Source organism: Schistocerca gregaria, chromosome 7 (genome assembly GCF_023897955.1).
Source record: "Schistocerca gregaria isolate iqSchGreg1 chromosome 7, iqSchGreg1.2, whole genome shotgun sequence".
NCBI lineage: Eukaryota > Metazoa > Arthropoda > Insecta > Orthoptera > Acrididae > Schistocerca > Schistocerca gregaria.
In genome coordinates this window covers 380817867-381106224 of record NC_064926.1, presented here as the reverse complement: position 1 = coordinate 381106224, position 288358 = coordinate 380817867, and the positions used below count along the sequence as shown (strand labels likewise).

General features: G+C 42.4%; 4 protein-coding genes across 4 annotated transcripts in view; all 4 read left to right on the top strand.

The window, feature by feature from the left end:
- LOC126282406 (juvenile hormone esterase-like) overlaps positions 1-42442 on the top strand; it is a 57784-nt gene extending 15342 nt beyond the window's left edge. Inside the window, exons 3-5 of the mRNA XM_049982063.1 lie at positions 32033-32321; positions 39256-39441; positions 42426-42442. Of these exons, the coding sequence (XP_049838020.1) occupies positions 32033-32321; positions 39256-39441; positions 42426-42442 (492 nt within the window). The remainder of the gene's footprint in view (positions 1-32032; positions 32322-39255; positions 39442-42425) is intronic.
- Positions 42443-49554: 7112 nt separating this feature from the next.
- LOC126282404 (cholinesterase-like) lies at positions 49555-95290 on the top strand. Its single transcript, XM_049982062.1, has 7 exons — positions 49555-49576; positions 50729-50928; positions 56653-56818; positions 72796-72977; positions 77093-77222; positions 85241-85373; positions 95143-95290. Exons 1-7 carry the CDS (start codon positions 49555-49557, stop codon positions 95288-95290), a joined length of 981 nt encoding a protein of 326 aa, XP_049838019.1.
- Positions 95291-122339: 27049 nt separating this feature from the next.
- On the top strand, positions 122340-193310 carry LOC126282403 (juvenile hormone esterase-like). Its single transcript, XM_049982061.1, has 10 exons — positions 122340-122420; positions 146345-146479; positions 152782-153046; positions 155055-155240; positions 168054-168259; positions 174550-174715; positions 182067-182248; positions 186243-186366; positions 192085-192211; positions 193122-193310. Exons 1-10 carry the CDS (start codon positions 122340-122342, stop codon positions 193267-193269), a joined length of 1620 nt encoding a protein of 539 aa, XP_049838018.1. The 3' UTR covers positions 193270-193310.
- A 22815-nt stretch (positions 193311-216125) lies between these two features.
- On the top strand, positions 216126-285798 carry LOC126281766 (juvenile hormone esterase-like). Its single transcript, XM_049980964.1, has 10 exons — positions 216126-216270; positions 228343-228477; positions 240837-241101; positions 245469-245654; positions 251506-251711; positions 259092-259257; positions 268258-268439; positions 278383-278506; positions 283977-284103; positions 285575-285798. Exons 1-10 carry the CDS (start codon positions 216169-216171, stop codon positions 285720-285722), a joined length of 1641 nt encoding a protein of 546 aa, XP_049836921.1. The 5' UTR covers positions 216126-216168; the 3' UTR covers positions 285723-285798.
- Positions 285799-288358: the final 2560 nt, after the last annotated feature.

The following is a 288358-nucleotide window of genomic DNA, read 5'->3' as shown; positions in this document are numbered from 1 at the left end:
CCCCTAATCATTTTAAAAATTCCAACGGAATGTTGTCTATCCCTTCTGCTTTATTGGTCAGAAGTCTTCCAAAGCTCTATTAAATTCTTATTATTATACTGGATTCCCTATCTCTTCCCTGTCAACTCTTGTTTCTTCATCTATCACGTCATTAGAAAGCCCTCCTTCTCATAGATCACTCCAGTGTACTACTATTTAATACTGAAATCCCCATTGCATTCTTTATATTACCACCCTTGCTTTTAATTTCACCGAAAGTTGTTTTGGCTTTTCTATATGCTGAACCAGTCTTTTCCCCACGGTCATTTGTTTTCCGATTTATTAATAATTTTCATGTAGCCATTTCTCCTTAGATTACCTGCACTTCCTCTTAATTTCATTCTGAAGCGATTTTTGTTTCTGTATTCCTGAATTTCGCTGAACATTTTCGCACTTGCTTGTTTCGTCGATCAGCTGAAGTATTTCTTCTGTTCCCCGTGGTTTCTTCGTAGTTGTCTTCCTTGTACCTACGTTTCTCTCTCCAACTTCCGTGACCCCCGTTTTAGAGACGTCCCTTCTTCTTCAACAGAACTTTCTACTGAACTGTTCCTTATCGCAGCATCTATAGTCTCAGTGAACTTCATGCATATCTCTTCATACCTTATTACATCAGTACCAAACTTCTTTGCGCATTAATCTTTCCTGACAAGTCTCTTAAATTTCAGTCTTCTCTTCATCATTACCAAATTCTGATTTGAGTCTATGTCTGGCCTTGTGTGTGCCTTACAGTCCGGTATCCGATTTCCGAATCTCTGCCGGAGCTTGATGGAATCTGACTGAAATCTTCCAGCATTTCCCATCCTATTCGAAGTGTACCTCCTCCTCTTGTGATTCTTGAACCAAGTATTTGCTATTACTAACTAAAATTTGCTTCAGAACTTGGTTAGTCTTTCTGATATCTCATTATCACTACCAACTCCATATTCTCCAATAGCCCTTTCAAGTACTCATTGCTTACAACCGCATTCGAATCCTTCAGGACTATTAGATTTTCATCTCACTGTACCTACTGAGTTACCCATTTAATATCCTCATATACTTTCTCTATTTCTTTTTCTTGTGCTTGCGACGTCTACATGTATATCTGAATTAGCGTTGTCTGTGTTATTTTGCTGTCGATTATCATCAGAACAGTCCTATCGCTAAATTGTTCACAGTAATTCTCTCTCTGTCCTACCTTCATATTCATAGCGAACACTACTTCCGTTCCGCCATTTTTGCTGCTGTTGATATTACCCAGTACTCGTCTGGCCATAACTCATTGTCTTCATTCCATTTCACTTCACATACACTCACTATTTCCTTTTGAAATTTTCTAGTTTCCCTACCACGTTCAAACTTCTGACACTACACTCACCGACCAGTAGAACTTTATCCTTTCGTTGGTTATTCAGTCACAGGGAGGGGCTGCCAAGTTCAGATAGAATAAGAAGCAGCTACCCGCTGACATTAAATGACGATTCGCTAGTTAATAAAAGTAAATGAATAAATAAAAAGATCTCTTGTAAGAAAATAGACTCGTGACACAGTTTCCATCTGGTGGAACTACCGACTCTTTCATGGCCCAATTACACCGACTCTCCACACGATAAGTGGCAAAGGGATGTCATGTTTAATGTGGATTTGGAACCACTGTGCATTCCCTACATTGTTCAAGTTGCATTACCAGAGGTGAAGACGGTCTGTTTGTGCTAGTTAAAAGAGGTGAATCGACTCCAGACATACAGCATTCCAACAGACCACCAACGTACACACAGGACGTGTTCTTGAATGTGTAGGAAAGATAGATGCTTCATATGGAAAGAGACTTCTATTTCTCTTGAAGTTGACTACAAAGAGTTCGGAGCATTCATTTCCTTGTTCTTTCACAGCGACATTCACTGGGTGCCTACCCAATTCGTGTTTCTGGCTCGATTTTTAATCACTGTGATAAAGCCACATAGCACCTTGCTGCACGAACTGGCTACACAATAGGATAGGGGAATTTTTGCTGGAGGATTTACTTTCCACTTGTGAATCTTCTCTGTTTTTGGATTATGGTTTTAGGGCTCAAAACTGATACGGTCATACGTGCCCATTCTGTAGGTTAGTGAAGGGTAAAAAAACGAAATTTAAATCAGCAGTAATGGGAGCGAAACTCAAGAAGGACGGAAACTAAAAACGGAAGAAAATCTTAGAAGATATTGAACGGGGGTTGTTTTCCAAGATAATAGGTTCAAATGACCCATGTCATCTCGCTAACACTGGTAAATTCAAGAAAGCGGTCTGCTGAGGGCGCGCCATTCGCTAAAAGGGCAGATGTATCAGGCAACAGCTGGAGACGGGCGTGTAGCGGAGTAAAATAGGGGCACTCAAGTAAAAGGTTTCTCACCGTCCACGGTTGAGAGCAGTGGAGACAAAGCGGGGGAGGATCGCCACTTAAAAGATGTCGATGGCTAGAAAGTGAAGGGCAGATATGATACGCGAATTGCGATGGAAGTCATTACTGCAAAGAAGTTTTTTTTACGAAATTTCAGTCACCAACTTTCTCTTCCGAATGCGAAAATATTTTGTTGAGCCCAACCTACATAGGTAGGAATGATCATCAAAATAAAATAAGAGAAATCAGAGCTCGAACAGAAAGGTTCAGGTGTTCGCTTTTCCCGCGCGCTGTTAGGGAGTGGAATGGTAGAGAGATAGTATGATTGTGGTTCGATGAACCCTCTGCCAAGCACTTAAATGTGAATTGCAGAGTAGTCATGTAGATGTAGATGTAGAAAGACAGTGCCCAATCCGGAATCTACTTAAAATTACCCCCTCTCGACAACGATGCCGGGAGGAAGAGGTCGAAGCTTAATGTTCTTAAACTTTAATTTAACTCACGTTATTACGTAAGGGCTTAGTGACATTTTCTCAGGCAGCACATTATGTGAACAGTACTGCTGTATGTAATCCACCAGGGCAAAGTTTAGCTAAACCCTGGACGAGTGCAAGTAGAACTTGCTCTCTGAGGATTCCGTACAAGCTTGATTCTGTGTATACACGATAATAATAATAATAATAATAATAATAATAATAATAATAATTTCGTGTCGCTCAATGCCCTGGTGCAACTCTTTCAATTAGGCGCCCATGTTTTTTTTATTTTTTAATTTTTTATTTATATTTTTGTTTATCCTCCTCTTTTCTCCCCTTCAACCCTTCTTTATGCTCACCATGAGCGTTTTCGTCGGCCTGCTTCTTTACCATTATTATTGCCATACCTGTAATCGAAGTGCCTTGAATGAACTAATTAAATGATGCCTTCTTAAAGTAAAGAATAATGTCTTCCCTGTGGGGAACAAAAGATAAATGCCCATTACATGACTAAAATGTGGCAGGTGTAATGATAAAGCAAATATGAATCTGTTGTTTGAAAAGGTAAATAACTACACTTTCGTAAGATGACAACAACAGTTCGCGACTTGTTTGTACGTAAGTTAATCCAGTTATCCAGCCAGGGAAAGAGGACGTAAGTTCGACGTTGACACTCCACATGGTTGAGAGGTGAAGCCTAGGTTAGACCGAAGTCTCAGAAACCAGTGATCTGACCGAGAATCGACCTCACCTCCTGACCTTCTGAGGACGCGCGGATTACTGCTTTTGTCGGTATTTAGATGTTTAATAGTTTCATATACTCCTAATGTTTCATTGGAAACACTGTCTTTCGAAAGTGTAACGTAAATATAATAGTGCGCTAAGTAGTTAAGTACAACATAAGCACGACAGGTGTTTCTAAAGGAGCTGACTAAACGGCAAAACAGGGGCAAGTGAAGTCATCGTTGACCATTGTTAAGTGTAATGCAGTCTCAAGATAATACCATGATAAAATGGATCAAATTGAACTATAGATTACTTCTCAGTGAGCTTTAAATAACCAACCTTGGTACAAGACCATCTGAAGCATTTGCTGTTGTCATTGTGCCACAACAAAGTGGAAAACGCCACCACACAGATCAAACGTGACATCTTCGCACGTTTTCTGCCATCAGTGTTCGCTTGATAAGTATTATTGTGAAAGACGTCAGCTGATTTGAATACATCTTTCGTTAGAGAATAGCGAATCAATTAGATACGGTATTTTATCATTTTCATATTACGTCTTTATCATTTTCTACACAGACTATTGCTTCTGACAAGTGATATATGAGTTGTGTGTTTCATTTTCATTCTGACTCTCCGTTTATGATCAGCAGACACTATTGCATGAACAATCCCTATCTGGAATGAAATCCATTCTGTTAGTTCGGCTGCTCTCTTCAAGCTTAGAAACTAAGGGCTGAACAATACCATGTGCAGGACTATAGCAGGAGAGGGCGGTGGGGTGGGGATGGGGGGGTGGGGGGGAATCGGTGAGCAAGGGAGAGAGTTGGTGGCACAGAACGAACATCATACTTCTCCGTCTTGTTGTGCATTATTTGGGGCACGTTGGTGGAACGATCTTTCCTGCAGAATTTGTGGGCGTGTAATTCCACTGCTTGTTGGAAGTTTCTGGTAGAAGTTTGGAGATATTTCGGGAGAGTCTGTACGTTAAAACGGACAAACCAGAGATTTGCAGTGTTCACTTTTGACGCGAGCCGTCGTGTTGCTTCAGCAAGGTACTGTGGCTGGCCGGAAAGTTCGCCAGAAAGTGCTGACTCTCGCAGGTGTAGTGGAGCAACCGAGGTTCAAAATGGTTCAAAATGGTTCAAATGGCTCTGAGCACTATGTGACTTAACTTCTGAGGTGATCAGTCGCCTAGTACTTGGAACTAATTAAACCAAACTAACCTAAGGGCATCACACACATCCATGCCCGAGGCAGGATTCGAACCTGCGACCGTAGCGGTCGCCCGGTTGCAGACTGTAGCGCCTACAACCGCACAGCCACTCCGGCCGGCAGCAAGCGAGGCACCTGAACACGAGTTACAGGCTAGCCGCGTTGAAGGTGCTGTTGACGGATGAGGACATGCTGTGCCGCTGTACCACGAGGTCATGACGGTGAGATGCTATGGAACTGCTTGCTAGCGTACCGATTGCTTGTGATCAGAGCTGGCTAGTAGTTCCAGTTCATTGTACGAAGCACTTTCCGATTTCATGAAAGTCTTTGGCACTATTGTCTTAACCTAGCTTCTTTACAGCACCCTATTTTAGGTCGACAGTGAATTCGGTGTTCTTTTTCAGTGACTAATTGACATCGACTTTTTATGGCCATGCTCTTGCTTGTCCCGTGCAAATACGTTACTGAACATTTAAGACTATCAGAGTCGTGAATTTCAGTGAATAACTAATAACTTTACCTCTATTTGCACTGAGCAATGCTTATCTCTGTTGGAGCATGATGGATCATGCACATGCTTATAAAATTAATTCCCTTGTTCCCGTAGAGGTGTCCCCATGCTGATCACTTCGACATGCTGATCACTTCAAGTGCAAAGTTATTGTCAAGTTCGCATTTGGTATGCTCAGTAGCTTTTAAGAACATTACTTCTTACACAATTATTCTTTCTGCATGTAGAAAGCAGCTGTAATAAATCGAAAGGTTTAATTCAGTCTTTTAATTCAAGGACCCCAGGTCATTTTCAGATTATTAGCAAATGATTTTAAAAAAATATATATGAGATAGGCTAAATATTGGGCTCGTCTCAACATGGGGATTCTGTTCTACTTGTTTCCGTTGCATCATAATAAAGAAGCAGTTTTACTTGTTTTCAGGGCTGAAATTCCACCTAGTTCCATTATCCATAGTGTGACTATTACTCTCGTTTGGTACGACAACTGTATCAGTGAATGCGATGAAAAAGATAATAGGGATTAGTAGTTAAATGTATTAAACTCCCATTATACTCTATTGTAGACCCGAAACACAGATTAAAATCACTATTCTACCAACAAATCAAACAATGCTACCACAAATGAAAACACTGCCGGCACTTTATAATTATATAATTATCATATATTGAAACGTAAGACAATGTATAATATACTGTAGAAATACAAGATATGTCTGAAACGTGCAGTAGTCTTTGTGCCACAACAAAATCGAAAATACCACAACACCGTTCAATTTTGACCACTTTCATCTGTTTCAGGTATCAATGTTCAGTTGAGACGTATTATTTCAGAAAGCTGCCAAGAATCTTCCTTGATAGGTTGCGAGAGCAGGTTCGTAGGTAACTGTGTTGGATTATTTTTCACACATTTGGTTAGGTTTCGGGTAGTTTACGTAAACGAAACGACACAGCGTCTCAGACGAATTAGTACAGTGTATTTTGATTAGTAGAACCGTGAATTCTTCAATTGTAACAGTATGAAAACTTTTTCAACAAGAAACACATGACCTGTAGGAAATTGTAAACAGCCGATCCTGCGACGTAGAACTGCGTCACGCTGGTTGTGACGTCCCTCAAAAACAGCCGGAAGACCAGCCGGAGCACCTCCACCACCACCTCGACAGACTGCACCACCAGCCACGGCAGCACTACCAACGGGTTCCAGAGAACGGCGGCAACCAGCAGCAGGTGGTTCTCTAGGTTCAAGATGGCCAGCGACAGTCTGAGGTACCGCTGTGTCTGTGGGCTCATCAGTGTGCGCCGTCGCTCGCCATCAGCAGCCCCGCCGGCTCCGGCCGTCCCTTCCGTTTCCTGCGGACCGCTTTGCGTAACTTCCCGTACATCCGACAGCGCACACATGGCACTTATCATGCCAAACGCCGCCAGCGCCACGACACCCAGCGGCGTCCCCATGTAGTCCAGGAAGCACAGCTTCCAGTACAGGGGACCGTCGCACCTCATAGCCGGCCTCTGGAAAAGACTGTGACTCCACTTCCTCAACATTATCGAGCAAGACTGTTGCGACTACTGCTCCATAGACTCGAATTCTGCCGCTGCTGTTCAGCAGATGCGAATTTGACTGCTTCGACTCCTACTTGGCGTGACAAAGATGAGAAACTAGCGAATCACGTTACCGAGCGACTACAACAATACCTTTACCGACGTTGAAAGTGTGACATTTCATTGATTGTACAGTCGCTGACAAAATTAGCTACTCTCCTCCCATTTATTAATTTATTTATTGTTCCGTGGGACCAAATTAAGGAGAAGTCTCCGTGGTCATGGAACGAGTCAATTCATGCAATTGTAACAGTATAGTAGAAACAGATAAAATTAAATACAAGAAACGTATTCAGGCGACAATTCCTAAGTTTAAATAAAGAAAATCAAGAATGTAACACTGGAATTTGCTTAATTTTTCAGCTCTTCGAGGAACTCCTCGATAGAATAGAAGGAGTGAGTCATGAGGAAACTCTTCAGTTTAGACTTAAAAGCGTTGGGCTACTGCTCAGATTTTTGAATTCTTGTGGTAGCTTATTGAAAATGGATACAGCAGAATAGTGCACTCCTTTCTGCACAAGAGTCAAGGAATTGTATTCCACATGCAGATTTGATTTCTGCCTAGTATTAATTGAGTGAAAGCTGCTAACTCTTGGGAATAAGCTAATATTGCTAACAACAAACGACATTAAAGAAAATATATACTGTGAGGGCAATGTCAGAATTCCCAGACTATTGAATAGGGGTCGACAAGAGGTTCTCGAACTTACACCACATGTAGCTCGAACAGCCCGTTTGTGAGCCAAAAATACCCTTTTTGAATCAGAAGAATTACCCCAAAAAATAATACCATATGACATAAGCGTATGAAAACTTTTCGTGTTGAACTGTCACTTATTTCAGATACTGTTATAATGGTAAATAAAGCAGCATTTAGTTTCTGAACAAGATCCTGGACATGGGCTTTCCACAATAGCTTACTATCTATCCGAACACCTAGGAACTTGAACTGCTCCGTTTCGCTTATAATATGCCCATTCTGTCTGATCAAAATATCAGTTATTGTTGAATTGTGAGCTAGAAACTGTAAAAACTGAGTCTTACTGGGATTTAGCATCAAATTATTTTCCACAAGACATGAACTTACTTCATGAACTACATTATTTGATAATGTTTCAGTATTAGAAACAAGATCTTTCACTACCAAGCTGGTGTCATCAGCAAACAGACATATTTTTGAATCGCCTGTAATACTGGAAGGCATATCATTTATATAAATAAGAAACAACAGTGGTCCCAGTACCGACCCTTGGGAAATGCCCCACTTAACAGTGCCCCATTGGGACTGAACATCACTACCACTCTCAATATTGCGGAGTATTACGTTCTACTTTCTTTTCTTAAAGTAAGAACCGAACCAATTGTAATCTACTTGCCTTACCCCATAATGGTCCAATTTCTGCAGTAATATTTTGCGGTCAACACAGTCAAAAGCCTTCGTTAAATCAAAGAAAACACCTAGCGTTCGAAACCTTTAATTTAATCCGTCCAAAACCTCACAGAGAAAAGAGAACATAGCATTTTCAGTTGTTAAACCATTTCTAAAACCAAACTGAACATTTGACAGCAAATTATGTGAATTTAAATGCTCCAGTAACCTTGTATATACAACCTTCTCGATAACTTTAGCAAACACCGATGGCATAGAAATAGGTCTATAATTGTCAACATTATCCCTGTCTCCCTTTTTATAAAGTGGCTTCACTACTGAGTACTTTAATTGGTCAGGAAACCGACCACTCGTAAAGGAAAAGTTACAGATATGGCTAAGTACTGGACTAACATACTTAGAACAATACTTCAGTATTCTGCTAGATACCCCGTCATATCCATGAGCGTTCTTGGTTTTTAGTGATTTTATTATTAACTCAATCTTCCTCTTGTCAGTATCACGGACGAGCATCGTTACTGCCTGTTACAGGGCATAAAATCAGAGTCGAAAGATTACGTCATTTTCAATCCTTGCACTTCATTCTTGGCCATACCTCTTACTGTTTCTTCTTGGCTCCTGGTATACTGTATATTACTCTTCTTTCCTTATAGCTTGCCCCTATTTTTCTCAGAATTGCCAAAATCTTTGCAACTTTATAAACCGCATCGTCAGAATTGTGCCCTTACCTTTCTTACAGTCGTCTACCTCATCCTCAATTTTGTTTTCTAATAGTCTGCATATTATTCTTGTCACCAACTTGGACGCACGAGCTTTTAACCTGGTTTCGCGACAATTCTCGCACTTACCGTCTCTTGAAATATTTAGAATCGAGTGGATATTGCTTTTCGAAAAGTCAGATGATATATCTCCAGACTTGAATGGTCGTTTTGTTAAAAATTCCCTGAATTTTTTTAGAAATTCTGATAGAATGTTACCTATCCCTTCTGCCTTTTTTGACTTCTGAAACTCTTTTAAAATTTAAGCTCCTAGCTTTCGGAATAAATGTTCCTTCATCAGGGAGGAGAGAGGGGAAAGAAAGGGAAGAATATCTTTGGCTTCCCTCTGACAACCATGCCTCCATCCTTGCTACCTTCCCTGTTTTCCTTTCCCTGTTGCTTCATAACCTGGGTTGTGAGTAACTAAATCCACTTTCCCTTCTTCCCTTTCTTTCCCCTCTATCCTCCCTGATGAAGGAACATTTATTCCGAAAGCTAGGAGCTTAAATTTTCGGTTGTTTTTTGTGTTTCTATCGGCTGTACTGAGCTGAGGTAAGTACTGGCCAGCCCCTCTATCTCTTTGTTAGTAATTGTTTCACATCTTTATATGAGATTTTCCATTAATTAGTTAGAAACTCTTTTAAATTCAGATTCTAGTACTGGATTCCCTATCTCATTCCTGTCGACTCCTGTTTCTTCTTCTATCACATCGTCACACAAGTCGTCCCCCTTATGGAGACTTCAATGGACTCTTTCAACCTATCTGCTCTCTCTTCGGCATTAAATAGTTACTACCTTTACTTTTCGTGTTATCGGAGGATATTTTGACATTAATACGTGGTGAGTCAGTCCTTCAGACAATCATTTGCTCTATTTCCTCAAATGTTTCATGCCGCCATTTCGCCTCAGTTTCCCAGCACTTCCTAATTATTTCATTCCTAAGTGACTTGTTATTCTGGCCGGCCAGAGTGGCCGAGCGGTTCTAGGCGCTTCAGTCTGGAACCGCGCGACCGTTACGGTCGCAGGCTCGAATCCTGCCTCGGGCATCGATGTGTGTGATGTCCTTAGGTTGTTAGGTTTAAGTAGTTCTAAGTTCTGGGGGACTGATGACCTCAGATGTTAAGTCCCGTAGTGCTCAGAGCCATTTGAACCATTTTTTGTTATTCTGTGTACCTGAATTTGTCTGGACATCTTCGTAGTTCCACCTCTAATCTATCAAGTGAAGTAGATCTTCTCTTACCCATGGTTTCTTCGCTGTTACCTTTTTTGCAACTATGTTTTCCTCTCTAACTTTTGTGATTGCCCTTTTTAGAGACGTCCACTCTTCTTCAAGTGAACTGCTTATTGAGCTATTCCTGATCGCAGTATCTACAGCATTGGAGAACTTCAATCGCCTCACTTGATTTCTTTGTAGTTCAGTAGTCCACTTCTTTGTGCACTGACCAGTCTTCACCAGTCTCTTGAACTTCTGCCTACTATTCAACGCTTCTACATTTTGATCTGATTCTAGATCTGCTCCTGGGTAAGTCTAACAACCCAGTATCTGGTTCGGGAATCTCTGTCTGACGATGAAGTAATTTAACTGAAATCTTCCCGTGCCTCCTACCCTTTTCCAAGTGTACCTCCTCCTCTTGTCATTCTAGAACAGAGCACTCGCTGAAATTTTTTGCAGAGCTCTATTAGCCTTTCTCCTCTCTCATTACTACTACCAAGTGAGACTATCGCAATAAACCGGGTGTTCTGGACGAGGAGAAACTAAAATCCACAAATCGTGAAAAAGAAGTAAAAAATAACACACAGGGAATGTAAAAACGACAATAAAAGAAAACGTGGAGAAACGGACAGCATATTCCTAACAGAAAAACTACAGAAGTAACAAACACTGAAATCAATAACTAGGATTGACCTGTATAGCGTTTTAGCAGCAGGTGAGTGCAGTAGCTTGTTATAGGAAATCTGCATTTCGTATTATTCTCCGACATACTGCGGAGAAGAAAAGTAGCTTGTAATCTGTAACTACAACTGACGTATGTGGGTATATTCTAGTTACGGATTCTGGCCATAATATGTTTTAACATTTTCAAGATTTTTAGAATAACTTATTACAGTGGTTTGTTATTGTACTCCCCCCTTGGTGTTCTCAGAAATAGTGGGAAAATAGACACGTAGTAACTGATGTAAATGCCAGCTACGTTGTTAGCCGCCAGTCTAACCACTTTGTCGAAAACAGTGACGTATCAGTTCAAAACAGTTATGAAATTGTGACATAAGCTAATGCAAAGCTGCACTCTTGCTTTCCTGCCTAACGAAATTCGCTAAAAAACACGAGATATTCATAGCAAACAACGACGTTTTTCTCACAAGTACTACTTTAAAAACGATCAGTGATACAATGGTTCAGTGTTTTCACCGTTAATGTAGAAGGTCTGTGAAGTATTTTGTTATAGCATTTTGATTTGTTTGTCGGTTTCTGAACTATTATGAAAGTGAAAAGACACTGGAATCGGTAACTCGAATTCATCTATGTAGGTCAATTGTAATATCGATTAGCAGATTAGATATTTTTCACGTTTTAGAAATAGTGTATAGAGGTAAATAAATCCTTAGCGATTTAGCAATCCATGCTAAATAAAATAAGGTGATCAAGGAACGTGGAATTGTGTAGAGTTTCCGTCGAGTTGATATACAGTATATCATTTTCAAGAGGTCCCAACTGGTAGGTCGTTAAGTAGTTAACTGTAGGGTGTCGCTCTCTGTTGGCCGCTACTGAAAAAAGGCGATACGAAAAACCTAAGTTTGCTATTTTTCGCAGCACTGCAGGGAGCAACACAGAAAACGGAAATGCTAAAGGAAAGTACAGCACAACACATTTCAAAAACACACCACTCGTATACTCAAGATTAACAGCTGTGTTTCACATATACAGGCCACAAACTCCTCTCCTCCCCAATTCTATTCAATACCTCCTCATTAGTTATGTGATGTACCCATGGTGGTGGTGTTTAGTGTTTAACGTCCCGTCGACAACGAGCGTACCCATCTAATCACCAGCATTCTTCTGTAGCACCACATTTCGAAAGCTTCTATTCTCTTCTTGTCCAAAATATTTATCGTCCACGTTTCACTTCCATACATGGCTACAGTCCAAACAAATATTTTCAGAACCGACTTCCTGCCACTTAAACCTATACTAAATGTTAATAAATTTCTCTTCTTCAGAAACGCTTTCCTTGCCATTGCAAGTTCACATTTTATATCGTCTCTACTTCGACCATCATCAGTTATTTTGCTCACCAAATAGCAAAACTCCTTTACTACTTGAAGCGTCTCATTTTCTAATCTAATTCCCTCAGCATCAGCCGATTTAATTCGACTACATTCCATTATCCTCGTTTTGCTTTTGCTCATGTTCATCTTACATCCTCAATTCAAGACACTGTCCATTCCGTTCAGCTGCTCTTCCAGGTTCTTTGCAGTCTCTGACAGAATTACAAATTCATCGGCGAACCTCAAAGTTTTTATTTCTTCTCCGTGGATTTTAATGCCTACTCCAAATTTTTCTTTTGTTTCCTTTACTGCTTGCTCAATATACAGATTGAATAACATCGGGGATAGGCTAAAACCCTGTCTAAATCTCTTCCCAACCACTGCTTCCCTTTCATGCTAATGGACTGTTATAATTGCCATCTAGTTTTGTACAAATTGTAAATAGTCTTTCTCTCCCTGTATTTGACCCCGCCACCTCCAGAATTTGAAAGAGAGTATTCCAGCCAACTTGGGCAAAAGCTTTCTCCAAGTCTACAAATGCTAGAAACGTAGGTATGCTTTTCCTTAATCTATTTTGTAAGATAAGTCGTAGGGTCAGTATTGCCTCACGTGTTCCCACATATCTACGGGATCCAAACTGATCTTCCCCGAGGTCGGCTTTACCAATATTTTCCATTCGTCTGTAAAGAATTCGTTTTAGTATTTAACAGCCGTGGCTAATTAAACTGATATTTCGGTAATTTTCACAGCTGTCAACACCTGCTTTCTTTGAGATTGGAATTATTATATTCTTCTTGAACTCTCAGGATATGTCGTCTGTCTCACACACCTTGTTCACCAGATGGTAGAGGTTTGTCAGGGCTGGCTCTCCCAAGTCTGTCAGTAGTTCTAATGGAATGTTGTCTACTCCCAGGGCCTTGATTCGACTCAGGTCTTTCAGTACTCTTTCAAACTCCTCACGCAGTATCATACCTCACATTTCATCTTCAACTACATTCTCTTCCAGTTCCATAATATTGTCCTCAAGTACATCGCCCTTGTATAGACCCTCGATATACTCCTCCCACCTTCCAGCTTTCCCTTCTTTGCTTAGAACTGGGTTTCCATCTGAGCTCTTGATATTCATGCAAGTGGTTTTCTTGTTTCCAAAGGTCTCTTTAATTTTACTGTAAGCAGTATCTATATAACCCCTAGTAATATGCACCTCTACATCCTTACATTTGTCCTGTAGCCATCCCTGCTTAGCCATTTTGCACTTCCTGTCAATCTCATTTTTGAGAGGTTTGTATTCCTTTTTCTCTAATTCATTTACTTCATTTTTGTATTTTCTCCTTTCAGCAATTAAATTCAATATCTCTTCTGCTACCCAAGAATTTCTATTAGCCCAGGTCCTTTTAAATGCTTGATCCTCTGCTACCTTCGATATTTCATCTCTCAAAGCTACCCATTCTTTTTCTGCTGTATTTCTTTCCCCCATTCTTGTCAATCGTTGCCTAATGCTCTCCTTGAAACTCTGGTTTAGTCAGTTTATCAAGGGCCCATCTCCTCAAATTCTCACTTTTTTGCAGTTTCTTCAGTTTTAATGTACAGTTCACAACCAAAAGATTGTTGCAAGAGTCCACATCTGCCCCTGGAAATATCTTACAATTTAAAACTTGGTTCCTGAATCTCTGTATTACCATTAAATAATCTATCTAAGACCTTCCAGTATCTCCAGACTTCTTCCATGTATACAGCCTTCTTTCATGACTCTTGAACCAAGTGTTAGCTATGATTAAATTATGCTCTGTGCAAAATTCTACCAGGCTGCTTCCTCTTTCACTTCTTAACCCCAATCCATGTTCACCTACTACGTTTCAGTCTCTTCCTTTTCCTACTTTCGAGTTCCAGTCACCCATGAGTTTTAAACTTTCGTCTCCCGTCACTATCTGAATAATTTCTTTTATCTCATCATACATTTCATCAATCTTTTCGTCATCTGCGGAGCTAGTTGGCATATAAACTTGTACTACTGCGGTAGGCGTGGGCTTTGTTGGCATATAAACTTGTACTACTGCGGTAGGCATGAGCTTTGTGTCTATCTTGGCCACAATAATGCATTAACTATGCTGTTTGTAGTAGCTTACCCGCGTTCCTATTTTCCTATTCATTATTAAACCTGCTCCTGCATTACCCGTATTTGATTTTGTATCTATAACCCAGTATTCACCTGACCATCAGCCTTGTTCCTCCTTCCATCGAACCTCACTAATTCTCACTATATCTAACTTTAACCCGTCCACTTCCCTTTTTAAAATTTCGAACCTACCTGCCCGATTAAGGGGTCTGACATTCCACGCTGCGATCCGTAGAACGCCAGTTTTCTTTCTCCTGATAATGACGTCCTTCTTAGTAGTCCCCGCCAGGTGATCCGAATGGGGGACTATTTTACCTCCGGAATATTTTACCTACGAAGACGCCATAATCATTTAACCTCACAGTAAAGCTGCATGCCCTCGGGAAAAATTAGTTTCCCCTTGGTTTCTGCCGTTCACAGTACCAGCACAGCAACGCCGTTTAGGTTAGTGTTACAAGGCCTGATCAGTCAATCATTCAGACTGTTGCCCCTGCAACTACTGAAAAGGCTGCTGCCCCTCTTCAGGAACCACCCGTTGGTCTGGCCTTTCAACAGATACCCTCCGTTGTGGTTGCAACTACGGTACAGCTATATGTACCGCCGAGGCACGCAAACCTCCCCACCAACGGCATGGTCCATGGGTCATTGGTTGGAGGGGGGGGGGGGGGAGCAAATCTACATATCCATTAATCCATTAAAAGCTTCGTCATTGTCCACAGTACTACAGACAACAGCTCCAAAAATGAAAATCCTAAAAAGTATCATTGCACACACCAATTACGAAAACTCTAAAGTGGTAAACTGTGGATAAATTCTTGTATCCAATGCAATGCACGCCTTCTGCACCTCCACATGTATTCGTCGGTTGTTCCTGATCCACGAACCTTTTGTCCATACCATGTAATTGCCTCAAACGTACCACTTTTAAAATCCTCAGAATACATCTAGTGATGGTCAAGCATTCTATTCAAAAACATTTTCGCATTGAATATAACTGACTCATCCGTGGTTGAGAAAAATTCAGTATCATAGCTGAATATTCTGAAAACATAAATACTTCCAGCCAAGAAATACACCGAAAAGAAATTACGATGTGAAAATAAATTAAATTCGTAATTGACGTAGACAACGTGATGCAATGGAAACAAGCAGGGCAGTCTGTCCTTGTGGAGACGTACCCAGTATTTAGCCTTATATATAAACCACTGCCTAATACATCTAAAAACAACCTAGGATGCTTGAAGTGAAAGACTGAACTGAAAACTCTGGATTTCAAATGGTTCAAATGGCTATGAGCACTATGGGACTTAACATCTTAGGTCATCAGTCCTCTAGAACTTAGAACTACTTAAACCTAACTAACCTAAGGACATCACACACATCCATGCCCGAGGCAGGATTCGAACCTGAGACCGTAGCAGTCGCGCGGCTCCGGACTGAGCGCCTAGAACCGCGAGACCACCGCGGCCTGCACTCTGGATTTATTACAGTTATTTTCCACATGGGGGAAGTTTAATTGCGTAGTAAATAATGTTCTTAAATGCTGTTATCCCTTAAGAAACGCAGACTTGATAATAACTTAGCAGTGCAAGTGATCATTTTAGAAGAGTGCCTCTATAGGAACATGGGGTACAATTTTATAAGTTCGTGCGTGATATAACATGCTGCAACGAGATAATCATTGCTGGGGGTAAATAACAAGAGAGTAAGACGTTGTTACTCATTCACAGATATTCGGGGCACTGATAGACTTAAACCTTGGTTAGCCGATTTGCACGGGGCAGGAGTAGAGCGAGAACAAACAACTTATGCCAATTAGAGTCACTGAAACTCGAAAACGAAACCACTGTTCAACCTAAAACACAACTTGCTTACGTCACAAGTAGCAAAGACTTCGGCAATTCGAGAAGAGTTTCATATAAGGAAGTGGGACTACTAACCACCTCCGATCACGAACTAACTGACGGCACACCATCAAGCAGTTGCATTGCGCCTCACCGTTATTGCCTCACGATGCAGCTTCACAGCTTATCCCCACCAGCCAACAGCATCGCCAACGCCTCCAGCCCGTCTCTCACTCTCATCTTTTACTTTACCCTTTGTGGAGAACTGTATTGGGGAGTTTGTAGCTTTTTCTCTTTTACTCCACATGTTTCTTTTCTGTGATTTTAGGATGTCTATGTAATGTGATGAACGTTCTGTGTGCGTCTGATACTTGCCCGAGGCTGGCGAGATGGTTGATTTTGGGGGCGAGGGAATAGGATTAGGGCCTGGAGATTGGGATTTTCCCTTCGACGTGCCGTCTAAGATCGTCATATGGCGTTTGTGCTTGTCGCGGGACATGTCACACCGACCTAGTAAGCGGGTGAGGTCATTTTCTTGTCTGCAAAAGCTCTCATAGAAGGCCCTTGCCAGTTCTAGGAAACGCTCTCTCAGGAAGGAGATTTCAGCTTGGCGTGCAAATCGTAAGTGGGGAATCCGACAGGTAGACGCACTGCCCCCTGAAGGTGCTGTTCTGCAGCCTCCGGAGTTTGTCCAGATGCTGCTCCGAAGCATATCCACAGACTGGGCATGTATATTCCATTACTGCCCGTATAAGGGACTGGTATACATTTACTCCTACAGAGCAGGGAAGGAAGCTGGTTGTGTTGAGAACTGGGTGTAGGCTGGACATTCTGGAACAGACCATTCTGAGGACCTTGTGCATGTGGAGCTTCCACGTAAGACGAGAGTCAAAGGTTACGCCAAGATACTTGGCGGTTCTGCGCCAAGGGGGTTGAGTTCCGTTTCGGTGAAGGTGGCGTGGGGGGGGGGGAGGGGTGTTGATTCCAGACCGTAGCTCGCCCCATCTTCAACTGCTACGTTCGCTCCACTGCACTGGTAAGAGGCGAAGTTCCGGCCAATCACATCTCTAGCTTCCGAGCACTACACGAGCCCAATCGGCTCTCGTCGGAAGCAAGCACTATGAATTCCTGGTTCGCCAGTCTTAGAAGATAGATTCTCTCGAAGGATTTCAAAACTTCTACACCGGACTTCGAGCAACCAATGGGAGAACATGCCGTAGATTTGGACTCCACCTACGTGCCCCCGCCCCATGTCATGTACACGAAGACAGAGAGGGCTGGAGTCGTCTGCGACCATCTCTCCCCCTTTTCATCAATTCTCCCCTCCTCCCCCCCCCCCCCCATCCTGTTATTGTCGTGTGCATCCCAGCGGTTCAGAGCTCCCTTCGTAAGATTGCTTGGAAACGGCAGAAAAGTTCGTCATATCCCACAGCGAAACTAACTGAATGGATTTTTTTGCAGGAGAGGGAGTGTCCATGAAATAGAGGATTCTCATCATAAAGGGAGAGTCAGAATTAAAAAGAAACATACGCCCCACATATAAATTCTCGTAAACATTAGTCCGAGGAGAAAATGATAAAGATGTCAATGATTGTTGTGCGTGCTGGAGATGAACGATCTTCGGTGTTGCCGACCGGAGTGACCGAGTGGTTCTAGGCGATACAGACTGGAACCGCGCGATCGCTTCGGTCGCAGGTTCGAATCCTGCCTCGGGCATGGATGTTTGTGATGTCCTTAGGTTAGTTAGGTTTAACTAGTTCCAAGTTCTAGGCGACTGATGACCTTAGCAGTTAAGTCCCATAGTGCTCAGAGCCAACTTCGGTGTTCTTCAGATCACGCAGCAGAGAAATCAATCCATAGCTAACGTACACTATCAATCGTTTATTCCATTTTATCAGTATATTATGCTGAGACTGTATTAGACTTATAAAAAAACTCATATCACTTACTTCATTCGCACAGTTCCTTTGCAAACACCTGCGGAGCTAGCGTTGTTCTTAAAGTTATACTATTCTCACGTTATCCCTTCCACAGATTTTTTTTATACTGGAACATTATATGAAACTATTAAATATATAAATGTGAAAAAAGAGATAAGGCGCATGCCTGGAAACCGACAGGAGGCGGAGTCGAGTCTCGCTCGGATCATCGAATTCTGAGGCTTCGTTTCAACCTTACCTTCAGCTCTCAACGATGTGAGGTGTTCACGTTGAACTGTAAAGCCCATTTGGCCGGCTAGATAACTAAGGTAGGTTAGGAACACAGATGTCGCTGAAGTGACGTTTGAAACGTGCAGAGAGCGTGGGAAAGGGGCAGTGGAGAGAGGGTTGTTTACAACTGAGAACGCTCAAACCTAATAGAGATTTTCATTGTAGTGTTTCTTGATCCTTATTTTTTGTTTATTTATTTATTTTTCTAAAACGTGTGAACGGTTGGCTGAATGCAGCGCCCATCCAGAAGCCCGATGCTTCTTCCTTAACTCATGTGCTGGAAGCAAGCACCTGTACCACAAGTATTGATGTGGGATCGGCGTGAACGACGGCGCTCACCCCATCAGCTGTTGGAGGAGCAAGATCCAAGGAGAGCGGACCTATCCTGCTCTATAACACAGAACTGAATATGCGACGAAGTCTCACTGCAAGGCACAACACCACTTTCCGATGAAACGTAAAGAAAAAAAAAAGAGAAATAGTAGAACATTACTTAAGCATTAGCATAAAATTTAACCGAAATACCTTAACAAGTTCGGCCATCTTATTTACTTTTGCGCATTCTGTTTCGCACGTTAGTGAAAAATCACGCCACAGAAAATTCTGAACATAAGAAACACAGAATGGACACAGACGAAACGTCTCCGTCAAACAGTTACGTAGCTATTGTTTCTCTGCATGTCCAGTTAGTAATCCAAATTAGTACAATGAGAAGGGAACATCGGCCGCTCTAAGGCACACCTAAGCTTATTCAAACTAGTGAACTCACAGTACTTTAATTAGCTTGGCATTACTTACGACTATGTAAGTAGTCCCTCATAACCAACTTCTCTGCTGTTACAGACAAAAGCTGCAACTTAAACTACACTTTAGTCTAAGTGTGTGTTGTGTGTGTGTGTGTGTGTGTGTGTGTGTGTGTGTGTGTGTGTGTGTGGAGGAGGGGGGGGGGGGGGCGGGAGGACCTAGTCCGCTTAAAACTAAACAGGTACTAGCCATAACTTACAATCAAGGCCACAACTGAGCAACGAGGAAGACTGCAAGAACAAAACACGTCCGTTATTTCTCCAACACGAGGTCAAAAGCCACTCACATTTTTTAAAACGCAATCAAAATGTACAATAACAATTATGAGACCACACGTCAATCGGAGACACAATCATCCCTAATTTACAACGGGAACACACGAAATAGATAGAAGGAAACACGACGATAGCCTTGAGCACTCTGACGTACTTACAAGCAGGAACAACGACGAGATCATAGAAAACTAATATCCAACCAGACAAATACGGAACTGTGGCAGACACAGCTCTCACGAACAACATATTGACACATCACGCTGCTAAGTGACATCTAACGAACACTTGTAACTCCAATATCACTATAGTGGCTGGTATTGCGCTCACTACAAGCACGCGATATACACTTCTGGAAATGGAAAAAAGAACACATTGACACGGGTGTGTCAGACCCACCATACTTGCTCCGGAAACTGCGAAAGGGCTGTACAAGCAATGATCACACGCACAGCACAACGGACACACCAGGAACCGCGGTGTTGGCCGTCGAATGGCGCTGGCTGCGCAGCATTTGGGCACCGCCGCCGTCAGTGTCAGCCAGTTTGCCGTGGCATACGGAGGTCCATCGCAGTCTTTAACACTGGTAGCATGCCGCGACAGCGTGGACGTGAACCCAATGTGCAGTTGACGGACTTTGAGCGAGGGCGTATAGTGGGCATGCGGGAGGCCGGGTGGACGTACCGCCGAATTGCTCAACACTTGGGGCGTGAGGTCTCCACAGCACATCGATGTTGTCGCCAGTGGTCGGCGGAAGGTGCACGTGCCCGTCGACCTGGGACCGGACCGCAGCGACGCACGGATGCACGCCAAGACCGTAGGATCCTACACAGTGCCGTAGGGGACCGCACCGCTACCTCCCAGCAAATTAGGGACACTGTTGCTTCTGGGGTATCGGCGAGGACCATTCGCAACCGTCTCCATGAAGCTGGGCTAAGGTCCCGCACACCGTTAGGCCGTCTTCCGCTCACGCCCCAACATCGTGCAGCCCGCCTCCAGTGGTGTCGCGACAGGCGTGAATGGACGGACCAATGGAGACGTGTCGTCTTCAGCGATGAGAGTCGCATCTGCCTTGGTGCCAATGGTGGTCGTATGCGTGTTTGGCGCCGTGCAGGTGAGCGCCACAATCAGGACTGCATACGACCGAGGCACACAGGGCCAACACCCGGCATCATGGTGTGGGGAGCGATCTCCTACACTGGCCGTACACCTCTGGTGATCGTCGAGGGGACACTGAATAGTGCACGGTACATCCAAACCGTCATCGAACCCATCGTTCTACCATTCCTAGACCTGCAAGAGAACTTGCTGTTCCAACAGGACAATGCACGTCCGCATGTATCCCGTGCCACCCAGCGTGCTCTAGAAGGTGTAAGTCAACTACCCTGGCCAGCAAGATCTCCGGATCTGTCCCCCATTGAGCATGTTTGGGACTGGATGAAGCGTCGTCTCACGCGGTCTGCACGTCCAGCACGAACGCTGGTCCAACTGAGGCGCCAGGTGGAAATGGCATGGCAAGCCGTTCCACAGGACTACATCCAGCATCTCTACGATCGTCTCCATGGGAGAATAGCAGCCTGCATTGCTGCGAAAGGTGGATATACACTGTACTAGTGCCGACATTGTGCATGCTCTGTTGCCTGTGTCTATGTGCCTGTGCTTCTGTCAGTGTGATCATGTGATGTATCTGACCCCAGGAATGTGTCAATAAAGTTTCCCCTTCCTGGGACAATGAATTCACGGTGTTCTTATTTCAATTTCCAGGAGTGTATTCAAGTCACCCTCTCGGGAACGTGCAAACTATTTCATCGTCAGTAAACACCACTCTTGTCCCGTCAGTAAGACACCGAATAAGTTAGATTTCAAATGGTTCAAATGGCTCTGAGCACTATGGGACTTAACATCTGAGGTCATCAGTCCCCTAGAACTTAGAACAACTTAAACCTAACGAACCTAAGGACATCACACACATCCATGCCCGAGGCAAGATTCGAAACTGCGACCGTAGCGGTTGCGTGGTTCTGGACTGAAGCGCCTAGAACCACTCGATCAGATCGGCCGGCCAGTCAGGTTTCAAACAGTAGCTACACAGTCTTAAAAAAGCTATTACAAAGCAGCAGACAGCCAAAAAAGCCAAATATACGACACTGTATCACGTGGTTGAATTAGCAAACACACATGACTCATGTGTTCCTCGTTACACGTGCCGAGCGAAGTGTCACAGTGATTAGCACACTGGACTCGCATTCGGAAAGAAGAGGGTTCAATCCCGCGTCCTTCCATCCTCATTTAGGTTTTCCGTGACTTCTCTAAATCGCTCCAGGCAAATGACAGGATGGTTCCTTTGAAAGGGCACGGTCGACTTCCTTCCTCATCCTTCCCTAATCCGATGAGGCCGATGGTCTCACTGTCTGGTCTCCTCCCCCATAACAATCCAATTCCTCATTAGCCGTCACAGTGGAACTAATCGCACTGAAACATTAACCGAATGCCGAAATTTCCATCTAAACAAACGAGAACACACCACCAATGATGTTACAAACCGACTCTGACAACAGTTTGTGGTTACGGACGGCAAGAATAATTCTAACCGTTCGACTGCCAACACACATCCGACATGTGTAACTAATCCCTGCTCGCACGTCACAGCGGGACCACTCCGCATCGAGTTATACTCAATTCCTGAACACACGACACAGATCAGACCAGGAACACACAAGTCTTTTCCTACTCCTACAAAAACACAACGACAATTGCATGTGATTTGCCAGGCAGAGGCAACAACTGTTGTGCTGCTGGTAGAAGTTAATAAAATTTACACAGAACTTCCGAATTTCAAAATAAGTCAAAAAATTATTTGACAGCAGACGGATCAATTCCACTTTTTTGGCAACGTACTGCCAATACATAACTTTCTTGGAAAAGTAAACTCTTGCGACAGAGATATTAAAAGTCAAGCGGAACACTTCAAATAACAGAAGTTGAGAAGCACGACTGGGCAACTGAACAAACGCTTGCTAGTAAGAAGAATGCTGATCGGTACATTAAGTCCTCTACATTGATCATAACGTCATGATATAATTCCTGTCACACGAACAGCCAAATACAGCACTAGATGCCACCTGTGAGAATCACTCTCAAGACCCCAGCAAAACCATAAATGTTTCTTTGACGCCAGCACAATCGGCTGCTAAGTAGGAGGACCGGACCCCCAGGTCTAAAAATAAATTCTCTCAAACTTAGTTAATATAAGTATTACACAATTTTGGCTTAATAAGATACAGGCTACAAATCCATTACTGCAGGACTGTGCACTTACAATGACACCAAAACTGGTGATAATTTCAAAATGTTTGGCTCTTAAATCGATAGCTTAGAATGGTAAATTCTATTGCACATACGTGGTTAGAATACCCGGTAAATACCGCTCCAGGCGAGGAGGTTATACAGTCAGATAGTGCATTATAAATACCTACAGAAGATGGCTGAGATCAAACAGTTGGCTATTAGAAGACAGCTGACAGAGAACAAAAAAAAATTTCAAATGCACTTTGTGTGATCCAACCCGTCTCAGAATAGTATTACATCTCACTCTACACGACTCCAACATATGGTTCACAAAATATAAAATATTATATTTGCTCGAAATCACTTGAGAATTTACTTCCCAATTTTAGAACAGCAGCAATTACCATCGCCATATTTTAACCTCTTTATGGCGGTCCCTTCACTTAAGCCACTGGATACTTTAACAAATACCCAAATAATTATTGCAGCACAACCCAGAATAACGCAGAATTTTCGCAACAACGTCTCTTAACGAAGCGCACAAACAACGAGGTTTTAATACCGGTACACCCAACCTGCCAAATCCTTCAGTAAATCACACAGAGTACTTACGGCTTTTTATGACATCATATCATTATACCTGCCACATTTTGCTAATGTACAAGGCATTTATTTTTTGTTCTCTACAAGTGAGACATTATTCTTTTTTATAAAGGGATTATTTGAATACCTCATTAGAGATATTGCTGTTGCAGAAACAGGAATAACAATAGCGCATAAGCAACGCCGATGAAGGAGCTTATGGCGAGCGTAAGGTAGGGCAGAAGTGGAGGAATAAGACCAGAAAACAAAATACTGAAGAAATTTAAAAAAAAAGGAACTAAGAAGGTGGCACCCAGTAGAAATACTTGCACCATAGTACTGCACCAAACAAAATTATTACTATTATTATTATTATTATTATCTATAAACGAAATAAAGTTTGAACGGAAGACTCAGTCCTACTCGCACTTGGGTGGTTTTTGAGGTAAACTTTTGGCTGGTGGATTACATACATCAATACTCTTCACATATTACGCTGCATGAGAAATGATTACTAAGCCAGTATCTACGTAATTATAACAGACGAAACGCGATTTATAAGCTTGACGATGAGAGTGTGTTCCATATCTGGCCTTTGCGTTTACACTGCGCCATATTTATGAGTAGATCGTAAATGTTGCTTCAGCACATAAGCACAAGTGGAAAGGAACGCTTCCAACAGGAATTTCTGCATTCTACCGTGTTCTCAGTTCTTGCACCTGGCTAATATATGCCTTTAAGTCAGCGGTTAAAAAATCAAGTCAAACACACGCATGGGGCCGAACAAGGAAATGACTGAACAGGTTGTAGTGAACTTTCAGAGCATCAAAATTCTCTTTCCGTGTGGAATATCCTTCTTTACAACATAGTCTGTAAGTTGACGGTCTGTTGGAATGACTGTATGCTTAAGGTCCATGATCGATTCACGCATCAGGCAACCATTTTTAACAACCACCAACAGGCCCTCTTCCCCTCTGGTAACGCAAGCTTAACAACGTAGGGAACGCACAGTGGTTTCAAATCCGCTTTAAATATGACATTCCTTCACTGTCTATCTTTGGAGAGTCGCTGTAGGTTGGCCCACGACGGTATTTACACCAGGTAGAAACTCTTGTCATGACTTTACTTTCTTCCACGAATTTCTTTAAAATAATTAGCGATTAGTCGTGTAAGGTCAACGGACACTTATTTCTTATTGTATCTGATATGGAGATCTTGGTATTGTTGATGCTGGGATGGGATTCCAACTCATATCTGTCCTCTAGGTGGGTTTGTCCTCTTCGAGACGATGAAGTTCTCTCTTTCCATTGTTTCCAAAAGAGTCCAAACTCCTAAACGACTCTATAAGAGCGGGTGTCAGCATCGAATCCTGGTGTGGCACAAAATTTTTCATCGTGCCATTCAAGTTGCAGCATGCGCACACCAAGCTGCAGGTGACAAATTGTTGCGATTTTAACACCTTTCTGTGGGTTTTCAGTAACAGCGACTGGTACCAGTTTCGACTTCCAGTCAGCCACACAACTTTTCGTCATATCATTTCAGATTCAAAATGCCTGTCTCAGTTACAGGTGAAAGGAATTCGATAGTCAACGACAATGCTATGTGCAGTGTTCGATCCCAGTCAGCACAGAACTTTACTTCATGTTACTTGCAGTTCAGGCATATTTACAGCTCGATTTTTAACGTCTATTCGTGACTAGAAGACAATGACGATAGGTGCTCCGTTCTAATCTTGCTTGGTCAAAATTTATTCGCCTTGCCATTTCAGCTCCAATCAGCACGCCATTTCTAACAGTTGATCGCGCTTTGTTAACAAACCGATAAGATTCTAGGTTGAATCCCAGCCCATCAGAAAATGTTATGCCTTGTTATTTCAAGTTTAAACCTTGCGAACACTTTGTTATCTGTGATTGCAAACATATGTAGGATCTATCGTGGCTAGTTGACTGGAAAAGTAATTAGTAATGGGAGATCCGGGTCTCAGCCCAGTACAAAAATGCTCCTAAAGTAATTTCAAGTGAAGAATTGCTTTTTGAAATGTCATTTATTCAAATTATTTTTGATTTAGCAGGCGTAATGGATGTCAGCCCATCAGAAGAGGTTATGCCTTTTTGAAACTTCCTGGCAGATTAAAACTGTGTGCCCGACCGAGACTCGAAATCGGGACGTTTGCCTTTCGCGGACAAGTGCTCTATCATCTGAGCTACCGAAGCACGACACACGCCCGGTACTCACAGCTTTACTTCTGCCAGTACCTCGTCTCCTATCTTCCAAACTTTACAGAAGCTCTCCTGCGAACCTTGCAGAACTAGCGCTCCTGAAAGAAAGGATATTGCGGAGACATGGCTTAGCCACAGCCTGGGGGATGTTTCCAGAATGAGATTTTCACTCTGCAGCGGAGTGTGCGCTGATATGAAACTTCCTGGCAGATTAAGACTGTGTGCCCGACCGAGACTCGAACTCGGGACCTTTGCCTTTTGCGGGCAAGTGCTCTACCATCTGAGATACCGAAGCACGACTCACGCCCGGTACTCACAGCTTTACTTCTGCCAGTACCTCGTCTCCTACCTTCCAAATTTGGAAGCTCAGATGTAGAGCACTTGCCCGCGAAAGGCAAAGGTCCCGAGTTCGAGTCTCGGTCGGGCACACAGTTTTAATCTGCCAGGAAGTTTCATATCAGCGCACACTCCGCTGCAGAGTGAAAATGTTATTCTGTTATGCCTTGTTATTTCAAGTTTAAATGTTGCGCACACTTTGTTATCTGTAATTGCAAACATATGTAGGATCTATCGTGGTTAGTTGACTGGAAAAATAATTACTAATTGGAGAGCCGGGTCTCAGCCCAGTACAAAAATGCTCCTAAAATAATTTCAAGTTGAAACTTGCTTTTTGAAATGTTATTTATTGCAATAATTTTTGATTTCACAAGCATAATGGTTATCATCTCTAACAACGCGTTTACTGATATTTAAATTATTGTGATTTAATTTGCATTTGGATTGATAGATGTTGTTGCTGTTGTTTTTGTGGTCTTCAGTCCTGAGACTGGTTTGATGCAGCTCTCCATGCTACCCTATCCTGTGCAAGCTTCTTCATCTCCCAGTACTTACTGCAACCCACATCCTTCTGAATCTGCTTAGTGTAGTCATCTCTTGATCTCCCTCTACGATTTTTACCCTCCACGCAGGCGTACAGAACCGTTATCTCATGTGGACTCTTGTAGTAACCATTTTGTATAGTTAAACGACCGTACCGAAAAGAGAGCAGAGGACCTGAAAGACTGTTAAGTAGTGTGAGTTGCATACAATCCAGGCGAAACGCAATTCAGGTCGTTCAGATACTGTTGAGCACTATAGTACATGAATGCTGACCTACCTATTACTGTTATTAACCAAAATTCGAATAACTGTCTCTTTACTATATTACTGACTGATTAGAGTAAGTCAGAATTCAATCAATGTCTACTCTGAACTAATATGTGGCCAAGTCTCGCCTCTCCGCTTGCTGATAAAAGGTAGACCTAAGTTCTCACACACATACTCATCCTTCGATACATAGATAGGCACCACAGCGACACAACGAACAGTTGCAAAGCGCTTACTCCAAGGACAGCTCCCGGCCAGACGTCCCGTAGCGTGCTATCCACTGACTACAAACCACCGCCACTTGTAACTTTAGTGATGTCAAGGAAGAGTTCATTGGAGGGCAGCATGGAAGTTCTTGTGCTTATGGTGAAACATGGTTCTGTCTCGGTGCTAGTGATGGCCATGTGTTGCTTGAAAAGAGGCCAGTTGAACGGCTGAAACCAACCTGTCTGCATGCTAGACTCATTGGAGCCAAACCTGGAGTTGTGGTCTGGCATGCGGTTTCGTGTGATAGGAGGAGCACTATCGTGGTAGATTTGTACGTCAGTTTATTGATTCGACTTGCCATTAATGAACAGCATTCCACGGGGTGTTTTCCAACACGATAACACTCGCCCACATAGCGCTGTTCTCACCCAACATGCTCTACAGTGTGTCGACACGTTGCCTTGGCCTGCTGGATCTGTCTCCAATCGAGCGCATATGGGACATAATCGGCCGACAACTCCTGCGTCATTAACAATCAACATTAACCGTCCCTGTACTGGCCTACCAAAATGAAAGAAGTATGGACCTCCATGCAATAAACTGATATCCGGCAACCGTACATAACAATGTATGCATACTTGCATGCTTGTATTCAACACTCTGGCGGCTACAACTGTTAGTAATGTACTAGCACTTGAAATTTGCAGTGGCTTATCTCGCGCTTACTTTAAACTATGATCTTGTAATGTTAATCGTTTAAATACGTTACCAAGAAAAACGTATTTCCAAAATTTTATTGCTCTACGTTAAATATATTTTGGTGGTGCAATTTTTTTCCGTCACTATATATGACAGATTAAGTTAATTAATTTTATGACAAATTACGGCAGCCGGCCGGTGTGGCCGTGCGGTTCTAGGCGGTTCAGTCTGGAACCTTGTGACCGCTACGGTCTCAGGTTCGAATCCTGACTCGGGCATGGATGTGTGTGATGTCCTTAGGTTAGTTAGGTTCAAGTAGCTCTAAGTTCCAGGGGACTGATGACCATAGATGCTTGTATTCAGCACTCTGGCGGCTACAACAGTACTAGATCCATAGTGCTCAGAGCCATTTTGAATTCAAGCATGTTTCAGAGAAAACAACAAATTGAACGAAAAACAGTGAAGTTTAATGACTGAATGACATCATATCATATGAAACAAATATAATATTGCAAGTGAGACACACCTTGAGATTTAACTCGTTAATAAAACAACCGTAATTAAACAAAGTAAAACAGCAAGGCAAACGAAACCTCACAAACTGAAGCAAAGTAAAAATACAGATCATACAAGTAGGAGCAGTAATCTACAAAGTAGTGTGGATAGCTTTATCTGCAGTATATGCTGTTAGAAGTTTGAACAAGGATACAGAATCTGATCGTTCAGTATCAAGTTTGGGCAAATAGTCACATGTTTATTAAATTTCGTTATTTCAAGAATGATTCACCTTCTCAAAATCTGGAATACATCGATAAGTTGCACGTGAGTCTGGGCATGCTGTTGCGATGTCATCCTGAAAGTTTCAGTAACACACAATAGCTGTGATGTACGCAAACTTTCATTCTGATGTTGGACTGGCTTTTTTCTGTAGTGGGAATAAACTCTTATAAGGATGAAATTTAAGTTAACATAGCCAACACGCACGTAAAATCTAAAGTATAAGTTAAGTGACGTTCGGCGTTTGGTGTTCGTAGTATAATATAGCCCATTATTCGCTACAGAATGGTAAATAACGGAAGCGTATTTATCCTTTGTAATCCGTGGGCACCCAACATAACACAACTCCCGACAATTGATATCAACCCGGTCTCTGCCTACAAGATGATCAAACCTGTTTGATAGGATTTCCGCATCTCGTTAACAGGCATCTCACTCCGTCTTCGATCAACTTTACTCCCTCTGAAGACCGCTGTAAATGATGAAATTTCTTAAATTCACTGTTTGGTTTCCTAGGGATTGTCAAACAAGCGAACTGAGGAAAAAATCAGTTTTGTCAAACTTTATCTCAGTTTTAAAGTACTTCGTGTGTCACACTGTGTGTATCCCGTCGCGAGGTATGATTATTTTTACAGTAGTTCCAAAGGTAACGAATGAACCAAGAACGTTTCTTGCATTGAGTTATCACTGTGTATAAAAAAGAAACACAAAAAAAGTCACTGGCTGAGTAAATAGTTGAAACTGAGAGCTAAATGTACCCATGAAATTCGGATAAAGGAAATATTAGACCCAGAAACTGATGGTTATATCGAAAGTTTCTCCGAATGGACAATGAATCTTTTAAAAGCTTGTTAGAATTATTTCGCTGTCAGATTGAAAAGTAAAACGTGTTAGGCGAAAATCTTTTCCAGTTTCTCTGTAGACATGTGAGAATCGAAAAACGTTTTATGACTCAATGCACCTCATAGACTGATTTATAATGGAAATATCTCCTTCGCTTTCTATTTTTCCTTCTTTAACAGTTCCTGTTTCCCTACAGGGTTGCGGAGATGTCAGTGGTACTTGGTGATCGGATGAGCGTGACATCACCACTCCGCCTGGGAGGGATCTTTGTTCCCTATCTGTGTACGTCTCGAGTAAATCACATGTGCAAGTGCGAGAACATTTTCCAAATGATTATGTAGCGTGTATCTGAGGCCGCACGTGAATAATAACCCGGCATCTACCTTATTGAGTGTGGGAAACCGCCTAAAAGCCACAGAAGGCTAGCCATGTCATCTGCCTTCATCGTTAATCCGCCAAGCGTATTCGATTCGATGCATGCTCTCTTCACCGAATCCCGGATGCAGCACTTTAATGTGCTAGGCTCTGAGAGCGAATTTTTGTATTAGTAACATGTGGTGAAGTAAAAGTAGTATAGCGCGTAGTACTTTGGGTATTGACCCTCTTTTTTTTCCTCTACCACTTTCATAATGACCTTTTTTATTTTTTTATTTCTTTCCTTATGACCCTTTTATTTTACGAGGATTGTTCATTAAGTAAAGTTATACCTCTGTCTGAAAGCAGGTTGGTTTCACTCAGCATTTCAATACACCACATTACTCCCTATTCTTTTGGCTATTTTTAGACGCAATATCCGTTCAATGTGACGGCTTTACGCCACCTGAATCCCTGCATGGTACCACTGCACTGATGGACTTCGGAGCCAATGACTGGCTGCATAAATAACCTTCCCATTAGCGACGTACTGCTTCATTGAGCATTGCGTTCATGGCGAAGGAGGAGTTCGTTTGTATTTTTGAGGCAACCAACAAACTCAAGTCCATTTTTCCGTTTCCAGAGAGTATCACAATACATTTCAGAGTTCATCGTTGAACCATGCTGAAGGACATCAAACAGAATAACCCCTTCATAGTCCCAGAGGTCCGTCGCTATGACTGTACTGGGTGGGGGTTCTAACAACCCTGCCACAACAAAGGTAAAAATTTTAATAACGATTGTGGTGTTGCTCACGGTGCTAAATACTGCATTTTCGGGCAACATCAGTCATATTATGTGGCAGGTGTCATTAGAGCAGAGTTAATTGTCATTTCATGTAATAATGAAAAAACAAGGCTCTCATCTTTTTGTGTTTCCCACGCTGGTTTCGTCGTAAAATCATGGCGCAATCGTTGAAAATCTAGGTGGTTATGATTCCAAGATTGGATGCAAAGAGGCCTAAGTTTTATTCTGCTATATTAAAAAGTTTTGTGGATGCACTTCACAAACCATCCTGGAAGATTACACTTTTGCTGGACAATGGTGATGTAAAAAAATAATCAGCATTCTGAAATTAAGTTACACTTCCTTTTAATTGCTTTTATTTCAATATCACTTGACACACTAAACATCACTTCACAATACAAAACAGACTTGAAAACATGTTCCTCACAGTCACTGTTAAAGTTCACATTTTACAAGCTGACTACGTTATGCGTCTTTCCAACATGACGTCCAACACTTGACTTTCTCCACGTCCGACTCTCTAACAAGTTAACAACCAACTAATAACCGCTTACTCGCCCAAAAATCAGAGTTACAATTACGTCAAAGATCGTAGTAACAAAAGAAAGAATACACATAACTATAATATCATTGCTATATAAACATATCGATGTATCTCAAATGATATCAAATCTGAATTTTGTCTCAGAAATATGTCAACTACTTTGCAGAAACACAGTAGAATATTACTGGTATCGAGAAGTTCAGGTGGGGTACCATAATGGTTGCGTAATTCAAGTACCATTACAGGGTGCGACTACGAACTTTTTCATCGGAGGAGACGTGGTGTGGCGCCACTCCATGGATTGCCTCTTTGTTACTGGTTCGAAGTGATAAACTCACGATTCATCGCCTGGGACGATACTCGACAAAAAAATTTCACAATCAGCCTAGCTCAAGCAATTCCGCGCAGATAGTCCTTCGTTCCTCTTTGTGGTCTTGTGTTATGCGGCTACGAACCCAGTGAGCACACCCCATTGGGTACTCAACTAGTGAAAGAGCGTGTCAGCACCACAAACAGAGACGTCGTCTTGAGCAGCGAAGTGTTTGATTGTGATCCGTGGAGCGCCTCGAATGAGGGTGTCCACACGTAACACCATTGTGCGGCCGGGTGGCACGCCTGAGATCGGACATGTCTGCGCGACCTTGTTGCGTTGATCACTATCTTTTCAGAGTGCTTTTATTGACTGCGAGGTCTCTGTCAAATCGGCCGATAATAAAAGATCAATATTTCTTACAAAATTTCGTTTCTTTTCTTCCAAACATGAAACAAGCCAGTACACCGGAAAATAATTAGACAAACACGGAAAAATTGACTAATTCTTTGAATGCCCTCACGGCTGAAGGCTAGAGTAACTTGTAACTGAGAAATACATAATTAAGAGCGTATATACAGCCTATTTCGACATGCGACTTCCTAGCCCACCAGTGAAGGAGCCAAATGCCGAGTGAGTCAGTGGAACAAAGCGTTGCCTGTTGCAGAAATCCCGGCCCCCTGTCGCCTGGGAGGGCGTACGGGACGCCCTGGAGGAGGCGCCGCTGTGCCTGCAGCCGGACAAGGGCTCCGAGGACTGCCTCTACCTCAACGTCTTCGTGCCGGAGGAGGCGGCGGCGGCGGCCAACGCCTCTGGGGAGCTGCTGCCCGTGCTCGCCTGGATACCAGGCGGCGGCTACCAGCATGGAGGGGCTTCGCTGGCTGGTTTTGGCCCAGACTTCTTCCTCGACCGCGGCATCGTCGTCGTTACCATGAACTACCGGCTGTCCGCTCTGGGTGAGTACTCACGACCTGCCACATCTCTACACTCCGCGACCACAACAGCAACCTTACTGCAATAAGGACGTTTCTGTACAGATGCACCAAACAGTAAGATATCCTTTCCTATCCCTCCAAAATACAGAATATGATTAACCGATGTCGGTGCTTAGAGAGTGGAAGGACCGGTTAACGGGAAACTGAACACAGTTCGTAGCAGTAACACAGTTTATTAGACCTTCCGTGTTACGTTAAAGTGACGAACAAGATAGCAGTATTAACAATGGAAAAACATAGACCAGCTGCTTCAGCAGAACACACTTAGCCCACTTCACAATGACGCAGTGTGAGACATAAATCAAATTCCAGTATCTCCTACTAGTCTGGATGCGCTGCAGCACACACTGGTCTTGTATCGCAAGCACCGGGCACCTCTACAACACATATATAAAGACATCTTAAAATACATGTAACAAGTCCGAATACTCTGAACCGATCACACAATTCATAAAAGAAACAATATAGAAAGGTAATGAGGTTTCCACAGAACAAATGGTACCTCTTTTAAACACCCAGTATTAATTTGAGGACACAGAAAAAATCAAATACCCCTTTCTTGTAAGAATAATACACAATTGTTTCTTCAAAGAACATTACACAATAGAATTCAAATGTCAGGCAGGTACCAAGCTCACAAGGTAACACCAGACGTTTAATGAATGAACAAGAACAGTTCGGTATCGTTCGGCACAGTTCCAGATGTACGATAATTTCTTAAAGCAGACACAATTTTCTCACCAACAAGCAAAACATAAATAGAGGAACAAATTATTAATGTCGCACATCTAGTCTCGACTTCGAAGTAAAATTACATGAACAAGTCCTGTTACCTTTGGCACACAGTAACAGCTCAATTCAAATAACCCTCAAAATCTCATTATAAAACACGGCAAGAAAAGAATAAAACTCATGAATAACTAAACTGTAAGGCTGATCGGAACACTGCATCTTTTGAGGCTTTCATATCATTGCTGGTTTAACCAAATGGCATTAAACGTGGCTAACACAACGCTATACAATTCTGAGTGATCCTAGGAGTGAGTCACACAACATTCGCGCCAAAACTACATGCCGAGGTGCAATCATTTCATTCGAGTTCACATAATGCGGACGAGCAGCCACAGTGTAAATTACTTCAAAAAAGCGCTCATCTTGTGCAGTGTTTTGGTAGGGTCTTGCCAGTAGTACTAGACCCGCATAGGTGTTGTGGTCGTACAACACGGCCAACGAATCCCTTCTTCGACAGCTGCTCTCCACACGATATCCTGTCCGCAACTCGGCTGACGGGGCGCTGCCGATCTGATGTCTTCCGGGTGTCGGTGAGAACACCCTCGCTCCAACACTAACTGAGGCTGCGTGTCTGTTCCCCTGGCGGAAAATCTACTGCCTCGGCTACTAAGGCGAACTCCCGGCGCCGCCCAGACGACTCAGTACTGCTCCATCCTGTCGACTTAACGCTGCTCTTTAGTTCCTCACAGCCACAGTGTTCCCTGAATACACGCAGCAATTCCTGGACTCAGCTGGACGAAGCGTCCTCGGACGACGGAAGACTGTCTTCTTCAAGCGAGCGTGTTCTAGTCTAGACTAAGGTCCTCCTCGATCTCCGACCACGCTATGACACCACGGCACACGGACTGCGAGGCTCCTGGCTGCAGACGCTCTTCTCAATGGTGTAGAATCTTTGGATCCCAGCAGGGAGACCGTGACCTATCGATCCTCCCGGCACGGCTCTCTTTGTAGCAAAACACAGTTTTGTATTCGTACCCGCCCGGGATTAGCCGAGCGGTCTCAGGCGCTGCAGTCATGGACTGTGCGGCTGATCCCGGCAGAGGTTCGAGTCCTCCCTCAGGCATGGGTGTGTGTGTTTGTCATTGGGATAATTTAGGTTAAGTAGTGTGTAACCTTAGGGACTGATGACCTTAGCAGTTAAGTCCCATAAGACTTCACACACACTCGTATTTACTCACATGTTTCCGAGACATCGTCCATGGGCTTTAGTTTACAATCCCGGCAAAAATAATCCCAGAAATGGAGTGTACTTGCAATATGTGGACACTAGTCATTGCTACCGTTCGCATGATAGCGTGTATTGTATGGTACGTTCAGACTACATTTTTATTTGTCAGACTTTACTTTAAATCAATAATAAAAGCTTCACGCTATCTGCCAAAAGAAGTGTACTTGCATAATACCTCTATCGAAATGAAGGCCTAAAACGTGACACCAGAAGAAAGACGACGTTAGGAAGGACGTATCCTCCGACACATTTTAAAATCTCGTTTGGTAAACAACCAACGCGCAGCTATCGCCGTGTTGCGACATCGACTCGTGTTGTTGAAACAACTTAGCCATCAAGACGGCACAGGACGGATGGGTATGTTTTCGGCGGCAGCGCAGTAAGCATCCACCACCAGCGAGAAGAGTAACACTAGGCCGAGGGCGAGGGCTGTGCAGTTGTGCAGGATGCAGCCGTTTGAAATTTCTACCGTGATCATGACGCAGGCTTTCTTATACAACACTGTCATCTGTTCGGTGATTACAAGTGTGATCCTTGTGGCCTTTTTGATGAATAATCTAATGCCTTAGGACGTGTTCATCGGTTCTTCTACTCAAGATGTACCATTAACTCTTTATTCCTCAGTTCGATTCAATTCATCTTTATTAATTACTGGTTCTACCCACTCAACTTTTCGCATTTTTCTGTAGCTTTGTATTTCAAAAACTTATATTCCCTGACAGGTTTCAGATAGATTATATAATGGTATGACAGAGATTCAGGAACCAGGTTTTAAATTGTAACACATTACCAGGGGCAGATGTGGTCCCTGACCACAATCTATTGGTTATGACCTGTAGATTAAAACTAAAGAAACTGCAAAAAGGTAGGAATTTAAAGAGATGGGACCTGGATAAACTAAAAGAACCAGAGGTTAAACAGAGTTTCAGGGAGAGCATAAGGGAGCAATTGACAGGAATGGTGGAAAGAAATACGGTGGAAGAAGAATGGGTAGCTTTGAGGGATGAAGTAGTGAAGGCAGCAGAGGATCAAGTAGGTGAAGAGATGAGGGCTAGTAGAAATCCTTGGGTAACTGAAGAAATATTGAATTTAATTGATGAAAGAATAATATATAAAAATGCAGTAAATGAAGCAGGCAAAAACGATTACAGACGTCTCAAAAATGAGATCGACAGGAAGTGCAAAATGGCTAAGCAGGGATGGCAAGAGTACAAATGTAAGGATGTAGAGGCTTATCTCACTAGGGGTAAGGTAGATACTGCCCACAGGAAAATTAAAGCGACCTTTGGAGATAAGAGAACCACTTGTATGAACATCAAGAGCTCAGATGGAAACCCAGGTCTAAGCAAAGAAGGGAAAGCAGAACGATGGAAGGAGTATATAGAGGGTATATACAAGGGCGAAGTACTTGAGGACAATATTATGGAAATGGAAGAGGATGTATATGAAGATGAAATGGGAGATACGATACTGCGTGAAGAGTTTGACAGAGCACTGAAAGACCTGGGACGAAACAAGATCCCCGGAGTAGACAACATTCCATTAGAACTACTGACGGCCTTGGGAGAGCCAGTCCTGACAAAACTCTACCATCTGGTGAGCAAGATGCATGAGACAGGCGAAATACCCTCAGACTTCAAGAAGAATATAATAATTCCAATCCCAAAGAAAGCAGGTGTTAACAGATGTGAAAATTACCGAACTATCAGTTTAATAAGTCACAGCTGCAAAATACTAAGGCGAATTATTTACAGACGAATGGAAAAACTAGTAGAAGCCGACCTCGGGGAAGATCAGTTTGGATTCCGTAGAAATGTTGGAACACGTGAGTCAGTACTGTCCCTACGACCTACCTTAGAAGCTAGATTAAGGAAGGGCAAACCTACGTTTCTAGCAATTGTAGACTTAGAGGAAGCTTTTGACAATGTTGATTGGAATACTCTTTTTCAAATTCTGAAGGTAGCAGGGGTAAAATACAGGGAGCGAAACGCTATTTACAATTTGTACAGAAACCAGATGGCAGTTATAAGAGTCGAGGGACATGAAAGGGAAGCAGTGGTTGGGAAGGGAGTGAGACAGGGTTGTAGTCTCTCCCCGATGTTATTCAATCTGTATATTGAGCAAGCAGTAAAGGAAACAAAAGAAAAATTATTAGTAGGTATTAAAATCCATAGAGAAGAAATAAAACTTTGAGGTTCGCCGATGACATTGTAATTCTGTCAGAGACAGCAAAGGACTTGGAAGAGCAGTTGAACGAAATGGATAGTGTCTTGAAAGGAGGATGTAAGATGAACATCAACAAAAGCAAAACGAGGATAATGAAATGTAGTCGAATTAAGTCGGGTGATGCTGAGGGAATTAGATTAGGAAATGAGACACTTAAAGTAGTAAAGGAATTTTGCTATTTGGGGAGAAAAATAACTGATGATGGTCGAAGTAGAGACGATATAAAATGTAGACTGGCAATGGCAAGGAAAGCGTTTCTGAAGAAGAGAAATTTGTTGACATCGAGTATAGATTTAAGTGTCAGGAAGTCATTTCTGAAAGTATTTGTATGGAGTATAGCCATGTATGGAAGTGAAACATGGACGATAAATAGTTTGGACAAGAAGAGAATAGAAGCTTTCGAAATGTGGTGCAACAGAAGAATGCTGAAGATTAGATGGGTAGATCACATAACTAATGAGGAGGTATTGAATAGGATTGGGGACAAGAGAAGTTTGTGGCACAACTTGACCAGAAGAAGGATAGATTGGTAGGACACGTTATGAGGCATCAAGAGATCACCAATTTAGTATTCGAGGGCAACGTGGAGGGTAAAAATCGTAGAGAGAGACCAAGAGATGGCTACACTAAGCAGATGCAGAAGAATGTAGATTGCAGTAGGTACTGGGAGATGAAGAAGCTTGCACAAAATAGAGTATCATGGAGAGCTGCATCAAACCAGTCTCAGGACTGAAGACCACAACAACAACAACATATTCACTTCATGTCTGTACTGTTTATCGTCCTTGTTTCACCTCCATATGAGGCTAAATTCCACAGAAACACTTCCACAAAAGTTTACCTGTGACCTAAATTTATATTCTACATTAATATATTTCTCTTTACCAGGAAATTTTCTCTATCTATTCCAATGTATATATTATATGTTCTTTTTTGATATCCAAATAGCAAACTTGTCCACTACATAGAGCGTCTTATTTCCCACTGTAATATTCCATCATCACTTTACTGAAGTCGATTACACTCTGTTGTCGTTGTTTTATTTGTGTTCATTTTATAACCTTTTTTGACAACAGTATCCATTCCGTTCAAGTGTTCGTCCAAGTCCTTAGTCGTCTCTAATGGCAAACTTTCGTTGTTTTTTATTTCTTCTCCCTTTACTTTAATTATCTTTCTCCTACTTCTATAATTTGTTCACTCTGTGCCAAATTAAGTAACAACTCTTATGGGCTACAACTCTGTCTCACTTCCGTTTCATTTAATGTCCGTTTCCTGTCCTTCGACTGTTAGAAATATAGTCCAATTTCTGAAAAATTTTTAAAAAAACTTTTCGTTTTCTGATCCCTGTGTCTGGTATCTTCAAAATTCTAAAGAATGTATTACAATCAACAACATAACAAACTGGAACAGCACATTTTTAAAAAGTATGATGTGTTGTTTATACTGATACTTATGATAAATGTGACATAAACGTCTTGCAACTCATATTACTTTTGTTACACACTGAAAATGATAGCCCCAATGGTTTCCAACACAGTGCCACAGTGCATCTTCACAAAATCGCAAATCCATACACCCGGTAAGTCCAAATATTTGAACAGGTTGAGGTACGGTACTCTATCAGTGGTTTTCAATGGCCTTCAGTTAAATTCAACCGCGACAGGAACGTGCAGCTACTTCTAGTGAAATTTCTTTTTCTTGTGAAGTCTGTTCCTTTTATGCAACGAGATAGAGAATACGTTTATAGACACAGGGATTAAAAAAAATTGAAATTAGAATTCCAAAATATTCAGTCGCCGTCATGATTATAAACATTGAAGTGTGAAAGTACTTCCATAGACGGCTTCACTAGCGCACACAGCTCAGAGGTAACAGGTTCGAACACTTTTGATAGAAGAAATTTTGCGTGTCAATATTCAGCCGGCAACAAGAGAGGGCAACGCCATCTTGTTAATCGTCTGATGCTGCACCAGTGTCTTGTCTCAAATTTCTTATGTCTTGGAACGACTAATGGAAGGGCGGCCTGTGAAACTGTTGAAGATAGTTCGTTCTGTTGTTTCCTGACATGGCCAGAATGGACACACGCGATTGTTTATGTTAAAGGTTATGGACTGTTATCAGTAAATCTTCATTAGTCAAGACTGCAAAAACTTATTTATAATCTTGATAAACAGTTTCAGCTAAAACCAAGAGCCATCTTCATATGAAATACTATAAGCACTGCTGTGTCTCATCTCTAGGCCAATGGGATGACAATGTGTCTACCACCGGCCTGTCGATTAGACACGACAGAGTTTGTCCTTTTTTGATCTGAAGACTGCTAGCTGCTTAAGCCGAAACTGGTTATCACGATTATAAATAACTTCTTGCCATCTCGATTGCTGCTAATAATCCATAACATTCGTTGACGTCAGTGATACCCTAATGCACTATTAGTGGCATTTCCTCCAGTAACGTTTTTGAGCCTCAATCTTCTCTTTCTCAGCATCACAAATAGAACACTGAAACTCATCATATGAAGAAATATAATCCTTTTTCAAACAGGCTGCTGAACGTGCTGATCCTAGTCTCCCAGCCAACAGTGGAATACGATTCTTTCTTTGCTATATACGGTAACATATTCTTTACAAGCGTTGATGTTATTTACAGGATTCCTCAGTCTGGAAGACGAGGTGGTTCCCGGTAATGCGGGTCTCAAAGATCAGGTGATGGCTCTGGAGTGGGTGCAGAAGAACATCGCAGCCTTTGGAGGTGACCCCAGGAAGGTGACCATCGGCGGTGAAAGTGCAGGAGGCTGCTCCACTTCACACCACCTCCTATCCTCCAGGTCTGCAGGTAGGTCAGAATCCATGACCGCTTCTGTACTACTATGGTATTAGGTTACGACAGCAGTACCGAAGGTAATGGTATAGTGTCTGGCTAATAGACGTTTAGCACGCTTCGGGTCCTACTTAAGATCCCACCAAGGCCTTATGTCATCAAAACTAAAGTGGCGCTAGGAAAGTGTTACAACATGAGCACCTTGACCGAAAGCTACCAAAATGATAGGCCAGTATTTCCACGATTGTGGGATATGTTGAATACAATATTATCCTTATTCGAGCACATTTTCAATGTAGAAAAATACCAGTACTGTGAATGAAGAAAGATGTAAGCTAAAGATAGCTATTAAATATTTATAACGTTACTGGATGTTTGCAGATGCAGATCGCGACACAGCCTATCCAGAGAACGTGCACATGCAACTTATCTCTATCATTTGGACTTTGACATAGATCAAGCCATTGGCATTGAAACGTCCCCTTAGAAAAATTGTACAAGACTGTGCTTCAACTGACACAATATTTTTGGCGCAACGCAATCTGACTTTCAATAATCCCTACAAGAGAATGGCCCTGACTAAATTAACCTATACGTTTCACAAATCACTTACCTCACAAAAATCTTTGTTACTCGAACTACTGCAATACAGCGAGCACCACTACTGCCAGCTATATAAAAGATTCAAACTACGGAAGGCACTAACTACTGATAGGCAAAGTTAAAAAATGAAAGATTTTGATAGAGAACAAACAATGTATTTACCTTAATAGTCATATATAGTCATATATAGCTGTTCATGACATCCAGTCTTACAAATTTCAAAACTCCGCCATCTCTCTCCCCACGTCCACCACTGCTGGCGGCTCACCTCCAACTGCGCAACGCTAGGCGCTGTTAACAGCCAACAGCCTAACACTACAATGGCAGGCAACAATGCAAACTAGCCACAGACTGCACACACAGCCAGTGATTTTTTTACAGAGCGTTACGTGGCGTTACCAATAAGAAAGCCTAAACAGCCTACTTACAGCATGAGTGACATGGAAGCATCGTAACGACACATAACACAGACAACTGATTATGCTGCAATGACTGCAGAACGAATAGTGATAAAAGCGCGGCAAGAAGGACTGCACCTCCAGAAGATCGTAGGATTGTTCGGCTGGTTCTGACGGATACATGGATGAGAACAATTGAATGTGTTGCCACGAACCGTCGGGAACAGATTGCTGTAAACGTGATTGAAACCTCAAGTTGCATCGTTTACCGCTGACTCTGTATCAGACAGCAGAGACTAGCATGATTTATGGAGCACTGAGTGACATCCTATGGTGTCCCGCGATGAATCTCGCTCCTGTTACTCGGTGAGATCGACGTCAATGTATCCGTCGACGACCTGATAAAACGCCACAGGTAGCAGCGACTCTCGAGACTTGTCCCTCCCCATCTTCTGAAATCACTGTGTGGAGAGTCACTGGACTACACTACAAGAAGGGAGGCTGTATGCTTGCGAGTATATGGAAAGAATGGTATATCCTGTTCTCAAACCCGTCAAGACCGGAGAACGAAATGTCATATTCGAGGAGGATAATGCAATACTGAATACTCCACTTCACACCACAGACTCATTGAATAATGAACACATCCGTGACTGGCTAGCCTGCCATATCACTTTTCTCCCGGTAGACGTGTCTGGGATGCGATCAGTAAACGTATAACTTCATTCCAGTCCTTAGTCAGCAATGATCATGAAATGACACAGACCATATTCCAAGGACAGCAAGAAGTTCTTCAAGACGACACTGTGTGGTTGTCTACTTTCTTGCCACAACGAAAGGAAGAGTATCTTCTTTGCTATGGGGCTCACATCGCATACTTATCTTGACGATGGACGTCAGCTCCGAAAGGAATGAAAGTTTACGGTAGTCGTTTGATGAACATTTCCAACGTTTGATAAGTATGGGGTCAATGCATCTTGGTAGAACACTTTCCATTTCCGTCAAAGCATCAGAGCGTTTACACCTAACATCGCCTAACACCTATCAGACTAATGCTTCCGACAACGAGTTGTAATACGGACTCTATTAGAAAACGATAAAAGACAAAGACAGCCCCAGTACCCAAAGATATTTATTTATTATTTATTTTTCTTGTTAACTACATGAAAGGTATTCACAGTTGTGAATATGGATAGCCATCAGCTGTGTAATGGAATGACAACAACGAAAATTTGTGCTGGTCGAGGGCTCGAACCCCCAATCCCCACTTATCTTCAGCGGTCGTCTTACTATTTTTTTTTGTCTGTGACAAAATATTTATATGTTAAGACAACTAATCTAAAACACACGTATTCAAGTATTTCACATTAACAATTACTGTCAGTTTTTTATCCCTCTTTCTCGGAGCTACTTGATAAAACTTACTTGACATTTATTCCATATTCCCAAATTTTCCAACGGATCACGGTCATTTTTCAGTTTCTGACCTCCAAAACACAGCCAATTATTTTTATACACATAGCGCCAACTGATGTTGGTGTGAACCTTCTTTCGGGCAAGCTTTAATGACGTATACGTCGACGAAAAGCTCTCGCCCGAACCTAGAACAGTTGGGACTCTTCGTTGTATCAATCTACACGCGTAGATCTAATCCTAGTGACTTCAAGGAAAGACTGTAGGCCTATTTTTCAGGCTGTTGTCTTGTGGAATTATCTTCGGTTTATTCCACGACCGGTACCGTTTCTTCATTATGCCTGTCGATAAATACTGTAATTAATTGCCCTTGCTGTAGCGCATTTTGCGAATTAACCAATTCCAGTGTCACATTCTGGAACAAACCGCAGATTAATCAAACTCCCACTGAATTATAATTTAACGTCCTCGCAGTAACGGTTGCCAAGTAATCCTCCGGAGATTATTCACCCATAGGCCCTTAGGCCTCATTTCGTAATTTTTAGTTATCCTTGAACGTTAAACTGTATTCCTCACAACAAACAGACTACTTCAAGCCATAGGTGTACCATTACACTATCCGAGCACACTACAGGTGCAGCCCCAAACTTCCATAAGTTGCGAACCATGTGTCTACAACCTGTTCTCGTATATTCATTATGTACCTTCCTGTGTACTGGAGAGATTTTAATTACTGAGATTCGCAACATTTCATCGTACTTCTGAACAACACAGAAGCTGCAATATCGTATTTACTTGTTAAGATTACGTTTATCAGGCACCCTCTTATACACATCCAGATAAGCTTAGTCGGTTAATAACAAAATGTGTGTAGCGTACGAGAAGTGTAAGTGAATTATTAGTAATAACGTCGAAACGAGTAAATGAGTGATTTCTCGTAGCCTTTCTAAGGGATCAAATTTATAGAAGAAGTTGACTGGTCTGTAGAAGGACGAAAGTATCAGGAAAAGTTATGAGTGACAGGGGGAATAAAACAGAAATCAGTAGGATCATAGGGACGAAAAAAGCATGAATAGATTAAACTGAGATGGTCACATCTTGTCGCAGATGTCCGTGCAATGGTGGTAAGGTAGAAAGAGGAGTCATACAAGCATTTACATTTATCTAGACTGGTACTGAAACCTTTATCGCACAATTCAGTGCGAACAGAATGGTGGACTATCATGTTGAAAGTATAGATCGCCCTCAGGTGTAGTAGGCCAACCATCCCTAGTATACAGATAAGGCTATATGTTATAAAACTTATGTAGATGACTCACTAATACTATATAATGACTCTAATATTTAAATTAAGAGCGAAGAAAATTTTATGAACAATGATTTAATTGAACATTAGTTAACAGAAGGGAGTGTCTTATTACTTGAATATCTCAGTTCACAATAATTAGCAAATCTTTCCGTTATACAGACCACCGCCCCTCTCCCACCATCACTTATGTTTCTTTTGACAATATTTCCACATAATACCACCCAAAGGAACACAAAACGACATTCTTTGAATCAGCTGTACACAGCAGGGTTCCACACCCCAATCAGCCAAGCAGATTTCTGTAGCGACGTCCACTCATAGGTGTTTTTCAGCTCAGGAAAACTTGGAGCAAGTCGCATTCTGGTGGACTCATGTCTGGCTGTAGAGAGGGTGCGGAAACATTTCGCATCGTATTTGCGCATCTTTAGGGCTACAATGTTGCCGATATCCGAGCATTGTCGTGGAGAAAGAGTGGCCCGGCATCGACCAACCGAGACTGCTTTTATACATTTTTCTACGCAGTTTTGCACGAAGTTACGCTAACACACTATTGTGACATTTGTTCCACTTGGGACTTGGTGATCAAAGAAAGAATTGTCATTTGCTTTAGCTTTAATTGAGCGTGTCGAAATTTTTTGTATGTGGAGAATCTGAAGCTCTCCACTCATTGCACTGTTATTTCAACTCCGGGTCAAAGTCTCTAATCCTCGCTCTATCAATAGCGGCAATTCGACACAAGAATCCTTCAGTTTCACGGTCGAATCGTTGTTTGAGTAAGGTTCCAATGTACAGGAGTCTATGCTTCCCTTCGGCAGTTAAACACTGTGGGACCTGTCTTGCAGAAATTTTTCTCTTTTTCAAATCATATGTCAGAATACGGAATGCTGATGTTTGGGGTATTCCCTAGGCTTCGGAGAGTTCCTCACAAATCACACTGTGGTTTTCTTCAAGAGCATCTGCCATAAGTTCCACACTTCGTTCATCTGTTGAATTTTTTGGCCTTCCAGGTCTTGGATTTTCGTGTATGCTTATACGACCACTTTTTTTTGTTTTTTGTTTTTTTGAGTCATTCTTCTGACTTCTTTGATGCGACCCGCCACTAGTTCCTCTCCAGTGCTATCTTCTTCATCTCAGAGTAGTACTTGCAATCTACTTCCTCAATTATTTGCTGAATGTATTCCTCTTCAGTGTTTGCCCTCTACAGCTCCCTCTGATACTATGGAAGTCATTCCCTGACCACTACTAAAACGTTTACCCCAACGTAAAACTGTTCAACAGTCCACTGTAAATTCGCCACAAATTTCACTTAACGCAGAATCAATCTCTGTTGGGTAAAGTTTCGAGCTTAATGCACCACCCATGGTCTTCAACAGTAATACTACATCTGATGTAATTTTCATTGTTGTTCTCTCAAACCCTCCACAGTAAGACCTTCTTGCGCATTACTTCTGAAATGTCTGTCGCTTCTTGCCTTAAGACAATATAATAATATATTATGACTCCGAGAAATCTGGAGAAGTTACTGCATTACCTCGCCTACATAGAAATGCATATTTTCGATGAGTAATCTGCACAGGAAGTTGTGTGTGATGTTTAGTGTGTGTGGGATTATGCACAAATGGACCATAAGGAAGCTGTAAGTACAAATTCTTCTAAATTAAGCCACTAACTTCACAAAGGATTGACAACCAACTAAAAGTCGCATGTTTCTAATATACTACAGTAAAGTCAACGAAATGAAGCAGACTCCCACTCATCGACAACATAACATAAAAATGGCCCAACAAACACAAGAAACGCACTTGAAAATGGGAATCATTTCCCGACACGCGTCGTGTGAAAAATGAAACAAAGAAAATCGTGACTGGTAGCAGAAGAATTATTTATATACAAACCTATTGCTGAAACTTCCTGGCAGATTAAAGCTGTGTGCCGGACCGAGACTCGAACTCGGGACCTTTGCCTTTCGCGGGCAAGTGCTCTACCAACTTTTTTTTTTTTTCTTTTGTTAATGAACCGCTGCAGCAGCAGAACGACGGGTAGGGCAGGGGTCGACACCCGAAGCCTTGCCCTCCCGCCGCCACGCCCAAGCAACGTGTTCCAGTTCGAGGATCGAAGGATCAGGAAGAGGATGTAGTGGGATTGTCGATGTTGGTTTATTTATTTCTTTCTTTAATTTTTATAACATTTTTAATTTTTTTAATTTTTTTCATTTGGTATTGTATTTATAGATTTATTTTTGTTTCATTACAAAGATAGATCCTACAACTGCCGTAGCCGAGCGTCCGAGTCGTCTTCTCGTCTGTTGGGAGGGGTTCCCCCTACTCCGTCCGTAGAGGATCAATATGCTCCAGGAGTCTACTTCATTTTCAGCGTCTCATACCCGGAACGCCCCAGTGAGCAGGAGGATCCGCAAATAATGAACCTAAATAATTTGTGAAACGAGTTCTGTACTTCGGGTGGCGGCTGAAAGCTGCATGTGTCGCCATCAATAGGGATCAAAAGTCGAGGGTGCCTTTGGCAACGTCGCAAAATATGTAGTAAACGGCCATGCCTTTTAGCCAGTTAACGGCGTTCGTTCTGGTAGATGGAAAGTATACGCCGTCGGGGTGCAGTACATCATCAGGGGAGATAGACTCCAGCAATCGCCGCAAGAGTAAAGCCAGCATGCGCTGCGTCAGTAGCCAGCACTCGCTGGTCGCGGCACACGTCAGACGGTGTGCATCCGAGTCAGCGACTGAGCATGTCGGACACAAGGGGTCGTCCGTCAGATGTATGGAATGTAGCCTCTGACGAGTAGCGAACTGCCCATTCACAACCACGTACCACAATGAACGCACCGTCGTAGGTAGAAAAGGCGTGTCTACCGCTCGCCACACCGTGTTCCAGACAACTTCAGGATGTTTTTGGGCGACCGTATTTACAGGTTGCTGCTGTTGATAGAGGCGATAATAGTCTTTTGTGCTGGGCTTCCGTGTCGTCGGAAGTTCTGACCGTAAGTAGCTGAAGTAAATCAAGAACTCTCTGATGTGGATGAGTGCCGGTGAAATGTGTCCTACAGAAACCGGGGGATGCAGAGAGTGTGGTGGCACTTCCGGTATCAGGGTGCCCGTCAGAGTGGCGTGGGCAGAGGTCCATGTGCGACGCATAGTTTTGAGATAGAGCGATCGCGCACGGTTATATACATGAATTAAACCGATACCGCCCGCCCTGTGCGGCAGTGTCAGGGTGGCGTATCCGACTTTAAAAACCAGACCGGTGCTGGCGAAATGTCCATTGCTGCTTGAAATCTGTCGGCCATCGTAGCCGTCAAGGGAAGGATGTGCGCAAAATAGTTCAGTTTTGAGACAAGATAGGTGCTGAAATAACGTGTTCTGAGGAGCATATCCAACCGACGCAGTTTGTTGTCCTGCAGCAGAGCACGTGTCCGGTGTAGGAGCCGACGGTACGTACCCACCGCCGTCCGGCGGACATTGCTATAGAATTGCACTCCTAAACACTTGAGTACGGGCACCTTGTCAAAGGGAACCGCCGTTGTGTGGGAAAGCCCCCCTCCGACATCCATGTATTTTGTCTTCCTCACGTTGATGACGCTCCCAGCGACCGCCCCGTACTGGCGTAGCCATTGTAGCGCTATAAGCATTTCATACTCTGATCTGGCCAGGAACACCACGTCATCGGCGAGTGCACCACAACGAAAGGTCACGTCCCGCAAGGAGATACCAGTTAATCGCTGCCGTAGACCATGTAAAGCTGGTTCAAGCACCCGACAGGGGGCATCGTTGTCGCACTGACCGTCCAACAACAATGTGACCAGACTGATAACCGCTGACCATCATGCGGGAGCGCGTTCCGTGGACCAGTCGAAGGACCACCTGTGCAGACTCCGGAGAGAGGCCCATGTGTAGCAAAACTGCGCGTAAGAAGCCATGGTCGACGCGGTCGAATGCGTGGTAAAAATCTACGGCGACAAGGGCGCCTCATATTTTACAGGCCGCCGTCAAAGCAATTACGTCGCGGTATGCTCCTAACGCCGTATAAATGTTGCTGACACCACCTAAACATGTCTGATCGGTGTGGATGGTTTTCCCGATAGCGGTGTGGAGACGCGCGCGGAGGATACGGGCAAAGATCTTGTAGTCATTGTTGAGGAGTGTGAGTGGGCGAAAGTCCTGCCACCAACAACCACCATTCGGTTTCGGTACTGGGATCGAGATGCCTTCTGTGAATTCTGTGGGGACAGTGAAATCAGGGCGGGTCAGGTCTTGAAACATTTGGAGCCACTTGTCGCCCATAAAGTCGTAAAACGTGCGGTAGAATTCCAGGGGTAAACCGTCCGGTCCAGGCCACTTGTTCGGTGCCCTACGTGCACAAGGCTGATGTCAGCTCCTCGGGTGTAATGGGCAACAGCAGACTATCATCGAGTGCCACGTCCCGAGGGGCGGGAAAATCGTGCAACAGCTCGTCATAATCACGTAGATTTCGCGGATCTTCCAACTACAAGGACTCATAGTGTCTGGCGAACGTGAGCGCGATGTACGTTTGTGTCACTGCGCGGCCGCCCTCCTCCGTGTTTACTGCCGTAATGAGCTGACGTTTGCGGTGGCGCCTCTCGCGCACAATGTGATACACTGACGCTGTTTCGTTGGGGATAGAGTCTTCCACTCGCGCACGGATGCGGACACCTTCTAGCTGCTCTGTCCTGATGCGAAGTAGACGAGCTTTGATGCGTTGTACGGAAATCTGACGTTCGGGAGACGGTGGTTGCGTCGCCAGCTCACGTAACGCTGTATAGTAAAATTCCGATGTTGCCTTTTGCCAGTTCGATCTAGCACGCCCGTAGTCCATCAAGGTCTTCCGGAGTGCAGGGTTGACACATCCCAGCCACCACAGCAACGTGAAATCATACATGGGCAGGCGCCTGATACATCTATGCCACGTGTTAGTCACGGCTCGCCGACATGCTTCCTCGCGAAGGAGGGAGACGTTCAGCGTCCACGGGCCCCTGCTGCATCTTGTGAGTTGTCGGGGTAAGGTAACCGTGAAGATGTACGCTAGATAGTCCGTGAAGGCTGTCGGCCAGAGTTCTGCATCACGGGTTGCTGTGCGGAGGGCACGTGAGACGTATATCCGGTCCAGACGACTGGCAGAATGGCTGGTAAAGTGCGTATATCCGCTCTGGGTCCCATGATGTAAGAGCCATGTGTCGTGGAGGTCACGTATCAATGCTTGTAGAGCCGGGCATGGGACGTAATGCGGTATCTGGTCCTCGGGCCGCAGAACACTGTTAAAATCGCCGCCCACTGTGTAATGGTCCATATTTCCTTGCAGAAGTGGGGCTACCTCCTCCGAATAGAAGACATGCCTGTCACCACGGTGCGAATTACCGGAGGGAGCGTAGACGTTAATGAGGCGGACTGCGCCAAGTGTGAGTGCGATGCCTCGCCCGTTCGGCAAGTACGTCGCGTCCGTCGCGTCTATGCCATCTCGGAGAAGGATGGCCGTTCCTCCTGCGCCATCGCCTACGGATAGGCTGTACGTGGTGTAGCCATATAGGTCTAAATGCAGTTCGGGACGGACCTCCTGGAGAAGGGCAATGTCCAAGTCTGCCGCTCTGATCATGTCGTGTAACATGTGGGTCTTGACAGTGGAGTGGACACCATTTACATTGACTGTTCCCACACGGTATGACTGAGACATATCAAGTGGCGGAGGCAGTGTGACGGTGCAAGCCCACAGTGATCTCACACACCACACAGCCATCCATCTGCATTCTGTGCATTACTGTGCCGTATGTTTCCCTGACTGGCAGAGGCCTCCGGGATCAATGTCAGCCATGGGCTCTTGTGGAGATATCGATGTTTGCTGTGCAAAATCTTTCTCCATATCGTCTGCCCAATTACCAGGACACGATTGCGATGTCATTGGTGGCTGGTCGCTTTCACAGGAGCCCACATTTTGGGAGTCGACGCAATGCGCCTCATTCTCTGGGCCACCAAATTTAGGAGAGTGTTCCTTCTCTTCAGGCACCTTCTGGTGAATGATGCCACTGGAGTCCGTTGCAATTGTGGACGAGTCAACGAAGTCGATGTCTTCCGCCGGCTTCACATCCCTGTCCTGTTCTTCAGCTGACAATCGCCTCTTCTTGTGTCGCTCGGGTGATTTTTGCTTTCGGGTCCGACATTCGACATCCACTGGAGGGCGGGGATCGACACAGTCCCGGTCGCTAGGAACGCCAGTGTCCGATCCCGACAGTGGCGGTGGCTGGGTGCCCACGACGCTGCGGTGGGCAGAGGCTGTAGGAACCTCTGCACCGTTGGGCTGTGTCGTCGTCGACGACGCTGACTCTCCATCGGAGCTGGCAGCGGCTTGAGGAGGTAGCAGGTTTTGAACATCCATCACATTATGTCGCGCCGCCTCCACATATGTTAGCGGGAGCGAGGTCATAGTGGAGCGTTCCGGAAGTTCATTACGGGGCACCTGAACGAGGCGGCGCTGCAGACACTCAGTTCTAACATGGCCCTCCTGGCCGCAGCCCGAGCAGGTCCTCGGTTGTCCATCACATAGCACTTGTCGTACCCCGTTAAGGACAGGGTACATTTCAAATGTGTTCCATTTCTCCTCTGTGTGGCTCAGAACTGTGCCGTATGGCCGCAGCGCATCAACGACTAGGTTGGTAGGAATTTCGAACGGTAGTTCAAAGACGCGCACGGTACGCACCCCCATACCAGCATGGTCAACTTCTACCACGCTCACATTACCGTCTGCGTGACAGAAGCGAAAGCCGTTTGCACATCGTTGGAGTAATCTGTCGCAGGCCGCTTCGTCAATCAGTTTGAGGTACACTGTACTGGTTACAATAGAGAGATGAATGCCTATCAGTTCTTGTGGTTCTATGTGCATGATGTCTCGTAGAAACAGTTCAATTTCATGGGCCTTCGGTCTCGTGTACGATGCGTTGAACGTTAGTTTGATTGTAGCTTTTCGATATGAGAACGCCATGGCGGGTCGGTACAGGTACTATAAGGCAATACAATGACGCGACCGCGCGCTAGCGGGTAAACAACACCTGCGGAGCACTGCACGGCGCGCCGAGCCCGTCCGTACGGTATCACGGCTGAAAGCCGACTGCAACTGAGCTACCCAAGCACGACTCACGCCCCGTCCTCACAGCTTTACTTCTGACAGTGCTAGTTCTGCAAGGTTCGCAGGAGAGCTTCTGTAATGTTTGGAAGGTAGGAGTAGAGGTACTGGCAGAAGTAAAGCTGTGAGGACGGGGCGTGAGTCGTGCTTGGGTAGCTCACTTGGTAGAGCACTTGCCAGCGAAAGGCAAAGTTCCTGAGTTCGAGTCTCGGTCCGGAACACAGTTTTAATCTGCCAGGAAGTTTCATATCAACGCACACACCGCTGTAGAGTGAAAATTTCATTCTAGAAACCTATTGTTGTAACAGTCGCAAGCCTTCAGAACCATTTATAATGGATCAAATCAGAATACAAATTGCCTTGCGGCTGTTTATCTGAGGTGTTTTAAGTCCTCGCTAATTTTCTGAAACATACGGTTAACTCTGTGTGTGCACAGGCCTGTTCCGCGGCGTGATAAGCCAGAACGGGCAGGCCGTGGCCCCCTGGGGCATCGCACCCAGACCCCGCGAGATGGCGCTCCGGCTGGCGGCTCTGCTGGGCGCGCCTACGCAGGACTCTGAGCAGCTGGTCGCCTTCCTTAGACAGCAGGACGCCCAGCTCTTCCTCGACCGCGACGACGAGCTCCTCACCGAGGAGGTGAGCGCTGTTGTTTGGACTGTTCTCATCTTACCGGCCAGTTCTTTATGTGCGGGATAGCAGCTGAGCACTTGGCTTTCGACGATTACGTACAGGGAGAGTTCAGATGTGTGTGACATCTTATGGGACTTAACTGCTAAGGTCATCAGTCCTTAAGCTTACACACTACTTAACCTAAATGATCCTAAGGACAAACACACACACCCATGCCCGAGGGAGGACTCGAACCTCCTTCAAGGAGAGTTCAATAAGAAACGTAACACATATTTTTTACTAATAGTGGTGAATTATGTTTAGGGTTCCAAAACACCACATAATTTCACACTCTTTTGGTTGCAAAATCCTATTTTTAATATAAATTCCGTTCAATGCAACGGCCTTCCGCTACCATATTGGGACTGCCTGTATCCCCGCACAGTATTATTCTATACGTCGACGTTGGAGCCAACGACTTGCTGCATCAATAACCTCCCGATCATCCACTTACTGCTGCCCGCAGAGTTAATACCTCATTGGGCCAAGCAGATGGAAGTCGAAATCTGCATGATCCGGGCTGTAAGGTGGATGAGGAAGAACAGTAAATGAAGGTTTGTGGGCTCCTCCTGGGTGCGATCTCATGGAGAAAGAGGTTTGCAGTTTTATGGCGACGAAGACGCTGAAGTCGTTTCGTCAGTTTCCTAAGTCTAGTAAGATATACTTCCGAGTTGATCGTTGCGCCATTAGGGAGGACACCAAAAATAATATCTCCTTCACAGTGTCAGAAGAGTGTCGCCATGATTTTACAGGTTGAGAGCGAGGTTTTGAACGTTTTCTTGGAAGGAGAGGTAATATGGCGCCATCTCATGGAGTGCCGCTTTCTTTATGGGTCGAAGGGGTGAATGAATGTTTCATCACCTTGACGGTAATTCAGAAAGGACTTCCACGATCAACCTCGTAACGCGCAAGCAGTTCACACAGACGGTCCTTCTGGTCTTCTCTTAGGGGATGTGGAACCCATCTGGCACACACCATTGATTGCCCCACCTACTTGAGGAGTATGCGAGGACTACCAGTGGAAATGACCAGTTGAGTAGCAAAGTATTTGGTTGTGAGAGAGTTCACACGTTCCAGTATTGCAGGAGTGACGGCAGTGTGCGGCCGGCATTAGGCAACTTGGTCAGGTTTGCGTGACCTTTTTGCGATTATGGCAGACGCCTCGTCCAACGACTGACCGTGCTTCTGTTCACTGTCAGATCTCAATAGACATTCTGGAAGCGGCTATGAATATGTGCGATGCTCTAGTTTTCCGCCAAGAAGAACTCAATGTCAGCTCTCTGCTTAGAATGCACCTCCGTTATAGACGTTATTTTGAAGGCTACGTTTGGTGCCGCCACTTGTCTAAATATCATTAAACTGTAGGTACTGAAGAGGGAATATTCCACAGTAAATTCCGCATTTCTACAATCGAAACTGGCTGAGGAAAAAACGCGTTGCATTAATTACCGAACAGCACTCCTGTTTTTGTTTCACATCATTCCTATCCCTATGCTACGAATTGGAATGAAGTGTTATTGGGATCACGATCATTCAGTCAACGACCTAAAAATCATTCGATACACAAATGTCAATCTTTTTCGATTGTTTCCCATATCACCAAGTTTCCTTCCCCATGCCTATGCAGTGCTATAAGGCAAGCTAATTTCTTTTTCTCAGATTGTCGATAATATGTGTACCGATCTTGGTTGAAACTGTTCCACATATATTGCGTCGTTGTTTTCCGTGTCACCTCTCTCCTATTCCCAAACTACAACCAATCCAGATATATCATTTTTCAACGGAGACTGTCACCGTGAAATCCATCAACTTCAAATACTACGAATAAAACACTAACATTCTCATTTTCGGCATCTTCACTCTCCCAACCAATTCCACCTTTTGTAAGTGTACCATGGTGATGCTTTACAGACAGTAAAATTTAGCGAATAAAAACATCTAGATCGCTTAATACTGGCCGCCGGAAAAGAAAGGCAACACCCTCAAAGTCAAGTGAGGTGACAAGGTAGTTCATCATGGGAGGAGTGCAAACTCAAAAATTCAGACGAAATTATATACACATGTAAAAGTAAAGTGTGTTCGAACAGTGTAACTTTCTGTGGCGGAAACACGGGTGTCTATTGTAAAATGACTCATAAACGTGCCAAGTGCCATCATGTGATAGTCCCTAACACCTTTTGTTGCAATTCAGCTGTGGTTCTTGCAGGGCCTCGAGAACGGTAAGTTTCCGCTTTATTTTGTCCATACGCTTTCAGTTGGCATGGGATCTGGTGTTCTTGCTGGCCGGGACGGTTGTACATGATAAACAGCATACTATGCCACAGCAGCCGTATATGGACTACACTGACTTGCTGAAAAAGCACATCACTTTCCCGCTGAAAACATGTTAGTAGCACGGGGATAACAGACTGTACAATGTAGCGACTCCTGGTCACTTTACCCTGCAGAAACGACAGATGTGGACGCAAGTTCCCCCTACACTACGAAGCCTTGTACGGAACGTGTCTTGTGGACAAATGCACTCACGAATAGGCAGCTCACCAGGTCTACGCTATACACGACCGTCACGCTTACGTCCACAACCTACTCTCATCACCGAAGACAACAGAGCTCAATTCAACTCCGGAATTAACTCTGTCACGACACGAGCGCAGCCACTCTACGTGGTGTCGTGGTGTCAGTGAGAGCCTGAATTGAGTCGTACGTTATCGTAATCCTTCTGGAAGCAGACGGTTCACTCTGGTTCATGATATCACAGCAAGTGCAACATGTACGCGGATTTCGTCCCTTCGTAGTGTTCGCTCTGCGATCTCTCTTCGCAGAGTGGGTGGATCTGGAAGAGCATCTGTACTACACGGACGTCAGAAACCTGGTCTACAGGTGTGGGTTTGTTCCACAGCCCATTGGTCATACGCTGTGCTCAACATGCGTAGCATTCCGTCGATACGTTCATCGAGCTTCCTACAGGCATACAATGCGACGTCGTTCAAATGGCTTGAAACTGATCAAGAAGACTGCCCACTCGTCAGTGGGGCATGGTTGTACGCTAGAATTAATGATGCGAGCACTTCTCCCCTCTAAACAAGGAAAATGTATTGCCTTAAGAGCAAAAATAGGGGGTGTACAGGTACTTGTCTGAACGCCATCTGATTACCGATGACCGTGACAACTTAATCACTAACACTACAGCTCCTTAGTACGCACACATTGTAGTCTGGTGTCACTGAACACAGTCCTTGAGGGTGCTGCATTTTTTCTGGCAGTGTATTTCTTCCATTGTACAGACTTTTCCAGGCATCATCATATTTGTAATAAAGATTAAAGGAGCATTACAATGATAGGTGTTTGTTATGCAGTGTCAGGATACAAAAGATGAAAAGAAATGTAAAGTTTATTTGAAAAGTCGACTCTCTAAAACTGAGAAATTGTAAAACAACTTGCACTGTGAGACCAATAAAATCTATGCCTAAACGGGGCATGACATGTGAAATTGGTTAATAAAATTAACGAAAGCTCCCTCAAAAGCGTTAGCGTCTGGGACGTTGCCTTAACGTTTTCTTTATTTTTATCAAGTCGTCATTATAGACTGATAGTCTTTAAAATGAGAAAAATTCGAAGTTAAAATATAAAACAACACATAATTGGGAGAATTTTTCGTGGAAACCTCTGTGACAGTGGAAGTCTGAGTCAGGTGTAGAAGGGTTCTCACATTATCTAATGGTTCCATAGTTTACGTGTCATCTCATGTTATCACATCTTCACTGAAATTATCGCGTGTTTCATGCATTTCGTTTCGGAGAACTTCATTCACTTCAGATCTATATGTGGATTTAGGCCTACACTTTTAACAGATTTCTGTCAAAATCACGATAAAAACTGAGCACACATTTTTTAAACTGTGGTCCTGTCATTTCTCAAGTAAGTATATGTCGAAAAAAGAAACAGAATTGCAAATATAAATTTAGATAAGAAGACAAACCAATCAAAAGACCAACACACAAAAATTTTATTTATTAGTAGAAGTATGCAAATCTTTGGAAAGAAAGCCTTGAAAATGAAAATTTCTTTGTGTGAAGCCTTTACAACTTCAACATAGATTTATCGTCATCTCTGGACCGAACTACACAGAAAGTAGTAAGTAGTGCGGCTACTGCCAAAAGACTACGGTAATTTGTCCTCCAGTACTTCAGGGATACACTGAATATCTAACATTACTTTTGATACCCAAACATGTTTCGACATATTTGTGCCATCATCAGTGGTATCATGTTTTATTGAGGTCTGGAAATACAAATCCTTTCAGAAGAAAGTGATGATTGAACCTACACGTGTTTCAATATTTTGTAAGTTCTTGATTGGTAAATTCCGTAGAACCCTGATTAACTAGTCGGATAAGACAGAGATTTGGAAATAAGATTTGAGACTGTCAGTGGAAGGTATGTGTTTACGAACTGAAGCTGAGGGGACGGTACAAAAGTAGGAAGCCCCACTAGGTAAAAATACATGGCACAGTTGAAAATCGTTGATATGCGAGAGTTGTTTTTATTGACGAAAGGTGACAATTTAAAAAATTATCACATCAAGATGGTGAAAGGGAATACAGGCTTTTAAAATCTGATATTGGCAAACACTGCAAAACGGCTAAGCAGGAATGGCTGGAGCACATATGCAAAGCAGTAAACCTATGCATAACTGGGGCAGAGACAGGTGCCCCCTATAGGAAAATTAAAGACACAGATGGAGGAAAACAAACATGAGCATGAATAGCAAGAGCTTCGACAGGAAGCCAGCTCGTAGCAAAGAAGGGAAAGTTCAAAGGTGTAAGAAGTGTATAGAGGAGTTACACCGGGTGAATTGAACCTTAATACAATATTGTAGAAAGGGAAGAGGACCTATATGAAGATAAGATATGATACTGCGAGAGGAATTTGCCAGAGTACTGAAAGACTTAAATGGACTAGATGACACTGTCTCAGAATTATGAAGAACCTTCGGAGGGACAGCCGTAACAAAACTGTGCCACGTGGTGTCCTAGAGATGTGACAGGCGAAATGCACCCCGACTTTAAGAAGAATGTAATGATTCCGATTCCAAAGAAGACATGTGCTGACAGTGTGAATAATAACTAACCATCCGTTTACTAAGACATGACTGAAAAATACTGACTCGAACTGTTTACAGGAGAGTGGAAAAAGTGGTGGATGCCGAGATCAGGGAAGATTACTTAGGGTTATTGAAAAATGGAACACTCAGGACAGTATTGATCCTATTTATACCAGAAGATAGGTTGAAGAAAGGCAAACCTTTTGTAGATGTAAAGAGAGTTTTCGATAGTGATGACTGAAATGCACTCTTGTAAATTATGAAGGTACAGGGAGCGAGAGTTTAATTACAACTAATACAGATACCAGCATGCAGTTGTAGACTCAAAGGACATGAAAAGTAGCAGCAGTTCAGTAACGAGTGGGTCAGGGTTGTAACCTATCCCCGATGTTGTTCAGTCTACACACAAGTTTTTCTACTTATCTCTAAAATACAGTTTTTATGTTGTATGTATGTATGTGTGTGTGTGTGTGTGTGTGTGTGTGTGTGTGTTATGTTCGACTGTCTCCTTGCTTGACCTTACGCGTCATTTGAACATTTTTCTTACTCCCACGAAAATCAAAATGGCCCGTCATGCTCACGTTTCAGGAAAAGTTTAAGATAAACCACCTGCCATTCAGTCCTGTCATCGAGCCCGAGGTGGAGGACGCTGTAGTGACGGAGCATCCGATCAAAGTACTGAAGGAAGGCCGCTTCAACAGGGTTCCCGTGCTCACTGGAGGCACCTCTGGAGAAGGAGTGGGGTTCGTTGTGGGTAAGTCTCTGTCAAAATGCATCCACCAACCTAGTGCCCTCTCAAGACGATGTCACGTTCCATTGCTGTGGTAACGTACTCCGGCGATGATATTTCGGACTATGAATGCACAATAGTAAAACAGAAATCATTGAGTGGTCGTGAAAACTGAGCTACAGTATCTAAGGTACCGTGGCATCTCGGTAACTTCCCAGTACGGGTCTTTGAAACTATCGGGTGTAGAGCAGCGATTTAGCTGTGGATTTGCTGAGAAGAATGCTTCCTCTGCTAAATACTCATGCTTCCACTAAGGTGTGTGTCGCGTAGTATCTAGATGAGGACGCGGATAGCACTGAACTTTTCGTGTGCCTTCTGCTTCCAAGTCATCAAGTATCATTCACTACTGTGATACATGTGGCCAAGATGTAACACGAAGAACGTAATTTCCCTACGCAGACTAATTACCACAGAGCCGGCAAGGAAAATATTTTATTGGTGGATTACAATTTACCTTATCCACTGCTAATGAGATAGTATTATTCGCCAAGTAAGAGAAATTATCCATGATTCCTGGATCACTGATTTGAAATCTGTAGCTACCTGACTTTACAATTGTAAGAAAATTCCTAATCAGACCACTGGGCGAAAATTTGCACACTGCTAGTAGAACGTACTCTGTAACTCACTTCACTAGTAGTGAAAAGTTTTAGTCACAAGTCAATTTACAGCGTATTTCCAACTCATATTGAGCGGATTCCACGGAGCAAATCAATAGGAAGACATATACATTATAAATGCTCTAGAATGGGTTTTAGGTGGAGGTCGGCGCACCGAAGGGCGCTACACTGAAATGTGCCATTTAACAACAAATTTCTGCCTCAACAAAAAATACTACGTTGAATAGAGGGTGCTTATAATAAAATATTCGCTACTTGAGCCAATGTAGGTGAAAAACTATTTACCGTATGGCTACCTAACTTTATAGGAAATGTTCAGACTGTGCTCTGCAGGATTTTGCTTTGTTAGTAGTGTGTTATCGAGTTGCGTTGCACAGAGTCAACATGTTTATGGACAAGGTCAGCAGGACTTTACTCGTAAAGGTGGTTTATCAAAATAACACGAATAGTGTTGCTGTTCCTTCTAAGTATCGACACATTACAGGAATACGGGGCGATCCTCTTTCCGCGCCGGGTTTGAAAACATGATTCTGAAGTTCAAATTAACTGGTGATTTGGTAATTTCGCCTGGGAGAGGCCGACGACCTGTTGCGCTACCAATTGTTGAAAAATTCACTGTTGATTTTGTATTCTGTAGAGTATTGTGCCACAGGAATCAAGGGAGAGGATGTTGTTCATTGGCTGGTATCCTCTTTCTCCAAGACAACAGCACACATGTAGTAACAAAGTTCATTATTTACATGAACAGGAAGCTACTTATCTTTAACAGGGTACAAGTCCGGCTATTCGATGAATGACAGACGGCAAACTGGAGTGCTAGTTGGTGCGTCAGTGACTGAGCTAGTGACTAAGCGACTGTGCTAGCGCTAGTGAATGAGACCCTCCGGTCAGCAGCTACGATCTAAATACTATATAAAGATGGTATCTGACATGTTCAAGAGAACAGATACCATCTTCATATACATAAGACTTACCGGCCAATGATCTTCTTCATGAAGGATGCACTCATATTGCCCGAACTATTACGGGAATCGGTAGATTGACTGCTGCGAGTAATGAGTGCAGTGGCCTGAGTCACTACAAATGTAGTAAGTACCTGCAGTCGCCCTAGCCTCTCTGTCCTCGATGGCTCGTACGGAGACAGGGTCTGCCGTGTTAGCAGGAGATCACGGTTTCAAGTCCCAGGTGGGGCACACCTTTTCAATTGTCCCCGTTGATATTTACGAACGGCTGTTAGCAGCTAAATTCTGGATTTCATTGTAATTTCGATCTAAATGCTTGCCGTCGAGAGGACGTTGGCGGCATTTTGCTTGCGAGTCTATCTTTGGCCTGTCCTCCAATAGGCGTGCTTGATCCAGTGCCTACTATCGATCTTCTTGCTACATCTTTATCGACCGGTGTACTGGGGACAGCTTACGCCAGCACAGTTGTCATGGATTATAATGCTGTATGCAATGTGCGATCTTCAAGCAGTGCACAACCTGTATCATGACAACTGAACAGTCAATGTTTCACAGTTCGAAAAGTGCTGTGAGCAGTTGTGAGATCGTATCTCTATTGCGGTTTCAGGCTGTTGTAGATGGAGGTGGTCCTCATCTTGTGCAATGTTTGTAGCCTGCAATGTAAATGGGATATGCAATTAACAAATGTTACCTTCTCGTGTGAAAAGTCAAAGATTTTTATTTCAATGATTTATTCGTTATTTCTCTTTCGCATGCCCTTGTAAATATTTCCACATAAAGCTATTGTTCTGTGATTACTCGTTTTTAATGGCGGCTCTCTCAAGTTTAACTACAACCACCCTGTAGATGTCTCCCTATTTATTTGTCTCCAAGGGGTCTGCTCGCTGTGGAATTGTGAACGTTAAATCAGTATCTTATCACAAGCACAAAAATTTCTAAGTGTACAATAGCTGTAGATATTTACCTTTGTACTGAGTTGCTTATGTGAGGGATCCAAAACTATTCGCTATTTGAAAATTAGTGGCCTATTTTGATATAATCACGTTAGTTAAAAGACTTGCATTTACACCGTTCCCATATTACGTATATATTTTGTAAAATAACAAACAGTCTAACATGATTTTGCTTACATGAAAATATGATTCACGTGCACCCAACTTAAAATCATAGACCAATTTTTTACCAGACCGGCGTAACAGACACAAATCTAGTTTTAATAGCGCACAGCAATCTTCTTCTTTTCTCCAAGGCTGTTGTACTTAAAGGGTAAAAATATTAACTATGCAATTGTGTATATGTTGAAATACTTTCTCAGTAACATTCTTGTTAGTTGAGGGGACATACCAACATAGAAATGACATAGGCTGCAATTTTAAATGGTGTTCCTCAAAGATCGCCAGTATTTTTATATAGAATCAGTATTTATAATTATTTGAAGTGGGTTTACAAGAAGATGACATGGGTGATGTTAAAAAAATCTAAATTTTCTCTAATATTAAAATTTCATAAAATAATTTGATGACGTATGTTATTGAGATGCTTCATATTCCAATTTTCGTGCGATAAACGACTGTGAATTAATGGACATTTTGATGTGGTTTTATTGATTAATTCTTGGTTTTACTTCCGTTCTCTTGTCTGTGTCGAGGTATATGTGATGTCTGTTCATCTCTTTGATGCTGCAATAACGACACAAGAGAATTACAGATATTACCAGCCTCTGATCTTTGTCTTATATTATGGTACAAGTTGAAAATTTGTTCCAGACTGACTTTCGAACCCGTATCTCCTGCTCACTAGGCAAATGCGCTGACCACTATGTCATTTGGACACAGTGGTCGCTGCAACTACATGGACTATCCTAGCACACCCCCATATCAGACACAAATTTTCAACTTACGTCACACACTACAGAAATAGTGCCCCGGCTCGTTAGCCTCGTTACGCCCATCATGTACAAAAGAACAGACACCATATATATAATTAATGGGCTACAGATCTCTTTTCATAAAACTCTGTTCTTCTGCACGAAATTAAATATACCAAATCCGAACATAAAAATGACAAGATTAACAGGGTCACACACTTAAAGTACCTAGGTGAAGTGCTCGAACCGACAGGAAAGGGGTAAATTGCCTAGAACACTAGGTTATTGAAAATGAAGACAACCATGTACAAATCACAGGGTATTTACAACAACAAAAGTCTGTCCACCTGCACCAAAATTCGCCAATGCAACACTGTAATGAAACCTGAGGCGCAAAACGCCAGTGAGACACTGATTTTACACACAAAGGCTGACCTTGAGAATATTCTCACACATGAAAGAAAAATCATTAGGAAAAATTTTGGACCAAAACACAGGGATGTGGGAGATAGACGTCACTCAAAGGACACCACAGAGAAGTTCTCCAACAGCGCAGCGGACAATAGAAAGAGGCGAATAAAATTTTATGGACACATCAGCAGACTCCCACAGACCAGAATAGCCAACAGAATCCTCAGGTACTTCCAGGGACTCAGGACCACTACACCCCGGATAACACAAATCAGAATTGATCTGGAAAGCAATCCGATAGATTCAGCGGGTGTCGTGGTCAAAGGCGTCTATAGACACCAGGTGCAAAAGTGGCAAGTGATGTCATAGAAAACAGCACCTAAAGCCCAAAAGCCGAAGTGGACTGAAGAAAGAAGAGAGCCTTTAATGAACGAACGAGGGAGTACTCGAAGAACAGGAAGAACAAGTAGTCATGAACGTTTCGCGTGGTCTGATAAAAGCGATGTAACATGCACCATAGCGTTAGCGAAACGGAGGTTAAATGAGAGAAGGTCGAAATACTGAAGTTGGTGTTCCTAAACGGTTCCATTGCTGAAGACTGTAAAACGGCCCCTCCTCTCAATCATCATACGAACATGGAAATGGCACATATTAAGATAACCGATGGCGGAACCAAAAGGCAACTACAATTGCTTAATAATAGACCGTCGTCAAGACCAAATGAGATACCTGTAAGATCCTACAAAGACTATGCGAAAGAACTTGCTCCACTTCTAGAAGCAGTCAATCGTAGGTACTTAGTGACTGGAAAAAAAGCGCAGGTCACTCCTGCTTCCAAGAAGGTCATAGGACAGATGCTTATTTCACTGACCTCAGTATAGTATAAAATCATGGAACATCTTTCACGAGCAAAAATCATTCCGTTTTTGGAGAACGAAATCTCCTCTTCAAAAATGAACATGGATTCCGCAAACAGAGATCTCGCGAAACTTAGCTGCTGGCCGCGGTGGTCTAGCTGTTCTAGGCTCAGAGCCATTCGAACCATTTGAAACTTAGGTCGCTCTGTTCATCCGTGAGATCAATAGCGACGTATACAACGGCGTTCAGATAGATCTCGTATTCCTTGACATCAGAAAGACTTTGGACATCTCCCCGCACTGCCGTTTCCTGAAAAAAAAAATCAAGAGCTCACCGAATACTGGATCATATTTACAACTGGACTCAAGACTTCCTTGCAGAAAGAACTCAAAACATCGCTCTGTATGGAACAAAAATCGAGATTTAAAGATTATTTCGAAAATGACCCAAGGAAATGAGATAGTACAGTTTATAAATGATATAGTAGCAAGCGTCGGGAGTTCTTTAAGAAAGTAACCAAGCCAGAAGACAGCGTCGATTTGTAGAATGATATATAGGCTCTGGTAGTTAACTCTGAACGTCAGTAAATGTAATGTATCGAGCATACATATTGATGACGCAGGAGTAATTATCCACACAGACATTAGGTAAAATGGCCACATAAAACAAATAGTACGAAAATCAAATGCCGCACTGAGAGTCGTAGGAAGGATCTTAAGGAAATGCAACTCACTCACGACGGAATTCGCTTACAGGGCGCTTGTTCTGCTGATCCTTGAGTAATGTTCGTTAGCCTTTGATCCTTACCACGCTAATAGGAGAGGAAGAGAGAGAGAGATAGATGGAGAGAGAGAGAGAGAGAGAGAGAGAGAGAGAGAGAGAGAGAGAGAGAGAGAGCGTTAGTGAGAGAGTGGGGGGAGGGAGGGAGAGAAAGAGAGGGATAGAAAGCCCAACGAAGATCAGAGCTTTTGGTCACGGGATCGTTTGGTCAAACGAGAGTGTTACCGAGATACTTAGAAGCTCTAGCGGCAGATGGTCTAAGAGAGGCGTTGCGTACAACAGAGGAGAGGTTTACCTTTGAAGTTTCGGAGAGTTCCTTTCGAGACGAGACGGAAAACATATTACGTCCTCCCATATACATTCGTAAAACAACCACAATGAGAAAATTGGAGAAATTGGAGCTAATACAGATGCTTACCGACAGTCATTCACGCCACGCGCATTCGCTAGTCGAATAGGGAAGGGAGGATCAGTTAGTATTACCAGAATTATTCTCTGTCACATGCCGTCAGGTGGCCGGGGAGTATTAATTTAATGTAGATGATTAATTGACGACAATGTGATCAATTACGTCTGCGATTACATTTATGGCCGAAATGTCCTATGTTACGGGGTGTCACAAGACTTCTGGCCATATAGAAGACGAAGAAAAAACTAGTAGCATGCAGGAGGAGGAAGAGATCAGTGTTTAGCGCCCCGACGACAACGAGGTTATATGAGACGGAGCACAAGGTCGGATAAGGAACGGATGGGGAAAGAAACCGGTCGTGTCATTTCAAAGGAATCATCCCGGCACTTGCCTGATGCGATTAGGGAAACCACGTGAAACCTAAATCAATGTGGCCAGACATGGATTTCAACCGCCGTCCTGCCTGATTCGAGTCCAGTGTTCTGAACACTATGGCACCTCGATGGTAAAATTTAACAAAAATTATTAACAAAAGTAGAGGAAGCTGGGGAACTTCGAACAAGGAAAATCAGCCATGTAACCGAAGGTCGGAAATGTATCGCTACAATCATTATGAGGAGCACAGTCTACGACAAATATTTGCAAAACTATAGACAAAAAAGGAATGTGACCTGTTGTTGAAGCTGGAGCGATGGTATTTCTACAGGAGCCTGGCTCGTAGCAGCAAAAGAAAGGCATGATATCAACAGACAAATTGTTATTTTAATAATATTGACCTTGTACAACTACACTATCTGAAGGCGTCTCCCACCTCAATCCAGATTATCATTCAGGCTTCAGCCCACTTGGTGTTTCCCTTTACATTCGAATAGTATCGCAAAGGCTGTCCGCTTGTACTGGAAGGTCGCCTCAGCACCGAACGAAACGGGGGATCCTGCCTGGAACCAAGGCATAAGTGCTTCAGTCAAGTGAAAAAAATATGGTTCCAGAGGCATTTTCAAGTATTAAACATATTTGATGTATATATGCAGACTCAACCGATGAATGAAAATTTACAGCTAGGTTGAAATTTGAAAATTTGTGGTAACGTCTTACGGGACCAAACTGCTGAGGTCATAGGTCCCTAAGCTTACACACTACTTAATCTAACTTGAATTAGCAGACGCTAAGGATAACACAGACACCCATTCCCTCGGGAGGACTCGAACCTCCGAAGGGTGGAGCCGCACGAACCGGGGCAAGGCGCCCTACACCGCTTGGCTACCCGGCGCGGAGTAGCAAGGGTGCGATTCGAACCCACGTCTCCTTCTCACCTTGTCAGTTGTGGTAACCACTACGCCACCCTTTTATAGTGGCTTTGCACAACTGCATGAAGTACCTGAGCACACCTTCCTCCCAAATGCAGATTCTAATTCATGGTTCAGTCCACTTAATATTCTTCCCTAAACTCGAACGTCATTACAGATATTCACCAACTGTATTGGTATAGCACTTTATCACCGAATCAAACGAGAGATCCTGCCTGAAACCCAGGCGTATGGTCTTTAATCAAATGCAATTAGAGACATTTTTATGCCTCAGACATCTGTAGTACAAATTTTCGAGACTTGAAAAGGTCTCTGGAAGCATATAATTTCAACTAATTAAAGCAACTATTCCTGGGTTTCAAGCAGGATTACAATATCGCTGGAGAGACTCTGCAATGCTGTTAGTGTAGAGTGGGAATAGCCATTGGGTTGAGATATGAATGATAATTTCGATTGAGTAGGATGCGTCCGCGCAGTTGTGCAAACCCACAAGCGTAGTGACTTGCATATCTGCCTAGTGGGCAGGAGACCCAGGTTAGAATCCCATCCTCGGTACAAATTTTCATTCGTCGTTTATTCTGTACACTTCGTCGTCAGTTTCTGTAAAGGCCTCGCCGCTTCTGCTGTGGAGACCGAGTTGCCATTGTTGTTATTGTAGGCCGAGTATGTGAGATCGTGAAACGGCTTCTGGTGCAGCACACCGCTAAGACAATTTCTCCCTGCCACTATTACACAGCTATGCCCTAGCGTCGGGTAACAGACCAGGAGAACGGAGGTTGTACAACACTCCAACAAATTAGTAACAAAGTCACACAAATGAGTTCAAAAGGTTGACTTATCTTTCTGACTTGTTGAAGAATGAAGTCTTCAACACTGCATGTAATATAACACAAAAATGTCCTCAATGGCTAAGTGCAAACAGTCGTAGGTAAACTTCACAGTACATAGGATATGCAATTTACAACAACTGTCTGTTCACTTGTAAGAGTTCACTAAGCGACATTCCCTGGCTACGTCAGCCCTTGACGGTCATGGAAATGATCGTATGGCGTTGTTGGCCGGGAGGCCCTATGCTGTGGAGTTGGGCGGCCGTGTTACAAGTCCTTCTTAGGTGACGCCACATCGGCGACTTGCGAGTCAATGATGACGAAATTGAAGATGAAAGACTCACAACTCCCAGTCCCCGGTCGGGAATCGAACCCGGGCCCCCTGCATGGTAGTCGGTAACGTTACCGCTACGTTACGGAGACGGATTAGCCCCTGACGGTGTTCTAAACCAAGTGGGCGAGAGCTGCTCTTCTGTCTCCTGAGTAGGTACCTGTCCACTGTCGTCGGGGCATTGACGGATTGTACTCGTCCGGCAATTGGACGAGGCGAAGTCGAAATCTTCATCCTCAGCGCCACCCGTGGCGCTGATGGTTTTTGCGCTAGTGCCGAGTCTCTATGGCACTGGCACCAGCTCGCATCTTTGCGCCTGTGGTATTTTTGCCCTGGCTCTGTCTTGTTCGCACGATACAGTAGTTTCACTCTGCGTATATACTTTACATGTGTTTGAGATATGAGAAAGTCGCAGGTACCATATACGAGGGCGGAAGAAGTGAGGTGATATTAGTCAAGAATGTCTTTAAAGCGACGAAGAGTTTGAATGAAAACGTGTACGAGGGCTAAGAAAGCTGGATGATCCTTCTGCGATACTGCAGAAAGACTTAGCATGGCTGTGGCCACTGTACACGATTGCTCCCAGCGATGGTCACAAGAATGTACGGGCGCAAGAAGTTTGCGCTCCGGATGGCCTCGTGGTACTACTGAGAGACAAGACCATCTTGTTCGGCGTATGGCTCTGGTGAATCGTGCTGCATCTCCAACAGCTATCTGAGGAGCGGATGCCACTAAAGTGACACAACGAACAGTTACAAATCAGTTACTTCGGGAACAGCTCCGAGCCAAACGACCTATAGAGTGCATTTCTTTGACCCCAAATCACTACCATCTGCGACTTCAGTGGTGTCAAACAAGAGGGGGGGGGGGGGGGGGGGTTGGAGATTTGTTGTGTTTTCCGATGAAAGTTAGTTCCGCCTCGGCACCAGCTGTGGGCTTGCAACGAAACTGCAGTGGACACGCCTCTGGAGTTGTGGTCTTCAGTGCAAATTCCTATGGCAGCAGGGGTGCTCTCGTGGTTATGCCACATACCCTGAGTGCGAATTTGTAAGTCAGTCTGGGGATGCGAGCTGTTGTATTGCCATTTATGAACAGCAATCCAGGGGGTGTTATTCAACAGGAGTAAGCTTACCCACATACCACTGTTACAAGGCAACATACTCTACACACTGTCGACACGTTACCGTAGCCCGCTCGATCAATATCTCTGTCCCCACTCGAAGAACTATGGGACATCATCGGGTGACAACTCCAGTGTCATCGAAAACCAGCATTAACCGTCCCTGTATTGACCTATCAAGCGCAACAGGCAAAGAATTTAATTCCAGAAACTGACATCCCTAACCCATGCCACACAACGCATGCTAGTTTGCATGCTTGTATTCAACAGCCTGACGACTACACCAGTTATTGGTTTTTTTGTTGTTTAAAGGGGCTAAACGACAAAGGTCATCTCTCACACTGGTTAGTCGTGTACCAGCATTTCACATTTGTGATGGCTTATCTCATACTTTCTTTAACCTGTGACCTTACAATGTTAATCACTTAAATATGGTTCCAAGACAAAATATGTGTTCCCGAACTTTCATTACTCTACGTTTCTAGCATTGGCGTTGCGATTTTTTCAGTCAGTGTACTTACAGTATTGTTCCTTCCATGTTTCCCAGTCACTAAACGGAGCGGTGATATATCGAGTATAAATAGGAGAATGAAATCAAACTATGGCACCTCTGCTAATCTTAACAGATAATTATAAAATCTGAGTCTAATGTCATATATATGGTTCACCGGAGCCAAGACGTAGCCGCATCTTCGAAAATCCGTTAACATGAGTAATGCGTTGTGACCTGATGAGTTTTCAAATGGAAATGATTATGAGTATATCGATGCATTAGTCACGTAATTTCTGATGTTGCGCTCTGATTGTAGTTCATTTCGCTAATTTCTTCACGGATTTCAGACTCATTTCACTAGATAAAAAACTAGGTACGATTTTCATATGCTTGAACACTAACCGCTCTGTATCCTTATAAAAGATTTTTTGCTATTGTCTTTACTTCTGCGCACAGCATGTACCTATCATGTTGATCTGTTCTACTTCCCAAGAATCAAAATGTATATATACCTTCCAGATTCGCTTTGCAGGCTGTAACATTAAGTCTTGGAATATGTCCATCTGTGACTTTTTTTCTTATTTATGTGCATTTCTTTACTTACACCTAGGAAACGTTCCATTACATTTAACACGAAACCCAATTTCAGTCCACTTTCGGGTACCGATGAAAAGACTATCCTTTGATTAAACAAACACTGTTATTGGCCTTGTTTCACAGTTTTATTATTAATGTTATTCCACAACCTGGGTTTCGGGTTATAAGTCCATTTTAAGGTACATTACTGATTCCCAAAGATCCCATATCCTTTGCAGTGAATAATTGAACATCAGTGAACACCACGATTCTACTTTCCACCTTTTTTAGTTTTGACTTCATGTGCAAATCTGCCAGTAAAGGCTATTTTGATTCGGAAGAAACAGAAAGGGTTTCCATGTCTCTCTCACCGACACCACATTCCCTAAAACAGGAAAAATATTTTGTTTCATCGAACATTATAAAACACCGCTCAATATTTATAGTGCCACAATAAGTTTCGAAATGCGACCTCTTTTGCATTTAGAATGTGATTCTTCACTCCACATACAAAATAAACAATCTTTTCTCAGTTCGTTACGACATACCAGCCACTTTGCATGGCTGCAGTAGCGAGGCTGCAGAAAACCTGTGGGAGTTTCGCCACTCACTGTTCTAGACTGTAGATGAGGGCTACAAGTTAGTGGTAATACAGCTCAATGTAATTGTTTCAGCTGAACGGTCAAAGCTAGGAAAACTTTAAACTCCTTTTCATGGCTGCTTCCAGCGAGGCGATATTTCTGTGATGTGTATTGGGTAAAGCTTTTTTCTTGGGCCACGTACTCTGTAAGTACAGCAATTAAATAAATTTATTAATATAATAAACTGCTCTACAATAGGAGCACTGCAGTGAGGTAAATGTCGTGTGACTAGCGCCCCTTTCAGGTAGACCGTTCGTGCAAGTCTTTCGATTTGACGCCACTTCGGTGACTTGGGCGTCAACACCCAGACCCCGAGCGGATAAAACATCCGACGCAGCCGGGAATCGAACTGGGTCTTTAGGATTCACATTCTGTCGCACTGACCACTCAGCTACAGGGGGAGGGGGCGGGGGACACTGCTGTAAGGTAATAGGTATGTGGTACTGCAAGCCGTTGCTTTTCCAGTAATGAAATCTAAATAAGTTTGTAGGACAGTCACAGGTCGCATCAATATTTTTATTTACTGGTTTGGCTGGATTGAACAAGATCATAGAGAGAAACGGTGGAACTTTAAATTCCGACAGTGATAACGTCGCTACTCTATTCTGGTTAAATGCCATTTTGTGGCCATCACTCCACAACGATGAATTTACAATTTATCGTTATTTGAGAAAAATTGCCCGATTCGATGTTCCCAGCCCTCACACGACCTTATCACTTACTTCTATCCACTTTAGTGTGCAACATAAAAGGAGGAAACCGCCGCGTCACCACTCTGACATCCGACATTCACTTAGTTTAACAGCTTCCATCCTGTCTGTTTGGAGCGGAAGTATACTTCAAAACACGCTGCTAACCCCCATGAGACCGGCATGCAACAAATATCAAATTTACGTGAAGTGTGTTTCATGCATCGGTATGTAAAATACACTCATGGAAATTGAAATAAGAACACCGTGAATTCATTGTCTCAGGAAGGGGAAACTTTATTGACACATTCCTGGGGTCAGATACATCACATGATCACACTGACAGAACCACAGGCACATAGACACAGGCAACAGAGCATGCACAATGTCGGCACTAGTACAGTGTATATCCTCCTTTCGCAGCAATGCAGGCTGCTATTCTTCCATGGAGACGATCGTAGAGATGCTGGATGTAGTCCTGTGGAACGGCTTGCCATATCATTTCCATCTGGCGCCTCAGTTGGACCAGCGTTCGTGCTGGACGTGCAGACCGCGTGAGACGATGCTTCATCCAGTCCCAAACATGCTCAATGGGGGACAGATCCAGAGATCTTGCTGGCCAGGGTAGTTGACTTACACCTTCTAGAGCACGTTGGATGGCACGGGATACATGCGGACGTGCATTGTCCTGTTGGAACAGCAAGTTCGCGTGCCGGTCTAGGAATGGTAGAACGATGGGTTCGATGACGGTTTGAATGTACCGTGCACTATTCAGTGTCCCCTCGACGATCACCAGAGGTGTACGGCCAGTGTAGGAGATCGCTCCCCACACCATGATGCCGGGTGTTGGCCCTGTGTGCCTCGGTCGTATGCAGTCCTGATTGTGGCGCTCACCTGCACGGCGCCAAACACGCATACGACCATCATTGGCACCAAGGCAGAAGCGACTCTCATCGCTGAAGACGACACGTCTCCATTCGTCCCTCCATTCACACCTGTCGCGACACCACTGGAGGCGGGCTGCACGATGTTGGGGCGTGAGCGGAAGATGGCCTAACGGTGTGCGGGACCGTAGCCCAGCTTCATGGAGACGGTTGCGAATGGTCCTCGCCGATACCCCAGGAGCAACAGTGTCCCTAATTTGCTGGGAAGTGGCGGTGCGGTCCCCTACGGCACTGCGTAGGATCCTACGGGCTTGGCGTGCATCCATGCGTCGCTGCGGTCCGGTCCCAGGTCGACGGGCACGTGCACCTTCCGCCGACCACTGGCGACAACATCGATGTACTGTGGACACCTCACGCCCCACGTGTTGAGCAATTCGGCGGTACGTCCACCCGGCCTCCCGCATGCCCACCATACGCCCTCGCTCAAAGTCCGTCAACTGCACATACGGTTCACGTCCACGCTGTCGCGGCATGCTACCAGTGTTAAAGACTGCGATGGAGCTCCGTATGCCACGGGAAACTGGTTGACACTGACGGTGGCGGTGCACAAATGCTGCGCAGCTAGCGCCATTCGACGGCCAACACCGCGGTTCCTGGTGTGTCCGCTGTGCCGTGCGTGTGATCATTGCTTGTACAGACCTCTCGCAGTGTCCGGAGCAAGTATGGTGGGTCTGACACACGGGTGTCAATGTGTTCTCTTTTCTGTTTCCAGGAGTGTATTACCATTACAGTGCAAAAAGCACAAAATACTTAAGAGTGAATACGTCTGTTCTAAATAATGGGAGATTACGCACCCGTTTTTCATTCGGTATTATTCACGGTCCAGTCAGATTAATGTGACCATAGACTATGTTGGACGTCAACTTGCAACAACCTTTCACAGAGGGCAGGCTGCAGCACTATCCAGTGGAGGTTGTATAAAGCATATCAGGACAGGGGGGAGGGGGCAGGTCTCCGGGACGCTGATTACAGTGCAGCCATTATAGTCATGCGGAAATGAGGCGATTTATTTGACGACCAAACAGGCATGTGCATCAGATTTCGGGACAAGAATAGAATAATTTCCGAAACGGGCAAGTTTTAAAACTGTCATCTTGCCGCTGTAGTTAATGTGTAACGTGAATGACAGAATGGTGCTATCCGAAACCAGCAACGAGGGAAAGTTGCCGTGGTGTTCCCTGGGTAACGTCATTGTGGAAGGCACAATGCATCAACAGTAGACTGCACCTATGATTGGAGACTATGTCCAACCATTCGTGCAGTTTTTTTTCCTCGGCACGGCGGCATCCACAAGCAGGACAATGCAACATGTTACACTGCCCGTTGTGTACGTGCGTTGTTCAAAGAGCACCAGGATGAGTTTACCGTGCTGCCCTGGCCACAAAATTCCACGGATTTAAACCCAATCGATACCCTGTGACATCACCACGATCAGGCTGATGGCGCCACTCATCCTCAACCGAGAATACAGAGCAACTGACCACGGTACCAAAGTCAGCGTGGCTCCACATCCCTGTCAGTACGTTCCAGAAGCTCACTGACCCTCTTCCTGCAAGTCTATCAGCGGTCTGTGCCGTGAAAGGTGACTGTTCAGACTACTGACAAGTGGCTAATTTAATAGGGCTGGACAGGGCACGTGATGAAATCGAGTTATGTTTCGTGTAAGAAGGAGGAACTTCTACCGGCACGTGTCAGAATGCGACAGCTGCAGCATTGTGCCTTATTGAAACTGCGGATTGTACTTTCCCTATTTTGTTCCTCGCATTCGTCGGTAGCGGGACCATCATTTGGATACGGAACCGACTGATTCAGGAGGACTAAAGTTATTGCAGTGCATGGTCCCAATGGCCCCACGTGCCTAGGGCCCGAAATGACAAAGAGATTGTACGCTCATCCAGGCGCTGTCATACCACCACTTCAGAAATCTTGAGTCAGGAAATGGGGTTGTTTGCAGCAAGGTAAGTATCCACACGAACGACGTCTTCTGTCAGCACAGCTGCCACTCTTGTGGGTTCCCATGGCGGCACTAAGGGGCCATGTGCACAATGTTGCACCCACTTACAACACACATCGTAGTGGTACCAGCTCCTCTCTTCAGACGAGTCCTGCTTCTGGATGCAGCGTCACGATGGACGTATCCATTTGTGAAGCCTCCGAGGAGACTTGCCAGATTTTTTCATCATTGTGTTGCGGATCCAGGACCAGAAGTGATGGTATGGGGTGCTACTTGGTACACAACTCTCTCACATCTGCTTCGAATAGCCGGCCGCTGTGGCCGAGCGGTTTTAGGCGCTTCAATCTGGAACCGCACTGCTGCTGCGGTAGCCGGTTCGAGTCCTGCCTCGGGCATGGATTTGTGTGATGTCTTTAGGTTAGTTAAGTTTATGTAGTTCTAAGTCTAGGGGACCGATGACCTCAGATGTTAAGTCCCAATGCGCTTAGAGCCATTTGAACCATTTGTTTCGCAAAGCTGGTAATTTGGTTAGCTTTCATTTCGGATGTGTCAAGGCCGTTGTCCGTGTTCCGGATAATGGAAGATTGCATATTGTTCGTGATGTACCGAATTACTTCGTATAAGGTGGTGTTAGACTGTTTCCCAGACAAGCACGCAATTTCGACCTCTCACTCATTGAGAAAGTTAGTTCTGAGTTGCCGAGAGACTGACACGTTACTAGTTGAAGTTAGAATGATTGATGAACTTTGGCCCAGAGTTAAATCAGAATGCGCAGCTGTACGCTTATTACTGACACGACATCAGTTTGACACGACATCAGTTTTTACACGATGCTAAGCCAGGTTAGAGACTTTCTATTTACCTGATATTACCGCTTTGTCCGCTAAATTTTGTACTATGTATACTCTCCAATCAACAACAGATTTTATCATTCATTCTCCCTACTGTATTGTCCAAACACAAAAAGTAAAATCTCGTTATTTGCTCTTCTGGGTGTTGCAAATTTGATGGACAGCCTTTCGATAGCTAAATCATTTACATGCAAAGCAGTGTGTTACAGCTTTGTTCTTGCCGCTAATGTCGTTTCTGTCCGTTTTTGTTTTGCTGGTTTCTGCTATAACGTGATCTAATAGCATCTCCGGTGACTTTCAGATGGAGGATACCTGAGCGACACCGAGAAGCTACAGACTTTCAACGACAACTTCGAACTGGCCGTTGCGCCTTTGGTGCATCTCCAAACTGAAGAGGAACGCATCAACGCCACGTGGAAATTGCACGACTTCTACTTCGGCCAAGGAGACATCACATTCGACGATGCCCAGAGCTTCGTCAATGTGAGTTTGCTATGAAATATCACCATTAAGGACAGTTGTGACACTGCTACTACTATTTATTGAGGGTTTTTATCGGCGCTGATAGGTATCATTTTTTCATTTGTGTAGGAACTCTTCACACAAAGGGAGCGAAAAGCTATTTACAATTTGTACAAAAAAATGGCAGTTATAAGAGTCGAGGGACATGAAAGGGAAGCAGTGGTTGGGAAGGGAGTGAGACAGGGTTGTAGCCTCCCCACGATGTTATTCAATCTGTATATTGAGCAAGCAATAAAGGAAACAAAAGAAATATTCGGAGTAGGTATTAAAATCCATGGAGAAGAAATAAAAACTTTGAAGTTCGCCGATGACATTGTAATTCTGTCAGAGACAGCAAAGGACTTGGAAGAGCAGTTGAACGGAATGAGACACTTAAAGTAGTAAAGGGGTTTTGCTATTTGGGGAGCAAAATAACTGATGATGGTCGAAGTACAGAGGACATAAAATGTAGACTGACAATGGCAAGGAAATCGTTTCTGAAGAAGAGAAATTTGTTAACATCGAGTATAGATCTAAGTGTCAGGAAGTCGTTTCTGAAAGAATTTGTATGGTGTGTGGCCGTGTATGGAAGTGAAACATGGACGATAAATAGTTTAGACAAGAAGAGAATAGAAGCTTTCGAAATGTGGTGCTACAGAAGAATGTTGAAGATTAGATGGGTAGAACACATAACTAACGAGGAGGTATTTAATAGAATTCTGGAGAAGTTTGTGGCACAACTTTACTGGAAGAAGGGATAGGTTGGTAGGACATATTCTCAGGCATCAAGGGATCGCCAATTTGATATTGGGGGGGGGGGGGGTAGCTTGGAGGGTAAAAATACCAAGAGATGAATACACTAAAGAGATCCAGAAGCATGTAGGATGCAGTAGGTAATGGGAGATGAAGGAGCTTGCACGGGATAGAGTAGCATGAAGAGCTGCATAAAACCAGTCTCAGGACTGAAGACCACAACAACAACAACAGGAACTCTACAACATTCAGGTTTACTTCCGTGACTAATTATGTTATTACATCGTTTTTCCTGAGGTTTTCCCCCCCTCCATGTTGGCTTTTTGAATCAAGATGTGTAATAACATTCTCATTATAAATTGGTGGAATAAAATATGTAAACATAAAAAGCACAACACATTACCACGCTCACTCAGGAGCAGGAAAGCAATTTCCATTCAAAAGAGCCTCCAGTAGTCCTGGAATGGATAAACACAAGCCCTGTATAGCTTTCGAGGAAGTATTACACCATTCGTCCTGCAAAATAGCGGCCCGTTCAGGTACCGATGATGGAGGTGGATAGCGATCACGCACCCTTCTCTCCAAGGTAGACAACAAAGTCTCAGTAACATTGACTTATGGTGGCTAACCAGTCCTCAGCGATGCAAGCTGTGTGAGCAGAGACCCTGCCATCTTGGAACACGGCATCACTCTTACAGAAAAAACGTTGTACCATGGAATAGACCCGATCAGCCAAAATGGTCACGTATCCTTTGACAATAATGCGAACCGGTCCAGTAATCACGGGGACAATGGATATGGCTGCCGAAATCATCACCGAACCCTCGCCATCCGATCAAAGGATATTCTTCCTTTGCTCCACAGTCCAAATTTTTATGGCTTCGGCGCCACGTTTTCGAACGACAGGCATTTGAAAGAACGTTTTGAAGTTACGGAATTACAAGTTTCCTTGCAATTTCCAGCTAATGGAACTCCCTTCGTGTTGTAACTATTCAGGCATTCCCGGCGAGATCTTGACATGTTGAATAATCGGGTCTACTGCCGGATGTTTGTGCCGCTCTGGCACAATATTTCGGCCACGTAACTCGTCGCCTTCTTCAGGTGTTACCTGAGACTGCCGTACTGGAGTATCTTGTCCAGTATTTACGCCCAGAGGGCGCTGGGCACTCTGTTTGCCGTCAGCGCCCTCCTGGCGCTGCTAGTCTCTTCCCCGGTGCTCCCTCGGACGTCCGCACCCCACTTGGTCGCCATCTGTTGCAGCTGTCTGAGGCCCGTCCTGTGTCGGACGCTTTGTTGGCGCGGACGGGAAACAGAGGGCCCGGCGCCCTCTGGTCATAAATTCTGGACAAGATCCTCCCTTCGTGTTGGTTTGGCGCTGACAGGATTTGCGAATGCGATACCCACATCTGCAATGAGTTTTGAAGCTCTTTTCGTCTTATTTTCCGTTGGAATTTGCTTCAGTAACCACTCATCACGATCACCCAACATACACTTTTCTCGGGTGCTCTGGCCTAGTGGATGATGCATTTCTGCTTTCCCTGTATTCGGTATTTATCTTCGACACCCTCCCTCTTCAAACACCACACACTTCGGCTAGCTTGGTTACGGAAGCACCCACCATAGGAGCACCAGCAATTTGCCGACGCCGAAATCACTTAGCTATGTACTCACGACCACACAGGACATTGTTGTGGTCAGAAAGACACTTCCAATGTGTTGAGGAGATTGCACAGGCTCCATTCGTGGTCAAATACAACACTGTTACTTGCAGGATTCGCTATCTGCTGCATCTGTGTTCAGGCATACATTTCTGACAGTGTTTCCATATTTTTGGCCACACCGTATACACTAAAACTGCAATTTTGTTTCTAATTGATAGTCTAGAGAAGGAAATTCAGAAGCACAGCTGAATTTAAATGTCTCAATTTTGAGACAAAGTGATCACTGTCGCAATCAAAATGGGTTATACCTACATATGTTAAGCTACTGTGTCTGTGACTCCCTGCCTAGCGAAAGCTGTTATTTAATAGCTGATCACACCTGGCCCTTATTCCAGCATCAGATACTCCAGTGCTTCCCAAAACAGTTGAAGGCAAATGTTAGGTTCGATCCTTAAGCAGGACTAGAACGACCTTTCCCTACCTAGTCATAACTTGTGCTTCTGATCCCCCAGACTTCAACAGTAAGTTAAATCCATGTGCTGTTCCTTACTGCACGATCCAGTCACATGAATGTGACCATCACCTACGTTCGACGTCAACGTGCATTGACCACTCACGGATGGAAAACGGCATCACCAGCAGAGGTGTATAAAGCTAGTCGGGAGAATGTGGTGGCAAGCAGTGAAGACTTTGTCCTAATACGGAAACGGAGAGATTTATCTGACGTACAAAATCGTGTGATCAATGGCTTTCGAGTCAAGGATGGAAACATTTACGAAACAGCTAAATATTTAAACTGTTTACATGTCACCGTAGTTAACGTATACCAAGCATGGCGCCCAGGCAACTGCAGTGCACCACGCGCCATAGATGACAGCGGTGAACCATGGCTATTGATATGTTTAAGGGCGAAGAAAAGTGCAACTGTTGAGCAACTGACCGCCTACATGGACCAAGGGGCAACCAACAGTGGCTCCTCAGCGGCCGCTCAACAAACGTTGCTGCGTAGCAAGCGCCTGTTTCATGCACCCATGCTGACTGCTGTACATCGGCGAAAAAGGCATCTACCAGCAGGACAGTACGGCAAATGGACATCCACTGAGTGAAGTCAGGTGGCCTTTTCGGATGAATAAAGTTTCATACTTCATCCGGTAGGTGGCCGTTGGCGTGTACACGTGAAACGTCCCAAAGGAAACACTGCGCAAGAGATACTATCTCGAGAATGTTTTGTAGATGTTCCCTAGGTGGTCTCGTCACTCTCGAAGGCACTTTCCTCGACACGATGACATCTACCAGCAGAACAGTGCAACGTGTCACAGAGCTCACAGTGTAAGTGGCTGCCCAACTGCCCGGATTTAAACCCTGTCGAGTATGTGCGGTACTACCTCAATTGCGCTGTTCGCGCCATGGATTCTCAGTCAAGAAAGCACGCCACAGGAGTTGGCATGGATCCAAATCCCTGTCGGTGTCTTCCAGAACTTCACTGACTTTCTTTCTGCACGTCTCGCCGCGATCCGTGCTGAAAATTGTGATTATTCAGGTTTTTGACGGGTGCTCACATTAATGTAGCTGGACAGTGTATAAATGACTACACTCGGTATGTTTTCCTAACTCCTGCATGATTACTCTGTAGACTCCCTTTGTGCAGGGGGCACTGACCCTGTGCCCTGGTGTGTGTTGCAGCTGGTGACGGACCTCTCGTTCTCAGAGCCGACAGACTCGCTGGTGAGGTACGTGTCGCAGCTCTCCGACCAGCCAGTCTACTACTACGAGTTCGATTACCGCGGCGAGGTGCTCGGTAACACTACCTACGGTAAGCCACTTATTCCTTACACTACAAGCATCTTATGGCTTTCACACAAGGGGTCAGACATTCCCACTTTCCGCTGACTTCTTTGTTTATTGAAGGAGATTCTTTCAGGTTTGTAGCTTCATTTGATAAGCGAAGGAAAGCGAAGACCACAGTAGACCAGGACATAATTAACTAAGGTATTTCCGTAACACATAGGTCATCCATTCAGGCCTTGTGCAATGTCTACGTCCGGGCTTTATATGCTACTTTCGCCATTGCCATCACTTTACAATTTAGAGAAACGTAAAACTTCAGTAATTCTGCAAGAAATTTTGAAAGCTAATCATCACAGTATTTGTAAAGAGGATTTTTCATGTTCTTTCTCATGGAAAAGCTGCTTATGAACTGTTCTTTAGTTTTGCCCATCTCAAATACCTTTACCTAGAGGTAGATATGCGAAATGGCAAGGTATGAGGAGTGTGGGATCACGCGCGATATGTATAAGCTGTAGTGCAGCCCGTTTTTACAAGTACTGTTGAATGTCTACCAGTTTTACTTTTATATGTGGGAACATCTAACGATACAATCTCAGAACAGTAAACTCGCCAGCTGACTAGAGACAGAGAGAACTTGCTATTCCACTGCAAATCTTCTGAGAAAAACAATGTCAATTAAGATGAGTGGTTGCTGAAGGTACTAACGTTCAGCTTATATAATTATGACGGCCTGAGTGGCCGAGCGATTCTAGGCCCTAGAGTCTGGAACCGCGGGATCGCTACGGTCGCAGGTTCGAATCCTGCCTCGGACATGGATGTGTGTGCTGTCCTTAAGTTAGTTAGTTTTAAGTAGTTCTACGTTCTAAGGGACTGATGACCTCAGAAGTTAAGTCCCGTAGTGCTCAGAGCTATTTAAACAATTTTTCTATAAGTATGCATTTCTCCGCTTGACAGTGCTCTGTGCAAAATGCTGAAGAAAATAAACCTGATAATCTTGCATCCTGCAAAGAAAATCCAATGTCGTGGTGGAAGAAGACAAAATCTGAATGACAGGAGACATGACCGAGTGAAAAATGTTAGAAAGTTTTGGCGCAAGTAAATCTTAGACTGTGTTAAACGTGGACGGATGTTTAGTCGAGAACGTATTTTCTGCCTTACGATTGCCCCCGTAATATAGTGAGCAGAATCCATTCGAACTTGTTTTTAACGTAATCAATCAAAATATGTCACAATGAAACATCTAAGTATTTTTGAGTGGTAAGTTAGAGTCACGCTATGAAAAGCAACTAATGGTAGATGTAACTGTGAGTACACATTAAGAAAGTGAAAAAGGATAGCTTGCCTACTGATGCTTCGATAAAGCAGGAACTCTTAACAGCTGTAACACAAGTTGAACTTGAAAGCTGAAACGAAAAGAGTGGTCAGGATCCAGATATTGTCATATCGAACTACTTGGAAGTTCTACCAATACGGTAACAAGGCTACTTGTACAGTTGATTTCCTTCACTATTTAGAGACTTAAGAGAGATCTTATGACTCAGAACAGTACTCAATAAAAGTCTTTGTCTGAAGGCAGTATGGTTGTTGTTACGGTTTGCAATCGTGCAACAGTAGGCTAACATTTCACCAGTGTTTCCAAGTGAAGTGTCCTTGCCTCACCGCTCCCACGTCAACACAGGTGTCCTCGCTAACCACCTATAAACATATGCCAGTCAAGCTATGTATGACTCGCAATCTGACTGTTTATTGTTGTTTTACAGCCCGGTAATCATAGTACCAGGCTTAAATAACGAAGCTTGGCGCCAATAGAGTTTTGTTCCGTCACGACAATTATCAGTGATACGCAGTCTTCCAGTAGACTCTACCTATCGCTTGAATGTGACGAACAGCAGCTCCATCGAAATGCTCTAAGTTTGTGTGACATCATCTATGACTGCAGCCGCAGCAACAAATATGTATGCGACACCGAGTTGGAGTCCCGGTCCGAGACATGTCAGCTTGCCAGAAAGTTTCAACTTTGTATAAGCTCTAAAATGGTAGAACAGAGGCCATTAAGCCCTTTTTTCATATATTTCAACATACTGTCAACCATAGTACAGTTGTAAGCTGTACCCATTCCAGATATTAAGATCATGCGGGATGTGTTGTAAGTATCGTAGAAACAGTACAGTGCTTATTAAGGGGAAGCACCAGGAATTGACTCATAAATAATATCTTGAGTGACGTCTTCCGTAGTAATGAAGTGTCGGAAATCATAGCCACGTTACATTATCACGTCCGTAATTATGAAACTATCAGTGTTCAACACGGTGGGTACAGTCCGAGGATGATATTTGTAGCTCAAGACAGATACATAGACAGTGACATCAGAAAATGATAATAATAATAATAATTAATCATAAAAAAATTTACATTGTGTTGCAGTGGGGACCATGTTGTCCCCAATTCAAGATTGTTCCAATTTCACTCCTGCCTAAGTTTATAGATATCTGTTAAAGTGGAGAACTGAAAATTAGTACATTGCTCGACAAGTAAAGCGTAATATTTTTGACTATACCGTTAATGAACAACAAATTGATAGTTTTATCATACAAATATCCGAGGCTAACAATTTGTAGAAATGTAATAAGGAGCTAAAACCTTTGCTCACTTGGACTTGAAGGAAATGACAGACTGTGATTTATATCGACCAGCCCCTTCCCCTTTTTAAAGTCCCTAACGTATCTACCAGATGACGGAATCAAACATCCCAGGCTCCGATCGCTAGAAGTCCAGTGCTGTTTGTACCGATCACGACATCCTCCTGTGGAGTCCCCGCTCGTAGATCTGAATGGGAGTCTACCTTAACTCCAGAATATTTAACTTAAGTGGATGCCATCTTCATTAAATATATACTAAAGCTAAATCCCATAAGAAACAGTGATGCTGTAATTCCCTATTGCTTGCAGCCGTTCGCAGTATCAAGACGGCATGGTCACGTGGCCAGATCAGTCACTCATACAAGCTGTTGGTCCTGCAACGTCTGAAAAGCCTACTGCCCCTCATAATGAACTGAGCGTTAGTCTGATACCCTTCTGATGGTATAAATTTGGAGCCATTACTCTTCAGCATACTCTCTTACTTTTATTCTATATTTTTACGGAAAATTTTACCATCATTACAGTGTCACTTGAAAACGCCAAATGCCATAACAGGATTGCCGTGATCGACATATAAGGAATTAATGACATATCAATAAAAAAAGTAGCAACAACTTGTTTTTTTTTAGTAATATGTTGTTCTTTGACCTAATCCATGCTGCGTGCTCATCAGATAGACAACTTTTACATTTAACACCTACTCTTTTGTCATGAAGTTTAGACGTTTCCAAAACTACTCCCCTCGAGAACCTTCTACTCGCCTCCTCCAAATATTTTTAGCACAACATGAAAGATTCTACTTTGCGCTTTTACTCAGACTCGTTCATGACTTAGACCAAGTTCCTGGTATTGTTAGTACATGTTCTACATGCTTCACAAAATTGTTCTCAAATCTCACAAAATATACAAAGCATAAACAGGCACACAATTAATCTATATTTTTACCTATGAGTAGTATTCGACTTAATCAATCACAACAAATAATAAACATATTTAGATATCCGATAAAATAAAAAAACTATCGATAACGATGTTGTACAATCAGGTCTGCCACCATTCTGGAACGTCCTCCTCCCACAGGACACCACAGCGGGGCACGGGGCTTCGGCCAGAAGACTAGGGCACAGTTTGTCATTCAGGTACTGTAGGGTCTCACTGCTCCTACTTTTGTCGATCTCCAGTTGGAAAAGTATTGACTGCATTCATACGCGCAACTGCTCGTCTCTGTGGGCCACGGGTTGTTTTTCGACGTCAGGCACAATAAAAAGTTGACGTTGGCTCCATGTAGACCACCACAAAGAGACGGACGAACTGAATAGCAGCCCAAGTCAGACCGAGATGACACTTCCTCCAAAAATGTTCAAATGTGTGTGAAATGTTACGGGACTTAACTGCTAAGGTCATCAGTCCATAAGCTTACACAGTACTTAACCTAAATTATCCTAAGGACAAGCTCACACAGCCATGCCCGAAGGACGACTCGAACCTACGGCAGGACCAGCCGCACAGTCATGACTGCAGCGCCGTAGACCGCTCGGCCAATCCCGCGCGGCGACTCTTCCTCAACTACCATATGTGCGCTTGTTGTTCCTCAATGCAGCGCTTAAGTTGATGTTAGCAGCTATTATTTCGCGTCGTATCAAATGAACTGATATAACTTCTGGACTAACTTAACTCTCCGTACTTTCATTCATTGTTTCATATGTAAAACATTTTCTTTCTTCTTTATCGCATTCCCTGAACAGAATCAGATAAGACTAAAGAAGCAGAGACTAGCACATTATAGGTGTACAACAAAGCGTAGGGCTCTAGGCAGGGATATGCTGAATGAAGCGTGTGTGGCACTCAAGAGAGTTATGCTTAATGCTTTCCACAACTAAGAGATCAGAATATTATTGAAAGCTCTTTAAGAGAACCCAGTTAACTTCCGGTCGTATGTAAAAGCCGCAGTCCTACTAGGATTAGGGTTCAAACACTCATGAACTAAATGATTGAAATTGAGACAAGAAATACAAAAACAGAAACGCTGGACTCTGTTTTCAGATGTTCCTATACAAGTAAAATGTCCGAAGCCTTGACCCAGTTTAACTCTTATACCAATGCAAAGATGAATCCTATAGATATTAGCGTCACTGGTGTTGGAAAATAAGCTCCACGAGCGAAAGAATACTTGTTACATTGTATAACCAATTTTTGGCTATGTTAGCATCTCTCTTAAGCACAAAATACCTCAGATTCCTCCAACAAAAAATCGTATCCAATGGAAAGCAGTGCATGTCACATCCGTCTACAGGAGCGGTAGCAGAAATGATGCGCGAAACTATTGTCCACCATCCCTGTATTTCATTTGTTGTAGAACCTTAGAAAAAATTCTCAGCTGGACCATAATTTGGTATTTAGAAAAGAATGACCTCCTCCATGACAGCCAGCATAGATTCCGAAAGCATCTATCGTGAGAAACCAAGCTCGCAGCTTACTCACGTGACTTGCTGGAAGCCATGGATCAATGCAGTCAGATGCATACAGTAATCCTCGATTTCCGAAAATTATCTGACTCAGTATCACGTTTGCGCTTGTTATCAAAAGCACGGTCGTGTTGCTTATCAAGCGAAATTTGTGACAAGACTAAATTTCTTTGTAGAGAGGACGCAGAATGTTATCTTCGATGTAGAGTCATGGACAGATGTTGAATTAGCTTCACATGTGCCCGAGGGAAGTGTGGTGGGACTATTGTGGTTCATGTAATATACTTATGGGTCTGCAGATGATGTGAATGTTAGCATCAGAGTTTTCGCAGATGACGGAATTATCTATAATGCACTACTGTCTCCGCCTAATTATTCAGTTTGGTCTTGATAAGATTACAGAGTAATGCAAAGATTGAAGACATGAATGAAACTTTCAGTAATTGTATAATAGTGCGTTCCTCGAAACAAAAAACATTGTAATGAATAGAGTATCAATGAGTCACAAGCGGAATCGGTCAACTCATACATATGTCAGGGTATAACATTTTGTAAGAATATAACATGGAATGATAACATAGGCTGTTATTGGTAAACACACTTCGGTTTGTTGGTAGATTACTGCGGAAATTCAGTTGGTCTACAAAGGAGATTGCTCAAGTGTGTGGGACGCAAACCAAATGGGACTAACAGGGGAAATTGAACGTACACAACCAAGGGCAGAACGAGTAGTCACAGATATGTTTCCCACCAACAAGAGTATGACAGGGATGCAAATGAAACTAAACTGTTAGACACTTGAAGACAGAAACAACCTATCCCGAGCAGGCCTGCTTAAGCGTTCAACGTTTTAAAAATCAGCATCAAATGATAAACTTAACGTAGAGCTCGCGAGGACAAAATCAGAGATATTACAGCACGCACACAGCTATTTAAAACAATCATCCTTGCAGCACTGCGTACATACATGGAACGGGAAGAAGACAGAACAGGAATAAGACCTAATAACATGTACGATAGCCGGCCTGAGTGGCCGTGCGGTTCTGGGCGCTACAGTCTGGAGCCGAGCGACCGCTACGGTCGCAGGTTCGAATCCTGCCTCGGGCATGGATGTGTGTGATGTCTTTAGGTTAGTTAGGTTTAATTAGTTCTAAGTTCTAGGCGACTGATGACCTCAGAAGTTAAGTCGCAGAGTGCTCAGAGCCATTTGAACCATATGAACATGTACGATAGAATGTTCCTTGCCCCATGCACTTCGCAGTGATTTACGCACTTTGACTGTAGATGTAGATGTAGTTAAACAAGGAAAACCACAAACATCATGGTAAGTAAATAATCTTTCACCGCATAAATCTAACTCACGGCTTAAAACGCTTTTCTTATCCAGTAGAGACACGTACTTGTTTGATGATAGGTTCAAAACAGCACCGGATAAGTGCTCGAGATACAGATCGAGACTCATAAATCCTCGGTTAAATAATTTACTGCTTGATAGCTGTCAATGTGCAAAACTATTTCTTCACCGGATGCTGCGTCAAAGCTCTGTACCTGCACGAAGTTTGTGCTAGAGCAATTGGCAAGTCCATTGCCTCAATTATACTCGCAACAGAACTTGTAAAAATACTCAAGCTGTAAAGGATGTACATTATAAGATACAGATTCATGTGATATCGATATGCTAAGCTATACCTGGATGTCTAACTAACATTCTGATACTTGTCCTCTTACTTTCCACGTTCGAATGAGATTTTATACCTCGTGTTTCACGAAAATAAAATTGTTTCAAGGTGTCTGCTTAGTGGCCAAGTACTTCTATAGATACGGGATCCAGATTACTGGTTTTAAATCTCCGTCTCTCGTGTATTCTCAAATTGTACTCGTAGTTCCACAAATTTTCAGGCTGAACTGCAGTTATGAAGCGTCTCTAACTTTCCTGCACAGCAGTTCCTCTGCAGCGACTAATGTATTACTCTGATAGGAATGTTTCTGGTTACGTCTCTTTAAATTCGAAATCTACATGTTTTGTGTAAGTACAGAAATGAACGATGAGTAGTACAAAGAAGAAGCGACTAGAAGCTTTTTAAATGTCGTGTTACAGAAAATACAGGAGGGCAGATCGTGTAACTCATGATGAGGTAATGAATCTGAAAGGAAGAAAAGAGATTTGTTGAATAACTTGGCAAAAAGACTGGTTGATACGATACATCCTTTGGCATCAAACGATAATTGATTTGCTGTTCGTTGGAAGTGTGGTGTAGGCGGGTAAAAATTATACAATGTTCACAAACGCTGAGTACAGTAAGCAGTTTCATATTCATGTATATCAGAGAAAACACCATGTCAAGGAAGATTCTTTTCTGTTTAGTAGCTCACCTTTTATCAGCAACGGAAATAAAATGAACTTTTAAAATTCCGAATACAACACTTGCTCAGTCTCCCTGAATACGTCTGCTCACTTCTTCTACGCAAAAGGCTGTTGGTTTAATATTTATTGCACTGATTGATCTTTATCATTGCAATATTGTCATTCTCTCTTCTGACAATGTGATAACTTTCAGATAATACGAAAGGCATATGTTGTTTAAACCTTTTCGAATGATAACCAACTTATTTATGTAACGATATCGTAAGCAAAATCTTATTAGAACAAGAGACTTGCTTGTACAGATTCATAAGAACAAAACCTCAAGTATTCCCATGCCTCGTTTTTAGAGAATGTGAGTATTACGTATGCCTGTTTCTGGCGCATTTAGCTAGAGATTACGTTCACTGAATGCACACTTTTCCGGGCCTATTTTATGATACATACTGATTTGCATCGCTAAGATGTAGTTCTTTCTCATAATTAGTTTACAGTTACTAAGTTAATACATATTGAAGTGAGCACATGTACATCCTCATTCGTTTGTAAATGCATTGCATGGGTACTATTTTTACAGGCACTCCTCATGCGGGGGAAATAGGGTTCCTGTTCCTCGTCGAAAACATTCCAGTGGCGTGGGATCCCACAACTGTTGAAGGGGCTCTGAGGCAGAGGGTAGTTGAGAGCTGGAGCAATTTCGTGAAGTATGGGTAAGTACGCTGGAAACAAAATCCTATTTCTAGTAAATCAAGGTGTCTTGCCGTTACTCTTGTCCTCTTTTTTGTTCGTTATCCAGAACGCGCGCCGAAGCACCGTATGGTGTAGTGTAAGTCAATGCGTAACTAGGTTCAAACTATGAACTGAAACAGCCATTTCATCATGACAAATGTTCACGACAGCTCGCTTCAGCGTCTTATAGATTCGTTCATTGCTTTGAAATCACTGAAGAAATGACGTCATTCAATCGTTCCGGTAATATTTCCGCCCAATCACGTTTGTATTTATTGATCTGTTTATGATTTTCAGCTATAGGTACTCATCTTTCATCTCATAATACTGACACCAGTAATAATTAACATACGTGCACTACTGGCCATTAAAATTGCTACACCACGAAGATGACGTGCTCAAGACGCGAAATTTAACCGACAGGAAGAAGGTACTGTGATTTGCAAATGATTAGCTTTTCAGAGCATCCACACAATGTTGGCGCCGGTGGTGATACCTACAACGTGCTGACATAAATAAAGTTTCCAATCGGTTTCTCATACACAAACAGCAATTGACCGTCGTTTCCTGGTGAAACGTTGTTGCGATGCCTCGTGTAAGGAGGAGAAATGCGTACCATCACGTTTCCGACTTTGATAAAGGTCGGATTGTAGCCTATCGTAATTGCGGTTCTTCTTATCGGGACATTGCTGCCCGCGTTGGTCGAGATACGATGAGTGTCAGCAGAATATGGAATCGGTAGGTTCAGGAGGGTAATACGGAACGCCATGCAGAATCCCAACTGTCTCGTATCACTAGCAGTCGAGATGACAGGCATCTTATCCGCATGGCTGTAACGTACCGTGAAGCCACGTCTAGATCCCTGAGTCAACATATGGGGACGTTTGCAAGACAACAACCATCTGCACGAACGGTTCGACGACGTTTGCAGCAGCATGGACTATCAGCTCGGAGACCACGGCTGCGGTTACCCTTGAGGCTGCATCACAGACAGGAGCGCCTCCAATGGTGTACTCAACGACGAACCTGGGTGCACGAATGGCAGTACGCCATTTTTTCGGATGAATCCAGGTTCTGTTTACAGCATCATGATGGTCGCAACATGATGGTGTGGGGTGCCATTGGTTACACGTCTCGGTGACCTCTTGTTCGCACTGACGGAACTTTGAACAGTGGAAGTTACAATTTCAGATTTGTTACCACTCGTGGCTCTATCCTTCATTCGATCCCTGCGAAACCCTACATTTCAGCAGGTTAATGCACGACCGCATGTAGCAGTTCCTGTACGGGCCTTTCTGGATATAGAAATTATTCAACTGCTGCCCTGGCCAGCAGATTCTCCAGATCTCTCACCAATTGAAAACGTCTGGTCAATCGTGGCCGAGCAACTGGCTCGTTACAATACGCCATTCACTACTCTTGATGAATTGTGGTATCGTGTTGAAGCTGCATTGGCAGCTGTACCTGCACACGCCATGCAAGCTCTGCTTGACTCAATGTCCAGGCGTATCAAGGCCGTTATTACGGCCAGAGATGGTTGTTCTGGGTACTGATTTCTCAGGATCTATGCACCCAAATTGCGTGAAAATGTAACCACATGTCAGTTCTAGTATGATATATTTGTCCAATGAATACCCGATTACCACCTGCATTTCTTTTTCGTGTAGCAGTTTTAATGGCCAGTAGTGTAATACAAAGCAGCCGATATAAAACTGTCAGAGGTAAGAGCAGCGATAAGACCTGGGCAGTTACCTCACGTACTTTGCTAGCTGTGCAGTGAAAACAACAGAAGCAATTATTGTGATCACAATGACTAAGTTCCTGTAATGATATTAATATTGTACGTTGCTCTCTGCTTCTATGGGCACAGGACCAGATAGCGTGACTACATGTGTTTTGAGATACAGTTCATTGAACAGTACTTGGACCTCGCGTTATAGCTGTAGTGACTGGCATGTTGTTTTTCAGGCGCTGTTGTTGGTTAGGGTTTTCTCGGACGCTACAGAAATATTTTAGAAAATACATCGATGTCAATGGACGGTATTAAGCAATGCACAAATTGACCGAGTTCTGCCGAACCCTCTCCTTTGGCTTACCAACATTACTGAATTTGTCTGTTTGAACAAGTGTTTTTATTTTTTATCCACTTTGTCCAACCTTCATTTGGGCTTTAAAAATTTCAAGATGACCACAGAGTTACAGTCACAGTATTACTTTATAAAATGGCAACCACATCAGGAGCTACAATAATTTTAAGGCTCCAGTCTGCTACACTAAAGCAACAAAAGACGTTATTTGTTAGACAATAAGGTTTTAAGGATTGTGCCGCCACTAATTCTTTCATAATAAACTTGAATCTTGGATTAGAACCTCAATTGAGACCTATCTCCTTAATCAAAATCTATAGTTTCATTAATATGGCGTGAACCTAATCGGATAGCCTATGTCTATACACCAGGGTGCCCGTCCACAGCTCGTGGTCTATGGGGTGGCGTTGCTGCCTCTGGATCATGCAGTCCCGGGTTCGATTCCCGGCCGGGTTGAGAATTTTCCCTGCCCGAGGACTGAGTGTTTGTGTTGTCCTCATCATTTCATCGTCATCATCATTACTTGTGAGAGAGACTAGATTGGACTGTGAAAAGAAAATTGACTGTGTAAAAATTGGTACTTCGTATGGGCACTGATGACGTCGCAGTTGAGTTCCCCACGAACCAAACATCATCGTCGTCATCACCAGGGTGCCCTTTATTTACCTGATTTTCCTCACCAAACATCCAGTTGAACGTATCTACTACTAGATTCTGTGAGCTCCATGTAAGCTGTACTTTAAATGGAATTGCAGACATTACCACCCACCTATCACTCTAAACCTGTACGTCTAAGTCTTCTCAGCTGATTGGCTGCCTCCAAGGTAAACCCCAATACTACAAATACGTTCTAAACACAAAGCAGCTCCGACGAATATGTTCAGGACTTGGCCTCAGGATCTGACAACACATGGGAAGCATATGCCAAGAGCTGCCTTTCTGACGGATATTTGCGAAGCAATACAGTGGTCACATTCTACAGAAATCCATTCCTTTGCACCTCGGCAACAGCCTGATTAACGAATCGACCACCGGAATAGTGATGCAATGAACTCTTACTTGAATCAACACTGTAAATGGTGACTCTGGTGACACATCAGAAACGATTTATTCAACAGGATCACTTCGAACAATAATCAGCCTGAAATACTTGTAGTTGTCATGGGAAGAACCTAACAACATTGGACTGTCGCATCCCGACACATGGAACTCTGTAGTGTGAAGGTGTTAAGTGTCCCTGACATTACCACAAGCACACCTGATGATTTGTGATAGCAGTCCAGTGCATTCTACCAACACCCTCCTTACCAGATTTCACGACCCATGCATGGCCAAGTGTGCCAGATTCTGCTTGTGAAATTTCGCTGTGAGTGCCGGAATAACACTGAGGTTGCACAATCGAAGACACAAGCCCAGTGAGTGACGATCAAGGTTACCTCATGTTGCATTGTCTCTGCCCTTGCATGACTAGAAGCGACACCTTGTCATAACACAAACGCTCTGACAAAGTACACGTACTACTCACTCCAGCCATCTATCATCTCAGTTCGGTTTCACAAAGAGTACTCTACTGCACGGGTCCCTTACTTATTTTGCATCTACCACGACTCACTCGCCCAGCCCGAAGTTCCAAGCGTCTGGAAGAAAGCTCAGGTGACTCCTGTGTATAAGACGGGCAAAGAACGGTCCCGCGTAATTATAGATCAATATTCCTAACACTGGTTTGCTGCAGAATCCTTGAACATATTCTCAGTTCGAATATAATAAATTTCCTTGAGGGGGAAGAGCTGTTGTCCAGTAATCAGCACCGTTTTGGAAGGCATCTCACGTACGAAACTCACTCGCCCTTATCTCATTTGATTTTCTGCGAGATTTGGAAGAAAGGCAACATGCGGATTCCATATTCCTAGATATCCGAAAAACATTTGACAGGGTTCCCCTGTGAAGACTGTTGTAGTTCCGAGAATACAGGTTCCAAAATCTGTGACTAGCTCGAAGACATTTTAAGTAATGGAACCCAGTACGCAGTCCTCGAAAGCGACTGTTCATCGGAGACAAGGTATCGTCAGGAGTGTGCTAGGGAAGTGTGGCAGCATTGCTGTCATTTTCTACATACATACATAAATGATCTGACAGACATAGTAAGCACCAGTCTGCAACTGTTTCCTAACTATTCTGTGGTGTTCGGAAAGTTTCCAGCATTGAGTGACTGTAGGAGGATACAAGATGACTTTGGCAAACTTTCTGGTAGATGTGATGAAGGGCAGCTAACACTAAATGTGAAAAATGTAAGGTAATCCAGATGAGTAGTAAAAATAAACCCACAATGTTCAAATGCAGTATTAGTAGTGTCCTGCTTGACACCGTTACATCGATTAAAATGCTAGGAGTAACATTGCAGAGCAGTAGGAAGTGGAATCAGAATGTAAGGATTGTAGTAGGGAAGCATATGATCGAATTCTGTTTATTGGGAGAATTTGAGGAATGTGTGGCTCATCTGTGAAGGAAATCGCACATAGAACACTGGTGCGACCCATTGTCGAAAACTGGTCGAGTGTCTGGGATCCACACCAAGTCGGGTTGAAGGAAGGCATCGAAGCAATTCAGAGGCGAGCTGCTTGATTTGTTACCAGCAGCTTCGAACAACACGCAAGTATCTGTGAAAGTTGTTTCATCTCATCTTCTAGAGGAATAAAACACTGAAGAGATGCTTCGCGAAGTCAAATGCGAATTATTGAAGGAAGGCGACGTTGTTTTCGAGGGTCACTATTGAGAAAATTTAGAGAACCGGCATTTGAGTTTGACTAAAAAACGATTCTGCTGCTGCCAAGGTAAATTCCGCCTAAGGACCACAAAGATAATATTACAGGGCTGGGTCTCGTACGGAGGCATGTACCTAAAAAGGAATCCGTCTTCAGGCCACAAGTGGCCCATTGGGACCATCCGACCGCCGTGTCATCCTCAGCTGCGGATGCGGATAGGAGGGGCGTGTGGTCGGCACACAGCTCTCCCAGTCGTTATGGTGGTTTTCTTAGACCGGAGCCGCTACTCTTCGGTCGAGTAACTGATCAATTGGCATCAAGAGGCTGAGTGCACCCCGAAAAATGGCAACGGAGCATGGCGGCCTGGATGGTCGTCCATCCAAGTGCCGGCCACGCCCGACAGCACTTAACTTCGCTGATCTGACGGGAACTGTGTATCCACTGCGGCAAGGCTGTTGCCTACGGAGGCATATAGATAGTCGTTTTTTCTTCACCATATTTGCGAGTGCAACAGGAAAGTAAATAACGAGGACTGGTGCAACGTACACTGCACCGCATACCGTGTGGTGGCTTGCAGAGTGTGTTTGTAGCTGGAGATGTGAAATTGCTGGAAACTACCCCACACCAGCCGCTGACCCGCTGTAGGTTACCTAGAATCATCTACAACTAGCCGCCACCTCTGGCACCTTCTCGTCACCACTTTGTGTTATTGCTGACAAGGTCTCTGCTACCTGAGATCGACGCAAACAATCGAGACACCGCCAGCGTCTGCTGTACGAGTTCTTGCCCAATAAGCTGTAACGTTTTTATTGCTGCATTACTCATTTCTCTGCTGTTAGAGAACTGGTGATTCGCACCAACGACCTGCTTATCATCCTGGATCATCATCTTAACATCTTCTGGCGTCAGTAACTATTGTATCTCGGGATCGCCGCGCAGTCTAGGGGGTCTCGTCACGCCCCGCGCAGCTCTCTCCGTCGGGCATGGGTGTGTGTTGTCCTTAGCGTAAGTTAGTTTAAGTTAGATTAAGTAGTGCAAAAGATTAGGGACCGATGACCGCGGCAGTTTGGTCCCATAAAACCTCATCACAAATTTCCAACTATTGTATCATCTTGATACTTATTAAGCTTCCTGTTCGTAACAAGTCGATCTCCTGCGGAAGAAGACTCTACATTTGTCACGATGTATCCATTCAACCCATCCAAGTCGAGGACAACATTGCTCTCCATATCGGTCAGTTTCCTTGGTCGACAGTGCCACCGGAAATTCAACTTGAGTAGCGCACTGATAACTGGGCTGTTAATATCATGATAACGGAACAGGTAAAATATTGAAACTTCCTGCCAGATTAAAACTGTGTGCCGGACCGAGACTCGAACGCGGGACTTTTGCCCTACGCGGGCAAGTGCTCCACCAACTGAGCTACCCAAGCACGACTCACGCCCGGTTCTCACAGCTTTACTTCTTCCAGTACCTCGTCTCATACCTTCCAAACTATACAGAAGCTCTCCTGCTATACTTGCAGAACTAGCACTCCTGAAAGAAAGGATATTGCGGAGACATGGCTTAGCCACAGTCTAGGGCATGTTTCTTTCAGGAGTGCTAGTTCTGCTAGTTTCGCAGGAGAGCTTCTGTATAGTTTGGAAGGTAGGAGACGAGGTACTGGAAGAAGTAAAGCGTGAGAACTGGGCGTGAGTCGTGCTTGGGTAGCTCAGTTGGTAGAACACTTGCCCGCGAAAGGCAAAGATCCCGAATTCGTGTCTCGGTCCGGCACACAGTTTTAATCTGCCAGGAAGTTTCATATCAGCGCACACTCCGCTGTAGAGTGAAAATTTCATTCCAGGTAAAATATTCCTTAATGCCGAATAACAGTATCAGCTATCAAGTCCAGAAGGAGCTCTTCTAGATATGATTTGGTTCCGCCGAACAGGCTGCACAAGTTAAAGTGATTCAGTAGTATGGGCTTGCAGCTGAGAAACAAGCTGTTGTGGTTCATTTCAATATGCGATATACACAATTGTGAGATTATGCACATGTATTTGTTGTATACGACTTCGTACAAAATGGCAAGGAGAGGTGGGCTGCATTGCGGTGTGGCAACTATCATTGTAGGAAAGCTGGACATGAGCAGAAATGATTATTAAAGAAGTTAACAGAATAATGAGAAGATTTGCTTAACATGTATTTCTCCAAATTATAAAGACTCTTCACAAGTAATAAACAAGAAACAGAGTCCGTCTACTGCGATGTCCACAAGGATGAGGCACGAGCGAAGGCGTCGTGACGAAGTGGCTCCGAGCACTAGGGATCTGAATCGCTGCCTTCGGCCATCCTATACCGGGGCGCAGTATCTGAAATAAATCCCAAGCTCTGCTTGCACTGAAACCTCCGTTTCGGTTTATGTTTTCCGTCATTCTTATTTTGATAGACTTCGTCGTTACACTCTCTCCAAAACTGGATATTCTCGGACAATAAAGATGTTATATCATTCCATCACTGTAATTTGGCTAGGGGGTTCCACATTAACCAACACGCAATTTGAGAAAGTCTCTTCATCTCGTCTGCCAGAGGTATAAAACACTGGGGAGTTGTGTATCTCTTAGATTAACTGCAAAATCACAAGCCTTACTTTAGACTAGGAGGCAGAGATGGCCTAAGCTGGGTTCTGTCCCACCTGGAGGCAGCACCACTCAGACAGAGCATTTATCAATTAAGGTGTTTGGGTGACTCATGGAAGTAAGCAAGGAACGTTACTTTCTAGGGTATAGTGGGGGGAATGGCCTGACATTCTACAGCCAACTCAGTCAGACATTCTTAATAGACGCCTGGAGAAGAATTATGAGGACTGAGAGAGGCCTAACTTGATACTGTCATTGTGCCATTACAAAAAAAAAAGTCAACTTGGTAGTTGACGAAAAACCTGATATTACCATTTTATCTGAGAGATTCAAAACTTAACTACGAGCACTTACTTTTTCCCGGTCTTCAGAGTGCACTGTCACTTAAGCTCGTATTGGAGTTGAGATTGGGTTCGGACACAGTCTTCTTGCAGCACATCATAAAGATTTTGTTTTCACAGCTCTGCGGACAATGTGTGTAGTAGCAGAGACCAAAGTGAGTATTACCGACTTATATTTTCAAAATAAAATGAGGCACTGAGTTTAGCAAGATCGCTACTCCACTTGCAGTTTCGAAATGATGCTCCACAACTTCTAATTTTGTTAGTCTTTGTGAGCCACTGTACAACAGAATGTTACATGCTGGTGTCACGAGTTCCAATTTACGCTTCTCCATGCGCTGGTTAGCAGTCAGACAGTAGAGGGACAACTGTGCGGACGAAACTCAGTATCATTTTTCACCAAGTTTCTGGGGTATGATGCGGCCCGTTACGAATCCTCGCTTGTGGCTACGTCTTCATCGAAGAGTAGCCCTTTCACCCTACTTCTTTAATTATTTGTCGGATATATTCCGACCTCTGTCTTCCTCTTCTGTTTTTACCCCCTACAGCTCCCTCTAGCGCCACAGATGTCATTCCCACATCTCATTAATTGTCTTGCCCCGTCTTATTGTCATTGTTTTCCACATATTCCTCTTCTAGACGATTCTACGGAGAATGTCTTCATCTCTTATCAGTCCACCTAATTTTCAACATCCTGCTGTAGCACAACTCGATCGATTTGATTTCTTTTCTGATTTTCCAACAATCCGCGATTCACTTCCATTGTATGTTGTCTCCAAACGTACATTCTCAGAAATTTCTTTTTCAAATAAGGCCGATATATGGCACTAGTTGACTGCTTTTAGCCAAGCGCGCGCTCTTTTCTTGTGCTGGTGTGCTTTTTATGTAAGTCGTCCTTTCTTATTACGTCATGTCTCACTTTTCTTCCAAGGAATCAAAATTTCTTAACTTCATTTACTTCCTTGTACCCGCTGTTGAAGTTAAGTTTAGCTCGAATCTCATTCCTTCTAATTCTCACTTCCTTCCTCTTTCTGCGATTTGTTGTCAATTCGTAGTTTATGCACCTTGGATTGTTCATTCCTTTCAACAGTTCCAAAGTTCTTCCTCATTTTCGCTGAGGATACTAGTGTCATCCGCGAATCTTATCATTGATATGCTTTCGTCTTGTATTTTATTCCTAATCCTTAAACTTTTTAAAAAAATTTCGTCATTGATTTTTCGATGTATAACTTCAGCAGTGGAGGTGTAAGACTGCATTCCTGTCTCATACCGTTTTTAATCCGAGCTCTTCTTGGCCTTCCATTCTCATTTTTATTTTTTGGTTCTTCCTCACTTTGTATTTTACCCCTCTTTCCCTATAGCTCACCTTATTTTCCTGAGAATTTCGAACATCTTGCACTATATTACCCTGTCGAACGCTTGTTCTACGCCAACAAATCCTATGAACATGTTTTCATTTTTCATAACTCTTTCTTTCGTTATCAAGTGTAACGACTAGATTAGTTGAAATCTCAACACATATTGTCAGTGTTCAGTTACCCTCTTTTTTGTGAAAAACATATTTACTATTTTGATAGTTTCGATCCTATCACCTGAGTCAGTAGTAAAAGCACTTAAGTTGTGTTTAGAACAGTCAGGTGCAAATTCCCATTCCACTGTTATGATTCACGTCTTCTCTAACGCTTAAGGAGAAAGCTGGTATGGAACCTTTTATGAGACTACGGCCTATTCCTTAATTCGTGTCCAGACAAGGTAGTGGTCATTTTCTTATCATCCTCCCTGCAGCCTCTCTTAATTCGTGGAGGTGATAACGTCTAATAAGATTAAATGGATTGAAATGTTTTCTTGCTACATATTGTACTTAACCGTCTCCCCAAACTTCCATAAACCAAACCATACTACAACCATAAATATTTTCGTAAATCTCAATGTCATGTTGCAGGAATCCCAATTCTGGAAACGACAGTGTGTTGTGGGAGCCATTCACCGTGTCTTCACCAAACTTCTTACACATTACGACGGAGTACAGTTTGGAGCAGAACAAGGACAAGGAACGGATGGACTTCTGGCATGAGAACATCCCCATGTGAAACTGCTGAGCCTCTCTCTAACAAGTCATCTCGATATATCAGCAAACAGTTGCTTTCAATAAAATATTAAAAACCCTGACACTATAGATTATTGCTTCATAAGAAATTATGCAGTTACGACCGCTGATTAAACTAAATAAACCGATATAACTATATAATAATATCCCTGCATTTCCTTTAGAAACCATTATTATTATTATTTTCGTGTCAAGAAGAGTACAATACAGTTATTTACAAATTAAAAATAATACAATAGTATATACATTAGACTTATATATATAAACCTGTATACTGGAGGTTTGAGACATTATACCAACATTGATCCGTAGTTGATTCTGTTACGATTCATAAGTGAATATCCATTCAGGTATAGTACAATGCAATACAATCTCGATAACTAAACATACAGCGGAAAATGTTACGTGAGTGTAATAGCGATAAAGATATTAATAATCCATAATTTCTGTCCCATAATACAGTGCATGGTCGCTCTGAGGAATCAACTCTGTTCCACTGTGTGTAATACGTCGAGGGATACTTTCTTCTTTTGTATGTATATCTTTCAGTCCTTTCTCAAAGGGTCAGGATGGGCCTCTTTAGGACTCTCGGTTGTTTTCAGCCAAACCGCAGAGATGTGGAATCAGAGCAGATGAGTTTCCAGTAATGGAGAGGGAATAGCTGCTTCAGCAAGTAATAGTTCCAAATAATGTTAGTCGGAATCACTGGACAGACCTAAATTTATTTTCTGTCAAGACACTTTCACTGACAAAAATATTAAATGCGTAATGTGTGGGTGTTATGGAGAGTCCCTGAGGATGCTCCGTCACCATAGTGCAGTAATTTGCAGCTGTACATGAATCATGGTATGTTTACGTTAGCTTCTTAACGGATTCCGAGCAGTTCTCACATACGCTCTGTAAGACTCATATCCGGGAAGCGTGCCATCACTTCATTCACACGGCACCCTCTATTCTGTCACTCGTCATTCACCAGGTGAGGTCTACGGGAACAACCACTGTGGTCGTAAAACTAAAATTGCAAATAACCACCAGCGTTATGTTGGAAGCCAGTGTCAGTGTCTCGCTTCCCTGTAGTTTAGAGCTATAACAGTTTAGTTTTGAACTACTGTCAACGTTGATCCCTGACCATACGATCAACCTATCATTCCGATACTGGTCACGGCTGTCCAAAGTGATATTTTTCGCGCTCCACGGCCATTCAAACTGTGAATATGTCAACATGGAGCCTAAAATAGAAACTTGACTAAGCACAGAATAATAACACGTCAACATTCGACGTGTCGTAGTCTATTGACGTCTCGTAGTCTATCGATAAGTCGTCGTCAAATTAGTTCTTCTGTCCATTTTCTTCTGCCCATAAAGTTACGGGACACGCAGGAAAATCTTACATCAATATTGACAACTTGAAGAACGAGACAACGGACGCATGAAAAAATATTCCACACGCTGTAGCTGTTTGCTGGGTTTGGTCATGCTGAGATACATTGTCACCCCGACGATCTGACCACAAAAGGACACTAAGATACACAGTACCTTAGAAAACAAGTAACACGTAAACAACAGTCATTTCTCAGAATAGCAAAACGCTGGACGAAGAAACGCCTACACCTAGTGTGCATAACAGTAAACGATCCTCAGTCGTAGCTACACACAGCTAAAAAGGTACCAAGGGTAGGATGAACTATCAAACCGTTAGATCACTGTGCTTGATACAGACAAAAATTTCAAAGCATAACAAAACCCAGTAAAAAATTGCGATAAACTAATGAAATAAAGTTCAAATGGTTCAAATGACTCTGAGCACTATGGGACTCAACTGCTGTGGTCGTTAGTCCCCTAGAACTTAGAACTACTTAAACCTAACCAACCTAAGTACATCACACACATCCATGCCCGAGGCAGGATTCGAACCTGCGACCGTAGCAGTCGCACGGTTCCGGACTGCGCACCTAGAACCGCGAGACCACAGCGGCCGGCTAAATAAAGTTCGAAAGAGTGAAGAGTGAATCGCTTAACGACACAGACAAATGTTCTCACACCAAGTCTTTGCAATGAATAACAAAATAATGAAAGACCTAGTTATCGATCGAAGCTATCTCGAGTAGTAGAAAAAGTTCACAAATATGGCCACAGCACGAAACGAATTATCGTTGCTTTTGTTTACATACAGCCAAATTCGTGCTCTTCTTATTACTTTCAGCATAATTCTTCTTTCTAAATTAATTTGACCATGAGTGAGAAATGTGAAAGCTCTTATAGGGCAGTATCTGGGATGGCTAATGGCGGGGGGGGGGGGGGGGGAGGTTGGATTGGGAGGTAAATGGGAAAGAGGCTCTCCTTGGGACTGAAGAGCAAGCAGCAAGATCTTAGTACTTCTTCTCATGTTTCCTGTTCCTTTGTGCCCTATCGGTGGAAAGTCGGCAGTTTACCGCCTTTGGCATAATTAATTCAAGGGGTGGCGGATACCCTTCCTGTCGCGACCCTGGTACCCCTCTCTTTCCCCCCCTTCCCTCCAAGGTTAGAAAGTGTGTACGCTGTCTGCGAGTAGTGTTATTCATGACATTGGATGAGATGTATAAAACAGTCTAAAAACCACAGACCGCATCCACGAAGTCCGACATACCTACCGAAGTAGTTAATCCGTCAGGTGGATCCGATCCGGGGTCGACGCACAGCCTCGTCCCGGAAGCGGCTATGCATGCGGGTGGCACGAACATTCTGTTTAGGGATGAGAAACGGAAAATCTGTAACCTTCAGGCACACTTGGAGGAAGTAAGAAAGGAATTGATCAAGGTAAAGAGGGGCAGAGGGAAAGAGGGTGGGTAGAGGCAGCTGGTAGGAAGGCAGGGAGGAAGAGAACGCGCTCCGATATTTTCATTATAGACACTAAAACAGTTATGAATCACTGCCAAGAGTTTCAACAGAAATAAATGTGGTGCGCACTTCAACCGGGATTAGGTAGCCTAAAATTGTGCAGAATATTGCAAGAGGAGAGTGCTGTCGCATGTGTGTAGCCTTGGGCGTGGTGTAGTTTCTCAATTACAGGAAAGAGCAGAGACAGCGTACCAGGCTCCCAGCATGTTCAAACCAAATCCAGTGCTAATTCAAGTGATAGAGGACTTACGATCCTTATGCAAATATTTTTCAAGGGAAGACGATATAAAGACAGGAATACGTCCGGAAACAGTTTGGACAGAGATAATGAATATAAAATGCGTGGTGAGCTGGACCAGACAGCTTCCCTGACTCGCAGCACCAATCTACACCGTGCTGGTCTGTTCCAACATCAGGATCGGCCACGTCTTAATGAAGCTGTGAATCTAATGTGGGGTTGGGAATAGCACTGACTGCTGCAGAGTTTGCAAATATTACTCTGAGACCATTCAGGTAAACGATAGAGGACATTTCACTTGGCGTAGCCAAGAACAAAACATGACTGGGATGGGAAGATTGGTACAACTTATGCACGAAAGTATAGTGGGTATATTTCAGGCCTTCCGTGGTAAAATACCTTTTGTCATGGTTGGGAAAAGAAGGTCTCTTTTACGACAAACTTCGCTACCTAAATAATATTTCCATCATTTTAAAAACTCCGCAATAAGAACTCACAAGATAAATTCTGACACACCAACTGACACACTTACTGTTTTTCAAAAAGAAAAGGAACCATTAGACGGAGTAGCACGAAATATTTTACAAAGAATCCTTTCTCAAAACATACAATGCGGAAAATATAAAATACAGCGTTTAGTTGTTGAGCTACAATCTTTGAACTGCACGGTAGTTCGTGTCACTGAACACAGGCGTGGAGATACAGAAAACCAGCATGTAGTGGTATCAAGACATGACAGAGCATACTATTAATGTAAGACTCCTTCAAGGTATGAAATCATGCCCCTATATCAGAAAAGGATCAATGTTTAATTCATGACACGACTTTAGTGCGGTAGGTGAAGCGAAACTCCTGCGAATATCATTATTGAATTAACAGGACTTGATAACAACAAGAAATTAATCATTTTGTGTGTGTGTGTGTTTGTGTGTGTGTGTGTGTGTGCGTGTGTGTGTGTGTTTGTGTGTCTGTGTCCGTGTACGTACTGAGTACCCAACGATAATTTTGGCACTTTTTCAATACATTAACTGAATCTTGTATAAAGTCTCAAGTGCAAAAACTCAACATAATTGTTTGGAAACATACAGACAAGTATCACTAATAAAACTAGTAGCTAGCTCATAAGTACGCTTCAGAGTTTGGCTTGTTCTTATTGGGCAATAGCGCAACAGAGACTGCATCGGTAATCGATCATTTGACAACAAATACGCGCAGGGAAAAGTGTGATGTAGCCGTTAAAGATATTGCACTCCCAGACCATTTCTTGCAAATAAGAACAATAAAACCAGACATGGAAAAATCCCTGAACTGCATAGTCCAAACTGCAACATTTTCCAACGCAACTAGGAAATAAGCATTGCCACGAAATGTTTAGAGAAGTCAATTTAAAAACAAAATTCTCTAAGTTCTAGGAATTGTTTAAATTCAACGTTAAAAAGTCATCTGCATAAGTACTCACATCAGTAACAGTGTCTCGGAAAACCAAACGCATAATATCAGGTATTACTACTCCTCCAAAACCTTAAGTATCTCACTCCAGTGAGAAACAGTCATATTGAGACAGGGTTCTAAAGTTTTTATCGCAGGTACAAAAAGCTGTATAGAACGATGCTGATTGTTATGATTCTTACAAAGCAGTTACTTGATGACAAATTACAATGAAAAGAATGAAGGTAACGCAGTCTTAGATGTTTTCGAAAAGGGAAAAGAAAAAGACAAAGGCTTACACGATTCTCGTTAACATAGGTGATTTATGTACATGAGCATTTTTCAAGTATTGCATAGAAATTAGAGTAAAAGTTTCCGAAAACAGTTACAACACACGTTAATAATTAGGCATGACGTACTGTGAAACTACTGTCAACTCTAGAACATAAAGGCAGTAAAACTGTACAAAATCTAAGGAATGAAAGCTCAATAGTTTTAAATGAATCAGCAATATATTTGCTGAAGCAACGCACACAGTGTACACAAGCTTTCTTAACAAATATATTAAATGAGTTAGTCGCTTGAGAGTAATTTCAAGAATACTTAAAACAGCCAAGGGTTGCGTTTCTGTTAAAGAAAGGGAATGCAAAAGACATAGCGAACCCTTTTTTTGCTGTCATCATTTAAAAATTACTGTAAAAGACGGGTTAATGAATTTCTTGAATAAATACAACTTGGTAAATGAAATATACTTTTAGTTCCAAAGTGAGAGAAGTGTAGAATCAGCCATAATGGAATTTGTAAACGTGGTACTTGATGCTCTTGACGAAACTGAATGTGTGACAGGCATATTTTTGTATCTTTCAAAGGCTTTTGATACGATAGACCATAAGGTTCAACTAAATGGTTCTAATGGCTCTGAGCACTATGGGACTTAACATGCGAGGTCATCAGTCCCCTAGAACTTAGAACTTCTTAAACCTAACTAACCTATGGACATCACACACATCCATGCCCAGGGCAGGATTCGAACCTGCGACCGTAGCGGTCGCGCGGTTCCAGACTAAAGAGTCTAGGTTCTAGGGTACTAATGACCTCAGATGTTAAGTCCCATAGTGCTCAGAGCCATTTGAACCATTTTTGGCGAGAAAGACATTCGGAAATCAGATACGGTACTGGATTGTAAGACGTGCCCAGGGCCATAAATAGAAACATTCAAGAATGATTAAATAGTGTAGAATCAATTGAAATTTAAAAGAATCGCCAGTTTGAATAAATCATTTCGTGAACAGTCTAGATCGATTGATATACACATCTTTTTAATAATCGATTTCGGATAATGCTCTCTTCAAAAGAAAATTCAGAGTTGGCAAAAAACGGTTCACTGTGAGAATAAAAAACTTATGCTTACACCTAATTGTGGGTTTGTGGGTTCCGATACAGACACTGAACCTTCATTATTACTTTCAAAATGTTGATGTCGTGATGAGTGTAGGGGAACCTGTGTAATAAAGAAATAATAATATTAAGTGATCTAGACTGTGTTAGTCACAAAATAGTGATGATGATCGCGGACTCATACAGGAAATTTGTTCGTTTGTAAACAGGATGAATAAAAGCCGTCACAAATAAGAAACTGCCAGTAAAGTTGATTGAGGTATATCCGCCCTGTCGCAACAGCCGCTGGAGTGGAGAGACACTTACAGATTGTCGATTAAGAGATTAAGATGTAACAGAGACGGACGCGACAGTGACTCATTGTCGCAGCACCAAGAGCTGGCCAAGAGCTCTAAAATTACTTCAGTGTGCATCGAAATTTGAACAGTGGTATCGTAATATTAACGCGCTAGCATGAAAATTGAAGTATCAATTTTTAACTTTGGTTATACAAGGAGGTTAATGAAACGTATGTAATACGGAAGGTACTCTACCAACGATGTGCACAACGAACAAATTGTATGTACGTAGGCATTAAGAGTGGTAAAAGTAAGTAGATTCTTTCATATTCATAACTCTAATGATACCTTCTCTATCTCGCATTACAATCTGCAATATGTGAACACCGATAATTGAAGTGCTACACACTTCAGCCCTGTTAGTCTGTCAAGTACTATGGTAGAAATGACGTATGGAAGTAATAGCGGTTCGTGAAATCACATTCTTGTCACATTTATACTTACATGGTTCTTTTGCCGTAACACATGTACACGGGGCAGCTACAATGCCACCAAAGCTAGGTTGATGATATTAATAATGGAAATCAAAATACCATAACAACCGTCTGTGAATAACCTTTTGTATATTGGCGTCGTTACTTCTCTTACTTTCCTGTACGAATAGCTTTATGGTCATTGTCACCATAACGAGAAAATTGGAACTAAGTTCCTAATTCTTTGTTTCTTCATTTAGAAAAACTGTGACATCAACGGAGTGAAAGGCGCAGAGGTAGACAGACACAATCTTGTCATAGACAGAGTAATAGATATGTGAACATTCATAATGATGATGCACCTGTTTTATTGAATGGATCCTATAAATGTGCACTGAAGGTATTTCCGCAAAATTTGGACGGTTACAATTGCGGTTTGATGAATTTACAGTGCAGATTTTGTAACGTAAAACATTTCTCATCAGAGGTTACTGTACATGATGCAATGGCATTCACTTATATTGTCATAAGGAAGAAAATTGCTAGCATTAACACAAAATTTATTTGTGAGTGCATCTTAACAAAGACGCACTCCAGGTGATGCTAGCTTTCAAAAGAAATTAAACAATTACTTCAATGATATTCGAAACTCGAAAGCAGCATTTGCTGTGGGCAATTCTGAGGCCAAAATCTCAGACACATACGTACGTCGAGCGTATCAGTTTAATATACAAGAAATTTTTAAATATAAGTCAGGTGCAATGGCTTATATGTGTGGTGATTCACCATGTTATGTGTAATTATATTTTTATTAAATCGACACTGCTTTTCACTATAGACTGAATTAATAATGAAAACACCCATGTTATACTGATAACTACGTAATGCACAGTACTACTATTGAATTAGAGCTCGCTAATCCTTTTGTGTATTCTTTTACGGTGATGAAAGAATATGGTGCAAGAGTGGAAAATTAAAATAGAGATATTAGTATGATTATTACAATTAATAAAATTAAGGTTACATGCATTACAATGGTGTAATTCAAACCGATGGCGCTATTATTACTACGAGTGATGGCGACTGAGTGCTCAAAAAAATGCGGTGTATTTTTTAAAAAACAGTGGTGCTTCCAAAATCGTTCCACTTTCAGACAGCTCACTGGATCCATTAGCATATCAGTTGTTATTTTTTAACAGAGAATCTGGTTGGAACGCTAATATGTTCCATACTACACCAACAGCATAGAGATACCGTTACTATGTTCCAATATGTATACTACCGCATTTCAGGTAGATATGTTTTCAGCCATTTACGACATCCACAAAGTGGATATTTGATGTTTATGTACATATTGAAGGTATGAGACTCCATTTCATTAGACATAAACAGTCTGTTCTAAGGGTAGAAATTTATAATACCTTATATAATAATTTACAACTAAACCTGAATCAGACTGCAAATATTAGAAGAATAGATTTTACCTCCTTGGCTTAATGGTTCATCAAGAAATATGTATCAAAATTAGTTAGATTCAATGTCCATTGTTCAACATTTGTGGAAACCTTCATTATATGTTACAATGACTTGTCATGCAAATTGGCCAGAGAGTATTAAGAACATTGATCGACATGAATCTAAGTTTCTGTCCAGAAATTAATATGCAGGTATTCAAGACTAAATTAAAGGAATCAATTGATGAAGTAGTAGCAAAACATATTTTTGATCAAATTCAAGCACTTATTTACACCACCTAGTTTCAAAAACAAGGATTTCCACATGCTTTATGTTAAATCCATAAAATAGTAGACATTTGTGATAGTGATAAAGTCCTATGTGCAGAAATTTCAGATATTTGAAGACATTATAAACTACACGAATGTGTTTCGAAACGTATCATGGATGGACCATGTGGTGCACTTAATTAAAATTCTGTGTGTATGAGAGATGGCAAGTGCAACAAAAAATCCACATGACAATCAGTTAATGGATCTCCATTGTACAGACTGCGTTAATATTTGAGGACAATCACTTGACTATCGTCATGTTGCCCAATATAATCCATATTTATATTCCAATTTTGATTGCCATGTGAATGTTGAAGTTTGCATTAAGTTTGAAAGCAATCAACACATTTATAAATACATATGCAAAGGATACGATAGTGTAGCTAGTAGAAGTGGCCTAGTAGAAGTACGCAGTGAAAGAATACATGGGGTGAATAAGTTCAGACTGATGAAGTAATCAACTTCGTGAATGTCAGACCAACTGAAGCAGTATTGTGTATTTGTGAATTTCCAATGCATTTTCAGTAGCACTAGGCGTGATAATCGTTTTTTACACAGACAAAATGTTTACTTAAGAGTAAGAAGTGTATGGAATGCAGTTGAAAAGGCGAAAAAAAATCAAATGATTAACATTGTCTGCATTAGATGAAACCGATCCATCGGCGATTGCTGACCGTTATACTGATATGCCTTTGCACTATGTCTGAATAGACGTTGAAAAAATATTGAAAAAGGAGAGATTCCTTCTTGCTTTCTTTCTTTCTTTTGGTAGTACCTTGTCCCGTCATACCGCAAGGTCGGAATTCTTAGGAACGGATTTGGCATGGTTAATTTTAAGGAATGGCTGGATGCCCTTTCTGCCGCCACCCCATATCCCTGAGAAGAATCTTGTGTACCCCAGCTGTCTGTATCTAGCGTAATCCATGGAATAGCGCGAACGTGTTCAAATGTCTGCGAGCCGTGTACTGAAGCGGAACGAGGCGGCCAGCCCAGTATTCACCTAGCAGGATGTGGAAAACCGCATAAAAACCATATCCAGGCTGGCTGGCACACGGCCAACGTCGGTAATCTTCTGGGTGGATTTGATCCGGGGCTGATACGCCTACCCGATTCCAGAAAGCAGCACATTAGTGCTCTCGGCTAACCTGTCAGGTAAGGAGAGATTGTGTCACTATAAATAACGATATACTCATTCTTATGATATAGGTGAAGCCAAAACTTAATACAGCTATGATAAAACAAGTTACAATAAGCACCAAAGCAATTACAGTTAAAAATTAAATGCATTGCTCTTATTAGAAATATACATACAAAATGAGGATTAATTAATGAAACCAGAATGCATTCAAATTTTTATACCATAATGCCACTGACTGCTCTGTTTTTACTCCAGCAATACAGAACAAACGAATTTTGATTCCACACCTGCATATGACTTATGCAGGTTGGGCCTTACAGTTTCAGAGAAAACAATTGCCAACTGTTTCTGCAATTTCTATTATTGTTAATAAGTCATAAGGACGAACATTCGAAAAGTTGGGATTTTATTAAGACAACCTGTCCTTACGCATGGTCAGTTATATGTTACGAAAGATAGAGTTTTTCTTTTGATGGGTTGAAATTTTATATTTGTGAACACAGCGAGTACTGACAATTAACGAATGATGAAGCAATATTTACTAAAAATTTGTTATGCTGAGGTTCTATACCATTAAATTGCAGAATAAAGCAATGATTTCCCTCGTTTTTGGCTTTCAGTCTCTTGTGCTACCTCTCAATCCTTTCTCACTCATTTCCTCATAGCACACAAGTAAGACCTAAAAACACCCGCCTGGCTAGCCGTGCGGTCTAACGCGCTGTTTCCCGAGTGGGAAGGCATGCTGGTCCCCAGCGCTAATCCGCCTGGCGGATTAGTGACGGGGTCCGGTGTGCCAGCCAGCCTGTGGATGGTTTTTAAGACGGTTTTCCATCTGCCTCGGCGAATTCGGGCTGGTTCCCCTTATTCCGTCTCAGATATACTATGTCGGCGATAGCTGTGCAAACACTGTCTCCACATATGCATACACCATAATTACTCTACCATGCAAACTTTTGGGGTTACACTTGTCTGGTATGAGGCGTCCCTGGGGAGTCCACTAGGGAGCGAAATGCACAATAACCCTGCGTTCGGTGAGGGGCGGCGGTGGGGTGGGTGGACTGCTGTGGTGTTGTGAACCACTGAGGACTATAACGGCACGAAGCCTCTCTGACGTCCCTAGGTCCCTGGTTTAAAACACAGTACACAATACACAAGACCTACAAATCTACATACTGTTCTGGTAAGGACTGAGAACCTGCATAAAAATATATCGAATCACAAATATTTTTAAATTATGAGATTCGTTATTTCGTAACCACACTTCGTCAAATTTCAACCACAGGACATACTAGTACAAATAAAACAATAGCATATATTTTACGAAACCAATGCGACAAGTGCAGCGAAGCTAAGTTCCCTTCTGTATTCTAAAAACTCCACATGCTACGAGCAATTTTGTATTCATCGCGTATCCTGAAACATCATATGACCACTATCGGTAAGTCAGATGATAACCACGGATGTTGATCACAAAGCGTAGCCATCACAGTATTGTAACAACTGTACAAAGGTTTGTATCACCACTTGTAATTGAAAAGTAGCAAATGAATCAATCAAACCTCCCAGCAGTGTTACGGTCAACCTCTTGTCCGGCGTAGTACACAGCTCGACGTGGTATGGACTCAACAAGCCGTTGGAAGTCCCCTGCAGAAATATTGAGCCATGCTGCCTTCATAGCCATCCATAATTGTGAAAGTGTTGCCGGTGAAGGATTGTGTGCACGAGCTGCCCCATTAATGTTCGACGGGATCGATATTGGGCGCTGTCGGGGGCCACATTTTCACTCCAATTGTCCAGAATGTTCTTCAAACCAATCACCAACAACTGGGGCAGCGTGACATAGCGTACTCAAAAAAATGGTTCAAATGCCTCTGAGCACTATGGGACTCAACTGCTGTGGTCATCAGTCCCCTAGAACTTAGAACTACTTTAACCTAACTAACCTAAGGACATCACACACATCCATGCCCGAGGCAGGATTCGAACCTGCGACCGTAGCAGTCGCACGGTTCCGGGCTGCACGCCCAGAACCGCGAGACCACCGCGGCCGGCGACATAGCGTACTGTCAATGATAAAAATTCCATAGTTGTTCGGTAAGATGAAGTCCATGAATGGTTGCAAACAGTCTCGAGGTGGCCGAATGTAACCATTTATAATTAACTATCGGATCAGTTGGACCAGAAAACACATTTCATTGGATATGAACACAGCCCACACCGTTACGCAGCTACCACCATCTTGCGCAATTTCTTGTTTACAACTTGGATCCATGGCTTCGTAAGGTCTGTGCCACATCGCCGGCGGCAGTTCAAATGGTTCAAATGGCTCTGAACACTATGTAACTTAACAGCTGTGGTCATCAGTACCCTAGAACATAGAACTACTTAAACCTAGCTAACCTAAGGACATCACACATATCCTTGCCCAAGGCAGGATTCGAGCCTGCGACCGTAGCAGTCGCACGGTTCCGGACTGCGCACCTTGAACCGCGAGACCACCGCGGCCGCCCGGCTGCAGTGACCATGCGGTTCTAGGCGCTTCAGTCTGGAACCACGCGACGGCTACGGTAGCAGGTTCGAATCCTGCATCGGGCATGGATATGTGTGATGTCCTTAGGTTAGTTAGGTTTAAGTATTTCTAACTTCTAGGGGACTGATGACCTCAAATGTTAAGTCCCATAGTGCTCACAGCCATTTGAACCATTTTTGTGCCACATCCAAATCCTACCATCAACTCTTTCTCGACTGAAATCGGTACTCGTCTGACCAGATCAGAGCGTCTAGATTCCAACCTATATGGTCACGAGTCCAGGGGAGGTGCTGTAGTCAACATCGTGCTGTTAGTAAAGGCACTCGAATCGGTCGTCTGCAGCCATAGCCTATTAACGCCAGACTTCGCCGCACTGTCCAGAAGGGTACGTTCGTCGTAAATCCCACAATAATTTATGTGGCTATTCCACACAGTGTTGCTCGTCTGTTGCGCTGACAACTCATCGGAACGTTCACTGTTCTGTTAAGGCCATTCTGTTCAAGTTAAGGCCATCAGCAACTGGGTTGTCCATGGTGAGAGGTAATGTCTTAAATTTGGTACCCTCACCACACTCTTTGACACTGCGGATCGCATAATAACGAATTTCCTTTCGATTTCCGAAATGGAATGTCCCATGCATCCAGTTCAAAGTCTGTTAATTAATGTCGTGCCACCCTAATCATGTTGGAAACCCTTCTACATGAATCATCTGAGTGCGTACTAATGACATCTCTGCAAATGCACTAGTCTTTTATGCTTAGGGTACCCGAGACTATCGGCCTCTCTAAATGTGGATATCGCTAACCCATTACTTTTGTCACCTCAGTAAAAGTTTACGTCAGTAGCGTCAGGTTATTTGACAATTTGTGTCAGAATCGGGAGATCACGTCACACACAAAGCTACACTACTGCAAAAAAATTCAGCAGTGCATTATAAGTGGAGTGGACTACTGCAACGATTAGTAATTAGATTTAGCCACAATCAGCAAAAGTACCATTCACGTAGCTAAAATAATTTCTAGTGCCGAAGCAGCGAGGTCAGTAACAAATGATGACCACGCTACGTCATGTACAATGAATAATAAACCACTGGACAGATAGACAGTAATCATACCGCAATTTAAAGTAGCGTAATTCAGATCTTAAGTAGATTGTACGTCGCATACAGTAATTATTATTTAAATTCTATTTAATCCACACACAAAAGGCATGTAATGTGAGGTACCATAAAGATAAAGGCACACGTGAGCTTACTTTGACCACAACACTGCGTAAATAATATATAGTATTGAACGTACACATATAAATAAGTAATTTTGCATTGGCAGCACGACAGTCCACTGGAAGGGGCAGGGCAGTGCTCGTAAATTAGAAGGACTGTGCAGTGTTCTTGTGCATCTGGGGGGGGGGGGGGGGGGGCGGGCATTTTTGGAGTGAATGGTTTTCGGCAGCTGGTCTCGTGGTCAGACATGCTCTGGTTGTCACCGAATTTCAGAGTGAATGAGAATAATATACCTTGTTCCTGGGCCTATGGACTTGAAACTTCTCATAGGATATGAATCGTCATTGGTACAGTTATATCGTTTTAGACTGTTCAGTGAGCTTTAACTTGATTTGCAGTGTTTCTGAAACTGTGATGTGTCTAACACAGCAATAACCACAAATTTAAACCGTAATACTTCAGACATGGTTTCTCAACTAAACCTCAGTGGAGCAACCGGACACAGCAAATCACGGTAGATTTCTGATGCGAAGTATGTACAGTTTCCCCCTAGATCACAACAAAGAGCCAAAGAATCTTGCGGGGCTGCACCTTTCTGGAAAATACCTAGCAGACTAAAAATCGAGAACCGTCGCAGGATGTTTGAGTGGCCTTTGGTGGTCGAAAGTGTGGTTTTTATTTTTGTGTTCCAAAGTCTTAAACTGTCAGTTCCAGTTTCATTTCATAGCAAATTTTAGCTATGGCGATGAAAATCTTCTTGTTGAAGACCTCTATATAGTGAAAACCAACATCTCCTTTAGCCACTTCATACTCGTTGAAGTTATATAAAGAAAATCTTTTCTGGTTGGTATATTAGAAACGGAGAATAGGCATAGATATGACTGTACTGAATTATTTTCTGTGGGACATAATGAAGAAGCTGTCTGTCAACAGTGTCCCAAAATGATGAATGAGCAGAATTACAGAATGCTGGGGGCATGTCAAGCAGTGCAAGCTGCTAAAGTACTTCGGTATACAAAAGTCATGTCAATGGGACATGGTAGTATTCACACAATGGCAGAGATAATTTTGCTCCCTGAAATAAGACCAACATTTTTATAACAATTTATACGTAAGAAGGTTGTTAACACTTTTAAAATCACAACTATAATTTTAGTATAGAAAGAAAAGTAAATATCTGCACAAACTGCCAAAATTTTCTTTTTTATTGTGCTATTACAAGATTCAGTCTTGAAGTCATGAACTGAAAGACCATGGGCACACCACTAGTTGTATATCAATGGCCCCTGGCGCAATTTGTTTGCATCAGAAAGTTTCAGTTTATAACCACACGACACACCTCATGCTCTATGATGTTATCATCATGACGTCACAAGCCACACACCACCTTCAATGACATCGGCAAAGGTGGTAAATGGTGTAATATTTAAAAATGTGCAAGGTGGCATTGGTGGGAGGTTTAAAAATCGAAGATGACACTGGTGGGAATTTAATAAAGCAGTTATTGTGCGGGCAGGAAATTTAATAATGCAAGATGGCGGAAATTTAAGAAAAACTAAAAATATTCAAGGTGGTGGACCTATTTTAGTTGTGATTTAAGAGACCTCGCCTTCCTGTCCCCTCTTTTCCAGTCGGAGCCTAGAACTTCACAGACCACTAAAATGAAACAACCAAATACGCCCATAAGTATCTGAACGCTATGAGGGTTATTTTACTCTTTCCTTTTTTTTGCGTCTTGTCCAAAAGTGTTTATCCAAAAAATTATATAAAGGATGTAACTTGAGGTATTTCCTAAAAGTACTTTGCAGCAATAGAGTGTTAATACCTAAACAATGGATCACAATAATGTTTGAACGGCTTTTAAACCGAGTAGTTAAAACGTAATATTTTGCGTCATGAGTAAAAAATCGCATATTTTCGTAGTGCAAGATAAAATTAATACCCTTGCATAGACTCATTATAATATTTAGCTTATTTTGAAAGCATATCAATCCTTACTTCTGACGAAGATATCTAACAGTAAGGCATCTGCATGAATCTAAACTTATTATAGTTGTATAACCTTTGTAAAAGAACAGATGAAAAAGTAACTAACCAATAAGATCGAGGTCAAATCATTATCTCTTGCCTGTAAAAGAGCGCCGAATTATCCACGACAGTAATCCAATTCACACTGTGTCTGCTATATGCATTCATTACACAGCTACTACCACATCAAAGCTTGCTGCCGCAGGGGATGCACTACGTACGCTCACGGCTACACGGCCCAATCGTAAGTGCCATTTTGACGTCTTTTCCGAGTGAGACTTGAGTGAATGTAACGCATCACGCTGCCGTAACGCTACAAGCTCCACGTTCAGTACTTTCTTCTCTTTTTTTTTTTTTCATTAGTCATCTGACTGGTTTATTACCGGCCGTCACGAATTGTTCTCTTGCACCGATCTCTTCATCTCAAAGTAACATTTTAACCCAACGTTTTCAATTTTTAGTCGGATATTTTCCAGTCTCTGTCTTTCCCTACAGTTTTTAACCTCTGCAGCTTCGTCTAGTGCCGTGGAAGTTATCACCCAGTTCCATAATCTTGTCAGTGTTCTAGGCATGTTTCACTCCTCATCGATTCTGGGGAAATCTTCCACATTCTTCTGTACTGCCATACCTCAAACAATTCAGTTCTCTCCTTTCCTTGTTTTCCCACGTTTCACTTTTCACTCCCATACTACACGGTGCTGCAGATATTAATCTCGGAAACTTTTTCCTCAAGTTAGGCCGATGCTTGCAACTTCTGACCGCAAATGCTCTCTTTGAATGGGCTAGTCTGCTTTCTATGACCCCCTTGCTTCGTTGGTAACATATTATTTTGCTTTCAAGGTAGCACTCCGCGGGCGCCAGTTTTCGTGTCAAGTTCGTGGCTAATCTAATTTCTGCTATTCTCGCTTTGTTTGTTTGGATAAGCTGAATGCGACTGTTATCGCTGCATTTAGTGAAGTATTAACCTGTTGGACATGGTGCAAGAGGATTTCCGTTTCTGTTTGAACAGCAATCACGTAAACATCTGATACGATAAGTTACATTTAGCACTCAACACGTAGGCTGATAGGAAGTACTTTACTTGATATAACTAAGACATATATAAATGACAGACCTGTTCTAGAAGAAGTTGCAGCGTGAGCTTCTGGCTACAAGAGTGAGCAGACAGCGTGGACAGAGAAGGCAATATGCGCAGTGCGGTGCTTCTGCTGGTCGGCGTCCTCTGTGTGGGAGTCTCAGAATCGGCACCTCGACCCCAGCCTCAGCAGGTACTCCGACGGTCTCTTTACTACTCACCTCTCCACTGTTACTTGCGGTACATACTGACACATCTATGACTGCACCCATGGCGAGAATGTTGTTACGTGTGTATTCGCAACCATTTAGGTGAATGTCATTTGTTTGTTCGATACGAGCGTTTTGATACAGTTTTATACCTAACATTGTTCTACAACAGTTGCAATGAATCTGGCCGGAGTAGCCGTGCGGTTCTAGGCGCTACATTCTGGAACCGAGAGACCGCTACGGTCGCAGGTTCGAATCCTGCCTCGGGCCTGGATGTGTGTGATGTCCTTAGGTTAGTTATGTTTAATAAGTTCTAAGTTCTAGGCGACTGATTACCTCAAAAGTTAAGTCGCATAGTGCTCAGAGCCAATGTGCAATGAATTCTAATCCTGTCTTACTACTTCTTCTGGGTGTGCTGAGTTGCTGTGTAAGCTAAATCTCTAAACCGCTTACGCAGCAGAATTACAAACGATGATTGTTGCCATTTATGGGTGTGTTTAAAACTGTTCTAACCTTCTTGTTCTCCCCCTATTGTTTATTTAATGCTGTTTCATTAAATTTGTTTAAGATTATAAATAGTTGACGTAAAGCACAATGCCAACTACTGAAACTGACGAGTGTACCAGAACCCACTACCCTGGCCTCACTGGATGTAGTGAACCGCCAGTAGTTAACACAAATGTCGAACTCCTAAGCACATGAAGTGGCCACAACTCAACTCAACTTCCTAACTAAAATTAATTGAAACTGCCACATCCTTTTATAGATTACACTTGACACAGAATGCTTCAAATCCGAATAAATAGGAAGATACCTATGAATCAATTTTGTCGCCAGTTTCCCTCTTACTTCTATCGGATATCGTCAAAACAACACTATCACATACTCACATGTACTCTTAGAAGATAATGGAAACAAATATATATGTACATGAACATGGTGGACGGTGTACTGAGATGATAATTACTAAAAACAAAAAACAGCTATGTGGAGAAGTATTGTTGTTGTTGTTGTTGTCTTCAGTCCTGAGACTGGTTTGATGCTGCTCTCCATGCTACTCTATCCTGTGCAAGCTGCTTCATCTCCCAGTACCTACTGCAACCTACATCCTTCTGAATCTGCTTAGTGTACTCATCTCTCGGTCTCCCTCTACGATTTTTACCCTCCACGCTGCCCTCCAATGCTAAATTTGTGATCCCTTGATGCCTCAAAACATGTCCTACCAACCGATCCCTTCTTCTAGTCAAGTTGTGCCACAAACTTCTCTTCTCCCCAATCCTATTCAATACCTCCTCATTAGTTATATGATCTACCCATCTAATCTTCAGCATTCTTCTGTAGCACCACATTTCGAAAGCTTCTATTCTCTTCTTGTCCAAACTAGTTATCGTCCATGTTTCACTTCCATACATGGCTACACTCCAAACAAATACTTTCAGAAACGACTTCCTGATACATAAATCTATATTCGATGTTAACAAATTTCTCTTCTTCAGAAACGCTTTCCTTGCCATTGCCAGTCTACATTTTATATCCTCTCTGCTTCGACCATCATCAGTTATTTTACTTCCTAAATAGCCAAACTCCTTTACTACTTTAAGTGTCTCATTTCCTAATCTAATTCCCTCAGCATCACCCGATTTAATTTGACTACATTCCATTATCCTCGTTTTGCTTTTGTTAATGTTCATCTTATATCCTCCTTTCAAGACACTGTCCATTCCGTTCAACTGCTCTTCCAAGTCCTTTGCCGTCTCTGACAGAATTACAATGTCATCGGCGAACCTCAAAGTTTTTACTTCGTCTCCATGAATTTTAATACCTACTCCAAATTTTTCTTTTGTTTCCTTTACTGCTTGCTCAATATACAGATTGAATAACATCGGGGAGAGGCTACAACCCTGTCTCACTCCTTTCCCAACCACTGCTTCCCTTTCATGCCCCTCGACTCTTATTACTGCCATCTGGTTTCTGTACAAATTATAAATAGCCTTTCGCTCCCTGTATTTTACTCCTGCCACCTTTAGAATTTGAAAAAGAGTATTCCAGTCAACATTGTCAAAAGCTTTCTCTAAGTCTACAAATGCTAGAAACGTAGGTTTGCCTTTTCTTAAACTTTCTTCTAAGATAAGTCGTAAGGTCAGTATTTCCTCACGTGTTCCAACATTTCGATGGAATCCAAACTGATCCTCCCCGAGGTCTGCATCTACCAGTTTTTCCATTCGTCTGTAAAGAATTCGCGTTAGTATTTTGCAGCCGTGGCTTATTAAACTGATAGTTCGGTAATTTTCACATCTGTCAGCACCTGCTTTCTTTGGGATTGGAATTATTATATTCTTCTTGAAGTCTGAGGGTATTTCGCCTGTCTCATACATCTTGCTCACCAGCTGGTAGAGTTTTGTCAGGACTGGTTGTCCCAAGGCCGTCAGTAGTTCTAATGGAATGTTGTCTACTCCGGGGGCCTTGTTTCGACTCAGGTCTTTCAGTGCTGTGTCAAACTCTTCACGCAGTATCGTATCTCCCATTTCGTCTTCATCTACAGCCTCTTCTATTTCCATAATATTATCCTCAAGTACATCGCCCTTGTATAAACCTTCTATATACTCCTTCCACCTTTCTGCCTTCCCTTCTTTGCTTAGAACTGGGCTGCCATCTGAGCTCTTGATATTCATACACGTGGTTCTCTTCTCTCCAAAGGTCTCTTTAATTTTCCTGTAGGCAGTATCTATCTTACCCCTAGTGAGATAAGCTTCTACATCCTTACATTTGTCCTTTAGCCATCCCTGTTTAGCCATTTTGCACTTCCTGTCGATCTCATTTTTGAGACGTTTGTATTCCTTTTGCCTGCTTCATTTACTGCATTTTTATATTTTCTCCTTTCATCAATTAAATTCAATATTTCTTCTGTTACCCAAGGATTTCTAGCAGCCCTCGTCTTTGTACCTACTTTATCCTCTGCTGCCTTCACTACTACATCCCTCAGAGCTACCCATTCTTCTTCTACTGTATTTCTTTCCCCTATTCCTGTCAATTGTTCCCTTATGCTCTCTCTGAAACTCTGTACAACCTCTGGTTCTTTCAGTTTATCCAGGTCCCATCTCCTTAATTTCTCACATTTTTGCAGTTTCTTCAGTTTTAATCTACAGGTCATAACCAATAGATTGTGGTCAGAGTCCACATCTGCCCCTGGAAATGTCTTACAACTTAAAACCTGGTTCCTAAATCTCTGTCTTACCATTATATAATCTATCTGACACCTTTTAGTATCTCCAGGGTTCTTCCACGTATACAACCTTCTTTGTGGAGAAGTATATAAATTGTGTTTTATGCAGCGATATGCTAAATGTAAGTGAATAGAAGACCGCTACTGATGTGTATCGTCTGTTCGGTATGACACAATACTGCCCATTGAAAATGTTGTTTGCGCATGAATTTGTGAAGCGTAAGAAGAGTTACGTATTATTGTTTAAAATGACACTTAATACACTCAATGACGAAAGCACTTTTTAATGAAACCTACGCTTAAGGTTACTGGTAAGTGGAAACTATGGATTTGGCTGTTTCTGTAGTATGTTACGCTGAAACCTATCTTCAACCACGTTGTCTAGACGAAATTATGTTGGTATCTTTTCTACTGTACAAATTTAATCTATTCAGATAATAATTACCGACCGTACCTACGTTAGTTTATGTACAAACTCTAATGATACGAATTTCCTGTTACAATGTATGTATTCAAATTCCAACTGAAAGAGATTTCTGTAACGTTAATGGAATGGTATGCAATGAAATTCTGTTAATTATCTTCCTTAAGGGCTTCTAACACTGTTCCTCTGGCTTTCTCATGCTTACTTAATAGTTCGTAAAAATTCTGCTTCCACATTCGAAGAACAATGATGGACGCTGTGTACTGTTAAATGAAAAAATTTAATGTCTCACTTTGCATCAGCCAACAGTGATGGATACTCTCTGATACTGTGACGACGAGGCCTATATGACGATCGCTGACTCAAGATCTGGAAATAGGGTTTTTGAAAAGTAATAATAACGTCGAACATCGCCACTGCTTAAATTCTGAATAAAAATCATCATCAATGGTGACCGAAGACATCTGACATAAGAAGTCGCCCTTGTTCTGCCAGTGGGCTTTTCAAAGAGTGCACAGCAACCGACAGAGATGAGAGCAGTCTCTTGGAGTAGGAAACTGGCCCCAAGGTCGAAGAATCAGTTACGATCAACATATTGAGGATGCAGAAGGCAATGGGACAACTACATTAAAGTCAAAAAATACACTCCTGGAAATGGAAAAAAGAACACATTGACACCGGTGAGTCAGACCCACCATACTTGCTCCGACACTGTGACAGGGCTGTACAAGCAATGATCACACGCACGGCACAGCGGACACACCAGTAACCGCGGTGTTGGACGTCGAACGAATGGCGCTAGCTGCGCAGCATTTGTGCACCGCCGCCGTCAGTGTCAGCTAGTTTGCCGTGGCATACGGAGCTCCATCGCAGTCTTTAACACTGGTAGCATGCCGCGACAGCGTGGACGTGAACCGTATGTGCAGTTGACGGACTTTGAGCGAGGGCGTATAGTGGGCATGCGGGAGGCCGGGTGGACGTACCGCCGAATTGCTCAACACGTGGGGCGTGAGGTCTCCACAGTACATCGATGTTGTCGCCAGTGGTCGGCGGAAGGTGCACGTGCCCGTCGACCTGGGACCGGACCGCAGCGACGCACGGATGCACGCCAAGACCGTAGGATCCTACGCAGTGCCGTAGGGGACCGCACCGCCACTTCCCAGCAAATTAGGGACACTGTTGCTCCTGGGGTATCGGCGAGGACCATTCGCAACCGTCTCCATGAAGCTGGGCTACGGTCCCGCACACCGTTAGGCAGTCTTCCGCTCACGCCCCAACATCGTGCAGCCCGCCTCCAGTGATGTCAGGAGAGGCGTGAATGGAGGGACGAATGGAGACGTGTCGTCTTCAGCGATGAGAGTCGCTTCTGCCTTGGTGCCAATGATGCTCGTATGAGTGTTTGGCGGCGTGCAGGTGAGCGCCACAATCAGGACTGCATACGACCGAGGCACTCAGGGCCTACACCCGGCATCATGGTGTGGGGAGCGATCTCCTACACTGGCCGTACACCTCTGGGGATCGTCAAGGGGACACTGAATAGTGCACGGTACATCCAAACCGTCATCGAACCCATCGTTCTACCATTCCTAGACCGGCAAGGGAACTTGCTGTTCCAACAGGACAGTGCACGTCCGCATGTATTCCGTGCCACCCAACGTGCTCTAGAAGGTGTAAGTCAAGTACCCTGGCCAGCAAGATCTCCGGATCTCCCGAGGCAGGATTCGAACCTGCGACCGTAGCAGTCGCACGGTTCCGGACTGCACGCCCAGAACCGCGAGACCACCGCGGCCGGCGACATAGCGTACTGTCAATGATAAAAATTCCATAGTTGTTCGGTAAGATGAAGTCCATGAATGGTTGCAAACAGTCTCGAGGTGGCCGAATGTAACCATTTATAATTAACTATCGGATCAGTTGGACCAGAAAACACATTTCATTGGATATGAACACAGCCCACACCGTTACGCAGCTACCACCATCTTGCGCAATTTCTTGTTTACAACTTGGATCCATGGCTTCGTAAGGTCTGTGCCACATCGCCGGCGGCAGTTCAAATGGTTCAAATGGCTCTGAACACTATGTAACTTAACAGCTGTGGTCATCAGTACCCTAGAACATAGAACTACTTAAACCTAGCTAACCTAAGGACATCACACATATCCTTGCCCAAGGCAGGATTCGAGCCTGCGACCGTAGCAGTCGCACGGTTCCGGACTGCGCACCTTGAACCGCGAGACCACCGCGGCCGCCCGGCTGCAGTGACCATGCGGTTCTAGGCGCTTCAGTCTGGAACCACGCGACGGCTACGGTCGCAGGTTCGAATCCTGCATCGGGCATGGATATGTGTGATGTCCTTAGGTTAGTTAGGTTTAAGTATTTCTAACTTCTAGGGGACTGATGACCTCAAATGTTAAGTCCCATAGTGCTCACAGCCATTTGAACCATTTTTGTGCCACATCCAAATCCTACCATCAACTCTTTCTCGACTGAAATCGGTACTCGTCTGACCAGATCAGAGCGTCTAGATTCCAACCTATATGGTCACGAGTCCAGGGGAGGTGCTGTAGTCAACATCGTGCTGTTAGTAAAGGCACTCGAATCGGTCGTCTGCAGCCATAGCCTATTAACGCCAGACTTCGCCGCACTGTCCAGAAGGGTACGTTCGTCGTAAATCCCACAATAATTTATGTGGCTATTCCACACAGTGTTGCTCGTCTGTTGCCTCGTCTGTTGCGCTGACAACTCATCGGAACGTTCACTGTTCTGTTAAGGCCATTCTGTTCAAGTTAAGGCCATCAGCAACTGGGTTGTCCATGGTGAGAGGTAATGTCTTAAATTTGGTACCCTCACCACACTCTTTGACACTGCGGATCGCATAATAACGAATTTCCTTTCGATTTCCGAAATGGAATGTCCCATGCATCCAGTTCAAAGTCTGTTAATTAATGTCGTGCCACCCTAATCATGTTGGAAACCCTTCTACATGAATCATCTGAGTGCGTACTAATGACATCTCTGCAAATGCACTAGTCTTTTATGCTTAGGGTACCCGAGACTATCGGCCTCTCTAAATGTGGATATCGCTAACCCATTACTTTTGTCACCTCAGTAAAAGTTTACGTCAGTAGCGTCAGGTTATTTGACAATTTGTGTCAGAATCGGGAGATCACGTCACACACAAAGCTACACTACTGCAAAAAAATTCAGCAGTGCATTATAAGTGGAGTGGACTACTGCAACGATTAGTAATTAGATTTAGCCACAATCAGCAAAAGTACCATTCACGTAGCTAAAATAATTTCTAGTGCCGAAGCAGCGAGGTCAGTAACAAATGATGACCACGCTACGTCATGTACAATGAATAATAAACCACTGGACAGATAGACAGTAATCATACCGCAATTTAAAGTAGCGTAATTCAGATCTTAAGTAGATTGTACGTCGCATACAGTAATTATTATTTAAATTCTATTTAATCCACACACAAAAGGCATGTAATGTGAGGTACCATAAAGATAAAGGCACACGTGAGCTTACTTTGACCACAACACTGCGTAAATAATATATAGTATTGAACGTACACATATAAATAAGTAATTTTGCATTGGCAGCACGACAGTCCACTGGAAGGGGCAGGGCAGTGCTCGTAAATTAGAAGGACTGTGCAGTGTTCTTGTGCATCTGGGGGGGGGGGGGGGGGGGGGCGGGCATTTTTGGAGTGAATGGTTTTCGGCAGCTGGTCTCGTGGTCAGACATGCTCTGGTTGTCACCGAATTTCAGAGTGAATGAGAATAATATACCTTGTTCCTGGGCCTATGGACTTGAAACTTCTCATAGGATATGAATCGTCATTGGTACAGTTATATCGTTTTAGACTGTTCAGTGAGCTTTAACTTGATTTGCAGTGTTTCTGAAACTGTGATGTGTCTAACACAGCAATAACCACAAATTTAAACCGTAATACTTCAGACATGGTTTCTCAACTAAACCTCAGTGGAGCAACCGGACACAGCAAATCACGGTAGATTTCTGATGCGAAGTATGTACAGTTTCCCCCTAGATCACAACAAAGAGCCAAAGAATCTTGCGGGGCTGCACCTTTCTGGAAAATACCTAGCAGACTAAAAATCGAGAACCGTCGCAGGATGTTTGAGTGGCCTTTGGTGGTCGAAAGTGTGGTTTTTATTTTTGTGTTCCAAAGTCTTAAACTGTCAGTTCCAGTTTCATTTCATAGCAAATTTTAGCTATGGCGATGAAAATCTTCTTGTTGAAGACCTCTATATAGTGAAAACCAACATCTCCTTTAGCCACTTCATACTCGTTGAAGTTATATAAAGAAAATCTTTTCTGATTGGTATATTAGAAACGGAGAATTGGCATAGATATGACTGTACTGAATTATTTTCTGTGGGACATAATGAAGAAGCTGTCTGTCAACAGTGTCCCAAAATGATGAATGAGGAGAATAACAGAATGCTGAGAGCATGTCACGTAGTGCAAGCTGCTAAAGTACTTCGGTATACAAAAGTCATGTCAATGGGACATGGTAGTATTCACACAATGGCAGAGATAATTTTGCTCCCTGAAATAAGACCAACATTTTTATAACAATTTATACGTAAGAAGGTTGTTAACACTTTTAAAATCACAACTATCATTTTAGTATAGAAAGAAAAGTAAATATCTGCACAAACTGCCAAAATTTTCTTTTTTATTGTGCTATTACAAGATTCAGTCTTGAAGTCATGAACAGAAAGACCATGGGCACAATACTAGTCGGATATCAATGGCCCCTGGCGCAATTTGTTTGCATCAGAAAGTTTCAGTTTATAACCACACGACACACCTCATGCTCTATGATGTTATCATCATGACGTCACAAGCCACATCCCACTTTCAATGACATCGGCAAAGGTGGTAAATGGTGTAATATTTAAAAATGTGCAAGGTGGCATTGGTGGGAGGTTTAAAAATCGAAGATGACACTGGTGGGAATTTAATAAAGCAGTTATTGTGCGGGCAGGAAATTTAATAATGCAAGATGGCGGAAATTTAAGAAAAACTAAAAATATTCAAGGTGGTGGACCTATTTTAGTTGTGAGTTAAGAGACCTCGCCTTCCTGTCCCCTCTTTTCCAGTCGGTGCCTAGAACTTCACAGACCACTAAAATGAAACAACCAAATACGCCCATAAGTATCTGAACGCTATGAGGGTTATTTTACTCTTTCCTTTTTTTTTGCGTCTTGTCCAAAAGTGTTTATCCAAAAAATTATATAAAGGATGTAACTTGCGGTATTTCCTAAAAGTACTTTGCAGCAATAGAGTGTTAATACCTAAACAATGGATCACAATAATGTTTGAACGGCTTTTAAACCGAGTAGTTAAAACGTAATATTTTGCGTCATGAGTAAAAAATCGCATATTTTCGTAGTGCAAGATAAAATTAATACCCTTGCATAGACTCATTATAAGATTTAGCTTATTTTGAAAGCATATCAATCCTTACTTCTTACGAAGATATCTAACAGTAAGGCATCTGCATGACTAAACTTATTATAGTTGTATAACCTTTGTAAAAGAACAGATGAAAAAGTAACTAACCAATAAGATCGAGGTCGAATCATTATCTCTTGCCTGTAAAAGAGCGCCGAACTATCCACGACAGTAATCCAATTCACACTGTGTCTGCTATATGCATTCATTACACAGCTACTACCACATCAAAGCTTGCTGCCGCAAGGGATGCACTACGTACGCTCACGGCTACACGGCCCAATCGTAAGAGCCATTTTGACGTCTTTTCCGAGTGAGACTTGAGTGAATGTAACGCATCACGCTACCGTGACGCTACAAGCTCCACGTTCAGTACTTTCTTCTCTTTTTTTTTTCATTAGTCATCTGACTGGTTTATTACCGGCCGTCACGAATTGTTCTCTTGCACCGATCTCTTCATCTCAAAGTAACATTTTAACCCAACGTTTTCAATTTTTAGTCGGATATTTTCCAGTCTCTGTCTTTCCCTACAGTTTTTAACCTCTGCAGCTTCGTCTAGTGCCGTGGAAGTTATCACCCAGTTCCATAATCTTGTCAATGTTCTAGGCATGTTTCTCTCCTCATCGATTCTGCGGAAATCTTCCACATTCTTCTGTACTGCCATACCTCAAACAATTCAGTTCTGTCCTTTCCTTGTTTTCCCACATTCCACTTTTCACTCCCATACTACACGGTGCTGCAGAGATTAATCTCGGAAAATTTTTCCTCAAGTTAAGGCCGATGCTTGCAACTTCTGACCGCAAATGCTCTCTTTGAATGGGCTAGTCTGCTTTCTATGACCCCCTTGCTTCGTTGGTAACATATTATTTTGCTTTCAAGGTAGCTCTCCGCGGGCGCCAGTTTTCGTGTCAAGTTCGTGGCTATTCTCGCTTTGTTTGTTTGGATAAGCTGAATGCGACTGTTATCGCTGCATTTAGTGAAGTATTAACCTGTTTGACATGGTGCAAAAGGATTTCCGTTTCTGTTTGAACGGCAATCACGTAAACATCTGATACGATAAGTTACATTTAGCACTCAACACGTAGGCTGATAGGAAGTACTTTACTTGATATAAGTAAGACGTATATAAATGACAGACCTGTTGTAGAAGAAGTTGTAACGTGAGCTTCTGGCTACAAGAGTAAGCAGACAGCGTGGACAGAGAAGGCAATATGCGCAGTGCGGTGCTTCTGCTGGTCGGCGTCCTCTGTGTGGGAGTCTCAGAATCGGCACCTCGACCCCAGCCTCAGCAGGTACTCCGACGGTCTCTTTACTACTCACCTCTCCACTGTTACTTGCGGTACATACTGACACATCTATGACTGCACCCATGGCGAGAATGTTGTTACGTGTGTATTCGCAACCATTTAGGTGAATGTCATTTGTTTGTTCGATACGAGCGTTTTGATACAGTTTTATACCTAACATTGTTCTACAACAGTTGCAATGAAGCTGGCCGCAGTAGCCGTGCGGTTCTAGGCGCTACATTCTGGAACCGAGAGACCGCTACGGTCGCAGGTTCGAATCCTGCCTCGGACATGGATGTGTGTGATGTCCTTAGGTTAGTTAGGTTTAATTAGTTCTAAGTTCTAGGCGACCTCAAAAGTTAATTCGCATAGTGCTCAGAGCCAAGTTGTAATGAATTCTAATCCTGTCTTACTACTTCTTCTGGGTGTGCTGAGTTGCTGTGTAAGCTAAATCTCTAAACCGCTTACTCAGCAGAATTACAAACGATGATTGTTGCCATTTATGGGTGTGTTTAAAACTGTTCTAACCTTCTTGTTCTCCCCCTATTGTTTATTTAATGCTGTTTCACTAAATTTGTTTAAGCTTATAAATAGTTGACGTAAAGCACAATGCCAACTACTGAAACTGACGAGTGTACCAGAATCCACTACTCTGGCCTCACTAGATGTAGTGGACCGCCAGTAGTTAACACAAATGTCGAACTCCTAAGCACATGAAGTGGCCACAACTCAACTCAACTTCCTAACTAAAATTAATTGAAACTGCCACACCCTTTTATAGACTACACTTGACACAGAATGCTTCAAATCCGAATAAATAGGAAGATACCTATGAATCAATTTTGTCACCAGTTTCCCTCTTACTTCTATCGGATATCGCCAAAACAACACTCTCACATACTCACATGTACTCTTAGAAGATGTTGTTGTTGTTGTCTTCAGTCCTGAGACTGGTTTGATGCAGCTCTCCATGCTACTCTATCCTGTGCAAGCTTCTTCATCTCCCAGTACCTACTGCAACCTACATCCTTCTGAATCTGCTTAGTGTACTCATCTCTCGGTCTCCCTCTACGATTTTTACCCTCCACGCTGCCCTCCAATGCTAAATTTGTGATCCCTTGATGCCTCAAAACATGTCTTACCAACCGATCCCTTCTTCTAGTCAAGCTGTGCCACAAACTTCTCTTCTCCCCAATCCTATTCAATACCTCCTCATTAGTTACGTGCTCTATCCACCTTATCTTCAGTATTCTTCTGTAGCACCACATTTCGAAAGCTTCTATTCTCTTCTTGTCCAAACTAGTTATAGTCCATGTTTCACTTCCATACATGGCTACACTCCAAACAAATACTTTCAGAAACGACTTCCCGATACATAAATCTATATTCGATGTTAACAAATTTCTCTTCTTCAGAAACGCTTTCCTTGCCATTGCCAGTCTACATTTTATATCCTCTCTACTTCGACCATCATCAGTTATTTTACTTCCTAAATAGCAAAACTCCTTTACTACTTTAAGTGTCTCATTTCCTAATCTAATTCCCTCAGCATCACCCAATTTAATTTGACTACATTCCATTATCCTCGTTTTGCTTTTGTTAATGTTCATCTTATATCCTCCTTTCAAGACACTGTCCATTCCGTTCAACTGCTCTTCCAAGTCCTTTGCCGTCTCTGACAGAATTACAATGTCATCGGCGAACCTCAAAGTTTTTACTTCGTCTCCATGAATTTTAACACCTACTCCAATTTTTTCTTTTGTTTCCTTTATTGCTTGCTCAATATACAGATTGAATAACATCGGGGAGAGGCTACAACCCTGTCTCACTCCTTTCCCAACCACTGCTTCCCTTTCATGCCCCTCGACTCTTATGACTGCCATCTGGTTTCTGTACAAATTATAAATAGCCTTTCGCTCCCTGTATTTTACCCCTGCCACCTTTAGAATTTGAAAAAGAGTATTCCAGTCAACATTGTCAAAAGCTTTCTCTAAGTCTACAAATGCTAGAAACGTAGGTTTGCCTTTTCTTAATCTTTCTTCTAAGATAAGTCGTAAGGTCAGTATTGCCTCACGTGTTCCAACGTTTCGATGGAATCCAAACTGATCCTCCCCGAGGTCTGCATCTACCAGTTTTTTCCATTCGTCTGTAAAGAATTCGCGTTAGTATTTTGCAGCCGTAGCTTATTAAACTGATAGTTCGGTAATTTTCACATCTGTCAGCACCTGCTTGCTTTGGGATTGGAATTATTATATTCATCTTGAAGTCTGAGGGTATTTCGCCTGTCTCATACATCTTGCTCACCAGCTGGTAGAGTTTTGTCAGGACTGGTTGTCCCAAGGCCGTCAGTAGTTCTAATGGAATGTTGTCTACTCCGGGGGCCTTGTTTCGACTCAGGTCTTTCAGTGCTCTGTCAAACTCTTCACGCAGTATCGTATCTCCCATTTCGTCTTCATCTACATCCTCTTCTATTTCCATAATATTGTCCTCAAGTACGTCGCCCTTGTATAAACCTTCTATATACTCCTTCCACCTTTCTGCCTTCCCTTCTTTGCTTAGAACTGGGCTGCCATCTGAGCTCTTGATATTCATACACGTGGTTCTCTTCTCTCCAAAGGTCTCTTTAATTTTCCTGTAGGCAGTATCTATCTTACCTCTAGTGAGATAAGCTTCTACATCCTTACATTTGTCCTCTAGCCATCCCTGTTTAGCCATTTTGCACTTCCTGTCGATCTCATTTTTGAGACGTTTGTATTCCTTTTTGCCTGCTTCATTTACTGCATTTTTATATTTTCTCCTTTCATCAATTAAATTCAATATTTCTTCTGTTACCCAAGGATTTCTAGCAGCCCTCGTCTTTGTACCTACTTTATCCTCTGCTGCCTTCACTACTACATCCCTCAGAGCTACCCATTCTTCTTCTACTGTATTTTTTTCCCCTATTCCTGTCAATTGTTCCCTTATGCTCTCCCTGAAACTCTGTACAACCTCTGGTTCTTTCAGTTTATCCAGGTCCCATCTCCTTAATTTCCCACATTTTTGCAGTTTCTTCAGTTTTAATCTACAGGTCATATCCAATAGATTGTGGTCAGAGTCCACATCTGCCCCTGGAAATGTCTTACAACTTAAAACCTGGTTCCTAAATCTCTGTCTTACCATTATATAATCTATCTGATACCTTTTAGTACCTCCAGGGTTCTTCCACTTATACAACCTTCTTTCATGATTCTTAAACCAAGTGTTAGCTATGATTAAGTTGTGCTCTGTGCAAAATTCTACTAGGCGGCTTCCTCTTTCATTTCTTAGCCCCAATCCATATTCACCTACTATGTTTCCTTCTCTCCCTTTTCCTACACTCGAATTCCAGTCACCCATTACTATTAAATTTTCGTCTCCCTTCACTATCTGAATAATTTCTTTTATTTCATCGTACATTTCTTCAATTTCTTCATCATCTGCAGAGCTAGTTGGCATATAAACTTGTACTACTGTAGTAGGTGTGGGCTTCGTATCTTGGAAACAAATAAATATGTACATGAACATGGTGGACGGTGTACTGAGATGATGATTACTAAAAACAAAAAACAGCTATGTGGAAAAGTATATAAATTGTGTTTTATGCAGCGATATGCTAAATGTAAGTGAATAGAAGACCGCCACTGATGTGTATCGTCTGTTCGGTATGACACAATACTGCCCATTGAAAATGTAGGTTGCGCATGAATTTGGGAAGCGTAAGAAGAGTTACGTATTATTGTTTAAAATGACACTTAATACATTCAATGACGAACGCACTTTTTAATGAAACTTACGCTTAAGATTACTGGTAAGTGGAAACTATGGATTTGGCTGTTTCTGTAATATGTTACGCTGAAACCTATCTTTAACCACGTTGTCTAGACGAAATTATGTTGGTATCTTTTCTACTGTACAAATTTAATCTATTCAGATAATAATTACCGACCGTACCTACGTTAGTTTATGTACAAACTCTAATCATACGCATTTCCTGTTACAATGTGTGTATTCAAATTCCAACTGAAAGAGATTTCTGTAACGTTAATGGAATGGTATGCAATGAAATTCTGTTAATTATCTTCCTTAAGGGCTTCTAACACTGTTCCTCTGGCTTTCTTATGCTTACTTAATAGTTCGTAAAAATTCTGCTTCCACATTCGAAGAACAATGATGGACGCTGTGTACTGTTAAATGAAAAAAATAAATGTCTCACTTTGCATCAGCCAACAGTGATGGATACTCTCTGATACTGTGACGACGAGGCCTATATGACGATCGCTGACTCAAGATCTGGAAATAGGGTTTTTGAAAAGTAATAATAACGTCGAACATCGCCACTGCTTAAATTCTGAATAAAAATCATCATCAATGGTGACCGAAGACATCTGACATAAGAAGTCGCCCTTGTTCTGCCAGTGGGCTTTTCAAAGAGGGCACAGCAACCGACAGAGATGAGAGCAGTCTCTTGGAGTAGGAAACTGGCCCCAAGGTCGAAGAATCAGTTACGATCAACATATTGAGGATGCAGAAGGCAATGGGACAACTACATTAAAGTCAAATAATACACTCCTGGAAATGGATAAAAGAACACATTGACACCGGTGAGTCAGACCCACCATACGTGCTCCGGACACTGTGACAGGGCTGTACAAGCAAAGATCACACGCACGGCACAGCGGACACACCAGGAAACGCGGTGTTGGCCGTCGAACGAATGGCGCTAGCTGCGTAGCATTTGTGCACCGCCGCCGTCAGTGTCAGCCAGTTTGCCGTGGCATACGGAGCTCCATCGCAGTCTTTAACACTGGTAGCATGCCGCGACAGCGTGGACGTGAACCGTATGTGCAGTTGACGGACTTTGAGCGAGGGCGTATAGTGGGCATGCGGGAGGCCGGGTGGACGTACCGCCGAATTGCTCAACACGTGGGGCGTGAGGTCTCCACAGTACATCGATGTTGTCGCCAGTGGTCGGCGGAAGGTGCACGTGCCCGTCGACCTGGGACCGGACTGCAGCGACGCACGGATGCACGCCAAGACCGTAGGATCCTACGCAGTGCCGTAGGGGACCGCACCGCCACTTCCCAGCAAATTAGGGACACTCGGCGAGGACCATTCGCAACCGTCTCCATGAAGCTGGGCTACGGTCCCGCACACCGTTAGGCCGTCTTCCGCTCACGCTCCAACATCGTGCAGCCCGCCTCCAGGGGTGTCGCGACAGGCGTGAATGGAGGGACGAATGGAGACGTGTCGTCTTCAGCGATGAGAGTCACTTCTGCCTTGGTGCCAATGATGGTCGTATGCGTGTTTGGCGCCGTGCAGGTGAGCGCCACAATCAGTCCTGCATACGGCCGAGGCACACAGGGCCATCTCCCGGCATCATGGTGTGAGGAGCGATCTCCTACACTGGCCGTACACCTCTGGTGATCGTCGAGGGGACACTGAATAGTGCACGGTACATCCAAACCGTCATCAAACCCATCGTTCTACCATTCCTAGACCGGCAAGGGAACTTGCTGTTCCAACAGGACAATGCACGTCCGCATGTATCCCGTGCCACCCAACGTGCTCTAGAAGGTGTAAGTCAACTACCCTGGCCAGCAAGATCTCCGGATCTGTCCCCCATTGAGTATGTTTGGGACTGGATGAAGCGTCGTCTCACGCGGTCTGCACATCCAGCACGAACGCTGGTCCAACTGAGGAGCCAGGTGGAAATGGCATGGCAAGCCGTTCCACAGGACTACATCCAGCATCTCTACGATCGTCTCCATGGGAGAATAGCAGCCTGCATTGCTGCGAAAGGTGGATATACACTGTACTTGTGCCGACATTGTGCATGCTCTGTTGCCTGTGTCTATGTGCCTGTGGTTCTGTCAGTGTGATCATGTGATGTATCTGACCCCAGGAATGTGTCAATAAAGTTTCCCCTTCCTGGGACAATGAATTCACGGTGTTCTTATATCAATTTCCAGGAGTGTATGTATCCACAGGACATGTGACATGTTATTATGAAAGTGGCATGATGATCTCTCCATTGGCAAAAGATTCCGGATTAACATCCATTTGGTTATTCGGGAGCGACTGCCAAGGGGGAGCTGAACGTGGGAAAAATATCGAATAAATGAACGTGTAACGCTCCAAGAGTTGGACGTGGAATGTCAGAAGCCTGAACGCGGTAGTGACGCTAGAATATCTGAAAAGGGAAATGCTAACTCTCAATCTGGATGTCGAAATGGCCAGTGAAGTGAAATGAAAACAAGACAATGATTTCTGTTCTGGCATAACGGGACTAGCATTCTTTGAATAGAAAGGTGGGGCAGAGAGTGAGTTATTGTGAACAATTCAGTGGTAGGATTGTTGTTATCGGAATCTACAGCAGACCAACACCGACAATGATGGTTCAGGTATTCATGCTGACATCGCAAGTTGAAGATGAAGAGACAGTGAAAGTATATGAGGATACTGAAAAAATAGTACAGTATATAAAGGGAGATGAAAATCTAATAGTCAATGGGGACTGGAATGCCGTTGTAGGGCAAGGATTAGATGAAAGTGTTACGGGATGATATGGAATTGGTAGTAGGAGTAAGGGAGGAGAAAGACTTATTTAATTCTGCAATAAATTGGAACTAGTAACAGCGAATACTCTGTTCGAGAATCACAAAACGAGGAGATACAGTAGGAAAAGGCAGGGAGGTAAGGGAAGATTACATAATGGTCGGGAAGAGGTTCCGAAATTAGATATTCGATTGTGAGGCGTACCCAGTAGCAGATACAGACTCAGATCAGGATATAGTAATAATGAAGACCAGGCTGAAGTTTAAGAGACTAGTCAAGAAGCATCAGTGCGCAAAGAAGTGGGATACGAAACTGCTAAGGTATGAAGAGATATGCTTGAAGTTCCTTGAGGCTATAGATATTGCAATAATAGGCAGTGATAATACGTCAGTAGGCAGTGAGGTTGAGGAGTAATGGATATCTCTAAAAAGGCCAATCACATAAACTGGGAAGAAAAACGTAGTTATGGTCCTAGAAAACTAACAGCGAGGACACCATGGGTAACTGAAGAATACTACAGATGTTTGGCAAAAGAAGAAGCTATAAGAAAATGGCCAGCGACATTCAGGAATATAGAAACACAAGTAACTTAGAGACGAATTAATAGGAAGGGACGTTAAGGTGAAATGGCTTCATGAAAAACCTGAAGAAATCGAAAAACAAATGGTTGACGGAAGGACTGACTCAGCACACAGAAAACTCAAATCGACGTTCGCTGAGATTAAAAGCAAGGGCGGTAACGTTAAGAGAGTGGTGAAAATTCCAGTGTTAAATGCAGAGGAGAGAGCACATAGACGAAAAGAATACAATGAAGGGCTCCATGAGGTGGAAGACCTGATTGATGACTGACGGAACTATCAGAGGTCGATACGGAAGAGATAGGGAATGCAATATTAGACTCAGAATTTAAAAGAGAATTGGAAAACTTAAGATCACACAGAATAGATGGATAAAATTCTATCGGAGTTTAAAAAATCATTGGGGGTGGGGGGTTGTGGGTGGGAGTGGGGAGTAGATACAAAACGAATACTCACGTTAGTGAGTAGAACGTATTAGATTGACGGTATACCGTCACACCTTCGGAGAAATATCATCCACACAATTCCGAAGATAGGAAGAGATGACTAGAGCGAGAATTATCACACAATCATTTCATGCATCCTGGTTGCTGACCGGAATAATATACAGAATAATGGAAAACAAGTGAATTGAGGGTGTATTTCATACGATCAGTTAGGCTTTAGGAAAGGTAAAAGCACCAGAGAAGCAGTTCTGAGGTTGTGGTTCTGACGCAAGACAGAAAAAGATAAAGACACGGTCATATGATTTGTTGACCTGGAAAAAGAGTTAGATATGATAAATGGTGGAAGAAGTTGCGAGAAAAATGGGGGGAAAGCTATGTGGAAAGACTAGTAAAATACAATAAGCCTGCAAAACCAAGAATGAAATGCTCGGATTAAAAAGGGTGTAGGACAGAGTGTAGTCTCAATCTGTACGCCGAAGAAGCAGTGGCTAAAATAAAAAAAGAAAAGATTCAGTAGTTGGATTAAAAGTCAAAGTGATAGGATATCAATAATATGTTTCGCTTCTGAAAACGCTATCTTCAGTGAAAAAAAAGTTACAGGATCTGTTAAATGAATACATAATCTGGTTTGACAGTAAACAGAAGACAGACGAAAATAATTAGCAGAAATGAGAACAGCAAGTAACTGGAGACTGCGAAGTCGATGAAGTTAAGGAATTTTGCTTCTCAGGCAGAAAAAGAATCCATGACACAAGGAGCAAGGTGGACATAAAAAGCAGGCTAGCACTGACAAAAAAGGCATTCCTGGCCACGAGAAGTTTACTAATATCAAACATGAACCAATTTGATTAAGAAATTTCTGAGAAAGTAGGTTGGGTGCACAACATTGTATGGTAGTGAAACATGGACATTGGCAAAACCAGAACACAAGAGAATCGAAGCATTTGAGATGCAATGATACAAAATAATGTTGAAAATTAGGAGGACTGATAAAATAAGGGATGAGGAGGTTCTTCCTAGAACGTCGGTGATGGAAGGAATATATGTAAAACAGTGACAAGAAGAACGGACGCTATTATAGGACGTCTGTTAAGGAATCAGGAAAAAGGTAAAATAGTTCTAGAGGGAGCTGTAGAGGGTAAAACAGTACAGGAAGACAGAGATCGTAATACACCCAGCAAATACTAATTGAGGACGTAGGATGCAAGTGAAAAGATTAGCAACGGGGGGGGGGGGGGGGGGAATGGTGGCAGATCGCATCAGACTAGGCAGAAGACTGATGACACAGAAAAGACCGTTGAGATGATGGGAGTCGCCATTTCCCCTATCGGCAAATTAACTGACAGAAATACGATTAATTTCCCGCAACACCTCCAGTACTTCAGCTCGTGGCTGAACACACTATAAAATTTTGAAAATGGTTTCAGAATAGGAGACAGAACCGGATTATGTCAAGGTGAGAAAAATGAAAGCGATTTTTGATTTAACAACGATAACTTTTATTAATTACACTTTAAATTAATGCTATCTTTGGCCCTGTCACTGTTTAAGCTCACTTTATAAATATTTTTCAGTTCCACACATGCAACACCAGAAGTAAGTCTCCAGTTGTAATACAGTCCACCAGACGAGTAAAATTCACAGTCATTTTCTGACCTATGAACCAAGGAAGTACCTGAACATACTGTTTGACGAAATCGAAGGGTATTTGCGTTCTCTGGTTCTAGGTTGTTCTGTTCATTCTCTGCTTACTGTTCCGAATGTCTTCTGCATCGAATTTTGATCTTAATCGTCTGCAGTTCTTGTTTTCTTGAAAACTCTACAACTCTTACGATATCCACTTCTGCGGAGTACACCTTCTTACATAAATAATGGTAAGCTACTGCAGCAATAACGGAGCAATCATGTTCTAGAAAGTCCTGAAGTTTTCTCAGCTCTTCAAGTTCTTACTGCCGTTTATGTCCCCGTGCACTCTCTGTGTGATCTTGGTAAGCTCTTTCACTTTCCATAGCTACTAAAACTTTTCTGTCTTCGACAAAATAACTAGTTTTCTACTAACTACAAACTCGTGCCTCCTGCCCAAACGTATCAGAGTCCCTTCGTAGACTGACTTCTTTCACTTACTCTTTTCCTTTACCAAATTTTTACAGATATAATATTTCCTGCTGGTCCAAAGCTTCAAAATACATATCAGATATATGTAAATGGCAACGAAAAAATAGTATCACAAATTCATATAATATAATTCTTTACAGTTTTATGCTACACTAACATACAAATTAAAAAAAAAAATATTTAAAACACTAGTAAGATATATATTTGCATTTCATTCTCGCTAAATATCATATTGAAAAGAGGCTTTTGTGCGATTTCCAAAAGAGGGTGAAAATAAGCCCATGATGTTGATAACAATGGGAAGATTTCTGCAGAATTGGCGTAACGTCAATGAAATAACGACTTACAATAAAGCTGACGGCAAGGATGCAGTTATTCTAACTTCTTTAACTTCCATCGCCTGATATTGATTAAAAGCACAGTTTTCTGGTTTTGCACAGTGGCAGACTTGCAGTTTAGTAATTTCCTTAAAAATTAAATGTTGTGAGTTGAGACAGAAATCTTTTAGATTATTTGAAGCCGTTCCTGGCCTAGTAAATATGGCTGATATTGTTCAGAGTTTCTAGATGTTAAAAAAAATTAAAGATATTAGCAATATCCATAAAAAGCTTAAGACAGAATGCTATTTTAGGCCTTAGATAGCTGCACACTGTCTCCGGTGTATAGTTGAGGAAAATGTGGATCTCGGAGTACAAGAATCTCATGAGAGTATATTCAAACTATGCAAACTTTATTAACTTATTTACGACAGATTAGCACACATATGTTTCCAGAAGGACATTCGAAGAAATACAGGACAATTTTCATGTGAATCACAAGACATTTGACTTGTAAGGGAGCTGCCAAATGTAATTAGTAAAACTTCTTAAGCAGAAGACGTACAGTGTCCACTCACATTAATATGACCATCTGTCAAAAGTCCGAATAATGACATTTTGCAGCACCGACTACTGCGAGTCACGCAGGAAGAGAGTCAATGTGGTTCTGGATACGACTTGAAACCATGCTGACTCTAGTGCCATTGTCAACTGCGCTAGCTTTCTCGGTTGAGGATACATGGCGCGCACGGGCGGACCGAGTTGTTCCCAGAGGTTCTCGATTGGTTTAAATCCTTGGAGTTTGGCGGCCAGGGGAGAACGATAAACTCATCCTGGTCCTATTCGAACCACAGATACATTACGAGGTTTGTGAAACGTTGCATTGTCCTACTGGTAGATGACATCCAGCAGAGGAAACACAATTTGCAGGTAAGGATGGACATGTTGCCCAATGGTAGACCATATTTGTGTTGATCTACTGTGCCTTGCAGATTGAAGAGGTCACCTAGAGAGTGCCACGAAAACTATCCTCAGACCTACCTTACCATGGAGGACTGACGGAGTACATCGAAGAAGTTCAAAGAAAGGCAGCACGTTTTGTATAACCGCGAAATATGGGATAGAGTGTCATAGTAATGATACAGTATTTGGCTGGAAATCATTTTAAAAGAGGCGTTTTTCGTTGCGACGGAATCTTCTCACGAAATTCCAATCACCAACTTTCTCCTCCGAATGCAAAAATATTTTGTTGACACCGACCTACATAGGGCGGACCGATCACCACGATAAAATAAGGGAAAATAGAGCTCGTACGGAATGATATGGGTGTTAATTCTTTCCGCGCGCTATACGAGATTGGAATAATAGAGAATTGTGAAGGTGGTTCGATAAACCCTCTGCCAGGCACTTAACTGTGATTTGTAGAGTTTCCATGTAGATGTAGATGTGGATTATGCTCCCTTTACCGGCCTGGACTTTTCCGATTATTATTGCAGGGTGTTTGTTTTCAGCCTTTTCATGCAGTACACGCCTACAGCCATCTGTCCGACGGAGCATAAAACGTGATTCATCTGAAATGCCACATTTTGCCAATCAGTGGATCTCCATTTGCAGTACTGGCTAGCCAACTGCAGCTTTCGTGGCCAATGAAAAGCAGTCAGTATGGGTGCATGAACCAGGTACCTGGTACGGCGGCCCATAGCCAGCAACGCTCCTTGAACAATCGTTGAGGAACACTATTGACAGCCACCTGGCTCATCTTCATGGTCAGTTAGTCAACAGCTGCACACCTTTTCGCCCATACACATGCCCCTAGGCCTTGTTACCCTTTTCATCTACGATTCAATTTTCACCACAGTAGCCTCAGCGCCGATTTTGGATACCACCATTTTGCCATGCATAGTGTACTCCAACCACAGTGACACGCAAGCAATTTATACACATTTAGCCCTTTTGGAAATGCTTCCACATCTGGCCCGAAATCAAATGATCATACAGTATTGGACTTCAATCAAATCGCTCTGTTTCCAAATTACGGCAAAGAGTGCTTTGGTCTCTGTGTTCACTCGACACGCTTTATGGACACTCGAGTCTGAAAAGAAGCATGTTCAGAAAGTTTTTGCAGAGGAACATAACTGGGCTATGTTTACTCCTAAAGACATCGATTTGCTGCGTGTCATACTCTCTAACAGGGAGTTCCACATCTCTACTAGCTGCTGAGACTTTTCCTGAGAACTGTGCCAGCAGTGGTAGAATCAGTGCGTCTGCCGAAGAGCTTGACAACAAAAGTAAATAAACAGTCTCCACGACCGATCGGTTCAAGTATGGAGAACTAACTATCCATTTCATGTGGACAAGTGCACGTTATTAGATTTGTCGTATGTACACTCCTGGAAATGGAAAAAAGAACACATTGACACCGGTGTGTCAGACCCACCATACTTGCTCCGGACACTGCGAGAGGGCTGTACAAGCAATGATCACACGCACGGCACAGCGGACACACCAGGAACCGCGGTGTTGGCCGTCGAATGGCGCTAGCTGCGCAGCATTTGTGCACCGCCGCCGTCAGTGTCAGCCAGTTTGCCGTTGCATACGGAGCTCCATCACAGTCTTTAACACTGGTAGCATGCCGCGACAGCGTGGACGTGAACCGTATGTGCAGTTGACGGACTTTGAGCGAAGGCGTATAGTGGGTATGCGGGAGGCCGGGTGGACGTACCGCCGAATTGCTCAACACGTGGGGCGTGAGGTCTCCACAGTACATCGATGTTGTCGCCAGTGGTCGGCGGAAGGTGCACGTGCGCGTCGACCTGGGACCGGACCGCAGCGACGCACGGATGCACGCCAAGACCGTAGGATCCTACGCAGTGCCGTAGGGGACCGCACCGCCACTTCCCAGCAAATTAGGGACACTGTTGCTCCTGGGGTATCGGCGAGGACCATCCGCAACCGTCTCCATGAAGCTGGCCTACGGTCCCGCACATCGTTAGGCCGTCTTCCGCTCACGTTCCAACATCGTGCAGCCCGCCTCCAGTGGTGTCGCGACAGGCGTGAATGGAGGGACGAATGGAGACGTGTCGTCTTCAGCGATGAGAGTCGCTTCTGCCTTGGTGCCAATGATGATGGTATGCGTGTTTGGCGCCGTGCAGGTGAGCGCCACAATCAGGACTGCATACGACCGAGGCACACAGGGCCAACACCCGGCATCATGGCGTGGGGAGCGATCTCCTACACTGGCCGTACACCTCCGGTGATCGTCGAGGGGACACTGAATAGTGCACGGTACATCCAAACCGTCATCGAACCCTCGTTCTACCATTCCTAGACCGGCAAGGGAACTTGCTGTTCCAACAGGACAATGCACGTCCGCATGTATCCCGTGCCACCCAACGTGCTCTAGGAGGTGTAAGTCAACTACCCTGGCCAGCAAGATCTCCGGATCTGTCCCCCATTGAGCATGTTTGGGACTGGATGAAGCGTCGTCTCACGCGGTCTGCACGTCCAGCACGAACGCTGGTCCAACTGAGGCGCCAGGTGGAAATGGCATGGCAAGCCGTTCCACAGGACTACATCCAGCATCTCTATGATCGTCTCCATGGGAGAATAGCAGCCTGCATTGCTGCGAAAGGTAGATATACACTGTACAAGTGCCGCCATTGTGCATGCTCTGTTGCCTGTGTCTATGTGCCTGTGGTTCTGTCAGTGTGATCATGTGATGTATCTGACCCCAGAAATGTGTCAATAAAGTTTCCCTTTTCTGGGACAATGAATTCACGGTGTTCTTATTTCAATTTCCAGGAGTGTATTATATACTGTGATCCGCCGACACAATTCGACGCAAACTGCTTGCTATGAGAGATCGTTAGGCTGTGCTTGCAACTGCGCAGCATAGTTGGGTTTCGTCGTCTTTGAACATTGCTAGTGAGCGGGAATCATCACCACAGCCTTGAAATTATATTTTCTGCTGAGATTGCGATATGAAGTACCACTAGGCTACGGACGATTATAGCAGAGAACAGCCAAATGATGTTCCTGTGGAGTAACATAAAGAAACGTCAGAAAAAAGCTACATGTCCCGTCCACAGCAGATGTGGGAAGTGCAATGGGACATGAGAGACGTATACTATTCCTTGTCGTAGCCAGTGAATTACGTATACTTTTGAAGCAGTGAGTACTCGTTTTCTATAGCGGCAGCAGCATCTGAGAGAAAGTATCGACCGCTTTTCATTGTAATGCTCTTGTATTCTCCTGCCAATTTTCTCTTCAGGTATTGTAAACAAGAGTATCGGTAATATTCATTCTTAATATCAAAACATATGGGTTTTCTTCACTTAAACGTAAAGATTTTTAAACAACTGCATACAGCCATTGATGATTTTTTTGTTTTGTTAGGGTATAAAATATTACTTCATTAGTGCTACAGGAGGTTAAATCTGTGACCTTATGGTTGCCAAGATGGCATGGTGTGTAGTGCAGCGTTGAGTATCTGCCGAGCCAAAGGTGCTACTAACAAGTAAACCCACGCAAGGGGTTCACTTCGAGTTTCGTCGGCTTTGAATAGGTCGTTGTGTAAAGGAAAATGAGAGACACAGTTTTTCATATGTGCCCATATAGCTCTTAAGGCTGTCAAAAATCTCCTGGAAAAAATTATGTTTAGTATTTCTGACTGCATACCGTTGAAAAGGTAACTGAGATAAAGAGAGCTTCAAATAATATTTCTATAATTTTTTATGTTTGTTACAATGGAAAGAAAACTGGCGTTCTACGGATTGGAGCGTGGAATGTCAGATCCATTAATCGGGCAGGTAGCTTAGAAAATTTAAAAAGGAAAATGGATAGGTTAAAGTTAGATATAGTGGAAACTATTGAAGTTCGGTGGCAGGAGGAACAAGACTTTTGGTCAGGGAAGTACAGGGTTATAAATACAAAATCAAATAGGGGTACTGCAGGAGTAAGTTTAATAATGAATAAAAAATAGGAGTACGAGTAAGCTACTACAAATAGCATAGCAAAAACATTATTGTGGCCAAGATAGACACGAAGCCCCCGCCTACTACAGTAGTACAAGTTTATATGCCAACTAGCTCCGCAGATGACGAAGAAATTTATGAAATGTATGATGAGATAAAAGAAATTATTCAGGTAGTGAAGGGAGACGAAAATTTAATAGTAATGGGTGACTGGAATTCGAGAGTAGAAAAAGGGAAAGAAGGAAACAGTGGATGAATATGGATTGAGGCTAAGAAATGAAAGAGGAAGCCGCCTGGTAGAATTTTGCGCAGAGAATAACTCAATCATAGCTAACACTTGGTTCAAGAATCATGAAAGAAAGTTGTATACATGGAAGAACCCTGGAGATACTAAAAGGTTTCAGATAGATTGTATAATGGTAAGACAGAGATTTAGGAACCAGGTTTTAAATTGTAAGACATTACTAGGGGCAGATGTGGATTCTGACCACAATCTATTAGTTATGGACTGTAGATTAAAACTGAAGAAACTGAAAAAAGGTGGGAATTTAAGGAGATGGGACCTGGCTAAACTGAAAGACCCAGTGTATGTACAAAGTTCCAAGGAGAGCATTAGGAAGCAATTGACAAGAATGGGGGAAAGAAATACAGTAGAAGAAGAATGGGTAGCTTTTAGGGATGAAATAGTGAAGGCAGCAGAAGATCAAATAGGTAACAAGACGAGGGCTAGTAGAAACCCTTGGGTAACAGAAGAAATATTGAATTTAATTGATGAAAGGAGAAAATATAAAAACGCAGTAAAGGAAGCAGGCAAAAAGGAATACAAACGTCCCAAAAATGAGATCGACAGGAAGTGCAAAATGGCTAAGCAGGGATGGTTACAGGACAAATGTAAGGATGTAGCGGCTTATCTCACTAGGGGTAAGATAGATACTGCCTACTGGAAAATTAAAGAGACATTTGGAGAAAAGAATACATATTAAGCGTGCATACAGTGACACAGACATATTTCTAGCTTATTTCTAACAAACGCGTCTAAGGAAACATCATCATGTTGAAACGTCCCCTTAGAACAATTATACATGACTGTGCTTAGACTGACACACAATATTTTTAGCGCAACACAATCTGACTTTCAATAATCCCTACAAAAGAATGGCCCTGACTAACATTAACCTATACCTTTCACAAGTCACTTACCTCACCAAAAATAAGAGAACATATTAACATAACACTGAAAATAATATCTAGTTAATTGCAAGCGCAGCTGCGAAATACTTGGTGCAAATCTACATGCATGCCACAACTGTTTTACTGTACAACAATGAAAGACTACAACTACAAAGGAGATTCTCTCTACAATTACGCACTAGCAATAAACAAAGTCTATACTTATTACACAAACTACAAGAAAAAAAATCAGAAGATTCCAGGTTCGAATCCTTCCAGGGTCGCCATATGAAACATCCACTTAGAACAATTATACATGACTGTGCTTAGACTGACACACAATATTTTTAGCGCAACGCAATCTGACTTTCAATAATCCCTACAAAAGAATGGCCCTGACTAACATTAACCTATACCTTTCACAAATCACTTACCTCACCAAAAATCTTCGTTACTCGAACTACTGCAATACAGCGAGCGCCACTACTGCCAGCTAAATAAAAGATTCAAACTACAGAAGTCACTAACTACTGATAGGCACAGTTAGCAAATGAAAGATTTTAATAGAGAACAAACAATGTATTTACTTCAATAGTCATAATATATAGATCAGTTCATGACATCAATTCTTACAAATTTTAAAAACTCCGCCATCTCTCTCCCAACGTCCACCACTGCTGGTGGCTCATCTCCAACTGCGCAATGCTACGCGCGCTGTTAGCATCCAGCTGCTGCTGCCCAACACTACAGTGGCAGACAACAATGCAAACCAGCCACAGACTGCCACAGCACAGCCAGTGATTTTCATACAGAGCGCTACGTGGCGGCGGCGTTACCAATAAAAAAAACCTAAACAGCCTACTTACAATGTGTGATTGAATTTGGTGTTTGCAATGGTATACGTATTGCTATCAGTCGAATGTGTAACTGAAAATCAACATTGCGTGGAGGACGGGATTTCGAAAAAATGACTTATTCGACAAGTAGGATGCACCATTTTATCGTACGTTGAAAATCATTGTACTTTTACATGAATTTTATATTTATATGTCACCCTTCCAACGGTATTCATTCAGAAATATTAAACTTAATTTATGTCACGGGGTTGTTTCATCCTCTTAACTGCCGCATGGGTACGCAAAAAAATATGTGTCACTTATATTGCTCTACACTGCAACATATTCAAAGCCGATCAAATCAAAGTGTGTCCCTCAGGTAGATTTATTTGTAAGACATTGTTAAGCGAATACATGTATGTTTTCATGGATACACAGTTTTCTTCTTTCACTGGTGCCAGCAGTCGAGCTAGCTGAAGAGTGCTAGCCACGTTGCAATGCGCTAATGTCTACACACGAAGTAGTCTCGGCCAAGGTGACGGATCTGCAAACGCAGGGGCCAGCTACGTAACAGGAGGTGCTTTCTGGACGCACTGAGGGCGCTGTTTGCATGTCTCGGTGGCCAGTTGCGTGCCTACAAGTTTACAAAGACACAATAGTTGTCAACGTAGATGGTGCCCCAGAAGGCACCCAACAGCTCTGCACAGGGTGACTATCTGAGAAGTTACCTCACGGTTTCTCAGTGAGACAACTACCACTGTCTGCTCTTAGATGCAAGTCGGGGTGCAGCACCTACTGCGCTCCCCTCAGACGATGGCAGTTCAACATGTATCATCAGCTGCGCCTCCGGGTGCCTTGGTGGTAGGCATCACCAAAGTCTCCTCGTAAGATGTTGGGGCAGCAGCCCATGGCAGCCAAGTCCTTTGGACTGCACTGACTGTTGCGTCATAGATCGACGTCTAGACAGACTGCAAAAGATGGAAATGAGCGTATCGCATTGTGGGCCGGTAGTCCCTCATTTGGGGAATTTCGGCCGCCGAGGGCAAGTACTTATTGCATTCGACGCCACTTCGGGCGACTTGCGCGTCGGAGATGTGGATGAAATAATGATGAGAACAACCCAAACACCCTGTCCTTGAGCGGAGAAAATCTCCTGAATCGAATCCGGGCTACTTGGCGTGGCATTCCACCACGCTGACCAATCAGGCAACTGGGGCGGGCAGACAGACTGCAGATGCAGCGTCACAGATCCGCCGTAAACAGAGCTGTGCAGTATTTGTACTTGTCGGTCTATGTCAACGACGTTACAATGTAGTAAGATTGACCTAATGAGACCTAGTTTTTTGAAGCCGCAAACAGCTCGCACCAAGCTGAAGTGTAACTGCTCTTTCCTTCAGGCTTACAGTTTAGCTATTCTGCAACCTCTGTGTGCTGTAAAGCCACTCTTGCGTACGATTTACGTGTTAGTATTCCTCTGTGTGCATTATGATCCCTCTCGGTCCGAGGCGCCTTATCACGGTTCGCCCCCCCCCCCCCCCCCCCCCCTCCGTCGGAGGGTAAGCCTAGGGACCTCAGCAGTTTGATCCCATAGGAACTTACCACAGATTTCCGAAAGTTTCCCTTTTGCATGTAGTCACTCTCCTCCAATGGCACCTTGGTCATCCACCTCAGATGTTGTGCGGCAGTATGCCCATGCTACGTGCAATATCGGCTATTCTTTCTTGTTGGCATTTCAATCTAGATATAGTGTACTACTAGTTTTTAGAACATTTCTCGTAAAGAAAAACAGCAGTCTGGCCAAAATAAAAAACAATCTTGTTCGCAACTGCTCAGCAGTTGGCGTTCGCGTATTCACAACACCTGTTACGTTAGCCGCCAACGCCCATCATCATGGTATAAATGGCCTGAAGATGGTACATTCAGACTGAAACCGGTAACCATTGTAAATAGTAATTTATTGCGGTCAAGACTGTTTTTAATCCGTTTATAAAGTATTGTGCACTAGATTGTCTTGGCTTCAACTCTGGTGCCGGCGCTGGTCAAGGAAACACTTCACTCCCCATCCTTTAGAAAATTTGCATCGAATTTTTATGGAACAATTTAGTTATACATATTTCACATTATTTATGCACTTTCCATTTTGGTTGTCTTCCTGCTTCAAGGGAGCTAAACCGATAGACTCGATCTGTGGAGATTTTTTTGTGGTATTCAGTCAGAAGAATGGTTTGATTCAGCGCTCCATGTTACTCTATCCTGTGTGAGTCTCTTCTCAGCATAACTGCGGCAGACGATATCCATTTGAAACTTGCTCACTGTGCACCACATCTAAATGTGTGATTCGTTGGTGCCTCAGAATGTGTCCTATCTATCCATCCCTTCTGTTAGGCAGTGTGTGCCATAAATTTCTTTTTTATGTTCGATTCAGTATCATCTCATTAATTATTCATTTTACCAACCTAATCTACAAGATTCTACTATAGCATCACGAGTCGAAAGCAGCTATGCTTCTCTTGACTGAAATGTTTATCGTCCACGTTCCACTTACGTACGACGCAGTTCTCTATAGAAATACCTTTAGAAACTATTTAGCAGCACTTAAATGTATATTTGAAATCAATCCTTCTTTTACTTTTCGTAATATACCAATTCCGCTCAGCTCATCTTCCAAGTCCTTTTGCCATTTCTGACAGAATGAAAAGTCCTAAAAAAAATTAAAAAAATTAAACCTCAATTTTTTTTCTTTCCTCTTGTTGAACATTACGCAGTTCCAAATTACTCTTACATATCCTTCATTGCTTGCTCAATGTTCAGATTGAATAACATCGAGAAGAGGCTACAACATTCTCTCACACCCTTCTCAACTACTGCTTTCTTTGCATGTCATTCGACTCTTGTTACGACAGTCTGTGTTCTGTACAAATTACAGATAACCTTTCGCTCCCTGTACTTTACCTTTACATAATTTCAAAGCGTCCTTTTTATCAAAACTGTCAAGAGCTTTCTCTAAATCTAGGAATACTATAAAAGTACATTTCCTTTTATTCGGTTTATCTTCATATGCCCAAATACAAAACGCATTCGTTAGTACTGATATGCGTTTTGCTGTGTTTCTCTGGAACCCAAACGTTTCTTCTCCGAGGCTGGCTTCTACTAGTTTTTCCATTCTAAATACTTCTTGTAATTATTTTGCAACTACGAGTTATTAATATATGCCGGGTGATCAAAAAGTCAGTATAAATTTGAAAACTTAACAAACCACGTAATAATGTAGATAGACAGGTAAAAATTGACACACATGCTTGGAATGACATGGGGTTTTATTACAACAACAAAATACCCCATATTGCTAGACGCGTGAAAGATCTCTTGGGCGCGCCGTTTGGTGATGATCGTGTGCTCAGCCGCTACTTTTATCAAACTTGGCCTCCTAGGTCCCCAGACCTCAGTCCGTGCGATTATTGACTTTAGGGTTACCTGAAGTCGCAACTGTATCGTGATCGACCGACATCTCTAGGAATGCTGAAAGACAACATCCGACGCCAGTGCCTCACCTTAGCTCCGGAAATGCTTTACAGTGCTGTCCACAACATTATTCCTCGACTACAGCTATTGTTGAGGAATGATGGTGGACACAATTGAGCATTCCCTGTAAAGAACATCATCTTTGCTTTGTCCAACTTTCTTATGCTAATTACTGCTATTCTGATCAGATGAAGATCCATCTGTCGGACATATTTTGAACGTTTGTATTTTTTGGTTCTAATAAAACCCCATGTCATTCCAAGCATTTGCGTCAATTTGTACCTCTCTATCTATATTATTCCGTGATTTATTCAGTTTTCAAATTTATACTGACTTTTTGATCACCCGGTACATCTGCCAACACTTTCCTCTGTTTTTAACAGAAATTATTACATTCTTCTTTGGGTCTCAGGGTACTTCTCTAGTTTCATTTATCTTGCACCCTAGTTGGAATAGTTTGTTATGGATGAATCTCCATTGGTAGTAAAGAATTTTGAGGTACTGTTGCCTACTCTGGAGACATTTCCGTCAGTTGGATTCAGCATCTCGTGTGTTATCAAAAGTTTACTACTAGGTCTCGTCCTTTACAGTATGTGATCTTCTGTTGACTTTACTATTTAATCTCTCAAGTCCACCAATTCGTCTTCTGTTGTGTACGTTTCCACTGTTAAACAGCACTGTTGCGTTATTATTCCTTTGAAACTATGACAAACATGCGGTTCTTTCTCGTTATCCAGATCACATTTCCTTAATTTCCTATTTCTTCAGTTTTAATCTGCAGTTGGTGACTAGTAAATTATGAACAGAGTCCACGGTCATCCCTATAACTTTTTGTAGCTTTAAATCTAGTTTACCAATCTCTGTCTAACAATTAATGTAATCCATCCGAGACATTGGCGTGTCCCCTGGTCTCATTCTCGTATACAAACTTCTTTCATGACTAGCAAACTAACTATCAGCAATTATTAAATTGCGTTCTTTGCTAAATTCTACCAGGCGGTGTCCCCATTATCCTCTCTCCCCACTTCATACTCTCCTTCCACTTTGTCTTCTCATACTTCACCAATCATCGAATTCCATTCCCCATTAATCGCTTTTATTTCATCACAGATTCTTTCAGTTTCTTCATGGACTGCGGAGCTAGCAGGCAAACGAATTGTTCATCAACTTCTATATTAGCTACTACTATGCGTTCACTATACTGTTTACAGTCGCTTACTCGCATTGTTATTTTCTTACTATTACGACTATTTCTGCGTTACTTCCTTTTGTACAAAACTTTATATCTTGGAGTATCTGATAAACGTAGAGACACTGTGGAACTCCGCGCTAGCTGCTAAGAATTTTACAACTCCCTTTTTATTATGTGTTGAAAACTATTCGCAGACTCAGTTTAATCTACTACATTCACTTGTATCTATGTTACTAAAACGTTTACCCGGAAACGGGAACCAGGAACCCGAAATCCAGTCACCAGTTGCAACATCGGGAAAACTTAAGTTCGATTTTCAATATTTTACGTAGTTTAAAACACTGTCATAATCTACTCTTTCAGAGGTATAATCTTATAATGGAAGTATAACAGAATAAGAAAGAGATTACTGTTGGAGCGCCGGCCGGTGTGGCCGAGCGGTTCTAGGTTCTTCAGTCTGGAACCTTGCGACCGCAACGGCCGCGGGTTCGAATCCTGCATCGGGCATGGATGTGTGTGATGTCCTTAGGTTAGTTAGGTTTAAGAAGTTCTACGTTCTAGGAGACTGATGACCTCAGATGTTAAGTCCCATAGTGCTCAGAGCCATTTCAACCATTTGAACAGTTGGAGAAGGAGAATGTGTGTTGGTCTTATGCCAGAGTAAGCGACAGGGCGCAAATACATGGACCCTATTCATCTAATATTTGAGAATGAGAGAATGTAGCGCTCACCAAAAAAGATTATACATAGCTTCACAAAATTTGACGTAATTTCAAATTTTTACGAAATTTTTTTCGCTAACGCAGAGTACAAAATGATGAAAGGGGAAAAATTTTATCGCCTACAACATTTTCGCTGTTCATGCACTCCAACAACAGGCATGACCTTTTAATTTATTACTTCCGTACTGCTAAATCTTTTCGAAACACAGTTTGGAAACAGTATCCACAAACACTGCTGAGTGTAAGTGCTAAATTATATCACTGTAAGATGCATAGCTCAGGAGATATGATGTCGTAAACATTCAGATGCGCGAAAAACTAGTTTTTTCTTAATATATGCACGCAGTAAGACTTCAACATCAGGCCTGACGTTTTAATTTATTTCTTCTTTGGTACTAACTCTATTCGTAACACATTTGCGTGCAGTGTAATACAACATTGAATGAACTTGAACAACTCTATCATTCTATGAAACATAGCTCAGGCAATATAACATCATAAACAATCGGACCTGTGAAAAACTAGTTTTTTTCTTGAAATGGAGCACAAATTACCCAGTTTATACTCATCTGGTATTTCATAATGAGGGCACTTAGCGACTTACAACATTCATTAAGTAACATTTCAAAACTGCATTCGTGAAGTACCTAGACATCTAAAACTCTTTTATGGATGGAGTTAGATTCTTTAAAGAATCGGAAGTTTATTCGTCTGTCCTAACTCTGTGACATTCTTACTGGCATGCTGAGTGTCGACTTGCTTCAAGTACATACAGCGCTCCACTCATAACGACCACAAAACGATATACCAGTAAGATTTTGCTCAAGGTGTCATGTTTCTTTATTTCTAGAGAAAAAAGAAGAATAGGCAGGTTTTAGAAGATCTAGTCCACTGCAGACCTCCGTTTTTTCCAGCCAAATCCTAAAGTGGGTCAAATGGGTTCCCAATTGCAAATGTTTCGGACAGGTTTACCATTTCCTACTTATGCTTTACAACGAAGGAAAACCTCTCGATAATCCTGATCGAAAATGGATGACTGGATATGTTTTCATTTCACTTCTAGGATGATACGTTCCATGCGTAGATGTTTCATTGGCAATATGTGTACTTGTGTTCTTTGCAACAGAATCAGGTCGACAACTTGCTGAAAATGGTTTCTTTTTCTTTGTTCACAATGTTTGAGATCTCGTCAATTCGTGGCGCTGGGTTCTTTTCCGTTTCTTCCCAATGAACTGATTAACAAACAGAATCGGCACTTGGAAAAACGGAGGAGATTTCTCACCCCAACATTTTCGTTATAACCGAGTGAAACCTCAGTAGAAACATTATTGGGACGCCTAACGTGCTCCCCTTTACATATGGCTGTGCAAGTTAATACGCAGATGTTAACCGTCACGTCAGTATCTTTAGTTACACTTACACATTTATGTTGTTGTACACACTGTTCACCGTGTCCCAGAGTTCGCCATAAGTTACTGTGTTTCAGGGGGACGACGTGTTTGCCACTGTGGAGACGGGCGCCCTCAGGGGTGTTGTGTCGACGTCGCTCAACGGCACGCTCTACAGCAAGTTCGTCGGCATCCCCTTTGCCACACCGCCGCTCGGTGACCTCCGCTTCAGGGTGAGTACCTCCGCTAAACCTAGCGCTCTCTCTCATCTTACAGGAAACTCGGCGGAGTGCGACACCACTACTAACAAAGAACCATTACTTTAATTGGACTCAAACACTGCTGTTGCTGCAGACACGAGAAATCACTTTAGTTTAATACAACTGTTATAAGGTGTTTAAAAGCGATTCAAGTTGAAACGGACATAAAGAAGTCAATAAAATCATGTAAGCAGCTAGTAAGATTTTATCGCTGTTAACTTCACACTGTTGACTAGTGACACGGAAAAGATAATCCACGCACGCATTTCGCAAATCACCAAACGGTATGTGGTGTGCACTACTTGTTATTTGCGGATGATACACTGTGTAGCAACAAAAGTGAAGTAACCAGGAAGGAAGGAGGAAACGAAACTTCACGGGTTGAAGGAGTGTATAATGTTGTTGCAGTGATTACAAAATCGAGTCAAATAAATACAAAAAAACTCAGCATTATGAGCCCAGTTATCTGCACGACGTTGCACGTTCCCTGGCCTGGGTGCACAAATTCGGACCAACAGAATGTCTTGAAGCTGAATCATCTGCTGAGGCACTATCCCACAACTGTCGTAACTGGTTTTTGATCTCTTGATACTGGAATTGGGACTGGGTAGGAGCTGGTCCCACACGTGTTCTATCGAAGACAGGGACGAATCCTGCTGTCGTGGAGGTACTGCTACATTACCCATACGGTTCATAGGTATAAGTGCCATTTGTCCTGGTGAAAAAGGGCACCACGGTTCTGTCGAGTGAGAGGTAACACATGAGGACACAGTACGTCTGTGAGGTACCGCTATGCCATTAGAGGTCCCTTAAACACTATCAGCCATGATGTGAAGTCATACACGATGGTTTACCACACAATGTCGCCAGGAGTAATGCCGCTATGCCTTTCCAAAACTCCGGAAGACCGAACCTTTTCCAAAGTCGCCAGCGCACTCGTCGCCGCTGGCAACCAGGGGCAATGCAGAAGGGTGATTCATCACTGAAGACAATGCGACGCCATTCATCTGTAGTCCTTGTACACCGGTCAAGGCACGGCTCCAAAAGCAGCCATTACTGTTGTGGTAACGGCAGCGTACGCACGGGAAGGTAATTTTCTAGGCCGCCTCCTGCTTTTCTCCGACCAAACAGTGTGGGATGACACAGATTGTTGCATGTATCTCGGTACTTCTTCTCGGATGGCAGACGCCGATACGGAGGGATTACGGTCTGTTTTGTGCACTATACACTGATCCTCCCTTGTGGCGGTGAGACATGCACGACCGGAATGTGACGTCTAATATTCCAGCGTTCACGTTCCGACACTGTCCAATGCCAGACCACATCGAAATGGCGAACAAATCTGGATATTGCACAGTCGACCAGACGGCCAAATGGAGTCCCACAGTGACACCCTGTCAAGCAGTGTTCATATAATGTTTACCTGATATTGTTACCATGAGAGTTATCGCTCATTATGAAGTATATACTTTTCTTTTTAGAGATGTTTCATTTTCCCAGATCCCGGTAACTTTAATTGCCCTCTTTAGATTATCTACATACATCAAACAATGTGCCACTCTGGGAAGTGTACTGTCATCTAGTCTTGAACATAGAGGAGTTCAACTTGGTGGAACCGACGCAACAGTGAGCGTCTTACGTCAAGTAATAAAAACAGAATTGTGGTAAACACTCAAAAAAGTTACTGGTAAAATACACTTGCTACATAAAATATTACTTGCTCTGTCCGTGTTATAGATTGGTTGATGAGACACCTACCAAGGCTGGAAGGAATCACAAGTTCGGTTGTGGAAATTCGGTGGGGCAGTGAACACGCTCAAATGGATGTAGGTTGCAACAGTTATGCAAAGATGAGAAGGCTTACACAGGACAGAGTAACACTGAGAGCTCAGTCAAACCATTCCCCACAGAGCATAGCGCTAAGTGTTTCAAACCGAGTATAGTGGTTCAGCCTCATAAGAGAAAGAAGACAACTAATATATATACGCTTTAATTGCTGATGTAAAACACATACGTCGGGATGGTTACAGGAAGACTCCGAACAAAAATTTTGTACAGGAAGGGAATCTGTAAAAATTTTTAAAGTTTCTCTTGATCCGAAAAGCCAAAGTCCCATAGTTAGTCTAGATCCGGTAAATAGTTTCAATATTGAAAGAAGTTCCCAAACCACTGGAGATCGAAAAATCCGTTGCGGAAGCATCCTACACATTGTGGGTAAGATGTATCTACACAACACCCTCTCTTTCATGAATGTTAGTCTCGTAAGTTTCTCAGGAGAAACTGCAGTGTTTGGAAGATAAAGATAAAGTACTGGCTGGATTAAAGCTGCGAGGATGAGTCGTGAGTCTTGCTTGGGTAGCTCAGTTGGCTGAATGCTTGCCCGTGAAAGGCCAAAAGCTGCTACATTAAGTAGGGGAGTTTCAAGATATTTCTTACTTACTTTCTGATACAAGATAAAGATAAGATCTTTATCGATACCTATAGCTCACGAAGTACCTAAGGCTTTTAGCTTTTTCTTCTTATACTAAAACCCTCTAAGTCTTTATATATCCAAGTATTTGTGTAAATTTGTGCTCACAAGTAAAAGATGAAATGGGTTTCTGCGTAAGCAACTCATGAACATAAATTATAAAGCCTGAATAACGACTCGATGAAGTAAATCTTTCCTAATGTTAGCGATATTTTAGCACTCTCTATGAATCTGTATGGGGAGCAAAATAACTGATGATGGTCGAAGAAGAGAGGATATAAAATGTAGACTGTCAATGGTAAGGAAAACGTTTCTGAAGAAGAGAAGTTTGTTAACATCGAGTATAGCTTTAAGTGTCAGGAAGTCGTTCCTTAAAGTATTTGTATGGAGTGTAGCCATGTATGGAAGTGAAACATGGACGATAAATAGTTTAGACAAGAAGAGAATAGAAGCTTTCGAAATGTGGTGCAACAGAAGAACGCTCAAGATTAGATGGGTAGATCACATAACTAATGAGGAGGTATTGAATAGAATTCGGGAGAAGAGGAGTTTGTGGCAGAACTTGACCAAGAGAAGGGATAGATTGGTAGGACTTGTTCTGAGGCAACAAGGGATCACCAATTTAGTAATGGAGGGCAGCGTGGAGAGTAAAAATCGTAGAGGGAGACCAAGAGATGACTACACTAGGCAGATTCAGAAGGATGTAGGCTGCAGTAGGTACTGCTTGATGAAGAAACTTTCACAGGATAGAGAGCTGCATCAAACAAGTCTCAGGACTGAAGACCACAACAACAACAACATGACCCTTAGACACATAATTTATGAGGACCTTCTTCGTACTGAAAATATTCTATTCAGCGGGGAAATGTAATAGACTCACATGTGGAAAGAGCAGTTTTCACGTTGAAGCCAGGCCATATGGGTCCAGCTTTCAAATGTTTCCTCTGAATCAATTCAGGCGAAAGTATCGATGCTTTATTTGAATAGGGCGGTCAATTTTCTGAAGTATCCAGGTAGTTTTTAGCATTCAGTGCTACCCAGTTATCAGTACCCTACCTATTTTATTTCGTCAACAGGACTATAACATTTTTCCTGTGGCATTGGAAAGGCATTTATAAGGAGGCTTGATCAAATAGTAACATCCCGCAAACCACTGTCCGGCCGTTAGGAGGAGATGGCTCACAAACAATGCCCTATTGTACCAACCTTACGACAGCACCTAACTCTCGTTCAGTTCGTGCGTTTATTATTGTGAGGGTCGTATCAAGTGCCTAAAATTGTGACACAGACACGTGATACATAAAGAATCTGGCAGAGCACCACTGCAGGTTAAATTTCATCCCGAGTTATCGTTGCGTAGAACATTGTGACATTTCACACCTGCTTTTTGGAGTCACTAGTGTGTTTTGTAGTCCTCTAGATTCAATTTGCCATACATATAAAAAGTCCATAGGTGTTAAAGCATGCAGACAGTTTTGTATTTCAAACCAATTTAACGATCTGGTCTGTAACTACACAGATCGACAATGAATTATTTTTCTTAAAAAAAAGGGTCTCTATTTAGTTTTGGAGGCTCCTTTCAGTTAAAGTTCTTAGAATGTTCAATAGCATGTAGTTTTGACACAATTTGTTTCTGTGAGGTAGCCAAAATCCAACTATTTAATCTTTATAATGAAGTCAACATTGTTTTGTGAATGTTCCCAATGTAACCTGTTAAAAAAATGTGTTTAATTTCATCGTCGGTAATAATAATTTGGATGATATTGTAATGTTGCCAGCGTGGTAGGTGATTACTGTTGAAGACAGAGCACAGAAGAAAACGCAATGGACATTTAAAGAGAAAGATTGTGCATTTGTAATGGTTCTGAAGAATGTAATACTATATTATAATGTTAGCAGTGCCGTATTTTATCATGATCTTTTTAACAAACTTTTTTTTTGAATGTGTTTCGTACTTTGTGAAAATCGCGTTGTGTGATAGAAATCTTTAGCCTTTCTGAACTTAGCATTTCAAAAATGATCTGGCAGCATGTGTTTTCAACCAACCACAAGTACATATTACGGAAACTGATTTGCTCATCAGTACGTATTTGTTTCATCGCTAGCAAAGTTCTTGCTTAGCAACGTCACATCATTTAAAACATTCATAGACAACATTCAAAGAGCTGTAACTGATTTTGAAAGTCAGTATCCTATGTCGGCTATTTTAGACAGTGATTTGGTTGTTTACGATATAAATTAAAACAAAAATTGGCGTCACCTTCATTTTCTTCCTCGACTCGCTTCGACAGATTACTACCTCGTCCTCCGATGGATGTTAGATTACAGTGTCGGACGGGTGGTCTCGTGGTAGGCCGTCTGTAGCAGCCGAGCGGAGTGGACGCGCTATGTATGTCCGCAGGCAGCGCGAGCACGCGCGCCTTGTTTACTTCCTCCAGCCGACACTAACGTGACGCCGTTGAGCGGCAAGATCATGGCGAATGAACACCGAAAATTAACATTAGAATTTGGTTTGCAAAACAACTTTACTAGACGAAAAAGCCTTTTTTAATGGAAGAGGCCAAGGTCCTGGCAGTCGACACCGTCAGCGCTACTTCCCGATCGTGAGTAATACGGTCTCTTTGAAACTTACTAATGACGCTACATACGACCTGGTTCTCCGAGAGATGAAGCAAAGACTCCACGCGGACGGGAATGTTGTCGAGGCTGACCATGCCAGAATGGGGCGGCGTAATCCTATTTGCACTCCAAGAGGCAGACGTTGTGGCATCGCTCCGCCCCTACGGCACGGTGCAAAAACACATGGCAGAAAAGTGATACCAATTCAACCTCAACGGCGTACACCAGTTGTGTACTCAATTTAGATTGGAGGCTGCAGGCCATAGTTATTTATGACGCCAGCGTAAAACATGTTCCACATGCGGCAAGGAAGGTCATTTACATTCCTCCTGCCTCCATTACTGGGTCACACAGCTTCCAGCTTCCACCCTGGGACGTCGTAATTTTACCCTTTTACCAATGCCGGTGATTCTACCTGTGACTTGCATTATAGCGTTCAAGACGTCTCCTCCGCCTGACACAGCGGACTGATGTTGCTGTACCTTGTGATAGTGAGGTGTGAGTCAATGGTACACACACAAACACACAATGCTCCAGCTTTTCGTATTTTGTTCCGATCTTTTCACATGTATATGCAGATTGCAATCATCATTCATCATCTTATGTAATGTGACGGAGGTATTCGAATTTTCATCTACCTCTGTTATTTTTGATCTTATTGCACCTGCTAGTTCCAAATTAATATTGCCCAGTGTATTTTCCACTAAACTATCCATTCTTCTCGCACGTATTACATATAGTCTTCTTTCCTTGCATATAATTTTAGTATATCTTGATTCCATGTCTTATTTTTATCACACTTCAAATACTAGCAGTTTGTTCTTGAGATTTCCGATAGTACGTCCACCTCCATACAATGCTATACACATTTAGGAAGGTATTCCTCAATTCCACGTCATTATTTGACAGAGAGCTCTTTTATTGAAGAAACCTCTGCCTGTACCAAGCTACTTCTGCTGTCTTCTTGCTTCCGCTGTCATTGCCTGATATGCTTCTTACACTGGATAATTCATTCGCTTTCTCCGAAAACCCATCCCCAGTTTTGATGTTATGCAAGTCTTTGTTACCATCGTCTTTACTGTGCTCATCCTTCACCTGCTGTCTATGCTAAGTCATCTTTACTTTCGGTCAGAATACGTTTGCAAATCAACGTATCATCAGAGCACTGGGTAATTTACGCCCACAGGCACCAACGCCGGCGGCCAGCTGGACTGGAACGCGGGATGCGCTGACCTACGGCTCGAGGTGTCCTCAGAGTGGTCGTGGCTCTGAGGACTGCCTGTACGTCAACGTGTACGTGCCCCTGGTCAACGACAGCTCTCCACTGGCCGTGATGGTCAACATCCACGGGGGCGGCTACACGACGGGTTCCTCTAGATTTAGGAGGCCGGATTTCTTCATGGACAAGGGCGTTCTGCTAGTCACTTTCAACTATCGCCTCGGTTCCATTGGTAAGTATTTCCGTGGTTGTAATGAACCAGGATTAAACTTAAAAAGCTTATCTCTCCAGTTTCGTAATACAAAATCTATATTGTTACTAAAGAAGTTGGGCTCATTGTCGCAGTATCCAATGCTGACCACAGGTATAATTCATGCTCGAGTACCATGCAGTTTGCATTGGTCTTCACTTTTTCTGCACTCTTTACCTTGACCGGATGGAGTTTTCAAGCATGGGTTCCTACTCCCAGCTAGTACCTCAAGAAACTCTCTTATAATACATTCAACTGTATGTGCAAAACTTAGAAGTTTGGTGTGTAGAGACTACGATAACGTAAATCAGAAATGAATTTTGCAAGTTCTGATGTCGGTTGCTACTGAACAGAGTATTTATTAATAGTAAGGTGCAAGCAAAGGTACCACCTTCCAGTTCCCTATTATTTATTTATGGGAGTGGATCTACGTCCACACTGACAGCTTCTTTTCTTCTATGAAAAGCATTTCTTTCGGATATCCGCCCGCTTAACTCGGTGGTAACGTACTCACCTCTCCTGCAAGCTGACCCGTGTTCGATTGCTGGAAGGGTTGGAGATTTTCTCCGCTCGGGGACTGGGTGTTGTGTTGCCCTTATCATCATTTCATCCACATCACCGGCGCGCAAGTCGCACATGGGACATCGACTGAAATAGAACTTTTTCTTGGCGGCCGAACTTCCTCAGATGGCGCCTCCCGGCCAACGATGCCATACGTTCATTTCATTTCTTGTAGATGACGGGTAATGTCTTCAACATAGCTATAGTCGGTATATAAAATGTTTTGACTTAAATAAAACCAAGACGGTTCAACAAACGGATTCAACTTCTGCTTCTTCGAACCTTAGGAAACCACTCGCTGGCCATAGTCTTAAGAACTGTGTAAACCAAGACATTTCTCCAGTTTAACACGCCGATTCAGCGAGAACTTTGAGGTGAATGATTCGGGCTGAGAACATAGAAGCTGATGGTTTATGGATAATTCCATATAAGTTTTGGGATCAAACGGTGTCCATTATATTTTTAGAAAATGGGTCCTTGACCTGTGTGGACTGGTGAAAGGCCTTCACACTACGCTTATAAGGGTTACTGTACTTTTACCATTTAGGCGCTATTCCATTATCGAACATAAATAATTGGTGGCTTGTAATGACACAGATATAAGTGACCACTACTGCAAGTAATATAATTACTTCACTCAAGCTAATCTCACGCAGGTTGTAACATAAATTCAAGTTTATTAAAAAATCTTAAAGCTGCACCACTTTATTAGTTATTGACATAAGCACATTCCATCTTAAAAATTCATCGTATCTCTTAACGAACTGAAAAGCGATTTTTGCATAAAATGATGTTAACTGAGAATTTTGAAATATAACCTAACTGCTTGGCTGCGATTTCTCGCAAAACTCTCAAATATATCGGCAAAAAGATGCCCGACAACTGTGACATCATAAAGTGCTGGATCCTCGAATATTTCTGTGCATTTTCAGTACAAGTTCGTTGCTCACTACAGAAGAACGATAACTTCAATCGACATCATGAACGTTTGTCTTTCCATTCTAAAACTAGTGACAACATTGACGCATCATTGGCACATTTAAACCGCATTCATCACATTTCGTCCGTACGCAGCACATGTTTCATGACGAATGTCGGCAGCTCTAAGATTTTCAACCACCAAAAGGTATAGGTACAGAAAGTAACCAACATTTGTCTCGGTTTGCAATTGCAACAGTTATTTTGAATGGTTGCGGCTGGCGAACAAGTTTCTATTTGTACCAGACCTCCTAAATCAGTGTTCAGAAAATTTGGTTCTATTCAGTACTTTCCTTGCTACATGAAAATGAAGATTACTTTCAGGATAGCATTAGTATAGATTGCACATATATCACGAGAATTTTCCAAATGTAGTCTCGCTTACTGATAAGGCAATTTCGCACTCACACTAAATGATACTCATCCATGCACTTGCTGCGGCATGTGCCAGGTTTCCTGAGCCTGCAGAACGACGACATCCCTGGCAACGCGGGCCTCAAGGACCAGGTGTTCGCCCTGCAGTGGGTGAAGCGCAACAACGCGGCCTTCGGCGGTGACCCGGAGAAGGTCACCATCTTCGGGGAGAGCGCAGGCGGCTCCTCCACGTCACACTTGTTCCTCTCCCCGGCTGCGAAAGGTGAGCCTTACCGAGCGTCATTTTCATGTTGTCATCCATCGCAAACCATGTTTCGAAGTCAGTCCGGTTCAACTGGAAAATGGGACAACACCTGGGTATTTTAATATTGCTAGTTGGGCCTTAATGAATTTTCTAATTAAAGTCACTAATGACTGTAATCCGCATGTTTAGAACTGCGATCCAAACTAGGAAATAATAAATTTTTGATCTGACGTTTTTGAGGTTTAACGTGGATGCAAACAGAATAAAAAGCAATATTTTATCTATTACTAAATGTAAGTTTGCACTGTACAGGAAACATGAAATTTCTTTATATCATATGATGTGGCCAAGTCCTTCTTACCGATATGTGAATATTTTTTCTCTGCTTGCTTTTGAGAAGAAAGCAGTCGGCTGTTCAGTCGTGTAGGGAATTCTATTCCACCGAAACGTGCCAGTAACATACGCTGATACCATATTTTAACTAAAGTTCAGTCTTGATCACAACACTTATGTCTCAATAACATAGATGACCTGTTTAGGTTATATTTATATAACCATCTTTAGACCCATGGCTTCCTTGGAGGATGGTAGGCGAAGCTCTCCTCGGCTGGAGGCTTTTTTTGGTCATCAGTCTACTGACTGGTTTGATGCGGCCCGCCACGAATTCCTTTCCTGTGCTAACCTCTTCATCTCAGAGTAGCACTTGCAACCTACGTCCTCAGTTATTTGCTTGACGTATTCCAATCTCTGTCTTCCTCTACAATTTTTGCCCTCTACAGCTCCCTCTAGTACCATGGAAGTCATTCCCTCATGTCTTAGCAGATGTCCTATCATCCTGTCCTTTCTCCTTATCAGTGTTTTCCACATATTCCTTTCCTCTCCGATTCTGCGTAGAACTTCCTCATTCTTTACCTTATCAGTCCACCTAATTTTCAACATTCGTCTATAGCACCACATCTCAAATGCTTCGAATCTCTTCTGTTCCGGTTTTCCCACAGTCCATGTTTCACTACCATACAATACTGTACTCCAAACATACATCCTCAGAATTTTCTTCCTCAATTTAAGGCCGGTATTTGATATTAGTAGACTTCTCTTGGCCAGAAATGCCTTTTTTTGCCATAGCGAGTCTGCTTTTGATGTCTTCCTTGCTCCGTCCGTCACTGGTTATTTTACTGCCTAGGTAGCAGAATTCCTTAACTTCATTGACTTCGTGACCATCAATCCTGATGTTAAGTTTCTCGCTGTTCTCATTTCTACTACTTCTCATTACCTTCGTCTTTCTCCGATTTACTCTCAAACCATACTGTGTACTCATTAGACTGTTCATTCTGTTCAGCAGATCATTTAATTCTTCTTCACTTTCACTCAGGATAGCAATGTCATCAGCGAATCGTATCATTGATATCATTTCACCTTGCATTTTAATTCCACTCCTGAACCTTTCTTTTATTTCCATCACTGCTTCCTCGATGTACAGATTGAAGAGTAGGGGCGAAAGGCTACAGCCTTGTCTTACTCCCTTCTTAATACGAGCACTTCGTTCTTGATCTTCCTCTCTTATTATTCCTTCTTGGTTGTTGTACATATTGTATATGACCCGTCTCTCCCTATAGCTTACCCCTACTTTTTTCAGAATCTTGAAGAGCTTGCACCATTTTATATTGTCGAACGCTTTTGCCAGGTCGACAAATCCTATGAACGTGTCTTGATTTTTCTTTCGCCTTGCTTCCATTATTAGCCGTAACGTCAGAATTGCCTCTCTTGTGCCTTGACTCTTCCTAAAGCCAAACTGGTCGTCACCTAGCGCATTCTCAATTTTGTTTTCCATTCTTCTGTATATTATTCTTGTAAGCAGCTTCGATGCATGAGCTGTTAAGCTGATTGTGCAATAATTCTCGCACTTGTCAGTTCTTGCCGTCTTCGGAATTGTGTGGGTCTAAAGATGGTTATATAAATATAACCGAAACCGGTCACCTATGTTATAGAGGCATAAGTGTTGTGATCAAGACTGAACTTCAGTTAAAATACACTCCTGGAAATGGAAAAAAGAACACATTGACACCGGTGTGTCAGGCCCACCATACTTGCTCCGGACACTGTGAGAGGGCTGTACAAGCAATGATCACACGCACGGCACAGCGGACACACCAGGAACCGCGGTGTTGGCCGTCGAATGGCGCTAGCTGCGCAGCATTTGTGCACCGCCGCCGTCAGTGTCAGCCAGTTTGCCGTGGTATACGGAGCTCCATCGCAGTCTTTAACACTGGTAGCATGCCGCGACAGCGTGGACGTGAACCGTATGTGCAGTTGACGGACTTTGAGCGAGGGCGTATAGTGGGCATGCGGGAGGCCGGGTGGACGTACCGCCGAATTGCTCAACACGTGGGGCGTGAGGTCTCCACAGTATATCGATGTTGTCGCCAGTGGTCGGCGGAAGGTGCACGTGCCCGTCGACCTGGGACCGGACTGCAGCGACGCACGGATGCACGCCAAGACCGTAGGATCCTACGCAGTGCCGTAGGGGACCGCACCGCCACTTCCCTGCAAATTAGGGACACTGTTGCTCCTGGGGTATCGGCGAGGACCATTTGCAACCGTCTTCATGAAGCTGGGCTACGTTCCCGCACACCGTTAGGCCGTCTTCCGCTCATGCCCCAACAGCATGCAGCCCGCCTCCAGTGGTGTCGCGACAGGCGTGAATGGAGGGACGAATGGAGACGTGTCGTCTTCAGCGAGGAGAGTCGCTTCTGCCTTGGTGCCCAAGATGGTCGTATGCGTGTTTGGCGCCCTGCAGGTGAGCGCCACAATCAGGACTGCATACGACCAAGGCACACAGGGCCAACACCCGGCATCATGGTGTGGGAAGCGATCTCCTACACTGGTCGTACACCTCTGGTGATCGTCGAGGGGACACTGAATAGTGCACGGTACATCCAAACCGTCATCGAACCCATCGTTCTACCATTCCTAGACCGGCAAGGGAACTTGTTGTTCCAACAGGACAATGCACGTCCGCATGTATCCCGTGCCACCCAACGTGCTCTACAAGGTGTAAGTCAACTAACCTGGCCATCAAGATCTCTGGATCTGTCCCCCAGTGAGCATGTTTGGGACTGGATGAAGCGTCGTCTCACGCGGTCTGCACGTCCAGCACGAACGCTGGTCCAACTGAGGCGCCAGGTGGAAATGGCATGGCAAGCCGTTCCACAGGACTACATCCAGCATCTCTACGATCGTCTCCATGGGAGAATAGCAGCCTGCATTGCTGCGAAAGGTGGATATACACTGTACTAGTGCCGACATTGTGCATGCTCTGTTGCCTGTGTTTATGTGTCTGTGGTTCTGTCAGTGTGATCATGTGATGATCTGACCCCAGGAATGTGTCAATAAAGTTTCCCCTTCCTGGGACAATGTATTCACGGTGTTCTTATTTCAATTTCCAGGAGTGTATAATGCTTTATTGATCACTATTCTAAAAATGTTTACCAAAATACACTTATACGACTGATACCAATACCAGAAAGTTCCTGGTATAAAAATTTACAAGCAAGCAGCTAAATTTAGACCTCTTTAAGTAAGAAACACTTTCCTATGGTTGTACAATAGCCTATTTTTAATATCATATTTGGACATCTGTTTCATGGGGTATGAAATGTAGTTCTTCATTACTTTACTGAGCAACATTGTGACACTGTTAGATTTTTGGAGCCAGTATTCTTTTCATCCTATGAACCTATTCGCCAGTGGGATTATGAACATTTTTATTCAAAATATACCGTAACTATTCAAGATCTAGCAAGAAAAAATTACATTTGCACCGCCTACATCGCAGAATGTTAGCTTGGAATATGTCAAATAGCATATGCTAATTGTACTGGTCATTGATTTTTACCATAAAGATTATTGTTGTAGGCCTGCTGCTATGAAGGTTGAAATCTGAGGACTGAATCATATCATAGGAGTTACCTGTAATCTAAGCATCCGGTCTAGTTTTGCTTTCACTACGTCTTTTAACTGTAGAGGGTACGGGCTCATGAAGACCTGGGAACGCCTTAAACGACATGGACCCGACCTGACACTATTTTGAAGAAGTGCTGGCAATCAATGTAATTTTTTATTACTCAATAGACCGAGTACTGATTCTAGGTTGATTTGGCCTTACATTTTAAAACTATACAATGTAAAAGCATCAGAGTCCAATATGTTATCAGCTTAACGGAAATTCATTGCAAGGAGAGTTTAACTAAGAGCTACATTTTTATACCTTACTTTTAAAGTATTTTGTCGTGTCAGGTCAAACCAGATGACTTATTTAGTCGTGAGGACTGGTGTGACACAGATGCAATGTTTCCGCTGCTGTCAAAAACGAATTAACTTACAATATCTCACTTTATCAAAGGGCCGTTGCATTTTGATTTCGTTCCTCTAGCTGCACCGTGGTCAGCGTCTAACAGGACGCCGCATTGTCCCTACAAACAAGAGATAATTACATTACGCTTGTTTTGATCTGGTAACTAAACTGTGCAGTCCCCCCTCCCACCTCCGTCCCTCCCCCCCCCCCCCCCCCCCGCCACCCTATATCATTGTAAGATCATTCATACAGGAGTATTCTAATATCAAGATTCACAGTGGTCACATTGTCCGGAGAATTACCATAAACTATTCAATTCAACTTTGTTTTAATCACTTTGTTGAAACCTGACATTTGCAATTCCAGAACAGATTATGGAAGAATTATACAGATATTATTTGAACGTTATGTGTAGCTTTTTGACAGATAATGCCTCATTTATGAGTAACGTGATCCTGTCTGTCACAATTATCTGTTTCACCTCGATGGTTGGTACTAAGACATATTTTCACATATTAAAATTGTTTTTATTCTTTTTACTTTGGAATTAGTGTAGTTCTCTTGACACTGTTAGTAACAGGAACTAGTTTTTTGCACATAGAAAGATTTTATTCAGGACGATGTATTCACCGATAGGTGAACCCAGTATCATTGTCTTGGCTTTTCTTTGGTTTACCTTGAGATTGAAGTAGTTGATTAGTTGATCGTCGTAGGCCACGTGGGTCTCAGATGCTGTGTTGCTATGTGTTAATGGAGTTTTTGAGTAAGGATAGTTTCAAGGATTTTCCTAAAAACAGACATCAGGCTGATAGGTCCTTAGGATTAGATTTTAGGAAAATTTTAACTGTGCTTGATTTCCACAACCTGAGTAAAAGATGATACTGCAAAGGATCACAAGGATTCGTAAAAAACATGGGGCCATTTCTGAGGCGACAGTATTCATTGGCGCAGTATTTCGTTTTATAGAGAGTGTTTGTGCTATGTCTTCATTTGCTGTTTGTGTCAAATTGGTGTCTATGACCTTGTAAGTATGCTGTCTAGGTTTTTATATTGGTAAGCCACGTAGCGCTCTGTGTGAAAATCATTGGCTGTGCTGTGTGCAGTCTGTGGCTGTTTGGCATTGTTATTGGAATATTCGCCATGGTAGTGTTGGGCTGTTGACTGTTAACAGCGCATAGCGTTGCGCAGTTGGAGGTGTGTCGCCATCAGTGGTGGATGTGGGGAAGTGAGATGGCTGATTTTTGAGAGCGGATGATCTGGACGTGTGTCCATCAGAAAAAGTACATTTGTAAGAATGGATGTCATGAACTGCTATATATATATATATATATATTATGACTTTTGAACACCATTAAGGTAAATACATTGTTTATTCTCCATCAAAATCTTTCATTTGCTAACAATGACTATCAGTAGTTAGTACCTTCAGTAGTTTGAATCTTTTATTTTCTGGCAGTAGTGGCGCTCGCTGTATTGCAGTAGTTCGAGTAACGAAGATTTTTGTGAGGTAAGTGAGTTGTGAAAGGTATAGGTTAATGTTAGTCAGGGCCATCATTTTGTAGCAATTATTAAAAGTCAGATTGCGTTGCGCTAAAAAATATTGTGTGTCAGTTTAGTGTTGATCAGAATAGGTAAAGAGCGAAATGTCTGAGTACGTTCAGTTCTGCTCAGCTGTTTGGAAAACAAGTAATGTAAGAGGTTTACCAGAACAGTAATCCATTAATTTTGTAGCGATTATTGAAAGTCAACTTGCGTTGCGCTACAAAATATTGTGTGTCAGTTTAGTATTCATCAGAATAGGTAGAGAGCGAAATGTCTGAGTACGTTCAGTTCTGCTGAGCTGTTTGAAAACCAAATAATGTAAGAGGTTTATCAGCACAGTAATTCATTTAGTTCTCTAAGGGGACGTTTCAACCTGTCTGTGGAATATCTAGTAGGTAACGGATGTGAAGTGCGATATGTGGGAGATTTATGACTTGAGCATTTGACGACACAGGGATTAAAGAAGTATTCAAACTTGAGATGTGAAGGTAAGATGCAGAGTGGTTGTTTTGTTGAGACGGTCGTGAAGGGACCTATTGTTGTGATTCTTGAGTTTCTCCCGGCGTATTTGATAATCAAAATATCCACGGGTGTACTGCCGGTCTATAGTGTCCAACGCTTTAGCGGCACAGTCGTCGGTAACAGTACCATCGGCACTGCGCAGCCAAGGTATTGAGTGCGTCTTGCCGCTTGTGTACTTTACATACGACCAGAATTTCTTCCGATTTCCTGCCAAATTTCGTTGTGGAAACTATTAAAGGCATCTCACATTGAAGTCCGTGCCAAATTTCGCGTGTCTGTAAATTTTAGTTAATCTTCGGGATATCGTGTTCTTCTGAACTTCGCATGCTTTTTCCGTTGCCTCTGCAACAGCATTCGGACCTATTTTGTGTACCATGGGGGATCAGTTCCATCTCTTACAAATTTATGAAGTATGAATCTCTCAATTGTTGTTGCTACTATATCTTGGAATCTGAGTCACATCTCGTCTACATTTGCATCGTCAGTGCGGAAGGAAAGGAGATGGTCTCTTAGGAAGGCTTCTAGTGACACTTTACCCGCTTTTTTAAATAAAATTATTTTGCGTTTGTTTCTGGTGGATTTGGAAGAAACAGTATTGAGCATAGCTACTACGACATTGTGATCACGAATCCCTGTATCAGTCATGATGCTCTCTATTAGCTCTGGATAGTTTGTGGCTAAGAGGTCAACAGTGTTTTCGCAACCATTTACAATCCGCGTGGGTTCGTGGACTAACTGCTCGAAATAAATTTCGGAGAAAGCATTTAGGACAATCTCTGAAGATGTTTTCTGCCTACCACCGGTTTTGAACAAGTATTTTTGCCAACATATCGAGGGAAGGTTGAAGTCCCCACCGACTATAACCGTATGAGTGGAGTATTTATTTGCTACGAGATTCAAATTTTCTCTATACTGTTCAGCAACTATATCATCGAAGTCTGGGGGTCGGTAGAAGGAGCCAATTATTAACTTAGTTGGTCTGTTAAGTATAACCTCCACCCATACCAGTTCGCACGGAGTATCTACTTCGACTTCACTACAAGTTAACCACTACTGACAGACACAAACACTCCACCCCAATTCTGCCTAATCTATCTATCCTGAACACCGTCTGAGACTTCATCAGAATTTCTGCTGAACTTATTTCAGGCTTTAGCCAGCTTTCTGTACCTATAACGATTTCAGCTTCTGTGCCTTCTATTAGCGCTTGAAGCTCAGGGACTTTCCCAGCACAAGTACAACAATTTACAACTACAATTCCTACTGTTCCTTGATCCAAGCACGTCCTGTATTTGCCATGCACCCTTTGACATTGCAGCCACCCCGTACTTTCCCGAGGCCTTCTAACCTAAAAAACCGCCCAGTCCACGCCAAACAGCCTCCGCTACCCTTGTAGCCGCCAGCTGAGTCTAGTGAACTCCTGACCTATTCAGCGGTACCCGAAACCCCACCACCCTATGGTGGAAGTCAAGGAGTTTGCAGCCAACACGGTCGCAAAACCGTCTGAGCCTCTGATTCAGACCCTCCACCCGGCTCTGCACCAAAGGTCCGCAGTCGGTTCTGTCGACGATGCTGCAGATAGTGAGCTCTTCCTTCATCTCGTAAGCAAGACCGGCAGCCTTCACCAAATCAGGTAGCCGCTAGAATCCAGAGAGAATTTCCTCAGATCCAAAGCGAGACACGTCATTAGTGCCGACATGTGCCACCACCTGCAGCTGGCTGCACCCTGTGCTCTTCATGGCATCCGGAAGGACCCTTTCCACATCAGGAATGACCCCACCCAGAATGCACACGGAGTGCACACTGGATTTTTTCCCCTCCATAGCCGCCATATTCCTATGGGGCCCCATTACGCACCTAACATTGGATCTCCCAACTACCAATAAGCCCACCCTCTGTGATTGCCCGGACCTTGAAGACTGAGAATCATCCTCTGAAACAGGGCAGACAGCTGCATCTGGCTCAGCCAGAGACAGTACCTGCTACCTGTTTGTCAGACGCACCGAGGAGGCTTTCTGAACAGCTATTAAAAAATCTTCGTAACATAGTTGTTTACTGTGGCGATATCCGCAGTCGGTGTTACGAGCGGAGTGCCTCAGTCTGCTGACTCATCGCCCTCACTACCGTATCTTTGTCTGATGGGAGTTTGAGCCGTTTTGAAATCACTACATGGGACAGGAATACTAAATGAGGTTGTTAAGTGGTGGATCGGTCAGCTTACAAGTGATTCGTGGATCCCGAGCCCAAAGGTCTGCCAGTTTAAAGAACAATCCTTAAAGTAAATGGGAAATACAGATCACAGTACTCAATGAGCATGTTACATCAAAATATAAAAGAAGAAAAATTGAATCTGACATTATCTTACTGTCCGCAGAGAAGAAATAGATTTGCTTTGCAGCTACATGTTTCAGTTGATTTCTAACGAATGGATTGTGTGGAGATGGAAGAATAATCATTTATACCAAACGCATCACTCAAATAAGAAACGTCGTTAGAGATGTAGCACATTCTGAGACCCGCTGTGTCCTTTTCGAGCGAACTAGCATCGAGTTTGTCTTAGGCGACTCAGGTAAACAACGTAACATATTGTAACCGGACATTGTTCTGAACCGCTGTCCTCCCGATTGCGAGTCCAGTGCCTTACCAGGGGCTCATCTTACTCGGTGCCTCATTAAGGTTTCTGATAGATTTGACACTACAATAAACTGAGAATTGGGTGCGGTGCAGGAGTAGTTGACGTTTTCCATGAACTTTATTCGCAAACTACGAATACGAACATATTTCAAGTGTACCGTTTACTAGAGACACTTGAAGATTTGCGCCGGGCTAGGACTTGGACCCTGATTTTCCAATTGTCGCGAGCGGTCACCTTAATCACTTCAGCAATTCGCACAGGCTTCAAGGACCGATCCAAACATCCTTATGTACAAGGTGTTTACGTCCCATATTGCTCGCACATTAGGTGACTGTCGCACAGGGACAGACAATTTTTTGATCGTCAGTTTGCCTTTGCTGTAACAAGAAAGACAATTAATGTAGTGTTTGCATCTCATAGTGTCTGTATATTTCGATGCAAATGTTCTTCAGATGTATATGCATGTCTCAAGGACAATTGTTCCGAACTTTGCAGTGTCAGTAAAATACAGAAATTGTAATAACCGTATACATCTCTTGTTTAGGTCATCTAAACATCTCCCGCTTCTAGCTTTAGTAGACTTCACACTGCATAATTAGAGATATAAACGACTTTATTTCCTACGAAGCCATCAGTGATAACTTTTTGTTTAATCTTTACCCAGAAAATATAGTTGCTGCATTACTTCAATACAGCCAACCAGAGCACAGATAAACACTCATAGATAACATCTACGTATAAATAACTTATGCGATCATGATTTGGAAATATTACAACCGCAAGAAATCAAGACATAGTGGATATCTCAACGTAGAAAAATAATGGCGATTTAAATTTTTGAATCCACAGTGGATAGTAGGCAAGTATAGACAATCTGTAAAGACACGTTGAACGAAGCAACATAGAAAACGATTGTTAGGACGATTTTGGAATATTTCTCGACATTCTCGGACCCATAACTGAAATAAGAGACGGAAGATAAACTGGAGATCTGAAGAAGAACAGCAGATTCTTTTAGTCAAAACACGAATTTATCACAGATATGCTCCTCCAACTCCAGTGGCAGACATTACACGAGTATCCATAACAAGCTTTCCTAGCAGAGTCAACTTATATATTGCTTCGTCCTTCGTATATCTCGCAGAAAGACCATGAAAGTAAAATAAGAAATGTTTGTGCTCATACGGAGACCAACAGTCCTCCTTCCTACGAGCTGTTTGGATGTTGTAACCTACTATTAATTCATTCCAAATATCCAAAGTAGTATAAAACTTGTTTGCTGCCATAGTTCACTAAAACTGATGGCAGATTGCACGCTATTACTATCAGACTATACACTTGCTTGACAATGCGGCACTAGTACATAAATGTGGCAACGCAATAAAAATACCAATAACATTTGTTAAGAGATAGGACAGAATCTTTACTTAACTTTGGTAAGAGTTATATGTGTCGCATTTTGTGTGCTCCACCTAATATAATGAAATCAAAGCACTTTTACTGTCTCGTGGCCCATCAATGGTATTACTACTACTGAATACAATTATGCAGGCACTCCTTTGTCTATCCTAGTTCTTCATAAATAGCGACTTCTCAGTTGGAACGTGGTCTTCAGAACACAAATCACGGAACTGTGCTCCATAGCATACCTGCATCAACTCTACTGAGCTGACTGTCGGCAGTGGAAAGAACTGTCTGATCGCAGGATCTGAATTCAGGGAGTGTCTGTGGCTCATCGTTCTTCTGCCTGTCCGCACATGGCTCTCCGTCTGCTCTGGGACCAGTTAGAAGCAAGCGCTTACCTGAGCGGCTGGCAATGCTATAGATGGATGAGCGTGGCGTGCTGACGGACGTAGGGCAGAAGCAGGAAGAGCTGTGGATTTTTGAGCGCCATCTGCAGACTGCTGCTGAGAGCTGAGTGTTGCCTGGGTTGTGGTTGTGTGTGGGTGGTGGCGGCCGCTTGTGGTATTCGTTGTGTTCCGCTTAGGCCTGGTGCATATCGTACACCATTCTCGACAGCACAGTAAAGTGCCGAGGTGACACCGGTAAACAAAATATCCTCGACAACACGCCAAAACATCTCTTCCAGATTATGAATCTAGTAGTAGGTGTACTTCTTCTACGAACCTCATCAGCGTTCAACCCACTTGTTCTATTACATTTTGCTATTCTATGTATTAACTGAAAGTGCTGCGAGGCGAGTGAAATACTAGAAATATACTGAAGCGACAAAATTCATGGGATAGAGATATGCATATATAAAGATGGCAGTAGCATCACATATACAAAGTATGAAAGAGCAGGGCATTGGCGGAGCTGTCACCTGCACTCAGTTGATTCAGATGAAAGGGTTTCCTAGTTAATTATGACCGCACGACGGGAATTAACAGACTTTGAAAGCGGAATGGTAGTTGGAGCTGGACGCTTCGAAAATCATTAGAGAATTAAATATCCTGAGACCCATAGTCTCAAGAGTGTGACGAGAATACCTAATTTCAGGCATTACCTTCCACCACGGACAACGGTGTGGCAGAAGGGCTTCACCTTAGACTGAAAAATGATCAAATGTGTGTGAAATCTTATTATGGGACTTAACTGCTAAGGTCATCAGTCCCTAAGCTTACACACCACTTAACCGAAATTATCCTAAGGACAAACACACACACCCATGACCGAGGGAGGACTCGAACCTCCGCCGGGACCAGCCGCACAGTCTATGACTGCAGCGCCTTAGACCGCTCGGCTAATCACGCTCGTCGTTACACTGAGATTAGGGGAATTTGCGTAGAGTTGTCAGTGCTAACAGTCAACCAACACTCCAATAAATAATAGCGGAAATTAATGTGGGACGCAAGACGAATGTTCCCGTTTGGACAGGGTGGCGAAATTTGGCGTTGAAGAGCTATGGCGGCATACTACCAATGCCAGTACCTTTGCCAACAGCACGATATCGCCTGCAGCACGTCGCCTGGGGCTCCTGACCATAACGTTTTGACCCTAGACGAATGGAAAACTGTGGCCGGGTCAAATGAATTGCTATTTCAGTTCGTAAGAGCTGATGATAGGGTTCGCGAGTGGCGCTGACGACACAATGCCATGGTCCCATTTGTCAAAAAGGCATTGTGCAAGTCGGTGGTGGTTCCATAATGGTGTGGGCTATGGTTACATATAATGTACTGCGTTCCAATTGAACCGATCATTGACTGGAAATGCTTATGTTCGGCTGCTTGGAGAGCGTTTGTAGCCTCTCATCGACTTCACGTTCACAAACAACGTTGAAATTTTTATGAATGACAATAAGCAGTGCCACCGGGTCACAGTTGTTCGCTATTGGTTTGAAGAACATTCTAGAATGTGGATAACAATGCGTCTTACCATAGGGTCACAGTTCGTTTGAAGAATATTGTGGACAATTCAAGCTAGTGATTTGGCCACTCAGGTCGTCCGACATAAATCCAGTAGAACATTTATGGGACGTAATCGGGAGGTCAGTTCGTCTACAAAAACCTGCAGCGGCAACACTTTCGCAGTTATGGACGGCTATAGAGGCAGCATAGCTCAATACATCTGCAGGAGACTTGCGATGATTGTTGAGTCCATGCCTCGTCGAGTTCCTGCACGACATCGGTCCAAAGGAGGGCCAACACGATATTAAGATATATCCAATGACTTATCTTCTCAGAGTATTATCTGACAGTAACAAGAGAAGATACAAAAGTCAGTTTTTTTTATCATGGATGATTGTTTGGAGGAAATGAGACACTGTTTGTTTTTGCAGGTCTGTTCCGTGGAGCGATCATGGAGAGCGGGGTAGCGAATGGCAACTGGAGCGTGGAGCAGACCCCCAGAGAGAAGGCGTACCGCCTGGCGGCGGCGCTCGGCTTCCAGACGCAGGGCGCCAACGACTCGGCTGTCGCTGCCTTCCTGAGGGCCGTCGACCACACAGACCTCACCAGGGACAACAGCCAGGCCCTCTCAGACTTTGTGAGTCGAACTGTTGCAGTTTTGTTAGTCCTAGACAGTTTGCGGCAGTAATTTCTCGACGTTCTGCAGAGAGAGTTAGTAGAACCACCTCGCCTCCTGATCGCTGACACAGTGTGAACCTCAGCTATATCGACAGAAATTCTGATGAAGATTTTCTGAGTATCTTCGTATAATAGGCACTTGGCCTCGTGTGATACTTTCCAGCGTAGTAATACATATCTATCTGGTAAAAGTATATGGACATTCATAACTAATGTGGGATTGACAGTAGATGTCACGAGAGCGGAACCACCACTTCAGAATGGGGCACGGAGGCGGAGGGGATATTAATTTGTCAGTAAAGGAGCGCTGAAACCAGATTGGATGGTTCAGGAGAGCTCAGTGACCTGTAACGTAGAATTGTAATCGGACGTTTTCTGAGAAACAAATCCGTCAGTGACATTTCAAGGATTCTAGAGTTGCCGACGATGTGACTGTGAAGTGGAAATGACGAGGTATAACCGAAACTGAACCAGAAGGACGCAGATGGTAATGTCACTGATGACAGTGCCAACAGCGCCACTAAAGAACAGTTACTGAGTACAGTTTCCCGACGTCCTTCCCTAAACAAGACGAAGTAAATATTCCATAATTCCAATAGAGAACAACTTCCAATACGATAAGGTGGTATCCTCTGTGTAGTGTTTCAAGTTTCGCTCGACGAAAGATCTGTACCTAAAGACTTTAAAGTTGCGCAAATCAATCCAGCATTCAAGAAAGGAAATTTGAGTAATCTACTGAATTAGAGACTCATATCACTAACGTCGATTTGCAGTAGTATTTTGGAACATACTCTATGTTCCATCATTTTGCATTACCTCTAAGGAAACTATTTGTTGACAAACAGCTAGCACGGATTCAGAAAATATCGTTCTTGTGAAAGACAACTAAATCTTTATTCAGAAGAAGTAATAAATGCTAGCGGTAGGGAATCTCAGATTCATTCTATATTTTTAGATTTTCGTAAGGCTTTTGACACCTCGCAAGCGACTTCGATTCAAATTGCTTAACAACATGGTATCGTCTGAGTTATGCGTCTGGATTTTTGATTTCCTACCAGAAAGGTCATAGTTCATAGTAACTGAGGAAAAGTCATAGAGTACAAGAGAAGTAATATCTGTCTTTCCCCAAGTTACTGTTACAGGAGTTCTGCTTTCCCTAATTTACGTAAATGATTTAAGATACAACCACAGCAGCTACCTTAGAGATTTTGCAGATGGTCCTGTCATTTACCGTCTCGTAAAGTCGTCAGATAATCTCATCCAATAGCAAAATTATTCAAACAAAATATCTATACGGCGCGAAAAGTGGCAGTCTACTCTAAAGAATGAAAATTGTGAAGTCATCCGCATGAACATTAAAAGACATCCGATAAATTTCGAGTAAACGATAAAGCACACAAATATAAGGGCTCTAAATTCATCAGAATACTAAAGCCTTAGAATTACAAATAACTTAAACTGAAACGATCACACGGATAATGTTGTGGAGAAAGCGAACGAAATACTGCGATTTATTGGAAGAACGGTTAAGAAGCAACACACTGTGCTTGTCTATCCTCTTCTCTAGTATTTCTGCATTGTGTGGGGTCCGCATGAGGTAGGAATGTCGAAGGACAGCTCTTTTTGTATTATCGCTAAGAAGGGAAGACTGCAACTGGTATGATACGCGAATTAGTGTGGCAATCATTAAAACAAAGGCGTTTTCGGTTGTGGCAGGATATTCTCATGAACTTTCAATCACCAAATCTCGCCTCCGAATGCGAGAATATTTTGTATCCACGCACCTACATTGGGAGAAATTATCGTTGTAGTAAAATTGGACAAATCGGAGCTCGCACGGATGATTCAACTGTTCATAGAGACACCGTTTTAAGGTGATTTGATGAATCCTTTGGCAGACATTTAAATTTGAATGGTAGAGTAGTCATGTAGACGTAGATTTAGACGTGGATCTCTTGTACTGACGGACAGGTACCGTCGAGCACTGCGGACGATGATCGTACAGCATCGTGCGAGATCAGACAATCAGTCAGGAGTAGCAAAGTGAAGTAAATACTAATCGACGCTTGTTGTGGTGCAAACAGCGACGCCACTGGTCAGTGGATGACTGGAGGCGAATGATTTTAAGTGGTGGATCACGCTATACCGAGTGGCAATCCGATAGCAGGATTTCGGGTTCATGAATGCATGGAGAATGTTACCTGCCACCATGTGTATGTGAACAGTGAAGTACGAAATGTTGTAAGGTGTCAGGCAAATCCAACACCTTCCATGAAAATCCTGACATAATAAGCAAATCTAGTAGTATGTTACATATCTCTGAATAAATCGTGACATTAAATTAACCAAAATAATACGAGTAACGAGTGAGCAAATGGAATACCACAGACTAACACAAGAATGCCTGAATGCATGTTGTACCTTCCCACCGTGAGACCAACGCTGTTCCGAGGGGAGAAACGAGAACAGAAGCCGAGAGCAGAACCGTGTTAAGCTAGAAGGCAATACGATAAGGGACGGACTGGACACCCACGTCGCCAGCCTACCTCTAAGACTACCACCCACACGTTTTAGCGTGAGACTTTTTCTCATCTCTGTTACGTCAAGGACCATCCCCCAGCCCCTGTTAAAAGCTAGAGCCCTTCAGGAAAACAGTATAGATCTTACAATAACACAAAAAGAACCACTACCACCCGCAAGTTTTAGTGTGAGACTTTTTCGCGTGTCTGTTACATTAGGACCACCCCCAGCCCATGTTAAAAGATAGAGCCCTCCAGGTGAACAGTATAGATATTACGATAACGCTAAAAGGACCACACCAGCTGCAGATTTTAGCGTGAGACTTTTTAGCGTCTCTGTTACGTTGCAAACTTTAAAAACATTGCCCCACCACGAAAGTATAGCGTTTCTCATTGGATACACAGAATTTTTGTAGGCGGAGCTTAAGGTTAACATTGAGACCCTGATTGGTCAGATGAAAACACAGCCAGATAGTTTTTTTCAAAACCAACTTCGGTAAATTGTAGTAAGGAGAAGTTAGGAACGAGGAGTTGCTCCCGAGATGGCGAGGTGAGCGGAGCTGTGCTGCCCGCCGCTGCCTGACGCTGCCTAAACACCGACAAGGTAATGAATGCACGCGATGCCGCATATTTGAGCGCATAAAGTTTCACTCAAAACTGCAGAAGTCTCATCTTTTACACCTCCTATTTTGCGCAATACTAATGTCGATCGTCAATTAAAGCTCATGGTGTTCACATTTGCCACTTGAAGTAAAAGTCTGAAACGCGATGATTTTTCTGTTATATAGTTATTGAGAAGCCACATCAGCCACTGTAATTTACGACAAGTTAGATAAGTTATTAAAGATAATTGAGGGTCACTGTAGACCATTTTGATAGTTTTCTCTTTTATGAAACTTAATTTAAACCTAGATTATAGATGTGATATGGCATAGGTCATCCTTCGATCCATTGCAGATCTTGGAAACCCATTCAGGGAATATTCGATCACATTTTTGTTGAACGCAGTTGGTTTTTACCATCCTGTATTAAAACATTTCCTTTTATCAATAGTGCAATTTATAAACGATATTTTGTGAGTAGAATAAAATTTCCAATGGGAAACGTAACTGCTTTTTCGACGTTATTTTACCAGCTAACTAAAAATAGGAAAGCCTTGAACCCCTTCCACTAAATTTAGTTAGTATAAAGATTCTTGTACAGGGAGTGCAGTGGAGCTGACGCTGAAATCATTGAGTATTTGGTTATATCATCGCTAGTCTCACTGAACTCTTCTGAATTCTACATGTCATATGTGGTCTGGCGTCTCCTTACCGGCAACAGGTCCCAGGTTCAAACTAGTCAATTCCCTGAAAAACATGCTAAGAGCGTCCTTGCGCGAAAGTGGTAGGGAGACGCGATATAGAACAAACAGACACCACCATGAATGTTTAGAATGTGGTGTTACAGTATGGGATATTTTTCGTGTTAATTATGTGATCCCCTTTTCGCTCTTACGAAGACGCTAAGTGCTGTTGATATGGCCACATTCTACAGCACCGTGTACTGCGTAGAGTAAATCATCAGTCTGGAGGCAATGATTGTATCAGCTGACAATACAATGCACCCTTCCACGTAGTAGCAAATGTGAGGCAACGATACGTGGACAGTAACATTCCTGAAATGGACTAGCTTGCCCACAGTCCAGACCTGAACCCAATGGAACATCGCAGGGACGAGTTAGAACATCGATTTCGCTCCAGAACCCAGTGTCCAACGTTACTACCTTCTCTGATTTAGTTGAGGCAGAATGGGCTGGCGTTCCTCCACGTATGTGAAGATATCTAATTAATTGCATCCGTAACAGAGTTCAAGTCGTGATTATGGCGAATTGTCGACACAACCCATATTAATGACCAGTCGTACGTGTCCAAATACTTCTAATAAGATAGTGCGGTCACAATTTATTCTCTTTTTTTTTAACACCGATTGCCTTTGTTGTTGTGGAAATACCTCCCTAACTGTAGAAAATGTGTATTATACCCTCAGCCAAACACACAAAACATAGAGTATGCAACAACACACAAACGAAACACATACATTTTTATCACAGACTTATCAGGCTGTTCTTCCAGCATACACTGAAGTATGAAATGTTGCCTTCAAGGTATGGCTCAAGATGTCGACCACCGCCATAACGACAGCAGCAAGTGGCCGCTGCACCCGAGACGCCAGGTCGGATAGACCCATTAGAGCTCGAGCTTGATACTGAAGGGATCACTGGCCATCGTCACATTGATCATATATAGTGGCCAGCATTTCTGGCTGGTATATAGAAGACCGAGGTTCGGACCGTGGTCCGGTTCAAATTTTTAACTTACCGTATTGACATAAATCAGTGCCCACTAGCAGGTAACGTCTTTAACTCTGTGCCTTGATTCATAGTGGCGGCAGATGATCCCTTCAGCGGAGATGCAGAAGAAGCTCGAACTCTTATGGGCATCAGAGCGATACCATGAGGAATGAGGTCAATGAGCAGGTGCACTACATCAGTAGCGGGTGGCGTAATTTGAGAATTTGTGTCTGACATGCGCTGGAGTATTCCATGAATCTGTGGTGACCAGTGTGTCCGGATAGCACAGTGGACGCACATCTACCTAGTAAGCAGGATAACTGTGTTCGAATACCAGTCTAGCACAAATTTTCAGCTTATCCCAGTGATATAAACCAACGCTTACTTGCAGCTAACGTGTTTAATTACTTTGTGTCTTAATACTTTACAGTCCGAAGATACGAAAATATTTAAGAACATTAGGCTAGTTAAATTTCAGCAATGGCTGTTGAGCGTCTAACATACTCTTTTGCACTAAGATAAAAGCAACGTATAAAATTGATCAGATAATCTTAGTGATAAATATTGGTGTGTTGTACCTTGAGAATATACAAAACAATGGTGAAGTGCTTTGAGTAGCACTATAAGGCGCAAAACGTGTAGCATTTTCTGTTACTTATCTTAGTCTCTTCTTTGTAGTTTTTTGGATGTTTAAAAGGAAAGATCCAGGATCGCTAATTTTGTTATGTATCAATTATAAAATGATAAGTTCCAAAGATTTTTCTCTTTAATATTTCTATTATTTAGTACTTTGTTTCGAAGAATATACCATCTCACGTATAATGTATTGCATCACAGAATTTTCCTATAAAAATGTTTGCCTTAGCACACACTGGCAATCAACTTCATACTTTTCTGAATAACAACTATAAACACACCAAAAAGGACAAGGAGCTTAGCTAAGTGTTTTGCCATAAAACGTTCTACACGAGGAACGAGAAATTTATGTGTAATTTATACTTCGGTAATTGGCACAATAAATGTTTTTAAATGATCCCAAAATATCACAGAAATAATCAAAATTATAAAAATCATTAGTAACGTTTTTCAAAATTACCAAAATATGTGTAACAAATGTTTACTGTTTCATTCTTCTGTCTGAAATAACTTTTAATAACAGGTTTTCTCATTCTAACATATATTGTACTATCTGTTTAAACGTAAATGAAAATCAGAATGTTGCGTTGCGTGAAAAGTATTACTGTATTGTGTGTATGGAGTTTTCTGTTTAAGATAAAAGTGTGTAACTGACCAGTGCAATTATAAGCGTCCATATCACAAACTTCATTACAGACATTATCATTTCCCGTTTCCAACAACGACCGTGACTTGAACAGCAACTGTTATTACTCCCCACAGGAGAAGCGAACCCACAAGGGGATCGCCTTTTCGCCCGTAATTGAGCCGCAGTCGGACACGGCGGTGGTCACCGAGTCTCCAGGGGACATCCTGAGGGACGGCCGCTACAACCAGGTCCCCGTCATGGCGGGCGTCACTTCTGCAGATGGCAGCGTCATTGTTGAATGTACGTACACAAACTTGGATACAAATGTAGCGCACTGTCATCTCAAAGCCGACAATATAAATTACTTTATTCATATGACAATTATAATTCTTGACACACAACACGTCTCAGAATGTACACTCTTGTAAATTGAAATAAGAACACCGTGAATTCATTGTCCCAGGAACGGGAAACTTTATTGACAATTCCTGGGGTCAGATACATCACATGATCACACTGACAGAACCACAAGCACATAGACACAGGCAACAGAGCATGCACAATGTCGGCACTAGTACAGTGTATATCCACCTTTCGCAGCAATGCAGGCTGCTATTCTCCCATGGAGAAGATCGTAGAGATGCTGGGTGTAGTCCTGTGGAACGGCTTGCCATGCCATTTCCACCTGGCGCCTCAGTTGGACCAGCGTTCGTGCTGGACGTGCAGACCGCGTGAGACGACGCTTCATCCAGTCCCAAACATACTCAATGAGGGACAGATCCGGAGATCTTGCTGGCCAGGGTAGTTGACTTACACCTTCTAGAGCACGTTGGGTGGCACGGGATACATGCGGACGTGCGTTGTCCTGTTGGAACAGCAAGTTCTCTTGCCGGTCTAGGAATGGTAGAACGAGGGGTTCGATGACGGTTTGGATGCACCGTGCACTATTCAGTGTCCCCTCGACGATCACCAGAGGCGTACGGCCAGCGTAGGAGATCGCACCCCACACCATGATGCCGGGTGTTGGCCCTGTGTGCCTCAGTCATATGCAGTCCTGATTGTGGCGCTCACCTGCACGGCGCCAAACACGCATACGACCATCATTGGCACCAAGGCAGAAGCGACTCTCATCGCTGAAGACGACACGTCTCCATTCGTCCCTCCATTCACGCCTGTCGCGACACCACTGGAGGCGGGCTGCACGATGTTGAGGCGTGAGCGGAAGACGGCCTAACGGTGTGCGGGACCGTAGCCCAGCTTCATGGAGACGGTTGCGAATGGTCCTCGCCGATACCCCAGGAGCAACAGTGTCCCTAATTTGCTGGGAAGTGGCAGTGCGGTCCCCTACGGCACTGCGTAGGATCCTACGGTATTGGCGTGCATCCGTGCGTGGCTGCGGTCCAGTCCCAGGTCGACGGGCACGTGCGCCTTCCGCCAACCAATGGCGACAACATCGATGTACTGTGGAGACCTCATGCCCCACGTGTTGAGCAATTCGGCGGTTCGTCCACCCGGCCTCCCGCATGCCCACTATACGCCCTCGCTCAAAGTCCGTCAACTACACATACGGTTCACGTCCACGCTGTCGCGGCATGCTACCAGTGTTAAAGACTGCGATGGAGCTCCGTATGCCACGGCAAACTGGCTGACACTGACGGCGGCGGTGCACAAATGGTGCGCAGCTAGCGCCATTCGACGGCCAACACCGCGGTTCCTGGTGTGTCCGCTGTGCCGTGCGTGTGATCATTGCTTGTACAGCCCTCTCGCAGTGTCCGGAGCAAGTATGGTGGGTCTGACATACCGGTGTCAATGTGTTCTTTTTTCCATTTCCTGGAGTGTAGATGGGCACCTATGAGAGCATTATTTTTAGGCTCTGTTAATTATTTGCTTTCTGGTCTCCTTGCCTCACTGCCTAAACTGAACTGTTATCCATAACAGCAACGTCTGCGACAACATGTAAGATTAAAGTCTATCATATAGTGTGTTTCAGAAGCTGCGTTACAATGCACCATATCATAATCATCATTGTCGTCGTTCCCGTACCTTTAACGTCCACATCTAGGTAAAGACGTACTCTATATTTGCACATATATTGTGGGCTGTAGTTAGGGGTATATGTGTTGTTTACGTGCGTTCTATGATAGCATTTACCCCCGTTAATGTTGTGTTGTCCACGATGGACTGTGATTTGTTAACCACAACTCTTCAGTGTAATAAAAGGTAAATTAAACCGTCATCATCAGATGGATGAGGTGATTAAATTACAAGTTTGTTTGCTGACTGTAGTCTTCTGTCTGTTCTGAGTTCCATTAAATTACAAATAAGTTATAACCAGTATTTGCTAATGTAATATGGCAGCAAGATCACAGAGCATTCAATACCAGCTTACATTGACAATAAAAGATACAGACAAAAAAGACATATGTTTAACGCTTTACACCCTTTTCGCTCCTGAATGTCATTACTGCAGTACAGAAAGATATGAAATATAAATAACATGTTTCAGCATATTTATTTGTTAATATTTCGATTTGGTTTGGGAGTTGATTTGTCATTTAGGCCTTTCCAAAACCAATAGCTACTGTACATCGCCTAGTATGCTTGCGAAGCAACCTCTAGTGTGCTTGAGACGCTTCTAAAATAGTTCACTGCCTCTGTCGCACCTTTCTCATTATGTTCTGTCCATGTTTTCTGTATGGATTGCTAATGTACTGAGACACTGAAATGTAAGAGCTGCTTTTCCACCATAACAAATTATGTAATTCACTGCCCCACAGCATAAAGTCCAAGAAAGACTAATTTTCCAGCTGGTGTGTTTAAGACATAAAGTGTCCAATACAGTCTTACTAGACGACGTTTTCGAAATGCATCTAAAGAACCAGTAAATACATTCAGGTAGTGCTCACATTAACGACAGATGACATATTCTAGAAAAAGTAGGCAATAATCTAATAATACTCTACAAACTAAACATTAATAAATAACTTGAAATTTTTATTCACAACAGAGAACATGCGCCACATAACACAATCAGTGACAAAGCCGAGATAGTGGCAGTGAACTTCTTTTAGAGGCATCTTAACTATAATACTAGACGATGCACAGCAACCGTTATTACTATCTGCTTTTAGGGCCTAAGTCATAAAACGATTCCCAAAGCACCAAATCGGAAGATTAACAAATAAATGCGCTGAAATATAGAGATAAAATTTCTTTATTTTTCATATTTTTCTTTTTTACAATAATGATACTCTGAAGCGGAAAAGTAGTGAAGAGTTAAATAATTCTGTTATTTGTATCTATGATTCGCAATGTAAGCTAGTAATGAATGCTCTTTGCCTTACAAGGCTATGTTTTTCTACATATGTACAATCTGAGGACTGGTTATGTTGTAGTCTCTACCAAAACACATTGTAAGTATATTTATTATTGCTTACAAGTTGTAATCCTAGTACCATATTACGTTAACAAATGTTTATTTTTCCTAGCGAAATGGAACTTAATACTACAATGGCGACCTTCAGCAAACACAAATGTAATATAAACTACTAAAAGACTTGAAGAGTAGGGTGCTGTAAGGCCTCGAAAAGCATCGTGGTAGAAAATGAAAAGAGATCGACACAGATAATTATTTTAATTTGTCTCTTATGTACCAGTCTTCATTTAGAGCGTCAGTTCGCTTTTATCTAGTGTCTTAGAAATCCAGCACGGAAAGTCTGTTCATGTACAATTGACTCGGCTAGATACATGATCTGCCCACCTCCACCACATTTTCGTTCGGTTATCAATACGACTTTGACTGGTACCTCAATCTGTCGGTTTAGAATGGAGATTACAATTACAGTCGCGAACATGGACAACCACCAACTGTGTAATGGAATAACGATAACGAAATTTTGTCCCGCTTACCCCTGCGGTAATGCGAAATATCAATTTGTGTAACGAACGTAGTCGTTGTGAATCTTCTCGTAACTATGACGTACGTTTAATTTGAATACAATAGTTTCTTTCGAAGGGAGACAACTTGAAAACTGATCACAGCTGGAAAAACGATGAAACCGTGTTTCTATTGCCCATGACATACCTGTAATACCCTGTCACACAAACCTTCAACTAGTGATGAAAGAGATCATCTGTAATAATAAACAATACCCACCGACTTAGCTTATTAATCTTCAAACGACTAACCATGTTCTTCTCATTCACACTCACATAATTTACAAATCACTGTACATATCTTCCAGAGATGCCACAGTTCTTTCGTGTTGGTTCAGTACGTAAGATCGGCTGTCAATGACCCGATCGCTCGTAACTTCTCTTGGCTTCCCGCAATAGGATTTCAGGGAGGCAAACATATTCAACATTAATATTAGGTGATCGTCATTTTGACATTCTAGGCTTGTGATACTAATTTTTAACAATATATGAGGAAACAGACATGGGGGAAGAACTTGCAGCTGTACTACATTTCAGAAATTTAATCGAAGGGTGTTACCTACTGGTGACACGTGAAATTTCATAAATTTAGTACATCTGCAGGATCGTGACGAATGTGTTTCTTCAGACATTGTTAAAAATGATTTTTGAACGCGTCAATAGACAAACTGACGGTCGTAATACTAACGTTGATTACGTTTATCTCCTTGAAACCCATGGGCAGAATCCAGGTACTGAGCGATGGGGTCGTTGGTAGAATGCCATACGGAAATTTAGATCTACCTTGGAAGCGTGCTCGGATAGCCAAAGTTGTTAACGTGATAGCTCGCTCCAAACAGAACATCTGGTTTCGAGTCCCGGTCCGCCACAAATTTTCATGTGTTACGTAAAAGGTTATATCTTCATTTCTAATACAGCTGATGTCAGAAAGCTTCAGGAGTTGTTAACTGTTTGCAGTCCAGTTATTTTGGAGTAATATTCTAATTACCTTTACGACTCAGTTACCTGCAAATCAGTATAAATACATGTAAAAAATACGTATCTCCCGTCTGTAAAGAAAACGTTTTGACTGCTTTATGGTAGTCCCTGTCGCAACACGTGTAATGTTCGGTAGTCTCTTTGTCCATGAAACTGAGATCTTTCAACTGTAAGACATCGTCATCAGTACAGGAAGAGTTAATGTAAATACGGTACACAAAACTATAGTATCTTTTCTCTACAGAAGCTATTAAAATGTTAATCAGTGATTAGCACAACAGGCCGAAGTGCGCTGGAATCTGTCGCCCTCAAATTGCTGTCATCGCACTAGTGTTAGCACCAGTCATCCTTCAGAAGTTCATCGGTAAAATACAGGCTTGTTATTTTCGTTTAAATATATGAATCACTAAGGTTTATCCAGCGCCAAAGTGGAATGTGATCCGTTGGACTGTAGTCTACATATGAGTTGTCACAGTCTGTGCCGGTAACCCCTGCTATCAACACACGGTTGACCTTGGCATTTGGTCTGATACAGGTTGTTTCAGTCAAAATGAGGCAATCATCAGAGACCCTCAAGGACAACGCTCTGTGGGAAACATTGTTCTTGCAGTCCTGCGAAAAGTGGTGACCTTATCTAAGTCCTGACATCTCCCTTTCAGTTTGCGTTTTGCACATCTTTTTAATCGTAACTGTAATATTTTGGATTTTCTAAGGTAATGTTTACTTTGGGAACTATTTTGTGTTTCCAAAGGGTTATCTGAGATCTTCCTCTTTGTCGAATCATTTTAACACGTTTTCTGCAGGAGATGGATTATGACAGGCAGAGCATATGTTGTACATAACGTATTTTACGGACTATAAGACATTACGCGCTATAAGACCCACCTTAATTTTCAAGTAATATTTTTAATTAATATTTTTGTCATTTTTATTATTATATTATAAAGAAAACTAAAAGAAATCTTTGTTTATAAAACCGAACTGAGTTTTTGAATGCCTTAGAATTGTCATCTGAACTTTCGTCTTCTTCTGCATCTTCCCCTTCATTGTTATCTTTGTCATCTACGTATGTAAGAGGGTCTTCACTGCCATTAAGAGCGTTACATATGCCGCAGTTGTTGAAAGATTTAACAATACCTTCTCCCAGTCTAGATCACGACTGTTTTATCCACTGACACACTTGTTTGATTGTAGGTCGTCTTAAACCTCCCTTCGGCTTGAATTAATGTTGGGTTTCATTCCTCATCCATTTATTCCATTCCTCTCTCATACATACTTTAAATTGTCTACTTATCGCCAGCCGGTGTGGCCGTGCGGTTCTAGGCGCTTCATTCTGGAACCGAGTGACCGCTACGGTCGCAGGTTCGAATCCTGCCTCGGGCATGGATGTGTGTGATGTCCTTAGGTTAGTTAGGTTTAAGTAGTTCTAAGTTCTAGGGGACTGATGAACACAGATGTTAAGTCCCATAGTGCTCAGAGCCATTTGAACCCTTTCTCTACTTGTCTACTTATCTCAATCACTCTTCCACAGAATTTTGCAAACGGCTATTTGAGTGATTTTGCGAAAGAAGAGAACTTTTCTTTAGTAAAGCATCTCTACTTCTCTCCCACGCTCTGTTAATCTGTAATTTCACACCAGTTTCGTCTATCGAACCCTTGACACGTACTTGAACAACAACAGCTGACAATATTTCAGAAGGTTTTGAATATGATCGTTGGATTAAGTTTATTACCGTCAGCATAACATGAAAATACAAGAATATAGTGCTTCTTATTATAGTTACAGTTTTAGCAACTTTCATGGCGACAGTTATGTTACTCGGCACATCAAATGTCAGAGCAGTTTCGTCCATATTCGCTGTTTGGCTTAGTTACGCACCGGTTTTCTTTCGATGTTGAATAATAATGGGATGAAAGAATAATATTTTCCCTTCATCTTCTTGTCGCATTTTCTGAGATATTTTGGTTCTGGTTCGCACGCTAATTCCATGAGGCTTCACAAACCTTTGCACCAATCAACTCCAGCTTTAAGGTCTGTTAATTTCCACTGTAGCCCTAGCATACAAGAATGTTTTTGACCCGTTTTTGGATTAAATCCAGTGCCATTTTGGCGGTGTCTATGAATCCATTTCAGTACGTCATCTTCTAGCTATGGCCATTTTTCATTCAGCCCTCTGTTTTCACGTTTAGGCTTCCTAAAGTTTTTTCACTTCTTCTTTATTAGCTCGTCAATCATGAATGGCCTTTTCCTGTTGATGGAGGGCCGTAATGCCTCTCAGCTGCTCTGTTTCCACGTTCTTCTGCATGTGCTATTACTTTCAATTTTTAGGTCGCATCATAGGAACACCTTTTATTTTTTTCAAATTACCAAACTAGCTACTAACAAAAATATTGTACTGTTGGCGATAACACATATCACTTCCAACTCAAGTTTAATGGCGCCGTAGACTGCAATGACACATTGTAGCTTAGGCAGAGTTGTGGGTTTAGTGGGGTGGCATGAAGACAGTGTTAGCAAGATTGTGAATCCCAGCAAACCATGTTCGTTGCATTGGTGCACTGCTGCTACCAGTTGAATCCTGTGTTGCCAGATAGAGATAGTGCGGCATCTGATATATGACCATTTTTAAGATAGGCAGGAATTTTAAATAAAACGCTGGACGTTTTTATATTAATTTCGAGTATAAGACGCACCTGGATTTTGGACGCAATTTTCCGAAGAAAAATGTTGTTGCAGCGTCCGGAATCCTGACAGACGAAGCCTACGCAGCGGATATGAGAGAGAACTTCACACTCCTGGTGGGTTCCCAGCTGCCGTTGCCAACAGTGGAGGAACAAACCCAGGCGGCAGTAAAGGTGGAGAACTTCTACTTCGGGGAAGAAGGGTTCTCCGTGGATAATACCCAGGCTGTTTACGACGTAAGTACTGTCTTATTGAAGACGTTATTTGCTTTCCCCCGCAGTCGCTGCGTACAAGTTTACAACTGCTTCGTGCATTACATATACTTTTGAGTTTCCATATAGTCACATTTCCTTTGACGGGTTTTAGAATGTCTCCAGTCCACCTCCTACGTGTGTTCTTAGCCCTCCACTATTCAGTGGTTAAATTGCATAACTTTTAGTGGTCAGCTATCTTGGCAGCGATTTCTACAGCTATTATGACGGAAGTCGTATGCGTCACACAACTATATAAGTAAATAAACCCTTTGTTTTTGGAAAAGGAACTACTGCGGTAGGGAATCATGGAAATAGATTTAAAAATTAATAAGGAACTAGGGAGAAATTGGGACGCATAGAACTACTGTTGAAATAGACGTATGCAGGGAAGAGTAAACGTATTCACGTTCCACAAAAAATCCAGTTTAGATGTCTACAGTACCTGGGAAGAAGGAAAAAAGGGAATAATATACTGAAAGTATGAAGACCATTCACTGCTGAGAAAAGAAGGCTCCCCAAAAGACGGGTCTGTCCCTGCGTTTCACACTACATTATATCACATCTCTCCCCCACATCGTTTCACAGTACCTCAAATCATATCTCTCTCCCACATTCTGTGCAGCTCGGTCTCGTCCGTCCCCCACCACACAACCTTTTCATACCGTGTCGGAAGTTTCCCTGTTTATATTCTGTTCTTCCCTAACAACTACTGTCACTGTCATTTCAATCTCCTCTCTTCCATTATCCATTCCGCTTCCGATAATACTAAACTTTGCTTCAAATTTGCTAAGCTAGCCTACGAGTATATCATTCTGGATACCTATTATTATTATTATAGTTTTACGGTCAGTTACTATTATTGTTATTAGTATGAATGTCTTCTAAAATCTTTGGCATGTGTTCTTCCTGGTGAGATTACACTGAAGTGACCGAAGTCATGGGACAATAATATGCACATACTGAGATGGTGGTAGTGTAACACACGCAAGGAATGAAAGAACAGTGCTTCGACAGAGCTGTCACTCGTACTCAGATGATTCATGTGAAACGATTCGATTCCTGCCTCGGGCATGGATGTGTGTGATGTTCTTAGGTTAGTTAGGTTTACGTAGTTCTAAGTTCTAGGGGACTGATGACCTCAGAAGTTAAGTCCCATAGTGCTCAGAGCCATTTGAATCATTTTTGAACAACAAATCATTATTATTTACGTAATCGCCTGCGCTCACGGACGCTGTTTTGTTGAACATCTAGTATGAATTCCTCAGTTTATAGGATTGTTTAAAATTAACGTTAACATTTTAAATATTTCGTTTGAACAGTTCCTCTGTTCAGGTGAGATCTGAACTGTCGTAATTAACTCAACCATGAGGCAGTGACGGTTCACAGCGTTTCATTGTGTTGATTTGAAGACTGTGTTATATGGTATCTCTGAAGATGATTTGAGATGCCTCCATGTCGGAACATAAGATGGCGAAGATTGATCTCGTCCACTTATTTAAATTACAGATTGTTCCGGACTATCGAAACGTTTACGGATTACGCGACCAATGATTTGCGATATTAAAAGAATGGGAGCAATGACAGTAATAATATCAGCAACTAAATGTAATTATTTGACTCACTCAGAAAGACATGGTTCCGGAACTCTGGCGACTGTAGCTCCTAATTGTCTCATTCTGAAAAATAAAAAGAAATCACACTGCTTTTAAGACAAGAAAGAATTAAAGATATTGGTTTAATTTGTGCCAGACCGTGATTCGACCCCGGGCCTCCTGCAGCCGGTACAATTGAACTGCGGTCATAAAACAAAGACGTTATGCCGTTACAACTTAGTATCTGACACTATCAGTAATTTGATCATTTCATAACAAGCTGGCCACGAACGATGAAAAGTTGTTTTTAATTTCGTCACGGATGGCTGTTGTCATTTTAAGAAAGATTTTAGCGATATGTGAAGCAGTAGTGGCTCCAATACTAATCAAGAATGTCTTACGGTCTGAAGATGGTTAAAATATTAGCCGTAACTAGTAAACTATCCCAATAAAGAAGATTCATGTGCGATCTTGACTTCATAGGTTTCAGTTCCTAACGTAAATTAAAAATTATAAAAATTATTAATTATAAATAGAAGGAAAAGGGCTACAATTTAAGAGTTGACTAAATATCACTCCAAAAAAACTATTTTATTATACTTTTAATTGGCTCAAATGGCTCTGAGCAGTATGGGACTTAACTTCTGAGGTCATCACTCTCCTAGAACTTAGAACTACTTAAACCTAACTAACCTAAGGAAATCACACACATCCATGCCCGATTCGAACCTGCGACCGTAGCGGTCGCGTGGTTCCAGACTGTAGCGCCTATTTTAATTGCTATGATTTAGACTAAGCTATCTCGTAGAATATGTCCCCTGCAGTCAAGTTTCGGAACTGTGTCATTTTGTGTCGAGAACAGACCTCAATTAGTTTCTTCTCATGCTGAAACTGCGTTCTCAAAATGCTACTGTTAATAAGCATGTCTTTACCCATAATTAAAAAAAGAACATCAAAACATCTAAATGGGAAGCCATGTTAATGATCAAACAGTTAGTTGAAGTCGATATTGAAAGAAGCTAGCTCACCTGTATGAATATCTCTCTCCTATTTGACTTCAAAATCAACTTGTACAAATAGGCGTCCGCAGAAATTTTTTCTTAGGGGGTCTGGGGGGGGGGGGGGGGGAGCACAGGGGAGTGGGACACGAAATTGTAAAATTACCATTTCTTAATTTAAACGAGTTCATTAGTTTCGAGACGTGTGAAGCCCCTAGAATCAAATTTTAGAGGTGGCAAAGTAAAATTTATTGCGACCCAGCGAACTAATACTTACCTATTCACTTCTACACGTGTAGGAGAATTCTATTGTGAATAAAAAATACACTCGATACTCAGATTCCAAGGGGGAGGGCGGACTGCACTCCCCCCCCCCTCCACCCCACCCCACCCTCCTCCTCCCTTTGCGGACCCGAAAGGCCGTACATGTTTCAACACACGATACGGAGATTTCATTTAAGGGATGTCCCAACAGGAAATTAATGTCAGATGAATTGGTTAGATACATGTGAAATCTGTTTTTCATTTCACTTATTATTCTGTTAAATACTCTAGCGCCCCAGCTCAGTTTCTTCGCACAGAATGTAACTTTCCATTGACACAGCGACAAGCGATTCACATATGCATTATTTCTCAGCCACATAAGGCTTATTCTGGAATTCATTTTTAGTTACACAGCAGATCCTGTCAACTGATATGGCAACCAAGAAACGTCTTGGTTGGACGGGAGAACAAATTACGTGTCCCCTCCATCTTTTCTGCTTGCTTCCTGAACTGTCGTATGTATCTCAACTGTTCTCAGTCAGCATAAATCGGCAAAAAATCGCAGGCAGTTGGTCGAAACGAATAGCAACAAAAATTCCATTGGCTAACACGAGCGGGCTGTGAAGACTGCAGCTTTGTAATCCAAGCAAAATTATGTCACATATCGAGGAGGAGATAGAAAAAGTCACGTATCTCATTCTCGGATAATTTCTGAACTATCATTTTTCTTCTTTTTCGTGGTCAGGTTTGAGCCTATCTCGTCACACCGTCCTCCCAGACCTCAGGAGCAAGCCACGGTCGCGAATTCACTGAACATCATGCTTCAAGTACTCTGAAGTCTTATGTTTCCACAATCGGCTATTATTGTAACAGTAAAAAGATTTTCGCATTATATAATTTATATAATTCTTCAACATCATCGACTTAGTGAAGTTGAAAAGTCATTCCATTGCTGCTTCCCATTGTTACTTCCTTTACCTTCACACAATAGCTGTCCGGCACCTTCCCACCATCTCATTAATGAGCTAATGAAAAATATAATCTTTAAAAAACAGTCGTTTACTACTGACATCTAAATAGTAATTACTTGATAGTAATATTTTATTTGTTGTTTGTTTGCAGATGTTTTCTGATATGAACTTCATACAGCCAACCGAAGAGTTCGCCAGGACTGTGGCAAATACCAGCGACCTACCTGTCTATTTGTATTACTTCGACTATGATGGCTATGGTGCCAATGAATACGGTAAGTATCGTGAGAAAATGCTTTTTCCAACCTTAAATTAAACATATACTTTTGCGATAGTACAACGTATGCAGGAACAGTCCAGCTGTAGTGACTTCACAGTATTTTGGGAACCTTTCTTGGGTGGATTTACTCTGATCAGCCACAACGTTATGACCACCGACGTACTATTGACAAAAGCCCGTCCAGATGATAGCAGTGTCACCTGTCGAGGAATAAATGCTAGTCACACACACACACTTAGCATGTAGTATCAGAGAGCGTGCTGTCCATCTGTAGATTGGGTAAGGCGCGCGATCTACCTGAGTTTGACGGAGGACAGATTGTGATGTCCCAGGGGCTCGGCAAGAACCTTTCGGAAACTACTCGACTTGTCGGGTGTTCGAGCAGTGCTGTAGTGAGTGTCTTCAACACAACCAAGATAAAATTACGTTCAGACGTCATGGGATTTTATGCACGTCCCTCATTAAAGATGTCTGACGTCGGAGGCTGGGCAGACCTTTCAAGCAGTGAACTCAGGCTGACCCAACACCAGACCTTAACACTGGGCAGAGAACAAATGTGTCGGAACACACAGTGCACCGAGCACTCCTATGGGCCTCCACAACCGACGATCCATGCATGTGCCAATGTTAACACCCCGACATTGGCAACTATGACTGTGACCGTAGGCTCTGGACACTGGCACAGTGGCAGAGCGTTGCATCGTCTGATGCATCCCGATACCTTCTTCATCATGTCGATGCGAGGGCGCGAATCCGTCGTCTTTCACGTGAACAGCTCCTTGACACCTATACTGCGGGATGGAGACAAGCTGGCAGTGGCTCCTTTATGCTCTGGGGAACATTCACGTGGGCATCCAAGGGTTCAGTAGAGCTTGTAGCTCGTGCGAAGCATCATGACGGCCAAAACGTATCGCAAATTTGTGGCAGACCACGTACCCCTCTTCAAGACTTTCCTGTTTCCCAACAAGAGTGACATTTTTCATCAAGAAAATGAGTCATGTCACAAGGCCAAGAGTGTGATGGAGTGGCTCGAGGAATACAGTGACGACTTCCAGTTGATGTGGCCTTCCAACTCCCCACATCTGAACCAGATCGTACACATCTGGGATGTGATTGAACGTGGCGTCTGAGCTCGTCGCCCCCGCCCCGGAATTTACGGGAATTAAGTGGTCTATGTGTACAGGTGCGATGCAGCTCCCTCCAGCGACTTACCAAGGTCTCATTGCTTCCGTAGCCCGAAGCGTCGCCGCTGTTATCCGTGTCAAGGGTGGACATACCGGCTATTAGGTGGGTGGTCATAATGCTCTGGCTGATCAGCGTTGATTTGGATACGATCTACTAGAAAAAATTAACATAGAAACAAAATAGCGCAATATGAATAGGAATAAAAAGTCTGAAAGAATTTTAATCAATTTAAGGAGGTTTGAGACACAGTTTCGGTTGTAGTCAGAGGTTAACAGCATATCTATGGAGTAGCAGGCAAAGATAAGATATTATAAGTTAAGAATCCTGAGGTGTAAAACTTTTAGGGAACTAAGCTAACGTGGCGCAAATACCTCTGCACTGAAAAAAAGTTCTCTGACTTGTAACATTAAAAGAATGGGAAGAACCGAGAGAAGAACAATAAAAACAAAAAGAGAAGAAAAAGAAGAAGAACATCATGACGAAGAATAACGGTTGAGAGATGCGAGGACATCAAAAGTGCCTGAGACAAGGATGTGTTTTCCCCACTATTCTTCCCTGAGTTAGTGTTTCTTTCCGCAGAACCAGCAAATCGTAACACCGATGATTGTCATGAGACCAAGTAAGTGGATTTCACAAATCAAGGGATGACGTAAATATAATACGAAGATCATCTCTATTGGCACAATGGTCAGTACACCTTTGCGCCTGCTTACACGTACGGCATGAAACATTCATAAATGATCCTTTTGATGGAATTATTTCCTCCGCCTCTATGTGTACTATAACCAGCCTTCTGGAATATACTATCATCTTCAAAACAGAGAAAGAGTTCTCGAGTAGATCGAAACATTATTTAGTTTTTCCAAAAGCCCTTTACAATCTGAATATGCCGTACAGTTACTAAGTAATTGAACATAAAATTTTCAACTGAGTAAATGAATAAATCAGTCTGTTGTTTTGCGCTTCTAAAAAATATGAGCACAAAATGAAACAGATACGGCACGCTCAATCAGTTAAGAATAAAGATGGGCAGGTATGCTCTGTATGGAGACTGCTGACGTTGTTCGTTGGGTGCATGAAGAAATTGGGGTGACTGTTTGATATTTCATACGTCAAGCATGATTACCTTTTTTTTTTTTTTTTTTTTTTTTTAAAGACCTGACGTAGTCGTTGGGAAGAGGGAGGAGGGCCGGACGGAGATATGTGGCTGCTCTTTCGCCAAGCACATCGAACATTAATACGTGAACACGAACACTGAAGTACCAATTTTTAATGTTAATTGTACAGAGAGATCCATATTTACCGTAGACGTGCACAAAGAAAAAAGTAATGTGTGCATGTTGCCGTTGATAGTGGTAAAAGGAAGTAAAAGGTTTCACTTGTTGCATTCTCTATCACACATAAAATTTCCAATACTGAACAGCTCAAATTGAAGAGCTACCAACCTTTGCGATGCGCACCGATCAGGTGCTATGACAGAAGAGACACACAAAAGTGACAACTTCTCGTGAAGTTGCATTCTAGAGACGTTCATTTTTAAATGTTGCAGATAGTTCACTTACAGGAATATACGCATTCCAGATAGCTACTATGCCGCAACTTCTACGTCACTGATGTTGTCAACAGTGGAAAACGAAACGTAGTAATGAAGCCGTCAGTGTAGAGTTCGTGAGATGACTTTACGCCTTTACGAGATACAACGGAATTCACATTTTGTTGTCGTAAGGGTAAAGGTAATTTGTAGCCATTAACGAAAACTTTATTTTCCAACGCGTTGTATCATGACTCCCTTCAAACGACGAAAGAATTAAAGAAAATGAAAGAAGTATATCAAGAATACAAATAGCTACAATGAAGCATTTGCCACGGATCAGCTCTACGGCTAATATTTCAGACACTTTAAAATACACGGCATTTGGCATCACATATCGGAACACTAGTTCATATAAAACGAAATAGAGTAATAGAAGATTAAAGTTTTTGCGTTAATGCAAGTGACGTCGATGTAGCAATTAATGACTTCTGAAACGTGGGAGCTGCTCCATACGCGGTATGATGAGAATGGAACACGAGGATGGAGGTGGAAGTGTGATATTGACTGGGAGCCGATTTCAGGGATGTGTACTGAACAAGAAACCTTATTATCACTAACTTGATGTCGGAGTGAAGACGAAGTATTTACTATGCAGCTTCTCAGAATGACGAACTATCCGGCCATACATATATAGGGGACTGAATGCAAAGCGGTGGAGTCGTAGTGTGGGAGAGAACGGATATGGGACTCATAAAAGATTTCTATGATGGAAAAACAACAGTGGGAGCCACTTAGGGAGTGCAGTATGTAGATGGAATGCGGAACTGGTGGGCAGATGGAGTTTTTGGAGAAATGAGTTGTAGGAATTTGGTAACAAAGTAAAAGACAGTGGGACTTAAAATGTTTAGCCATTTAAGGATTAATCATTTAGTCAAATATGTCGGTGATAGTGAGTCTAGATGATTTCTTAACACGGAGTGCTGTGCTGATGAAGCTAATGGGTACTACTAATTCAGGTGTATCATAAGGCTACTTTATGTGGGGTTTTAGGTGGATCGTGTTACAGGATGTAATTACAGCAAGTTAGCAAATTGTTGCACGCAGAAGGGTTGGGTTTTACTGTCCTAGTTTAAATAGTCAGCAACGCAATTTTGCTGGAGTGTTGTTGGACTCGAGATGGGAAGTTTCAAACAAAAAAAAGTCTAATTTGATGTCGTGAGTGAATTATTTCTAGAAAATACTTAACATTCGAGCAGAGGGGCGGATCTTTCGTTTATGTGTGCGTGCAGTGGCAGTGGTGGGGGAGGGGAGACTGTAGTAAGTGTACAGACCGAAGTTTGCACCCGGGAACTTAGAAAGCAATTGGCACAATTTAAAGTTTTGACGACTACGGAATCTTTAAGGAATGTGCTTTAAGGAATGATTAATTTAGGTATGTACTTTTATAATCCGAAATTTTTGAGTTGACAAAAATTTTACTACATTACCGTGGTATAAATGAACGTTTTGGAGCTTCGAGATCTAGATGGGCGAATGTTTGTCATTCATGCAAAATAACTGCTTAAAATACTGCCTGTACGGTGATCGACCTCTGCGCTCCATAGAGGGCAGTGACACTAGATAAACAAATTAAAATACTCCTGATGTCACTGTTGATCCTGATTCTACTGCACACGTCGGTATACCCAACGCAAATTAGGATTCCCTAATGACAGGCTCACGGTACACTTGCAGGGGGCAGCTCTGCACTCTTTACCGAAGATTTGTTCACAGTGTTCGATGAGGCGATACATTGATAGCTACAGCTACCAAAAGCTACCTGCTGTATTTCTACAAGTAATGTAATCCACAACCACAGAACTCAGCAATTAATATCACGGATAAATTAAGTTTATGGTTTATCATCTGGTGGACCATTCACCGCGACGACCGTCTCCTATGGATGCATCAAAGTAGGTCACAGTGATATTCCTCCAGTGGAGATGACCCGCTTCACTGGAGTCAACGCCTGCGGTGTACCGCCTCAAATCTAACACTCTCTACTTATGTACTGCCCTTTCTCGTAGTCGTGGATAAGGTAGCCTTTAAATACCACTTCTGTCGCTCATCGGTAACTGCTATATTTGCCCCTAAGTTTCCTACCTTTTCGTTTACAGGCACGATTTATTCTTAATTTTTACAGAATTTACTGCAAGGTAGTTCGAATCCTGCCTCGGGCATGGATGTGTGTGATGTTCTTAGATTAGTTGGGTTTAAATAGTTCTAAGTCTAGGGGACTGATGACCTCTGATGTTAAGCCCATAGTGCTTAGAGCCAATTGAACCATTTGAACTACAAGGCAAGTTTACAATGATTAAAAAATTCAAGTTGGCCATTACATACTCTGCCTCGTGGAAGACGCAGTGATTCCTTTATCTATTGACTCAGATGTGTTCCGATATCTGTATGTCAACTTTTGTCCGTCTCGATTTATCTCTGTAAAATGTCATACGAAGTTCACGGTTGTTTTTATGCCTCTTATCGTTTTGAAGGTTGCAATCCATTTTGACAGATAATGTAATTTCAGGTAAGAGATTGAAACGAATTAAACAAGACGTACAAGTTACAGTTTCTATGCCTAAAATAGGAAACCACCCATGAACGTTGCATAACATTTTACAAAATGAATCGAAACACATAGAAAATGTCAAATACGAACATAAATGGCTGTTTAAGGTAAACAAAAATTGTTTTATTCCTCTCACTTGTGTGCAGATGACACATACACATTAGCCCCACCACTGTGCATACACAAGATCAAAACTTGCTTTACAATTCTAGAATGAAGGCAATATAATGAGAGGAATGTTCTTATTTCGAAATTATCATCAGCAGTAAAATGGTAGGAAAAAAATGCCGGACTGCAACCCGAACCGTCATTTCTTATGTTGAGTGAACTTTATTAGCTTGAACTATATCTGTTATGAAACATAGCATGTATTTTTCTACCTGCAGGTATGAGTCACGCAGCAGAATCCAAATACCTGTTTCTTTCATTTGGGCCAAAAATGGACCCGAATTCTAATGATGGGAAGGTGATTGAGCTGCTAACAACTCTGTGGACAAATTTCGCGAAGTATGGGTAGGTGCTTTCATATTACCAGATTTGTTAATTCTATTAATATAAACGACGTGTATCAGCCTTATAATAGCGGACAGAGGGTACTACCCTATCTCAGAAAGTCATGCAAATTATTTTGATGTTATATAATGGTAGACCCACTCGAAGAAAATACACACGCACACACACACACACACGCACACACACACACACACACACACACACACACACGCATGTACCTCATCTTTGTCTCTACCTGACATATAACAGTTATATAAAAGTTTTTTCTCGTTTATTTAACTTTCATACAGTAATTTTCTTTAGCAGCAACCTGAAAATGTAGACCTAATTTAATTCATGACAACACTACCGTTCATAAAACCAGTAAGTTCAGTCATGTACACATGCACAGTGCCTAACTTACGCAGTGAGATTTTTGAGTTATACAAAAACCTGTACACATTTCTTCCTTGACTTCACAGAGGTATTTTCATCTTCAGTGTACTGAAAAGTATTTGTTGACACCGTATGTAAGTACCAACCATTTGAAAAAATACGTCACAGTTTATATGAGTGTTTGGAACATACTGTAAAGTATTTAACGTCATTTTCGCACGTTTCTCACTTAAAATTATCCTAAACGTTTCACCACTACGTGTTTCTTACGCTTCTAACCATCAGTGTACTTCCTTCATTAGACCAATGAAGTATATTAGTGCTGCTTTTAAGACCATTGACAGATTATTTTCATGTTGAATTTCATGGTAATTTTATAATACATGTATGTTTTACTGTGCTTGGTGGAACTGGTTGCTTTTAGATACGCAAACAGACTGTACTACAACGTTGCTGTGCTAGTGAAACCACTGCGTACCAGTCCACTAGTAGTGGCTAGTCAGAGTTTTTTATGACCCCTGTTTCGTTTTCGCAGAGAGCCTGCGCCTGGTGGAAGTCCAGTTACATGGGAGAAGTTCACATCGGAAACTGCCAACTACCTGGACATGAAGCAGGAGTTTGTCACACGGCAGAATCTCCTCAAGGAGCGTATGGACTTCTGGAAACAAATCCTACATCAATAAGGCACTGTTTACGTTCGCTACTGCTCTGTACACTGTATATAGCCGAGCGTGTGAATAAAGTGTACCTGTAATGATGCCGAGCAAGAGCGGCATCATACCCTAATGCCTGTAGACAGTGATGGAGGAATTCTGCATACAAAATATATTTCCTTTCAAATCTACATATACGTGTGGTATATGCGAAGGTCAACAGCCGGAACTTGTCTGTGTAAGCTGGAGTTTCTCTATATTTATCATGAGCTATCTGGGAGGAAGGAATATCTACCTTCTCTCACCTTGGGACACCAGTTTTCGAAATGTTAAAGAGTAAACAACGCTATGACTCATGAAGTGTTTCCTGTACAGTGTCCCACAGGAAATTCTTGGGAATTTCTCTTAACAAACGCAGAACAAACCGTGATGAAACTGGCAACTCTTGTTTTAATATTACTACTTACTCAGTGAATCTAGCTTGACACAAGTACCAGACTGATTTACAGTATTCAAGAACCCGGTTCGGGAGAGAGTTTAGAAACAAATTACTTTGGGATCAGTTTTACTTTCCTTGTTTTCTGATATGTGAACACAAAATAAGCAGTCTCGCATATGCGGATGACTTAGTTGTGATGTCAGATTCGATTGAAAGTTTGCAAAGTAATATTTCAGAGCTAGATCTGAAAAGTAAGTTCTATGGGATGAAGATTAGCATCTCCAAAACGAAAGTAATGTCAGTGGGAAAGAAATATAAATGGACTGAGTACCAAATAGGAGGAACAAAGTTAGAACAGCTGGACGGTTTCAAGTACTTAGGATGCATATTCCCACAGGATGGCAACATAGTGAAAGAACTGGAAGCGAGGTGTAGCAAAGCTAATGCAGTGCGCGCTCAGCTACGATATACCCTCTTCTGGAAGAAAGAAGTCAGTACCAAGACTAAGTTATCCGTGCACCGTTCAATCTTTCGACCAAATTCGTTGTATGGGAGCGAAAGCTGGGTGGATTCTGGTTACCTTATCAACAAGGTTGAAGTTACGGATATGAAAGTAGCTAGGATGATTGCAGGTACTAGTAGATGGTAACAATGGCATGGGGGTGTCCACAATAAGGAAATAAAAGAAAAACTGGGAATTAACTCTATAGAACAGGCTTAGATGGTGGGGTCATGTTACACGCATGGGAGAAGGTTACCCAAGAGACTCATGGGTTCAGCAGTAGAGGGTAGGAGGAGTCGGGGCAGACCAAGGAGAAGGTACCTGGATTCGGCTAAGAATGATTTTGAAGTAATAGGTTTAGCATCAGAAGAGGCACCAATGTTAGCACTGAATAGGGGACCATGGGGGAATTTTATAAGGGGGGCTATGCTCCAGACTTAACGCTGAAAGGCATAATCAGTCTTAAATGATGATGATGATGATGATGATGATGATGATGTTTTCTTTCGCCGAATCTTTGTCTGCCATCTACCGTCATCGTAGAAAGATTTACTGTATCACAAAAGAGGGGAACTTTGTAATACTTGTTGCAGTTTTTGTAACACTGTCTTATAAAAATATGTACTGACACATCTCGATTCCACATATTATGTGGAATATTGTAAACTTTACCCTATAAATTTTAAAGTAAATTTTTTTTGGAACTTTCTTTTGGAACTTCGTTACAGATTTGTCCAATTTTATGAGTTTCGTTTTACGCGTAATAGAAAAATATTTGTCAAAACGTTTGCCAGCTGGATAAGATTTATTTTTCAAATCTTCTTAATATCCGAATAAGTGTAGTCCTATATTCACTGAAACGAAATAAGAATGAGAAAAGTAACTGACCTGAACTAAGCAAGGTAATTAATCAAAACTGTTACTCCTTATCTGCGTATCTGTTCAGTGGAAGCTTCTGAGTAAGCAACGTAGGACTCAACTTATTTAACAATATTCTATAACGAAGATAACCACGTCAAACTGTTAGTAAGAAGTTCAGTGGTTTGACAGAAAGGAAAACTATAAAAAATTTAATTCAGTGCTCTGAGCAAGTACATGCTATATTTAGCACCAATGATAATATGACATATAAAATTCCATTAATGAGACTTGTTTTCTACCATTTCAGTTGTCACATGTATTTCTACACTTACGTGTGCTGTCACAGAGTTACCCCTTTAAGGTGCGGAAATAGCTTTCCCCACTTCTCGATATTGAAAGGAATGTTATTAAAATTTTACTCTTTTTAATAATAGGCTTTGTCTATGATTACCCTAGTTCAAATTATACGCTACTATAGTCTGCACAGCCTTATTGCACACTCTGTCAAACTCATTTTTAAACGTTTATATTTTGCTGCATTCTTTTCAATGTTTTCTCCCTCATCAATTAAATATATATGTGCTTTCTGTTCTTTCAGACGTCCAAAATCAGACAGCATTTTTGAACCAACAGCCATTACGAATTAAGACAGAAAGGAATTACAGACCATGGAGGTGAGTGGGCATTGACTGAAATCAACAGAGAAAGTTGAAAATTTGTTCTGGCTTAGAATCCTGGTGCATCACAAATTTCTAGTTTCCCCATTAATTCCAGTTAATGACCACTCGCAGCCAAGCTCTGAACTTCCTTTCCGTTCATATATTAAATTCAATTTCCCCTACGATATCCAAGGACTTCTATTAGGCCTTGTCTTTTTACCTATTTGATCCTCTGTTTCCTTCACGATTTCAATTGAGTTAAGAGGAATAAGTAAAAGAATACTGATGGTGCCATATTCTCCATAGAAAGTGGTACCAGTTTCACCTCCTGCTTTAATTCGACTGTGATATAAATGTTGTAGTAATTAGCATTACGTAGAGTACGAAATAAATGAGGCAACAACAGCAAATCTCATGACAACGAAAACGAATACTTTACTCATGTTGTGACTGAAGCTCACTTTTGGTTCACGCTTGTTCTCAGATAAATAATTAAAGAAATATTTGCGTAAGTAAGTCCTACACTCTTTTCAAGAAGTATAGCATCTGAATTTGTAAGACATTTTGTAACGGATCATCCATTTACTAAGCAGGATATCCACTATGATTAGCACTACTTGAACTATCTGGTGGTAATATTTTAAATTAATGTTACCATAGAATGATATGGCTGGTCAATTTCATCTTTGAAAATGTGACCTCGTTTCCAAAGTGCAGGTTCCACGTTCTAAGAGAGCCTAATATTGCAATTTATTCTGAAAATTAATTCCACCAGGAAGCATGGAATGCATAGCTTATTATCAAAATTACCATCAATCCTTTTAAGCACACATGCTTCACTAGTCTGGTAAATACGACTTGTCCTGAAATGAAGTATCAGGATTTTATACAGTCAAGTAAGCACACAGGAGAAATTACTTTTGCTCCACATTTAGCCATCACTGAAAATACATTTTACGCTTTCTGGGCTTATAATGATTTCGTAGCGATGGCTAGCGATAAATGCTAGTTCATATAATATTACAAACCAAATATCCAGCCATATTAGACTTCGGTTATGAAGACGGCTAATATAGAAAATGCTTTGTCATGGAACAGACCTGAACATCTCACTAATACCAATAGTGTCTCTTACACTTTTCTTATATTAAAGTCATTCAGTTTAAGAATGGAAAATATCACTTTGAAATAATAACATTAGAAACCAAATTACTTTATTTTATCGTCCCTTTAGAACATTTCGCGGACGACGCTTACTCTCATCCAGTCCCATGTTTCCCATTCACGCTGATGTAACCAGTATTAGGATACGTTTCCGCATTAATTAAACAGGGAGGCCTTTCCATTAACGTTCTGCGATCAATGTCTTTCTGCACGATAGCTGCTGGTTCAAAGACACGTCAGTGTTACAACCATAAATCTCACATTTAATCACGAGCGCCTCTCTACAAAGTAACTGAATTAAACACTTTTCCTGTACGATGCGACACAACACTTTTAACTCTTATCTTTCTATCTATTCTTCATATTATCTGTCGATAAATTAGCTACTCGCAACAGCTCCGTGCTGAAACTCAACAATGCTTCCTCCTTTAGTACGCCAAGGACACGTGTGGACACTACTGCTGGGGCACTGTTGTCGTTACACAACAAGACAAAGCTCCCTCAAAAAAAAGGCACGCTAGGATTCGAAAGTTTCAGAAGCCAGCGATAATTAAGGACTAAAATATCGATACGTTACAACATCAAAGGTAGCAGTACTCCTTAGAGCTGCTTGTGACCAAAAAATAATGATGCTCGTTTGTGAAGAAGCGGAGAAAATCCTGTGTGAAAATGGAATTGGTTTTGTGGATGGGACACCTGACAGTTCCTCGAAACATTTCGAACTTCAAACGATTGTACACCATACACGGTGACGTAGGAAGCACAGTGGAAGGGAAGAAGGAATGTCACTAATTCTCTCTGCTCCCCTACAGAATGCACAATACATATGAAAGACAGATTTCTTGATTGAAAAATATGACACGGGTGGTCAACGAAAGCTGCAATACCAGTGTTTGAATTGGCAACAACTAAAGCTATTAATACACTGTTCGACGAAACATCCCTTTCCGATTGCATCTTGACTTCAAGCAATAACAGCTAGGAAATTACTGGACAAAATGAACGGGATCCACCCGGTCTACCGCATCATAAGCCACTGGAATGGGAAGGTATGTAAAGGGCCAGAGAGCAGTGGTTAAGCAAGTTATAGAGACGGGCGCTAGCATGACTGCATGACCTACTTCCATGGGAAACAGCTCTGGTCAAGACCTATAAAATTTCTTAAGTACACAAAAATTTGAACAATGTTATATAAATAAAATAAGCACATATATGTCACCATATCATATGACTAGTGGATTGAAACTAGGAACGTGCCTTTACTCAAAAGTCTTTGCACAATGCAAGCAATTAACAAAATTATTATTTTTATTTTGTGTTTATACTATGAAATGAGCATAATTTTAGTGCCAGCGGCAAGACAGTTGTTAACCAAGGGAATTACGTGTAATACGTACCCATCAAAACCTGGTAATGACACACAGCTCCAGTACAACTGTTCATTAAAATTTGACGCTTGAATCGGATGTAACTAATGCTATAGCGAATGAAATATACAACATAGGTGTAAACACATATGAGCAGTGTTCAGGTGGATGACTTTTGATGTAAAATAGGGCGATTAAGCCACACACTGGTACTACACTATTTCCCGTGTGCACAGTCATCATGCAGTTCCTCCTCCACCTGTGCGCAAACATAGCTTGTCTGTTCCGATGCCCGTGGCAAGACAGGCGCGTTTATTTCCTGTCGTTAGTGTTGTCTGTTTCGAAGTGTCTTCGACGTTGTAAAAACAGTTGGTAAACTGAAATGGTAGGATTTGTGACATAGGCAGTTTAAATCCTTCCCGGCTGAGCTGGGGTGTGATTATGGCGAGCTACTGTATTTTTATGAAGTACGTTAGTTGTGTCTTTATGTAAAGATGTAGTATAATTCATAGACAAGAAAGTAAAGTTAGCAAAAGAGTCTGATGTCTGTCTGTGTATATTAGAGCCTGCTTTTCTAAATGAGCACCTGAACACAGACCTGAAACTATTGAGTACAACCCTGAAAGACTGACTCACCTAATCATCGATATTTTTCACACCGGCTTTGGTTTTAAAAAACTGCTGTTATGAATAAAGCAACTTCCAGGAAGCTCATTTGCGTACTTATAGAATGTTGCACTGTTTATAAATTAAATAAATCTTGAAAACGAGACTTCTAGTGAATACTTTGATGAATTTGTTACGATGCTATAGGCTTTGTTAGAAAACTTTGATAGCATATTCAGTGATTTACATCGAATTCAACTTGATTTTTGTGTTTTTGCACACTTTTTGCAGTGGGTGTTGATTGTGCGCCTCCTGAAATTCAGTTGGAGCTAACTGAGTTTGAGTGTAGCTAAGAAGTTTTACACTTGCAGAAAACACTGAACTGTTTAACAGGAACTTTCCTCGAGAAGAGTTTCCACAGCTGTTTGGAATAACTGCTCGAATCTGTAATATTTCGGACCACATATTTGTGTGAAAGTTTTTTTAAACAATCAAATTAACGAAAAGGAGTCTTAGTGGTCTTACTGATGTTCATCTGAGTGCATGACTAGCAGTCTCACTCAAAACATCGAGATGCTAGCGAAAACAACATTTGAAGACAACAGTAACGTGAAGAAAATAGATTTTTATTCTTTTTCGTAAGCAGTAGGCCAGCACCGAACCTCACACTTCTCAGTAAGATTACTAGTATTAAATTAATATATATACTCTATAAAAAAGTATGTGTTCTTTGCTTATTACATTATGTCTGTGTTCCATCTGGGACCAGGAAATTAAGTCGACAAGAGTAATATTTTATTCGCCTTTTGTTGATACCTGTACCTGCACTTCTCCCATCTCCGCTCTCTAGTGAACTGTACAGTAGAATTTGGAACCTTTGGTACTGCTTCTAATTGTTGTCAACCTGCGTGACGTGAAATCATTATTCTTTATTTATTTGATGGTCGCTGTGTTGTGCCTCTGTCGAAGAGCAGACGGCCGGCCTCTCTTCTGTCGTCTGTATGTGTGTATGTGCCTTTAGTTTTTCGAACGAAGCTGAGACGTTGCCTTCAAGCTCAGATGAAATCAGAATATAAAGTACGAGCTGGTCGCACAGGTGAAAAAACTACGCAAACTCATATTCTGTCGTAAGTATTCATCCCATCGTTCTGCCATAATAATTACGGCCATCTAGAGGTTCCAAAGTGACGATAAACTTGAGCGTCAGCTGTCGGTCGTGGATTATCGGCAGTCTTCAGTCCTGTTCAGGAATAAGAGAATGCAAGTTGTGCACGGATCGGGCCGGCAGAACGGTAGAAATGCCCACAGTGTACGCGGGCAGCCTCGAGTTCAACTCATGCCGCTCTAGTTTATAGGAGATCCACGAGAAAGACAGACCGCAGCGCTTACGTCATAGCACCTACACCGTAGGTCTTAAGAGTGCCGGCAACCGTCTCCGGCGGAGAGCAACTAACAATTTCAAACGTGTTAATAATTCTAGACTGTGAATTTAAATAAATTCAAGCTCTCGACAGCACACTAAAAACTTAATACCTTTATTGGGTATCTCTTCAATTACATATAGATTTCCCGTGGGCGCTGCATGAAGCCGAGCATTCACGAAGTGTGGCGGACAAGTCTATTAGTCCGACGCCGCAATTTCGTTGCACACCCCGTATTTCTCGTGGGCCCCGTGATTTCCATTAATTTTTGTCCCGCAGAGCCAAAGTATATATAGTGTTGCTAGTATATATAATAGCAACAGCGATTGAGAGATTCATACCTCATAAATTGGTAAGAGATGGAGCTGATCCACCATGGTACACAAAACAGGTCCGAACGCTGTTACAGAGGCAACGGAAAAAGCATGCGAAGTACAGAAGAACGCGAAATCCCGGAGATTGGCTACAATTTACAGACGAGCAAAATTTGGCACGGACTTCAATGCGAGGTGCCTTTAATAGGTTCCACAACGAAACATTGTCTCGAAATTTGGCACAAAATACGAAGAAATTCTGGTCGTATGTAAAGTACACAAGCGGCAAGACGCAGTCAATACCTTCGCTGCACAGTGCCGATGGTACTGTTACCGACGACTGAGCCGCTAAAGCGGAGTTATTGAACGCAGTTTTCCGAAATTCCTTCACCAGGGAAGACGAATGGAATATTCTATTTGAAACACGAAAAGCTGCTGGGATGAGATTCTTAGATGTAGATACCTTAGGAGTTGCGAAGCCACTCAAATCGCTTAATACTTGCAAGTCTTCAGGTCCAGATTGTATACCGATTAGGTTCCTTTCAGATTACGCTGATACAGTAGCTCCCTACTTAGCAATCATATACAACCGCTCGCTCACCGATAGACCTGTACCTACAGATTGGAAAACTGCGCAGGTCGCACCACTGTTTAAAAAGGGTAGTAGGAGTAATCCATCGAACTACAGACCTATATCATTGACGTCGGTTTGCAGTAGGGTTTTGGAGCATATACTGTATTCAAACATTATGAATCACCTCGAAGGGATCGATCTATTGATAAGTAATCAGCATGGTTTCAGAAAACATCGTTCTTGTGCAACGCAGCTAGCTCTTTATTCGCACGAAGTAATGGGCGCTATCGGCAGGGGATCTCAAGTTGATACCGTATTTCTAGATTTCCGGAAAGCATTTGACACCGTTCCTCACAAGAGACTTCTAATCATTCTGCGGGCCTGTGGGGTATCGTCTCAATTGTGCGACTGGCTTCGTGATTTCCTGTCAGGAAGGTCGCAGTTCGTAGTAGTAGACAGTAAATCATCGAGTAAAACTGAAGTGATAGCAGGTGTTCCCCAGGGAAGCGTCCAGGGACCTCTGCTGTTCCTGATCGATATAAATGAACTGGGTGACAATCTGAGCAGTACTCTTAGGTTGTTCACAGATGAAGCTGTAATTTAGCGTCTAGTAAGGTCATCCGAAGACCAGTATCAGTTGCAAAGCGATTTAGAAAAGATTGCTGTATGGTGTGGCAGGTGAAAGTAGACGCTAAATAACGAAAAGTGTGAGGTGATCCACATGAGTTCCAAAAGAAATCCGTTGGATTTCGATTACTCGATAAATAGTACAATTCTCAAGGCTGTTAATTCAACTAGGTACCTGGGTGTTAAAATTACGAACAGCCTCAGTTGGAAAGACCACATAGATAATATTGTGAGGAAGGCAAGCCAAAGGTTGCGTTTCATTGGCAGGACACTTAGAAGATGCAACAACTCCAGTAAAGAGACAGCTTCCACTACACTCGTTCGTCCTCTGTTAGAATATTGCTGCGCAGTGTGGGATCCTTACCAGGTGGGATTGACGGAGGACATCGACAGAGTGCTAAAAAGGGAAGCTCGTTTTGTTTTATTATGTAATAGGAGAGAGAGTGTGGCAGAAATGATACGCGAGTTGGGATTAAAGCAAAGACCTTTTTCGTCGCGGCGATATCTATTTACGAAATTTTAGTCACCAACTTTCTCTTCCGAATGCGAAAATATTTTGTTGAGCCCAACCTACATAGGTAGGAACGATCATAAAAATAAAATAATAGAAATCAGAGATCGAACAGAATGGTATAGGTGTTCGTTTTTCCCGCGCGCTGTTCAGGAGTGGAATGCTAGAGAGGTAGTACGATTGTGGTTCGATGAATCCTCTGCCAGTAACTTAAATGTGAATTGCAGGGTAATCATGTAGATGTAGGCCGACACTATTTACAAATGATAACCTGGTTACATCAAGTAAAATGCGTATTAATCCATTGGAAACATAACATAGAGTGTAACCGCACAGTAAGCTGAAGTACAATAATCTCATTTTAAGTGAACAGTAAGCGTAAGTAGCATAACTTGAATTTTACGTAACTTGTGCGCTTTCTTGATCTACTTCTATATATATTCGGTGTATTCCTCACTCAAGAAACATATAATATGACATGTCAAAACGATTGCAATATCGAGGCTCTCACTTCTAGTACCCAGATATTCATATAACACGTGGTAATCAATGTACAAATTCTTTGTTCTGTGACGGTAGCACTTGAAGCCACTCAAGGGATAGGCAAAGCCTAGAAATAGACGCGGGAAGTTGCGATCAGTTGGCAGGGGCGTTTTGCACAGCGAAATTTTCGGTTGTAGATCTGGTGGTTGGCAGTGAGTCACCGGATTGAGACATACTGTGGTGGCCTCTTATCATCGGCGTGTTTGAGTGCTGTTTCAAGGTGTTAAACGTAATTCGGTGGCTGTTACACTTTTCATAGGATATGAATTGCAAATGGCAGTGAGAAATCGGCTTTGTCCCATCAAATGGCTCTGAGCACTATGGGACATAACTACTAAGGTCATCAGTCCCGTAGAACTTAGAAATACTTAAACCTAACTAACCTAAGGACATCACACACATCCATGCCCGAGGCACGATTCGAACCTGAGATCGTAGCGGTCGCGCGGTTCCAGACTGTAGCGTTGTCCCATCACTGACATTGTCCATTGGCTTGCAGTGCAGTTGTAACTGGTACGTTGCTGACATAATAACAAAAACAAGTTTAAACTTCAATACTTCATTTTGAACTACAATATTGATGGTTTGTCAATGCGTGTATGGTCTAGTATTCAGTGGGACGTCCGAACAATGTGGCTCACGAGAACGGGTTTCTAGTGCGATTGTATGCAGTATCTCTAGCCCAAGAAAATGAGCTGAGGGGTGGCGGGAGTCTGAAAGTTTCAGGAAAATACCTGTGGTAAGCAGGGAGAAACTTCAAAAAGGTGGAAATTTGAGGAGATGGGACCTGGACAAACTGAAGGAACCAGAGGTTGTAGAGACTTTCAGGAAGAGCATAAAGGAACAATTGACAAGAATGGGGAAAAAAAATACAGTCGAAGAAGAATGGATAGCTTAGAGGGATCAAGTGGTGAGGGCAGCAGAGAATTAAGTGGGTAAAAAGACGAGGTCTAGTAGAAATACTTGGGTGACAGAAGAAATTCTGAATTTAATTGATGAAAGAGAAAATATAAAAATGCAGTATATGAAGTAGGCAAAAAAGAATACAAACGTCTCAAGAATGAGATCGACAGGAAGTGCAAAATGGCTAAGCAGGCATGGCTAGGGGACAAATGTGAGGGTGTAGAGGCTTACCTCACTAGGGGTAAGATAGATACGGCCTACAGGAAAATTAAATAGACCTTTGGAGAAAAGAGAACCACTTGTATGAATATCAAGAGCTCAGATGGAAACCCAGTTCTAAACGAAGAAGGGAAAGAAGAAAGATGGAAAGAGTATATAGAGAGACTATACAAGAGCGATGTTCTTGAGGACAATATTATGGAAATGGAAGAGAATGTAGATGAAGATGAAATGGAACATATGATACTGTGTGAAGAATTTGATAGAGCACTGAAATACCTAAGTCGAAAAAAGGCCCCGGGAGTAGACAATATTCCATTAGAACTACTGACAGCCTTGGGAGAGCCAGTCCTGACAAAACTGTACCATCTGGTGAGCCAAATGTATGAGACAGGCGAAATACCCTCAGACTTCAAAAAGAATATAATAATTCCAATCCCAAAGAAAGCAGGCGTTGACAGATGTGAAAGTTACCAAACTGTCAGTTTAATAAGTCACGGCTGCAAAATGCTAACGTGTATTCTGTACAGACGAATGGAAAAAGTGGTAGAAGCCGATCTCGGGGAAGATCAGTTTGGATTCCGTAGAAATATGGGAACATTTGAGGCAATACTGACCCTACGACTTATCTTAGAAGTTAGATTAAGAAAAGGCAAACCCACATTTCTAGCATTTGTAGACTTGGAGAAGGCTTTTGACAATGTTGACTGGAATACTCTCTTTCAAATTCTGAAGGTGGCAGGAGTAAAATACAGAGGGCGAAAGGCTATTTACAATTTCTACAGAAACCAGATAGCAGTTATAATAGTCGAGGGACATGAAAGGGAAGCAGTGGTTGGGAAAGGAGTGAGACAGGGTGGTAGCCTATCCCCGATGTTATTCAACCTGTATGTTGAGCAAGCAGTAAAGGAAACTAAAGAAAAATTCGGAGTAGGAATTAAAATCCATGGAGAAGAAATAAAAACTTCGAGGTTCGCCGATGACATTGCAATTCTGTCAGAGACAGCAAAGGACTTGAAAGAGCAGTTGAAAGGAATGGACAGTGTCTTGAAGGGAGAATATAAGATGAACATCAACAAAAGCAAAACGAGGATAATGGAAAGTAGTCGAATTAAGTCGGGCGATGCTGAGGGAATTAGATTAGGAAATGAGACAATTAAAGTAGTAAAGAAGTTTTGCAATTTGGGGAGAAAAGTAACTGATGATGGACGAAGTAGAGAGGATATAAAATGTAGACTAGCAATGGCAAGGAAAGCGCTTCTGAAGAAGCGTATAGATTTAAATGTAAGGAAGTCGTGTCTGAAAATATTTCTATGGAGTGTAGCCATGTATGGAAGTGATACATGGACCATAAATAGTTTGGACAAGAAGAGAACAGAAGCCTTTGAAATGTGGTGCTACAGAAGAATGCTGAAGATTAGATGGGTAGATCACGTAACTCATGAGGAAGTATTGAATAGGATTGTGGAGAAGAGGAGTTTGTGGCACAACTTGACAAGAAGAAGGGATCGGTTGGTAGTACATGTTCTGAGGCATAAAGGGATCACCAATTTAGTATTGGAGGGCAGCGTGGAAGGTAAAAATCATAGAGGGAGACCAAGAGATCAATTCACTAAGCAGATTCAGAAGGATGTAGGTTGCAGTACGTATTGAGAGATGAAGAACCTTGCACACGATAGAGTAGGATGGAGGGCTGCATCAAACCAGTCTCAGGATTGAAGACCACAACAACAACAACATATTCAGACAGGTTATATTAAAAGCCTACCTCTACTTCTTTCTTTAATTTCGGAGTTCATAAGGAACTATGACTACTAAAATGTTACACTTTATATAAAATTTTACCCGTATGAGAACAAAAAGAATAATTTTAAACTCTGCAACTGAATAACCTCATGCAGCTACTAATAATACACGCGAAAGGATTGCATCATATACATGCTGTTCGCGCAATGTACACTCCTGGAAATGGAAAAAAGAACACATTGACACCGGTGTGTCAGACCCACCATACTTGCTCCGGACACTGCGAGAGGGCTGTACAAGCAATGATCACACGCACGACAGAGCGGACACGCCAGGAACCGCGGTGTTGGTCGTCGAATGGCGCTAGCTGCGAAGCATTTGTGCACCGCCGCCGTCAGTGTCAGCCAGTTTGCCGTGGCATACGGAGCTCCCACTGGTAGCATGCCACGACAGCGTGGACGTGAACCGTATGTGCAGTTGACGGACTTTGAGCGAGGGCGTATAGTGGGCATGCGGCAGGCCGGGTGGACGTACCGCCGAATTGCTCAACACGTGGGGCGTGAGGTCTCCACAGTACATCGATGTTGTCGCCAGTGGTCGGCGGAAGGTGCACGTGCCCGTCGACCTGGGACCGGACCGCAGCGACGCACGGATGCACGCCAAGACCGTAGGATCCTACGCAGTGCCGTAGGGGACCGCACCGCCACTTCCCAGCAAATTAGGGACACTGTTGCTCCTGGGGTTATTGGTGAGGACCATTCGCAACCGTCTCCATGAAGCTGGGCTACGGTCCCGCACACCGTTAGGCCGTCTTCCGCTCACGCCCCAACATCGTGCAGCCCGACTCCAGTGGTGTCGCGACAGGCGTGAATGGAGAGACGAATGGAGACGTGTCGTCTTCAGCGATGAGAGTCGCTTCTGCCTTGGTGCCAATGATGGTCGTATGCGTGTTTGGCGCCGTGCAGGTGAGCGCCACAATCAGGACTGCATACGACCGAGGCACACAGGGCCAACACCCGGCATCATGGTGTGGGGAGCGATCTCCTACACTGGCCGTACACCTCTGGTGATCGTCGAGGGGACACTGAATAGTGCACGGTACATCCAAACCGTCATCAAACCCATCGTTCTACCATTCCTAGAGCGGCAAGGAACTTGCTGTTCCAACAGGACAATGCACGTCCGCATGTATCCCGTGCCACCCAACGTGCTCTAGAAGGTGTAAGTCAACTACCCTGGCCAGCAAGATCTCCGGATCTGTCCCCCATTGAGCATGTTTGGGACTGGATGAAGCGTCGTCTCACGCGGTCTGCACGTCCAGCATGAACGCTGGTCCAACTGAGGCGCCAGGTGGAAATGGCATGGCAAGCCGTTCCACAGGACTACATCCAGCATCTCTACGATCGTCTCCATGGGAGAATAGCAGCCTGCATTGCTGCGAAAGGTGGATATACACTGTACTAGTGCCGACATTGTGCATGCTCTGTTGCCTGTGTCTATGTGCCTGTGGTTCTGTCAGTGTGATCATGTGATGTATCTGACCCCAGGAATGTGTGAATAAAGTTTCCCCTTCCTGGGACAATGAATTCACGGTGTTCTTATTTCAATTTCCAGGAGTGTAGATGTTTCGCTCTCTGTGACCTACAAACAACTTGAAAATAGCGAGCTACTGTGGCAGCAGAAAATATGTCAAAGTTTTCATACTCACTGACTCGTGTCTCGGCGTTCAACAGCGTTGTAAACTAATCTGCACGGCTGAAAACTATGTTTTATAAAACTGTAACCTCTGCTTAAAGCAGGTTTTTCTGTTAGAGCTTTAAACAGAATTCAATGATTGTGGTGTGTTTCGGGAACGTGGTGATTGAATGAATTCACGCGGAGGAATGGAAAACGTGGACAAATAAACTGAACAGAAACCAGAGAGAGCGATAACATCGAATAAATATCGAAATTATGATCAATCCTAGTACAATGATCAATAGTTGAGTACACGATAACATATTTCTTATAGAGATGTAATTCTGCGGACTATATATCTTTAGATTACCACTGGATATAAGAGATAAAAGAAAATCAGCTCGGAGTATGATTAATGCGTGGAAAATGTATTACCTTACAATTGGAAGAAAAATCAGATATGCCACATGAAACCTGAGATAACTGACATGAAAATTTCGAAATGCGAACAGAGACATTCCTGTTCCGACGTTAAACTAGACTATCTAGACTGTCAAATGGACGATCGAACGGAACCTGATGTTCCACAGATCCAAAATCAACATAATTTTCAATCACGTAAATACAGCACAGTGTGCATAGCCAGCAACAATCTCATCTTAATCCAGAACGGTTGAATATGCTCAATTCAGTACCACAAAACGGAGCGTCTATACTACTAAACAGTTTCGGCGCGACGTCATCGAAGCATTTGGGGGAGCAGAAGAGTGTCTGTTGTCTGTCTGCCGGTCACGGAGCCTTGTGAATCAAAACTTCCATCAAGCTTCCCAGTTGGCTGACACCCATCACAGCTCACACGACTAACTCAAGACATAGCTTACAGCTCTCATCCGGAAAACTGTTGCCCCAGCAGACAGAACTTTGAGGCAGACATGTGGCTATCGTCGAGAGTACGAAAAGGCGGCATGAATGATCCCTTTCATACTACAGTAAAATAATGTTTTCTATTTGGTTATTAGGAAAGAGATACCACACATAGTTATACTTTAAGAAAGGAAGACAATACATAGCAGCAAACGGCCTGGATAATTTTCTGGGGGAACACTGCAAAGTTACCGTATATCATCACTCTCGTACAACGACGAATTAGGCGAGTAATGGATTTCTGTAATAATATGTTATAAGGACTTCCACCAGTTCTAAAAAACAAATAAATTTACTATTGAAAGAAACGCAAAATTTCGCACAAGGTGATAAAACGTTTCAGTTCATTACTCTGCAACAATTTTCATCTTGTGGTCATCACCTGGCATAAACTAGCCGCAATATACAAATTGCGTTTACACTACCATAAGGAAATGCAAATGACAATGGGTTAACTCATTCAGGCCTCACTTTTAAAATTGTTTGAGGTAAATGCTACATGTCAACAGTTTTATTATGTAATAGATGATTATTTACCAATATTCATGTATATCGCCAGATAAATTGGTGATGCATCAATGAAAAACATATTGAACGTAAACAACAATAACAACTACTTATCACATTCACTCACAAAATACCTCGTCTACGACTTGTGATCATAAGATATGGAACACATTTAAATTGGAGTATACACTCAGACTGCTTACAGGCCACATTGGGTATCTCGAACTGTCACTGTATGTGGTCAATCGCAATGCAATCTATACAATCAATACACCTATACCACATTTCACTACAGTCTCAATGCACGTTCATTTACTGGAAGAAAGAGATTTTTATAATACAAACTGAGTATCTTGTAAAAACTGTAACTGAATAACGCAAAAAACATTCTGACTCTAAAAACTTTTATCCGCGTGCCTTGCAAAAACTGACTAAACCATACAAAAAATGTACAGTAATTCTATTTTACTCGACTTTTGTGAATTGTCTACGTAAATGCACTGAAGAGCCAAATCAACCGGTACACCTGTCTAATGTCGTGTAGGGCCCCAACGAGCACACACAAGTTCCGCAACACGACGTGACAGACTCGAATAATGCCTGAGGTAGTGCTGGAGGGAACTGACGCCATGCGTTTTGCAGGACTGTCCATAAATCCGTAGGGGACGATGGGTGGAGATCTCTTCTGAATAGCACGTTTCAAGGCGTCAAAGATATGCTCAATAATGCTCGTGTTTGGGAAGCTTTTTTGGCAAGCGGAAGTGTTTAAACTCGGAAGAGTGTTTCTCAAACCACTCTGTAGCAATTAGGACGTGTGGGGAACAGAATTGTCTTGCTGGAATTGCCCAAGTCCGTCGGAATGCACAATGGACATGGATGGATCCATGAGATCAGACAGGATTTTTACGTACGTGTCACCTACCAGAGTCGTAAATATGTGTATTAGGGGTCTCATATTACTCCAACAATTTCAGAAAAGACAAGTCCGACCAGGCAACATCTTTCCAGTCATCAACAGACCAATGTTGGTGTTGAATGGTTCGCACGCTGACACTTGTTGATGGCCCAGCACTGAAACCTGCAGCAATTTGCGGAAAGGCTTCACTTCTGTCACGCTGAACGATTCTCTTCAGTCATCGTTGATCTCGTCCTAGCCGGATCTCTTTTTCCGGCCGCAGGGATGTCGGACATTTGATGTTCTACCGGATTCCTGATATTCGCGGTACACTCGTGTAGTGGTCGTACGGGAAAATCCCAACTTCATCGCTACCTCGGAGATGCTGTGTCCCATCGCTCGTGCACCGACTATAGCATCACGTTCAAACTCACTGAAAACTTGATAAGACGCCATTGTAGCAGCAGTATCTGATCTAACAACTGTACTAGATTAGGGTGTCCATTTCCAATTTCGTTGAAAAAGGGGACATTAAAAATAAATTAGAGAAAAACCTGGGGCAATGAAGAAAAAAACGGGACATAAATATTGTATTGACTAAATTTAATGCACATACAAGTTTACCTTTACAACGTGCACTCAGATGATCCCAAATCACATTTTACAATTATTCTGCCATTCTATCACTGTACTTTTCACTTTTATGTACTTAATCAAGAAGTGCATTTTCGTTTGAAATTGTATCATAAAAGTCAGTACACGATACACCATTAAAGTGTATTTTGACAATGAGTGAAGCCCTCACTGTTTCAACTTTCATTCTGTTTTTTTCATCCGACCACAAATTTCTACAATGTAATTTGCCCAATAATTTGTTTATTTGTTGATAAACTTCCACTATGGTGATTTCTTGTTTCTCAATACATTTACTTGTTGTGGAGAAAGGTTTTAGCCTGCTAACAGAAAATGTAGAAGAACAATACACACAGGATTATCAAAGAATTGTTTAAGGATACCAGGACACTTATCAATTCCCGTGTTCGATTCCCGGCGGGGTCAGGGATTTTCTCTGCCTCGTGATGGCTGGGTGTTGTGCGTTGTCCTTAGGTTAGTTAGGCTTAAGTAGTTCTAAGTTGTAGGGGACTGATGACCATAGATGTTAAGTACCATAGTGCTCAGAGCCATTTGAACCATTTTTGAACACTTATCAAGGGAAATGAAGTATGATTTCAAGGCAGGAAACATGTCTACAATTCTTTCTAATGCTGGTAGCAGAGATAGCCACCTTGTCTTGCTGTGCCCAAGTAAAGTTTTGTATTCAGTTTCAGTAAACTTACAGAATGACTTCAGAGATTCAACCCTTACTGTATATATGTGGAAATGCTGGTAGATTTAGTTTACAATTAATTGGCAGTCTATGGGTAGGCAATCTGAGCCAGTTTGTAACGAATTTTGCACCACATGCGCTGGACAGCCAAAACCTACTATATTATTCACTGTGTTCTGTCACAGTTTATAGAAAAAATTATTTTTTCCTTTCCTCTGCTTACCACTAAAATTGGTGTTAGTGATGTCTGCAGAAACTGCAATCGCCTTTCCATCAAGATCACATTTCTTTAAACCTCCAGCACATAATTCTGAAGTATATCTGAAGTTTCTCCCGCTAAGTTAACCAATTCGAGCGCTTTCAGCGTGATGCCATTTTCAAGGTGAAAATACCTGATAAGGAGAGGAACCAACTTCAGGTCCATATGATTCGATGTATCAATAATTACAGAAATGATTCGAGCACTTTTCATTTCATTTAAAACCTACTGAGCTGCATACGGTGCAGTAACATTTGAAATGATTGCATTACATCTTGTGTGTTCACGTGTGAATTTAGGATTGAAAGGTCTTTTAACAACTGCTGTAGTAAAGTCCATTAACTCAAAGCTATGGTTATGCATTGCGCTGTGGTATGCAAACGTAGTTTCTTGTGCTGCCAACTGCCTATCCATTTCTGTTACTGAATTTAAGTTAACATAGTAGTCACTCACACATTTATTTGCTCTTTTCGTTTGATCACTCATGCGATGTTTCTTCGTCTTAATGTGATTCACAATGTCAAACCTTCCACCATGGGCAATAGCAAATTTTGATCTGCACATCGTAAATTCTACAGTTTCTCCACTACCAGTGATAAAAGGAAACTCGCTTTTTATATTGCTGTTAAAATTACACTTTCATTTTGGCATAATGAAACAGTGATTGCACAGTGCAAAACATTAACGGTGTGGTGACGAAAGCCAGAGAGTAAGTATCAGTGGTGTAGAGTATCTCTGGACCGTAAGGACGGATTCACTGGATCGATTTAGAAAAGAAGAATTTTCTTTGTTATTCGTAACCTACAGTGCGTTTAAAATTACTTGCAAATTTTGACAGTTTGGTACACGTTTGGGGTATGCTGAAAGTCATCACACGCTTCCTAGCGTAAATAATTGCGTAAACAACCAGTAGCGTAAAATACTCTATCCAAGCGGAATCATAGAAAAACGGGACATTTCAACGTCCCCAAAAAACCTTTCGGGACATCGGGACATTTTGGTAAAAAAACGGGACTGTCGAGGGAAAAACGGGACGAATGGACACCCTATGCTAGATACTTGTTGTCTCTTATAGGCGTTACGGACCGCAGCGACGTATTGTGCCGGTTTACACATCTCTGTACTTGAATATACATGCGTGTACCAGTTACTTCGGCGCTTCCGTGTATTTGTAAGTATTACGTTAAACCATGGTATCTGGAACACAACAATGCTTCAGTACATTTACACTGATGGCATTAACTATAAATTGTCAAACTGTACCACTAAATCCCCCAGACACCAATTATGTAAAAAATATCTATCTCCCAAGTAGAAAATTTCCTGTCCCCAAAGCTACATGTGCTATAAAGATATAATATTGCAGTTACATTCAGGGTATTTATGGATGCTGTCTGCAAAATGTGTTCCCAACAGAGCTAACAGCAAAGAAGTAATAAGTTAAAACGTCATATCTGGAGTTTTAGATTAGTGAAAATGTAGTAGGCGATAAAAGTTTTTTTTTTCCTTTTTGGAGGTATAAGCAAAAAAAGTTTCGAAAAGATTCTAAATTATTGTTGTAATCACCAAACGCACTTACTTTCAAGTACTGGATGACTATAGTCTGGGTAATTTGCGCGCCATGCACTGCGCTGCATCAAGAAATAGGCGCAGTTTATATATATATGGAATAAAGTACATCAAATTATGTGCCCCAGATTTGCCGTTCAGTAATATAGATTGAAAGATACAGTCATTATTGCAGAAAAGGACATTCAAAATTGATGTTCGAGTATCAGTAAGTAGTCGGTTTATCACCAAACAAGGTAGCTACAACATTTGTTCGCGACTAATAACATGAGTGAAATAAATTACATAAAATTGCATATAAAATATTTACTAATTCCAGTGTCGATAGAACAAGTGTATTTCCGAGTAAATCTCGTCTTCCCCATTTCCCGGTAATCTTGCTGGAGTTACCAAAATAGAGAGTCTCCCAGGTCTCCAGCACTTCGGGAAGTCTTCCAAAAATACCGAAAAGGCTTCCACTCGGTCTGCCGAACCGTGAATAAATTGCGTGAAATAAGTCTCTGGCCTAAAACGCAGATCGAATGATTATCTTTCCACAATTCATCGGTATTAGTATGGAAAGGATACGTTGCCAAATGTTCAGTTTGAGAGTCCTACTCAACTTGAAAGGCGTCTTCTGTGGCACAAACCACATTACATGCCGCATATTCGTGTGCGCGACGATAATGTAACTAAAAGGTATGCAGCCATGTATCTGTGCACTAAAGCGTCATGTCTGTGGCTGGATACTGTAAGGGTTGTCTTGCCGGGTTGTCCAAGTTTGATTGGAGCCAATCAGTAGGAATCCGAAGTGGCAGAATTCGTTTTGGGAGGTCTCACATTAACTGACAAGGTACTCTGGTGCTATGACTGGTCCTGCTGATTTACTCCGTAGTACAGACGCATTGTCGTGACCATGGTGGCCTTCCAGATCGGGCACAACTGTATTTCTAACCATGATAAATTCTGTAGGCTCAAATAACATAAAAAATATTAGATCTTTGTACGCGCATTCAAACCCCTTAGCACACGTTGGGATCAATAGCCAATTTTTATTAATTCATCCGAGGTTTCAAATGATTTGCCTCGGTGTAGTGGGACACAAAGACACATGCTCCAGTGAACTGTATTTATACATGAGGTACGTTATTCCGTATTTGAACGTTGATCATTACACATCTCTGCAGCATAATTTAGATTTCTTACAATCCTGCTATCCTCTGCCCTTGATCTTTGTTTAATTAAGTTTTCACTCGTTTCGCACCTCCACATGTGTTCCCACAAAAACCACGTTCTCCAAACATATCCCACTCATTTCAATTGCATACAAAAGTAAGATGATGTAGCCTACCATATGGAGAGACTACAGATTTATTAAATAAAAATTGCAGCTATGCAGGTAAGTGTGAGCCGCTATTGAACTTCGAGACACATGCCAACGGAGCCGGAGGCATTGAGATAATTTATGCTGCTACACTATCTCAGTTTTTTCGGATTATTTGCCGAAGTGGGGCACAGATAGAAAAAATATTTTCATTGCACAAATTATATCTACAAGATGCAATTTGTTTAAATACAGAGTTAATAAGTGCATGAGTTCGAAAACGATGATTCTAATATCAGTTTTATCTTGGTTAACTCTGGTTAAAAAAAACTTTTAAAAATCTGTATTACGTTTACTTACGTAGGAGTAATATGTAATATGCAGGGGTAACATTTCAGGCACAAAATAAGGGACATAGTCTAATGTGAACTTCCACGTTAAAAGTACGTAAAAGCACACGATTTCAACGGTACTAATTTCGTTGTCTTTTCTCATCCGAAACTCTGAAATTCACGTCGGATGGGTGGGTGTATTCCTCAGGGATGAACATGCTGAGGTCATCGGTCCCTAGACTTACACACTACTTAAACTAACTTATGCGAAGAACAACACACACATCCATGCCCGAGGGACGACTCGAAACTCCGGCGGGTGGGGCCACGCAATCCGTCACATCGCGCCCTAAACCACGCAGCCACTCCGTGCAGCTGAAGCTGACGTCGTTAGTTTCGAACAGATACGACACAGTGAGAGAGTTACCATTTGCTTGGATTTCTCTAGGATTCTCCTCACCGGAGAAGGATCGGATACACCACTGTTGATAAAAAATGGCTTTTAGGACAGTGCTGGCACATCTGGAACCCAAATTACTTTGTGACCCCGCGGGTGGAATCTACAAAGATAGCAAAAATTACCATACAAAGTATCGATTTCATTTTCTTAGGATGACAATCTAATCTCTCGTCAGGCTTTTGCTCTCTGTATGTCACTGAACCTAGAAAGATAACAACTATTACCACGTAAGGTAATGATTTCAGTTACTTAGGATAACAATTAATTTTATTATGTGCTTGACTCCTATCAAAACGATGAAATACTTCTTAAGTATTTGTTTACATGTTTGCCTAAATGCCGGCCATCAGCAGATTATTAAATATGACTTTTACTTTAATTTAATAACATATTATTCCATGACAATTGTAAAGGCACTATTCTAAAATATTTAAACTCAGCAAATGGCATAAATATATTTGTCTCCTGTACAATACATACTAATTGTTTCTAATTAAAATTTATCTACGGATACTATGCAGTAGGATACAAGGAGCTGTGAAAAGTTTTGAGATCCAAATTTGGCTGAGAAGTTGGTACTTAGTATCTGTTCGCCTGATGTGTGTTACGGATTACATGATGAATAAACAACATATTTTCTTCGTCTGAATAAGATGATTGAAAACGGTGGCGTCTTAACAAGACACAGAATTCACATCAGTCAACGTGCATACCAATGCACTCGAAGGAAGAAAGGAAGATTAGAGGTTAACGTCCCGTCTGCAGAGCGATATTTACAGACGGAGAGCAAACTCGATTTACAAAAGGATTGGGCTTTTCAAAAGCACCGTCCCGATTTTTACCCAGAGTGATTTAGTGAAATCACGCAAAACCTACATTTCGGTAGCCGGATGGCGAACTGAACCATCGTCCTCTCGAATGCAAGTGGAGTGTGCTAACCACTGCGTACCCTCGCTCGGTCTATCCTTTCCACTTTACATATGCAATCAGTAGAGTTACCAAAGCATTAAACTGAATATGTTATTGACATTATTTAAATTGTGAGGCAAGACGGCTTGTGCTCCTGTTTGAACAGTAATCTCAGTAGAGATATGATGCGATAAGTTACACTGCTCACCACACGTAGATTGATAGGAAGTGCTTTACGTAATATAACTCTGAGATAAGAATGACAGGTCGGTCACTGAAGAAGTTGTAGTGTGAGCAGCCAGAAGGCAGACATGGCGGTCAGAGACGGAAACATGTGCAGTGTGGCACTGATGCTGGCCGCTGCCCTCTGTGTGGGAGTCGCAGACTCGGCACCGCGCCCCCAGCTTCTCCAGGTACTCTCAGGGAGTCTTCATGACTTATTTCTTCACCCCTACTTCTGGTACACTGCACGCTTTGTGCCATATTGCCTCCTGTACGACTTCGTCAGTGACAAGAATCTTGTTACTTGTGTATTCGCAACCAGTTGAATTAACTGATTTGAACGTTCCCTCTGTGTTATCCAAACAGTTCTGTAGTTTTGTCTGCTCTTGGACGTACTTTTTGTACTTAGTTCATGTCCCATCTCAGTACTTGCGCAGTTGTAGCACAATTGTTGTGTTGTTGTTTTCGCAATATTTGTAAACTGTTGTACATCTTACATTGACGCTGCAGAACCGGAAAAGACGAATATTATCATTTAATTGTGTGTTAACGGCCAGGTGATTGGCGAATTTCTGGAGAGTAGCACTTCCGTAAAATGGAAACACACAAGTAATTTATTTCAAATCTCGTATCCTTAAACGTCATGACCTGCCATTAGCTGAAACGACGGTTTTACGGTCTTGCGTAGTGACAGATTTCCAGCTGGTGGATTTCTTCTAAGGACTGAAGTTGCTATATTCTGATTGTAATCTCGAAGATTATTTGCAGCCAGGTGTAGTACAGTTAGCTGCAGTTCTCGACATTGTATTCGTTAGCATTGGTAAGACATCAAAATATTTTCAGAAGATTCTCAGCATTCTTGAGAAACAGAAAGTTGAATGTGGTCTACGGAGTACTGCTAAGGACAAAGTGCATCTCAGGCAAGAATCTCATGGGGTGCGAACTGAGTGAGACTTATATTCATGTTCACGATAAATGTTGCTAATAATACATACGTTTCCTTGGTAAAATGTTTGAACGATTGCCTGAAGTATGTCCATGTGAATCACAAGACATTGGAAATACAACATGTTGGTTTCTATTCAGGTTGCTAGTCTTGAAGCTTCTCTTAGACTAGGGCCGTGACCAATCGGACGCGGCGCTTATGTCCTCTTCACATAGAGGCCGCTGCTGCCACACCCTGAGGTGGGGTTTGTCAGCGAACGATTGGCTGACCTCTCCTCATAGCCCCCTCTGTTCTGTCGTTCGCGACTGCCCTGTCGGCGCTTGACTTTCCGCCGTACGTTCTCCCCCTCCCCCTCCACCCCAAGCGATGGACGCTGGTCGTACAGGGAGTACGATAACGGCCGGGGAGGCATGACCGTGGACGTTGAGATGGACTGGAAGCTGTGGCTGCAGGGGAAGTCAGACTTCCAGTAGTACCCCGACGTCCGGCCTTCGCTCTGGTGGAAACGTTCCCTGGAAAACGACCAGAAGGGTACGCGTCCACCTCCTGAGACCCGTAAGAATATGGAGAAGGAGTCGGCCTCCTCGGTGAGGACGGTTCCAGCTCCATCGTAGGACGAGAGGGGGCGGAGGAGACGAAAGCTCTGTCTCCACTGGTTCGTCCCACTCTGTCCTGAAGACTCCCTGTGCTGCTGTGGCCGCGCTTTCCACGGGATCCGCGAATCTGATGGAAGAGTCACAGAAGGTTCACCGTGCACATGACAGTGGCGAATTTGATTGCGATGTCGGGCAGCAATCCGTCTGGGCCTGAAATGAGATACATGCATGCGCCAAGTCGATGAAGGATCTCACCTCGCGCCCACCGTCTGCTGCCACTAAAAACCATCAAGAACACAATATTATGCGATGTGAAGCGATACTTGCAATCTCCCTTCGGCAACGGATGCTGAGGAGGGTCGGCGGGTGGATCAGTATCAGATGGCGACGATCATGAAGCAATACCGCCGGCGATGGTCCATCTCGTGGATGCGGACGATATGAGGCGAGAAACAGTTGCAATGCTTGATCCCTCTTGTGTGTGGTCCGACATTTGGCCATCTGCTGCATGAAGGTTCTTACAAAATGTTCCGCTTCGCACTTTGACTGTGGATGGAATGGTGCACATGTTAGATGTTGTATACATTGCGTTCACAGAATGTTTCAAATTCAGTTGACGTGAACTGAGGGCCGTTGTCCGACACTATAACTTCAAGCAAACCGTCGAGGCAAAGAATGGAGGGCAACGCCTGTATTGCGTTACGTGACGTTGTCGATTTCATTAGCACAGCAAAGGAAACTTGCTGTAAGGGTCTACCACAATCAACCAACGAATGTTCCAAAAGATTCAGCAAAGTCTATGTGCCATGTGATTGCGACTTGGGCCAAGCAGAGAATGTTTGTGGCGGAGAGGACTGATTTTCCGCAAATGCGTGAAACTGTAACGACATCTGTTCTATTTGGGTGTCCATACCCTGCCAAGTACAGTGTAGACGCGCTAACTGTTTCGTACGGACAATCCCCCAGTGTCCTTGGTGCAGTAACTGCAACACTTCTGTTTGCAAAGCTTTAGGGATCAACAGATGTGACACAGTCATTTTGAACAAGAATCACATCACGCTGTATAGCGAGGCTATGCCGACGTGCAAAGTAACAGTGATCTTTATGCTACGCAATGAGCGAGGTCAAGAAGTGCGAATGTATTGTAGCAAAATGTTCAGATCTGAATCATCTTCCGTGACCTGTCCAATTTTCCTACAGTTCAGAGGAAAGGATTAAAGCAATTCAGAATCCTGAATATCGATATGACAACAATATGCAGCTGAAACGTCAAAGTCTGTATCAGGGCCAATCGGAAGACTTAAAAGTGCGTCCGAATTACCACGTTGAGCTGTCGGTCAATACACAATCTCGCACTGGTACTGAGATAAAAACAAAGCCCATTTCTGCAATTTTGGGGCAGTTTCAACAGGAAGCGACTTCGTCAGATGAAACAAGGACTGCAATGACCTGTGATCCGTTACTAAGTAGAATTTTCTGCCATCCAGATAATGGTGGAATTTGGTGACACCATTAACAATAGCCATTGCCTCTCTCTCTGTTTGTGAGTAGCTACACTGAGCTTCGGACAACACTTTTGGTCCAAAAGCAATAGACCTGTCTTTATCACCAATTCTGTGCGAAAGCATTGCACCGAGGGAGCGTCAACTTGCAACACGACTGGTTTGTCAGGGTTAAAGTGAACCAAGCATCGATCACTGTGCAATGCATTTTTAAGGTTTTTAAAAGCTTCTTGGCACCCGTCTTTCCAAACAAAGGGAACGTTCTTGCGATGCAAGCGATTCAATTGAGCTGCAATTTCTACAGCATTCGGTTTGAACGGAGAATATAATAGTTCATTGTCCCAAAGAGTGACTGCAGTTCTGTGACATTGCAAGGAACTTGCAGGTCACATATGGCTAACAAGTGTGACTGAAGAGGATGTACACCTTGACTGTTTTTGACATGGCCAAGATACTGCAACTAAGGTTTATAAAAATCATACTTGTCCAGTCTGCATCAGATAACACACGGAACAAAGCACAGAAATTTCCTATGTGTTCTACAGGTGTACGACCTGCTACTAGTTTGAACAGTTTGGTACTTGCGCTGTTCCAAATACTGTCGGAAAAAGGCGGGTGCGGAAGCACCGCCAAAAGGAAAACGCAAATATTTAAATAAGCCCAAATGAATGTTCACAACACACGAGTTTTGAGATTCTTCATCTAGCCGTGTTAGAAGACATGCGTCCCGCAAATCAATTTTTAAAAAGTAGCGACCAGCACCTAATATGTCCATGAGATCGTCTTGCCATGGCACTGGATAAGTACCAATCACAGTTTGTGGGTTGACTGTAGTTATAAAGTCAACACAGTGGCAAATGTGACCTGATGGTTTGGGGAGCAAAACAAGTGGACTTACCCATTGACTATCTGATATGGGCGCAATAATTCCGCTATCTTGCAATTCTTCAAGTTCAGCAGCGACGTTGTCCCGTAATGCAATGGGATCAGCTGTATCCTGGCAAAATTTCGGTTGAGCATTTCCTTTCATAGTAATATGTTCAACGAAAATTGTTAGCCTTGCCTAAACCCTCAGAAAAGAGTTGAGAGAATTCTTTCAGCAAACCAGCTACACTGTCTTTAGCTTTGAATGCAGTCACTGACAACACATTGTCCTGAAACTGAAAGCCAAAGATATCAAACGAATCAAGGCCAAATATGTTCTCACAAGTGCATGATTGTAGCACAGTGAAAGTCACAGTTCGTGTATGCGACCGATACATAGCTGGCAAAGTTCATTTTCCGAGAACGTGAATGTCATGGCCACTGTAATTCATTATGTGCGACAGCCGTGGGGAGCCGAACAGCTCTCACTTGTTGCAATTCAGAAATGTAACAGAGGCACCAGAGTCCATTGGAAATTTCACATGCTTTCCACAAATATGCAATTGAACAAAAAGTTTGTTGGATTGGTGTAGCACTGAAGAAACTGTTTGCTTGCTAGTTTCGCTAATGCCCGCAGCAGGCTTTGAACACATTGCATTGATTACATGGGTCTTGTGAATATACTTCTGTGAGTGGGCAGAGTTCTTATGTTTGTTCCGTTGCAGACATACGGATTGTACGTGGCCTTTCTTGCCACAAGCGTACCACTGTACTTGTCGGTACGGGCAGTTTTGGTGCGTGTGCTGTGAATAGCACCGATTGTTGACGTAATTCTGTTTAGGGAAATGTTTACGTGACGTCGAGAACTGTTTACACGGCGTGGCAAGTGCATGCTGTCGCTACCTAGTAGGCCGGTCGCTGCTCAAATTTATCAGCCGAAATGGCACCTGAACTACACTGACCTAGTATCTGCACTACATGCTGAAATGATGGACCTCACTATTTTAAAATCTCTTCTCTAAGTTTGACATCAGTTACGTTGTATACAATCACATCACGCAGCGTAACATCTGAATATAAAGCACCTCAAGCATATTTGAATTTGCATTTCCTCTTAATACCCTGCAAATCTGTTAGCCACCCGCGATATGTTTGCTCTGATCTTTTTATTGCAACGAAATAATTGGTACCTAGCTGCAGCCACTGTCACTTGTTCGTCATAATTGTTAGTTAGCGAATCTACAACATGATCATAGGAAAAATACACTCCTGGAAATGGAAAAAAGAACACATTGACACCATACTTGCTCCGGACACTGCCAGAGGGCTGTACAAGCAATGATCACACGCACGGCACAGCGGACACACCAGGAACCGCGGTGTTGGCCGTCGAATGGCGCTAGCTGCGCAGCATTTGTGCACCGCCGCCGTCAGTGTCAGCCAGTTTGCCGTGGCATACGGAGCTCCATCGCAGTCTTTAACACTGGTAGCATGTCGCGACAGCGTGGACGTGAACCGTATGTGCAGTTGACGGACTTTGAGCGAGGGCGTATAGTGGGCATGCGGGAGGCCGGGTGGACGTACCGCCGAATTGCTCAACACGTGGGGCGTGAGGTCTCCACAGTACATCGATGTTGTCGCCAGTGGTCGGCGGAAGGTGCACGTGCCCGTCGACCTGGGACCGGACCGCAGCGACGCACGGATGCACGCCAAGACCGTAGCATCCTACGCAGTGCCGTAGGGGACCGCACCGCCACTTCCCAGCAAATTAGGGACACTGTTGCTCCTGGAGTATCGGCGAGGACCATTCGCAACCGTCTCCATGAAGCTGGACTACGGTCCCGCACACCGTTAGGCCGTCTTCCGCTCACGCCCCAATATCGTGCAGCCCGCCTCCAGTGGTGTCGCGACAGGCGTGAATGGAGGGACGAATGGAGACGTGTCGTCTTCAGCGATGAGAGTCGCTTCTGCCTTGGTGGCAATGATGGTCGTATGCGTGTTTGGCGCCGTGCAGGTGAGCGCCACAATCAGGACTGCATACGACCGAGGCACACAGGGCCAACGCCTGGCATCATGGTGTGGGGAGCGATCTCCTACACTGACCGTACACCTCTGGTGATCGTCGAGGGGACACTGAATAGTGCACGGTACATCCAAACCGTCATCGAACCCATCGTTCTACCATTCCTAGACCGGCAAGGGAACTTGCTGTTCCAACAGGACAATGCACGTCCGCATGTATCCCGTGTCACCCAACGTGCTCTAGAAGGTGTAAGTCAACTACCCTGGCCAGCAAGATCTCCTGATCTGTCCCCCATTGAGCATGTTTGGGACTGGATGACGCGTCGTCTCACGCGGTCTGCACGTCCAGCACGAGCGCTGGTCCAACTGCGGCGCCAGGTGGTAATTGCATGGCAAGCCGTTCCACAGGACTACATCCAGCATCTCTACGATCGTCTCCATGGGAGAATAGCAGCCTGCATTGGTGCGAAAGGTGGATATACACTGTACTAGTGCCGACATTGTGCATGCTCTGTTGCCTGTGTCTATGTGCCTTTGGTTTTGTCAGTGTGATCATGTGATGTATCTGACCCCAGGAATGTGTCAATAAAGTTTCCCCTTCCTGGGACAATGAATTCACGGTGTTCTTATTTCAATTTCCAGGAGTGTAGTTCAAATGGCTCTGAGCTCTATGAGACTTAACTTCTGAGGTCATCAGTCGCCTAGAACTTAGAACTAATTAAACGTAACTAAGCTAAGGACATCACACACATCCATGGCCGAGGCAGGATTCGAACCTGCGACCGTAACGGTCGCTCGGTTCCAGACTGCAGCGCCTAGAACCGCACGGCCACTCCAACCGGCTGATCATAGGAAAGTTTACTTGGAGTGGCGTCAGGATACAATTTCTGAATGAGGTGAAAAACTGCACTTCTACTGTTGACCAAAAGTAATGTAGTTTCACAGCATCTAGTACATTGTGAGCTTGTGGGCTTCCAACTGTTGCAACTGCTCGAGCTACTCCTCGTCGCTTTCGTTAAACTGGTGAAAAAGCGGCATGGAACTCGCAGATACAGGTGTTGCTTGTGGTATTGTATTTGTTTGCTTCACCAAGAGCTTCTGTACCGTTTTCAGCAGCGTGGCTGTTTCTTGGGTCTGAAACTGAAACATCTGTGTTAGCGGCTTTGCATCTATCGCTTGCAGCTGAGTAGCCTGAGCAAGGGGTAGGAGAGGTGGGTTACTCATAATGGGAGAGAAAATTGCATTAAACAGAGAAGGCAAGAAATTAAAATAAGCGCATAGGAAAAGAAAATTTTGGCAACGTCCAGCTGAAAACACCGATTAGTAAAAACCACTGTAAGAGACACTGTTGAAGCAAGTAAACACACCCGTGCAAAGAAAAAACAAGTAAAATTAAGGAGCAAGCAAAACATAAAAACCTAAGAAAAATAAAAAAATTAGGTAGCCAGGCACGGGGTTCTTCTTACTTGTCGCCAAATGTTGGCTTCTATTCAGGTCGCTACTCTCGAAGCTTTTCCTCGACTGGCGCCGCGACCGGTCGGACGCGGCGTTTACGTTTTCTTCATATAGGAGCTGCTGCTGTCGTGTTGTCGTCCTGGAGAGGGGTCAGTTATTGAGTGATTGGCTGACCTCTTCTCACAGCCCTCTCTTCTCCAGCGTTCTCGGCTGGCGTGCCGGTGCTTGACTTTAAGCCGTGACACAACACTGCCTACAGCACCTTTTACGTAGAATATATATCTGACCTGAGAAGGAGCACATTCAGTAAGTCTTTTGCACAGGAACAAAACGTTCAGCGTAAGAAACGTTTGTTCCTAGGATGCGTGACTTGTGACGTGGCATACTAAGATGTGATCCAAAAGCTTTACTTCCTACCTATACGATCCCTGAAGAATGGCTGTGCTGCGACCTGGAAAAGTCATTGAGTCTACTGGTGGAACCCAGTTCGTTACGCCGAAGCAGAACAGGCACCACAGGAGTCAATAATTCAAGTCCGGAGGATCAGCTGTCCAGCTCGAGTGCACGGTTAAGGACCTAGCTTGTTAATCGTCTGCTATTTGCCACCGACACATCCATTATCTGCCGGAAAACACAACTCATGAGATATCTTTATAGAAACCATTGAGTTTTGGCGGCCAGTAGTGACTATTTATCGACTGCGTTATGATCAACTTTGAACTTCTCCACTGATTTTGGATATTCACCACAACTTAGAAACGATACGCAGTATGACTGAAACTGGGCAACTGAGGAAATAGCAGAACAGTGACGAAATTATGTCTCTGTAACATTAGATAGTAAATGCAGCAAGAGGCTACGCTCTGTTCATGAAGTACGTGGAAACTGGAAGGGAACATTTAGAATTAACGGTACTGCATTCGTCACCACAGAGTCACCTGTTCGTATGAAGCTGGGTGCACTTGTTTCCTATAGAGAAAGAAGCATCTCTGAAGATGTCGTGATGGGCACTTACTGCGATGCTCACATGGGGTCGTTCCATTTTTTTCGTTTCCTCTTGTATCTAAGATTTCGATGCTGGTGTTTATTCCTGATACCACGACGTTTGTGTCTTTTTTTTTTAATCACAAATGATTACACTAAATGTTTTGGCTAAGTTAATAATATTTCAGTTGGTGAAAGTCTTTATTTAGATATACTACTTGGTTAATATACTGAAGATATGGGATACTCTGTGGAGATGTCGTTGTGGTGTTCATTCTGGAAGATGGTGTGATGCAGCTCTCCATGCTCTTCCATGCTGTGTAGGCTTACTCATCCATGCATGATTGTTGCAACCTTCGAACATTGGCCTCCATCTAAAAGTTTTCCACACTACACTTCGTTCCACTACCAAATTGTGATTACTGAATGCCTTAACATATGTCCCATCAATCGATCCCCTCTTTTAGCCAGTTTGTGGATTAAATTTATTTTTAGAATGATATTTTTACTCTGCAGCGGAATGTGCACTGATATGAAACTGGCAGACCGAGACTCGAACTCGAGACCTTTGCCTTTAACGGAAAAGTGCTCTATAGACTTTTTTGTCACGTTCTGTTCGTGATTGTTCGTTATATTGGTTCGGGGCGATCTTCCTATGACGCTTGTTCAAGTTCATCGTCGTTCCATTAACTCAGATTTTTTTTTTTTTTTTTATTACAGAGGGTGAATAATCCTCTGACCGAACATTATGAGCTACCGTGCCGCCACCGACTGAAATACTCAACCACGACTAGTGACCTGTCCTCACACCTTCATTTCTGCCGGTATATCGTCTCCTACCTTCCAAACTTCACAGAAGCTACATTGTACGATCCTGTTTACTCAGGTTATTGTCAGTTATTCTGCTGTTCAAATAGCAAATTCATCTACGCTTTTCTGTCTAATTTTCTAATCTAATTCTAGTAGTATCATCTGAATTAATTCCACGACATTCCATTACCACTATTTTATCTTTATTGACGTTCATCTTAAAGCCTCTCTTCAAGACAGTATCTTTTCCGTTTAACATAGCTTCCAAGGCCTTTCCCGTCTCTACAGAATTACTATGTCATGGGAAAACCTCAGAAGCTTTTGTTTCTTCTCCCTAAATTTTAATTCCCTTACTAAATTCCTCCTTGGTTTCTTGCACTGCTTGCTCCATGCTTCTAAAAAACATTCATGGATGGACTACACTTCTGTCTAACTCCCTGCTGAATCACTGGTTCCTTTCCTTGTGCTCCAATTCTTATACCTGCAGTCTGGTTTACTAACATTTTAGCTACAATCAGTCTTGTAAAAACTTTCCCTAAATCTATTCCAATCAATTTTGTAAAAAGCTTTGTCGAAATCCATATCTTCAGACTGCCTTCTAGGATATGTCGTATCGTCAGCTTTTTGGTGTGCAATTTCATTTCTCCAGAATTTAAACTTTTCGTTCTATCAGCTTTTCCGTTCTTCTGTATGTAATCCGTGTCAATATTCTGCAATCATGCTCTCTAAACCTACATCAAATCAAACTTTTCAGCAGTCTAATTTCCAACCTGTTATTTTGTTGGGATATCAGATTTGGCGATATATTACGCCATCTTCGGGCCCTCTGACAGACTTGTAGGAGGATCCCAAGCTCTTTACCGGTCAAAACAGGTACCAGCATTCAAAAATTGTTATCTGTAGAGTTCTGGTTGACACAGGCGATCAGTTCAAACATCACCTGCTACAGATACGAGTCTTTGAATACTGCTCTCTGTTTTGACAGAAACCGAATTTGGAATTTTCCTATAAGTCGGTCAGGGGCCCTGAAGATAGCGTAAAATTCTGCCGAAGCTTGTAGCCCAGTAAGATAAAAGTTTGGAAATCAGAGGGCTAAAAGGGGCTTGATTTCACACTCATTTTCACATTCATTTTTCCCGTAGTCGTGCATGCAGATGCAGCCTTGCGTTTAGTCCAGACATTCCTGTCTTGTCACAATTCCTCTTAGTTTCATTTCTTAGACGTCTGTATTCCCTTGTGTTTGCTTCACTTTTTGTGTTTTAATATTTTATACTTCCGCCAATTACTTTTTTGTGTGTTACCTCAGGGTTTCTAGTGGTTTTTTTCTTCCTACCAATTTGATGGTCTGCTAGCTTCACTGTTTCCTCTCTCCACGCTATAGATTCGTCTTCTGTTTTATCCCATTTTCCTTTCAGTGAATCTTTTCACAATATTGCCTTTGACGCCCCCAGTAAAGTCTTGTTCTGTCAGTTTACCCAGCTTCCACTGCTTAATTTACTACCTATTTGGTATTTCTTATGTTTTAATAGGCAGTTCATAAAAAATTATGCTCACAGTTCAAATGTGTCCTTGTAAACGTACTACATTTTAAAACATCGTTCGAAAATTCTTTCTTACTATTATCTCGTCTATCTAAAACATTTTTCTGTCTCCGGATTTCTTCAACGTATACAACCGTTTTTCGAAGTTACCTAATCACATAATTGCGTTCTGTCCGGGATTTTATCAAGCGACGTCCCCTTTCTTTCATCTTCTCCTGTTCTTGTCCTCATACAATTTATTCTTCTCGTTCTTTTCGTACTATCGAATTCCATTACCTCATAAGGGCTAAATGTTTGTCTACTTTACCTATCTGAATAATTTCTTTTATCTCGTCGTATATTCTCATAATGTCTTCATCGTCTTCAGAGCTAGTTAGCATATAAACATGTGCTACTGGTGTGTGTTGCCTCTGTATCTACCTTAGCTATTGTTGCCTATGCTGTTCGTTGTAGCTTACCCACATTCACATTTTGTTATTCATTGCTGTACCTACTCCTGCGCTACTCCTGTTTGACTGCTTGTTGATGATCCTATACTAACCTGACCAGAAGTGTTGCGTGTAGCGAGCGTTTTTCGTGCCTTTCATTCTGACCAAGGTACATAACTGTTACACGATACTTTATCCTCCAAAGTCACTAATAAAGGTAGACAGGCAGTGAAACTAAGCGGTAGTTATTAATAATTCCGACACCTTATTCTACATTATGTGTCAGGAATTATTCCCACACTCAGTTTCACCTAAGATATTGGTATTCATCTGTCCCGGCTCGTCGTCATTCTAATACGAATGTTGAGTGTCGCCTTTAACACCATTCTAGTCTAGGCGTCTCTCCATTTATAACGATCATGAAATGAAATAACAGTAAGATTCTTTTCAAGGTTTTCAGTTTTTTAAATATGGGATATCAAATATAACTTTTATAAAAGAAGTTTTCGCTGCTGGATATCGGGTACGTAGCACAGCTCACTTTCTTTCAGCCCAATCCCACTGAATTAGAAGTGTGACAGATGGGTCACAAATGCCAAGTGTTTCAGAAATATTACCAGTTTTGATTTAGGCCTTACAATCAAAGAAAACCTCCCGACAAACTTGGTCGGAAGTGAAGGATTGGAACTATTTTTACTCAGATATAAACACCACGGTGTGATTACGTGTATTTCAGTGGTGTAACAGTGTCAATTTGCTAACTAGCTCGACGGCCTTTTTTCCCACTTACATTGTTGAAGATCTCGTTCCGTTGTGGAGTTGGATTCTTTGGAGATAGACACTTGCGACAGGAGTTTCGGACAGCGGATTTCCAGCTCGGAAATGGAAAGGGATTTCCTGTTCCAGAATTTTCCGTAAGACTTGGCGACAAATCCTGAAAACTTTGGTTGCAACAGCATCAATACAACTAATGCGTTCCCTGTACATGCGGCTGCACAAGTTAACATGCAGACCTTCAACGTCACGGCAGTATTCTGAGTTACGCTTATACATTTATGTTGTTGTACACAGCGTTCACAATGCCTCAGTGTTATTGATTGGTGGCTCTGTTGCAGGGGGAGGACGTGTTCGTGACGGTGGAAACGGGTGCCCTCAGGGGCGTGGTGGCCACGTCGCTCAATGGCACGCTGTACAACAGGTTCGTCGGCATCCCGTTCGCAAAACCGCCTCTCGGAGACCTCCGCTTCAGGGTGAGTACCTCCGCTAAACCCTAGCGCTCTCTCTCATCTTGCAGGGAACTGTGTGGAATGCGACGCTCCATCTAGAAAACCATCAGCACCTTCAATAGACGCGAGCAACGCTGCTCCTCACACATGTCAGTGATTTTAGTTTCATTCATCGTTTGTAAAGTGTTCAACGGTTTAAATTCAAGAGATAAACGTTGAAACACAGAACTAACGCAGTGTAAAACCGTAAGTAACTGGTAAGTACAGCTGCGCCTTGTAGAGACTTTACCGCTGTTAATTGAACGAGAATCTGTGCCGCACCATGAGTCGAACTTGTCGCTTATCGCGAATGGCCACCTTACCATTTGACTATCCGAGCAGGACTCGCGACTAGGGCCATACTTCCATGCACGTGTGTCTGAAGAAACTTTGCATCGTACTTCTGAATGACGCAGGCACTTCAATGCTGTATTTGTCTGCCGACGCCAGGCAAGAGACTTCCAAGCAAAACATCTCCCCTGTAGGGGAATATATGTAATGGATATATGGGTAGAGGATGCAGAGTCGTGATTACGAGGTATGGAAGTTTGGCTCTGGCGTTGAGTGTTGAATAGCCAAATCGCTCACGATAAGCGGGAAATACGGGTTCAGTCGCTCTACAGCAGGCTAGCGGCACAGACGTCTTGCTTACGCAGCTCGCTCTTACGCAGCTCGCTCTTACGCAGCTCGCTCGGGGGAGTTTTTAAGAAATATTTCTTATGATTAACACGTCTTTTATGTTTGAAAAACAAAGATTTTCATATGTTTAACATTATCTTAAAAACAGAAAAAGAAAAACAAATGAACGAGAACAGCAAAAAAATTTTACGGCATTCACTCACAGTGAGCGCGATATCTGGGTTCGAGTCCCATTCCTGTACAAATTTTCACTGTCGTCGTTCCATTATACAGCGTTTGGTTGTCCATATTTGCAACAGGTAATACATTTTAATGTATTTAATAACGGCTGTAGTCGCCGCAGTGCTGTTTCTTTGGACATGCATGCGTGCCCGAACGAACGTTGCATCACATTTCTGAACAACACAGGCACCGCAACATCGTAAAACTTCCTTTACTTTTATCTTCGTGATGATTACGTGAGATATAAGCATATAGGCGGAAACAGTCGTGTCGAACGTCCTTCAGTCCGGCGTTGTGCATCAACTCGACGTGGCATGTACTCAACAAATAGTGGAAGTGACGTGCAGAAAAAACTATCCATGTCGCGTATATAGCCATCCATAACTACGAGCGTGATGGCGGTGCAGGTATTTGTGCGTAAACTGACGCCTTGGTTATGGCTCATAAAGGTTCGATGGGTTTATTGCTGGGCGATCTGAGTGGCCAAACAATTCATTTGAATTGTCCACAATGTTCTTCAAACTAATTGTGAACAGTTGTGGCCTGGTGGTATGGTGTACTGTCATCCATAAATATTCCATTGTTTTTTGGGAACATATCATCCACGAATAGCTGCAAACAGTCTACACCTAGTCGAACATCAACAGAGCCCAGTCTATTCCATGTAAACACAGCGCATACCACTATGGTAAAATCACTAGCTGGCACAGTGCCTTGTTAACAGCTGGTCCAAGGCGTCGTGTGGTCTGCGCCAGTTCTTACCAAATCGGGACTCATCTAAACCGAGCTACAGTTTTCCACTCGTCTAGGGTGCAACCGATATGGTGACGAGCTCAGAGAGGCTCTGCAGGCGGTATCATGCTGTTAGCAAAGGCGCTCGCTTCAGTCGTCTGCTGCTATAGCCCCTTACGGATTCGCTCGTCGTACGTCTCACATTGATTTCTGCTTTCTTTTAATGCAGTGTTGCTTGTCTGTTACCACTGGCAACACAACACAAACGCCAGTGCTCTTGGTTGTTAAGTGAAGGCCGTCGGCCAGTGCATTGTCCGTGGTGAGACGTAATTCCTGAAATTTGGTATTCTGTGCACCCTCTTGACTGTACGAATCTCGGAATATTAAATTCTCTGGCGATTTCGTAACGGAATGTCCCATGCGCTTTCAAAGTCTGGTAATTCCTGTCGTGCGGCAATGATCACACCGTTAGCCTTTTACCATGAATCATTTGAGCACAAATGACCGGCAATGTATTGATCTTTTGTACCTTGTGTTCACGATACTGCCGTCATCTGTATATGTGAATTTCGCTATCCCATCACTTTCCTCACCTCAGTGCGCATTAACGTGTGTAATGTGTTCCATGATTCGGATTTGAACGTGAGCTATTGTAATTTCGAGAGCATATGTCGCAGGAATGCAGAGCAACTTTGTAGTAGCGTCTCGCGTTGGATATTGTTGAGAATGTTTGCGACGCTGTGGCGCAGCGGGCAGAATACAAACCGCCCTCTTATGCTGTCGCATCTGTAGATGATGAGTCACTGCCTCGCAGAAACATTGTGCTGACTAGACAATATCATCCGACGCAACACCGAGAACCTTTCAAGTAGTTGTTTCTTCTCGGATTACCAAAACATTTCGTTGGCTCCCACCTACACAAAAGAATGATACCCCCATTAAAAAAGTAAGAGAAGTCAAAGTTGGCTCGGAATGATTTAGGAGTTCATTTTCACCACGTCCAGTTTAATTCGGAATTGCAGAGCAATCATGCCGATTTTGAAGTGAAATTCCTCTCTGTCTTTGGTTGATTAACCCTAGTAGGGGACTGAATCGACGAACAATTTCCAACGAACGAATGATTTCGTTTTGTAAATAACCTCTTGCGAATCGAACACTTTGGTTGTACAAGTAACGTCTTTTGTCGCTGAATTACACATCGTGAAAGTTTGTCTAACAAATCAGGTAATTGCCCTTCTCTCATGACCACATTTCCTAAAGTGTTATGGATATATACTTCTAGATACCTGATAGCGATTGATTTCTGTGACTGACGATATCGCTTACGTTCATCAGGTTAGGATGTGTGCATGTTGCTCTCGGATGCAGGAGGAGCTGCCAGCGGTTCGTGGACAGCTGAATGCACTTTTAGCTATGGTTAGCCACCTTCATGTTGCTCCGTTGGTGCGTAGAGGCGGCGGAGAATGTGGCGCGTCGCGTGGGACACCTTTGCCCAATGGCTCCGCTGCCGAGGCACCTCCTACTGTATCCGAGGTGGTGCATCAGCCCTTACTGCAGGGTGAGTGGCGGGTGGTAAGGCGTTCACGTCGCTCGAAACAGGGGGCCTATTGAGCCACTGCTTCAGCCGGATCCGACCAGACACACGGGGATAGAGAATTACTAGCTACCCGAAACTTCGATGTTAGGCATATTATGGAGCTGCTTGGACAGTGTTCAGGACTGGAAAGAAAGCCAATATGCATATCTGAGATGTGAATGCAGCTCTGCCTGAGACTTTCAGCGTGCAGCGTGCTGTCGTCTAGAAGTTGTGGTTCAAGTCGTGTGGTTCATGTCGGTAACAGCGACGTTTGTTACACGGGTTTTGAGGCCATCTTCAGTTCATATAGGCGGCTGGCAGAGGTGGTGAAGACTATTAAATGGGGAGCAAGCAGAGCTCGCAATTTGCAACATTGTTGCCAGAGTTCATTAGGGTCCTTTGGTCTGGAGCGGAGTGGAGGGTCTTAACCAAAGGCTTCATCGACTCTGCGATGGTCGCAGATTTCTAGACCTGCGTTATCGGGCGGGAAGAGGGGTGCAATACTTGAAGGAAGCAGTTACTCTGGTAGCAGAGAACTTGTACAGTGCATATGGGGTTTGAGCCGTGCCGTGATGGCGTGATCGAACGGGCTCGGCCGTTTGACGTGGCTTTTGGCCGCGACGGGCGTGTGGCGCTAGACAGGGACAGCCGGAGAGACGCGCGGCGCGGGAGAATCGGAGGCGAGCGTGGATGAGCAGGCCGGAGCACGACGCAGAGGTCGTGGTGTGTTTGACACGTTTGCAAGACTGAGCCTGGTTTGTAGTGTGGGAACGTGACTCGGCCACATTACCCGAATCGAGTCGTGCGGCCCTGATTTGGATCTGTAAGGATTTCATAAAAGATTTGGTGAGAATTGCTTGTCGTGTTTTTGGTGCCCATATTATGCTGATCCTTGCTTTCCAAGTATCGGCACCATGACCGGAAACTATTGTCTTGCCAACCAAAAGATCCTCTCTATTTAATGCTGTTTAAGTAAACACGTGTTATTGTGTTTAGTTAAAGGTCTATCTGGATTTCGGTAATGTGATACAGTCCGAGGAAGCGAGGTGTATTAATTGGTACTATTGCTGTTCGGAGTGACGGACGGCATAAGCCAGTATGGTGAAACTGTAATATTTTTCCTGGTACAGTGAGCTGTGTGGACATTGGTATAGTTGGTTTAAAGCACAGACCTAACATTGAATCTGTACGTTCTGTGTTATCTAATTTCATTACTTGTTCACTCGTAAACAGTGAAATGGTAGCCTTACTTGACTGTTTAAGTTTATCAGTATCCTGTTAAGAAGTAATTTAAATGAGCTCTCCAGTTTCAGTGAGGATATGTTAACCTACTAGTGTAGTTTAAATTTCTAAGCTGACTTGGTACTATGCTCTTCGCCCTCGTCATTTAGGATTACGTCAAGGGCATTAGTTATTGATTCACCCTTGAGTATTTTGTTTCAATGTTTGTGAAGTAGGCTATCATTTTAAACATCGTAGTTATTTTACGTCTGAGGATGTAATGTTTGCCGTTTGCTCCCCCCCCCCCCCCCTCTTCCCTTCTCTCAGAAGGTAGTACGACCTCTAAGACCTTTTTTTTCAGTGTGTTATAGTGTACTGTGTGCTGCACTCCCATAGTGCTCAGAGCCATTTGAACCATTTTTGAAACGGCCGAGCCCGAAGATCACAGCATGCCGACCCGATCGATCAATCGATACGAGCCGCCACGGCTGAGGTTTGTTTTAGGCTAGACGGTTGTTCGAGACATTCTGATGACCACACACTAGTCGGTAGGTAGCAACATAAGTGAGACGGCGTTCAGAATAAAGGCACTCTGACGGTCAGAATTTTATCAGTAAAGTTTCTGAGCCGTGGTAGTGTTGGTGGCGTCCCATTTTGAGTTCATGGAGCCACTATCACGATCTGTCGTTTGATGTCCCTCCAGTTTGAGCCCACTAAGATCTTTGTTCGAGGTTGTTGACGGGAGATGGGGACTGTTCTAACGTGGCGAGTTGGGAAGTGGTAATAGAGAGAGGGTGACAGTGTGAGGTGACCAAGGCGAGCACTTGCACAATCGTTTTGGGCACAGTGTCTGGCGAAGGGCTGCTGGGCATATTGGTGGGCCGATCTGAATCCTTAGATGACTTCGAGTACCGACTTCGTGCATAGTCTGGCCAATCATCTGCGGGACGAGCGCAACTATGAGACATTTGAGGCCAGTTTCGCTGTGCTGAATTCTGGGCCCCCCTTTGAACCGGCAAGCTTCATCTTAGATTCGTCAAGTTAAGTTGTTTTGGATTTTGAGGTCTTAACTATTATTTTCTTCTTGATACCTATAGGTCTTATGCAATCATTGTGACTTCTTAACTAACTTATTTCATTACCAGTGGGTTCCTTGAATTGTGTGTGTTGTTTGTTTTTCCTGAGTCGATACTGGCCTTCGATGTTTGTTAACAGGATAATTTAAACTGTGTGACCCGATGGTGTTTCTTGAGCCGGAGAGATAACGTATTTCTTTTAAGTTGTGGCCAGACGGCTCCGTCGTACCTAGATTGTTGGTTTTTAGCCGATCTCCCTGCCATAAGTCTTCGAACACCAGTTAAGTACCTTTCTCTTGTAATACGGCCGGGTGCCGGTTTCGAGATACCTTCGGCCATTGCAGATGTCATCTTTATTTCATTTTATTGGCTTAGGAGTTGCCTGCGTCTCAAAATTTATAGTTGGTCAGTTATGTAATTGAGTTTGGCAGCCTAGTTTTCTTTCGGGCGTTTCGCCATCGTAGTAGAGTCAGTATCTTGCAGTGACGCGGGAATACTGTTTGGCTAGTTGTTTTTGCTTTCATATAGTTGACCTTGCTGTACTAATATTTCGTTTCCCGGTCTGTGCCCAACGAAAAAGGCCTTTGAAGGTTGCTCCTATAGTTATGACCTTTCTTGTCCTTCCTATTTGGTGTAGTTTCGAGCTCCTTGCGCGTAAGCCTTCTGGTGCACCCCTTGTGAGGAGGCAATTCAAACTCGAAGTTACTTTAATGAATCAGTTATTCATGAAGGCCTACCTGTTTTCTGTTTGGTAGTTTTAGTTAACTGAAACTGTTATTATTGTAGGCCTGCCTGTTTTCCGTTTGGTAATTTTACCTAACTGAAGCTGCTATTAAAGAAGGCATGCCTGTTCTCTATATGGTACTTTTACTTAACGGCAGCTGGAATTAAAGAAGGCCTGCCTTTTTCTATTTGGTAATTTCAGGCCTGACTGTTCTCTGCTTAGTAATCTTACTTAACTAAAGCTGTTATCATTGAAGATCTGCCTGTTTTCTATCTGCTAATTTTACATAACTGAAGCTGTTATTAAAGAGGCCCTATCTGTTTCCTACTTGGTATTTAAGGTAGATGAATAGGATAAAAAACCTTAATGTTCAGATACAGCGTTAGTAGCATCCTGCTTGACACAGCCAAGTCGCTTAAATATCTGGGCGTAAGGCTGCAAAGCGATACGAGGTCGAATGAGCATGTAAAAACAGTGTTAGGAAAGGTGAGTGGTCGGCTTCAGTTTTTTGGAAGAATTTTGGGAAAGAGTATTTCGCCTGTAAAGGTGACCGGTGTGACCTACTCTTGAGTACTGCCCGTGTGTTTGGGATCCGCATCAGGTCGGATTGAAGGAAGGCATCGAAGCAATTCAGAGGCGGGCTGCTAGATTTGCTACCAGCAGGTTCGTACAAGACGTAAGTGTTACGGAGATGCTTCGGGAATTCCTGGAGGACAAGTGACGTTATCTTCGAGGAACATTATTTAGAAAATTTAGAGAACCGGAATTTGAAGATGACTGCTGTATGATTCTACTAACGCCAACATACACTACCCATAAGGACCATTATCACGAACTACGAGATATTAGAGTCATACTGAGGCATACAGGTAGTGATTTTTCCCTCGCTCTGCTTGCGAGTGGAACAGGAAACGAAATGAAGGAATGCAGAATAAGCTTTAAGAGACGAAATAGTGAAAGTAGCAAGGAACAGATATGTAAAAAGTCAGGGCCTAGTAGATATCCTAGGAAGTAACAGGGAATATTAGATTTAGTTGATGAATGTAGAAAATATAAAAATTCAGCTAATGAAGAGGGCTTAAGGCAATCCAAAGTCTTAAGAATGAGAATGACAGGAAAATTAAAAATGACTAAGGTTGAATGGCTACAGCAGAAGCGAATTCATATAGAAGATTACACAAATAGGGGAAAGATAGGTACTGCCTTAGGAATATTCACGAGACATTTTGTGAAAAGAAAAGCAGCCGTATGAGCATCAATAGCTCAGATGCAAAACCTGTGCTAAATATAGAAGGGATAGCTGGAAGTTGGGAGTATATAGAAGAGATATACAAGCAAAATGTACTTGGAGACAGTATTGGAGAAGAGGATATAGATGAAGATGAGACAGGAGATATGATACTGCGGAAAGAAATTGACAGACCGCTGAAAGACCTAAGTCGAAACAAGTCCCCTGGAGCAGACAACAATTCGTTGGAACCACTGGTTCCTTCGAAATGCCAGCCATGACAAAACTCTTCCACCTCCACAGGCGAAATTACAACAGACTTCGAGGAGAGTGCAATAATTCCAGTTCCAAGAAAAGCAAGTGCTGACAGGTATGAGTATTTGCGAACTCTCAGTTTACTAAGTACTGTTCTGCAACTCGAAGCAATAACGACCCAACGATTTCACTTGGAAGATATGTTAAATAAGGGCAAACATATATTTATACCTTTTAAACATTTGGAGGAAATTTCTTACAGTGCTGGCTGGGATGGAATACTCTTCTGCAATTCTGAAGGCAGTAGGGTAAAACACAGGGAGCGAAATGCTATGTACAAATGTACAAATCAAATTGTAAAGAAACGAGACGGATGTTGTAAGAGACGTGGGGGGGGGGGGGGGGGGGGAGGAGGGGGCTGTGAGGCTAAGGGGCATGAAAGGGAAGCGGTTGTTGAAACAGTGTGAGACAGAGTTGTAGCCTGTCCCTGATGTTATTTAAGTTGTAGAATGAGCACGCAGTAGAGGAAACCACAGAAAAAAATGGATAAGGAATTTAACTTCAGGGAGAAGAAATAAAAATGTGGGGAATGAATACATGCTCATGCAGTGAAAAAAATTGGACCTACACCAGAATTCCAGCTAGGGTTTTCTACTCACTAGGCAGATGTGCTACCACTGCGCCACCCTGTCACTGCATCTAAAACAGCTGTTTGGATTACCCTAGCGCACACTCATTGCCTCCCATGCTAATACAAACTACAATTCATGCCTGTGTCCATCTCGTAACTCGTATCAGTATTTCTGGAGCTCAGTGTCTGCAGTACTGATACGAATTAAGAAGAGAAACAGCAGGTTCGGTTGAGACGCTAATTGGAGTTTGCATTAGGCAGAGACGCACTAAAGTAATGTGTTCATATATGTTGGGTACAGTACCAGGGTAGCGTAGTGATTAGCGCATCTGCCATATTGACCAAAAGAACCTAGGTCTTAATCGCAGATTTGGTACAAATTTTTATTCATTGCTTCGACCTGTGTTCATTATCGCAGATAAAGTTGGGTCTTTAATGCCTGTGGAACATATTTCACGAGATTAAAAGTGTTGTGGTCTGCCGATGACAATTTAATTCCATCAGAGGCAGCAAAGGACTTCGAGAAGCAGTTTAAAAGAATGGACAGTGTCTCGTTAGGAGAACATGAGATGAACACCACCAAAGGCAGAAAAGTATAATGGAATATAGTCGAACTAAATATGGCAAAGTTGTGGGAATTAGATTAGGAAACGCGACAATAAGGGTTGTAGATGAGTTTTGCTATTTCTGCATCGAAATAACTGATGATAGAAATAGAGAGGACATAAAGTGTGGACTGGTTATGGCAAGCAAAGCGCTGCTGAAGAAATCTGCTAACATAGAGTATAAACTGATGTCTTAGAAAGTCTTTTCTGAAGATATTTGCCCTGGCATGTAGCCCTGTATGGAAGAGAGACGTATATAATAAACAGTTCAAACATGAGGAGAATAGAAGCTTTTGAAATGTGGTGCTACAGAACAGTGCTAAAGATTAGATGGGTACATAGTGTAACCAATAAGGTGGTAAAGAATAGAACTGAGGGGAAAAGAAATTTCTGCATACCGTGACCAAAAGTAGGGATCAAACCTTCTGAGACATCAAGGGATCATCTGATTTATTATTTGGTGGAAATGCGAAGGGTAAAAATTGTAGATGGAGAGCATGTATCATAATGCTTCCCGAACGACCGATTTATCTGTTTTGTGTGTAATTATCTGGGCGGAATATGCGGGACATGCGTAATGATGGTATCACATAAACTGCCTTATTTCCCGTCGGACGTCTTCCAATAAGTGCAGTAGCATATCTTTAGGAACCGTATGCACTTGTGGTTATTTAGAGTCCCTGCAATAAAACAAGGATTAATAATACAGCTCTGGAAAACTCCGCACCGTATATTTTCAGGTCAAGGTGGTTGTTTGCCGACTTCTCTTAGCCAGCGTGGATCTTCAACTAGGCATTCCTGCATATGCCGGAGAATGATTTGTCCATGGTTTGTTAGTGATACTTTACCTGTAACGAAACTCTTGCTGGAAGCGGCGCGTCTGCTTACAGTTTTCGTATCAGTAATTCGGAGGGTTGGAAGTGATTCCGGAAATCTTTAACTTATGACATCCATTTTAGAACCTGAATCGGAAACTCTGACTGTTTAAGATATAAATTAAAATAAATATTGATGTCAGTCACTTTCAGTTTCTTCCACGACGCGTTTTGAGGGATGACAACCTCATACTCAGGTGAAACAGTGGATACCAATAGAGTGTAACATAATTCAGGAGTTCTAATTAGCTGGCCAATTTGGAATTGCTCCTGGACGAGATAATCTGCCAAATGAGCCATAAATTGTGGATGAAGTTATTATTGCCATGGATGAGAATGCTAAACAGCAGTGCGGAGACAGAAGATGAGCATAGCGAGGGATCTCAGGTAGTCACATTAAGCGAGAGCTTAAAATGGTAGAAAAGTAAAAAATGTTACCCACTGACTGAAAATTAAAATGTCGTTCTTTCGATGGTTTATTCGTCGTTTCCCTTCCATATGTCCTTACATATGTTTCCGCAATGTTTCATTGTCCTACGATCAACCGTATTTAATGAGGGCCCTTTCAAGTAGCGAAAGTTTAATGATAACCATTCTGGAAGTCGTTATAGTTACATATTTGTATGTCTGAATAGCATACAAATCTGAAGATAGTACCAGTGTGTGTGTGTGTGTGTGTGTGTGTGTGTGTGTGTGTGTGTGTGTGTGTGTGTGTGTATGTGAGTGTGTGTGTGTGTGTGTGTGTGTGTGTGTGTGTGTGTGTGTGTGTGTGTGTGTTTGTGCGAGCTCGCTTACAGCTTTAGAACTTTTTCATATGAACATAGCCTTATTAATAAACTTATGAAGAACGATATTTATTTGTTAGTAAATCGATTGTAATGCGTTCATTGGATTTACGTTCACGTAATTTCAGGCACTAAAGAGGCGACACCAGTAAAAGTTATTGTATATTGTCCACTATGCTTAAGAAGTCATTTAGAAGTTCATGGCCACTGTTCCATCTTCGTCGTTAGTTATGTTATGTGTATAGTATTCTCTTTTATTCATAAAAAATTTTCAATGCTTCAAAAAGATCCACTTTGTTGCCTTTGTTTAGTATACGCAGTATCATTAGATTACTACCTACAGTTTCTAAAACATTTCCAGTGTATTTAAGATGGGCAGGTAAGATAGATTTATGGCAGATTTATTGGAGGTGTTGTAGCCAAATGTGGTTGCATGTTCTCTAAATATAGTATAAACGTTTCGTTATGTCTGACCCACAGAATGTATCTGTGTGGCGTCAAGACATTTCTACTGGAGAAGAACATCCACAGGCACATGGGATGCCTGAGTGGTGTGTGGTCTCTCTTAGTTTTCACACAGTATTATTCCTTGTATGCACTGTAACAGGATGCAAATTTCTAACTTTTCAGGCACTTTCTGTTGGCTGCACGCAAACATCCCGCAGCGGTGCACGTGCTCATCCGTTGTCATTTCACTCCCAAATTGTTGTGAACCCATGTTAGGATGATCTACGTGGAATATCAATTCTTTTAAACCTACGACTTTCGTGGAAACTACGTCTCTATAATTTATATAATTCATGTGACCGACTGATTTCAAAACTTACTCGCATAATTCCTGGAACTGTTTTTTTTTTTTTTTTTTTGGTTAAATCCACAAACATTCTCACGGTGTCTGCATGCAGATCCATTTCATGAAGGCACAATAACCATGGTAAGAACTGTATTTCCAGGCATCGGTACTGTACTGAAGGATCACTAATCATAGGACAACAGAAATACCTTACTCACACTTTGTGGTGACTTAGAAAACATTATACTGACCATTTTTCTCACTCATAAATTTTGAGGGTAGTTTGTTGCTATCTCCTCTGTTACTATCTTTTGCATATCTTTTCTTCTATAGATAACTACTCTGCACACCATCATCTGTAATTTGCTTGGTGTACCCTCATTTTCATCAAACCCTGCTATTTCTCTGACTATTGCTCCTTCCAGCTCTAAGACAACTACTCTGTAGTAGATGTCTCACTAAACTGTTCCTTCTTCTCGTAATAAATTAATATAGGCTTCTTTCCTCCGCTATTAATTTTTGTACTTCTTGATTTGATACCTTATTTTTACTACATTTCATTGGCCAGCAGTTTCTTGTTCTTCCGATTCCCATTGTACATATTCTACTTCCGTACAATGCCACGCTTCGGACGTATTCGTTGAGGAACTTCTTTCTCATTACTGTATTAATTTTTGGAACCAGCTAAGTTCTTTTATTGAAGAAGGTTTCTTTGACTGTTTCAAACTACTTTTTCTGTCGTCCTTGTTTCAGGCATCCTGCATAATATTGCTTCTTGGACGAGACAATTCGTTAAAATTTTACTCAAATGTATCCTTCCAAATTTTGCTGTTCACCTTCGTCATTGCCTTGTTCTACCTTGATCCAATCTATGCTAAGAAATCTATCCATTCCGGTCAACAAGCGCTCTGTTTTTCTCTAGGCCAGAATAACATTCGAAAAACAAAGTGTTATTACCAGATTGTGTCGTTTATGCCCGCAGGCGCCGCAGCCAGCAGCCAACTGGTCTGGGACGCGGGATGCGCTGACATACGGCTCGGAGTGCCCTCAAGAAGGTGCTGGCTCTGAGGACTGCCTGTACGTCAACGTGTACGTGCCTTTGGTGAACAACAGCTCTCCACTGGCCGTGATGGTCAACATCTACGGTGGAGCGTACACGGTGGGCTCATCTACAAATAGGGCTCCCGACTACTTTATGGACAAGGGTGTGCTGTTGGTCACTTTCAATTACCGCGTCGGTTCCATTGGTGAGTAGTTCCATGGCGATTGTGGCTCCGATCGTGGAAACAAAACCAAGCATTTCGTGTATCTGGAAAAGACGCCAATTTAACGGATTCTCCTCTGACACTTAAGGAGATAGAATGATAGTCATAATTCCAGTCATGAATAATAACAGATGCTTAGTGGCACGTAGTTTGCATTCGCCTCAACTTTTTCTGCCCTCCTTAATATCAGTGGCTGAGGTTTACAGGGATATGTCCCTATACCGTGATTTACGTTATTCTTTACGTGTAACATGATCCAAAACACTATGACAATTGCCAACAATGAGAGTGGATAATTTCCTCTGGTGTTGCAGCTGAATGAGACGGCAAGGTAATCTACATTACATTAATACTTGTTACACAGGCCATGAATATAATATTTCTAATGAACGTGTCAGTTTAACATAGGGTTGCTTTACAGGATATAATTTTTTTTCTTTTTTGTACAATTGATACTTCATACCTAAAATGTCATCTATTGAGTAAGCATTGTCATATAAAAATGTTTTGTTTGTTTTTAAATGTTGGTTGACCGTGTGTCACAACATTATCTATCACTGTGCTGCTTTCCTGTAGTACCTGTGGCTGTGTACCATGTAAAAACAACATTACATCAGTCTTTATGACATTTGAAGAATAATAATTACAGCTATTAGAAGTCATAAATTTTCAGTTTGGTTAATATCTCCAAGTCCATATGGTAAGAGGAGACCATTATTGCTTATTTTCCCTTGGGTAGCAGGTCAGGTGGTTAAGTGTGGATGCGTGGACACAAAACGGTAAGTCTGTACTCACAGATGTAATACACTTAGTGGTGCAGTTATGATCATGCAGAAAATATTAGGTAGTAATTATTACAGGAAGACTATTGGATGCAGAGAAAAGCAAGCAGTACAATGATGTGTGAACATACTACAGTACCACATGCAAAAATAATGAACTACCGCGTTTAGGCATAGACGAGACTTTATTTTAATTTCCCAGTGCATTACGAGCCCTGAGGACTAATCTTCAGCTGCTTTGACAGTTTACATTGGGTGTTTTTCAGGTTTAGTCTAGTTCTGATACTAGTAGGGTTACAATAGTATATAATAACATGGTACTTTGTGAATGAAACTTTACAAAGTAATACGAATCTAAAAATAACTTACTGTTTCCAGTGATATATACATGGTTTTGAAGCACAGTATGAGCAAACATGCTTATGTATGTATACACACTTTCCATTCAACGTACATTTCGTAAACAGAAGCCAAAACAAGCGAAACAGTTTCAAATGTAAAGATGCTACATTTCTACAAATACATGGGTATTATTACTTCAAACAAGGCAGAAAGCTATTAAAGTATTAGCTATACAGGGTACCATTTTCAAAATAGATATTTGAGAATATTTCAAATATGGATTAAGTTATGCAATAGTTGCAAAATTAAATCTTTGTTTTCTCAGGAATAAATAAAACTTTTAAGATTACTGAGAAAACTATGGTTTCTAAACTCTGTTTGTTCGTTCAGCATGATTTCTGAAGACTTTTCTTTGTGTAACGTTATTTCTAACTATTGTAATAAACCAATTTGTTACCATGTTTTTCTGTGGGGAGTTCATTTAGGCAGTTGTGGGTGTCATTTAGTCTCTGTTTAGGTACATGTGATTGGCGACTGTGGATTTGTCAACGTGTTTAAGTCTAAAAGCATTGGTGAATTTAATGATACAATCATTTGATAACGTAGCCCACAATTAACAAATACACAGATATTTGTTTAGTAATTGATATCCTGTACAACTAGTAACTTAATAGCTGTCTTTCTTCTATGAAATAATAACACCTGTGTATAGGGAAGCAGTATCTTTACATGAGAAACTCTTTCATTTGTTTTGCCTTTTGTTTACAAAATGGCTGCAGAATGGAAAGCATATACGTGTATTTGAAGATGTTTACTCATACTGTCCTACAAAACCATGCGTCCACCACTAGAAACAGTAAGATATTTCTCTATTTGCATCTGTTTGCTAAACTTATTTGCACAATGTGCCACTTTGTAATATACTAATGGAATCCTACCATGATCAGAATTAACGCCAAACTGGAAAAAAAGGATGTAGACTTCCAGTGCACCTGAAGCCAAGGTCCTAGGACTCGAAACGCACTGTGCATTGAAATGAAATCACGATGGTGTCTGCAGTCGGTTCTTTATTTCACGAAAGTAATATAGTCAAGGAAGAAAATCTGACGGCAATGGATGAAATTAAATTAAAACATATAAAAATCTCTGCCTTGTATGCATTACACACCGTATAAATGGAGCAGTGGGTGATGAGGAAATTATAGCGGCGATACGGACCACAGACTGGGAAATCCTCTGTCATAAGTGACTTTGGCAAACGGCATATTGTTATCGCCAGTCGCGTAGGTAACAGCTAAGCTAGTCAGCTGCTCACGTGCTAGTGTCGTAAGCGTGGCAACGGGGTCGAAAGACGGTGAAACCACGAGATGACGGCAAGGTGTTGGAATCCATGGCCCATCACAGAAACTGCTTGTCGGAAACTTGTCCAGCCGGTAAGAAAGATAGGTGGTGATTCTGGCAGAAGCTGGTGCAAGCACAATGTTCCAGACCACACCGTTCAGCTTACATTGTGGGACAAGAGTCTCCGCTGTAGACGACACCTACGTGTTCCCACGCTGACCCAACGGCATTGTCAGTTGTTACTGCGTTAGATACGAAATCACCAAGACAGGACCGTGAATCACTGAAAACGTTTTACCCGATCGGATGACGATTTACGTTATCACACCAGGCCGATGATTGTGTCCAATTACGCCGTCATCCAGGCAATCGGTAGCTAGGAAAATGCCTCGCATCAAGGACGTAGGGTGGTGCGAGCAGTGTTATATCTCGGAAGGCATTCAACTGGTTTTCAATATGACCCGTAGTAGCAAATGAAGGTACTGTGACAGCTATACCATACAAGAATATCACTACAGCCCTGCAACACTCTTGCGTGTTCGAAGTGTTCCCTGGCATCGATGACACCTTCCACCAGCATAACTGGATTTCACAAGGCTACAGCTGTGCTGCTGAGTTCTAAAGCGCATGGGAGTAACCTGGCGTTGATGTCATGGCCACCATATTCGTGTGATCTGAATCCGATGGAATGCATCTGTGAAATTATCGAGTGTCAGCACCATGCCGTCCGCCCCTGGTAGCTGAGTGGTCAGCGCGATGGAATGTCATTCCTAACTGCCCGGGTTCGACTCCCAGCTGGGTCGGAGATTTTCCCCGCTCAGGGATTGGATGCTGTGTTGTCCTTACCATCATCATCCCCATCGACAAGCAGATCGCCGAAGTGGCGTGGACTCGATCGACTTGCACCAGGTGAACAGTCTGCCCTATGGGAGGCCCTAGCCACACGGCATTTCCATTTCCAGCCCCATGCCATAGAACCTCGCCTTCATTTATGCTGACTGCATGACCTGTCGATAAGCAACTTGCGCCACATATATCTGGAAAGCTATGAAGCATTTTTCGAATTCATGCAAGGCAGGATTGCAGTTACTTTTTTACTTTTTTTCTGTCATCTGACTTGTTTGATACAGCTGGCCACGAATTACTCTCTTCAGCTCTGAGTACCACTTGCAACCTCCATCATAAATAACTTGGATGTCTACCATGTCTGCCATGAAGGTAACGACAAAAGCACCGAGTTTCAAAAATCACTGCGAGCATGCCCTTCTCCATAGTGGAATAATCTCATTCAGCGTTACAGCTGCCATGAAGCGTATGCAATAAATTGTCCCTGTCTTCTTCTACAGTTTTTACTCTGTATAAATGCCTCTAGTATCAATGAGGCTATGCCCTAATGCCTTAACAGGTGTCCTACCCTGCAGCCCCTTGTTCTTGTCAGTGTTTTCCATATATTCCTTTCCTCACCGATTCTCCAGAGAATTTTCTCACTCCTTAAATTATCAGCCCACCTAATTTCAACATTAGTCCGTTGGAAGCACGAGTTTCATAATTAACGTCAGCAGCTCTAAGATTTTCTATTACCAAAACATATATTTCAAAACGGATCTAATATTTGTCTCGGTTTTCAACGGCAACACTTATTTTGAATGGCTGCGGCAGACGAACGAGTTTCAGTTCTTACCAGACCTCTTATGTCAGTGTTATGCCAGTTTCGTCCGTCCACTGCTTCCCAAGCTACATGAAAATTAATATTACTTTCAGGATAGCACTGGTATAGTTTGGACATATATCATGAGAATTTGGCAAATTTAGTCTCACGTACTTAAAAATTCGATACTCACATTAAATGATAGTCATCCATGCACTTCCTGTGGCATGTGCCAGGTTTCCTGAGCCTACAGAACGACGACATCCCTGGCAATGCTGGCCTCAAAGACCAGGTGTTCGCCCTGCAGTGGGTGCAGCGCAACATCGCGGCCTTCGGCGGCGATCCGAGCAAGGTCACCATCTTCGGGGAGAGCGCAGGTGGCTCCTCCACTTCACACTTGTTCTTCTCCCCGGCGGCTAGAGGTGAGTCTCATCCTGGGTGAGTTTCACATTGTCATCATTCGCAAACCATATTTCGAAATCACTGTCTGGGTCAACTGGGAAATGGCGGGAAACGTGGGTATTTGCATATTGCATGTTGGACCATAATGAACTAGCTACTCAAGTCAATACTAAATATGATCCGTATTTTCAGAACTGCAATACAAACGAGGCAATAAGAAATTTTTGATCTGCTTTTTTGAGGTTTAACATGGGTGCAATAATAAGCAATTTTTATCCATTATTAAATGGAAGTTTGCACTGTACAGAAAAAAGTGAAATTTCTTTATTTCAAATGCTGTGTCCAGTTCCTCCTTTCAGATTTGACGATATCTTTCCTCTTTCTGACTACCTGTGGTGAGAAAGTTATTTGCTCTTCAGTCCTGTAAGCAATTTCATTCCACCAAACCGCGCTAGTGCTGTACTCTAATACGACTAATACCAATACCCGACACCTCCTGGTAAACAGATTTACAAGCTAGGACCTAAATTTAGATCTTTTTCAGTAAGAAACACTTTGCGCCGTTTTTAGATCTTTTTAAGTAAGGAAGCCTTTGCAACCTTTGTAGAACAGCCTATTTTTAAAATCATATTTACACATTTATTTTATGGGGTATGAAATGTAATCCTGTATTAGAGTTTAGGAGCCAGTACTTTTTTCATTTATAGACGTGTTCGCCATTATGATTCAGACAATAGCCTTAACTATACAATTTGAAACACGAAAAACTACGTTTGTACAGACTACATCGCATATATCGGCTTGTAATCTGTCAAAGGCATATGGAAGGTCTGCTAGACATTATTACCACAAAACATATTGTTGAAGGTCTGCTATTATAAAGGTTGAAATACGATGACTGAATCGTATTAAAGGAATTACCTGTAACCATAACATCAGGTTGAGTTTTGCTTCCCCCAACTTCTCTAAACCGCAGAGGATAGCAGCTCATGAAGAACTAGGAACGCCTTAAATGGCATCGACCCAACCTAACGCTATTTTTAATAACTACTGTCAATCAGGTCAAAGTTTTATTAATCTTTATGTAGACTTATTGGTGATTCTATATTTATGTGGCCTTACATCTTAAAACCATATAATGTAAAACCATCAGAGCCCAATATGTTGGTGGTTGAAGGGAAATTCATTACAAGCAGAGTTAAACTACAAGTTACATTTTTATACCTTACTTGTTGAATATTTTGTCGTGTCAGATCAATCCACATGATTCCTTTAGTCGTGTGGATTAATGTGACACAGATGAAGTGTTTCTGCTGCTGTCGAACCGAATTACTTTACAATATCCCACTTTATAAATGGGCCTCTGAGTTTTCTTTTCACTGTTCCACCTGCACAGACATCAGTGTCTAATATGACGCCGCAATGTAGCTACAAACACGAGATAATAAGGTAATTTTTTGATTTCGTAATTGAAACTCTATGGTTACCTACTTATATCATTTTCCGTGCGTCCGTAATGCTGTAGTCTAAAGCCACAGTGCTCACGTTGTCCAGAGTATACCCATGAAGTATTCCACTCACTTTTGTTCTGATAACTTCATTAAAACTTCACATTTGCAATTCGAGGACAGATAATAGAAGAACATATTTTGATAAATATGACTCTGTACTTACTGTTTGTGTTAAACACATATTGTTTCAACATAATGTTTGGCTTTTTGCCAGATAATGCTTCATTTATGAGTATAGTGACTCAGCTAGTTACAATTATATATTTCACCATGATGAGCGGTACTAAGACAAATCTCCGTATTCTAAAACAGTTTTTTATTTTATTTTTACATTCCAATTGGTGTAGTTCTCTTTCCAGCGTTAGTAACAGGAATTACTTGTCTGAAGACAGGAAGATTGGAATCAGAACGACGGAATCGCCGACTGATGAGGGAAAAGTTGTTGTCTGGGCTTTTCTTTGGTTCCCTTATAGGTTTTATTTGTTACGTTTTTTGGTCAGGAGTTTCAGGTGGCATTAGAGGAGGTACCGAATCGTTAGAGAATTTAATGGGTAGCAAAGTAAATGATGCCGTCAGCTTGTTGAAAGAAATAGGTAAGGAATAGATGTTTGTAGTGTCAAAATATTACGGAGAGCAAGGATTAGAGTTCAGTAAAGCATGCCAGCAGAAGCGTGAAAGATGCAGACGTGGGTGTGACTGCTTGCGACACATGTAGAAGAATGATGTATTAAGTGGATGTGGTGAGCGGTGAGTGTATGGGTCAGTAGTTTGAAGAACAGACCAGAATTTCATACACAGCCAGAGGTTTTTCAACACCAGGGGAAAAAAAGGTATTGAGCATTTTCGTTTATTTAATTGATAGGAGATGAGAACTTTGAGTTGAAGTTGTTGATCGTCGTAGACCATATGGGTCTTAATTGGTGTGCTTCCATCTAGAGGTGGAGCTGTTAGGTAAGGATGGTTTCAAGATTTAGCTAAGAACAGACGTTAGGCTGATAGGTTATTGGTGTTAGACTTTAGGACTATTTCCACTGCTCTAAGTAGTAACCTCAGTAAAAGATGATACTGCAAAGAATGACAAGGATTCGTAAAAGACATGGGACAATTTTTGAGGCGACAGTATTCAATGGTGTCGGACCTGGACGCAGTATATCGCTTTAGAGAGAGTGTTAGTGTCATGTATTCAGTTGCTATTGGCGTCAAATTGGTATCTTTAGTCCTGTCTGTGGACTACCGAGTAAGTAACGGAAGTCTGACATGTGACGTGGGAGATGGAGATTTATGTTTTGTGCATTTATAGACAAGGGAATTCAAGGATCAATTGGTTGTTTTTGGTGACACGTTTGTGCAGGGGCCTATTGCTGTATAGGAAGGGAATTACGCACATTATGTGCTGGTCTGGTGCGCTGTTGGGTTTATTAGATCGCATCCATTAATGAATATTCCCAACATAGTTGTCTACTCTGGTAACTACCGCTTTCTGAATTACGAGCGAAGCTGCTCAGTCTGCTGACCTATACCCCCACTACTACGTCTGCGTTTGATGGGAGTTTAAGTGATTCCGTTTCGAAATCATTGCTTGACACGAACACTAAACGAGTTTGGTTAGTAGTTGCTCGGTCCTCTTACAAATAATTCGTGGATCCTGAGCCCAAATCATGTAATCATGAATAACTTTTAAAGTAAATGGGAAATCCAGATCACAGTGCTCATTGAGCTTGTTACATCAAAATATTAACGAAAAAAACCAAAGTGTAATTTGAATCTGACGTAATATTACTCTCAGAATTTACTTCCGCAGAGAAGAAATAAATACGTTTTCCAGCTGCATGTTTTAGCTGATTTCTAGTGAATGGATTCTGTGGAGATGGAAGAACAGTCATTTATACTAAATGTGTCACTCAAATATGTAAGGTCATTAGAGACGTAGCACTTCTGAGACTGGGAAGTGATAGGGAAGAAAACCGGTTTTGTCCTTTTTAAGGGAACTATCTTCGCCTTCAGGTAAACCACGGAACACCTAGGTCTGGTAAGCGGACATTGTTTTGAACCTCTGTCCTCCCGATTGCGAACCCAGTGTTCTGCCATAGGCTCATCTCTCTCGTTGACTCATTAAGTCTGTATATAGGTGGGACACTACAATTAACTACAATTAACAAAGATATGGGTGTGATGCAGGAACAGTTGGACCTACAAAGAAAAATCTTTTCCATGGATGAAATTTATCTGCAAACTGTGAATACGATCATATTTCAGCTGTACCATTTACTAGAGAGACATGAAAATATCCGCCGGACCGGGACTCAAATCCTGATTTCCCGCTTGTCGGCAGCGATGGCCTTAACCATTTCCGCTATGCGCACAGGACTCTGGAACCAATCGAAACATCCATACGTTCAAGTGTCTCCGTCCCATACTGCTCGTACATTAGGTGATTAACGCACATGGAGAGACAATGTTTTGCTAGTCATTCTGCCTTTACCTTAGCGTGAAAGATAATTATTGTAGTGTCTGTATGTTTCAGCGTCTGTATGGTTCTATGCTAATGTCTTTCAGACATATATGCATGCCTGGAAAACAACTGCTTCGAACTATGCAGTGTCAGTAAAATACAGACATTATAATAACCGTATAAATATTTTATTTAGATCATCTAAATAGTTCCCGCTTCAATCTCTAGTAGACTTCAACTGCAGAATTAGAGATACAAATGAGTTAAATTACTATAAAGGGTTTAGTGAGAACTTTTTGTTTATTTTTCCAGAGAGAAGATAGTTACTGCATTGCTTTGTTACAGTCAAGACAGAGCACAGGGAGACAGTTACTCATAGTTAACATCAGCGTCTAAATAGTTTATGCAATCATGATTTGGAAGTATTAAAATCGCAAGAAATCAAGTCAAAGTGCAAATCTCAAAGTAGTAAAAGTAGAGGCGATTTAAATTTATAGATCCGCAATGGATAGTAGACAAATATAGACAACCTGTCAAGATAACGTTGAAAACAGTAACTTGTAAAACGTTTTTCGACGTTCTTGGACCAATAACTGAGAGAATTGATGGAAGAGAAAGAGAAGATCTGTAAAAGAACAGAAAATTCCCTTAGTCAACACGACAGCATTACAGAGATGCTCTTGTAACTCCAGTGTCAGACAACACAAGAGAGCTCTTGTGCAAGAAGCAGTGGTAACTTGTTAAAAATCCATAACACGCTTTCCTAGAAGAGTTAACCAATATATTTCTACCTCCTACGTATACCTCGCAGAAAGGCCATAAAAGTAAAATAAGAAAGATTTGATTTCACACGGGCACCAACAATCGTTCTTCCCTCACATTGACATCGTTGGGATGTCGTAACTTGCTATTAATTCAGTTCAATAATCCAAACTACCATAAACGATTTCCTGCTATAGTTCATTAAAACTGGTGGCAGACTGCGCGCTAGCTCTATCACAGCATACACCTGCGTCCCAAGATGGCACTATAACAGAAATGGGGCAACGCAATAAAAGTATGTCAAATAACATTTATTAAGAGATACGATAGACACTGTACTTAACTTTGACAGCAGGCGAACGATGCGAGTGCCTTCGCCAAGAGCTCGTTATCACCTGCAGCGACTCTCCTGGCCTCGTGACCATACCTGTTGGACCGTAGACGACTGTAAAACCGTGTCCTCACCACATTAGTCCTGATTTCAGTTTTTAAGAGCTGACGGTAGGGTTCGTGTGTGGCGCAGAAAGCTCGAAGTCATGGACCGAATTTGTCGACAATGTACTTTGCAAGTCGGTGGTGGATCTATCATGGTATGGGCTGTGTTTACATGGAATGGGCTGGGTCCTCTGGTCAAATTGAACCGATCATTGACTCGAAATGGTTATGTTCGGCTGCTTGGAGACTATTTTGGCTTCATGAACTTCACAAACAACTACGGAACTTTTCTGGATGACAGTGCGCCGTGTCAGTGGGCAACAATTGGCTTGAAGAGTATTCTCGGCATTTCCAGCGAGAGATTTAGCCACCCAGGTGGCCAAACGCAAATCCAGTCGAACATTTGTGGGACGTAATCGAGAGGTCATTTTGTGCACAAAGTCGTGCAATGACAACAGTTCCGCAGTTATGGCCGACTTACAGGCAGCATGGTTCATTATTTCTGCAGGAGGCTTTCAACGACTTGCTTCGTAGGTGCCATGTCGAGCTGCTCCACTACGCCGGTCAAAATGAGGTCCGACAAGATATTAGGAGACATTCCATTACTTTTGCCATCTCAATGTGTCTCCTGACAGTAAATAGACGAGATACGAAAGTTCATTCTCCTTGATCATGTGTGACTATTTTGACGAAATGAGACTGTTTTTACAGGTCTGTTCCGTGGAGTGATCATGGAGAGCGGCGTAGCGAACGGCAACTGGAGCGTGGAGCCGAGCCCCAGAGAGAAGGCGTACCGCCTGGCGGCGGCGCTCGGTTTCCAGACGCAGGGCGCCAACGACTCGGCTGTCGCTGCCTTCCTGAGGGCCGCCAGCCACACAGACCTCACCAGAGACAACAGCCAGGCCCTCTCAGACTTCGTGAGTCGAACTGTAGCAATTTCGTTGGTCCTAGACAGTTTGTGGCAGCAATCACTCGACGTTCTGCACAGGGAATTACCTGAATCGCCTGTCCTCCTGGTCGTTGATGCCAGGTGAATCTCAGCTCTAGCGAAAAACTTTCTGATGAAGATTTTCTGAATATTTTCGTGTGGAGGGCACTTGGCTTTTGTGCGACACATTCCAGTGTAGTAATACACACTATATGATCAAAGTATCCGGATAGCATACTTAACGCGAAATTGACCACTAGATGCAACTACAGGTGGAACCACCACTTTAAAAGGAAGGGGGGTTGGGTTTGGGGAGGGGGGGGGGTATATTGCCTTGTCAGTAGAGAAGCGTTAACACAGCAGGCTGGGCGGGCCAGGATCGCTCAGTGACCTGAAAAATAGTCATCGAGATTTTTGTGAGAGAGAATCCCGTCAGTTTCTTTTCTAGAGATCTGAAGTTGTTGATGATGTGATGTGAAATGGAAAAGCGAAGGCAGACCCAATACTACGCCAAGAGGAGGCAGATGGTAATATTACTGATGACAGTGTTACTAAAGCATACTTACTAAACACAGTTTTCAGAAATTCCTTTACCAAACAAGACGAAATAAATATCCCAGAATTCGACTCAAGAACAACTTCCAACATGAGTAACCTAGAAATACGTATTGTCGGTGTAGCGAAACAGCTTAAATTACTCAAGAAAAGCAAGGCCTCCGGTCGAGTTTGTATATCAACGAAAGATCCGTTCTTAATACTGGAAAGCTGCGCAAGTCACACCAGCATTAAAGAAGGAAATAGGAGTGATCCACTGAACTGCAGACCCATATCACTAACATAGATTTCCAATAGGATTTTGGAACAAACGCTGTGTTCTAACACTCTAAATTACCTCGAAGATAACGATTTGTTGACAAACAGCTGACACGGATTCGGAAACTTCCGTTTCTTCTGAAACGCAACCAGCAAGAAGTAACGAGTGCTATCTATACTGAATCCCACATTGATTAAATACTTTTAGACTTTCAGAAGGCTTTTGACAAAGCTCCCCACAATTGATTTCTAATCAAGATATTTGCCTACATGGAATCATATGAGTTGTGCGTCTGGCTTTGTGATTTCTTTTCAGGATGGTCACAGTTCGTAGTCACTGAGGGAAAGTCATAGAATACAAGAGAAGTAATATCTGGGTTTCCCCAAGGATCTGTTATAAACTCTTTCCTGTTCCTGACCCACGTAAAGGATTTAAGGGACAAACGTCAGTAGCCCTTAGAGTATTTGCAGATAGTCCTGTCATTTACCGTCTTGTAAAGTCGTCGGATGATCGAAACCAATTGCAAAATGATTTACACATGATATCTGAATGATGCGAAAAGTGGCAATTTACTCTAAAGAACGAAAAATGTGAAGCCATACGCATGAACATTGAAATAAATTAGATAAATTTCGGCTACGCGGTAAATAACACAAAAGTAAAGGCTGTAATTTCATCAAAGAAGTTATAGATTACAATTACGAATAACAAATTGGAATGATCAAGTAGATAATGCTGTGGAGAAAGTGAACAAAGGACAGCGATTTATTGGATGAGGCCTTACAAGATGCAACAGGTCAACTGAAGGTAATGCCTACACTGCGCTTGTCTGTTCTGTTCTGGAGTACGTCTGCACTGAATGGGATCCGCATAAGATAGGATTGACGAAGTACCTCGAAAAATTTCAATGGAGGAAAGTTAATTTTGTATTATAGCGAACGAAAGGGGAGAGAGCCACGGGTATGATACGCGAATCGACGTGGCAATCGTGAAAACAATAGCGTTTTTCTGTAGTAGACTATTATTTTGAAACTATTTGGCAGATTGCATCTATGTGACGGTTTAAGACTCAAATCCCGAACATTCACTTTCACAAGGAAAGCTCTTCCCAACTGAATTACGCAGACACGCCCCAACTCGTTCTCATAGCAAAGGACGAGTCGTCACTCGTGCCCATATAGCTGAGTCCTAAAGAGCATTGCTTTCGAAAGGCAAGGTCTTCGGCTCAGTTTCTAATACATTTTCGATCTGTCTTTTTTAATATGCACTGTCAGTAAGTTTCAACTTTACGATAACGTCTATTTTATTATAGCTTCAATCCCCCCCTGGATATGTAGGAATGCTTCCTTGACTTTTGGAATGTAGGAGATAAGTACAGTCAGGATTGAGGCAGTATGGAAGGGACGAAAATCGTGCGTGTCTCGCTCAGTTGTAGCAGCTCTGCACGAAAAATAAGTCATGGATTTGAATCCTGGTCTGCAAGGAATATTATGAAACGATTCCCAGATCCCCTTTCCCATGTTGCATAATCGTGATAGATTAGCAATACTCAAGTCGATGGAGAGTGCCGTTATATCGAAATTTTTTACCTTCCCGCTGAGCCACACAAAATTTTTAAGTAATTCAGCAGAAAAAATTTTAAGCCGACAAGTATATAATGCCAGTTGGCTAAGACAGCCAAAACCGGAATGAGACGTGAGTCCTCATTTCTCTCATTAACCGTCTGTTTTCATGAACTGAAAAAATTATTTTATTAAACTTTGTGGCAAGATACCCTCTCAGTCATCACTTTCGTCAGTCAACCTAACATAACTCTGTATCGTATTTCATGAGAGGGAGATTTTACCTACCCCAGCATTAGACTAAACAAGCGTGCAAACCCGATTAAAAATCATACTGGTGCACCAGACCAAAAGTCAGCTATTCATGTACTCTAGAGTCGAGACTGGCTCACCTCCTCGCAACTCAGCAAGCTCCGAGTTAAGCTGCACCAGGAGATTCTGGAGAAGAATGAACAGTTCCAAAGAACTGAACTTTAAGAAAAATAATATTATCATGAAACATTGATGGCTGTAAATGCCGTTATTCAAAGTATCGTTCTATACAGTAAGTGGATTCCACGTGAAAACAAGGTACTGAGCTCATAACAAATGTATTTGACTTTGTGGACAGTCCAGAATGCTTTCTAAACCTTCAACGCTTGCAATACCAGCTCCCTCTTCCACAAAATCATCTGTTATGAGCTCAGAACTTTCATTCTTTTTACGTGGAATCCATTTAGTCCCTATCACGATACTCTGAATAACCGCATTTACATTTCTGAACGAGAAGGCAAGTCTTTGGAAAGTTAAGAGAAAGGTAGACTCCTGGAGAAGCAAGAATTGATGCCTTTACGAACCGTCGAGGTTTATGGTTGTGAAATCAGGAAGAACGAATTTCAGACAATTTGCTACTGACAAGAGCTCCGAAAGTGTTAACACACGTACAATAAGTTCTGACAACTATAGAGTAGTTGAAATAATACGGAGAAATAAATCTCGATAACAATGGGCATACATGCTTTGTGTTAATCCTATCAGATATCATCTGTAAAAACAAATGACAGGAGCAAATTTGTCTTGCAGTAGGTACACCTGTTTTGCATAATGATGCAGGGCCAACTGATAAAATACACTACTGGCCATTAAAATTGCTAAAATGCAGATGATAAATGGACAAATATATTATACTAGTACTCACATGTGATTACATTTTCAAGCAATTTGGAGGCATAGATCCTCAGAAATCAGCACCCACAACAACCGCCTGTGGCCGTAATAACGGCCTTGATACGCCTGGCCAATGAGTCAAATGGAGCTGTACAGGTACAGCTGCCCAAGCAGGTACAACACGATACCACAGTTCATCAAGAGTAGTGACTGACGTATTGTAACGAGCCAGTTGCTCGGCCACCATTGACCAGAGATTTTCAGTTGGTGAGAGATCTGGAGAATGTGCTGGCCAGGGCAGCAGTCGAACATTTTCTGTATCCAGAAAGGCCCGTACACGACTTGCAACATGCGGTCGTGCATTATCTTACCCGAAATGTAGGGTTTCGCAAGGATGGAATGAAAGATAGAGCCACGGGTCATAACACAACTGAAACGTAACGTCCACTGTTCAATGTTCCGTCAATGCGAACACTCTATACCATCATGTCGGGTGATATGCCAGTATGGCGATGACGAATACGCGCTTCCAATGTGCGTTCACCGCGATGTCGCCAAACACGGATGAGACCATCATGGTGCTGCAAACAGAACCTGGATTCATCCGAAGAAATGACGTTTTGCCATTCGTGCACCCAGTTTCGTCATTGAGTACAGCCGGCCGCGGTGGTCTAGCGGTTCTAGGCGCTCAGTCCGGAACCGTACGACTGCTACGGTCGCAGGTTCGAATCCTGCCTCGGGCATGGATGTGTGTGATGTCCTTAGGTTAGTTAGGTTTAAGTAGTTCTAAGTTCTAGGGGACTGATGACCACAGCAGTTGAGTCCCATAGTGCTCAGAGCCATTTGAACCATTTGAACCATTGAGTACACCGTCAGAGGCGATCCTGTCTGTAATGCAGCGTCAAGGGTAACCGCAGCCATGGTATCCGAGCTGATATTCCATGCTGCTGCAAACGTCGTCGAACTGTTCGTGCAGATGTTTGTTGTCTTGCAAACGTCCTCATGTGTTGTCTCAGGCATCGAGACGTGGCTGCATGATGCGTTACAGCCATGCGGATAAGATATCTGTCATCTCGACTGCTAGTGATACGAGGCCGTTGGGATCCAGCACGGCGTTCGGTATTACCCTCCTGAACCCACCGATTCCATATTCTGCTAACAGTCATTGGATTTCGACCAACGCGAGCAGCAATGTCGCCACACGATAAATCGCAATCGCGATAGGCTACAATCCGACTTTTATCAAAGTCGGAAACGTGATGGTACGCACTTCTCCTCCATACACGAGGCATCACAACAACGTTTCACCAGCCAACGCCGGTCAACTGCTGTTTGTGTATGAGAAATCAGATGGCAACTTTCCTCATGTCAGCACGTTGTAGGTGTCGTCACCGGCGCCAGCTTTGTGTGAATGCTCTGAAAAGCTAATCATTTGCATATCACAGCATCTTCTTCCTGTCGGTTAAATTTCGCATCTGTAGCACGTCACCTTCGTGGCGTAGCAATTTTAATGTGCACTAATGTACTAAGTATGTAAGTGGTCTTAAGTTCTCATTGTGTTTTAGAAGCTTTTTAAACAGTTGATGACCAGCTGTTCACACTGGCGGGAATTAAAATGATTACGATGGCGGAATATCACGATCTGCTATGTTTTCCGTGTTGTATTTTGTATTCTGACCAGAGAACACGTCTTTTCCTCTCATATCAAAACAGATTTTTAAAGAGAGTAATTGGTCGGTCAATTGGTTGCAAGTGACCAGAAAAGCATATTTTTTTCCGAATACATTAACATGCATCCTTTTAACACCTTTTTTTCATTTGCAAAGATTTTGCAGAAAAACGAAATGGACAGTTCTCAGATTTGTACAATACACAGTTTTAGTATGAGTAACGGCGATTCAGAACAAAAGCTTCTGAGTCAGAGTTTAACTAGTATTTTACATATGTGATTTCTGTTCTTTAGAACATGTCCGAAAGAAAAGACACCATTGTGATTCTGCATCCCCTATGAATCAAGACACAAATAATCTAAAGGGATTAACTGCAGTGGGCACTGATTTATATCAATGAGGCAAATCGAAAATTTGTGGTGGGGTGGGATTCGATCATCGGTGTTCACTTACTAGACAGACCCACTGGCCACTACGCCATCCAGACACAGTGGTCACCACAACTACACGGACTGCCTTAGCACACTTCCCACCAGACCCAAAAATCTCAAATTATACTGCATACTATTGATATAGTGCTCCTGGTCATTAAACTCAATACTTGCAGCATATATCCGATTCTCATGAGATGTCTAGCTTGGTGTACATCTGCACTGAAGGAATCATTTTCAGTCAACACTTTAATCATATACAGTGGCCATCACATCTGCCTGGTAAGCAAGAGCCCCAGGTTCGAACCACGGTACGGCAAAAATTTTGAACTTCCCCTATTGATATAAATCAATAGCCACTAGTATTCGTGGTGGTGGGCAATGATCCCTTCAGTGAAGATGCATGTCAAGCTTGAACTCTTACACAAATCAGCAAGACGCCATGAGGATTGATGCTAATGAGCAGAGGCATTACATCAGCAGTGTGTGGCACACACTGAGAATTTGTGTCCAACATGAAATGGGATGTGCTAGGGTAGTCTATGTGGTTATGGTGACATTGTGTACGGATAGCCCTGTATCTAGCACATCAGCCTTTTACACCGGACCCTGGTTCCAATACCAATCCAGAAAAAAACTTTAACTTCTACAATTGATATAGGCCAATGCCAATGGCAATAATGTCTTTAATTCTTTTTTGTCTTAATACAGTTTACAATCTGCAGTTACACAAATTGTTAAGAATGTTGGGCTCATTACGTTTCAGCAATGGCTTTTGAGCGTCTAATACTATTTTGCATTAGGATAAAATCAATATTTGAAACTGATCGCCTAACCTCAGTGGTGAACATTGGTGTGATCTGCCTAAATAGTTCTTGACAACATAAAAAAACAATTTTGAATAACTTTTGAGTGAAATTATAAGGCTTAAAACTCGTTATATTGTTTGTTACGTATCTTAGTCTCTTCTTTGTAGTTGTCTCCATGTTTTACATTGCCGCAGTAAATCTAGAAAGTTGACTCCTGTCTGAAAGGCGAAGTTTTAGGATCGCTAATTTTGTTATACATCACTATAAAATGATCAACTGCGAGGTTTTTTGCTCATTAATATTTTCATTATTTATTACTTTGTTTTGAAGGGTATATCATCACACATACAATATATTCGACGACAGACGTTTTCAATTAAAATGTTTGCCTTAACAGACATTGGCAATCAACACCATACTCTTCTCAATAACAACTACTTAAAACACACCGAAAAGAAGGAAGCGGTCAGAGATTCATTTTATCATAAAACGATCTACACAAGAAATGACATTTGTAAGTAATTCATACTTCGGTAACTAACACTGTAGCTGTTTTTAAATGATTATTCAAAATAGTAGAAATAATCAGAATAATGGTATTCATTAGTAATCTTTTTCTAAATTACAAAAATATATTTAACACGTTTTTACTGTTTCAGTGGTCTGTCTGAAATAACTTTTCATTACAAGTGTTCACATTTAAACCTGAAAAAAATATACTGTGCTATCTCTTTAAACGTAAATGAAAACCGCAATTTTATATTGTGTGAAAAATATTGTTGAGTCACGTGGTGACTTTATTGAATGTGTGGAGTTGATTGTAACTGACCAGTGCAATTATAAGTGCCCCTGTCACAAGCTTTAGTATAAACATTCTCATTTTCCATTTCCAACTACCAGTGCGCCTTGAGCAGCAACTGTTTTTACCTCCCCACAGGAGAAGCGAGGCCACAAGGGAATCGCCTTTTCGCCCGTTATTGAGCCACAGTCAGACACGGCGGTGGTCACTGAGTATCCAGGCGACATCCTGAGGGAGGGCCGCTACAACCAGGTCGCTGTTATGACAGGTGTCACTTCTGCAGATGGCAGCGTCATTGTTGAATGTACGTACACAAACTTGTATACAGATGTAGTGCACTGTTATCTCAAAGCTGACTATGTAAATTACTACACTCCCATATCATTTATAACCGCTGACACACAACACATCTCACAATGTAGATGGGTACTTGGGAGTGCATTATCTTTAGGCACTGTTTTCTGATCTACGTGCCTTATTGCTTAATCTAACCATAGCCCATGACACCGACACGTGAGACTACATTTAAGATTTAAAGTCTATCATATAGTGTGTTTCAGAAGCCATGTTCCAATGCAACGTATCATAATCATCATTGTCGTCGTCGCTAGACCTTTAATATCCATATGTGGATAAAGATGTCCTCTATATCTGTGCATCCATCGTGAGCTGTAGTTTGTGGTTAGTGTATTGTTAAGGTATGTTTCCTAATAGCATCTACCCACGTTAATGTTGTCTCGTCCATGATGGGCTGCTGATTTGTCAACCACAACTATTTACGGCAGTAGAAGGTAAATGACACCGTCATCATCAGGTGGATAAGTGGATTGCATAACATTTCTGTTTGCTGGATGTAGTCGGTCGTCTGTTCTAGAGTTTTGCTGTGCTACAAACATAGTATAACCAGTGTTTGTTAACGTAATATACCACTAGGACCACACATTTTAAAGTAAAGTGAAACTAGTCACAGGATGTTCCAGTATAAATAACCCTGAAGTTCGTCATAAACATACAACGTCATTATCAGGTGTCATACGAATATGAAACAAAATGCATAAAGTACAGAGGTTGTACGGAGGTAGAAAAACAGTGTTTTGTCAATCACAGAGTTTTCGTCTCCAGATTACATTGGGAAAAATTAGAGATAGCAAATAAATATGTATCTAACTTTTCGCAGCCTTTTCGCTTAAGAATATCATAATTGCGTTAAAGAAAAGTATGAAAAATAAATAGCTAATAAACCTATATTTCAGCATATTTATTTGTTATTTCTGCATATTTATTTGTTAGTTTTTCGATTTGTTGTGTTGGGAGTTATTTTATGATTTAGGCACTTGCAAAAATGATATTTGTAAACACTACTGTGCTTCACCTAATATGCTTGAGAAACATCGTCTAGTATGTCTAAGAGGCTTCTAAATGAGTTCACTGTCACTGTCTCAGCTTTGCCGTTGTGTTCTGCCCATGTTTTCTGTTGTGGATTGCTAATATGGTAAGACACTACAACGTAAGAGCTGTTTTTTCCACCTTAATACATTATGTAATTAACTGCAACGCAACAAAAATCCAAGAAAAGCAAATTTTGCAGCTCGTATGTTTACGAAACAAAGTACCCATTATAGCCAGACTTGACGACGTTTCGGAACATGATTTAAAGAACATGCAAATATATTTAGATACCTGTCACATTGATGACACAGAACATGTCCTGTACTACGTAGATAAAAATCTAATAATACTCTACAAACTAAAAAAGACCACCTACTGGACCTCTATGAATACCTTGCAAGTTTTGTTCATAATAGGGAACATGAGCACAACACACTCAGTGATAAGGCTGAGAACGCGGCAATGAGCTTTTTTAGAAGCACCTCAAGTATACTAGACGATGTACAGGAACCCAGAAAAGCATCTCCCAAATCATCAAACCAAACGTTTAACAAATAAACGTGATGAAATATAGGTTTATAATTTATATTGTGAAGCCAAAAGTTGTAAAAAGTTAAACACTTTTGTTTTCTCTACATTTGATTCGCAATGTAAGCTAGTAATGAGTGCTATTTTACTTTCAAGGCTATGTATGTCTACATCTGTACAATCTCAGAACTATTTATGTTGTTGTTTCGTGTTTATGTACCATCTAATGAATGAAAATGTATATTTATGACTAACTGCACGGTTATTTCTGCTGGGATGTATTGTGAGTATATTTGTTACTGTTTACAAATTGTAATCGTAGTACCATATTATGTTAACAAATGTTTATTGTTTCTAGCAAAATGAAATCTATAACAGACAACTGGCTCCATCCAGAAAACAAAAATATTATGTATTCTACTGATACTCTTGACGATGATGGTGGTGTAAGGCCTCGAAAAAGGTCATGCTAGAAAGTGAAGAGTAACTGACACATAATGGTTTTAATTTGTCTCTCATGTACCCGCCTTCATTTAAGTCGTCAGCTCGATCTGATATCACGTCTTGGAATGCAGGAAAGAACGTTCTTGCTTTATGTACAACCGATTGGGCTAGACACATGATCCGCCCGACACCACCACATTTTTAGTACTTCTACTTATCCAGAGCGGTAAGAGGGAAATCCGGGTTCCAGTCCCTGCCCAGCAAAAATTTTGAGTCGTTATTCCATTTCACACCCGATGGTTATCCATATTCGCAACTGCGAACACATTTCGTGTATTTCATAACGACTGTAGTTGTCAAAGTGTCTATTAAAGAAACATTGCACCGTTATTCGGTGTAACATAGGCACTACAACTTGTTACATGGTCTCAAGTCAAATGAATACAAATAGTAAACCTTGCTTTCGAGACACCACGGGAGGAAGGTGCCACATTCTGAAAAACCTGTTCAGTGTACTGAAAACTCTGCAGGGAAATTTCGGTATTCATTATACTTATTTATTTTCTGTCTGTTCGGCCGTTGCTTCGAACTGACAGATATAAAATCTGATCCACTTCTATAAGTTCATTGTTTATTTGTACTCTTCTTTTGTCGACGTGCTAGTTATTGCGTACATTATTTTAATATAAATGTTACTGGGATTCAAGCATACTTTCAAATGTGCTTTCTTCAGTTCTTCTGTTCCTCGTTGAGATTTGTCGTCTCTACAGATAATCATTACAGTGCCATTAGCTAAATGAGAGTTATTCAAATGTTATTACTGGTCTCTCTTTCTTAAGCTTACTGCAGTTCAATTAAAGATAATTTTATATCAGTCGCGTTTCGCTTATAAATATAAAACATCTTCCATCATCATACTGCAAATTCGGGAGCATTTTGTTTATAAAGCTGGTTTGCAAGTTCCTTTGGTGTTTCTTCCTCTTGTTTACATATTCTCAAACCATTGTTTACACATCTTTGTTAGCACGGACAGAGGCAGAATCACTGCAAGTAAACTACACATAAACTTTATTAACAAAATGCTGTTTTTTTCTAAAACAACCAAAATATGCAAACATATGTATATAATGTACAGGATGAGCACTGAAGATACTTTATAAATAAAAGCGGAATGCATCTGGTGTAAAACTCTATTTATTTAGTTGCAGTAAGCTTAATGTGGAGAAACCAACAATAACCGTTTTTAACAGCTTCTGCGTAAGATGACCGTGCAAGCAAACATATTATTCAGATATGTTCCGCTGTCGCATATTTCTTCTTTATTTTCCCCAAAATATCTTCAGGAAATTAAGGAATGCGCATAGCCCTGGCAAAGATCGCGGCTAATCAACAGAGAACTGGCGCTGTGGCTAAGACGGTGGATTTGTTTTCGGAAGGAGGGTAGCTTAGGATCCCGTTTAAGCATCTTCATTTAAGTTCTCAGTTTCCCGCAAGTAACTTCAGGGGATTACCGGTGTAGTTGATCCATACAATCGGTGGCTTCTTTCTTTAACCATCACGCCCCGAAAGATCTATGGCTCCACCCCTATTGAACTCGTCTCAAAAGATATTTAAACTAACAGCTAACATTCCTGTTGCCCTCCTGTCCCTCAGAGTTACCAGATGTGCTTAAATATCTATAAGTAGGTGAACGGCCTCGAGAGAGCTGAAATCAGAAACACGGCAACCATATAAGGTATTACCATTCTCTTTTCATGCAGATGAGTAGTGAAAAGTCTCCGTAGTCTCTTTCATAGTCACACTAATTACAGAGAAATCCTTATAAATTCTGCTTTATTAAATACAAATTAATATCCACTAATAGTATCATAGTAGCTAACACAACGACAACGAAACATCAAAAATAAACAATTAACACACAGAACCAGTGATTGAAATTTTATATTTAGGCCAGTACAAGGCAACTACCGACTGACAGGAAAAAGAAAATTTGACGATTAGAGCAGAAATGTGCTACTAGCACAATGGTGTTCAACCTAGTTTTGCAGATAGCTGGAATGAATTACCTGAATGGTTGGACATCAAAACTAGTGACTTTCACTGGTGAATCTATATGAGGAATTTTGATTACCTTGTTGTCCGATTTATCGGTGAGGCAGAAATTATTCACCATTCACAGGACATTTTTGACAAAGTAAGTCAGAAAGTAAAACGAAGTATCAATTTTTGTAACCAACATGGTCGTTGTGAATGCTCCTCTTCCATTTTTCTGGTAACTTTGCAGTACATTTCATTTGAATGCAATAGTTTCTTTCAAAGGGAGGCAATTCACAAACTGATCACTTCAGGCAATATGATCAAACCATGTTTCTATTTCCAGTGACATACATATAATGAAATGTCACAGAAAATCAATAACTAGTGATGAAAAGGATCTTCTATAAGAAAATACAATGTCCACTGACTTAGTTTGTTAATCTTCAAACGATAGAACACTTCTAAATGCATTCTTCTGATTCACACTGATATAATTTGCAAATAAAGGTACATTTCTTCTAGAGGTGCCAAAAGTTAGTTCAACGCAACTTGGATTCCTGCTACAGGCATTCAAGTAGACAAACGTATTAAACTTTAGTATTACGATCGTCATTTTCCACATCTGGGCCTTGTAATACAAATTTTTAACAATATTTGAGGAAACAGACTTTGGTTATTAACTTGCAGCTGTATTAAATTACAAAAATTTATTAGCAATTGCGAAATTTTTCTAACAATAGCTGAATCAGATATAAAGATATTATCTATTGGCGACACGTGAAATTTCATAAATTTAGTACAGCTGCAAAATCTTTAAGAATGTATGATTCTCCAGACGATGTTAAAAATAATTATTAAATGCCTCTACAGGTAAAATCACTGCCGTAATACTATCGTTGATTTTATTTATCTCCTTGAAACCCTGTGGACAGAATTCAGGTAAAGTTGCGAGCGTGAGGTCGTTGACAGAAGTATGGAAATGTGGATCTGTCCTGGAAGCGTGCTCGGGTAGCCAAAGTGGTTAAGGCGACCTCTCGCCGCAAACAGAAAATTCGAATCCGAGTGCCGGTCCACCACAAATTTTCATGTGTTATCAAAAAGATAATAACTTCATCTCTAATGCAGCTAGTGTCAGAAATATTCCGCAATTGTTTACTGTTTGAGTATGAAGAACTCTTGACCTTCACGATCTCACTGCAGTATAATTATTTCGGTTCAATTTCCTAATTAACTTTACAACTCTGTTTCCTGGAAATCATTATAAATATATGTAAGACATAGTTATCCCGTGTTTGTAACGGAAACGTTCCACAGCTTTATGGTAGTTCCTGTTGTGAAAACATGTGAAACCCAATTTTCTCTTTTCCCCTGAAATGAAACTCTGTCAGCTGTAAGACAGCGCCTATACAGGAAGAGTTAACACAAATACAATACACAAAACGGTAGTCCTTTTCCATTACACATGCTGCTAAAACGTTACCTAGTAATTGGGAGAACAAAACGAACCACTTTGTAATCAATCGCCGTCACATTGCTGTCATCGCACTAGTCTCAGCACCGATCTTCCTGTAGACGTTCATCGTGTGCAAAGGTGAGTTTCTAAGGTTTATCGAGCGCTGAAGTGCAGGGTTATTTGTTGGACTGTAGTCTACGCATGAGTCGTCACAATCTGTGCCGGAAACGCTGCCATCAACACGTGGTTGGCCTTGGCATTTGGTCTGATACAGGCTGTTTCAGTGCACGTGAGGCAATCATCACAGACCCTCAAGGACTATGCGCTGTGAGAAACATTGTTCTTGCAGTCCTACGAAAAATGGTGACCTTACCTAAGTCCTGAGAACTTCCATCCTGTTCGTGGTTTGTACATTCTATTAATCGCAACTGGAATATCGTGGACTATCTAAGACAACGTTTACTTTGGGAAGTATATCTTGTTTCCAAAGAATTATCTTAGATCTTTCGCATTGTCTACTCATTTTGACACCTTTTCTGCAGCGGAACGTTTATGAAAGGTGTAGGGTGTGTTGTACACACGTTATTTTACTTACTATAAGAAGCACCTTATTTCTTAAGCAGTTTTCTTAAGAAATAACATGTTTACTATTTTTATTAATGGACTGAAAAAGCCGCGTGGAGTGGCCGCGTAATTCGAGGCGCCATGTCACTAATTGTGCGGCCCCTATCACCAGAGGCTCGAGTCCTCCCTCGGGCATGGATGTGTGTATTGTCGTTAGCGTAATGTTAGTTTAAGTAGTGTGTAAGTCTAGCGACCAATGACCTCAGCAGTTTGGTCCTTTTGTGTTAGCAGAAGAGCCAACACCGTTTCACGAGTGGAAGACGAAATGCACGCGTTTTAGCTCACGCAGGCTCGCGTGAGGAGGGAAGAACTATACTGACGTGAGGTCTGGAACATGACAAGGAATGAGAATTCAGAAAGCGGACGTAATTGGTTTGATATTTAACTTTAATCCATTAATGATGAAAATCGCTCTTGACGGTGCATGATTCACAATATTATCTGTTCAGAATACATTCTTGAAGACAGTAATTATAGTAAGTGAATATGGCGCCTTGCTAGGTCGTAGCAAATGACATAGCTGAAGGCTATGCTAAACTGTCGTCTTTGCAAATGAGAGCGTATGTAGACAGTGAACCATCGCTAGCAAAGTCAGCTGTAAAACTGGGGCGAGTGCTAGGCAGTCTCTCTAGACTAGACCTGCGGTGTGGCGGCGCTCGGTCTGCAATGGCTGATGGTGGCGACACACGGGTCCGACGTATACTAACGGATCGCGGCCAGTTTAAAGGCTACCACCTTGCAAGTGTGGTGTCTGGTGGTGACACCACAGGTCCCTTAGGAATTCACACACTTTCGAACATTTGAGATTGCCAAGCCAGTCTAAAAAGATTCTTAGTTTCTAAAGCCGAATTGACCTTTATATGTCTCAGAATCGTCATCTGAACTTTCTTCTTCATCTTCATCGTCACCGTTGTCCTCTTCATATATAAGCTGGTCTTCGCTGCCATCGCGAGCGTTACTTATGCCGCAGTTCTTGAAAGTTTTAACAATAACTGCTTCTTTCACTCTAGACCACTACTGTTTAATTCACTGACACACTTGTTCGATTGCAGGTCGTTATAAAGCTCCCTTCGGCATGAATTCATGTTTGGTTTCATCCCCCATCCAACTGCTCCATTTCTCTCTCATGTAAATTTTTCAATGGTTTACTTATCGAGACATCGAGAGGTTGCAGTTGTCATGTAAGTCCTCTTGGAATAACACTAAATTATGTATTTTCCCGCTTTCATTTGTCTTTTACAGATTTTTTAAAATGTCTACTAAACTGATCCAAAACTAGAATAGAACTCTTCTTCCGTAAAGCACCTTTCCTTCTCCCCCACACTCCGTTAATCCATAATTTCATACCAGCCTCGTGCATCCTACTCTTGACGTGTACGTGAACAATAACACCTGGTGGTATTCCAGAAGGTTTTGGCATTGTGTTGGGTCTGAAAATGGTCATTGGGTTAAGTTTAGTACCGCCAACACAACAGGAAAGGACAAAAGAGTAGTGCATTTTTTCATGTCCAGTTGTTTTTATGGTTACATGGCAACATTTCTCTTACTCGGCACATCAAATGGCAGAAGAGCTTCGACCATATCCGCTGTTTGGCTTAGTTCAAAACTGGTGTTCTTTCGATGTTAAGTAATAAATCGATGAAAAGATAGTATTTTCTCTTCATTTTCTAGTGGCATTTTATGATACATTTTGTTTTTTGTTTCGCAGCTAAGTCCGTGATGTTTCATAAACCTGTAGCACCAACCAATTCCATCCTTAAAATCATAAAAAAAGTCTAGATCGCGAGTGTACTTTATTAAAATAATCGGTTTCGGCGAAGGCTGAGACCATCATCAGACAGCGCCATTATCTGAAGTTGATGATGTGCAGAATAGCAGTCGACCTTTGTCGCTGAAACTGCGGTCATCTGAGTATTCTACACACCGTCAACTTCAACTGGTGGTATTGTCTGAAGAAGGGACAAATCTAGGCCGAAACCGGTCGTTTCCATAAAGTACGATAGCGATCTACACAATATTGTCACTCATCTTATATAGATTACAAGAACGCTGCTTCCCGAAAAGTCCAACCTTAAACTCTGTTAAGTTACACTGTCGCGCTACCTTGCGAGAATGTATCTGAATCATATTTGTATTAATGCTATTTTGGGAGGTTTGACTCCACTTGAGTAGTTTTGGATGTTTTCCATTCAGTCCTTTGTTAGCACGTTTAGTGTTCCTCATTTTTTCTAGTTCTTCTTTTCTAGACCGCTAATCCGAAATGGCATTTACCGTTGGAGGACCGAAATGCCTCTAAGCTACTCTGTGTCCTTGTACTTCTGCATAGATTATTACTTTCTGTTTACAGGCCTCAGCGTATCAATACCTTTAACTTTTTCCATTAAATATCTAGCTGTTAACAAAATTATTGTACTGTTATCGATAACTCAAATCACTTTCAATTCTAGTTTACTGGCACCGAAAACAGCAACGACGTGTCGTAGGTTAAACAGAGTTCTGGGTTTGGCGGGGCGGGAGCGAGACAGTGTTAGCAAGCTTGTGAACCGATTTTCGTCGCATCGGTGCACTGCTACTGCCAGTTGAATACAATGTTGCCAGATAGAGATAGGTTTCCCGCGGCATCTAATATATAGCGATTTTAAGACGGACAGGAATTTTAAATCAACACTGGAAATTTTTATTTTAGTTTCGAGTATAAGAGGCACCTGAATTTTGGAGGCAATTTTTCGAGGCAATAGTCCGTAAAATACTTTTGTAATAAAATATATGTAAAACGACTTGTTTATCCAAGGATGTGGCATTTCAAGGGCAACGCGTATGTTGTTGCAGCGTCTGGAATCTTGACAGACGAAGCTTTCGCTGCGGATATCAGAGAGAACTTCACACTTCTGATTGGTTCCCAGCTGCCGTTGCCAACTGTGGAGGAACAAACCGAAGCGGCAGTAAAGGTGGAGAAGTTCTACTTTGGGGAAGAAGGGTTCTCCGTGAATAATACCCAGGCTGTTTACGACGTAAGTACTGTCTTATTGTAGACATTAGCTGCTTTCCCGTGTATTCGTTGAAATTAATGGTAGACAGGTCAACGTTTTCTGCATTCAAGTAAAATACCACCGTTTACAACTTCGTGCTGAACTGTATCTACTTTTAAATGAGCTTCCTTATAGTCACATTTCGTTTGATGCGTTTCAGAACGTCTCCAATTCACCTCTACGTGTGTTCTTAGCTCTGCACTATTCAGTGGTTACATTGCATAAGTTTTAGTGGTGAGCTGTGTGTGAAGTGATATCTGGAAACTGTTTGACGTAGTCGTTCCCGTCACAAAACTATTCAAGTTAATAAACCTTTTGCTTTTGCAAAGAGAATTACAGCGGTAGCCTGAGTCATAGAATGCAGAATTAATAAAGAACGTGGGAGGAATTGGGATGCATATAACAACGGCTGAAGTAGACGTATGCCTGGAAAAGTAAACGTGTTCGCGGTCCATATAAAATCCAGTTTAGAGGTCTACAGTACCTGGAAAGATGGAAATAGGAATACCATACTCAAAGTATGAATAAAATTCACCACTGAGCAAAGAAGATTATCCGACAGACGGTTTTGTCCCTACGTTTCACTGCATCTCAAGTCACATCGCTCCCGAACATCAGGTGCAGCTCACCCTCGTCAGTCCCCTGTCTTGTCGGCAGTGACATGTGGATTTACCAGGATCAGGGAAATGGCATAGCAGGACTAGGCCTCTTTAACTAACATCATTTATCCTTGGAACATTTATTTTCGAATAATTTTTTAAGTAACAACAGGTCCCCTTCGAGAAACCGGCAGGACAATTGAAGTTAATTTATATAGACAAATTCAGCTTCAGAAATTTTACATTCGCTTTCACTTTTTCTTTTCCCAGCTGATAAATTTCCTTGGGGTGATGGTGCCCTACAACCGAAACAAGATGTGAGACAATGCCTTTCAAATGTAATTGTCCCTCCCAAAATTTTAAGTCACGTAAATAAATTATTAAAGAGAAGATGTTATGATTAGTTAAGATGAAAAATTAGTTTTTTGCGTTTCAATGTTGGCTGTGATCATGCAGCAGCGAAAACTGTATGACGCACTTTTTATGTATACATACATACGCATAACGTAAAGCACCACTCACACACCAAGAAGTTTCACCACATAGAAGTATAAATAAATCGGAAGCAGTCTTGATGGCATAAATTTTGTCAATGTGGTGACCAGTTTCGATCTTATTATAAGATCATCTTCAGACCATAGATGTCTGTCGCTGTACCACCACCCATAAGCAAGACGGTTGGCAATCGCCACAACCTCCGGCACACGTATATGGTCTGAAGATGATCTTATAATAAGATCGAAACCGGTCACCCGGTCACCACATTTAAAAAAAGAAAATATGCGATCGAGACTGCTTCCATTTTATGTATAGTAATTATAGATCGCTGTTTCCTATAATAAGAACTATGGTCTTTAAAATGTTAAACATGGAAGTATGTATACGAAGAAGGCGATATTACAACCATAACAGTGACAAAGATATCCATCGTCAGTGGCGCGTTAGATTATGGGTATACATGTACATAGAAAAGAGAATCATGCAGTTTCGACAAAATAGCATGAAGATAATTTGCCATAATGCAAATTAAGGCCTCCAAATGGTGAAAGTGCCAGCCGTTGAATTACAATGATAATAAGCTCAAACAAAATTCAAGAAATAAGACCTTAACAAATTGGCCTCTCTAACATTTCTAAATTTGAAAAGATTAAATATACCAGCCAATTAAAATAGGTCTAGACAAATTTCTTAAACCAAATTAAAATTCAAGACATTAGGCAGACCAACAAAAGATAAATATTAAAACAAATAACAATTGGCCTTTAGGGGATACCGTAATGGCTTACACCAAAAAATTACAATAAAATATAAAACATTAAACAGAAAATGTTCCCTGTGAAGCCAGTTATTCAAAGGCCTTTTAGCCGACGACAAAATTTCGGTTACAGTCCAAGTCAGATAACATAAGATACTCAACTTGAGCAGAGACAACCAGGACTGCAAACAATAGCAACCAGCGCGAGGAAATGGTCGAGAGCCGTGTACACGGCCGCAAGTAGACCAGGACCATGCGACAAGAGGCCGCCGACACGGTAACTTAAAAAGTGGAGTTAACAAACCAGAAGGATTATACTGCAATCAAAAGTGATGGTTCACCCACAACTGCACTTATAGAGCCTTCCGAATAAGTGTATATGCACTAGGAAATAAGCTTCGGTAACAGGGAACTGCTGAAAGGGAGCGACAATATCTTCCAGGAAGTAATATAAAGAACAGCTCACTAGGGTCTTACCATTAGCTCGTAACATGCTTAAAGGGCTGAATAATAGTAAGGGAGAACCAGCCATCTTCTAAAACATCCTGAAAACAAATTAAAATTCAGAAACAGCTGGTTCTCTTGCATGACAATTTTAAAACAAACACAACTCAAAAGAGAGAGAGAAAACCAGATAAGGCGTAGTCCCTTGATATGGCTATGCGTGACAGCCGGGCACATTACATAACCGTAGCATTAACCATGGCAAATTTTTTGAGGGAGAATGCTGGCGAGCCGATTAAATCATGTTACTTCAAAATCACACAAAGGAGACAGGCAATAAACTAGTCATAAAATTACGCGATACAAATAAGAAGGCGTGCATGGCGACTCAATGAACATAAACACGAACATCTGCTCAAATATCTTGCGGACCGGGAAATCGGTGCACAGAGCTGAACTAGTTGGCCACAACTTATGCGAACCGGGCCTTTGCCTTCTGCCCAGCCCTGGTGAAAACGAGTGAATGACGACCCGGGAAAGACATCGTGCCGATCTGCACCGCTGTTGTACCCAGCTCCAGACTCTGCGAAAATTACGTGTCAATTGCCAGCACCGCGCTCTTCGGAGGCCTCTCCTCAAATGCGACTCTAGCGCCTCCTTTTGAAGTATAGGGGAGGCAGCGATGACCGAACAAAGGTGTAATCCTCGCTCACTGGTGAGAGCCAGCTAAATGTTATCGTTCGCGGGAAAGCGAAATGAGCCCCAACGCCTCAGGCAGAGTTCCCTGTTCATATTTTGTTCTTTCCTAAAAGCCACTGTCACTGCCATTTCAGTCTTCCCTTTTCCTTTATCGTTCCCGTCCCGATAATACTGAAAAGGTTTCAAATATTCTAAACTGATTTATATCATTCTAAATGCCCATTACTGTTACTACTATTATTATTATTATTAGCATCAATTATTTCTACATCTACATCTACATGATTACCCTGCAATTCACATTTAAGTGCTTGGCAGAGGGTTCATCGAACCACAATCATACTAACTCTTTACCATTCCACTCCCGAACAGCGCGCAGGAAAAACGAACACCTAAACATTTCTGTTCGAGCTCTGATTTCGTTATTTTACTTTGATGATCATTCCTACCTATGTAGGTTGGGCTCAACAAAATATTTTCGCATTCGGAAGAGAAAGTTGGTGACTGAAATTTCGTAAATAGATCTCGCAGCGACGAGAAACGTCTTTGCTTTAATGACTTCCATCCCAACTCGCGTATCAAATCTGCCACACTCTCTCACCTGTTACGTGATAATACAAAACGAGCTGCCCTTTTTTGCACCCTTTCAATGTCCTCTGTCAATCCCACCTGGTAAGGATCCCACACCGCGCAGCAGTATTCTAACAGAGGACGAACGAATGTAGCGTAAGCTGTCTCTTTAGTGGATTTGTTGCATCTTCTAAGTGTCCTGCCAATGAAACGCAACCGTTGGCTCGCCTTCCCCACAGTATTATCTATGTGGTCTTTCCAACTGAAGTTGTTCGCGATTTTAACACCCAGGTACTTAGTTGAATTGACAGCCTTGAGAATTGTACTATTTATCGAGTAATCGAATTCCAACGGATTTCTTTTGGAACTCATGTGTAACACCTCACACTTTTCGTTATTTAGCGTCAACTGCCACCTGACACACCATACAGCAATCTTTTCTAAATCGATTTGCAGCTGATACTGGTCTTCGGATGACATTACTAGACGGTACATTACAACATCATCTGCTCAATTTGTCACCCAGGTGATTTATACAGATCAGGAACAGTAGAGGTCCCAGGACGCTTCCCTGGGGAACACCTGATATCACATCAGTTTTACTCGATGAGTTGCCGTCTATTACTGTGAACTGCGACCTTCCTGACAGGAAATCACGAATCCAGTCGCACAACTGAGACTATACCTGATAGGCCCGCAGCTTCATTAGAAGTCGCTTGTGAGGAACGGTGTCAAAAGCTTTCCGGAAATCGAGAAATACGGAATCAACCTGAGATCCCCTGTCGATAGCGGCCATTACTTGATGCGAATAGAGCTAGCTGCGTTGCACAAGAACGATGTTTTCTTAAACCATGCTGATTACGTATCAATAGATCGTTCCCTTCGAGGTGATTCATAATGTTTGAATACAGTATATGCTCCAAAACCCTACTGAAAACCGACGTCAATGATATAGGTCTGTAATTCGATGGCTTACTCCTATTACCCTTCTTAAACACTGGTGCGACCTGCACAATTTTCCAGTCTGTAGGTACAGGTCTATCGGTGAGCGAGCGGATGTATATGATTGCTAAGTAGGGAGGTATCGCATCAGCGTAATCTGATAAGAACCTAATCGGTATACAATCTGGACCTGAAGACTTGCAAGTATCAAGCGATTTGAGTTGCTTCGCAACCCCTAAGGTATCTACTTCTAAGAAACTCATGCTAGCAGCTGTCCGTGTTTCAAATTCTGGAATATTCCATTCGTCTTCCCTGGTGAAGGAATTTCGTAAATCTGCGTTCAATAACCCCGCTTTAGCGGCACAGCCGTCGCTAACAGTACCATCGGCACTGCGCAGCGAAGGTATTGACTGCGTCTTGCCGCTTGTGTACTTTGCTTACGACCAGAATTTCTTCTGATTTTCTACCAAATTTCGAGACAATGTTTCATTGTGGAACCTATTAATGGCATCTCGCATTGAAGTCCGTGCCCAATTTCGCGCGTCTGTAAATTTTAGCCATCTTCGGGATTTCGCGTTCTTCTGAACTTCGGAAGCTTTTTCCGTTGCCTCTGCAACAGCGCTCGGACCTGTTTGTGTACCATGGTGGATCAGTTCCATCTCTTACCAATTTACGAGGTATGAATCTCTAAATTGCTGTTGCTACTATATCTTTGAATTTGCGCCACATCTCGTCTACATTTCCATAGTAAGCTCGGAAGGAATGGAGATTGTCTCTTAGGAAAGCTTCTAGTGACACTTTAACCGCTTTTTTAAGTAAAATTATTTTGCATTTGTTTCTGGTGGATTTGGAAGAAACGGCATTGAGCCTAGCTACAACGACCTTGTGGTCACTAATCCCTGTATCAGTCATGATGCTCTCTATTAGCTCTGGATTGTTTGTGACTAAGAAGTCAAGTGTGTTTTCGCAACCATTCACAATTCGCGTGGGTTCGTGGACTAACTGCTCGAAATAATTTTCGGAGAAAGCATTTAGGACAATCTCGGAAGATATTTTCTGACTACCACCGGCTTTTAACAAGTATTTTTGCCAACATATCGAGGGAAGGTAGAAGTTCCCACCAACTATAACCGTATGAGTGGGGTATTTATTTGTTACGAGACCCAAATTTTCTCTGAACTGTTCAGCAACTATATCATCGGAGACTGGGGGTCGGTAGAAGGAGCCAACTACTAACTTAGTTCGGCTGTTAAACATAACCTCCACCCATACCAGTTCTTACTTACTTCGACTTCACTACAAGATAAACCACTACTGACAGACACAAACACTCCACCACCAATTCTGCCTAATCTATCTTTCCTGAACACTGTCTGAGACTTTATCAGAATTTCTGCTGAACTTATTTCAGGCTTTAGCCAGCTTTCTGTACCTATAACGATTTCAGTTTCTGTGCTTCCTATTGGCGCTTGTAGGTCAGGGACTTTCCCAGCACAACTACAACAATTTACAACTACTATTCCGGCTGTTCCTTGATCCAAGCACGTCCTGTATTTGCAATGCACCCTTTGAGATTGCAGCCCACCCCGTACTTTCCCGAGGCCTTCTAACCTAAAAAACCGCCCAGTCCACGCCACACAGCCTCCTCTACCCATGTAGCTGCCAGCTGACTGTAGTGAACTGACCTAATTATTATTACTGCTGTGAATGTTTGTAATATCTTTGGCATATGTTCGTACACTGAGGTGACAAAAGTGATTGGATAGCGATATGCACACATTCAGACGGTGGTGTATCACTTTCACAAGGTATAAAAGGACAGTGCATTGGTGGAACTGTCATTTGAAGTCAGGGACTGGGTGGTGTAGTGTCTTTTTCATATTTCATCCTCATCCGGCGCGCAGGTTGCCCAATGTGGCGTCGGATGTAATAAGACCTGCACCAAGGCGGCCAGACCTACCCTGCAAGGGGCCACCCGGCCAATGAGGCCAAACGCTCATTTCCACAAGAACACCAGACCACCGGAATCACTACTTTCTCACCTCTTTGCCCACGCCAGTGCAACATAAATACTTCTCCATGTAAGCACTAGGGTCTGACATTTCTCCTTTTCTATCCGTTCCTTAATGCTACTTATCACTGAGTCCCCATCCTGATGCACGGAAATATCCTTAAAAAGAAGCGGAAGCCCACTAAGAATGACACAACTTTGATTAACCAGTGCCTCCAGAGTAACCTCTTCTGGAGTTTCTTCACCATCAGTTGATCCTCCGAGTAGTGGTCCAACATTCCGTTTAGGCCACAAAATTTTCCGAACCACGGATATATCTGACCTGAAACCGAAATGTGAAAATACGTACTGCCCGTCTAGCAATTCGCCCTACTCTCCTTTGCCTTGCCAACACCCAGCTGAAACCAAAATGGTTGGTGTCATAAAGACGACTCAAAATCATCATAAGTTACAGTGCGTCTCCAAGACTCTTCTTCCTGCAGACGGAAACTTGGAGGCTTCTGTTTGTACAATAAAGTCCTTGAAGAAATCAGTCATAGCGAACAAAGGGCGGTGGTTAGAGCTTCCTTTAAGGCCTCAAAAGATGCTTGTTGAGAAGGGCCCCAATCTATTTTTTTTTTAATTTCTTTCGGAGATCTTTTAATGGTACCGCTAGTTGGGCAAAATTTGGCACAAATATTCGGGAGTAATTGACCATTCCGCTTTGACATTTTTAGGACTGGGACATTAAAGGATGTTGGAAGCACATCGCCATTCTGTCATGCAGTGAAACATCTTGTAGTAAGATCGGTAGAACATTACATAGGATATCAGCATACATTGCATCATTTAGATTGCCATCGATGTAATGGGGGCCAATTATCCTTCCTCCCATAATGCCGCACCATGCATAACCCGTCAAGGTCGCCGATGTTCCACTTGTCGCAGCCATCGTGGAATTTCCGTTGCCAAAAAAATGTATATTATGCCGGTTCACGTTACCGCTCTTGGTGAATGGCGCTTCGTCGCTAAATAGAACACGTGCAAAAGATCTGTCATCGTGCAGTAATTTCTCTTGTGCCCAGTGGCAGAACTATACACGACGTTCAAAGTCGTCGCTATGCAATTCCTGGTGCATAGAAACACGGTATGGGTGCAATCGATGTTGATGTAGCATTCTCAACACCGACGTTTTTGAGATTCCCGATTCTCGCGCAATTTGTCTGCTACTGATGTGCGGATTAGCCCCGACAGCAGCTAAAACACTTATTTGCGCATCATCATTTGTTCCAGGTCGTGGTTGACGTTTCACATGTGGCTGAACACTTCTTGTTTCCTTAAATAACGTAACTATCCAGCGAACGGTCCGGACTCTTGGATGATGTCGTCCAGGATACCGAGCATCATACAGAGCACAGCCCCGTTGGGCATTTTGATCACTATAGCCATCGACCTTTTCCGCAGTTGGTAAACGGCCCATTTTAACAAGAGTAATGTATCACGAAGCAAATACCGTCCGCACTGGCGGAATGTTACGTGATACCAAGTACTTATACGTTTGTGACTATTACAGCGCCATCTATCACAAAGCGAAATAAGTGGTCCAACTAAAACATTCATATTTCTTTACGTACCACACCAATATGTAACCATAAATGGGGTTTATATTTAAAAAAACGCAGCTGATATCCGTTTGACTTATAGCAGCGCCATCTAGCGTGCCAACCATAGCGCTATCTGGTTTCCCCCTTCACGTTAGAAGAGATTTGTTCTTTGAATTTTTTTCGTTTGATACTTATTTCGTGAGATATTTGGCCCGGTCACTATCAATGGACCACCCTGTATATTGTTACGCAATATGTGTGAAAAGAAAGATATATTGGATGGTCTTCCCTTCCAATTTTTCCTTAATTCCAGGAAGTATGGTTCAAATGGCTCTGAGACTATGGGACTTAACATCTGTGGTCATCAGTCCCCTAGAACTTAGAACTACTTAAACCGAACTAACCTAAGGACATCACACACATCCATGCCCGAGGCAGGATTTGTACCTGCGACCGTAGCAGTCGCGCGTTTCCGGACTGAGCGCCTAGAACCGCTAGACCACCACGGCCAGCGGTTCCAGGAAGTACCATGTATCACTATATAAGAAGAAAGAAACGACACTATTTACTCCAGATTCCACCGGGGTGAGTGGACGTTGCCCCCCCCCCTCTCCCCTTTCACCCTCTCCCTGCGGAACCGAATGGCTGCTCATTTTTCAACACAAGATACTGAGATTTCATTTAAGGGTTGTCCTGACAGGAGATTAAAGTCAGATGTTTTCAGTTTCATTTATTACTGTAGCTCCCCAGTGCACTTTCTTCGCTCAATCTTTCTACAGACAAAGCGACAAACAATTTACATATCCATTATTTCCCACCTACACGAGGTTTACTCGAGAATTAATTTTTATTTACACACCAAATCCTATCAGATGATGTGGGGACCAACAAATGTATTGGCTGAAGGGTTCAGTAAATTACATATTCCCTCCATCTACTGGGTGTTGTGTGATATCCTTAGGTTAGTTAGGTTTGAGTAGTTCTAAGTTCTAGGGGAGTGATGACCATAGATGTTAAGTCCCATAGTGCTCAGAGCTATTTGAACCATTTTTGTCCCTCCATCTTGTCTGCTTGCTTCCTGAGTTGTCGTAAACCTCTGAACTATTCTCAGTCAGCATGAATCGGCAAAAGCATATTTGCTTCATCGGTCACCCGCTGAACTTAAGAGATCCTACAAGACTGTTGCGAAATTGCAGAAAACTGCAGCTGATAAACACGAGCAGATTGTGAAGGCAGCAGTTGTGTAATGCAAGCAAACTGTTGCCACGTAAATCAGTTTAGCGAAAGACGTTTGTCCTGTAGTCGTTGTTTCTTTGTGATGATACTTGCATGAATTACACTGTAGAAATATCACTGTGAAAAACATGTGTGCTTACAGTCGTGGGTCGAGGGAAAGCCTTCTTTTCCTAGATGGTGAATAATTCCTGAATTATCTTTCTTTCTTTCTTTCCTGGTAAATTTAGGCGTATCTCGTCACATTCTCATACGGCCGAGATTTGAGGGGAAAGCCATGGTCGCGAATTCACTGAACATTATACTTCAAGTACTCTGAAGTCTGCGTTTCCACAACAATATTGTAAAAGTGCACAGTTTCTTGCAGGATAATTTTCCAACATCATCGACTTAGTGAAGTTGAACGGTTCAACAGTTATTGCATCATTCCTCCGTCACTTCCTTTACCTTCAAAAAATATCTCTTCGGCACCTTTACACCATGTTATTCATGAGCTAATGGGATACAATATTTAAACAAAGAGCAGAGAATGATAATAGCACAAATTCTTCACTTGGTAGTGGTATTTTTATTTGTTGTTTGTTTACAGATGTATTCTGATATGGGCTTCATACAGCCAGCTGAAGAACTAGCCAGGATTGTGGCAAATACCAGCGACCTACCTGTCTATTTGTATTACTTCGACTACGATGGCTATGGTGCCTCAGAATACGGTAAGTATTGTCAGGAAATCCTTTTTTCAACCACAAATTACACATAATTTTACGACAGTACAATGTATGCAAGAGTTCTCAAGCTATATTGATTTAACAGTATTTTTGAATATTCCTTGGATGGATTCGTTATGGATACTACTTACTAGGGAAAATTAATATGAAAAACAAAATAGCAAAATATGAATCGAAATAAAAATATTGAGAGAATATTATTCAGTTTCAGGATGTTGTAGTCACAGTTTCAGAAATAGTCGGAGGAAAAGAACAAACCTAAAGACTAGCAGACAAGGGCGAAATATTACATGCTAAGAGATTATAGGCTGTACAACTTTTAGGGAAATGTGCTAACGTGACAAACGTAGCTCTACGATGAAAAGATGAACTCTGACTGATAATGTTTTAAGTATTGGCAGAACCAGCAGAAGAAAAACAAGACAAGAAGAGATGGAAAGGGAGATAATGATGAAGAAGAATAACGATATTGCGGTGACAAAGAGATGCGAGAATATCATAGTGAAAATACCTGAGACAAGGATGTGTTTTTCCGCACTGTAGCTTCCCTTACTTAGTGTTGGTTTCCGAAGCACCAGAAAATCACTGATGACAGTCGGTGATCATGAGACAAAGGAAGTGGGGTCCACAAATCAGGGATTGACTGTAAACATAACATGGAGATCATCTCTGTTGACATAGTCACAGCTCCAACGAGTTGTCAGTACAGCTGTGCGCCTGCTTAAAGGTATATCATGAAACATTCGAAGGCATACGCGAACAGACGGGCTGACCCTCAAATGTGAAAGCTCAAAGATAAATGTTGTGATCTGTTTCTGGGTACGGGAACTATGAAAATTCACAATGGTCTCACCCCTAAGGGATATTTAGGGGTGAGATCAATGTTAATTTTGATACTTCCCGTACCCATCAACAGATGGCAACACTTATCTGTAGGTTTTTACATTTGAGGTTTAACCTGTTTTCCTGCGGATGTCTTCATTTTCGAAAGTGGTCAGACTTTAGGTGTATTATAACCAATTCTTCCTTCTAGAGTATGCTGTCAACTTCAAAGCTGAGAAACAGTTCTCGAATAGATGATAGTATTACTTAGCGTTTTACAAAAAAGACCTTGCAGTCTTAATATATCTTAAAATTACTTATAAAAAAACATAAAATTCCCAATTGAGTAAATGAATAAATCAGACAGTCGTTCTGTATTTCTGTTAAAATATGAGCACAGAAAGAAACGGGCACAGGAAACGCAATGTTGAGAAAAAAGACAGGCAGGAAGGGTGTGTATAAAACACGATACGCAAGAGCACATCGCACAGAAAATTAAAGGAGACAGGGCTTCAACAGTCGTGATGGGTCGTACGTCTGAGTACGGCTATAGATGGTGGAGGCTGCAGATTTTGTTTGTTGCATTCCTGAAGAAATTGGGGAGGCTCTTTGATATTAAATACGTCAAGTAAGCTTTCCTGCATTGTTTTTATTTTATTTGCCCATCAGAAAGAGGGAGGAGGGCCAGGCGAACTTATGTGGTGGCAATTCAGCCATGCATGTTCATATAAAACGAAGAACTATAACTACAAATAAGAGCTTTTTATTAATACAGGGTAGGTATATGTAGCGGTTAAAGACTTCTGAAAGGTGGGAGCCGGCTCTGTACGCGGTGTGGTGAAAATATAGCACGAAAATAGAGATGGTAGTGTGATATTGACTAGGAGCTGATGTGGGAGTAGTCAGAAAGTATGTACTATGGAAATTCTAGGAATTAGAAACTGTCCCGCCATATTTATGTAGGGCACTGAGTGCAATGGGGAGTGGCACGATGTGTGTGATAGAATGGATATGGGATTGAACGAAGGTATCTTTTTGGGAGAAAAGGAAGTATGAGCCATTTAGGGAGTATGGCATTTAGATAAAATGCGGAACTGGTGGGCAGCTGGATTTTTTGGAGAATTTTGGGCTCTAGGACGGAAGTGCTGCAGGACTTTGGTAGCAATAAGAAGACAATGGGACTTACGTTTATCCATTTAGTCAGATATATTGGTCAGAGTAGGTCCAGGTGAATTCTTAACGTGGAGTGCTGTATTCATGGAGCCGATGACCCGTTGGGTACTGTTAATTCAAGTGTATCAGGAGGATACTTTATCTGAGGTTTTAGGTGGATCGTGTTACAGGATGGGATTACAGCAGGTTAGCACATCATTGCAGGCAAGAGGGTAGGGTTTAAAACCGTCCTAGTTTAAATAGTCAGTAACGCACTTTTTGTATTAGTATTCTTGGACTCGAGATGGTGAAGCTTCTAAAAAAGTCTACGGTAATGTAATGGCGAGTGAATTATTTGGAGAAAATACTTAACGTTTGGATAGAGGTTTTCGGACCTTTTGTCTGTGTGCATGCAGGGTCAGGGGAGGGAGGAGGGAGATTGTAATGTGTGTACAGACCAATAGTTTCTGTCACGAATTTACAAAGCAAGAAGCAATGAAAAGCACGGTTTGAGGGTTTGATGAGCATGGAATCTTCAAGGAGTGTGGTTTATGGTACGGTACGTTTAGGAAATACTTTTTTTAATTGGAAATATTTTGTGTTCAGAAAATTTGTGTTATACTACCAAGATGCAAATGAACGTTTTGGAACTTTGAGATGGGCGAATGCTTATGATCGACCCAAAATAACTGCTAAAAATACTGTATCTATGGTGATCGACCTATGCGAAAATCGGTGACTTGCACTTCATCGAGGGCAGTGAGACAGGATGAACAAAAGAAAATACTCTCGATGTCACTTTTGATTCTCATTTTACTATACATATTGGTACACCCAACGCAGATCTGCATTCTCTGATATCAGGTTCGCGGTACGCTTGCAGCTGGAAGCTCTACGTCCTTTACTGAAGATTCGTGCTCAGTATTCGATGATGCGACACTCTGATGGCTACAGCTACCAACAGCTCCCTGCTCTATTTCTTCAAGTAATTTATTTAATCCACAGTCACAGAACTCGGGCACTAATATCACGGATAAATTAAGTGTAAATCTGTTATCTTATTGGACCATCCACCGCTACGACCGTCACCTATGGATGCACCAACGTGGGTAGCAGTGAATTTCCTCCCGTCAAAATGACCCACTTCACTGTAGTCGACGCCTGAATTGTGTTGCCTCGAAACTGACGCTCTACTAATGTATTTCCCTTTCTCGTAGTCGTACGTAATGTGGCATTTAAATTCCATATCAGTCCCTGATCGGTAACTGCTATGTCTGCCCCTGTTTCCTACCTTTTCATTTACAAACGCCATTTCTCTTAATTTTTACAGAGGGTACAAGTAAAATTTAAAATAATTAAACAATTAAAGCAGGTCATTATAAACTGTGCCTTATGCAAAACACAATGATTTCTGTTACCTTTTATCAACACGTGTCCCGATACATGTAAGTCAACTTATTTCTGTCTCAATTTATTTCTATAAAATGTCATACGAAGTTCATGGCTGTTTCTTTGTTTCATGCCTACAAAAGTTTTGTTCAATTTGTTTCGATAGCTCACATGAAACTACACTACCTGTGAAAATTAATTCCTACCGGTCAGTTTCTTTTTATGCCGTTTATCATTTTGAAAGCTACCATTCATTTTCAGAGATAATGTAGTTTCAGGTGAGCAATTCAAAGGAATGAAACAAAATGCACAGGTTAGAGTTTCCTGTTTATAACAGGAAAACAATCATGATCTATGTACGATATTTTACAAACGTGAATCAAAACGCACAGCAGATGATACGAGAATGTGTCCAAACACTGTGTTTTTGCACAAAGTTCAGTTTGAAAACGGAAATTCACTTCCTATACAACAAAAAACTTCGACAGAGGCTTCCAGCCCGAGCAAGACGGTGCTTAACATTCAGTTAAATTATCTTTATGACTGCCTAAATAATGCGAAAAAGTGTACTGCACACATTTACGCATTTGATAATTTTTACGATTCTTGAAACAGATTATGATAAAACTAACAGAAATGGCTGTTAAAGGAAAATAAAAATTATTTTCTTCTTGTCACTTGTTTGTTGATAACACATACACATCTGCCTCACCAGTTTACATACATAAGATCAAAACATGCTTAACAGTTCAGGAATGAATGTAATATAATGAGAGAAATGTTCTTCTCTCGAAATTATTCATCAGCAGCTCTTTATTCGCACGAAGTAATGGCCGCTATCGACAGGGGATCTCAAGTTGATTCCGTATTTTTAGATTTCCGGAAAGCTTTTGACACCGTTCCTCACAAGCGACTTCTAATCAAGCTGCGGAGCTATGGGGTATCGTCTCAGTTGTGCGACTGGATTCGTGATTTCCTGTCAGGAAGGTCGCAGTTCGTAGTAATAGACGGCAAATCATCGAGTAAAACTGAAGTGATAGCAGGTGTTCCCCAGGGAAGCGTCCTGGGACCTCTACTGTTCCTGATCTATATAAATGACCTGGGTGACAATCTGAGCAGTTCTCTTAGACTGTTCGCAGATGATGCTGTAATTTACCGTCTAGTAAGGTCATCCGAAGACCAGTATCAGCTGCAAAGCGATTTAGAAAAGATTGCTGTATGGTGTGTCAGGTGGCAGTTGACGCTAAATAACGAAAAGTGTGAGATGATCCACATGAGTTCCAAAAGAAATCCGTTGGAATTCGATTACTCGATAAATAGTACAATTCTCAAGGCTGTCAATTCAACTAAGTACCTGGGTGTTAAAATTACGAACAACTTCAGTTGGAAGGACCACATAGATAATATTGTCGGGAAGGCGAGCCAAAGGTTGCGTTTCATTGGCAGGACACTTAGAAGATGCAACAAGTCCACTAAAGAGACAGCTTACACTACACTCGTTCGTCCTCTGTTAGAATATTGCTGCGCGGTGTGGGATCCTTACCAGGTGGGATTGACGGAGGACATCGAAAGGGTGCAAAAAGGGCAGCTCGTTTTGTATTATCGCGTTATAGGGGAGAGAGTGTGGCAGATATGATACACGAGTTGGGATGGAAGTCATTACAGCATAGACGTGTTTCGTCACGGCGAGACCTTTTTACGAAATTTCAGTCACCAACTTTCTCTTCCGAATGCGAAAATATTTTGTTGAGCCCAACCTACATAGGTAGGAATGATCATCAAAATAAAATAAGAGAAATAAGAGCTCGAACAGAAAGGTTTAGGTGTTCGTTTTTCCCGCTCGCTGTTCGGGAGTGGAATAGTAGAGAGATAGTATGATTGTGGTTCGATGAACCCTCTGCCAAGCACTTAAATGTGAATTACAGAGTAGTCACGTAGATGTAGATGTAGATGTAGATGTGGAATGGTAGAAGAAAAAAAATGCCGGACTACAACTAGAACCTTCATTTCTTACGGTTGATGAACGCTATTAGCTGAAGCTAGGTCTGTTATGAAGCAAAGGATGTATCTTTTTCTGAGACGCCTGTTGCAGGTATGAGCCACGCAGCAGAAATACAATACCTGTTTCTTTCATTTGGGCCAGACATGGACCCGAATTCTAATGATGGGAAGGTGATTGAGCTGCTAACAACTCTGTGGACAAATTTCGCTAAGTACGGGTAAGTACTCCCATACTACTAAATCTCTTAATTTTATTGCCGTAGACGTCTGTTATGAGCCTTATAATACTGGGAAGAGGATATTTCAGTATCTTAAAGCGTAATGCAAATCATTTTCATGTTATGATGGTAGCCATAATGGCTTTCCTTACGTAGTAGACGACGAATAAGGCGCACTCGAAGAAAGTAGACATTCGTTCTCTCTCCCTCCCTCTCTCCCCCATCTCTCTCTCTCTCTCTCTCTCTCTCTCTCCCTATCCCTATCCCTCTCTCTCTCTCTCACACACACACACACACACTCACACACACTCACACACACACAGCACACAGACACACACACACAAACACACACGCACACACACACACTTACATCATTTTTTAATGTATCTAATATATCTCAGTGATATAAATGTTTTTCCTGGATTATTTACTTTCATACAGTAATTCTCTCTGACAACAACCTGGAAATGTAGGTCTAATTCGATTCATGGGCACATCATTCATAAGACGAGTATGTATAAATGTGCAAAAATGTACAGTGTATAATTTATGCAGTTAGATTTTTGAGTTATAGGTAAACCTGCGCACTTTGCTCTCTTCCTTGACTTCAGTATGCTATTTACATCTTTAGTGTACTGAAAAATATGTGTTGAGACAGCATGCAAGTGGCAGTCATTTGAAAAACCACATCACACCTCAACGAATATTCGAAACATTATAAAGTGTGCAACGTCATTTTCATGCGTTTCTCACTTAAAATTATCATAAACATTTCACTGCTGCGTGATTCTTAAGCTTCTAACCACCAGTTTACTTCCATCATTAGGTCACTCAAGTAGTTTTATGTTAGCGCTTATTAATAAAGCTACTTTTAACGTCCAGAATGAGATTTCCACTCTGCAGCGGAGTGTGCGCTGATATGAAACTTCCTGGCAGATTAAAACTGTGTGCCAGACCGAGACTCGAACTCGGGACGTTTGCCTTTCGCGGGCAAGTGCTCTACATCTGAGCAACCGGAGCACGACTGACGTCCGGTACTCACTTCTTTACTTCTGCCAGTACCTCGTCTCCTGCCTTCCAAACTTTACAGAAGCTCTCCTGCGAACCTTGCAGAACTAGCACTTCTGAAAGAAAGGATATTGCGGAGACATGGCTTAGCCACAGCCTGGGGGATGTTTCCAGAATGAGATTTTCACTCTGCAGCGGAGTGTGCACTGATATGAAATTTCCTGGCAGATTAAAACTGTGTGCCCTACCGAGACTCTAACTCGGGACCTTTGGAGTTCGAGTCTCGATCGGGTACACAATTTTAATCTGCCTGGAAGTATTACTTTTAAGGTCATTGCTAATTTTTTTCCATGTGATTTTCATGATAAATTTATAATATGTTGTACTGTGCTTAGTGACAGTGGGTGCCTTTTAGATAAGTGGCTATGTCGAGGTTTTTACGGTGCACGTTTTGTTTCCGCAGAGAGCCTGCAACAGATGGAAGTCCAGTAACATGGGAGAAGTTCACGGCGGAAACTGCTAACTACTTGGACATGAAGCTGGAGTTTGTCACCCGGCAAGATCTCCTCAAGGAGCGTATGGACTTTTGGAAACAAATCCTACCTCAATAAGGCACTGTCTACGTTCGCTACTGCACTGTACACTGCTTATTGCCGAATGTGTGAATAAACTATATCTCTAATTATATGTGTGCTCGTACCTGACGACCACAAGCGGCATCATACCATTATGCCTATTGACATTGATGGAATATTTCTGCATAAGAAACATATTTACAATCAAATCTAAATCTACATCTAGCACGTGAGAAAGTCAACTCCTGGTACTTATATGTGTAGTCTGAAGTATCTCTATATTTATCATGACCATTAAGCAAGATCAACATTACAGGTAGAAATATCTGTCTTCTCTCACTCCCTGGGACATCTGTTTTCAAAATGATAAAGCGTAAACGACTTCATGACTCATTATATGTTTCCCGTTGCGTCTTCCACAGTAAGCTGAGAATTTCTCTTAACAAACGCAAAACAACCTGCGATGAAAATGGCAGCTCTTATTTTACTATATCCATCTACTCAACGAATCTAGGTTGCCACAGGTCCAATACTGATTTAAAATACTGAAGAACGCGAGAGAGTTTTACAAACGAATTGCTTTGGCATCATTTATAATTTTCTTGTTTTTTTTTTGTTTTTTTTTTTTTTTTCATGATCACATTCTGTCTTCTCTGTAAAAGGATATACCCACAAAAGTGGATAACTTTGCAACACGTTTAACAGTTTTTTGTAACATAATCTTATAAAAATATGAAGTGAGGCTCTTAGATGCTACATATGTAGAATTCTGTAATCTTTATCACATGAATTTGAAATTAGCTTTCTTTTTCCCTACTAGCTACCCGGAAAACGGAATATTTACTGTGACAAACTTACCCTCTCACCCGCCCCCACCACAGCTAAAAGATTGTACCTTGATGTCCAAGAGCCTGCCGCGGTGGCCTTGCGATTCTAGGCGCTGCAGTCCGGAACCGCGGTACTGCTTCGGTCGCAGGTTCGAATCCTGCCTCAGGCATGGATGTGTGTGATGTCCTTAGGTTAGTTAGGTTTAAGTAGTTCTAAGTTCTAGGGGACTGATGACCTAAGATGTTAAGTCCCATAGTGCTCAGAGCCATTTTTTTATGTCCAAGACAAACAAAATGGAGATATAATACTCTTTCCTAAAGCTGAAATGACCGGAACTACACTTACTGAAACGAAATAAGAATGGGAAAAGTAACTGACCTGAACCAAGCAAGGTAATTAGTCAAAACGGTTACACCTCATTTGCGTATCTATTCAGGGAAAGCCTATGAGAAAGCGAAGCAAGTCACAAGTTATTTAATACAATATTCTATAATGCAGGTAGCTACACCAAACTATTACACACTTACTAACAAGTTCGGTGATAAGAGAGAAAAGAAAGCAATAAAAAATTTAATACAATATTCGGAAGAATTTCGTGCTACAATTAGAAGCAAAGTTATTATGGAAAATAAAATACTCTCTCTTTCGGTAACTCAGTTACAAATGTTCTTAATTTCATTAATTTCAATTGTCACAGGTACACTATGTGATCAAAAGTACCGGACACACCGCAAAACATGCATTTTTCGTATTAAGTGCATTGTGCTGCCACCTACTGCCAGGTACTCCATATACAGCGACCTTAGTAGTCATTAGACATCGTGAGAGAGCAGAATGGGACACTCCGTGGAACTCACGGACTTCGAACGTGGACGGGTGATCAGGTGTCACTTGTGTTGTACGTCTGTACGCTATATTTCCACACTCCTAAGCAACGCTAAGTCCACTGTTTCCGATGTGATAATGAAATGGAAACATGAAAGGCCACATACAGCACAAAAGCGTACAGACCGACTTCGTCTGTTGACTGACAGAGATCGCCGACTGTTGAAGGGGGTCGCAATGTGTAATAGGCAGACGTCTGTTCGGACCATCACACAGGAATTCTAAACTCTATCAGAATCCAGTGCAAGTACTATGACAGTTAGGCGGGACGTGACAAAACTTGGATATCACGGTCGAGCGGCTGCTGATAACCCTTTCATCACGCCGGGGCCGGCCGCGGTGGACGAACGGTTCTAGGCGCTTCAGTCCGGAACAGCGCGACTGCTACGGTCGCAAATACGAATCCTGCCTCGGGCATGGATGTGTGTAATGTCCTTAGGTTAGTTAGGTTTAAGTGGTTCTAAGTTCTTGGGGACTGATGACCTGAGATGTTAAGTCCCATAGTGCTCAGAGTCATTTGAACCATTATGCCGCTAAATGCCAAACGACGCCTCGATTGGAGTGAAGAGCGTGAACATTAGACGACTGAATAGTGGAAAAACAGTGTGTTGAGTGACAAATCACGGTACACAATGTGGCGATCCGCTGGCGAATACCCGGTGAATGTCATCTGCCAGCGTGTGTAGTGCGAACAGTAGAATTAGGTGGCTGTGGTCGTGTTTTCCATGGAGAGGGTTTGCATCCCATGTTGATTTGCGTGACACTATCACTGCACAGGCCTACATTAATGTTTCAGACACCCTCTTGCTTCCCACTGTTGAAGAGCAATTCGGGGATGGTGATTGCAACTTTCGACACGATCGAGCACCTTTTCATAATGCACGGTCTGTGGCGGAGTGGATACGCGACAATAACATCCCTGTAATGGACTGGCCTGCACAGAATCCTGACCTGAAGCC

What these genes read in the sequence shown, in the direction of transcription:
- LOC126282404 (XM_049982062.1), top strand. Translation starts at nt 49,555, where the DNA reads ATGTCGCGCCGCCTCCACATAT. An exon ending in GTCGCGCCGCCTCCACATAT is followed by an intron (nt 49,577 to 50,728) that starts GTTAGCGGGAGC and finishes GTGTGTGCACAG; the next exon opens with GCCTGTTCCGCGGCGTGATA. An exon ending in AGCAATTTCGTGAAGTATGG is followed by an intron (nt 85,374 to 95,142) that starts GTAAGTACGCTG and finishes GTCATGTTGCAG; the next exon opens with GAATCCCAATTCTGGAAACG.
- LOC126282403 (XM_049982061.1), top strand. Translation starts at nt 122,340, where the DNA reads ATGCGCAGTGCGGTGCTTCTGCTGGTCGGCGTCCTCTGTGTGGGAGTC. An exon ending in TCGGTGACCTCCGCTTCAGG is followed by an intron (nt 146,480 to 152,781) that starts GTGAGTACCTCC and finishes TTACGCCCACAG; the next exon opens with GCACCAACGCCGGCGGCCAG. An exon ending in CTATCGCCTCGGTTCCATTG is followed by an intron (nt 153,047 to 155,054) that starts GTAAGTATTTCC and finishes GGCATGTGCCAG; the next exon opens with GTTTCCTGAGCCTGCAGAAC.
- LOC126281766 (XM_049980964.1), top strand. Translation starts at nt 216,169, where the DNA reads ATGGCGGTCAGAGACGGAAACATGTGCAGTGTGGCACTGATGCTGGCC. An exon ending in CTTCTCCCCGGCGGCTAGAG is followed by an intron (nt 245,655 to 251,505) that starts GTGAGTCTCATC and finishes CTGTTTTTACAG; the next exon opens with GTCTGTTCCGTGGAGTGATC. An exon ending in CTATGGTGCCTCAGAATACG is followed by an intron (nt 278,507 to 283,976) that starts GTAAGTATTGTC and finishes CGCCTGTTGCAG; the next exon opens with GTATGAGCCACGCAGCAGAA.